This window comes from Cervus elaphus, chromosome 18 (assembly GCF_910594005.1).
Source record: "Cervus elaphus chromosome 18, mCerEla1.1, whole genome shotgun sequence".
Lineage (NCBI taxonomy): Eukaryota > Metazoa > Chordata > Mammalia > Artiodactyla > Cervidae > Cervus > Cervus elaphus.
This window is the reverse complement of record NC_057832.1, coordinates 77773929-78048225: the sequence shown is the minus strand read 5'-3', so window position 1 is coordinate 78048225 and position 274297 is coordinate 77773929. Positions and strand designations below refer to the sequence as shown.

The 274297-nt window shown below is 41.4% G+C and overlaps 1 protein-coding gene and 2 long non-coding RNA genes across 3 annotated transcripts; 1 reads left to right on the top strand and 2 right to left on the bottom strand.

Moving 5' to 3' along the window:
• The first annotated feature begins 32067 nt into the window (after nucleotides 1-32067).
• Nucleotides 32068-254478, top strand: LOC122674212. The gene is made up of 6 exons (XR_006334929.1): nucleotides 32068-32286; nucleotides 44717-44804; nucleotides 162793-162847; nucleotides 234616-234713; nucleotides 245825-245944; nucleotides 254089-254478. It is a non-coding gene; the product is annotated as an uncharacterized LOC122674212 (long non-coding RNA).
• LOC122674210 (ferritin light chain-like) lies at nucleotides 191742-192428 on the bottom strand. The gene has a single exon (XM_043872371.1). It carries the CDS (start codon nucleotides 192411-192413, stop codon nucleotides 191904-191906), a length of 510 nt encoding a protein of 169 aa, XP_043728306.1. The 5' UTR covers nucleotides 192414-192428; the 3' UTR covers nucleotides 191742-191903.
• On the bottom strand, nucleotides 230697-244351 carry LOC122674215. The gene is made up of 3 exons (XR_006334932.1): nucleotides 244188-244351; nucleotides 239692-239803; nucleotides 230697-230856 (listed from the first exon to the last, which is right to left on the bottom strand). It is a non-coding gene; the product is annotated as an uncharacterized LOC122674215 (long non-coding RNA).
• Nucleotides 254479-274297: the final 19819 nt, after the last annotated feature.

Below are 274297 nucleotides of genomic sequence, written 5' to 3'. Positions count from 1 at the left end.
GGATCCAGATGTAGCTCTGCCACTCAGTAGGAGTGTGACCTTGGGTACGTAGATTAAAATTTCCCCTTGCTGTGTTCTTCTTCTCAAAATGGGGGCTCTAATACCCACTTTCAAGCAAAGATGTGTTGATCAGATGAGATCATATGCCTGGAAGCATTTTGTAAAGTGTAGATTGCTCTGGTGAAATAGGGGATCATCACATTTTCTAGCAGGTATGAATGAAATCTCTCCAGCAGATTTAGATCTTTCCAAAATGCTGTGCCTACGTACATGTGTGAACACTACGGAACCCTTACAATTTCCTTCATTTTGCATGTAGATTTTGCCTCTCTTCCTTGAATTCTAGAAAATTGGCAGTATGAACGTAGACATGTCTCTATTTCTGGAAGTACAGAATCTAAGACTCTTACAGAATTACACATTTCTTTTGTATTTTGAGACTCTTAAATCACCACAGATAACTCAGTTTCTTAAGGGAACTCATGGTGAATTATGATCTACTGTGAACTTGCTGGCAATGGACTCACTTATGAGAAGGGAGAAGAGTTAGTGGTTGAAAATGACTCACAAGTTTCTCCACTCTAACCTGGGAATTCTCTCTGAAAAATACCATCTCTGCTTAGCCCTGGAAGTTCTGGCTGCCACATTTTGTCTGATCACTGTAATGTATTTGTCCTCAGCATGACATAATGACATCACCAATGAATTCTTTCTAATTGACTGAGGGTAACGTAATTAAATTCAACTGCTCCATATTTTGAAGAGTGTGTATCTCTGCATGATTTTATTGGGGGTAAGTGAGTTCTAAGCACAGATCATTCTGTGTGCTGGTATACAGCTTTGCTTCACAGTACCTCAAACAACTTGAGTTACACTTCAGAATAAATGCAAGCTCATATTCAGATACACAATATAGATAGATGTCCATATTAGTAGTTCATTGCTAAGATGTTGCTTCTAACAGTGTAAAAACGTACCTGTGTGACAAGAACTCAACTGAATTATAGTTATATAATTATAATTGTCTCTACATATGATTAACTTTGATTGGTTTTAGGTGAGGAATTGGGCCAAAAACTACTTGTAAAATTAGAGCTTAGAATTAAAAAAAATTTCTTGATAATTGAAACTTATAGCTGAGGAATTAAAGCAGTAGAGAAACAAATGACTCATCTAGTATCATTTGGGAAAAGAAGTAGGATTATACTCACTGGACTGAAATTTCCAGGTGGTTCTATTGTTTTCTGAGCAAAGGAAGAATATCCAGGTAATTTTTCAACCTCTCGACCTACTATCTCAGAAATTATTGACCTGCTCATTTTTTAAAATGATGTCTCAACAATCTAGTATTAACTAATCTATTTCTCCAGTCAAGCTTTATTGGGCAACAAGTTTGCTAAAGACATGAGGGTGGGGGGTGGGGGGTTGATTCTACTTTATTTTATTAACATTAACAGTTTATATCTGATGTAGGACATCTTGAAGTCCTTTGGGAGTCTATTATTTTCAGAAAAATTTTCTATTAATATATTCAGCATCCTGAATAGTTTAGTTATCTTGTGTCTCTTCAAATGAGGTAAAAATTCAGACTGTGATCAATTGATGCTGTCCTCTGTATCCAGAAATGATATCATCTATGACACTAGAGAGTCTTGTCCCCACACCTTGTAATGTAATATGCACTGGTTTTAAGCTCCTTCTTCCTTTGGGGAGTATGTTCATTGTAAAAGGCAGTACAGGGAAACAAGGAAGCAGAAACGTGCCCCAAGATCTGCTGGTCTCACCCTACTTATGTGTCCCACTTGTCTGGTGTAATAAGATGCTCCACTGACAGTCCCAGATGAACCTGTCCTGAAGTTCACCCGTTGCAAACTACTCTCCCCTGTGGTGGACTCTGGGTTTGGCTCATGTGACTTAATTTGGCCAATCATTAGCAAGTCTGATGCAAGTAGAAACTTGGTAAGCACTTGCACATTGGAATGCTCCCTTTTGGCACCATGACACCACCATTCTATGGGGAAGCCCATATTAGCCTCATGGAGAATCCAAATGAAGGAAAACAGACCTCAAACATGTAACCTCTGTGAAGTCATTTGAGCCATCCCAGCTGAAGCCCCACATGCCATGGAACAGGGACAAGCTGTTTTTACTTTTTCCTGCTTGAATTTCTCACCCAGAGAATGGTGAATAAATCTATTTGTATTGTGTTAGGCTCCTAAGTTTGGAGTGGGTTTGATTCAGCCGTGGATAATAGACAGGAGTAAGTATAGTGTGGGCTTCGCAGGTGGCAAAGTAGTAAAGAATGAAGGAGATGCAGGAGATGCAGGTTCAATCCCTGGGTGGGGAAGAATCAGAGAAGGAAATGGAAACCCTCTCCAGTATTCTTTTCTGGAGAATTCCATGGACAGAGGAGCCTGGTGAGCTACAGTCCAGGGGATTGCAAAAAGCCAGACATGACTTAGTGTTGTCTTACAACAACAATGAAGTATAGAGGGGTAGTTCAGGGCATGCTCTCTGGTGCCTCACTGTCTGAGTCTGAATCCTTACAGACTTGCTCTGTGACCTTGAGCAAGTTACTTACTTCCTTTGCACCTCAGTTTCCTTGGTGGCAAGATGGGAATAATACTAGTGCCTAATTACATTATAGGTTGCTGTGAGCATTAAATGGTTTCATACAGGTTTGTGTGAAAGTTGCTCAGCTGTGTCTGAGTCTTTGTGACCCCGTGGACTATACAGTCCATGGAATTCTCCAGGCCAGAATACTGGAGTGGGTAGCCTTTCCCTTCTCCTGGGGATCTTCCCAATCTAGGGATCAAACCCAGGTCTCCCGCATTACAGGAGGATTCTTTACCAGCTGAGCCACCAGGGAAACCCAAGAATACTAGAGTGAGTAGCCTATCCCTCTCCAGTGGATCTTCCAGACCCAGGAATGGAACCAAGGTCTCCTGCATTGCAGGTGGCTTCTTTGCCATCTGAGCTACCAGGAGGCACTTAGATCAGTGCCTGGCCCCTAGCAAGCACCCTATGTCTGTGAGCAGCAGCTATGTTTCTAGAGCCAGCTCCCAGTGAGATTACCTTGGTCACAGAGCTGCAGCTGGATGAAGCTGGGGGCTGCTGGCAGGGGCTGAGGCATATGAGAACAGAAAGATGCTTTTGATAATGGGCTGACTGCATGGAATTCACTGGAGTTGGAGTCCTTGCAGTGCTGGAATGAAGAGCTATCATTCCTCTCAAGTCCCTTCTCTTCTGGAGGCTGTTTCAATTCAAAGGGGAGACTGATGCATGGTTTAGATAACTGTGTGGGAGCCACAGGTATTGAACTGGATTTAGGACTTGCCCTGATGGATTTGGTGTTGCCCTGAATTAGCTTCACGGGGTTGAAATAAGTCACTTAGTCCCTGTGGACTTCAGTGCCACATCTGTTAAAGGAGGGAGGGTCAGCCTCACACACCTGAGTTGCTTGACCCACCTTTGTAATGAAATGACGATAGGCCAGATGTTAGACCCATGAAGAAGCTTTTGAGAGCAGATGATGCCCCATACTCCTCAGTCAGTGCCAGAGACTGATTCCAGAGCTCATCCCCAGACCAGTTTGAGAGCATCATTTAGAGCTCTCTGTAGACCTGCCCTCTTCCATCTCACTGCTTGCTTCCGCTGTAGCTGTCCCCACCTCCTACCTCAGCACCACTATCATCACCTCTGCCTGAGGCCACATTTGTGTTGTATTCACCATTGTATTTTCAGGGCCATCACTTAGTAGGTGCTCAGTAAATATTTGGTAAAAAAAACAAAGTAAATCACCCATGATTGTCCAGAAAATGGGGGTGTTCCTTGACTCCCTACTGACCTTCTTATTAACTCAGGAGGAGGCAGGTGCTACAAGGAAGACCAAGCAGTCCCAGAGGAGCTCATAGGAGGGTGATGAGGAGCTGGACAATGGGCTTCTGGGATTTAGAGTTAAGCGTAGATTGTTCCCAAATCTTCAGAATGTTTCAGGCCTTTATAGCATCAAGGAAGAGTCCTTGGAGCTCTTCAAATATAGCAGCTAAGTTTGATAAAAGCTCCTGCTGTATACATGACCACATAGCCATAAAGGTCAAAGCCTTTCCCCTCCCTCACACAAGATGATAAATACTGATAAATACCAGCGGTAGCCTGAGCCGGTCTGAAAGTGTGTTGGGCACTTTGCCACATGTGGTCCGCTGATTGAGTCATTTTATTTATAAAGTCTGCTTTTAAAGCTTCCATTTATTAAATTTTCAATAGATATCAAACTGTGCTGAGGGCTTTAGTAATTAATCGGGTTTCCCAGGTGGTGTTAGTGGTAAAGAACTTGCCCTCCAATGCAGGAGACGCAAGAGACACGGGTTTGATCCCTGGAATGGTAAGATCCCCTGGAGAAGGAAATGGCAACCCACTCTAGTATTCTTGGATGGGATATCCCATGGACAGAGGAGTCTGGCAGGTTACAATCCGTGGAAATGCAGAATTGGACACGACTGCACATGGACACACACATACACATTCATCTATTTCCAATGTTTCTAGGACTTTTGATTTGAAAATACAGCAAAGTGCTATTATGAAATTCTGAATTATTTCATTGATCTATTCTCCTGTCAAATCTAGTGTTTCCATGTGGGAATTCCTTCCTGACATTTCTCAAAACATTTAGATATTTTTCTGGATCCCCGGAAGTATAATGAGTGCCAATCATGTAAAGGCACTGCAGTGAGGATTGTAAATAGGACATAATCCCTGTTTTCACAGAGCTTATAAAATATGTCATCTAACCTTCATGACAGCCCTACAAGTAGTTGTTATTCCCATTTTACAGAAGAGGAAACTGAGGCAGCAACCGACACTGGTCCATTGTATCCCTCTTTATCATCAGAGTTGCAATTTATCCAACAAGAAAGTTTTTGTTTTGAATTATTCAGTGCATGTGTTTCATCATTCTGAGCTATTTCTATGTGTCAGTCTTCCATTCACTTGCTGCCCTGGAAATCCAACATTCTAAGTTGCTGAGGCAGGATGGTAAGACAAGTAACTGGGGTAAACAGCCCAGAATAATACACTTAGTATTCACTACCCTGCATTCTTGTTGCTAACATACTCTGGGAATTTGCTACCCTAGGCAGGGGAGTTATTGACTTTTTGCTAAGATTTTTCTGACAATGCTAAACGTAAGATTTGAAAACTGCATAAAATGAGCATACATGAAATTATGAAGAAAATCTGGAGACATTTTCTACCTGTATAAAATCCAGGATCTTTTTGTTTCTTTACGTTTAGCATGAGAAAATGCACGCCATGAAGCTGAGGCTGAAGGCAACATAAATATTCTGGGATGTTTCCTTCATCTTCTCCCATTTGGTGAGCTAGTCAATAACCTATTTTTCAAGCTTACTACATAAAGAACATTATGTGTGTTTTGGGAGTGGGGGATTTAGTTTAATTCCTTCCTTGTATTTATTGAAAATGTATTACATATAAGGCAGTGTTATGTGCTGTGACAGATCATTCATCTTCCATGGGAACTGACAACAACTTGAGGAATAGTGGCAGCTCAAGGGTGTGTCAACAGAGCCTTGAGAGCACGTTGGATCTCAACAGGTAGACATGCGTGGATGGACACCCGTTCTGAAGGCTTGGTGTGAACAAAGGCATAGCGGAGAAAATGTACAGTTGTGTTCAGTGACGAGTGTAGCCAGTCTGGAGCTTTGCAGGTGTGGGGCCTAGGAGGAAGAGAGAGAGAAGTTGATTCACTGGCAAAGTAGACTGCATTTTTGGATGACAAGTTTGTTCTGTAACACAGTGGGAAGAAATCAAAAGTTGTGAACAGAAGATGAAATGATTCTGTTCTTTTGGAAAAAGAAGCAGACGTAGAATAAGTTGCAGCAACAGCTAGCTGAAGGAAGAAGAGAGAAAAGAAAATGGAGTTGGTTGCAGGGTGAGAAAGAGGAGGAGGTGAAGGGGAAAGGAGAAGTCCTACCCACTTTGCAGTCTCCATGGGAGCATTTGCAATATCATAGGAAACTCATTTGGGGGAGGAGGGGTAAGTAATAAGACTTAGAGATACAAAGAAATTGGGTTTGCAGGCCTTTTGATTTCTGGCTTTGTCCTTGGTTTGCTGGAGTGGTTCAGTTGGGTTATGCATGGCCAGGAAGATCAAGAAGGTTCAGTTCAGTCAGTCTGGGGTTGGGCTTTAAAGGTTGGGTCATTCCATGTTTACCACCCAGGTTTGAGCAGAGGGGAGATGGCTCTGGCCAGCTTCTTGTGCTCCAGACATCCCTTTCCAATGGGCCCACCTGCACTAGATTTTCAGGCCCTGGCCTGAAACTAACTTCGGTCTCCCCAAGATCTGCACCACTAGAGGTTATCAAGATTTTGCAGGGCAGTCTGAGTCAGCAATTGCCATCTCTTTTCTGTTTCTTTTTAATAGTAGAACTGTTTCTTTAAACACACAAAACAATTTATAGTAAAAACAAGCTGTGTCAAACTGACAGATGTGGAGTTACTGTGTTGGAAAGCAGAGATGAGGGGCTGCATAAGTCCCACCCCCAGATATCCCTCAGACATTCTCTGATCATGGAGTGTTCCATGCAACATGGTTTGAACATCCTGTTCTAGGTCTAGTCTTGCCAGAATCAGTTTTGTGACCAGAGATGAAATAGAACTAAGAATTAAGTTCCCAGGGGATCTGTTATTAGGGAAGGGCACTGGTATCTATACAGAGCTGAGGAAGCTGAGGGGCAGAGAGCTGGTGATGAGGTTTAAGAGAAAAGAATGGCTGAAGAACCATTTTTCATGTTCCTCATATTTTTGCTGGGAACTATGGAAAATATAGCAAAATGCTGTTATGAGACTGCATTATTTCACTGCTGTGTTTCTCCTGTCAAAGCTAGTGTGTCCACATGGGAATTCCATCCCAACATTTTTCAGGAAACTTATGTTTTTCTAACCCTGGAGAAGGAAATGACAACCCACTCCAGTATTCTTGCCTGGGAAATACCATGGACAGAGGAGCCTGGTGGGCTACAGTCCGTGGGGTCACAAGAGTCAGATACAACTTAGTGACTGAACCACCACCACCGTGTTTTTTCTAAATCTCCAGGAAAACCTGTCAAGAAATTGGGAAAGAGGAAAAAAGTATAGTTCTCCTGTGAGAACTAAAGATTAATGATCAACTTAGAGCAAGTACTGATTAGAAGGAATCCAATGACACCAAATTGAAAGAAAGCATGACCAAGGAACATTTACTCTCATTTACATGAGAGTTCTGAGGTTAAAGTTGACATTTCCAGGAAACTGGTTAGAAGCACAGAGGGAGACGCTGTTTTAATCTATCAGCCAGCCTTGCTTATAGCTGAGGCCATTGTTATGTATCTGTTCCTGGGCCAGTCTGCTGCTGTTGGTGACTCATTCATGCAGATAAAATAAATATTAATGAATTTATATACATAGTATACTTTATACAAATCCTATGAGTGGTGGTCCAAGAAATAATGAATTTGGAAGCAAGATAAGATCTTAAATGGGGAGTTTAGCCTTTGATTCTTTGTAGTGCTATTAGCTTTGCTAGGACATCTCAATGTTATTTGAATATTACCAAATGTTTGCTGGTGTTTTCCAATGTTTCAATATTTTCCATATGCTATACTTCTTTGTAAATACTGATCAAGTTAATGCTTATTAAGTAAACAATTTTTAAGATATCTATGAAGATGAGTAAAGAGTATGAAGAATATTTAAAGTATTTTAAGAATAGTTTATGGTTTGGGAAATTCCAGAGACTTTCCAGGAATTCCAATTCTGTATTTTGAATTCTGATTAATATTTGTGAAGAGTTTGGAAACATCACCTAGTCCAACATCTGGGCTTTAGGTCTGAGTAATTATTTAAGTGATCTCAATCATCAAGATGGATTCCAGCTTCATTTATGCTATGACAGTGACTCAGTAAACGTTTCTCTTCAGGACTAACTTGGAGCCTGCGTAAGTACTCACAGTTGACTTTGGAAATAAAGATTTTTTTAACCGTTAAAAATGAAGGGTTCAGAGTTTTCTCTGATGGAGCGATTCTTTAATACATCTTTCTAAAATTAAAATGAGAGCCCAGAGACACTAGAGGAGTGTATATATTTAGCTGTGAGTGGCGTGTGTGCATGCACAATGTGAATAAGGGTTCATATTGCCTTCTCTACATCTGAAGGAAAGTGATACTTCTGTCTCTCTCTCTTTTTCCTTTTTAATGTGTTGATTCTTTCTCAGCTCTGAATCACAATATGGTGTTTCAACATATAAGTGATGAACACAAGAACAATGCGAGCTTTGGGTTGACTTATCCTTATGATTTCATTATAACATGCACATATAAGGTAGAACATTTATCATATGTCATTGCTTTTGACTGGCTTTAAACCACAGCTCTATTAAAGGCTTTTTATTAAATAGGTTTGAGTTTGATCATAAAGCAATTCTGCTTCCTGAAATCTCATTTGTCTGAAAGGAGCATTGCATATTTATACTTAACATTTCGGGGTCAAACAATGGAAGGAAGGTGACTGTTTGAATTATTGCACTATTTATAATCAGTGGTTGCAATAAAGCATTATCTCTAAGCTTGACTATCACTGAATATGGTCTTCGAAAATATATTGGTCTCTCTGTCTATTTTATAGCTGGGAGGGAAGCTGTGTTGACTTTTTCTTCTGCCAGAAAAGGAAGGAAGCGATTCTGTGATCTAAGTTGGAGTCTGGAACAGACGGAGAGGATGAACTTAAAATAAATTAACTGAAATGCTGTGTTTACATGACTTTTGACACCATCAACCCAATGTACAGCTAAAAAGTTCTAATACTGCTGGTCTACCCAAGACCTACGTGTCAGTTGATAATATGGTATAAGATTTAAGTTGTATCAGATCCTTGTATTATGCAAAGCCAATGATAAATTTTTGGAGGATGATTGTTCTGATTAAATTCAATCAAAGATGTTGTCTCTAGATAAGGAATGATTTTAATGTAGAGCTGCATGAAGAAAAAGTTTTTCTCAATCCTGTTCACTGTTACAAAGCAGTAAAATAATGATATTCTTGTTTGCTGTTTCTTTGAAGATATGCTAGGTCAATTCAACATTTACATTAATACAATCAGATTGTTAACCAGAAGTATATTTCAAATTATTACATATTAATTATCTATCATGCCATAGCCTTTATAAAATATTTTCAATATCATCTAATCATCAAAACATTGAAATGAGGATTGTTGGTGGGTACCTGAGTTAGGAATAGCAGCAGCAGGTTATATTCTATAAAGAGCTTTCAGTTTCTTTAGACAGTGATTGGAAAGTCTGAACATACATGAGTCTGAGTAGAAAAAATGAGAAAGAGCTGAGAAATCCTTTCCCTGTGGTTTGGGAGTGTACTTTGTTACATATTTCTGGACTTGACTGGATGTACTGGACCCAATCTGATTCACTCTCTTTTTCACATGTTGGGAGGGGTGGTTGTGGTTACAATTATTGTAACTTTTTAAAAAAAATTATGGACAGATTGGATTTCAGATTGCCCAATCACTAATTTAAAAACTGGACATTACCTGACTTGAATGGTTGGACAATGATAAAAAAATTTGTTCATGTTAAAGAAAGCTAGGGGGGAACAATGGGAGGTTATCAATAGGCTGAGAGAGATTCGGGTAGACAGAGCAGACTGGGGTAAAGCACTTGGCTTTCCCATTGGAGAGAAAAAAAATTTCCAATTAGAAATAATGGAATTATGGGATTTTTAAACTTGAAAGGAATAGGAGGCTTTGTTGAATTCATTTTCCCTGGAAATGCCCAAGAGGGTGGAGGTGGTACTTTCTGGAACAAGGGTGGCTGGGTCTTGCTTTGCAGGATGGGGAATGAGGGGAAGAGGAAGTGACTATCCCTTCTCTGTGTGTGGGCTCCATGCCCGCATCAATTGGGTGGCTGGCAGGAGCATTGATAGCCTTGTTTTCAGACTCTTCTGTCCCTAGAAGAGAATGTTCCCAGCGAATACTCTGTTTCTCAGGAGGACCCAGACACTAAACTTACAGGCTCTCCTCCTGCATCTGGATATGAGTTCAAGTAAAGTGTCAAGTTGGAAGTCAAAGGATTGTGGCAACAGAGGAAAAGGACTTAAAATTTCCTTTCTCCCTTCTTTGCCAGAAGGCTGACTACAAAGCTCCCTTAGTGGAAAGGTGAAAATGGGAGAGTGGTGAAAAAGATCAACATGAAAATATTTTAGGATTGTCAAATATGATTTAAATTAATGCTTTACTATCACAATTTCAGATGTATAAATATTTTGTCAATGAAATGCAGAGTATAGTTTGCATGTTTATTTCTCTGCCTGCTCATATAATTCTTTCACTAGGAACTATGAAAACAGGAGTTTTTTTTTTTTTTTTTTGAAAAAAAAAATTTGCTAGGTGATAGAGATCCCTAGAAAATGGGTCAGGCATCTATGACTTACTTTTTAACATGAGCCAGACCCACATTTTTTATCCCAAAACACAAAGTTGGCATTTTCCCCCCTCAGTCAGACAAGTACAGACTAATCTAGAATTAAATATATCTTGGCTAGTTGTGGCAAGCTGATGACCTTAGTTTTCTTTCTTCATGCCCCCAAAGGGCAAAAAAAAAAAAGTTTCCTCACAGTATAAATTGTAGTAAAGGCAGAATGACTGTTAGCAAGAGTCCCCAGAGTACAGTGACGTGGACCAAAGCTTTGATGGCCTGGGCTGATGGGCAGTTATGCTCCATACAGTCACTTAAAGACTTCAGTGCCTGCCCTATTTTTGTTCCATCATCACATGGGGGTCATTAACTTCATCTACTAAATCACAGCTGGCTTATAGATGTGGTCATATTTCATATGTGTCATATATATGGACATATATGTCATATGTATATGTGGTCATATTCCATGTGTCATATATATGGACACATGTGTATATGTATATGTGGTCATATTCCATATAGATGTGGGCTTCCCTGATGGTTCAGACAATAAAGAATCTGCCTGCAATGCATGAGACCCGGGTTCAATCCCTAGGTTGGGAAGAACCCCTGGAGAAGGGAATGACTACTTCTTGCCTGGAGAATCCCATGGACAGAGGAACCTGGCAGGCTATATAGTCCATGGGGTCACAAAGAATTGAACACAACTGAAGGACTAACACTGTCATATTCCAGCTAATGGGAAAGAGAAAAAATAGAAAAAAATCCAAGAAAATAAATTGTCTTCTGAGCAAGTTAGGCATAAGTTGCACACATCACTTCCATTCACATTCTGTTGGTGAGTCCTTAGTCACATTTGCTATTGTTCCGTCATTTATCCATGCCCGACTCTTTGCCACCCCGTGGACTGTAGCACACCAGGCTTCCCTGTCCTTCACCATCTCCCCAAAGCTTACTCAAACTCATGTCCATTGAGTCAGTGATGCCAGTCAACCATTTCTTCTTCTGTCATCCCCTTCTGCTCCTACCTTCAATCTTTCCCACCATCAGGGTCTTTTCCAGTGAGTCAGCTCTTTGCATCAGGTGGCCAAAGAATTGGAGCTTCAGCTTTAGCATCAGTCCTTCCAATGAATATTCAGGGTTGATTTCTTTAGGATTAACTGGTTGGATCTCCTTGCAGCCCAAGGGACTCTCAAGAGTCTTCTCCAACACCACAGCTCAAAATCATCAATTCTTCAGTGCTCAGCCTTCTTTATGGTCCAACTCTCACATCCATACATGACTACTGGAAAAACCATAGCTTTGACTAGACTGACTTTTGTTGGCAAAGTGATGTCTCTACTTTTTAATATGCTGTCTAAATTTGTCATAGCTTTTCTTCCAAGGAGCAAGTGTCTTTTAATTTCATAGTTGCAGTGATTTTGGAGCCCAAGAAAGTAAAGTCTGTTACTGTTTCCATTGTTCCCCTATCTATTTGCCATGAAGTAGTGGGGCCGGATGCCATGGTCTTAGTTTTTTGACTGTTGAGTTTTAAGCCAGCTTTTTCATTCTCCTATTTCACCTTCATCAAGAGGCTCTTTAGTTCCTCTCCACTTTCTCTATTAGGCTGAATATGTACTCCCCAAAGAAACTAAAGCTGAGGTAAAAGGTTTATGCAGAAGTGCTTAGTAATTTGTTTATAATAAAAAAAGAAAACTTAAATGCTCAATCTCAGAAATGTTTAAAAATCATTTTCTTTACAGCTAAAATCCTGTTTTTGAAGATTATGTAATGGTATATGAAATAGATATTAATATACTAAAGTATTAATAGTAGTATCTCTGAGAATTGAGGTTATAAATGACTTTGTATTTTCTCCTTTATGCTTTTCTGTGTTTTCTAAAGTTTTCTATAATGAGCATATATAGTTTTATGGTTGAGAGAAAACATTTAGTTAGCTTTTTTTTTTTAAGCAATAGGGTATAGATTCTTGCTGACCAACTACAATAAGCTTTAATTAGATTCTTTCAGGTACAATAGAAACAGAAATTCAAGCCACTGAGAGAAGGACTGAGTCCAAGAAATGACTGACAATTTACGTAGTGTGTCATTTCTAATGTTTAACTCCGAGGGGAGGAGAGATGGAATCTTTGACCATATTTCTCTTCTACCTGCTTCTGTCTTTGCCTTCTGTCTATTTAAAGAATATTTTGCTGCTGTTCTTCAGGATGGCAAGGGCCTGGTTTCCACTGTTTCATGCCCCACCACCTCTCACTTATAAATAGAATCTCCACTTATTTACCACTGCTTCAGTACACAAATAAGAGGATTCTTTGCATGGCTAAAATACAGCAGTCTAAGTGAGCAAAGTAGTAGTGGGCGGAGTTGGTGTTGAAAAAGTACAACCCAAAGGTTTTTAGCATGGGGGAAGGCATGTGGGAAATGAGAAATGTTCTCCTGTATTGTTATAGCATGATGATGAATTGCTTTTGCTTTTCCAAAACCAGGCTCCAGCTCCTCTGTTCACCTCTATTATCTGCTGCTGGTCTCCAAAGGCATATTACCATATTAATTCATTGTGTTATACAATTTGGTCAACTAAATGAGCTTACCTTATGCCCTTTTAATGGCATTGGCTTTTAATATTGGTTCCGAGGGATACATTTAACAAAACAGATGCGTCAAGGAAATGTATTTAAACTCAATTTGGTTTTAAAATGACTAGTGGTCTCTCTAATGAGCCAGGTACCAAAAAAAAAAAACAGCATTGCAGGCAACACACTGTGATAAATGTGGAGCCTAAATGCTGAAGTATCCCTAATGCCCAGGGTGATCAGATGTGTTCTGGAAACAAAGTCATGTACTACAAATGTGCCGTTACAAGATCTGAAGTCTAATCCATTTTTTGTAGAAAGGGTATAATACTGGTTACTTGGAGAAGTTGGCCTGCATATGAGTGAGACTGAGATTTAATTGCATGTCGTAAAATGCTGCCATCTCACTGACTTAGTGAGACAGCCTGAAGAAAGAGATGTGTGATAATGGCAATGAATGGTGAATGACCATGCCATTAGTTCATACTTGCAATTTGAGTCTAACAGCAGAGTGGAAATATGGGTTTAGAACCATGTACACTTAGACTAGAATTCCTGTTTCCTCACTTTTTAAAATTTAAGTTATCATGGGAGAGTCAAATTCACCTATATAAGACTTCAGTTTCCTTGTCTATAAAATGGGAGAATACTAAAACCTAGAGTTGTGAAGTTTAACAATAATATAAAGACAGAGCTTGGCAGGTAGTAGCATTTAAGAAGCATATTTGTCCCTCTGTATGTGTGTTTACATGAATTTACCTACCTCGTAATAGTTACTGATTTTCTTGGATTGTTAAACCAGTGACTGAATACATAAATTCCATTCCCTTGATAGGTCTCAGTTGGCTTTTCACATTCAAAATGGACTGATCACAAGCTTATTCGATCATTTCTTCCCATGGGATGGATGATCAGGATGAATTGCTGGCCTGTGAGGAAACTCCAGCAACTGGCCTGACCAAAAGGGCAGCCAAGACCATCAGTCTGGATGTACAACATCCTTATCCAGTGGCTACATATTGACGAACTAATAACCACTGCTTGGAAAAATAGTGCAAGTTAATGATCTTTCAAGGATGATATGATCAATATTTTTCCATAGAAGGCTGTAATTTCCATGATAGAGTTCATCACACTTTCTCTCTTCATCCTGATTACAACAGTGACTAGAGCATAAATTATTTCTTAGGTGAGACAAAAAGAAGCAATTACATTTTAGCTTCTTCCCCATCATACATAACACCCTAGATCCTTTGGTCTACTCTCTTTCCCTCAGACAGCCTAGGTTTGGTCCCCCTCCTAAACTGTTACCATGCCATTCACGCTATCAACAGGTGTCTACATATTTACATACACCAGGCATTGTGCTCCTGGCTGGATGATATGGTGATGAACAGTGCAGTTGCTCTCAAAGTGCTTACAGACTAGGAGAAAGCATTTCTCCTTAGCAGAATTCTGCTCACCTTTTTATATGTCATTCCAACTCTTACCCACTTCTTAAAGTGTAGATAAATCCTTGTCTCTTCAACACATTGCTGGGAATGTAAATGAGTGAGTCTATATGGAGAGCAATTGAGCAACATCTAATAAAATTAAAATGCAATACCATTTAGCCTAAGAGTTTCATTCCAAAATATTTACCCTAGAGATATATTGCACATGGTTAAAATACCATAGTCACAAGAGAATTCATTGCAGGAGTGTTCATACTGGGAAGATATTAAAAGCAATGTAAATGTCCATCAGTTGTTGACTATATTATGGTGTTTACAGACCATGTGAAATGATGGAGCCAAAGAAATAATGAAGAGTCTCTGTATTTCCTGATGAGGAATGACCTCTAAGATATATTGTTAAATGAAAACAAAAACAAAGGGCAGAAGACTATATAGAGTGGGCACAAGATGCTTAAGGGAAAAAAAAACCCATATTTATGTTTGTTAGTACACAGAAGCTCTCTGGGAGGATTCAGAAGAAATTGTTCCCTGTGGCTGCCTCTGGCAAGGGGGGCTGGGCTATTGTGGGCGAGGGAGGAAAGAAGAGTTAACGTTTCACTCCACACCCTTTTGTACCTTTTTAGAGTCAATGCAATATGCATGCATATATCATCTACTCAAAATAATGTCCAATTTAATTGTAAAAAGTTATGACTCAAAAAAAAAAAAATAAAACCATCCCAAATAGGAGGAATTCCCTGATGGTCCAGTGGTTAGGATTCCATATTTCCACTGCTGAGGGTGCAGGTTCAATCCCTAGTCGGGGAACTAAGATCCTGCAAGTCACACGGTGGGACCAAAAACAAAACAAAACAAACTCAAGTAAACAATTCTTTTGACTTCTTCAGTCTAGGGATCTTTTATTCCTCTCAGAGCAGGCAGAGTGGTGTTTTGTACCTGAATCTCTAATTTCCTGTGATGAGATTCCTCTTGCGCTGTGGAAGCATTTAATGTTGCATATGTGTTAACATCCTGGAGCAGGGCATGGCAGCCCACTCCAGTATTCTTGCCTGGAGAATCCCATGGACAGAGGAGCCTGGTGGGCTACAGTCCATGGGGTCACAAAGAGTCGGATACGACTGAAGCATCTTAGCGCGCCCGCACATGTGTTAATATGCAGGAGGGGTTCATGCAGTGCTATCTGGATGGAGTTCAGCGTGGATGCTGTCACTTCTGCTGGGCACAAGGGTGTCACGTGGGCAGTGGTTGTGGAAGGAGAGGGTCCTCACCAGAAAGCAGCCAGAGGGCAGCACAGCCCAAGGCAGTTCCCTCCAAAGGTCCTGAGTAGTTGCAGCTTGACCTAGGCTTCCACATGGAAGGCAACAGAATCCTCCTGGGGAAAAGAATCATTTTCATTTCTTTCCTGAACAAGCCATTTTAGTCAGGAAATATCTTGATAATCTGTACCCAGAATGGAAGGCAATGCTCTGAGGGCATGAAGTAGAAGGGGATCACAAAGAAATAGCTACACATCTCTGCACTGAAAATAAATAGGAATTTGTAAGTCAGAAAGAGTACAGGAGAGGAGGGTGTGGGAGGAGATAGGGCATCCTGGGATTGTGGCTTTGCTGGAGACTGAAACTGGAAGAGAAAACTGGCCTAGAAGCAGTTCTTGGCCCTCAGGTCGTTGGGGGACTCTGTCATTTAAACTGTTTTTGTCTGTATGAATCAAGTGCCATTTGCTCCAAGTGTAAGTGTTCAGTAAAATGTGCTCCTACACACCAAAGGCTTTATGTTAGCAGGCTTCAGGAGAGCCCAGGAGAAGACCTGGACTCTGTGGCTGGATTGGTGATCACATAGCAGGAAGAGACTGTGAGAGAGGATCTGGCTGCAGCAGGTGCTCAAGGTCAAAGGAGACCATGAAGACAGTCCCCGGGATGTCAGAGAGAGCTAAGGAGGGTGTCAAACTGCACCAGAGAGGTGATAGGAGACTTGGGACCATTTTATACAGATCTCAAAGAATAAGATGATCTCAGTTGCCCATTTTACAATGTGGAAACCAGCGGGTGAAAATGAAAGAAAAACTCAGTCTTCTGGAAGCCCAGCTGAGACCTGTAGGCATTTAGGGACAACTGACTACACTTCCCACCGTCTACGACAACATCAAGCATTATAGGGAAACAGGCTGGAATCATACCACTGCCTCTGGCTAGACTATACTTTACCCAACAGAGAATTCTTTAACATTCTCCATCTTTGACGTCTGCCAATTACACAAACCATTGAGGGGAGTAAGAATGAATTTCTCCTAAATTGGTTCTTGCTATTGCCCTAATGATTCTTAGACTACAACACCATTCTGAGGTTCTCAGATAAGCTTACATTACTCTCTGTAGAAGTTTGCAAAGTAGACACTGACGTCTGCATTTTGCTGAATTCAGTATTTGGACTGCTAAATGTAGTATAAAATACAACAATCAATAAAAATATATGTTTTAAGTTCTTCCATTGCCTTCTCTACATTTCCGCAGAGTCTGTTACAAGTCTTTGATATAACTACAATCTGTAAATGCCAGCCCTACCCCCACTTTCAACAATGCCATTCATCCAAGAATCCCAAAGTGTTTTTTTTTAAATAACGGACTCATTAATCCTCATAACACTCCTTCATCTGACACATGTAACTCTCACTACATGATATGTTGGTACTTACTCTGGATTTAATTTAACAGGTTTTCCCCCGTTGTGGGTAGTCATTTACATTGACCTCATTTTGGTTGAGTTATTGCTCAGATTTGAACAAGTTTGAATGGCCTTATCCCAAAATGACATCTTCTGGCAGATAGAAGAAAGCCATCTGAAGAAGCAATTATTATTTTTTTTTAAAGGAGAGGTTTCAGCAACAAATGGCCCTATAAATAAACAACTAGATTTTAATCACGGACTGAGAAAGTGAGACATTTTGCTATTTTATAAAAACATAAAATTGAATGAATTTCAGAATTCATGGGAGGGAGAGAACAAAGGCTTAAGCTGAGACTGAGAGGCACTAGGTAGCAGGAGCTTAATCTCTTGTCTGATCAAAGAAGGTCATTTTTTACAGTTCCTCTTTTTACACTTTTCCTCTTTGATCTCTTTCCTTTTTGTGGTCGGATACCAAGATGGCTTTCTGGAGTTAAAGCCCAGTGGGAGTAGAGCACCATACTAGACTGGACTGAGGTCAGGTGTCCAAGAAAATGTTGCTAGTAGAATGGGTTTTGGAGGTCGGTTGTAATATCTATTGATTCAAGCAAGCTGACAAGTCCAAGGAGGAAAATCACATGCAATGAAGTTGGTGGGAAAATGGAAGATTAGAGTCTCAGATAGACCATGGGGTAGCACTTTACTGGGGGCTTTGGACAAACTTTGATGAGCTGTGTTCTTGTGTGATGTCCTCTATCCAGTGGTTATTTCTCCATCACTTTTAAAGACATGGCACTCCGAACCAGACATCTCATAAGCTGACTCCTCCCTGGGGTATTAGCTATCACCTTCATGGAGATAAATCACAAATCTATCACATCAGCCTTTATTTACCTCCTAGAGAAGTGATTCCTAACTGTATGAGGCCCAATGCCCCTTTCATAACAAATATTTCATAATGTCCTTTTTATTGTAATGAAGTTCATAAACAATATAAATTACCTATATACATAATTTAAAAAAAGAATAACAACACAATGTGTATCTCAGTATGTAAATCCTTGGGCACAACTACATCAGAAAAGCAAAGTGTCAGATGTTAACACCTTATCAGAACATCTCAGGGATAACACAACTACAAAGCCAGGAAATGCAGGTGTACTATATTGATAACTAATATGATGCCTAATGTTGCCGCTGGTCATATGACTTTGTGAAATGGTCAACGGTTCTTGGGCTTTCCTGGTGGCTCAGGTGGTAAAGAATCTGCCTGTGATGCAGGAGATCTGGGTTCTATCCCTGAGTTGGAAAGATCCCCTGGAGGAGGGCATAGCAACCCACTCCAGTATTCTTGCCTGGAGAATCACATGGACAGAGGAGCCTGGTGGGCTGGGGGGGTCCCCTTGAGCCTGGCAGTCAAGGGGATTGCAAAGAGTTGGACACAACTGAGTGACTAAGCTCAGCACACGGCAATGTTCTTGGTCAAATTTTAAACCAACAACATACAATCTATCTGCCTCATTTTACTAGGAAGCAATTGATGATTAAGTAAGAAATAAGCAACTTGTGTAAGGTCATATGGACTGTCAGCAATAACTGGCAACTTGAACCCTGACCTCTTTTCTCCAAAGCCCTCTTTCATCCACGTCTCCTCCCAGGAAGGCTTGGGAAATAATGTTCAGAAAAACATCAAAACCCCTACCAGGCCTGGAAGTGGGGACAAACTCAATTCAACTTCTGGTTAAGAGATAGAGCATGTTTGTTTAGCACCCACTCCAGGCAGGAAAGGGTGAGGAGAAGATTCTGGGAGTGGTTCTCCAGGATCTGTGCCAGAAGAACTGGACTTGGTTGGAAGTGAGTTAAAGTCAGCTGAGCAGGTCTAGACTCAAGGATCTCTTATGCTGCTGTGTGTTTATGGAAAATTGGTTTTGTTTTTCTTCTGTTTGCTAGAAAAACTCCTTTGGGGAAAATCAAACACTGCTTTCCCAGGACTGAGAGGAAACAAGAGTGTCCCCATACTTTTGCAGGCCTAGAAAGGAGTCTCTGAGAATCCCCAGAGGCCTACATGGTAGAGGCAACCAATCGGGAATGTTGGGGGGAGTGCCATGTGATGGATCCTGCTTGAGCCGGCCTCACTTGTTGACACACCCCTACTACCTGCTGTGTGCCAACTGTTCCATTCCTCTTCTTTGCTCCAGTGTGCAAACTTCCTCCCAGGTCCCTATTTCTTCTCCTGTTTCTATTCTTTATGGAATTTAGAACTCTAAAGTGAAAACAAAATGGGATGGTAAGCTTTTCAATTCCCTCCTTTCTACGGTGTCCACAAAATGGACAAAAAGGCAAGAACCTACACAAATATATTTAGACTAGTACATTCAAAAGAAAAGTGGCTAAAAGTCACTCAGCAGCTCAGTGACCCTTACTACCCTTAGGACTGCCTCTCCTCCTGACCTTTCTCACATTACAGGCTCCCCGGGAATCACTGCCCACAGCAAGCCCACAGTGCGTATTTCTGGTAAAGATTCTTTCCAGCTTTAAGGAAAGAAGATGCTATGAAATACAAAGTACTACAGTAAGAAGGTCTTCTAATTAGACTTTCCCCAGCTGCTGAAAAAGAAGATTAAGTGGCCAAAAATATTTTACAGGCTTTTCTCTTTTCCATTTCCCCTTATTCTGACTTCTTTTCTAGCCAGGGTTAGAGAATCTTGAGTTTACCACATGGCAGTATACTTGAAGTTTGAAAAACTCAAATTATGAGGAAACTGCTATTCAGAGAAGCAGGGCTTAGTCAAGGTCACAGAGGTCTTCTGGGTCCCTGGGACATCACTCCCTTCAGGATGAGCATAAGCCTCTTTGGTAAACGTGTGAAGGGATAAAGCCTCTTCCCATAGCCCTTCAGAAGGGAGAGAACATGGGAGAAGAATCTATTTGAAAAACAGTGAAAAGTAAATAGAAAAATGAGAGTGCACAATGACTTTTTCTTGGAAGAAACAAATATAACAAATGATTATTGTTGTTTAGTCACTAAGTCATGTCTGACTGTCTGCCACCCCATGGACTGTAGCCCTCCAGGCTCCTCTGGAGGGATTTCCCAGGCAAGAATACACTTCCTTCTCCAGGGGATCTTCCCAACCCAGGAACTGAAACTGCATCTCCTGCATTACAGGTGGATTCTTTACAGCTGAGCCACCTGGGAAGCCCATATAGCTACCTTCAGTTTATCGTAGCAAACACTTATGGGTTACTGCTTGTACCTGGCCCATTGTTTAAAGTGCAGGCTCCTTATATGTATACGTATAGCTGATTCAACAGAGGACAAGACGGTTGGATGGCATCACCGACTCAATGGACTTAAGCTTGAACAAGGTCCAGGAGATGGTGAGGGACAGGGAAACCTGGCGTGGTATGGTCCATGGGGTCTCAGAGAGTCGCACATGGCTGAGCGACTGAATGACAAAGAGCTGATTCACTTTGCTGTACAGCGGAAACTAACACAAAACAGTCAGGCTGGAGAAGCTGAATCTCAACACAGCAGATGAGCTTGAATTCCTAATACAAGTGGTCCTGGAGCCCACTCTGAGAAACTCTGAATTGACTTGATTCATTTATAGACCATTTGGTTTCCCCTTTTCAGTGCTTCCTTATCGCTGACTATCCAAACCATTTCACATATGCAGACATGGATTAATAGGATCTTTATAGAAAAATCCAGAGATGACTACCTCCAAAGATGAGAAAAGCCTGGTAGAGTGTTGGGATAAATGAAAGCCCGTCTTGGCTTCACTTTAGAATGCTTTAATAAAAGCAGGCATCCTCACTCCAGTTCTATTTGAGCTGCAGTTGGAACCCACTCTGGTCCTCAGCTCTGGTTATGGGACAATGTGGTTTTAAGAATGTGTGAGATTTACAGCTTGAAAAATGCCAAAAAATCAGGAATTTAAATCCTCCCTGATTTATGCCTAGCTTGTCAGAGGCTCTAGGGCTTTAGAAATGCTAAATGTTTGAGTGATGCTCTGAGGGTTGAGCTATATTCCTCTTTCAGCTGATCATTATTAACAATAGTTTCCTCTAAAGCTTTAGTAGCTCTCAGCTGTAACCTTTACACTTGGTACATTCCTGCTTTGTGAGGGGTTATAAATTCCATGATTTAAAAAAATTAGGAACATTCTTGGATTTTTGTAGCCAGCAGTTCTGAGACTGGTTACCTGGGAGATGGAGGGTTAAGCATCCTATATCTCTGCTCACATATCTGAGCCACTTTCCTGTTGAATGCTGCAAGTGTGTAATGAGTGTTTACTACAGAACAATTCTTTACCCAAGAAGAGACAATGATAAGTACGGTCATTTGTTGTCTGTATTTGTGGTTGCTTATTATGGATCTAGGAGCATTTGGTGCTGAAAATCAAACCCGCTTCCCCCACATGGTTACTGTAAATGATTTAAATCAATCCCTTTTACACAGCATCAGGTACAGGAAGTGCAATATGTGGTGACTAAATATGCCATTTAAATTCTTCTCAGGCAAATGTTAAAAGGCGGGGAGGGGAAGCTGAGATTGGTGAGGTAACTGTATTCAAATATTTTTGATAGGTTTCTAAGATACATGTTTCTTTTTCTAAAGCAAATGCATTCATGCCTAAGAAAGAAAACAAACAGGGAAAATGGCTCTTGTGTTTGTGAGCTCATGAGAAATGCCAAAAGAGTTGTTTGTGCCCAGTCGCAAATATCAGGGTGTCTTTATTGTTAAGCTTTGATGCTTGGAATCAAGCGGAACGTTTCCATGACAACCAACAGACATTATGTTTATTTACTGAATGGCAGGGAATGACAGTGTTGGCCACTGACATTTTAGTTTTTTTCTCTTCTTTTTCTCCCCAGCAAAGATTTGTTTTAGTTGATGAAAATGGCAACAGCATCTTTCATTTTATTTGTCAGAGCTTCTACGGCCAAAGTAAACGGTAGTTTAATTTGATTCAGCTCTTCCGTGAAACATCCTTTATAGACCCGTTGCTTTATGGGTTTTGGAGAGTGCTTATGGTGGGCAGTTGCTGGTGAGATGATTTGCAAACTGAAAAGCAAATTTCAGGTTTTATTCACTTGAAAATGATCTAATAACTGCATTCCAGGCTGTCTAAATTTACATAGGTCTCATTAACGTCCTCTAAATTTCATGTGACCTTGTTTATGCTCCTACTGATGCATTCGTAAAAAGAGTCTATTAAAACTTTGAACAAGACTACAACCCCATCAGAGACGGGAGATGGCGCTGCAGGGTGGGTCGGGACAGTTTTTTTTACTGGTTGTAAATAACGATATATTCCTATCTGCCTGTGGCTTGTCTGCCCTCTAAATTATTTGCGGTCAATTTTTAATGCTGAACAGGCTTCCTCCTACTATCCAGCTGGTGTGTGCTCAAGGGATATAAACCAGTGTTAGCATTTGCTTTGAGAAAACGCAATTAACAAGGCAAGCTGCTATTGCAGGGTGGGGGGCAGGGGTTGTGGGTGCAGTCTGGGGTGTGGGTTGGGAGGAGGGGATGGTTATTCATGATATATGATATTTGCTAAAGCAGAGAACTGGCTTTTTCTTAACTCCTATTTAGTATTATCTGTGCTACTGCTGTGATTAATTTGAACAATTGAAATGAGACACTTCCAGCTCTTAAGGCAAGATCTTCAAGTGCTTTGGGAAACAGTATGTGACTCTTTGGAGGTGCTTAAAATATTATTTTCTGAATCACATTTCCCTGATTTTCTGTGGCTTGTGTAGAAATTAGCTGCTCTCATGGTAGCTTCATAGCTTCATTACATTCATCTGCTACAGGCCTGTTTCTCGCACTAGAGTGGAAGCAGCTTGAAGGCAGGCACTGTGTCTTACTGATTGTTGTATCCATAGCACCTAGCACAGTTTCAGGTGCAGCAGGCATTCAGGACACCTTTGTGGAATAAAGGAATGAACGATGAAGGAGTGCATTATCACAGCCTGGCTCCTGAGTGAAATCAAACATAGGCCTTTACAACACCCCCACATGTTATTGTCTGTTTCTAGTTCTATGGGATTAACGCACTGCCCACTGAAGGAGAAGAGGGCCACAGGAAGATGTTGTTCTGATTTGTGGTATGTGTATGCATGGATATGCACGAAGAGAATAATACAACAGAAAAGTAACACAGGAAAGGAGGAGATTCTGCTGAGAGCCATGTCTTGCCACAAGGAGACTGCAGTAGATGAGGCAGAGCACTGAAGATCTGGAACTCAGATTTTCTGGCAGTTGACAGATGACACCTTTGGGTCTCAATGACTTCTCCTCTAACATGAGGGGTTGGGTCAGATCAACTTCTCTCAAATCGTGTTCAATTGGTTCCAGTGGACCCCAAGGCCTAATAGCTCTTCTGAAATAACCCCAAATCAACTGAACAATCAATTCTGTGTAAAACTAAATTAAACGTGAATATTGAGAATGCCAGGAGTGTAGACTGAATCTTAAAGGTCTTACAAATATGTGGTTTCCATGATTCTTCAATCAGGAATCCTGTCAGAGGAAGCCTGCGGGCAAAAATTACTTTTTTTTTTATAGTCTTATTTGATAACTGAACCACTTTGCTCAGAGACATCTCTAGACATTCATGGGGCACTGGTGACCTGGATTAGTAGTTTGTTTTTTGTTTTTTCCCCCAGAGGAAAACAAGTTCAAGATGATTGTAATTCTGAATCATGCTCTTGTTTTATCAAGGTGTTAAAAAAAAACACTCATTGGTATATTTCACCACTATAATAGAAAAAAAACCAGAGATTTGGAAATTTGTGGTAGTATTATAGATAACCAAAAGTAAAAAACCTGCACTCATTTGTGGTTTGATTACATTTAAATTCACTGATAATGGTCAGGCCACCAATTCCCCTTGATGTGGGCTGACTCAGATAGAGGTCTTGAAAAATACATGACTTCCACAACATCTTCTGTGATTCGTCAATCAGGTATCCAACCAGAGGGAGCCCATGGGATCTTCCCTAAAGATCTCAAAGGAGGATCAAAAAGATGAAGAATAGTATATTTATCTTCTTTTACCACAAGCCTTCCTCAGCTCTGCTTCAGATAGAATGTTACCAGCATTATTATCAACAACAAAAAATTAGCAATCACCTACGGGGTTAAAAAGTGCTCTGGATACAGTACATGGAACTTGTCAGGGAAAGGGGGAAGGAGAAGATAACTTGTATTTGTTGAGTAGCTACTACACAATGGGGATAAATTTGACCAAACTCAAAGAGATCAGAGGAGCCACTGGCGGGTTACAGTCCATGAGGTTGCAAAGAGTCAGACATGACTTAGCAACTGAACAACAACAATTACGTGCCATGCATTATGCTAATGCTTCTTAGGAGGTGTGGGTGTCATCATTTCCCTTTTACATGTGAGAAAACTGAGGTTCGTGGTGACTTGAGGATCATCAGTTAGAAAGGGGTATAGCCTAGATTAAAATCCTGGTATATTATGACATCCTGGTATGTTATGACATTTTCGTCTGCAGAGAGGAGAGGATCCAGACCTAGAGTGAATCAACACTAGCAGCTCTAACTAAGTCATAGAGGCTGTAAGGTAAGAGGAGAAGGCACCATGATTTTGGGGCTCAGAGACAGAACCAAATAAGATGCAGGATGTGAGTTGATGTTTGAGGAAGTCGAGGATCTAGAGGCACGTTTAGAATCATGTTTAAACAAAAGAACCACACTGCTTCTGATGCTTTGCAGAGCTGTGACCACATGCTGGTATCAGAAAGAAATGAGAGGGCTTGAGGGCCAAGTTCAGGGTTGTCCCAGGCTCCAGAGATTCAGGGGGTCATCTCACAGCTGGCAGACACTCATGATCCTTAGGGTATGGCTGCTGTAGATTGAAAGTTTGTGCTCTGTCCCAATTCATGTGTTGAAACATAATCCCTAATGTGTTGGTATTTGAAGCTGGAATTTTTGGAAAGTGTTTAGGTCAAAACTGTAGAGCCCTCATGAATGGGATTAGTGTTCTTACCAAAGAGACCCCAGAGAACTTCCTTGTCACTGCTGCCATGTGAGGACACAACCAAAAGGTGACTATCTAGGAAGCAGGTTCTCAAGACAGCAAATCTTCTGGCACTTTGATCTTAGACTTCCCAGCTTCCATAACTCTGAGAAATAGATTTCTGTTGTTTATAAGCCCTCTAGCTTGTGGCATTTTTGTACTAGTATTCCAAACAGACTGAGATAATGATAAAACTATAGACATTCCTGAGCTCCTGATGTTACTGCAATGGGCTTCTTCTACTTTAGCCCTTTGGCAGACTTCATGATCTTGCCTTTGCAATGGCTCCATTAAATATTGGATAGTGAAAAGAAAGACATGGAATCTCAATTGGAAAATGGGCAAAAAAACAGAACTGTCAAAAAAAAAGCTCTTGTGATCTTACATTTCTATTTCCTCTGCTTTCTTGCATTTACTATATTTTAAATTACTCCAAGTGGACCCTAACAATGACTGGTCTTCCACTTAATATAGCTGAGAAGTTCTGGTGAATGCTGTGAAATTCTTTCTCCTCTCTTGGAAATAATCTTGGTTTATGACAATGTCAGCAATTTCTGGTTAAGTCTAATTGCTGTCCCCTAAGCAGCACCTGTTCATTTGTCTTTTTACAGTGCTTATGGGCATTCTTCTGTGGAATTGTTCCAGCTATCAGAGTATTGTTTGAATAATGATACATTAAATCTCAAAGTAAGTCATATAGCATTTGGAATCTGAGTTTTGGGTCACAAACAGAATGCTTTCAAAATATTGAACCTGCTCACTTTAACAGGTGGAAGACTATAATTATATTGAGTATGCCCTACATATATGAATACAAAGTAGCCTTAGAGCTTGCTGAATATATATGTGTGTGTATGTATATATACATATATATGTATATATATATAAGCATTTGGCATTATTTCCAACAATCAAGACTTGGAAAGTGATTGTGTAATATTACTTTAGAAGTAGATAGGATATTTTATAGATCTCATCTAGGAGTTTTAAAACTGTGCCCCCTGGAGCTTAAAGGATTATCTAGAGCTGCCACAGGAAATACTGGGCTTCAGTGTCTATTCTGTTACAAACAAGTAGCTCCTTCATTGGGCTTCCCTGCTGGCTCAGTGGTAAAGAATCTGCCTACAATGCAGGAGATGCGGGTTCGATCCCTGGGTTGGGAAAATCCTCCTCCTTAGGAGGAGGGTCCAGCATCCCACTTCAGTATTCTTGCCTGGAGAATCCCATGGACAGAGGAGGCTGGTGGGCTACAGTCTACAGAGTCACAAAGAGTCTAACCCGACTGAAGCTACTGAGTATGCACACACGAGCCCCTTCATTATCTGTTTCAGTTATTGGAACTCCTCACTAGACTTCATTTGAAGAAGGACTCCAAAGCTACATGAAAGTCTAGAAACCACATGTCTAGTCCCTTTATTCCAGATGAGAACAAAATCTGGAGCAGGCATGTAACTTTCCTTCAGGTAGGATGCTAGTATCAAACTCTCTGTTGGACTCACCAGGCTCACTTCCCATTGCATAGTTTTCCCACTTGGCAATAATGTTTGCCATTGATCAGATTTATTTGAGGTTCCTGGTTCAGAGACAAAAATTTAGACCCTTAAGGAATCTTTACTTTTTTCATGATACAGAATGATGTGTTTTGTACTCACATTCACTGTCAACATACAAGGAAGATACAGATGCAAATATGAGGCAGGAAAAGAATAATGGTCAAAATGGTCATGACTTTTAATAACTGCTGTGAACTTCAGGGTGAAGAATATTATTATTGAATTTCAATAACACTGCCACACTTCTAAGAAGTCTTCTCTGAACCACGGAGTGATAAAACATGGAAACTACATTTCCCAGACACTCTTGTCAGGAGAGTCTCTGTCAGATTCAACCAAAGGGGGTACCTCTGGAAATCTGGGAGGCAGGAGGAAAGGAGGAGCTATTATCCTTGTAGAAGCATGAGCAGACAGCTGATGTAGGATTTGCTGGTGACTTAACGTTACAACATCTTCCTGAGAATAATCTACCTCTGTGCTACAGGCAACTGAGATCATTGTCAGTGACTTCCAACTGAATTGAAAGTCTTTCCAAGAATCAACTATGTTTGTGCTGCAGAAGCTGTGACTGGTGGTGGCTTCCCACCCTGTGTTTCTGTATTTCTTGAAAGTGGCCTTCCTGAGCTATGCTCTCGTAACCTTCCAATTGCTGCATGTCCTCTAACTCCCTGGGTTCAACTTCTTCTTGCTCAGATTATCAAGAGCACTGTCTGTTTTCTGTATTGAAACCTGGTGTTTCCAAAGTTTGATTTCTTCATGGAAAGGACATAACTGGGATATAGGTGGGTAGCAGGCATATTGATACATGAAGCTGGAAGGAGACAGCTTCAAATGTTGTTTAATTCCTATGAGGCTGCCCTCAAAGCAAGAAGAGCAACAAAGAAAGAGGAGCCTCTGTGGGCAGAGCCAGAGGCCCTAGAGAACAATGGGCAGAGGAGTTCTACCCAGAGAACAGAACCTGGCCTAGTGAGGTACTGTCCCCTCTCCAGGGTTGGGGTCCTTTGGAGCATTTGCTCAGCGGGACTTCAGAATTCTTATGGTTCAGTGACTGACATGGGACTTCCCTTCTTCATCTTCCAAATGGAGGGCTTTGTTGAGGCTGTCCTTGATACATTTCCCATTGTTGGGGTTTATGTGGTAGGGTAATGGGGTGGGCAGCTTTTTGTTTTAGTTCACAGGTTATCAGATCAAAAGGAATCTCATTTAGACCTGATGGGGAAGTCTTCTTCTTCCCCATCTGCACTTCTCCCGGAGATCCAAGACTCAAGCTTTGGATTCGACTATTGGATAGAACTTTGAATTGCTCCTCTTAGAAGAAGTGAGTGAGTTCCACGTGCTGAAGAAAGAATAAAATGGATATTTGATTACTAAAACATAAAAGTGAGTCAGCAACCTGCTGTATGCTTATCCATCTTATTTATTTTTTCTTGAGCACAGAGAAGATTCCATTTCCCAGTTTCCTTCTCTGGTTGGTGCATCTAGTGGTTTTCTAAACAGCAGAACATGGTCTGAAATGATGTCTATCACTTTCAGGTATTGCGTAAAAGTCCCTGTATGATCACTTTCTCTTCCCCCTCTGATGTCAACCATAGTGCAATTGTTGAAAAAAGAGTTTCAACATAAAAGGAATCTTGTTTGGGGATCACTGCTTTAGAAAATCCACTCAGGAGAGCCTCTTGACTCACATTAGCCTAGAAATGAGAAAATTACCATGGTTGTTATGATAATGATGTTACCAAGGTTTTTAGTTGTTATAGCACATAGTGTTTCTTATCCTGACTGAGTCACAAAGGAATTTAATAATGTAATTAGCATAAAACACCTTGGTACCCTTACTTGAAAAGACCGAGAGTGAGGCCATGACTTTCTAATTATGGTGGGTTTTCTGATTCACCCTGATATGATTTTTAAATCCCTACTTAGTCTTTTTAAGTAGCGTATCAAGGTGTTTTAATTCTGGGATATATTATTAATTTCCTGATAAATCTGCAGGAAAGAGGTATTTCCTCTATTCCCATACCCAGAGATAGACATTTTTGCATTTGATAGTGAAGGAATAGGCCTTAGAAAAGAAGTCCTTTGATTCTGATGATCACAAATGAAAAACAAGGGAAGGCCATGTTCACACAGCTCCCAAGAAGGATGGAGGCTCTTCTGTGCAAGTGAATGTTAGCTTTGTGTACCACCACACTGCAGACGGGGACCTCAGCACATTGCAGTCAAGTCTGGCTTGGGGGATTGTGAGCTGAGGGGAATCAAGGATGAAGGGGTACAGGAGGTCAGTTGGGGTTAATGGTGCAGATCTTAGGGATACTTTTAAAGATGCTACACTTGTCACCCAAAGTCCCATACTTTAGGATGAGTGGTGAGACTCACAATAGAACTTTCAGTCTAAGCACCTTACCTTGCCTCTTAAAGAACATAATATATATGTTTTTCTTAATATTAATTGCAATATTTGTTAACTGAAGAACATTTAGGAATTATAGAAAAGCATAAAGTAGAAAAAAGTCATAATCCCCAACCCAGGAAATAATCACTATTGTTTTGCTGTAGCGCTTATCAGTCTTTTAAATTAATATACATATATTTCAAAACCAAAGTTGACTTATACTTTAAGGGTACTTTGTATTAATTGGTATAGGCCAGATTATGCTGCTAGAGCAAAAGATCCTCAAATTTCAGTGGCATATAATATTAAAAGTTTACTTCTCATTCATGCTACATGTCTGTTCCAGATCAGATCCATCCGTGCTCCACATCACCTCCATTCTAGGGACCCACAGTGAAGGAGAAGCCCCTGTTTGAAACAATCTCCTGGCAGAGAAAAAAGAGGACTATCTTATAGCGGTCTTTAAGCCTGTGCATAAAGTGACACATAACACATGTCATTTCTGCTTTCATTTCATTTTAGAAAGCACATCATGTGCCCAAGTGGGTAAGAAAATAAAACCCTCTGAGGGAGGAGCAGCAAATATCTGTGAACAGTAATGCTTAGGCCACTTAGCTTGTTTAATGTTCCACACTCTCTTGCAAGTACTGGAATTGTTGTTAATTAATGTGATATTGCTTTCTCTGTGGGACAGTTTTTGCATATCTCCCACCTTGTTTCCTTTCATCTTTGTTCTCATTGACACAGGAAGGAAAGGTGGGGGATGGGTTGGAGACCCTTCCACCAGTGGAAATGAACTTGTTATCAATAAATGGCATCAGTAGGCACAGGAAAATTCTAGAAGCTTATAGGAGTAAATCCAAAACATAGAATTACCACCAGAAGGAATTTTAAATTACATTCTCAATTCAAGAATTAACTTATTCAACAGAAATCTTCACCAAATGGTGGTCCTTATCTGGCTTCTCCATGCTGAGAGAGAGACAGCTTCCTGGCACCATGGCAGTCCTGTCTAGCAGCTGGCTCAAGGGTCCATATGTAATCAGAGTTAGTGTTTTAGGTTCAGATGCCCACATCTACCTATCTCTGTCAGCCTCCTACCTTCTGTTCTCAAAGGCTCTGCCTAGGGGGTCAGGATGCAGCTTTGCAAATCTGAAATCACCTGCTTATTTTCTTAGTACCCAGCTGTTCACTGAATGGTTTAAGAACAGAAGGAAAATGTCCATTCTCCAACCCCCATGTGCTTCTGGCCCTTGGCTTTGTGGACATCACCTCCTGTGCTGAGGAGGGCACAAAACTCAGTCACCATCCATTATGTCCTCGCCAGGGCCCACAAATGTCTGCCCAGAGACAGGGGAACATTCATAATGCTATGTGGCACCTTCTGATGCTACCCCTGCCCATGGCTTTCTAATTGGCATGCTGAATTCCTGGGCAGCAGACATTGTCCCCATTCTACTTTCATTCTCGTGTGGTAGAGATCCAATTATTTGCAGACGATAACAAGTCACATTCATCCTTATCCTGCAAGTGTGATCTGACTTCCAAGTACACCCCCGGGGTGCCTCTCTGAGCCCTTTCGCTTGACTTGTCCAGAGGTCACCTTTGTGTGGAGCCCCAGCTTTGGACAACCAGCAGCCCCTTCTGACTGCACCGTTTGTCTTTAGCCTCTGTCTCATGTTCACTGTCTCTGCTCTCTCTTCCTAGTCATATTTAGGGATTGTTTGCATCTATTTATTATTCAGTGAAGACTGTACATGTTTTGCATTTAATAAGTCACTGAACACACAAGGCTTCTTACTGAGCTGGAGTGGAATATGGCATTTGCTAGATCAACTATCCTCTCCAGAAGGCAATAAGTAATCTTCTTGTCTCCCACTGTGTCTGCTGGATTCTTTCAAATGAGCACAACTCTAAACACAACAATGTCCTTTAGAATTTTGTTTTCAGTCCTGCTCCTCTAAAGGAGTAAATCCTGATGTCTTTCTAATTTTTAAGTATACCATACGTTGAAGAAAGACTTCCCAAGCTGTATAATTTCTGGGCTTGAACACAAACACCAGGTGGCTCAGTGATAAAGAATCCACTTGCCAATGCAGAAGCCACAGGAGACACGGGTTTGATCCCCGAGTCGGGAAGATCTCCGAGAGGAGGAAATGGCAATCCACTCCAGTATTCTTGCCTGGAGAATTCCATGGACAGAGAATCCTGGTGGGCTATAGTCCAAGGGGCCCCAAAGAGTCAGACCTGACTAAGCACGCATATCAGGAATGGAGAAAGTTCCTGCTCACAGCATACACACTCACAAATTTGACTTTTTTTTTCCAAATGTCTACAGTGAATGCAGAGAAAGAAGAGAATTCTAATAGCACTGTCTGCAAATATGGGCACTTCTTAGGGAAACAGTAAATTTGATGTCAATAGAAGAAAGATGGAAGATGGATATAGAATGGTGGGAATGTGGGATTCAAGGATGAAATAGGGTTGATATATTTCACGATACTTTGAAATGCTGAGACTTTTTGAATCCCTGTACCCTGTGTTGTCTAGTCAGAATGAGCTAAGAAGGAAAAAGCATTTCATGATACATTTCATGATACTTTGAAATGCTGAGACTTTTTGAACCCACACACCCTGTGTTGCCTAGTCAGAATGAGCTAAAAAGGAAAAAGCAAGCAGGAAAGTATCCTAAGACAAACTGTTCCTTTTCCCAGGCAGTGCTCTATTTGGATATTTAGAGTAGCCTTCTGAATGCCTGGAGTTTATCTTTGGCTGCAAGACAAGCATACACTGGGCCTGCAATCGGGAGAGGAGGAGGAGAAAGAATAACAACAAAAAGACCCCTTGCCAGGCGTGTAGAGGCGGAGGTGGGGCAGAGCCAGGCTCCTGACTGGCACTGCAGGGTTCTGAGGCTGGGACAGCTGTGGAGCCCATCACCTCGGGAGGAAGGGTTTGTTCTGCTCCTGATTTCCTGGCTCCCAAACTCCCTGCACATTCTCTCCGGCTGAGTTCATTCTTGGCTAGTCCTCAAAGGCAAGAGAGCCAGGTGCTGGGGTGGAGTCAGGTTAGAGCCTGGAAGTTCATCCACCTTTGTGATGTTAAAGGTAAGGGAGGAAATGTGAGATAGAAAGCTTACTGGACTCTTTTTTTTTTTAAATTTATTTTTTTAATTGGAGGGTAATTGCTTTATAGTGTTGTGTTGGTTTCTGCCATATAACAAGGTGAATTATAATCATAATTCTATATATAGCCTTTCCCTCTAGAGCCTCCCTCCCCCATCCCACCCCATCCCTCTAAGTCATCACAGAGCACCAGGCTGGGCTCCCTGTGTTATACAACACTCTTGATTCCACTCTGAGGATGATCTGTGAAGGCTTTTAAAGGAATCAGGTGGTAGCTTAAGAATGGTTTTTTTGTTTGTTTGTTTTTAAGTTGAGGATTTTTTGCCTCTGTGAAAGCATCACACCCCTATGTGTTGGTGGCTGTTTGTCATCAGCTTCTCTTTGGCTGTATGTAGGAGGAACAAGTGGCTTTTGTTGTCTGCAAAAGATTTACCAAGCTCCTTGGCCACCCTGTTGCATAATGTCTGTGCTCCAGGATTTGTGTGGAGTGGCTGTGAAAGAACAAGCTTGCTCTCTTTAACCTCATTAGTGTAGGGTAGATATGGAATAAAGCCATGTATTGTGCTCTTGTAAAATGTCAAAAGCTAAAGAGCTTCCTGGTATCATTGAAGTTATGACCTATCTGGATAACTCTGTCTCAAGACTCCCAAAGTGTAGCTGATACAGGGTCTTCTCTGGCTCCCAGCCTAACCAAATCTAGTTTTCATCTGCCACCCACTCACAGCAATAAACTCTTCCCAACGTAACAGAATCTATGCTCTCTAAATACTTCAGTTGGCATCTTTATATCTCAACAGAATACAAATCTAAGCACCCAATAGTCCAGGATTATCTTTGAGAGACTGTGCAGGGGTGGGGGGGGATATATTAAGTTTTTTTTTAACTGTTATTTTCAGGGAAACAGAGGTATTGGTTTTATAGTGCTAGCCCAGAGAAGTTAAATTACTTATATAAGATTAATATAAACTATGTTAAAAGCTCCAAGTAGAAAAGAAGTCCTTTGATTGGATTTTAATATATCCAATAAGCATAAATAAGACAAAAGGATAAACATAACAGAGAGATGTATTTGGATCAAACAAAGAATATCTTTTTGATAATAGACCTGTTCCCAAAAAATGGACTGTCTTGGTTTACAGTGGGCTTCCATTAGTCAAGGTGTTCAAGAAAAGGCTATAAAAATATTTGATCATTAACTAGCTCTAAGGTATAAAAACAGCAATGAGCATTTTTACTTTGTTAATTAAGGAGTTCTTAATATGTGATCCCCATACATGAATGTAGGATTACTTTTAGGTACACATTTTTGGAGGAGATTTTTTTCCTCGTTTGTTTTTTTTAATCACAAGCTCTTTTATATGATAAACCAATCAATTAGCTCTCCCTGTAAAGAGTTAACCTCTCTATGTAAAGATTCCAACTAAGTCTAAGTCTCCACCTTAAACGTGATTGTTATGATAAAGTTCAATAGACATTTGAGGATAATTTCTAATATGAAAGATAGAAATCAAAATAAAATAGTAACAATAATGCAGGGAGGAGAGAAAAAAGTAACAACAACAACAAAATAACTCATTTTTATACCCAGAAAACAAAGAAGATACCTTATAAAACAGTGAGCTATGGACTATATGAAAGGAACATGGAAGCAAAAAGGAGCTCTTGGAAATTAAAATTATGATGGCAGACATGAAAAATTCACAAGAAGAATTCGAAGACAAAATTGAGAACATTTTGAGAAAAGATGAGAGGATAAAGAAATGGAAAACAGGAGAAAAAAATGAGAATTAGTCCAGGACATCCAACATTTGAATAAAAGGAAGACCTTGAAAAAATAGAGGATATCATCAAATAAATAACTCAGGGGAAAATTTCTATCCCCAAAGTACAAGAGTTTCTAGGTAGAAAGGGCCTAATAATTATGTCCTTTAATCTATTTTTAACAGGTTAAACGAATACCTATGCCAAGGTATATAAGTATAACATTTCAGAATACTGTTTTTAGGGAGAAGATTCTAAGTTTCCAAAAAGAAAGAAAAAGAGAAAAACAAAACAAAAAGCAAAATCCAAACAGGTCATAAGCAAAAATGAGACAAATAGTTCAGATACAACAGATTGGAAATTAGAACTGGAATTGAACTCTTGAACAGTAAAATTGAGTAAACAGTGAATTAATTTGTTTATTTATTATAAAGGGAAAACTGTTTCAACTCAGAATTTTATACCCACCCAAAGATGGTAGGAATGGCATGGGTGTTGGGGGGACAGTGAGGATGGGACAGGAACAGGAGAACAGCAGCTTTTTCACACATTCAAGATACTGTACAATGGCAAATGTCTAAATAGCATGTATACCAGAACTTCTGGAGCACTGTTCACCAGGGATATTCATGGTAACAGCATCAGTAGCAGGTGTGAAGTTTTCCCACTGCTCACAACACCCTGGAGAAGAGAGAGCATAGTCTGACAGAGCTAAATGTCAGACTCTGGAGAAAGTACTCAGATACTTGGACTTTGGGGTTTTTTAACTGCATACTTAGGGAAGCATCAAAACATTCTCTACGTAATCAGAGGCCAGGATACAGGGTAATGGTACTTGGCCGAAACATATCTCCAGTCTTCTTCTGCCGAGATACTATTTTTAATTGGAGATAGCACCAACCCCACCCCTAGAGTGATCCAAGTGCTGAAATCCAAGCCCTGAGGTTGCAGCCGTGTGAAGAGTCAAGTAGTGGTGGACATTATATCATCAACTTTCATGGTTAGTAAAGCACCAGCCCTTCTCCTGGAATGACTGGGGAACAGAGATCCAAATGATGATGGTTGGCATTAGTTGCCAGAAGCACCAGGCACATCTTGTTTAAACTGAGCTTTGAAGAAGTCAACACTTGCTGGTAGGTCAGTTTGTAGGATATTGGTCTTGAACAAGTTATACTTTTCCTCTCAAATAATTTACTTCACATACACCTTTTCTGAGGCAACTACTGAATGATGCTCCACCATATTGAGAGAGTAAACCAAGAAAGAGGAAGATACACAATCTTAAGAAAAAGGAGAGACAAAGATAATTACCAGGATGACAGTGATGGGAAATCCCCCGGATGATAGAAATTTTCATATCCCACACAGAAGTTCACAGGGGTGAAAAGGAGAACAAGACCATGGATTTGGAGTTGTTGGTTTTACTTCCATTTAAATATATTTCACTGTTGGAGTCACTAGTCATAATTTTTCCTCTTTTAGTTCTTGAGTCACTCATTTGGAACAAAGCAGGAAAAACCAAATTTAAATACAAATCCAGTCATGTGTCAGGAGGTTCCTTCTTTGGTCCCCAAAGTTCTTAGAGCCTGTCCTGACTCCTGGCGCCCTTGGCAACCCCACTCCCTGAGAGGAGCCACGTATGCTTTGTGGTTATCTTTCCAAGGAGATTTGGGGAGAATGACATCAGCAGAAGAGCCAGATTAGATAATGTAAAACATCTGCCTCTCTACCCTTTCAGGTCAGCTCCTTTGTGAAGTAAAGATTTGCAACCTTCTGCATGCACAAAAATAATCTGGGGAAATTGAAATATATATACATATACATGTATATATTTTAATTGAAATATGCATATATATGTGTGTGTGTGTGTGTGTGTGTGTGTATATATATATATATATATATATATATATTTTTTTTTTTTTTCCCTGACTTCAACAGTAAAAGGTCTGATTCACTGGGTCTGTGTTAAAACCCAGTTGTCTGAATTTTTAACATATAGGTGGTTGAATTACAAACCCACCTCAAAGAAAGCCTACTGGAGAGACTGAGCTCTTAGGATCCAGAAGATCCACTAATGATGGAATCTTGTGAGCATACTCCCCTGTCATTAACTCCAGAGACATGGAATCTGTTTTCAGCGAATGTGCTGGCATTTCTTTTAAAGACAATGTGGAGTGGTCCTAGTTTGGGAACGAGCTTGTATGGAAGAAAGCCATCTGACATGTCTTCTGAGGACTATTTTGTATTCTAAGGGGATGCCTCAACAATATGCCATTAGTGTATAAATAATTTAGTGACATAAAAGTGATGAAGCAGAATTACAAGTAGGATTTCCAGGAGAAATAAACTTGCTTTTTGTCCAAGCGTCTAAATAATACTTATTTGGTTTCAAAAAATACTTATTTGGTTTCAACAGAGGGCTCAATTCTCTCAAAATCGTAAAACTCCAAGACCCATTTTTTTCACAAAGCCATCACCACCATCAGTACTGCTACTAATTCCCAGAGTTCCCCCAAAACTCCATTCTCCCTTGGAAAAATCCAAGGTGGTTCAGTGAAAGCACTTGTTTTCAGCTTTATATGTGTGTTTGTCTCTCTAACCAGATTACAGACCTCATAGGAGTAGAAAAATATATTTTTAATCTTTATATCAACTTGATGGGTGATGATTGAGGTGATCTATCACTATTGACTCAGTTAAATTATATACTTTACCCAGTCATTCAGTATACAGCAAATGTAATTCATAGTATTTGAAATATTTTATAATATTTTAAAATTAATACTTTTCTAGTTAATAGTAAAAAAAATGGAAAATTTTTTCCAAGAATATAGTTTCAAAATGAAAATGAATTTTAGAATAACTACTTCCAGAAATTTAACTGGATAATATCTACTCTTTCATTTTAAAAACAATGATATTAATAGTAATGAATCACTTCTCAATTTTTATAATGCCCCTAGAACCCACTTTCTCCACTTTTATTTTTATTTTTTTCCACTTTTAAAAATAAAGTAATTAAAATAATATTATGTTATTGATGATACTATACACCTAAGGTGAAACTGGGAACTGAGACATTAGACAACTGGGAAACTGGGCAATTAGATAATTCATGCTTTCAAAACTTTAACTCCAAATATAGAGATCTTAAGTGGAAGTTGCCCTTGATTTTATTCTTTTAGGCCTCAATTTCCATTTTTCTGCATTGACACACCCAAGAGATCATAATAGAGCATATAATAGTCAATCCTCTATATTTATGCACATCAGCTTGCTGTACACATTACTTCAGAGCCTCCCAGAACTCACTTGCATGGGCTTCAGCTGGTTTCATTCAGGTGCATCTTGACCGTGCCTGCCTCTCCTCCTACCCAGCACATCTCTATCGGGGGTAGACATGAAACTGCTCAGTGCTTACACATGTGCAACCTACAAATGCAGGGTAGTTAGTGCCCCATAGGACAACCTCTGACCATTGTGGGGGTGGGAGCCAAGGCATACATTCTTTTCCTTTGTTTCCCTCAAATGGATGGTTCTGAAATACCATCTGAAACTCAGCGGTTGGCTGTGTGGTCCTGGGGATTCAAGTTACCATTTGCTTCTATTATATGTCCTTGTATTGGCATTCCTTGCTTCCTCCCTCCCTCTCACCCCCCCCCCATATTTATGTGCATAAATACTGAGGATTACATTAGTCAAATATTCTCTCATACATGCTCTATGTTCTGAGGAACTTAAACAATGAAACTAAATTTGAGAGTAGTGGGGAGATAACAGAACTGGGGGGGTTCTAAAGTTTGATTTTTGAGATGCAATCAGTTTTTTTTTTCTTAGGCTGATTTAAAAATATACTTGTATTACTTGGTCATAATTGTTTGATGAAAGAAAAGAAAGCCACTTTGGATTAAAGTTTTGTCCCAGATCATCCACAAAGTGGATAGTTCAAATTCAGATAATCTATGAATGACCATCATCACACTAACACTAATGGAGCTGCTACCTAGAAAAATATACAAGACAGTGATGATAAATATTTATTTATTATTATTTTAAAATTCACTTGGCTGCACTGGGTCTTACTTGTGGCATGTGGGATCTAGTTCCCCAAACAGGGATCAAACCTGGGTCCCCTGCATTGGGAGTGTGGAGTCTTAGCCACTGGACCACCAGGGAAGCCCTACGCATAAGTATTTTAGTATGATCCATTGGATCTCTAATCCAATAAGTGAGTACAGTATTTAGAAAAAACTTCAAAGCCATTAGAACACCAAACAGAATTAGCAAGAACGAATAGCAATATAACACTTGATTGTCTTACAAAGTTTCCCGTACTGTGTAGATCTATATACTGCAATTGGCATGCCTCAGGTTTCTTTTAATTTATGTTAACTGCTTTCCTCTTGTAAATGCCAATATTTGTTCAAGAAACACAGTCATTTGTTCTGTTCAGTCCAGTCGCTCAGTTGTGTCCAACTCTTTGGTGTGCCTGCAGCACACCAGGCTTCCCTGTCTGTCCATCACCAACTCCCGGAGTTCACACAAACCCATGTCCATTGAGTCAGTGATGCCATCCAACCATTTCATCCTCTGTCGTCCCCTTCTCCTCCTACCCTCAATCTTTTCCAGCATTGGGGTCTTTTCAAATGAGTCAGCTCTTTGCATCAGGTGGCCAAAATATTGGAGTTTCAGCTTCAACATCAGTCCTTCCAGTGAACATTCAGGATTGATTTCCTTTAGGAGGACTGGTTGGATCTCCTTGCAGTCCAAGGGACTCTCAAGAGTCTTCTCCAACACCACAGTTCAAAAGCATCAATTCTTCAGCGCTCAGCTTTCTTTATAGTCCAACTCTCACATCCATACATGACTACTGAACAAACCATAGCCTTGATTAGATGGGCCTTTGTTGGCAAAGTAATGTCTCTGCTTTGTAATATGCTGTCTAGGTTGGTCATAACTTTTCTTCCAAGGAGTAAGTGTCTTTTGATTTCATGGCTGTAGTCACCATCTGCAGTGATTTTGGAGCCCCCCAAAAATAAATTCTGCCACTATTTCCACTATTTCTCCATCTATTTTCCATGAAGTGATGGGACCAGATGCCATTACCTTAGTTTTCTGAATGTTGAGCTTTAAGCCAACTTTTGTTCTGTAGATGTCCAAATTCTAGCCACTGTCCTTCAAAATGAAATGAAAGTACAAGAGAAAACTTCTCTCAAGTATTGTCAAAGGGCATTTTTTTCCCCCTTGATAAAGATTCTACACACCTTATTCCTCTGGGGATTAGTAGTCTTACTTAATACAAGAGTAAGTCAATAATGAAATGTGTATTTTCCCATTATTGGGAAATAATGGGAATTTTAACTCAACCTTGATAACTTTACATTTATAAAAATTTTAATCATTTTTCTGCTTATATTTTAAGTGGAGAATGAACATTATTTTCACCAACTATGCAATGAGTTTTGTAACTGTCATCAGAATCTGGTAAGTCTAGACTTATGATGGATTCTAACACATAGGCTTTACAGATGAATAAATGTGGGCTCAGAGATGCCAGGGACTGCATATCAGCATCACTCAGCAGCCCAGCGGCAGTGGGCCCAGAGTCCTAGACTCCTGCTCACCCATTCTGATGACCCTGTGACCATTCTAGTGGCCACTCTACTCTACTCATCCATTGGTTGCAGCCTTACTTGACCAAGGCTGTCAATGCTTCTGAGGTCAGGATGACTCTGTCTTTATTTTGCCCAAGACCTTTCTATAAATTCATTTGTATCATTTTTTTTTTAGATTCCACAAATAAGTGATATTGAATGATACTTGTTTGAATTACTTCACTTAGTATGATCATCTCTAGCTCCATCCATGTTGCTGCAGATGGCATTATTTCATTCTTTTTATGGCAGAGTAATATTCCATTGTGTATATGTATTTATCCATTTATCTACTAATGGATGTTTAGACTGCTTCCGTGTCTTACCTACTATAAATAGTGCTGCTACGAACCTTGGGGTGCATGTATCTTTTCTAATTAGAGTTTTCATCTTTTCTGGATATAGTCCCAGGAGTGGAATTGCTGGGTCATATGGTAACTCTATTTTTAGTTTTTTAAGAAACTACCATATTTTTCTCTATAGTGGCTATACCAATTTGCATTCTCATCAACAGTGTAGGAGGGGTCCCTTTTCTCCACATGCTCTCCAGCATTTGTTATTTGTGGATGTTTTGATGATGGCCATTCTGATCCATGTAAGGTGATATCTCATCGTAGTTTTGATTTCATTCTTAAGATGTTAAGCATGGCTTGTGAGTTCAATTCACAGATATACTGAACTATACTAAAATGTATCTGAAAGTTTGCTGAATTATTGGAAGACTGTTTCTTGCTATGGTCAATACATTGCTCTTTTTGTCATTATTTCAAAGTACTATCCATGAACTCAGTTATTCTACATGCTGACTTTCATCCTTATCAGTTAATATTTCTGAAGATTCACCCAATCGAGAGAGAAAGATAGGAGTATGAACTACCATGAAATATATATAAGTAACATAAATATGATTTAATGAATATAATAAGCTGAACTTAGAGTGTTTCCTGTTTTTATAGGAAAAGATTATAAATTAAAATCTTTGTCAGTAAACATTAGACTTCTTGATAATTGTTGTTTAGTCATTCAGTTGTGTCCAGCTCTTCTGTGACCTCATGGACTGTAGCCTGCCAGGCTCCTCTGTCCATGGGATTTCCCAGGCAAGAATACTGGAATGGGTTGCTGTTTCCTTCTCTAGGGGATCTTCCAGACCCAGAGATGGAATCCACATCTCCTGCATTGGCAGGCAGGTTCTTTACCACTGATCCACTAGGGAAACTCCTTCTTGCTCATTAGTTGAAGTAAATTAACAAAGAAGTCTTTTGGAAGGCAGCTTCAGCTGAGTTCTAGTCTGAAGGCTGTATCAAGGCTGCTATTAGTAGTAGGAGGAGTTTCATTACCCTGCTATCTAAGACCTTGCGTCCTGGAAGAGCTGTGTTTGGGTTCAGCCTTCTGTAGGGAATAAATCTAAGGAGTGTCTGAGGTACTAGAGAGCCTTCCTGTTCAAAGTTTAGCTTCTTCACTGACTGATTGTATGACTTGGGACAAAAATTTTGAAACTTTGTCAAGTCCTAATTTCCTAATTCAGAGATGAACTTTTAGAGAATCAGATGAAATAATGATTGCAAAGCTCTCAGTACGCTGTCTGGCATATAGGAAACACTCCATTACTCCATGAATTCTGCTTCTTATCATCTTCTACAATGCACAAAACGGTTCTTTTTATTCAATGACAGTATCACAATGGCCCATTAGGGGAGGGCTGAACAGCACTTCATTTTGACAAGGTAAGATGAGAGATGAGATGCATCGAAAATAAATACTAAGTAATGTAAGTTCATTTTTTCCCATAGGATTATAAAATAGAAAAAGAGTTCTGCTGAGTGAAGAGAAAATATTTAAAATGATCATGGAGATGTCTTTTTATTTTATAAAGAAAAAACTCAATATCTACTATTTAAAAAAAAATTGGCAAAAGCTATCATCCCTACAATCATCAAAATTAGTGGGGCTATTGATTTATTTAGGGGGCTTCCCAGGTGGCTCAGTGGTAAAGAATCTGCCTGCCAATGCAGGAGATGCAGTTTTGATCCCTGGGTGGGAAAGATCCTCTGGAGAAGAGAATGGCAACCAACTCCAGTATTCCTGCCTAGAAAATTCCATGGACAGAGGAGCTTGGCGGTCTATAGTTCATGGGGTCGCAAAGGAGTCAGATACGACTGAGCGACTGAGCACATTGATTTATTTAACTTGATTTCTTGGTTTGGATTAATTGGTTGGTGAGAGTGTATTGAAAGGAAATTAATCTCTTGATAAGAACAGCGCTAATGTTAATGGATAAACGATTACATACACACTCTTATCCATTAAGGGAAGCTGGAGAAACCTGGGTAGAAGTATATTATTTGAGAGTTGGGAAGAGGCAGCACTTACTTGAAGCCACCCGAAGAATCTAATTACAGCAGAAAGAAGAGAGGGGAAAAGGAAAAGGGAATAAACAATGGCAATGTGTGGGGTGTAGATGGGGGTGTGTGGTCCTGAAGCCTGACCATTTGTCATATGAAATATTGGACTGGGCTGAGGTTGGGTAACTTCGGACACTGGAAAGGCCTGATCCTTACTCTCTGAACCTTGGGGTAATCTTTAGACATTACCATTAATTATTTAGACTCAGAAGACTGCAAAAACATCTTGATTCATTGGCAAAGTGACAAGCATATGGTGTGTTTTGCAAAGCTCTAGGTTTCTGTTGAGAGGAAGCTAACATTAATTTCTTACAAATTCTACAGGGACTTTCCAAGCCAGCCATTGTTAACATAGTTTGACATCAAAGTTGGAGAGCTGGGAGGAGTTTTGAAAAATAAGTTAGGTCCAAATTAGCAGCTTTATTCAGGCTGGCAACAAGGAAGCTTCTGAGACACTATAGATTTCCCACAAAGAGCGACAGAGCATCGGACAGCTTTGCAGCTTGATTGATGGTAGAGGTGGCAGGTCTATTTAGTGGGTCCTACAGGATGGTGCTTAGAATCTGGTGTTTCCTGCAGTGCTTGGCAGTCTGGCAACCCTCAGGCAAGAGTCCCAGTTCAGACTCACCAGACATGTGGTACGATCATGGTCAGGGCTGCCCTCTGGGTGAGTGAGGCAAGCAGCCCACCAATTCACAAGCTGTTGGGGGACATCCCCTAGGGACGGGAGAGAGCTGGGGAGAAAGGAGGTGTGGGTATATATGAAGATGTACAAAGAACCCCTCATGGTTTGCAGATACTCATTATTGTTTGGGCTGCTTCTGACAGGGCTTCCAATTTGAGTTGCAAGGCTTCTCTTGTTCTAAGGATAGATTTGTTCTATCTTCCATCCTGCCATGGACTCTTAATGACCCTATGGGCAAACAGTTCATTTCTCACCCTCTATCTTCTCTGTCGTCTTTGGACCTCCTCAAACCTCCATCAGAAAGGTGTGGTGAAGTTTGAATTTCATTTATTGTACAAGTTTATAGAATGCAGTTTGCATAAGAATTCTGTCTCTGATGGCAATAAGGTTTAGTGATCAAGGCATAAATATTAATAAATGGAGCTTTTCTTAGGAACTACCAGAAAAAAACCTTTGATAATGCAAGCAAAGGCAAAAAATGAAAATATGAACTATTAATATTAGGGGAGAGAGTGTACACAGATATAGAGTAAACAGGATTTAAATGAAAATATTTATAAAGAACCTGAGGTATTTACCGTTGGCTGAAATGGCCCATTCTATATTGTTAACAGACAATTTGACCTCTTCAGCCCAGGAATAAAGCTTCTACTCTGAGAGGAGTCGCCATCTATTTCAACATGCTTTACGTAGATTCACTCATAAATTATGTTAGAAATACAAGCATTGGCCATAGTTTAAAAACACTTCTTTGTCTGGAAAACTCTTATATCCATTCTAAGCCCTTTTGGTTACATGTATACCATTTCCCTTCTGTCCCCTGAGAAAATAAATTCTAAAGAAGATAAAACCTTCTCTTTTTCCCCCCAATAAAGCGTTTTATATATGGTGGTCATGTCATCACTCTTCCGTCTTCCCCATGCTTTACAATCCCAGTTTTATTCATCATTCCCCACAGGTGCTGTTTTCCAAGTGTCTAATCATCTGTTAAGCAACCCTACTAGTAGACTGTGCCCATATTTCACTCCCCATATTGAGGGTCTCTTACCTACACCTAGAGATTCTAGGAAAGTGCTAATAACTACCAAGAGCAGACTGTTTATCTAATTTGTGACTTCGGTTTATCAGTTTTGTTCGTTTGTGCTTTACCTTTGAGATAAACTACCACAGGATCATGGCCACATCTTCTTGATACTGTCCCAGGATCAAACCTACATCCTTCTCATGTGTGGACAGTGTCTGAATCTCTTCTTCACAAACAGGGTGTTCACCGTTATGGGAATGGTACTTCATGGTTCCTCTTTAGACTTTGACATATCCATCTAACAGCCTTGGGACCCAGTAAGGAGGATGCAAAGAACCACTCCTGGTCAATTAAAGGCCAGTTCCTCTTCTGTGCCTTGTGTGTGCTGGTTTTTGTCTTGGTGTTTTGTCTACAGCCCTTTCTTCTCAATGGAAATCTTCTCCTCCTCCTTAGGGATCCAACTCAAACGTTGTCTCATTAAACCCCTATGATGGATGGCATGTTCCTCTTCACTTTGTCCTCCTACAGTCACCCTTCCTATCCAATCCCCAGGTGGAGGTCCAAGAGAACAAAGTAGGGGCTTTATTAAATTTTTTATAGTCCCAGAAGTTAACAGAATATTTGATATACAGTAGATGTTGTATTTCCTGAATTAATTAATTGATCATTTTATTAAATACTGGAGTTGGGAGAAGAAAGAATTGAAAGTCACTAACATAGAACTATTATGCCATAGAGTGGCTCAGAGCAAGGGAGGAGAGAGAGAATAAATGGTAAGGAATCCAGCCACAACAACCCTCAGGAGTGTGTGTGTGTGTGTGTGTGTGTAGAAAGATGAGTTGACAAAGAGTGCTTGGTGACGAACCACAATACTGTTATTTTATAGCCGTGAAGAAACAGAATTTCAAGAAGGAACATTAAAAAACTCTTGCAACAGCACTCCACCTGATTGAGCATCTGCCCAGCTCCGTAAGGTAATGTCGTGCCTCTCTTCCTCACTGAAGGCTTTATTTCACTTCCAGAAGCGTCTGCGCTCTCCCCTCTCTCAGAAACTCGCCACTCACTGCGCCCCTGCCTGGAACGCCCTCTCCTGCTTCTCTCAGAGGCCTCACCTCCACCCTCACTGTCCTGCCTGCTCCAGACACCCTTCTCACCAGTCTCCACAAGCTCCCACTTACTCCTCAACCTCTTGCTTATTTCCTTCCCAGATCCGATCAGATTTTTAATTACTGAAAGCGTGCATGCACATATTTTTCATCTGTCCTTAGGATGTAAACTCCACAAAAGATAACACTTAATAAGAGAAGACAGAAAATAATAACAAAATAAGGCATCTTTGGACTTTGTTCCCTGCCGAGTTCCCTGCTGTGTACTATTGGCAAGAGGAGAGTTTTCTGCTCACTTCAGCAGTCATCCATGCCTTCCGTCCCCCACCGTGTCGTAGTGCTGGGAACTAGACTAGACATTCTCTCTTGCCCCTTAGCGCTGAATTTCATGGGCCGCTCTCACCACTACCCTGCCAAACTAGGGCTCTTCCAAATCCATTTTAAACAGATGTGAAGGCTCCTTTTACTTCCGGTTCTTGCCTTTTCAATAAGGCTAAGCTGTAGGGCAAAGACTGCAAGGAAGCCTCTGGCCCCAGGAGACCCTTGCATGGAGGGGCACCATGAGGTGGCTTCATTGCTATTCTGGGCTTTGGAAATGGAATAGCGGGTCTCATTGCCTCCCCACAGCTGCTCTGCAGGGAGCATGTAAAATCTCTGCAAACAGTCCCAGTGTGCTTATAAAACCTCAGGTCACTGACAATTGCAGTGCTCATTTGCTGTGGCCAATTTAGCGCTAATAAGCTGAAACTGGGCTTCTGGGATTTGTTTCCATGGCATGTAAACTCCCTTTAGAAACGGAGTCCCCCCCCCCCCCCCCCCCCCCCCCCCGCCCCCAAAGAGACTGCAACCTAAAATAGGTTTCTTTTATTCAGTCTCCATTTTTGTGAGCTGACTTGCGGCCCGTTTAGGAAGTGCCAGAATCATCACTTCCACCTTCGTCAGAGCCTGTGCTCCACTAGAGGGCAGCCCAGCTGCCACTGGACCCGAAGGGACCGCGGGCAAAGACGTGCTGGAGCCCCGGTCTTTCCCGTCTGGGGAAGCGTGGCGAGCGATGGCCGGGCAGGTCAAGCTGCCTTCACATCTGGGTAACAGACCCGGGTGCGTGCACAGCGCTCCGAGGCTGCGGGCAGGCCCCGTGCCAGGGCACCCAGGTGGGCCTCCGGACTCCGGCCCTGAGGCCCTCGGTGGGGCTGCCCTCGGAGAAGCCCAGCTGAGGCATGCCCACTCCTCACAGATGGCTCACAGCCTCCCTCCCAGCCCCTGACCTGGGAAGGAGCCCTTTCGGAAGGTGTGGATCATTCCTGAGGCTGCAAGTCAGAAGAAGTCTCTCCATTTTGAACTTGATTCACTGTGACTTGGAGGCAGGCACCAGGCCCACAGAGCATTCAGCTCACTTCTCCCTCCTGCTAGGAGAGCTGATTAGCCACTGTGATTGGCCTCACAGTTTGCATAGATTTGGAACAAGACGGAAAGGGGGCTCTTTGCCTTCAAGGACGCAGCGTACCTCTCTCCCAACAGACAATCCCTGTGGATTTAGGAGACCTGGTAGACTTAGCATGGTTGCCATTTTGAAGCTCCTTTGTGATTGTTGACAATTCAGATTTGCCCAAAATAAGCAGTTCTGGTGTTCCTTCCAGCCTCCTTGAGGCCTGGGGATGCTGAGAAGCTCCTGGTTCCAACCAAAGCAAGATTTTACCAGAAATCTGGCTGTCTCACAGCCTCGCTATCCCCATGGGCTGATTACAAAGTGCAGTCACCTAATTGTTTGTGATCTGCCAAACCCTGTCAGGAATTTGCTTGTAGCTTGGAAGTTCTGCCAAAAACTTCTCTCTAGTTCTGGGCAGAGACACTCGGAGACACCTCTGGGGCCAACTTTCTTTCGTCACGTTCAGCTAAGATGCAAGCTGTCCTGAGAGAGAGCCAGAGTGACTAGGAAAGTGGGGGTGGGGTGAGGTGACCTTGAGAGCCCAGCTCCTTTCTTAGCTTCTCCAGTGGAAAATCACCACTTTGCCAACCCATACTCCATCATCCACAAAGGGCAGCTGATGGACCCAGGGTTCAGGCCAGTGAGGACAGTGCCAGTTGCCATGGGGGAAGCAGAAATCTGCCCTTCCTGGGTGATGCTGTTCCCCTGAGATGGGAGATTGCTATGAGATGGATCACTGCAATTTTCCTCTGAGAAGGAAGGTTTCATTGTGTACATTATGGTGTGTGTGTGTATGTGTGTGTGAGATGGAGAAAGAGGGAGAGTGAGAGATGGGGGGAGAGAGTGAGTTGTGGTGTGGGTTACTGCAATTTTTAACCTAGTCATTTCTCAACCACCTACGTTTGATACAAAATGCATAACCTATACTGGAATCAAATTATTGGCGATGAACTAACCCTGCCAGGTGTTTGGCCTCTGCCTGGCCTGTGTTTCAGGACCCCTCTCATTGCTTACAGTTCTGATCCTCACCCATTGGACAAAACCCCATGGTTGGACAAAACCCCATGGTTGGACAAAACCCCATGCTTTCCAAGGCACAAGCTGCCTCCTTCTTCCGTAATGAATGATAGCATGTACCGTATCCATTTATGCCCATCAAGGGCATATCTCACATCCTGGCTGCTGTTGAAAGGCACTTGGCAAGTAAGACAACACCTGGTGGCCAGACCCCCTTTAACATGATGAGTGTTTGCTCTCTAGCCCAGCTGGGAGGCAGGCACTGGATTGTTGCTGGGTGAGCGGAGAGATCCCTGCACAGAGGGGAGGCCAAGTCCTCCCCAGGGGATCAAGAAACGCGCAGGCTGTCGCCCTCTGATCTCCAGTTGCCAAACCATCTCTACAAGTGGTGTGGTCTCATCTAAGGAAAAAATTAAATCCTTCTGAGCAAGATGTTGGGATGTTATTCATTCCTTGGGCATTGGCTGACAGTGTCAGTCAGGTAAATTATTTTCCACCTTTATATTTCAATTTTTCTCCGATTTCTACTGTATTCCACCTTTGCTCACCCTTGAAAAATGCTGGCAGCAAACACTCTCTTATGAGAACCTGATGAGCATAGATTATGTGGCTGGTGCACTTTGAGTTTTGTAAAGGAAATGGGCTACAAGTTCAGATCTCATCACAGGGAGACCAGAGAGATAGGTAAACTCTGCTGAGAGGTGAGAAACTTGATGTTGGTTATGGATGCTCATGAGGTGAGGTTTGGCTTCATTAAGGCCCACAGTTTTTAATTTTCTTGTTGAACAGTTCTTTAAACAAGTCCATTGGCCAAAAGACAAGAGCTGAAGGGTGAAGTGTTGGCAGAATAACACATGGAAACACTAAAAAACTGAGGGTGCTTGTTCTGCACAAAACTGTAAGGACCAGTTTTTAAGCATTTGAAGGGTTGCCACTTAGAAAGATCAGAGTTGTTCTGCATAATCTTTGATTGACTAAAGGTGAAAGGAGCCAAAATTTGAAAAAAAAATTTCTAACAATTACAATTGTCTGATTGTCTAATTGAGTTGGAACAAATATGAACCAAACATAGATGAATAAAATCTTGATGATCTCTGATTCATAATTCTATGATTTTCTTTTCCTAAATGTAAGTCTCCCAATAATTATATTTAACTTACCACCTATTTAACAAGTCATCTTCATCTTTATCCCCCAAACAAACTTGCTGGAATACCATGTAGGCAGCTTAACTATTCTCAGCTCTCTGAGTTTTATTCCTCTATTCTTCACCAGGAACGCGCGAGCCTCATCCTTACCCAATCAGTTTAGTGTTGTATGTACCCAGTTGCCACATCACTGTTTTTACTGGTTGGCTCTATTTATTCTGTCGAGTGCTATGGTGAATGTGACATCTCCTGCCTAGCCCACTCCCCGCACCACCCCACTATTAAACAGAGAAGGCCATCATGAAATGTGGTTACCATGAGAGTGGCCTGGGGTAAATTCTGCAAAAACCCTTACATGTACTGATATAGAATCTTTAGCCTTCTAGCCATCAAGCCCATTGAAAGATTTTTAACTTCCATAAACTTCATAGAGGAAGGTAGCAACACTGAGGCCCTGTGCTGGATTTTACCAATTTTGATGAGTGTCTAAAAGTATAGCCTGCTTAGAGATATTGTTGCCGTTTAGAATGTTGGCCAAAAAAGCAAGTATATTTGTATACTAAATTCCCTATGCAAATAATACAATTGTGTGAAAATAAGTAATTCAAGTTCTAGTTTTATCGGTTTTAATCATTCATTCAACAAATATTTATTGAGTGCCTCTTATGTCCGATAACCTGAGGTAGCTTCAAAACACCATAAGATATGGCAGCTGCCCAGAAGAAGCATTTGTGACCTTGCACACTCCTGAGATTATCTTGAAGGTGAGATAACATAATAGATATGAAAGCATTTTTTAAACTGTGAAGTACTGTGTATTTGTAACTAAAAAAGCCAAAATCATGAAGTGTGACATTCATAATGTCTCTGTTTCATTTTAAGTGACCTTAAGTCTATTCACACATATTTATTGTATAATACATACTGCAGGCAGGCCTTTTCCCAATATCATCACCAGACCACCCAGAGCATTTAAACTCACATCTGAGTCTCTGAGACAGTCACGTCTCTTCCACTAGCCGCTGCTTCACTGCTTATGCAGGTGCAGCCTGGGTCCTTTCTGCCTGATCTGATCATCATTTCAGACTCCTTCTATGTCACTGGAATGTGATGGTGTTCTCCCACCCCTCTTCTACACACTGTATCCTCTACTTTTCTGGCCAGAAGGTGTGTAGCTGGCTCTCACACAGACTTTAGTGAAGAAAATGCTGTGAGCAGAATGTTGATCATATTGCTGTGATGTAGCTCTTAATAGGAAATTTCAAGTAACGATGTTAAAACGAAGTGGTATCATAAAATATTATGCTGTTTTAACTATCATGATGCAGCTCTCAACTTAGAAGTAAGCTTTGGGGTTGGTAAGAATTCATTTTGTCCTTGAGTGACCTCTGCTGGTGATTCCAGGATAAAATTGTGTTCAAACACTTAATTAAAGAAAGAAACTAGGAAATTCTGAAATGATGGCCCAAGACCCAGTGGGAGGACTCCTCAAACACCTGTATTCTCTCCGGGCAAACTCATTTGGCCCTGTGTGTGCACTAAGGCACCATGCCAATCATTTACTCCTCACTAAACTCTCTGCAGAAATATTATGAACATCTTGTTATTCAGTAGCTAAGTTGTGTCTGACTCTTTGTGACCCCATGGACTGCAGCATGCCAGGCTTCCCTATCCATCACTGCCTCCCGGAGTTTGCTCAAACTTATGTCCACTGAGTCAGTGATGCCATCCAACCGTCTCATCCTCTGTTGCCCCCTTCTCTTCCTGCCCATGAACATCTTACAGAGTAGGAAAGGGACTGTGAGGGAGGTTAAACAACTTAAAGTCAGTAGTAGCTGGTCTATAGTCTAGGCTTCCCCTATGCTGCAGTTTCCTCGTTTGACTTCAGGAGCCTCCTCTGCTACCTCAGAGAGATGGTAGGATGGTAAATAAGGATGCACAAATAGGCCCTTACATGGGCTGCTTGGGGAAAAGAGGTTCTACATAGGAGTGAGACGTTACTGTCTCCAAAAGAAAATGGCAAGTCTTCTCTTCTCTTCCTTTGAGTGTGGTGGAATCTTAGCCTCCAGGTTTGCTAATTTATGAGTGACTGTTCTCCTAATTTAGGTCATGGATTTTGCTTTCATTTTCATGATCAATTTGAGTCTTCAAAAGTTTGGCAATTACAAACTTGTGGGTATGGAAATGTATTTTCCATATTTTCATGTTTTATGATTAATGTCATAAAAGCAGGTGAATGAAAGTGTTAGTCATTGAGTCATGTCTGACTCTTTGCCACCGCACGGACTCTAGCTGGCCAGGCTCCTCTGTCCATGGAATTCTTCGGGCGAGAATACTGCCACTCCCTTCTCCAGGGGCATAAAAGCAAACACACAGCCAATTTTCTGGGCACAACAACATTTAGCACCTTGTCCTTGCCCATCAGGAGTTTATGGCTAAGTGAAGCCAAGCTGTAAGCGGAGGGAAAAGAAAGAGCCACTGACACGGACACCTTCCAGCGTGGTCGGGAAGAGAAAGGGAGAGAAACTTTCAGAAAAGTTGGAACCTGAGCTTCCAAGTAAAGTGGGCATGGAAAAGCAAAGGTGGACTGCACAGGTGGATGAAGGGAATGAGATGAGGAAACACCTGGGGATGGGAGGCAGGTGGCCTTCTTGGGGGGCTGGAAGGAGACTCTGTCATTTGGGTGGGAGGTGGAGATGGAGGTCATTGAGGTTGGAGGGGGAGACAGTCCAGGTGGTCAGAGGTGAACCCGGTGAGAAGAGGATCTCATTGAGAGAATGGAAGTTCTTTCTTTTCTTTGAAAAGTGTAGAAGCTTTCTTTCTGGGACAGAAACTGGACCTGGCAATGTCTTGGGGTCCTTGCCAACCTCCTGGATGTTCATTCAGATGTTTGAAAAGACATTAAGAACTATCAGTTGTTTTTTTTTTTTTAATTTTATTTATTTATTTATTTGGCTGCTCTGGGTCTTAGTTGTAGCATGTGGGATCTAGCTCCCTGACCAGGGGTCGAACCTGGGCCTCCTGCACTGGGAGCTCAGAGTCTTAGCCACTGGACCACCAGGGAAGTCCCGAACTATCAGTTTTAATACTGTCCCCCATTATTGATTGCTACTGTGTTCCAGATACTAAGCACCTAACAGGCATTTTACCCTCAGTTATCCTGTGTCTACCCTGGTGCCTCAGATAGTAAACAATCTGACTGCAATGCAGGAGACCTGGGTTCGGTCCCTGGGTTGGGAAGATCCTCTGTAAGACAGCATGGCAACCCACACCAGTATTCTTGCCTGGAGAATCCTCATGGACAGGAGAGCCTGGTGGGCTACAGTCCATAGGGTCACAAGGAGTCAGACAAGACTGAGCGACTAAGCACTCACACACACCCTGTAAGCAGATAGTTACACCCTCATCTCACAGGTGAGGAACTTTAATGCTCTGGAACACACACAGGTGCACTAACCATCTGTGTGTCTATGTTGCAAGCTGAAAATGCAGTTCAGCTCCCCTTCAGGCTGTACCCCTCTGCTCTTTACAATGAGTCATTCACTCTTCAGATGTCTAGAAAAACATCATCTCCATTGTGGAATGAATCTTTCTTTTCTCTCTAGGGACAACAGTACAGGAAAAGGATTAAGTGTCTTAGGACACTTAGGTAAACTGAACAAATTTCTTTCCCAAGATAAATGTGCGGTTGGCGAGTTCACCTTTGAAAGAAGGAATTTATGGCAGTCATTCTGAAAATGTCCAGATGGTGGCGCTACTCCCTCAGTGATTCCACACCCTTTTCTATTCCTTTTGGATGGGTTTGGATGAGAAGAAAATTCAGGAAACCTTAATATTCACATATTTTCTAATCTATGGTTTTTATCAGGACTCATGATTTTTCAAGACTAGATTTCATTAGGTAATATAAATCAAGGTAAGTTGGGAACTTAACACAATTAAACTCCTGTTTTCTATAACATTCAGCTAGCTGTTTAGAACTTCTCTGAATCAGTTTTTACAAATGAAAAAAACCTATCCCAGTTAGGATGAATTTCCTCTTATTGGAAATGGAGTGGCTTACAGAACAAAATTATGTTGTAATATAAGAATACCAAATAAATATAAAGAGGGAAGGATTTTAATACCCTCAGCCTAAGTATAAAGTAAATTCTAAAGTTTTACAATTAGGTGAAAACCTTTCTTGACAAAATGAATACTTTTTCTTCAGATATACAGCCACAGACATCATCAAGAGGTTTTTTCTTTGTTTTCAGCCTTATCTTTCCCCCAACCCGCCCCCAAAAGCCTTTGAAGTGGCTATTTTGTATTTGTTGTATTAGTGGAATGGCCTGGTTTTGGCCCCTGTACATGCATCCAGGCCAAATGGTTAAATGTTTGATGTTTTTGTATCACCCCCTTCTGAGGATTGTGTCTCTCCTTTGTTTTATTAGCAGTACTAAAGCCAGCAGACCCACGGCCCCGGAGAAGGAGAATTGCATTATTTATTCTCTTGGAAGTAGCTTTAAAGCATTACTTTCCTCCCCAAACAATGTTTTCTAAACATTCTCTCTGATTACACAAAATTTTTAGCCTGTCCAGCTAAACCGTATATTTTAAAGAGACATTTTCAAACAAGTGTGTTCAGGAACTCAAGTGTTCAGGGACAAAATGCAGCCGTCTGTGCTGCGTCTAGAAGTTAAGTTGCCTCCTGATAGATATACAGCGTGTGTAACTGCAGGCTTGGGAGGTCTGTTCATATCCGTGGGAGTTAACAGCATAAATTCCAAGGGAATTCAGAGAACAGACACTTAAAATAACACCAGTAAAGTCACACTAACTGCAGCATACTCAACACAGCCTGTTTAATGTGGTGTGATTTTTATTAGGTAACGTGTTGTACTTTAAGCCACAAAACAAAAACAACTAAATAGGCAGAACTTGGGATTCTTTCTTAGATTCTTTCTTAGAACCCTTTCTAAACAGTTAATGAGAAGCAAAGTGGAGAAAAACACTCATCTGAACCAGATAACAAGGAGATTTTGTATAGGGTTTTCTGCAGCCACGTTCTGTGTTCAGATAACTAACATCAGCAGTCAGATTTCTAAAATTCATCACCCATAACTTAGCTGACGTGCTGTCTCTTCACAGTCACTGTTATGGCAGCTCATGCTAGGGGGACATTTTCTCTTTGCTGGAATCCCCCAGTGGCGCCCTGGGAATAGTTTGTGTTTCTTGGTAAAGGTTATCTTTATTTACCCATGTCGTGGGTCAGCAGAAGAAAACCCAATGCATTAAAATGTCATGGGGCCATCGACTTCTGTGTCTTGCCAGTCTGGGGTCCTGCAGTGGATCTTGTTCAAATCAGAAGTTCAACATCTGTTAGGCTTTTGGTGGATATGGGGATGGGTTCGGTGGGTTATTTTGTACTCACTGTATCAGGAGAAAATTAAACACAGAAACAGGGCTTTATTAACCAAGCAGAGAAATCCAAAGTGGGTCTATGAGGAATATATACAGATATTCTCCTTCTTTTTAACGTTCTATCTCTCTCCCATGCCTCTTCATTAAAAGTGATTAGGTATCCTGAAAAATTCCTTTTATTTATCAGTGAGTATGTAAAACTTTTCCACTGTTAATATTCTGCATCAGAACCATTAGTCCAATGTCCTTTTACAATAAACCCTTGCAAACCTACCCGCCATGAAGTATGTAAACTTAAGACATGGAGGTTTGAACAAAAAAATATAAATAGTTAACTCTGCCTCAATTATTGAAGGAGATTCCTATTTAATAATGAAGGAGACTCTAAGAAATAGATATATATTTGTAGGTACTTTGATAGAAGTAAAACACAGCATTTTGTATTCTAGAAAAAGTTTTGTTTTTTTTTTCTTTTGGGAAAGTACTTTTTTAGTAGACAGAAAAGCACTATTTATTCTACTTTTCTAGCATCCAGTTAATGTACTTTATTCATGAGTGGAAAGATGTAATTATTAATGATTCCATTGTGAATGGCCAGGGTGGTAGCCACTTTTATTCTTAACTATACTGAATGGAATCCACAATTAGTGAGGTCATCATTTTACCCTTTCAAAAATAATCATGGTAATATGGAATATGTAATTGCTTAATATGACTTATCTAAAAATGCAACAATGAATTAACGACTAATTATCAAAGATAGTCACCATCCCAAAGCATAGAATTAGTGATGTCTCAAGCTCGTTCTCTGTTGCATGCCCTTCATCTCTTAATGGCTGCTGTTTTTTTTGTCTTATAGCTTTCGCTAAGTAAGTAGGGGTGGTCATTAGACAATAAATTCTGTTTGATATCCCTTTCAGTTTCCTTCAAGATGGAGTGCAGCTTGCCCCTGAGAAATTTAAAACATTTTTGTTTGTTGTGGCTTAAATTGCCTCCTGACTTTTCCTCCCCCTCCCTGGGTAGCTATGGTTTACTATTATCATAATAGTAAGGAAAAATGAGATGGTTCCAGAGAATATACCATTTACAAATATATTTCACCACCCTAATTCCCTTTTGAAATAATGTTTCTGTTAGTGATTAAATAAGGAGTTTGAGTGAGTGTCATAGTGTCTATAAATAAACGAGAACATGCATTATAAAGAGCCATATTTTTACAATCTCATCTCCACTAAACAAAACAATATTTTCTGGCACCTGTACACTCAGTGTTGCATGTAGTTCTTATTATGGAATTTCCTTTCTCCTTTTGAGATTGAAGATAATTACTGAATGTGATAGAAACTTTATAGCCATTAAAAATAGAACAGAAAAATGTTACCAGACGGCACGTTGTTCAAAATAAATGTGAAACAGGACTTGAGTCCTGTTTCAAACACCAGTTGGCCCTGTTAGGTTCCAAAAGGATGTAGGTTTCATTTCTTGCCTCTTGATTTAAAAGAAGAATTCTTTTAAGAGGTTAGGAAAATGTTTATCAAATTATGGCTTAAATTTTAATTTAGTAGAAAATCTGGCTGCATGTAATTGCTTTTTTTGTGTGTTTAAAATGATTGAATATTAGAATTTTCAAATAGTTTAACCTATAGTTGTCCTTTTCCAATCAGCTTTGGCAGTGCTATATTGAGATTTGGGTTGGTTTAAGTAGACGGAATAGCATCCAGAAATATAATGGTGAAAACAATAGTACATGGGTGCCCTCTGAACTTCCCTATTCCCCAAGACTTACTGACTTCTTTATTATGGGGCAAGAAGAATGAGATTGGAAATGAAATCAGACACACAGGAGTATCTGTGGGTGCTTGTTCCACTAAGTTTGCTAGGGCTTTCAAAACTCCAGATCTTTTATGTGTTTATTATCCGGTTTGTGGTGATGGTGGCATACATGTATACAGATTTCCAATCACACAATATCGTTTACATCAATTATATGCAATTTTCTGTGTGTGCACTGCACTTAGTTGCTCAGTAGTGTCCAACTCTTTGCGACCCATGGACTGTAGCCAGCCAGGCTCCTCTGTTCATGTGGACTCTCCAGGCAAGAATACTGGAGTGGGTTGCTGTGTTCTCCTCCAGGGGATCTTACCAACCCAGGGACTGAACTAGGTCTTCTGCACTGCAGGAAGATTCTTTACCATCTGAGCCACCCTGAGGTGGAAACTCCTGATCCCTTTTCTTTAAAGTTACCAAAAATGTTTAGATCCTTAAAACAAACAAACAAACAAAAAAACGCAGTGGAAGCATATGGCAAATCTGCTGAGATCATTTGCAATTTAAATCTGAATTAGATCAGCTTTGTTTCCAAATTCATCCTCTTACAGCTCAGAAATAAGGTCTTTAAGATTTTATAATAGCGTTGCCTTTATTGTATCTTATTGTTTTGTTTTACTAGCCTAAATATGGAGTGATAGTCACAACCTCCTTTGTGGGATTCTTGTGGTTAGTTTCAAAATTGCTATATGAAAACAGGGCCCAGCTCCTTTAGAATGTAAATTGTGTTCCTTTTCCCCAGAGTCAAGGATCCTGTCTATTAAGTTTCAAATTCATTGAAAATACCAGCCAGGCTCTGTCTCACCAAAAATGACAATGTTTTTCTGCTTTTTGTAGCTAGCTGTTTTGTTTTAAATTTTTATTGGAGTATAGTTGCTTTACAAGAGACTTCCCTGATGACTCAGATGATAAAGAATCTTCCTGTAATGCAAGAGACCCCGGGTTCGATCCCTGGGTTGGGACGATCCCTTGGAGAAGTTGTTTACAATGTTGTGCCAGTTGTTATCTAGTATGGGAACCCTTTTATATGTAACTGCTCTTAATATTCCATAGAAAACACTTTGGGAAGATTTCAAGATGTTGTGTAACTCCCAAGGACTCTAGATGGTATTCAGTATAGAGTATGCGTGACCCTGTCTAACTGGTCAAATTTCTGTGCTGCTGAAGGTAGATAAGAACAACAGTGCTCTTTCCAAATAGGGGTATTTACCACTGGGTGAAGTTAGTGGCCTAAAACTGGACCAGGAGAGAGCAATTACATGTGTTGGGCAGGGGGCATAGCAACAAACAGGGAGATGGGAGGCAGCGCTTGCCTCTGCACTCAGCAGATGTGCTTGGAGTGGAGACAAATCTCCGTTTGACACCATGCTGCCTGTTGCCACAGCCTCTTCCAGAAACATGACTCCCATCAAGGAATTGGGTGAGGTGGGAACATGGAAGCCTTACGGGAACAACTCTACTGCCTCCCAAATCAGATCTCTGCTTCCTGAATCTGGTTGTCAGAGTACAGCTGGGGAACAGTTTATAAAGTTGAAATTAATCGGCAAGTGTGTTCTTGAGAACACTGGGCCTGATTTTGCCTGAAGATAAAGCTTGAAGGTTGCCCACTGATGGTGGTAGTTGTGCCCCCGAGGCTGCAAAACTGGAAATGGCCCTGGGGGTTTTGCCGAGTAAGGAGAGGAGGAGGAGGTCCTTGGAAAAAGAAAGACCCGAGAGTGTGGGATGGCGGGTTGCTCTTTGACTAATTACAGTGGCTTTCAAAAAAACGTTAGCATTTATCTTACTGCGACATTTGCCTCATTGAAGCTGAGCTGTTTTCCCCTCTTCTCAATGAGATATTGAGGGAGCTCTGAACTCTGTGGCAAATGTTAACTTTTTAATGAAAACCCTTGCACACTGTGTCCCAGAGGCAGGGCCTTTGTGGGACTGAGAAGTAAGCTAAACGAACCGCTGCTCAAAATTCCAGGAGGTTAATAGGCAAATCAACCTAGAAATGGAGAAACCAGCTGTAGCTCTTCTCTTTCCCCGCTTTTCTTACAATTCAAGGCATCTGGGCACCATCTTAGTGCACAAATATCCCATTTTTCAACTTCTGGGGGGTTTTTTGGCTAAAGGAACCATTTGTTTTTTATTATTATTAATGGCATCCTCTATTTGACAGGCTCCAGACAGCCTTGCCAGCTCAGGTCACCGAGGTGGGCTGGGGAGGTAGGAACCGTAGCCTGATCCCTTCCCTGACTGAAGCAGAAAGGTCACATTGCCTCTTCTTTCTGCTTCCTGTCGCCAGTCTGCTCATGGGGAGGGAACGTGGTGGGGTTGAAAAGCCCTAGACCTGCACAACTTGAGCTGATGAATAACTTCAGGTGGTCTAACCCATGGATCCTCAGCCTTAGCTACACAGTAGAATCACCTTGGCGGCAGGGGCCGGGTGAGGGGGCGGTTTGGAAAGACTGAGTCTGCTCCACCCCTATCCCAGAGATTCTGATCTAATTAATTGGGGGTGTAGCCTGGGCATGGAGATTTTAAAGAGCTCCCCAGAGGATTTTAACATGCAGTAAAGATTGAGAACCCACTGGTCTAACCCAAACTGAATTCTGCAGTTCTGCGTGATGGTAATAGATGTCTCCCTCTCCCGAACAGCCACTGACCACTTTCTCCCACCCCTGCCCCCACCATTCTTCACTGACCCTTACTCCAAATACAGCCCAAATGGTTCAACGACCATTGGGGCTAATCAGGTTAAACATGGTTTTGCTTTATGATAAGATTTCTCAGAACTTGAATATAATCCTCTGGAGGGTTCAGGGGGAAGATCTTCCCACATCTACTGGACCCCTAATTTCATGGCAGGACTCAGGGAACTAGGGAGCCAGTGACTTATAGACCCTCCCTCCTTGGGAAACACTGCCTCTGATCTAAGAAAGAAGCTCTAAACAGATGGGTTCACTTCCTTAGTGTGTACTTAATGTATTTGACTCTCCCAGTCGATCACTTCTAACACCTCTTTCTTCTATACAATGAAATTATTTTTAGTAATAAACATGTATAATCAGTAATCACTATTTTGGGAGGTTTTTTAGTTGTAAAACAGTTTAATATTTTTAAAGGATACATTTTGATGGAAAGACGTGATTCAAATTCCATTAAATATTCCATGAACGAATGAAAATTTGCATTTGTCAAACAAAAATTTTACATCTCACCATGTGTACTGTTTCCCTCTTGTCAGTTTTAAACAAGTAAAATCTTCAAGTAGTCACATAGAAAGACACAACTGAAGTAACTCAAGTTCTGGGTTTTGTTTTTATAATCACTTGCTGTTAATGTTTATTCCAAATCTACTGTTTGGGAGTCTATCATATCCTGAGGCTGAAGATGCAGACTGAGTTCAAAGCAAACTTGAATGATTCCCAATCATTACAAACGGATTCTGGAAACAAGATGCATATAGTTGAGTCCATGCTTATTGGAGCCCAACTTAAAAACTGGGAGTTTTTAAATTAATTTCTGTGTAGCATACAATGTTTATTAAAAGACAAGTAATAGGAATGTGCTCATTTGAAGTGTGTGTATCTATATATATATTTGGTTGATTGATTAGAATCAATTGCTTAGACCTTAGACCAATAAAAGATTTCAGGGGAAGGAGGAGCATTTTATCACTGACACTGTTGAGCATGGATGAATCATGATAATAAAAAGCAAACTGGCTTCAGTCAGTTTTGCTCTTATTTAAAATTCTCTATAGACAATTCACCCCCCTTTCCCTTACTCCCAGGGCAGACCATTCCCACCACTTCATCCTGGTACATCATTCTCTATATCCACGGTCACCAAATCTAAGCACGGAAGGTGAAACAAAACCCAGGTCTCCTAATTCCCACATCAGTACTTTCCTGTGCCTAATGTGTTGAGAAAAATACATTTGTCTCCACAAAGGTTTTAGAAATGTTAGATGAAACCTCCAAACTACTCTATAATGAACAATAATAGCAACACAATCTGAAATGTAAGAGTCAGCCAAAATGTCTATTAGTCCATTTGGTTCTGTGTGTACTGAGTTTCAAATCATTTCAGCTCATGGGTTTGGGTGACATGTGTCCCTTTAGAAAATAGAGATCGCTTTAGCTTTAATAAGAAGAAAATTGTTATTTCATTTTATTAACAGGAAGCTTGTATCATACTGAAAAAATTCATTGTGTTCAGCTTGAATATTGTATTCATTATGTTTCTTAATCTGTGTGATTACTACCTGTGTAATTTGATGTCTGGCATCTGCTATCAGAATTCTTTTAGTCCATTATATTTCCCATCTTTTTTTTGGTAATGGAGGATAAGATTGGGACATGGAAAATTGCAGCAGACTGCCTAAGGGGAATTGCAAGCAGCCAGCAGCTGGATAGAGCAGGAAAAGATGCGAAGTTACATAAAGAATTAGAGAAAAGTGGCCTCTAGTTCTGCAGTCTGCTGGCACATCACTGAGGAGGAAATGGAATTGGCCAGTTTTCCTACGTGGTGATTGGCCATTCCTGAATTATTCCCAATAACTCAGGCTGGCATTATCCATTCAGCAAAATTATTAGGGTGAAATATGTGGGGGTGTAAATGGGATGTAAGTGTGTAGTACACTGCTAACAGATTGTTAGAGTATCAGAGGTAAGAAGTGGGGATGGGAGCCAAACTAACAAACTTGCACCAAATTATGGTTAGATAGATATGAGATGCACAAGTCACACACAAAAACAGAAAGAAACCAGCCATCCTTTTCTTTTTTTCTACATTCTAACTATAAGCAGCTATTTCATGTAACAGATAATATGAGTCGGGGGTTTGGCATCAAGGCAAGAGAATGAGCACTGACATCAGATACACCTAAGTGTGGATCCTCTTTCTGCCATACAAGCAAATTAAATCTCTTGTTTCCCTTGTTTAAAGGGGAGACTATAATATCTACCTTATCAGTTCAGTTGTTCCAACACGGCTGACTCTTTGTGACCCCATGGACTGCAGCACGCCAGGCCTCCCTGTCCATCATCAACTCCTAGAGCTTGCTCAAACTCATGTCGAGTTGGTGATGCAATCCAACCATCTCATCCTCTGTTGTCCCCTTCTCCTCCTGTCTTCAATCTTTCCCAGCATCAAGGTCTTTTCAAATGAGTCAGTTCTTCGCATCAGGTGACCAAAGTATTGGAGTTTCAGCATCAGTCCTTCCAATGAATATGCAGGACTAATTTTCTTTAGGATTGACTGGTTGGATCTCGTTGTAGTCCAAGGGACTCTCAAGCATCTTCTCGAACACCACAGTTCAAAAAGGAACAATTCTTTGGCATTCAGGTTTCTTTATGGTCCAACTCTCACATCCATACATGACTACTGGAAAACCATAGTTTTGACTAGATGGACTTTTGTTGGCAAAGTAATGTCTCTGCTTTTTAATATGCTGTCTAGGTTGGTCATAGCTTTTCTTCCAAGGAGCAAGCGTCTTTTAATTTCATGGCTGCAATCACCATCTGCAGTGATTTTGGAGCCCAAGAAAATAAAGTCTCTCACTGTTTCCACTGTTTCCCCATCTATTTGCCATGAAGTGATGGGACCAGATGCCATGATCTTTGTTTTCTGAATGGTGAGCTTTAAGCCAACTTTTTCACTCTCCTCTTTCACTTTCATCAAGAGGCTTTTCAGTTCTTCTTTGCTTTCTGCCATAAGGGTGGTGTCATCTGTATATCTGAGGTTATTGATATTTCTCCCGGCAATCTTGATTCCAGCTTGTGCTTCATCCAGCCTGGCATTTCACATGATGTACTCTGCATAGAAGTTGAAGAAGCAGGGTGACAATATGCAGCCTTGACATACTCCTTTCCCAATTTGGAACCAGTCTGTTGTTCCACGTTCAGTTCTAACTGTTCCTTCTTGACCTGCGTACAGATTTCTCAAGAGGCAGGTCAGGTGGTCTGGCATTCCCATCTCTTTAAGAATTTTCCACAGTTTGTTGTGATCCACACAGTGAAAGGCTTTAGCATAGTCAGTGAAGCATAGTTAAATGTTTTTCTGGAATTATCTTGCTTTTTCTATGATCCAACAGATTTTGGCAATTTGCTCTCTGGTTCCTCTGCCTTTCTAAATCCAGCTTGAACACCTGAAAGTTCTTGGTTCATGTACTGTTGAAGCCTAGCTTGGAGAATTTTGAGCATTACTTTGCTAGTGTATGAAATGAGTGCAATTGTGTGGTAGTTTGAGCATTCTTGGCACTGACTTTCTTTGAGATTGGAATGAAAACTGACCTTTTCCAGTCCTGTGGCCACTGCTGAGTTTTCCAAATTTGCTGGCATGTTGAGTGCAACACTTTAACAACATCATTTTTTTTTTAGAATTTGGAATAGCTCAGCTGGAATTCCATCACCTCCACTAGCTTTGCTTGTAGTGATGCTTCCTAAAACCCACTTGACTTTGCATTCCAGAATATCTGGCTCTAGGTGAGTGATCACATCATTGTGGTTATCTGGGTCATTAAGATCTTTTTTGAATAGTTCTACCTTAGAGTCTTGTTATTAAATTTTACCATATTAAACCATATATGGTTATGGAACAAGTCTATTCAGACCATGGCTCATAAATGGCCCTCAATAATTGGTTAGAATTATTTAATATTTATGGGCTTCCCTGGTGGCTCAGTCAGTAAAGAATCTGCCTGCAATTCAGGAAACCAAGGTTTGATCCCTGTGTCAGGAAGATCCAGTGTAGAAGGGAATGGCAACCTACTCCAGTATTCTTGCCTGGGAAATCCCATGGACAGAGAAGCCTGGCAGGCTACAGTCCATGGGGTCACAAGAGTAGGACACAACTTAGCGATTAAACCACCATTTAATGTTTATACTCTAGAGGCAAATCAGACATCAATTTCAAAGCATTTACTTGCCATTGTATTGCATCATCTATGTTTAGATAGAAATTTTCAAAAATTTCCTGACCAGTATGGCAGTCTGGTCAGTGTGCAGCCTCTTGAATCATCCATGTGTGTGTGCTAAGTCACTTCAGTCATGCCTGACTCTTTGTGACCCTATAGACTGTAGCCCACCAGGCCCCTCTTTCCAGGGGATTCTCCAGGCAAGAATACTGGGGTGGGTTGCAGACCTGGATTTAGACCTTACTTTACCTTTTCCCATCTATGTGACCCAGGAAATTTCCTTAATGTCTTTGAGCCTCATATTCCTCCCCTCTTCCCCCATACCACGGGGGAGAGTAATGGCATGTACTTTGTAGTGTTATTAGAAAGAGAAAAGATGTTAATACATGGGGATTGCCTGGTGCAAATTTATCTATCATTTTAGCACCTTTGTGTGGCTTTATGTGAGTTTATGTTCTTGTTTGTTTGATGAGGCCTGGTTTATCCCCAAGGGGTGGGCGTATAGATTCCATTCCATCCTCAGTTTAATTTGGTTCTTGAAATCCCAGTAGTCCTGGCACTGCTGGCATCAGTAGGAACACCTTGTCTCCTCTTCCCCATTTTCCGTTTCCTGCTCCCCCTTCCCATCATCATTGTGTCCTGTTTTACCCTCCCATTTGCCCTCCGTCTCTCCACACCCTGAAGGTTGTTTTCTGTGAGATCCAGGATTCATAACAAATGTTGAGAAAAACAGAGACCATTACTTCTCCTCCACATCAGGGTCAGACCCCTCACTCTTCACCCCGATGACAACATGGACCCCCGCAGAGCCAAACCTGGTAGCACTGAGGGGTCCAGTTCTGGGCCTTGCCTCTGCTTAGGGCCGTCAGGCGCAACAGAGGCCCGCACAGGGGAGCTTTGGGCAGGGGCAAGGAGCTTTTTCTGTCTGACCCTCACTGGGGGACCCCTGCGCAGTAGCGCGGTGGCCAAGCCTCTGCATGTGCCCATTGAACTCCCACTTCCTCCCCTCCTGAAGAGGATGGGGGGGAGGCGAACACGTTCATGCTGCCTGAGCAGACTGCCTTTCTGTGAGATTGTGAATCAACCACCTTGTGGCTTCTCCCTCGCCTACAGCCCTCTCCCCCACCAGGGCCACTCTCTGCCTAAGAAATGGGCCAATTTGAAGGTTTAGGAGAAGTTAGAGAGGGTTGGATACTAGCATTTACCAGCAGTGTGACTCTGAACAGCCTCTATAAACTCTCCGGGTCTCAGTTTCCTCAGCTGCTAAGTGGAGATGACGATGCCACATATTTTGTAGAGCCAGTTAGAGAATTAAATGAGTGGTGCCTAGATACACAGAAGGAACTCAGTAAATGCAAGCAGCCTTTCCTTCCGTTCTGTCCTGTCTATATTATATTTTTTAACACATTAGTATTTTTAAGGTTGGTTTGTGTCTTATAATCAGTAATATCTTGTGATGAAGTATAGTAAAAACTATCATTTATCAATGGCCTACTGTCTGTGATTTTTTCTGCATATTATCTTATTTAATTATCCCAGTAGCCTCATGATGTCAATATTATTTCCTCTATTTAGTCAGTGAGGAAGATGAGATTCAGAGTAATCACATAGCTGGTAAAAGGCAGAACTACAGCAGACTCCAGAGTCAATGCTCTTAGTAGGGCCCCAATCACCCATGTCAGCTTCACCAAAAATTGTAAACTAGGGGATTGTCTCACCTCCTTCACTGAAGCTCACCTGTGTCTCCTAGCATTTCCCTCAATCTTATCACCCACAGCTGAATAGCTCATGCCAGAAACTCCATACACGAAACTCTTCACTCTCTGCTGTCCACCTGCCTCAATTGGTCTCATGTCCTTGAGCTGTTACATATGGTCATTACTAACTTAGCTGGTCAAGACTGAAAAAATACAGTAAAAGGGGCAAATATTTATGTAGCACTTGTTATGTATCATATCCTGTTCTAAGCTCTTGGAATAAAACTTTCAACCTCATGACATTCGACCCTGTGAGCCAAACACTACTGACAGCTCAGTTTGACAGATGAGGAAACTGAGGCACAGAGAGGTGAATGACTTGTCCAGGTCACGCAGCCCACACACGGTAGGGCCAGGATTGAACTCCCACCATCTGGGTTCAGAATTTGCACTCAAAAGCCATCATCCAGACTGCCTCTCTATCTCCTCTGAAAAGAAGAGAGAGGGGACATATGTATACCTGTGGCTGATCCATGTTGATGTATGGCAGAAACCAACACCATATTGTCATTATCCTTCAGTTAAAAATAAAGACAAAATAAAAAATAAAGAGTTCATGGTTAAAAAAGTAGAGCTCCAGAGAAAGAACACTTCAACCGAATGTTTTAATCTTCTGAAGCAGTTTTCAGCCATGACAAATTGTACAGAGTGGGGAATGCTCTCCAGAGCCATCATCTTGCACTTTAAATGGTTTTCTGTAGCTAGACTTCATTCTTTAGACAGAGATGTGTCTCTCCTTTTCTTCGTGGCATCCCACGAGACCAAGATCGTCTCCAGGGCAAGGACCATGTTCAGGTTGTCTTTTTGCATCTCTGTCCCCTCACCCTGGGCCCTCTACCCAAGCTCTACTTTGGGCCTCACTGCTTTCTCCTGGACCACAGCAACCATAGCCCAATTGTCTGCCTTTTCCTCACTAGCCCTGCTTAATGTTTTCCATGAAAGCTGTTAAAATGTGCAGTAAGTCATGTTGCTCTCCTCAAATTCCTCCTGGCTGATAAAAGTTTCTCCAGTTATGCTTCTTAGGACACGATAGCTCTGTGAACAGGATTTCAGTGGGAAAAAAAAGTACTGTGGAGAGTTTTATGATGAAATTTGCTGATATCTATAAAACTGCAACATTAAGTGTATTTATAGTTATTATTATGTAATCAGTTACCTTTAAGAAATGTATGTGTTCAAGAGTGCACATTCCAGAGATTCGATCTGAGCCTGGATACCTAGGCAGCATTTGCCTACTAAAACTGTATTGGATATTATCTATATGATGCACATAGATTTTGTATGCAGCTTATCTTAAACATCAATGTATACTTGTGATATTGTCTAGCAAACACTATGTATGAAAGCTGTCTAGTAAAACTTTCTGGGATGATAGAAATTTTCTATATCTACACTGTCCAATAAACTAGCCATTAGCTCCAGGTGGCCCTTGATCTTTTCAAATATGGCTAGTGCAACTGAGAAACTAAACTTTATAATTTACTTGATTTTAATTAATTTAAATTTAGACAGTGCCATGTGGCAAGTGAGTGCTGTATTGGACAGTACAGCTGCACATGGACTATGTGAATCCACATTTGTTCTTTTCTTGCCACAAGCTGATTTTGCTGGGTGGCCATTGTTTTCCATCTCCTTTAGTCAAGGCTGATGTTCTCTTGGCAGGCCAGTTTCATCTTATGCTACTTTCTGCTTTGCTTTAGTCATATCAAAATCTTTCTTGTTCTTCATATATATTCTGCTCTTTCTTTCCTTGTTACTTGGCTCACTTTCCTTGCTGTCTTCTCCTTGTCCCCTACTCATTCTTGAGATTCAGCTCAGGTCTCTAAGTTGTCTGCCATCAATACTTCTGTTTTTTTGCTGTGTATATCCCCAGATCTTAGCAGAATTCCTTTTTAGTTCCATTGATAACATCATAATCTATCTAAGAAAAGTGTATCTTCTGTGGTGTTTACAATGTAGCATTTTGTTCAACACCTTTCTTAGATGAACAATAGAGTGTTAGAAATTTTAACAGTCCTCTTTCTCTTCCATTTGTCCTTAGTGCCTCAGAGCAGAAAAGATGTGGCATATGCAACATATTAGTTATCTATTGGCATGTAACAAATTACCCTAAAACTTTGCAGGTTAAAACAACAAACCTTTATGATCTCTGTTTCAGTGGGTCAGGAATTTGGGAGCAGGTTAGCCGGTTCTAGTTCACAGTTCCCATGAGGCTGCAGTCAGGCACTCACCTGGGGCTACTGTCATCTGAAGGTTCAGCTGGGGAAGGATCCAGGTCCAAGCTCGTTTGTGTGATTGTTGGGTGGTCTCAGCTTCTCACTGACTACTGAGAAGAGAACTCAGTTCTTTGCCATGGGGCCTCTCAGTAGGCTGCCTGATTGTCCTCACAAGCTGCTGGGTAGCTTTACTTAGAGCAAGTGATTTGAGACAGAGGAGGGGTGGTGGAGGGAGATGGAAGCCTCATTATTTATGTCTCGGAAGTGGCATGCTACCCCTTTTGTCGTATCTATTGGCCACACCAGCCAACCCCGGTACAGTGTAAGAGGGGCTGCACACAGGTATGAATACCAAGAGGTGGGGATTTGAGAGCTAGCTCTCATCCACCTTACTGGCATTATTGCTCTCCAGGGTCTCTGGACCACTGTAGTAATGCTGGAATCAATGAGTGAGAATGCTACCTAATATGTCCTCAGGTGTCAGGCCCTCAGCAACCAACTCTGTCACAGGACCTTCTCGAGCATGAACACGGATGAGAAAACCCACAAGCAGAGTTTGGCTCAGAACCTCCCTCTTATCTTCAGGCCCTAAGCTTTGTCACCAGATGACACTTACGCAGGCGGTATAACCCCTCTCGGGCTTCCCCTTGGCCAAGTCAACCCTCTAGCATCCTCATTTGTAAAATGTGTGTGCCAATACTTCCCTTGTTACCCAACGGAGCTGGTGTGGACCCAAGGAGAGAATTTAGTGGAAGTGCCCTGTACTCCACCCAGCATCTGACGTGTATGGTAAAACCTTGGTGGGCCTCACACACTAGTTTCTGAAGACCGCTGCTCAGCCCTCCTCCTCCTCACACCTGCTTTCCCACCATCACATCGCTCTCTACAGGGCCACACAGAGCTTCTACTTTAACAAGTCCGAAGACCAGCTGTTTTCTTTTGGTATCCTTTTATTGCAGCTAAAATTCCAAGGGCTGCAGGGGGAAAGCTGCTGAAAACACAACAGGCCCTGGGCCTCACTTCAAAGCAGCTTTCATCATTCTTCACACGCTATTTTCAGGACCCTTGTCTGTTCTCTCCCGGGAACCAGATTCCCCTGGAGATTTTCCTCAGTGATATCACTATTTACAGAACTCTGGCCTTGGACATCATGTTTATATCTGATTTGTACATGTCCACATGGCCCATAAAGTTTATAAGGGGGCTAGAGAGCTTTTCCTTATTCATAAATCTTTCCTTGCAGACTCCCTCCAGGAGTGGGGAAGAAGGAGGCAGGGACAAGAGAGGAAGGGGGCATGAGATTGAAGGGAGAGAAGGGTCAGAAGCATGAAGCTTCTTTCCTTGAGTTTCTCCCCATCATTTCCTTCCTTCCAGCGGGGCCTCTGTGAGGGTCTGAAAGCTGACTGCCATGAGCAGGTAAAGTAAATCTCCCTTTCACCACCTGTGAGATGGAAATAATAGGAGTGCCTATTCATGAGGCTATTCTGAGGATTACACAAGGAACATAAAGCATTTGGCATGGGCCGTAGAAGAATAGCAAAAATGCAATGCATTTTAACTGGAAGAAGTGACAAGAGACTCCTGTGCTATCCATCCACTGCCTGGCCTCTGTCCCCCAGGCATCCCAGACTCATCACCTAGCTGACTCTTAACTTGTTCTCCCTCTGAAAACCTGGCTGCTCAGAACTTCTTTCTGTTGTGGGCCATCTGACACCCCCAAACCCCCAATAAGCATTGGCATAAAAATAACTCTTTCTAGGCATAGTTTCTGCATCTTTGAGGCTGAGATTTTCCCCAATTCAAAGTAGATACATTACTGGCTGCAACTCTGTGAATGGCTATGGGAACATTTCTGAAATTTACTCTCGCTCAACTCCTACCTTGCTTAAAAGAAGGTGTCTGCAGGCGAGGTACTCTGGAAGAATAATAGATCAATAATAATTCACCCCTGGTCACACAAATTCCCTTGGCAGTTGCAACCAATTGGGGTTCAGGAAAGTCATTAAAGCATTGTGTCTACTGAGGCAAGGCAAAGGAGAGAAAATTGTGAGATTATTTTTTGAATTGCCCTCAAATATCAAAATAGGTAACTTGGAGTAAAGGAAATTTGATTCCTGAATTATTTACAATTGTCTTGAGGGTGTTCTTGTCTCTGAAATCCAAATACCATCCCCCAAATCGCCACTGTCCTCCATAATGAAGCAAAAGTGACCTTTTATAAATGTAAATCTTGAGAAGCCAACACCCTGTTTATAAACCCTCAGTGACCTCTCCTTCCTCCCAGGTTGAAAACAGAACAGCTGAATATGACCTTCTTGCTCCAATGGGGCTGTGTCCCCCTTCCCTGCACAACTCATATGAGTTCCTCCCCACTTCCAAGCTTCACATGCCCTTCATTCTGTCTGGAAGGCCATGTCCTTCCTCCCTTTGTCTAGTTAACTCCTACTCATCCTTCAGATCTTATCTCAAAGACCGCTTATTCTGAGAAGCCTCCCTGACACTCCCCCACTTCACTTAGACCGTGTAGGGGTTGTTAGTCATAAGCTGTTTCCAACATGGCAATGCTTTCCATATTGCTCTTACATGGTCCACTGTATATTTATTACCATGGTGCTTGTGTCCCCTGCCAGAGTGTGTGTTTGCTGAGAATAGGAGCTTTGTTTGTCTTTTCCACCCTCTCAGCTCCTTGAACAGTGCCTAGAACCAACTAGGTGCTTAATAAGCACTTGGTCTATGAATGTCTGAATCCCAGAGTTGGCAGATAGTCACCATTTCTCCATCTTGCAAGACCTTGATAAGTAGAATGTGACCCACATCAGGGTACTGTCTGATGGATCCAGAAAGTCCCTAGATTGCCTAGAATAACTGAATCAGAGCATTTTAGAAATAGAAAAGAAGTGGGAATTTTATTAGTCCAATCCTTTATTTTATAGATAATGAAACTAATGAGCAACAAGGTTAAGGGCACTCAACTGTTAAACTACAGAGTTGAGGCTTGGATACAGTCCTCAGAATCCCTGCCATCTACACTTCTCATTAAGCTATTAATTGTAGATCCCAAAAATGCAAGATACATGCATAGTTCAGATATATATGTAGTGGTAAATGGTCCAGGCCACCCTCCCCTGCCCTCCTCCCCCATCATGACATGGCCAGTTCCTGCCCCTCCCTAAGAAGATATAAGCCTTCCTTCCATTATCACTCTCCCCTGTTCTAATACCACGGAGGGCCCTCCCTTTGAACTCTGTGTTGCCATGGCAACTGCTCCTTCACAAATATCAAGATCACTGCCCACAATTGCCTATGCTGACGTGGATGGCTGCCAAACAAATCATAGGCAATTTTTTTTTTTTTTTTCTTTTTTGAGTCAAGAGGGCCGAAAGCCTCAGATCAAGTTCAAATTATTTGGAGGATGTGTGTGTCAAGGACACTTAGCATCAGTTCTGATGGGAAGGCAGATAAAAGCTTGATTTAGGACGAGGGTAGGGGAGGCACAGGACAGCTCAGCCTCAGAGCTTGGAGAGCTCTTCCAGAGGCTCTTTGATGTGAAGGAGATGCTGGAAGTTGTGTAATTCTTGCAGGCGGCCCAGACACAAAGGCTGCTCAAACAATGCAGAGGAGCCAAATATTCCGAGAGGGCTTGTTCTGTCCTTTATTTTCCCCTCTACTCCATCTCCCCTTCACCTTTCTCAAGAACCCCAGATCCAGCATGCAGGTTTTGTCCCAAGGAGAGAGACTTAGTGCCACAGGAGTACATTTACAAGGCTATTGGACTAGGGATGTAATTGGAGCTGCAAGGGGTTCTGTATATTAAGAGTTGTGGTCAACACAGTTATAGCGACTAGTCTAGGGGTAGCCTAAGGCAAGTTCTGATTGCTTGGGATGGAGATCTCCCATCTCCTGAGAGAGAAACAAATGCCTTACAAATTGGTCACACCCCATTTAGCTCACGTTAATTTACGTCACCGACCCCCAGAGCTAACAGGCAGTATTTTTCTTCCTTTTGTTTCTCCTCTCCATCCCCCAAGTGACTTCCTCTTTTCTTTTCTCTTTCATCCAGTAGTGTCAGCCTGACTGTTTCTAGTTTGCTGGAGTTTTATTTTCTTATTTAACTGTTGCGCCTGCCAGCCCCCAGATCTTTCACGATGTAAAACCCGCGCTACATATGCCCCCTCATTGCCTGCTTTCCATCAGCTTTGCCTAAATCAAGTTGCTGGATCAGTCCCGTGTGTTAGTAGTATAATAACTTTCCTGAGCAGGACAAAATTGGTGCAGAGAGTGTTGCCTTTTCTGCTTCAAAGGCTTGAGAGATTCCTTTAACCACAAAAATGAGAATAGAACGTAATGGATATACGAGGGTCCCACGATGGCAATCTCGCTGCTGGAAATGTTCATGAATTACCTGTAATTTACCTCAAAATGTACCATATGTTGGACTGCAAGATGCACTTTTCCTTTTTTACTTAAATGGACTGCTATTCAGAACACTTTTTCCCCCTTGACATGGGAATAGATGTGGGGAATAGACTTGGGGGAAGGGTCCCACAGAAGTTTCACAAGTGAAAGTGGGCACATGGTATCATGTGAATGTTTTGTACAAGGGAAAGAAAATGGAATTAGGTGCATTCCTCCCCCCCACCTCCCGCCCAATACACCGTCAGTCCCACAGGGCCAGGATGGGAAAATTAAAGACACTTTTGGAGGGAGGAAGGCAATGAACCATCAATTCACCAGTTCCCTTCATGCATCTCATGCAAAGGACAGAAATGACAGACCCTTCCTTGGCTTGATTTATGCAGTCAGGAGATTTGAAGAGTGGCTCTGCCAAGACAGAGGGAGGCCCCATCACCCAGGATGCCCCTTGCTTTCTGCATGGTCCTGGACCAATCTGCCCTGCCCTCTCTCTTCCCTGTTTACTGTGATAGCTTATTGCTATTTCTGTAAGTGTCAAAACTTCCACTTCTTCAAATCTTTTGAATACCTCCAGAATCTCAGCTTCCAAATCCTCCTGAAATTGAACAGATGCAGACAGGGAAGAGACAACAATGGCAAACCTTATTTTCCACCCAGAGCCACAGTCTTGTCACTAGCCCTGCCACATCTGCGTTTTTTGAAGGGAAATGTCATAATATTGCTAATCAATAGGAAGAGTGACAGGCCCATTTGTCAAGAATAAGCCAGCACTGCAGCTGTTGTCCTCCTCTGCATCTTTCTCTTGGGCTTTGCAAAGGGAAGCCCAGGGGGCCTGCTGTGTGTCTGGTGCAGCCCCCTTCTCTGATGGGGGACAATAGGGAGCCTCTCGGTGCGGGGAAGGCTGTGACAGCTTGCTGATGCTCAAAACAGGTTGGGTCGAATGCATGGCTGAGGGAACTGGGAAAGAAACATGGAGTGTCTAATAGTGGCGTGCAAACGGAACCAGACACCCTGTAAGGGGAGAGGATCTTCTGTATCAGGAAGTCTATTGACCCTTAATCCAGGGAGTGCAGCTGTTTATGTGTTTCTTTTGAGCTGCAGATGTTTCTTGCTGGTCTGCTGATCAGAGGAACAAGCAGGTCATCTCAAAGGAGAGAAGAGGGGGAGGTGCGGTTGGGACTCCAACTTAATGATGATTTTGATCTTTGCTCTGGAGAAAAATGTAACCAGAGGCTAGAAAATGGTGGCAGGGCAGGCTACAATATCTGCCCCCCACACACCAGCTCCCTGAGCTGATAGAAATCCGGACGGGCAGAGCTCACCACAATAATCAGATCAGTCATGCGTGGGGCCTGGGTGTATGTGGAGGTGACAGGACTGAAATGCCCTTTTCCACCCTACCAAAATATTTTTTAAATTAGGGAATTAATCTTGATCGACTCTTGTATCTCCAGCTTAGCTGACCCAGATTATTATTATGGCTTTTCATGCTTGAGGGGTAGTCCTCAAAACCACTAGTTTTGTTTGATTGGTGCAAGGGAGAGAATAGTGATATTAATGAGGAAGCCCTTAAAGAAACACTGGAAACACTGGTAACTTTCAATTGGCACTTCTCCTGTTTCTTGCTCTTAAAGAGAGGTGATGCTCTAGAAAAATGCCTTTTTTCTAAAATTAGCCTCAGTTTTTGGCATTAGAAAGCAATTAATACCCAATTTAAAGACAAAGGTGGTATTGTTAGTGTATTTTCAGGTATGATCTTCCAGAAAGATATGGAAGTAAAAATATATCAGGAAAGAAATTTTTGCAAATTAATAGTCCATCCTCGAGGTCAGTGAATGAATATCCATATGTTTGCAGGATCCCAGATGCAAATGCCACTGGAAATTTTTGCTTGCTTAAAGGAAGATACTGAGTTTAAAACACTATAACAAATGGTTATAGACTAAGTTTTGTCCCTTCCACCACCCCCCAGATTTGTATGTTGAAGGCTTAACCCCCTCAGGTGACTATCTGGAGACAGGGTCTTTAGAAGGTCATTGAGATTTAGAAGGTAATTTAAGAAGATAATAAGGATGGGGTCCCTCCCTGGGTTGTGAAGATTCCCCTGAAGGAGGAAATGGCAGCTCATTCCATTATGGTTGCCTGGAGAATCCCATCGACAGAGGAGCCTGGGGGCTACAATCCATAGTGTTGCAAAAAGTTGGACCTGACTAAAGCGATTTAGCATGCACTCCCTAATCTGATAGGACTTTGGCCTTATAAGGAGAGGATGACGGGAAGAACTTTCTCTCCATTATGTAAAGAGAGAGCAAGAAGGCAGCCATCTGCAATGTGTGAAGAGAGCTCTCAACAGCAACTGAGTCAGCTGGTGCCTTGATCTATACTTTTAGCCTCCAGAACTGCAAGAAATAAGCTTATGTTGTTTAATCCACCTAATCTATGATATACATTATGTCAGCCTAAACTGATTAACGCATATTTTTCTCCAAAGTAAAGCACCATGATAATAACATTCCAGACATGGAAACTTTGTAACCCCCCTAGAAGCACAAGTACAGGGCAATAAGATTGATTTTTAAAAGCATATTGAAGTATCCATGCAAATGAGTAAAGATCTTTTCATGGTAGTGTACTTGGAATACTGATGGACCCCCAGTGATAATGCCTTTATTGGTAATACTTTTGAACCATCTTTTTAGAATTCAGAGCCAGCAGCATATTGGTGAAGCTCTTCAGTAGAGATATGCTCTTGTTTTTAAGGGTGGTTTAATTTACTGCTTCCATGTATAAGTCATTCAGAGCAAGTCTGGCATCTTATCTGGTAATCAGAAAAAGTTACCATTGTTTGGATCAACAACAAGGTGTGTATGTGCAATGATAAGGCTCATGGGACTTACAATTATCTTAGAAGATTATTCTGAAAGTGTAGCCTGGGTCACAATCAGTCAGGGGAGCATCACGGAGCAAGAGACTGGCCTTGAGGGGAAGGGACTCATGGCTTATGAGTACCTTGTTCTGATACCTCAGCTTTTGAGTTTATTTGATTCTTACAGAATTTTTAGAGGCATATATTTTCATCCATGGAAAAGTAACCGTCATTTTATTGGATAAATCCTGGTAAGTTTGTCCAAGCAAAACAAAAAAATCTTCACTGACATTGATACAATGAATAAGCACAGATTCTGGAGCAGACACAAGTGAGTGTGAATCTCAGATCTGCCACTTACAGGCTACATGGCATTGGGTCCGTCCACATAAGCTCTCTGTGGCTCAGTTTCCTCATCTGTAAAATGGGCTGTGGTGGAGTACTAAGTTAAGTTAGATGAGGTAATGTACATAAAACACCCAGAGGAATGTTGATGTATAGCAGACATCTGTTCATGTTAGTTCCCTTCTCGGTTGCTTTCATACTTTGGGATCAAAGCTGATGCCCTGAGGCAAGGATAAAATAGTAAGTAATCATACCGTCAGCTTGACAATGACGTAGAGGTGGAACAGAAGGAAGGTGCTTTTACCCTAACTGTGAGGTATCAAAGGGAAGGACCCTTCAGTTTGTAAAAAATGGCTCTAAATGGCTTTCCTTTCCTCGTATGATAGTTCTGGCTCCTTTTATTTAAAGCTGTCACTTGGCAGCTTTTCTTTTTATCCCCTCGCCTTCCTCCCTCCTTCCCTTGCTTCCTGTTGGGGATGACAGTATCAAGGTGCCTTGCTTTGGATTTTTGATCCTGGGGAAGAGTTTTCAAGCTGCAGATTTATTTCCTATTATGTCAGAGCTGACCACATCACTGTTCAAGGGAACGTGTCCAAGATGATGAAGTGAAGAGTGGTGGGAAATAAAGACTTGTTGATCAAGGCAGAATGGGCCCCAAAGAACAGTCCAGTATTTCCTTTGACACTTGTTTCTTTCTTTGGGCTTTTGTCTTCACACAAGGAAAACTCCCTGAATCTTATTTTCTTCTGGATTATCAGAAATAGTGGATTAGTCTAACACAATTGAGGGTACCTTTTGGACTATGTGTGTCTACGCTCCTCTGGTACATAGAGCTTCTAGTGAGTGACTGTTGAGGGGCCTAGTAATTGACATATGGAGGTTTTTGAGTGATAAGAAACAACAGTGGACATGCTGAACAGAGGTCTTTTCTAGGACCTGCAGGAACATTCCCACTGGTGGTCTGTGCAATGCACCCTCTTATCTAGTCGAATGCTTACCTACAAGCAAACTACCAATGTGTCAGTGCAGTTGCTGAGGAAAGATTTAAGAATTTTCTTATACTGTGAAATCTTTCAGAGTGACAAATGAACTAAGGTTGACAGTTTTTTTCATTCGCATCATTTTCAACAAACAACTGGCAAACAGCCTATTGTCAAGCACCAAGTCAGCCGATATGGACTAGCTGTGGCTTATGGAAGGGAAGGTGAATGATCTAAAGTTCCATGTGCTCTCTAACTTAGGAAGGACTCTCTGGGGGTTAAAGTTATACAGAAGGCAGTGATATGATACACTGGGCAAATGCACATATGTATACACTTTGGAGTCAGGCAAACCCAGATTTGAATCTTAGCATGACTGTAAGACAAGTCATTCACCTCAGCCTCAGTTTTCCACCTGTGAAATGAGAAACATAATACCTACCTATAAACGAAGACTCAGGGTATCTTTGTAGGTAGCTGGACTGTTATGTACTACTATTTTGTAATAATCATCTACTTCCCTGTAGGGTGACCAATGAAACTGGGAAATTGATGGGGCGGTATTAAAACAGTGGAGGCCAGTTTGCAGAGTCAGAAAGAGAATCTGTGGTATTTATAGTTCACTGTGACACAATTCTTTACAAAGCTAAGTTGAAAGGAAGTGGGTTTAAATGTGCAGAACTAACAGATTATAAGATTTTACAAGGTGCTGCTGTTATTTGGAAACATGTAGTTTGCTTAGGGAGCCAACAGAAAGGGATCTGTGCTTGTTTCATCCTTAAGTGGAAAAATTCCCTGAACTGTTTTTACTAGCGACTTGTAAAGAACTCAGTCGAACTGGAGAAAAATGGGCTGGGAAGTGAGAGAAATGTGAATTTAGCCACAGAGTATGCTCTGGTCCTCCTCATTAGGGAGACCGGCATTTGGTACTATTAAATTGCTTGCTGGAGCTTCCTATTAGTATATCCAGATTTGTCATACCCCCTAGGAGAGTAAAACAGTGACCCTGAGGTCAGCAAGAGGGCTAGAGAGCTTGTTAAAAGGGCGTCCATTTTCCTTTAGCCTCTGCTTCTTCTTGGAGTGAGTGACCTCCCAACGGTTGAACCCCACAGCTGTTCAGATGACCCTGCCCACTGCCGTAGGCAGGTGCCCACCACCCAGACAGCCAATGGTTCAGTTGGGTACCATGCTTCCCAGTGGGCTCTGGAAGTTTAACAATGGTTTGGTGAAGAGGTAAAAAATAAAGCCTCAGATATGATTTCACCCAAGCCTGCTTAAGTGCTTTTTCAGCTGTCAAAAGATTGTGCCAACAGTGTCCAATCTACACACTCAGATCACCTGGAGATATCTCTTACTAGTCCCAATGCCAGGCCACAGTCCATACCAAGTACATCAGGTCCACACCAAGTACATACAGGTCCATACCAAGTACATCAGGTGACTTGGGGGCTGGAGACAGGCATCAGTATTTTTTAAAAACCTTTGGGTGATTCCAATGTGCAGCAAAGTTTGGGAACCATTAGACTGAGCTGTACAAACTAGATATTATCTCAAGGTTTGTGAATGTATTTAGAATACCTGACACTTGGTAGATACGTGATAAATGATGGCTCCCTTTTCTATTAGAAAGTTTGGTGATAATAATAATAATAGTAATAATAAAGAAAGAAAGTGAAGTCGCTCAGTCATGTCCAATGCTTTGTGACCCCAAGGACTGTAGCCCGCCAGGCTCCTCTTTGCGACCAGGCTTCTCCATCCATGGAATTTTCCAGGCAAGAGTACTGGAGTGGGTTGCCATTTCCAGGGGATCTTCCTGATCCAGGGATCGAACCTGGGTCTCCTGCATTGTAGGCAGATGCTTTACCGTCTGAGCCACCAGAAAAGCCCAAATAGTAGCCAGCTGTTATGTTATCAGCCCTCCTGAGTTGGTCCTCAACAGGGGTCCTCCAGGTCAGTGTCACCCGCACCAATAGTAGGAGACCAAGTTAGGTTCAGAAACAAAGTGAACTCACCCATCTCCGTTCTCTTCAGAATGGAGATGGGTGAGTTCGGCTCTAGAGCACACACCCTCCGGCCCTGCTGTGGAGGGTGGGGGGCTGCTTTAGAGGAGAGGGGGTGGAGCTCTCCGAGGTCAGGTGCAGCTGTGCTTCTCAGGCTTCAGATCGCAGGGCCCTGTGCGGACTCTCTGCACACGGCCAACCGCCACCATCTTGAATCACAGTGTCTTATGTGGTGCTTCTTCACACAGTCCCCAAGCTGAGATGTTGGCAGGGTGGTTCTGCACCAGGAACTCTGGTCTGAACAGCTGGATGTGAGGCTTGTGCCCATGGCTCCCTATGAGCAAGTGGAAGATAAAGGACAAAGAAAAAAAGGTTAAACTTTATTATTCAGATTCTGTTGTTATTCCCTAGGAATTGTTAATGGGCTTTGCCTGTGATAAATTACACATTTAGGACACTTTATAGTTTACTCCTGGGCTTCCCTGGTAGCCCAGATAGTTAAGAATCACCTGCAATGCAGGAAACTTAATCTTGATCCCTGGGTTGGGAAGATCCCCTGGAGAAAGGAATGGCCACTCACTCTAGTATTCTTGCCTGAAGAATCTCATGGACAGAGGAGCCTGGTAGGCTACAGTCTAGGGGTTACAAAGAGTCGACATAACTGAGTAACTAATACTTACACTAATTTATAGTTTGGTTTTTCTGACTATATAGAGCTTATCTATCTTTGGCTGCAAAGAATACAATCAATCTGATTTTGGTATTGACCATCTGGTGATGTCCATGTGTAGAGTCTTCTCTTATGTTGTTGGAAGAGTGTGTTTGCTATGACCAGTGTGTTCTCTTGGCAAAACTCTGTTAGCCTTTGACCTGCTTCGTTTTGTACTGCAAGGCCAAATTTGCCTGTTACTCCAGATATCTCTTGATTTCCTACTATTACATTCCACTCTGCTATAATGAAAAGGACACCCTTTTTTGGTGTTAGTTCTAGAAGGTCTTGTAGGTCTTCAAAGAACTGTTCAACTTCAGCTTCTTTAGCATTACTGGTCAGAGCATAGACTTGGATTACTGTGATATTGAATGGTTTGCCTTGGAAACGAACAGAGATCATTCTGTCATTTTTGAGATTGCATCCAAGTACTGCATTTTGGACTCTTTTGGCTACTCCGTTTCTTCTAAGGGATTCCTGCCCACAGTAGTAGATATAATGGTCATCTGAGTTAAATTCGCCCATTCCAGTCCATTTTAGTTCACTGATTCCTAAAATGTCGATGTTCACCCTTGCCATCTCCTGTTTGACCACTTCCAATTTGCCTTGATTCATGGACCTAACATTCCAGGTTCCTATGCAATATTGCTCTTTACAGCATCAGACTTTAGTTCCATCACCAGTCACATCCACAACTGGGTGTTGTTTTTGCTTTGGCTTTGTCTCTTCACTCTTTCTGGAGTTATTTCTCCACTGATCTCCAGTAGCATATTGGGCAACTATTGACCTGGGGAGTTCATCTTTCAGTATCCTATCTTTTTGCCTTTTCATACTGTTCATGGGGTCTCAAGGCAAGAATACTGTAGTGGTTTGCCATTCGCTTCTTCATTGGACCATGTTTTGTCAGAACTCTCCACCATGACCTGTCCGTCTTGGGTGGCCCTACTTGGCATGGCTCATCGTTTCATTGAGTAAGACTAGACTGTGGTCCATGTGATCGGTTTGGGTAGTTTTCTGTGACTGTAGTTTTCAGTCTGTCTACCCTCTGAGGGATAAGGATAAGAGGCTTATGGAAGCTTCCTGATGGGAGAGACCAACTGAGGGGAAACTGGGTCTTGTTCTGATGGGCAGGGCCATGCTCAGTAAATCTTTAATCCAGTTTTCTGTTGATGGACAGGGCTGTGTTCCCTTCCTGTTGTTTGACCTGAGGCCAAACTATGGTGGAGGTAATGATAATAATGGCGACCTCCTTCAAAAGGTCCCATGCATGCATTGCCGCACTGAGTGCCTCCAGTCCTACAGCAGGCCACCACTGACCCACACCTCTGCCAGAGATGCCTGGACATTCACAGGCAAGTCTGGGTCAGGCTCTAGTGGGGTCACTGCTCCTTTCTTCTGGGTCCTGCTGTGTGCAAGGTTTTGTTTGTGCCTTCCAAGAGTCTGTTTCCCCAGTCTTGTGTAATTTCTGGTGGCTCTGTGGTGGGGTTAATGGCGACCTCCTCCAAGAGGGCTTATGTCATACCCAGGTCGGCTGCACCCAGAGCCCCTGCCCCTGCAGCAGTCCACTGCTGACCCGTACCTCTGCAGGAGACACTCAAACACAGTTCTGGCTCTGGCTCTGATGCTGTGGGGTCTCAGGGTCCTGGTGTGCACAAGGTTTGTTTAAGCCCTCTGAATGTCTCTGGCAGGTATGGGGTTTAATTCTAAATGTGGTTTTGCCCCTCCTACCATCTTTTGGGGGCTTCTCCTTTGCCCTTGGACATGGGGTATCTTGTTTTGTTGGGATCTAATGTTCTCCTATTGATTATTGTTCAGCAGCAAGTTGTAATTTTGGAGTTCTTACAGGAGAAGATGAGCACATATCCTTCTATTCTGCCATCTTGAAGACTGTGGCTCAGATCATGAACTCCTTATTGCCAAATTCAGACTTAAACTGAACAGAGTAGGGAAAACCACCAGACCATTCAGGTATGACCTAAATCAAATCCCTTACGATTGCACAGTGGAAGTGACAAATAGATTCAAGGGATTAGATCTGATAGACAGAGTGCCTAAAGAACTATGGACGAAGGTTCATGACATTGTACAGGAGGCAGGGATCAAGACCATCCCCAAGAAAAAGAAAGGCAAAAAGGCAAAATGATTGTCTGAGGAGGCCTTACAAATAGCTGAGAGAAGAAGAGAAGCTAAAGGCAAAGGAGAAAAGGTAAGATATACTCATTTGAATGCAGAGTTCCAAAGAATAGCAAGGAGAAATAAGAAAGCCTTCCTCAGTGATCAATGCAAAGAAATAAGGAAAACAATAGAATGGGAAAGACTAGAGATCTCTTCAAGAAAATTAGAGATACCATGGGAACATTTCATGCAAGGATGGGCACAATAAAGGACAGAAATGGTATGGACCTAACAGAAGCAGAAGATATTAAGAAGAACTGTACAAAAAAGATCGTCATGACCCAGATAACCACAATGGTGTGATCAGTCACCTAGAGCCAGACATTCTGGAATGTGAAGTCAAGTGGGCCTTAGGAAGCATCACTACGAACAAAGCTAGTGGAGGTGATGGAATTCCAGTTGAGCTATTTCAAATCCTAAAAGATGATGCATTTAAAGTGCTGCAGTCAATATGCCAGCAAATCTGGAAAACTCAGCAGTGGCCATAGGACTGGAAAAGGTCAGTTTTCATTCCAGTCCCCAAAAAAGGAAATGCCAAAGAATGTTCAAGCTACTACACAATTGTACTCATCTCACACACTAGTAAAGTAGTGCTCAAAATTCTCCAAGCCAGCTTCAACAGTATGTGAACTGTGAACTTCCAGATGTTCAAGCTGGATTTAGAAAAGGCAGAGGAACCAGAGATCAAATTGCCAACATCTGTTAGATCATCGAAAAAGCAAGAGAGTTCCAGAAAAACATCTACTTCTGCTTTATTGACTACACCAAAGCCTTTGACTGTGTGGATCACAATAAACTGTGGAAAATTCTGAAAGAGATGGGAATACCAGACCACTTGACCTGCCTCCTGTGAAATCTGTATGCCGGTCAAGAAGTAACAGTTAGAATTGGACATGGAGCAACAGCCTGGTTCCAAATTGGGAAAGGAGTACATCAAGGCTGCATATTGTCACTCTGCTTTTTTAACTTCTCTGCAGAGTACATCATGAGAAACGCTGGGCTGGATGAAGCACAGGCTGGAATTAAGATTGCTGGGAGAAATATCAATAACCTCAGATATACAGACGACACCACCCTTATGACAGAAAGCAAAGAAGAACTAGAGAGCTTCTTGATGAAAGTGAAAGAGGAGAGTAAAAAAGTTGGCTTAAAACTCAACATTCAGAAAACAAAGATCATGACATCTGGTCCCATCACATCATGGCAAACAGATGGGGAAATAATGGAAACAGTGAGAGACTATATTTTCTTGGGCTCCAAAATCACTGCAGATGGTGATTGCAGCCATGAAATTAAAAGATACTTGCTCCTTGGAAGAAAAGCTATGACCAACCGAGATAGCATATTAAAAAGCAGAGACATTACTTTGCCAACAAAGGTCCATCTGGTCAAGGCTATGGTTTTTCCAGTGGTCATGTATGGATGTGAGAGTTGGACCATAAAGAAAGCTGAGCACTGAAGAACTGTTCCTTTTGAACTGTGGTGTTGGGGAAGACTCTTGAGAGTCCCTTGGACTGCAAGAAGATCCAACCAGTGTATCCTAAATGAAATTAGTCCTGAATATTCATTGGAAGGACTGATGCTGAAGCTGAAACTCCAATACTTTGGTCACCTGATGCGAAGAACTTACTCACTAGAGAAGACCCTGATGCTGGGGAAGATTGAAGGTGGGAGGAGAAGGGGATGACAGAGGATGGTTGGATGGCATCACTGACTCGATGGACATGAATTTGAATTAGCTCTGGGAGTTGGTGATGGACAGGGAGGCCTGGCCTGCTGCAGTCCATGGGTTCGCAAAGAGTGGATAAGACTGAGCAACTGAACTGAACTGAACTGAACTTACAGTTTGCTCTTATATCTGTTTTTGTTTTAAGTCTCACCATTCTCCTGTGAGATGAGCATGAGTAATTGAGTACTACAATTTTCATCTTTCAGATGAGGAAAGGGAAAGCTACCTTCCCAGGCAGAACTTGGCCTGACGCTGGGTCATCTGACTCCTAGTCCAGTGCTATTCCCATCACATAACACTGACTCTATGTTCAAAGAGCTCCCACCAGGGGCTTGGGGGAGGGAATAACACATGTATGCATAAAAATGTACTGAGAATGCACAGTAGGTAATAGAACACTCCAAGTTACTAATGAGTTGAGAGCATTTGTAGAAGGCCAGGTGGGGATCCTCATCCAGTGTGAACTTCTCAGTGCTGCAGCTGTATTGGAGGGGTGGCAGGATCCTCTTGTTCTTCCCGAACTTAGCCAGTGTACCAGACATCCTTGACCTCTCAGGCAGGCACAGGATGAGAAGCTGAACAGATCAGGGACTAGACCAGACCTGCCAGGGCCTGATCTGCTCCTTCCACTTGCTGAACATGAGAGGAAGTACAAAGTTGGGTCCACCATGCCTGAATGTGAGGGGGCAGGTAGGTCCAAAGAGGGACATCCTGCATTCTCCCCAGGTCCATGCAGAGTGTTAACAGTTAACCCCATCTCCTTCCACTGAATCACATAAATCTTTCTTCCTCTTTTGGAGAAGGCCAACTGTGAGAGTTGAGGGAGGTGCTAGAAGCATTGGTTTTCATATTTGCTCTCTTGTGGGATGAAATGGAATCAAGTATACATGGTAATGGGAGTTAGGATTCCTCCTGTGGCGGGTAGAATGTGACTGAGGATCATGTAAATCTTACTGGAAACAGGAGCCATGAGGAAATCAGATGTTGTGGGCAGGGTGAGGCTCCACGAGGGCTTAAGAGTTGACTTGGGTCTTGAAGAGGAAGTAGAGTCTGAGAAAATGAAGTCTTTTGTTGAATATCTTCTGATTCCTTGATTCAAGGTATATGAGGTGGCTTTTAAAATCTTAGGGATTGATTTGAATAAATCTGATATGGCTAATAATTTACTAACTGATCAGATGGAGCTGAAAACACCACATTGGGGGTTGTAATGGAAGCCCAACATCACAAGGATGTGTGACGGGTACGGGGTGTTACTCAGCCAAGCTGGCTAAACAGTCCCTTTTGAGATTTGCTACTTTTTACTTACTTCTGAAAAGCTCAGGAGAATGAGTGTTGCAATTTTGAGGAAAAAGATTCGTCAAATCACCATGTGCTGTGATGTACTCGGTCAGTGTTGTCTTGAGACACTGAATCCTGGGTTTTAAGCCTAACTCTGACATGTGCAAGTGACCTCAGACATGTGGCATGTCCCCTCTATAGCACAGTTTTCTCCAGTGACACAAGGATGATAACATCTATTACAAAGAGTTCTGAGGTTTAGATGAGATAAAGCGTGAATATGAAGAGTCTAACTCCTGATGTATATTGTGTGCTTAATAAATGCGGTCTCTTTAATTACTGCTTTTATTGTCATTACTAAACCCTGAGATTCATCCTGCTGTAAAATGATTCTCAATGATTTTTCAGGGCCAGAGCTGTCTAATCATGGCCAAAAACTTATCTTGCTTTGCCTTTTTGTCATTTTTGGGTTTCAGATTTTCGTTGACCTCCAGGAGATTTGTCACCTTGAAAGAGAATTTGAAACAGGTCTTTCTACCTTTATTAACATTCTGTCCATCTTTCAAGTTACATTTCAAATTCCATTTGGGGAAATTAGAAAACACTTTATGGAGGAGCTGGTGTTCATCTCTCCCTCTTAGCTCCCACAGGTCTTTATAATTTTATTACAGCATTTATCATATTCTATCCAGTACTACAGTTATATACCATCTGTCTCTTTCACAACACAGTAACTTTCCTGAGGGTAGGAAGAAGAAGGTCCATTTATCTTGGAAGTCCCCACAACACATAGTAGACTACCTGGCGCACAGTAGATGCTCAACAAATATCTGTTAAATTTGAATGATTCCAAAATTTTTAGAAAGACTTCCTTATAATCATTCACTTTTCTATTTGTTCATTGAGTTTTCCAGCTGGGAAGGATAATTTGGGAGATTATGATGAAGCAATCTCGAGTTTCATGAACCAAAGCTAGAGTGATTATTATTCTTGAGTTTTTGATATCATTCCTCATAGAGATGGATATAAAATACAGAGCAACAAAATACTGAAAAACTATTGTTACCTGGCATTTGTGGGCTCCAGCCCTGCTATTGTGACTTTGAACTGTGTGACCTTCACTAAGTCTTGAACCTTTCTGAACCTGTTTCTCTGTTCGTAAAATGAAGGTGTTCTTTCTCTTTTACTTATAAATCTAAATAATTCCTGGTTTCTCTAGATACAAAGAGGAATTTTGCCATTGTTCTAAAAAATGTAAGTTGAATAGGTCAGTTTTCCTTTAACTCACTACTATATCCTTAGGACCTAGAAAAGTGTCTGGAATAGAGGAAGTGTGAGTGTGTGTGTGTGTGTGTGTGTGTGTGTGTATGTGTGTGCATGCGTGTGAGTCACTCAGTTGTGTCTGACTCTTTGTGACCCCATAGGCTATAGTCCACCAGGTTCCTCTGTTCATGGAATTCTCCAGGCAAGAATACTGAAGTGGGGAGCCATTTCCTTCTCAAGGGATCTTCCTGACCCAGGGATTGAACCTGGGTCTACTGCACTGCAGGCAGATTCTTTACCATCTGAGTCACCAGGCTGCTCAACAAATACTAACTGACTAAATGAATGAAGAAATAAATACATTTAGACACATTTAGTAGTGTTGAGATATAGTATTTAGGAATAGTTATAGTTCTGTTCCCTCAAAATACCCTGTTCCTGGGAGACTCTTACTAAGGCAAGAAGGACACTGTGGGAGCAGAGTTGGGAAATAAGACCTGAGCTCTGCTGACCTTTTTCTACATTGTGGCATGAGCTTCACAAGGTTAAGTCTGTGTATACCAGAGCAATGAATGTTTTACATGGGACAGCTTTTTATTGTGTTCAAATGTCCCATAGAATGTAAGATACTTTATGACCCAGTAAATGTCAGTACAAACCCCAATCATTTGTGTCAACCAAAAATCCACCCACAAACACCCTCCCTAGAAGCAGTGTGCAGCCTCTCATGGAGAGCCATGGTCTGTCCTCTGGCTGGTTGAGTTATGGATGGAGATCACTGAATGTCTTCTCTTCTTCACTGAAGAAATTTATAATTTGACATGAATAAGACAGTATCAACTCTGGTCCTTCCTTGTTAGGATGATCAGACACGTGAAAATCGTGGTTTTGTGGAAAGTCCAGTCCTCTACTAGGAACCTGGTCTGCCCTCCCATTCTCATCTCCCAGAGAGATGATGACCAAATCCAAAGTGATGATCTCATGGAGAAGCTACAGAAGATGTTGCTGTAGAATTGTCATGACTATTCATTTGATATATACTTAGAAACCTGAATAGCCCAAGCTATCAAAACCTCAGTTGATGCAGCATTACTGGCCAATCCGAAGCCCAAGTCTTCCTGATGTTGAAGATTCTTTGTTCACCTTAAGGTTTTAGTTCCAAGCTAAATGGACTTCAATTTTTACCTTTTGTCTGATGGGACCTGAAATGTTAGCAGTTAATGCTTCTTCCTCAGTCCTAATGTGGGGGAACCTTAGTGGTAACATTCCTGCTCAGCTCCATAGTGGGTAGGTCTGTAGCTGACCACTTATCCCCGTGAATACTGGGTAGTTGTTTTTAATTCTAGGTGTTTAGTTCAGTGTTAGGAAACCCACTCTCCACAAGCTTGGGTCACATAGCCTCCAATATCTGCGTTATCAGTATTTATAGTGATATTTTGATCTCTTTATATATGTTACCCTTTTGTCTTATTTTTAACTCAGCTTATAATTTGGGAGGAAAAGGGGGTTCCTCAACTCTAACACTAGATATGAAGCTTAATTCTTTTGCAATGGTATCCATAGACAATCTAAGATTTTTTAAAATATAATTTTCCAGTGTGCAACATAGTGTTTCAGTTTTAAAGGTCACATTGCACTTATAGCCAATTATTGGCTACATTTCCTGTGTTGTGCTATATATTCTTGTAGCTTATTTTATACATAGTAGTTTGTATCTCTTAATTCCCTACCCTTATCCTGCCACTCCCTCCTTCCATCTCCCTACTGGTAACCACTAGTTTGTTCTCCGTATCTGTGAGTCTTTCTTTTTTATTATATTCACTAGTTTATTTTTAAAATTACGTATATAAATTATATCATACAGCATTTGTCTTTCTTTGGTGTATTTCACTTAGCATAACACCCTCCAAGTCCATTTGTGTTAAATTTCGTGCTTTTTAGTGGCCGAGTGGTATTCCATATATATATTTATGTATGTATGCATCTATGTATATACATCTACACACACTGTATCTTCTTTATCCCTTTATCTGTTGATGGACACTTAGGTTGTTTTCTCATCTTCACAATTGTAAATAATGCTGCTATGAACATTGGTGTGCAAACATTCTAAGATTTATAAAAGCTTTGGGGTAGTTAATGCAAAAGAATTCTGTTGTTCCTAGCCACTCATTTTAGTTATTAGAATACAGTTTCAATTCCATGTTAGTAGCTTAAGAAAGTTAAAGTCTGAGCTGATATGGTGGCAAGTGCTCAGTGATGCCTCCAGGGGTCCTGGCTCTTCCATCTTTTTGCTCCATCATCTTTAATGGATTACCTTCATATACATCGTCCAAAATCGTTTGCAACCAGATTCTCCAGCAGGTTGGAAGGAGAAAGAAGGGAAAGGGGTAGCTTTTCGTTTCTCTTTGAAGGAACAGTGTAGAAGTTGTCTACACCACCTGCACTCACATTCTGTTGAACAGAACTTAGCCATGTAGGGGTAATCAATAAATGTTTACTTATTGAATGGGTAGATAAATGGATAATTCATTGCTCAAGGAATCTCTGGAATGAATTCCAAGAGGACTGGCTGAATGAATTTTTGTGTCTAAAACTTCACTCATGCTTACATTGCAGGTTCCCTAACATAAATGTAAACTAGTAAATCTGGTTAGTAGAGAACTTTGTTTTGAATTGAAGTCCTAGGGCTTGCTCTGCTCACTGGCTTCTGTGTCTTGTTTTGTTTATGCTGGAATGATGTCTTGTTAGTATTACACAGATGCCAGGATCTTTCCTAAAACTCCAGTGGTTTTTATCAAGTAGGGAAAGCCATTCTGCCAGGCTCACTCTAAAGAAAAAAAGAAAATTGTAAAACCAACTTCCAGTACAGGAAAGCAGACATTCCTGGCAAAGCTTTTGAAACATGACTTTCTGACCAGCCTACACAGAGGAATCAGATATTTGGAGGTAACAGGAGAGATGATTCATGCCATGACTTCAGTGAGACCATGGAGCCTGGAACTTCCACTTGACCACATGCACATGTGGTGAGACATAGGAACCATTAGTCTGTCTTCACACCTCTTTCTCACCCAGAATGAAAATTGTTTTGCCTAGCAAAAGAGGTGGGCTCAGCCAAGGGGAGACATATCAGATTATGTTTCCTGAAGAATCTATGTTGTTATAGTTAAAAGACAGCAATAACTTGCAGGGATTCCAGGGGAGATCATAAGACCCCTGTAGTCCCACCATTCTGCTACTCTTAGTCATGCAAGTAGCATGACGAAATGTAATATGTGGTGGAGAGGCTCGGGTTGCTTGTATGTGGTAGACAGATATTTTTTTTCCTCTAACTTGAGAAATCTGCAATTTTTACACTGTTGCAGAACAAATGGATCCATGACTAATGCTACACAATTTATGTAGCTGATTTCACATAATTTTCACAGTTGGTTCATGTTTATGACAGTTATAAGGTTTTCCCCTCTCCTCTGAGATTTATGAGGCGGGATGGAATTTGCCTATCCACAGCTCCCAGTGTTGTATTTATATTCTCAAATACCATCCCCTCCACTTTACCTGTTTTACAGATAAGGAAATTGAGGCTGTCACCGGCTCGGTGACTTGTCCAGGGTCACATAGCTGCCATGTAACAGACCAAGAACCAAAGCCAGGTCCCACAAGTACTGGTCACAAGCATATTTATTTGGATGGTTAGGATTCTGCATGAGAAGTGATATGATGCTTGATTCTCCTCTTTTTCAAAAGAAAAAGAAACATCTCTTTTCCTCCTGTGTCACCATTGCACTCTTTCCATTTTGCAGTGCAGCCACCCACCCAAAAAGAGGGGAAAGCTGAGAATACTCTGTTCATTGCATGCAGGCCGGTGTCTGTTTCCCCAAGCCTCAGCCTGTCAGATTTTACTCAGTAGGTTGGGTCTCATCTTAGGCCAGGAAGTTTCCTGTTTATCATCTGAAAAGTGAAACAGTTTTTACAAAACTACAAATTGTTTCAAATTCTGACCATAAGAACAGGAATGTACTTTCAAGCCCTGCTCTCATGAGTCACAATGAGCTCTTTTCTCTTTATTTGATAGCATGGCCCCTTTAAAACATAAAGCCCCCAAGTGTCTTAAGTCACATTCTCTAGAGAAAACCTGGGATACTGATTCTTGAGCAACAAATTTATTGAGAGACTTGTTTTCAGATGAAACCTGTAAGAGAATGGGGGAGGCAGTACAGGGCAGGCAAGAAAGGAAGCAATGATGTGGGTTCAAGTGTAATCTTGCCTCAGCCTGATCTCATGGGAGGCTCTGGAGGTGAGTGGTTGTTCATTTTCAAGGAAAAGGGGTTGGGCACTTATATAAATGTATCAGTCAGTCTCTGGTTGTCAGCCCTCGCAGGAGAGATGGTGCAGAACCTCCCAAGCCTCTCCGAGCTCTGATGTCCAGCTGGCCATGGCAAATCTCTGGAGCCAGGAAGGGTGCAGCTGGGAGCTGTTAGCAGCCAATTTGTACAGCAGCTGGGGGACGGGTGCACCAGTAAGGGATTTGGGCAGGACACCAAGAGCATACACTAAACATTTCTGTATGTCCATGTCTCAGAAATGAAAAAAAAAAAAAAAAATAAAGCCACCATAGCAACACAAATCAAAAAATCAGCTTTGTTCACCATAAAGCATAGCTCACAGTTGTGTTTGTTCTGTGATTACATAAAAGTCACAAACAAGACACTAACAACAAAGAAAAACTATAACCACCACCAGTGGACGGATCTCCTAGAACCACGTCTGAACCATGACAGCTGGGTAAAAATGGAATGTTCACTGTGGATGCACTCAATTCTGGTTCCCTTGGCTTCCTAGTCCCTATGATTCTTTTCTTCATTGATCACAACTCCCCCTCTTTTGACTTAAAACCTGTGCAGAGACAATAAAGACTCAGGGTCTGAGCAAAGAAAGCACTTGTTTTGGAACTACTAATTGGGAGAATCTGCTTAATGCTCTCTTGCCTCAACAAAATTGTAACCAAGGTGATTCTGGCTCCTTCTCAAAATAGAAAATAAAGGACAGACTTCTGTCACATTGTCCTCAAAGATGAAAAGAACCTATGATAGGTCAAAAGCTGTACATCATTTAGCCATAAACTCACTGAATCTTTAGATATCTATTTAAAGATGAAAATTGTAGAGATGAGCAATATTTGTAGAAAACAGTGGGGCCAAATACTTGTCAGTATACAAATCAAGAAACAATTTTATGGTGTTCTCACCTCCCCACCTTTTTTTGGATATATGGTAAATTTTCTAAAAATTTAAGAAGTAGGGTATAATACTGTTTACTCCACAGTTTGTCATGATGATTACAATAGGTAATATTACTAATATGATAAACTTTTGACAGTTACATTTATTTACTACTTTGGCCACCTGATGGGAAGAACTGACTTATGAGATAAGACCTTGATCCTGGGAAAGGTTGAAGGCAGGAGGGAAAGGAGGATGAGATGGTTGGATGGCATCACTGACTCAATAGACATGAGTTTGAGCAAGCTCCGGGAGATGGTGAAGCACAGGGAAGCCTGGTGTGCTGCAGTCCATGGGGTTGCAAAGAGTCAGACACGACTGAGGGACTGAACAACAATATGGACAAAAATGTAGTTTATTTTTTTTGTTATTACTAAAAATATCCCCTTCCTCACAGGCCCCCCATTCCTGCTTGAGATGGAGAGGAGATAAGGATGTGGAAGACATAATCTCATCAGTTAAAGGTTGATACCTCTGGTTTAAGGCCATCAGTTTCAAGTCAGTATTTGGCCCTTAGGAGTAGCAGTTGCCCCCAGCACTGTTTTCTCCTCTTGGAAGTCCTCTATCTTACAGCCTCCCATGGTCTCCACGTGACACCAGGGCTTGGATGTCAATGACTCTGTTTAGAAAAAGGTGAGGACTTCTACAATAATGAGGCATATTCAAAATTCCAAATAAAGTTCAATTAAATTTTTCTTATCTGTTCAGTTAATTATAAAAAGAATGTTCCCTAGGAGAACGGGAAAGTGAATAGAAGGGCTTCATAATTTAGTTAGTGTGGCTTTTCTTTGACCCACTTCTCTTACATGTTGAATGAATTTCTTTTGCAAATTGAATAATTTTCACAAGTCAATTACGCACATTCCCTCAGCCCGTTTGAGTGTAATGAAATAGCTTAATAGAATGAAACAATAACTCCCAAGATGATGATGTTGGCCATTATTAAGTATAACAATAGGAATTAATTATGACGGCAGAAGAGATAATTGATGGTTTAGAAAATGGATTCTCAAGCTCTTTTCTATTGTGACTTCAGAGACCTTTCAAGAGTTACATGACTTTCTGAATGCTTTTGAACAGGATTGTTAATAACATTTTTTCTTAATTCCTCACATTGGGTTAGTCCTTTGCAAAACACTGCCATGTACAGAATCTTGTTTTTAATTTAACCAACACTCAGATAGAGCTTGCCATATGCCAAGCCCTGTTCAGAGCATTTTACATATATTAACTCACTCGACCCCTAGTACTGACTCTCTCCTGTGTGATTCTGGGTACTCTTTTACAAATGAGGAAACTCAGGCTTAGAGTGAGTAGGGAATTTTTGCTCTCGCCCCCCAGCCGGAAAGTAGCAGATGGAGGATTGGGGTCCAGTCTGCTTCCTGAATCCCTGCCGTTAACCTCGACACTTCTGTGCCTGCTTCTCAGTCTCACCAGCACCCTCAAACTGGGCGTGTTTGGTCCCATTTTTCTGAGGATTAATCACTCATTGTACAAAAATTAGGTTACTTGACAAAAGTATAGGGCTAGTTAGTGAGTGCCAGGGCTGGAATTCCCAAATCAGTACACTTCCTGATGTGCCTTTATAAAGCAAATTTCTTTTACTCAGAGTGGTGTATATTTCCAGAACTTTGGTGCACTGAGTAAAAAAATAATATGATATATCCTTTAGGGAAAAAAATTGGACAGAAATTTTTAGGGCTGAGGGAAACATATGCAGTTTAATTAGAAATGTTAATTCAGAAAGAGACTCATAGAATGCTTGAACTACAAGAGATCATATTGTTTCCTAATAATTCTGATATTCACTGTGCCCAAAATGTCCTTAAGAATTTGTGGTTAATTCAGGTTCTCAGTCTCCAGCCCAGGAATTCTCATTCGTTATACCTGAGGTCAGGCTCAGGAATCTGAATATTAACAAACATGCACATATAAACCCATGGCTGATTCATGTCAATGTATGGCAAAAACCATTATAATATTGTATAGTAATTAGACTCCAATTAAAATAAATAAATAAATTAAAAAAAGAAAAGAAAACCCTAAAAAAAAGCAAAAACAAACAGACAAGCACAGGTGATTACTGCTCATTTTGAAATGAAGGAAAGCAAGTGCGGAAACTGAATAGACCTGCCAGATTTACCAAAATACTAGGGAATTCAAGACCCTAAGCTCAAAATGCATTAAGTGTACTTTGGTTTATTCATAAGATGACATGTTTTATTTATGAAATTCCAAGATAAATTTATTCTCATAAGAATCACAAACTCACTAGTGCAGTTTATTCTTAAGTGAGTTAAATTTTTCTTATTTTAATTCTTATGAAGCTAAGAGCTATCAAATTTTAAGGAACTAAATGTTACTGCAACTTAGTGAACATAAGCAGCAGCACTTACTCTCCCCTAGAACTTAGTTTGATTAATTACATCAACACTAATGTATGAAATCAAATATATGTAAAATGAGTTTAAAGATTTACCTACCTAGAGATCTAGACAGAGATAGACTATAGCAAAACTAATGGCATTAGTCCAGTTAAGAAAGAATATGTGAACAGAAGGAGGGGGTCTGTGTGGAATATAAAAAACGGTAATTGGGGAGCCAGAACGGCTGCAACCATATAGAACTGTGTGGGGAACTGGAAACTCTGCCCTGCTCCACTCAAGGATGTGCTGTTGGCCCCTCTGGTGAGCCTGCCCAGCCCACAGCCCCGTTCTCTGAGCTTTCCCCACCCACAGTGATTGATTCTAGAAGTTGTATTTGTAGTATGCCACCCTAGCCCCTAGGCCAAAGTTGATTCGAGGGATCAGGCTCCTGACACAACTGGGGCAATCAGATTCTCCATCACAGAAAGTTGTAACTGAGATTCAAAGGCTCTCGTTAGTCTCTTCTACTAGCTTCATATATAAACTCAGCAGGTTTTGGAGCCCACATGAAGAAGTGCCTTAAAGAGAATGCCTGAAGGAATTGAGATATGTCCTATGCAATCCAGGGGGGCTCAGATGCTGGTTTCTGCATCAAACCTGAGAAATCTAAAGTGTGTGAGCTTGGCTGAAGAGGTATATGGCAGCAGGATTAAGGAGTGTGGCTTGGAGAGTGACAGACTTCCCACAGTTGTTGAGAGAAAAGGATGCATGAGTGTTCCCAGGCTAGATGCAGCCCATATATGAGCAAGAGCCTCATAGGGTTGTCTTATGTACAGTCCAGAAGGGCTGCCTTGAGGTGTGAAGGGAAGCTGAAGAGAGATTGCTGGGTGCTCTATTAGTTTTCTAGGGCTGCCATAATAAAGTACCACACACTGGATGGCTTAAATCACTGGAAGCTATTTTCTCACAGTTCTGGAAGGCAAAAGTACAAAATCAAGATGTTGGCAGGATCATCCTCCCTCTAAAGCCTCTAGGGAGGGATGCTTCTTTGCCTCTTTAAGCTTCTAGTGGGTGCAGCAACGTAACTCTAATCTCTGCCTCCATCTTCACACAGTCATTCTCCCCATTTGTCTTTGTATCCATATTTCCCTCTTCTTTCAAGGGCACCAGTTATACAAGATTAAGGGTCTACCAAACTCCAGGGCCTCATCTTAACTTACCTAATTACATCTACAATAACCCTATTTCCAAATAAGGAGCACCCAGCAATCTCTCTTCACTTTCCCTTCCACTGCTCATGATGACAAAGTGCTGCTTCTGGTTGTTCTTCGGTCACTAAGTCATGTCTGAATTTTTATGACCCCATTGACTGTAGCACACCAGGCTCCTCTGTCCTCCACTGTCTCCCAGAGCTTGCTCTAACTCATGTCCATTGAGTCAGTGGTGCTATTCAACCATCTCATCCTCTGTCATCCTTTTCTCCTCCCGCCTTCAATCTTTCCCAGCAAAAGGGGCTTTTCCAATGAGTCAGTTCTGCGCATCAGGTGGCCAAAGTATTGGAGTTTCAGCTTCAGTACCAGTCCTTCCAATGAGTATTCATGGTTGATTTCCTTTAGGATTGACTGATTTGATCTCCTTGTAATCCAAAGGACTCTCAAGAATTTTCTCCAGCACCATATTTGAAAGCATTAATTCTTCAGCACTCAGCCTTCTTTATGATCCAGCTCACTACCCCATCAATAAAAACCACAAACAGACTCAGACAATGCTGCAGTACCATTCCAGGAAAAGTATGCCTGTCTCCCTTACCTCTCCTCCCTCTTCCTGCTCTGATCAAGAAGGGTCAAATCTGTGACTAAGAGAAGAGCAACTCAAGGAGAGGAAACTGGGAAAAACGGACCCAGTCTCCCTTTGGCTTCAGGCTTATGCCTGCAAGTGGGCTCAATCTGGCAGAGGGAAGAAGTCACAGAGTATTGATTATTATATTGCACTGAATACCTTAATTACTGAACTGATACTGATTTTTTCCACTTGAACTGTAGGACCTTTATTTATTACTTAGGAATGACCAGACACATTGTTCGGCCTTTCTGAGTCTTCTTGCGGAGGGCAAAGAAGAGCCAGGCAGACTCATGGAATTCACACTTAAAGTGATAAGGAAAAGCAAAAATAAAGGTACTTGTTGCTTACAACACATTACCTGTGCTTGTTTCGCGTACTAGTTCCCCATGAGTCTCTAAACAAAGAACTTAACATTCTGGCCTATGTTTCAATCTCCCATTAACTTGGCTAAGGTTCACCTGTGACCCTATTAACTATTAACCCTATATTTTATATATTGACAAAAATGTGTTTTCATTTTATTTTGCTTGTTTTTGGTCTAAGGAGCAATATGGATAAATACTGACACATCTAAGGTAACAGGATCTATATTAAGGTGACCTGACTCACCCTTTTATCTTCTTGTTTACCTCTTCAAGTCCCGACATTAGGTAGATAAACATTCAATCATGCTATCAATCCTTAAGCATTTATTGAGCACCTACTTTTCAAACTTCTGAGAGATGATGGAGAGCAAAGCAAACATTGTCCTTGCCTTCATGGATAGACTATTCCAGTGGAGGAAGAAACTGACAGACAAATAAATATAGCCAGACAGATAATGTCTGGTGATAATATAGGTGCAATATAATAAAGCAAAAGTTATGATTTGGGACTCAGTTTCCTTTACCAAGTGAAGCAGATTGTAATACTATATGTGAAAAGAAATTGAAAACAGCCAAAGACAAAAAAAAATTTAAAAAAACCCAAACTTAACATTGATAGTTGATATTTTTCATATGGAATTGGAGAGTCTCATCTCTTGAACTATCATTTTTAGAAAGAAATGCTTGATTTTTAACATCTTGGATTTCTGAAACCCAACTACATGCCCAGATTAAAATGAAGTCTGACTCTGATTATTGGTTAATATCTAATTCTTTCTCTGGTTCTCATTCTTATTCTGGTTTCAAAATAATACATGTTAGTTAGAGAGAACTTGCAAAACAGAAACAAGTAAAAGAGGAAATTAAAAATCATCTCCAATTCTACCATTTCTTAATTTATTATATGTCCAAGTTCTTACTCTCCTTCAGGGCCAATGAAGGAAGAAGAAAATTAAAATGGACTTCAAATAAAATTAGCAGGGACTGAGGTTATGCAGAAGTTTTACTGTTATATGGTAGGAGATAGGGGCACTAGAACATTCTGGATTGTTTCTGGACTTCAGATGTGTTACACGATGCTCTGTGTGAAAATACCATTCTATTATGTTCTTTTGAGAATTGTCACACCCTAATAGAAACCGAAGGATCACTGAATCTAGAGCTTCCGATCCCCAAACAACAGTGCAAATCTGATGACCTAAATTATCCGCAATGAACTTCAAGAACAAAGTGGGTTAGGAGGCGGGTGTCAAACCATAATCACTACTGTTCAGGAAACAGAGGACTTAAGGAAGTTAAAATTCAGACCCGCAGTTTGGAAACACCAGTTTGTAGGTTAGGAATCCAAAGCTGAAGTCACAGCCAGAAATTGGGCTGATTGCTATTTCAGCTTCTGATGGCTGATGAGGTGCTTTGTCCTACCTCTGACTTAAGCACTTTATTTAATCTTTTTCCCTTAGAAACAGTAGCCTTTCCCAGTTCATCTTTTAAGACTTTGGTAACCAAAGTCAAGCCTGATTCAGAAGCGATGACCTGTAGGAAGTTTTATGTACGCTTGCTATTGTATGGCTTTTAGAAATAATTTTGGGGTAGTACTGCTAATTGTCAATATGTGATGAACATTTATCCTGAATATAAAAAAATGATTTCTGGTCCACATTTCCTTCCTCAGTACTCACACTCACATACCTATGTGAGTGCACACACACACATTTTTATTTCTCCCTTTTGTTTCCTTTCTCCTAGAAAAAAATTTTAAAAGCTGAAAAATATTTTGGTGCTTTTGGATCAATTTTCTATTTGAAATAGTTCAGCAAACAGCTGGCTATACTGGATGGGCCCTTGGAATACTCTCTTTTATGAAATTCCAGATAAAAAAGCTACTGGAAAGAAAATGACAAGGGCCTAAGTGGATTTTTGGAACCCTGAAGACGGAAGTGAGAATCTGACATTAAAAATAAAAAAGACAAGAAACAAAGCAACCAAAAGGGTTTAATAAGACTTAAGATATGAATGCAATGTATAGGAATTAGACAAAAATTATTTTAAAAGGAAGTGCCATTCTTATTGTGTTAAATTGGCCTCCTCTAACCACAGCTGCTCTTATTATGCATGACATTTAAAATACATATATTATTCCTATCTTCCTCAGCAGTTTAATGAAAATAGAAAAGACTACATAGGCCCATAGATGATTTTAGCTGTGTTTTTATCTCTTCCCTTCCTTGCTTCATTCTTGGCCAGTCTAGGACATTATTAGAATATTTTATTTGATTTTCTTTGTTTCCAGGCAATGCATTATACACCTATCAAATAATATTTAGTAATCAATTCTTGATCTCTCCTGAAGGTTGGTCAGTGACACCATCTAAACTGTCATCTCATTTCTTTCTTTAAAGAGATCCATCTATTTCCTTTGAGCACATATAGAGATCAAATGCAGGTAAGATACTAAACCATTCATGAACAAGATGACATTTTTTCTCAAGACTGTCAGACTTCACTTCTATAGAAAGATGAACTTATTATTAAAGGAGTCTGTTTCATTTAAAGTTCCAGATAATATGCTATTAACTCAACTCTTCTCTTCATTGCAAGATCTCTTTATCTCTTAGTTACTTTCATTTTGAGGGTCAAGATGCATGGAGGGGGAAGAATATTGGGGATTCAGATATGGAGAAACAGAGACATAAAGTCAAGAATTCTAAGATTTCAATCAGGGAAAACTGTAAATGACTATATATTTATGATGCACAGAATACAGTATAAATGTGTTGGGAAACCACACCCCCACCCCCACAGGCAGATTAGTAGGCTAAAGGTCATATCCTAAAAGTTGATAGAATGAAAGTGAAGCAACAGTGGAGAAGCCTTGAAATTGTGGCTCAGTGATTGAGGGGATCGTTTAAAAGTCAAAGGCTTGAAATGCTAACGTGCCTGCTGTTTGCGCTCATGCTCAGAGTCTCTTTTTCATGTGCAACATCCATTTATGGAAAGCACAGTCGACTATATAAAGTTTTATTTCTCCTGCAGATTCTGAGTCTTTCAGAGACGGACTTAAGTGTTATTTTTGAAAGGTTTGGTAAAAACTCCAACAGCCATTTCATCTCTCTGAATGCTTGTGCCTCGAGGTGGCTGGGGGCCATTTTTAGCTTTTCACATTAATAATTTGAAAAAGATGCAATGCCTATACATAATGACTTCATCTTGTCTGCAGAAATGATTCAAAACAGCAGTTGCGACACACAAGTTGGTCTCATTAAGTGAGATTTTAATGCAAGAGCACAGGTACTGGTGTCAGGGCCGCTGTTGGGTAACTACTTCACTGTGGAAATAATGGCAGAGCAGAAGGTGTGAGAAAGCATTAACACTGATCGTTATTCTGCTGGGGGGTTAGCGTCTCCACTCGATTTTCCCTTTGTTTTCCATCTGAAGCAGTGTACTGCACTTTAGCAAAAGTCCTTAGGGCTTGCAAGAAATGTAATTGCTTTTTTTTTTCTTCTTTCCAGCCAGGAATTCACTTTAAAGAACATTCTAAGGTTTTTACGAAGATCTTTGTAGAGACCCTTATTTCACTCTGTTATCAATTCCGTTTCTTTTTTATCTATCCTGATGAATAGTTTTGATGTGTGAATAACAAAAAAGGACACAAACCAACAAAACAACCACACTCCCACAAAGTAAACAAAATTGTGTAAATTATCATGTAAATGCATTTCTTCAGTGAACCTGTGTTGACTCTCTAAGTGTAGAACAATGTCTGACAACCAGGTCACTATTAGATCTAACAATTAGATGTTCTGAGACAATGCTCTGGGCATACCCCAGGGGCTATGGGAAGAAGATGTGAAGGTCTAGCTAAGACTCACATCAAACCTGGGGTTTCCAGCTGTTGTCATTCCCAGCTCTCCATGCACATTTCAAAACAGCTAGAAGCTCCAGATTTCCAGTTATGACTGAGTCCACAGGCATAACCCTTGTTCTGCTGAAGTAGACAGTCAATCAGGAAAGCCATTCTTATTTCTTATTTTCAGTTTGCCTCTCCATGGCATATATCCTGCCACTCTGTCTTTGATCTGCCCTTTGAACCAAGAATTCAAGGGTGGTAACTACAACATTGAGTGGGACAGAAAAGTAAGTATCAAAAAAGATGGGCTCTACATCAGATGGTATATTGAGGATCTCTGAACCTAAGGCCAGAAAGGGAGGGTTTCTTTTCTTTCAATGAATTTTTCTACAATGTTAGATTCATTCAGACAGCATGACGTAGTAGTTAAAAACAGTGGCCTTGGACTCAGGTAAGTGTGAACTTCCATCTGACACTCAGTAGTTGTGTGATTGTGAAAATGTACCTTAATGTCTCTGAGATTTAGCTACTTACTATGCAAAACAGGATGATTAAAAATATTGTTTCAGAAGATGTTAGTTAGGATTAATTGAGATCATGCATATAAAGCATTTAGCCCAATGCCTAGAATAATTAAACCACTCAATATATCTTTAAAAAAAGGGGGGCTCAAGAAATGTTTCCATGATCATAGAAGCTGTCTCATGAAATGACGACCAGTGCTGGAAGTGGACCTGACTCTTCTTAAAAATTTTTTTTAATTGTGATAAAGTATACAGGACACAGAAGTTATCATTTAAACCATTTTTTAATGTATAGGTTAGTGGCATTAAGTATATTGTGCAGCCATCACCACCACCATCTCTAGAACTTTTTCATCTTCCCCAACTGAAACTCTGTACCCATTAAATACTAACTCTCCAGTGCCGCCAGCCCCTGGCATCTGCCGTTCTACTCACTGGCCCTGTGATATTTGACCCATCTCAATAGCACTACCAACCCTAAGTATTCCTTGACTTTGGAACTTTTTGTTGTTTATTTTTAAAAACCCATCAGAGAAAATACACAGCAGCTGGGGAAGGCAGAAATCTCCAGGGGTCCATTTGGAAGAATGATTATGCCAATAATAAAGCCTGTGAAAGGAGCTATCATCTCCGAATGAGGCAGGCTCTTCTTGCCCAGGCTGTGCCAAACTGAAGGCAGTGTTTCTGCTTTGAAATGGCCAGTGATAGAGAGCACATTTATGCCGCAACTGGGAGAGAAATTCAATCACCTGGACCCAGGAAGCCCGGGTGTGGAAATGGATGTCTCTGGGATGTGGCGCACAGCTATTATTGAGAGAAGAAGTGTTTGTTCTGGAGTCATTGTGATTGAAGTACCATAGGCCAGTTGGCTCATTTGTCTTGGTTTATCTAATTACCAGACCAAGGTGAGGATTTGGAATGGTTTAAAACATAGAAATGCAGCCTACTTGGGTCTCAAACTGGATGAGGTCCCAGTTCGATGAATGACATGCAGTTGTTTTTCCCAACTTACCCTCTCCATTCCTCCCCAACACCCCCACCTTCATGAGAAAAACAAAATCCATTCAAGTTGAAAAATAATTTACATGGACAAAGCAGAGAGTGGAAAAACAAGATTAATAGCCAATCTGGAAAATTCTGAACCTAGCAACGATGCCATCCCCTTCATGGCAGAAAAGGGCTATTTTACCCGAATCATCTCAATAATTACTTCAACTCATCATTTCCCTTTGTGTGGACACAACCTAAAGTTATGTCTCTGGTCCCAGGGGGATCATTCTATCATTCTGAAGAGATAGGCTACCCACTCCAGTATTCTTGAGCTTCCCTTGTGGCTCAGCTAGTAAGGAATCCGCCTGTAATGCAAGAGACTTGTATTTGATCCCTGGGTTGGGAAGATTCCCTGAAGAAGGGAAAGGCTACCCACTTGATTATTCTGCCCTGGAGAATTCCATTGACTGTATAGTCCATGGGGTCTCAAAGAGTCAGACATGACTGAGTGACTTCCAATTTCACTTTCTTTTAGGACATGAGAACAGCTAAAGATATGAGTTCTTTTTACATATGGATATTGCTAAGCCCTCAGGGGCAATAAAAGGAAAAAAATACATCATAAAAATGAAAGACTTCAGTAGGTTGTTTGATGTCACATATTAAATCCTTATCACAGAAGAATACATTTCTTTATCGGATTAGCTGAGAATGGGACAATAGATTGATATGTTTTGAAGAAGGAAGGAGTCAATCAGAGAGTCACAGGCATGTTGTCAAGGAGGGCAGATGTCTTTGGGGGTTTGCAGTAGGGGCAGTGCTGAAAGTGAGGAAGAGCATTTAAAAGGGACGATGGTAATATGGCCATTTTAGTACAGGGAACTGTATTCAGTATGCTGTGAAAAAACATAATGGAAAAAAATATAAAAATGTATATCTATGTATTGCAGTCTTCCCTCATGGCTCAGACAGTAAAGAATCCGCCTGCAATATAGGAGGCCTGGGTATGATCCCTGGGTCAGGAAGAACTCCTGGAGAAGAGAATGGCCACCCACTCCAGTATTCTTGCCTGGAGTATCCCAGGGACAGAGGAGCCTTGCAGTTCTCTACAGCTTGGTGATAATTGGACTGGTCCAGCAGGACTAATTCCACAAGGCCACATGAATGGGGTATGCCCAAAGAATTTCCCATGGAGGAGAGTGATTAATTAGAAGCACTCTTGGGAACATGAGATAGGTTGCACTCTGAGGCCTAGTGGCCTTGGGCCCCAGTTTCTTCAGCTCTGAAGTGGGGCAAGCAGTGAGGAGAGTTACTAACATCCTTAGGACAGATACAGCATAGCCTCTTTTTTTTTTTTTTTTCTGCTCTGCCTTGATCCTCCCTAAAGAGAGGGGCAGTGCATACAAGCTGTGGTCCCTTAGGGTTAGTCTGGTGTCGGTCAATTGAAAAAGCAACTTCTATTGAAAGAAACATGTCCAGGCCATGTATGGCTGTCTTCTGGCGGCCTCCATAATAGCCAGTCCAATTGGCCATGGTTAAGGGCTTCCCTAATGACTCAGCGGGTAAAGAATCTGCCAGCAATGCAGGAGACACAGGAGACACGGGTTCAATCCTTGGATCAGGAAGATCCCCTGGAGGAGGAAATGGCAACCCACTCCAGTATTCTTGTCGGAAAAATCCCATGGACAGAGGGGCCTGGTAGGCTACAGTCCAGAGGGTTCCAAAGAGTTGGACATGACTGAAGCAGCTAAGCACACACACACCTGGGATCTGACCTGCCAATTTGTGTTTCATGAGTGATACAGGAAAAGTTTTGTTTAGGCCACTGTTCTCTGAAAGTGTGTTTGTATCAACCTTGGGACTTACTGGACACTGACCTCAGGCCATCTACATAAGATATGAAAGCCAGATTTCCATTGGCAGTGTGTGTGAAGCAGAGAGGGTTGAGTATGTGGGTGAAGAGCACAGACTTGAGTATCAGGTAGACCTAGACCCGAGCCTTGCCTCTACCACTTACCTTGTACACTTACTCTGTGTATGAACTTGGGTGGGCTACTAACCTTCTTTATGTCTCAGTCTCCTTATCTGTAAAATGGAAATTATGACTATGCTCGTGTCATGGGGTTTGTTGTGAGAATTAAGTGAGATAATGTATGAAAAACACTTGGTACAGTACTTGGCCTAAGACCCTGAAGAGTGTGCTTTCTTATTACCATCATTTTAAAAAGAAGGAAACTGAAGCTCTGAGAAGGTAAACAACTTTGTCCATGGGACTACCAGGTGGATGCTAGTATCCCTTTTTTAAACAGAAAACTTAGTCACTTACTCAAGATCACAAGCTCTGGCCCTCAAGACTAGGTGTGCTGGAATGGAACCAATGAAGGCAACATCTTAAAACTCCAACCTTCATGCAAATGCCCCAAAACATCAGGAAAAGATCCATCTCTTCTGCTTTTTCACAAGGAGTCATTGTGGAAACAGACTATTTGTTTGCAGGGGTGGGACAGAGGGAAGAGAAGAGAAGATGGGGAATGCTAGGAAATAATAGGCTTGATTCTCAGGAATAACACAGAGCCTGTCTTTAAATATGGGCTTTATTCAATAAGAAATGTTCATTCTGGACAATAAAAGATTAGATAGGCATCAAATACATTCAGTAATAGATAATTCCTCACCCCTTTTTGAAACCTCACATAATTAACTGGTTGTTTTTCTGTTTACACAAGACAAGTGATTTTGATGGTTGTTTTTTTAACCAAATCAACCAATTATTTCAACATCTTTATAAAGTGGCAACATTTGAATCTCCACATGGCTTTTGTATTGATGTAAGTCCAGTGAGTGAAACTCAGATAGAGCTTTCACACTGAATAAGATCCTCCTGCTGTCACCCTCCATTGAGTTGACCACTTATTTCACTAGGCCAACTAAACCAGCAGTTACTTTAAATGCAATCATTTTTTCCCCACACTGTTCATAGCCACAAATAATCAGCATCTTAGCATCTCATGTATCCTAACAGTAAAATAGGAAAATTGAATTTCCTTCTTTACTTTCTATTTCAAGAAAATGTTGGGAAAATGGGATATGTAATACAATTTTAAAACTATAAATTCACTTCCTTATACATGTTCCTACTCTCACTTTGTAATAGACAGGTATTGGTGTATGGTTGTTGGGTACAGTGGTACCCAGTGCTTATTTGTTCTATTGATTTTCTTCTGCCACAGAGGCACTGAAGTGCAAAGTGTTACGTACACTTGCAGCTTATTTTTGTCCTTTGTTGGGAAGAGAATCACAAATAGAGCTATTTAATTTTGAGATTGGAAAAAGACCTGAAAAGTATTATTGATGAGATATGAGTGTTTAGGCACTTTCATCTTTCTAAACAGAAGACTGAATAAATGCAAAGCATTCAATTTCTGAATAAACCCTGACATAACAAAGATTTCCCAAATACTTAACGCAGTGCCTAGAAAAATATCTGTTTATTAACGTATAAATGCCACAAAAGGGAATCTTTGGGTACATGATGCTAGTCATCTATAAAACATTAAAATAAGGCATATTTGCACAATGGTTTATTGTACTGAATACTGTCATTTGTTTCCTCATTATAATATGTGTACATTTTATATTTTAGAAAGAAAATTCAGAGTACTATTCTTTATATTTGCTTGCTGATAATATTTTCCTTATAAAATCTGCAACTTGTTGAGAAGTTGTCAGAAAACATTATGATTCATCTTTCATCTTAAACATCTCCTTCAGGTTGGTGCATGAGCCAAGCCCGCAGAGAGCTCTCCCACACCTAACGTGCCTTCCTGTCTCCCACGTCCCTCTCCCACACACCTGAGCATTGCTATGCTAACTGCCTAAAGCAGTGGACTCATATTTCTCCAAACAGATTATAAAGTCCTTGATGCAAGACAAGCCTAAAAGAGGCTTCCAAACTATACTATGCTTTTATCTTTTGCAGCCCAGAGCATAGAGCTGGGCACCATAGGAGGTGCCCAATGAGTATTTACTCACTGAATGCTCTGCAAAGAACAGGGAAAGATGCCTTCTTCCTCTGTGAGACATGAAAAGTTATTTTCTCAGTAAATACATCATGATAAAGAGAATCCTTAGGTGGAAATAAAACAACAATAGAGAATGGGGTCTATAGTTTGTGGTTTGACCTTTTCCCTGTGAGACATTTAAACATTTTTTTCTCAAACATTAAGGGCTTAAAATGCAGCTTCAAGTACTTATCTAGCATGTAACTCATGGGATTAAAATCTGACCTTCCTGCCCACAGGTTAATACCCCTTTCCCACGCCTGCCCTGGCTCTTGACTCAAGAGCACCCTTTCTCTTTTCTACATTCCATCCTTGTCAGTTGTCAGAACCATCTTCCCGATTCTTTATTTATTCTTGTTTTACAAGGCCTTATCAGTAAGGCCTTCCTCAGAATCTATACAAATAATATTTTAAGGAAAATTAAGATTTTTCCTAATATAATATCAATGTATTTCAGTACAGAAAAATTTGAAAATCAAAATATGGAAAGCAATAAAATAAAAATCATTTATCATCCTATACTACAGAGATAACAGCTGCTCTTATTTGGTGGATGTCATTCTACTTTCTAGTCTATATTCTGAGCATTTTAATGCATTCTTTCTGTTTTACAAATTTAGAATTATACTACACAGAGACTTCCCTGGTGGTCCAGTGGTTGAGACTACATACGTCTACTGCAGGGGGCACGGGTCTGACCCCTGATTGGGGAACTAAGATCTCACATGCCTTCTGGTGCGGCCAAAAAAGAATTACACTACAGATATTACATAAGGATATTACCTTAAACATTACATCTTTTTCTACCACATTGACTCTAAACCTTTACCATGCCTGAGAACCACCTGGGAAGAATGCTAAACGGCTCATTCTTAGTTCGTTTGCCCAGAGGCCCTGAATCAATGAGTCTAAAGCACATCCAGGAAGCTGTAATTTTCTTAAGCACTACTAGCTTTCCCAAGCCATGTCTTTCTCGAACCATACTTTAAGAAACATGGTCCTGTTCTACAACATAATTTTTCCTGTGCAGATGTATACATATTCCATAGTTTATTGCTATCTTAAAAATTCTTATTTTAGGAAGTTGCACATACATGTAGAATGAAGTAGAATGGTATGAGGAAAAGAAGGATCTTGAGTCTCAAAAAACTGAAAATTTTAATGTTAAGATTATTTTGTATATTGATTTGATCTGCTCATGGTGTCACTTTGTTCAAACTACTCACCTGGATAAACCCCAGAAATGAATACATCTCCCCGAGTATATAGTGATGTAAATTATTGGGTGAAATTGGTTAATAAGAATTACTTTGGCAACACTTTACAGAAATTAAAAATGCTATTACAAAATCCAAGTGTAGCCCAAATATATTTGCATCAAAAATCTCAAGAAAATTCCATTGTGCTTACTTCTTTCTGTCTTAGTTCCTTATCCAGACTGCCTCTGTGCCTTTATGAGCAGCACCTCTCTGGATTTCTCCTTACATATATGCCATTTCCATTCTTTCCAGAACATTCTTACTCATGACATCTCATCCTCTTATAAACTCTCTCCAACATTCTTTTCTACCACAATCTCTGTATCTCTGTGGGATCTGTAACTTTTCAAAGGATATTTAAAAAAACCTGACAACATAATGAATTGGGTGCTTTAGTTAATACCTGGGTGAGGTAAGGGAGGATGAGATAAAACCAGGAGGATCAGGAATCTGGCTTTCAGAGTAAATTCACCAGCTGACCTTTTGTTAACTTCGGAGGCCACCCGTATTTAAAGTCAGCCATGGCAGAACTATTGAGAGCATTGCCTTCCTACAGGACCCAAGTGACTGACTTAACCTTTGCCCTGAGTGGACGTCATTGTTTATATCTCCCTGTTATCACAAGCTTCATGAAGGCAGACACCCTAGGACTATGAAGGAGCCCTGGGAGCTGACAAGTCTGATGAGAGCAGCAGGTGTAGCCCTGTTTACAAATCACCACAGAGCTAGTTTTAATCTTTGTTTTAAGCCCTTCATTTTTTAAACAAATGAGTTTAAGGAAAGAAAACAGTTTGTTTGTTTATAGAGTGTATGAAGTACTCAACGAGTATCAGTGTGCTGCCAAAACTGGGGAGCACACATGAGTCCTAAGGCGATGACAGTGATGATGGTGGTGATGATGGAAGTTCCAAAGGTTCGAAATGTTTAGACAGTTCATCTGAGAGTCTCCAGAGGCCTCAAGACAGAGGTTCAATACACTGGCCCTGAAAACTGGACTATAAATCAGCCTATACCTGATTTCAAGCATCTTTACATTCCCAATGATGAAATTCCACTTGCAGGAGCCTTTCTTACAAGACTTCATGGTCTCCATCCTATTTGTATGAACACATTGGACCATTCGCCTTAATGCCAAGCAAGATGGCAAGGAAAGAGCCCAGGCATTTTGCATATGACAGCATAACTCTATGAGGGTTAAGGGATCCTCATAGAAGTGGTTAAGGAAACTGTTCAAGGTAAAACAGGATGAGGCATAACCGGACTTTGAACCTAGATCTGATTTGGCTGCACAGTGTCTCTCGTCTTTCCATGTCTGGTTCTTTGCCCTCTGCCTTCACATGGTAGAGAATTAATGCTATATAACTGTCCATCATATATTTCATCTTCTTTTTGTAGCAAAACCTTGGGTTATTTTTAGAGAATTACCCTTTCCCACTAAATACAAGCTAGTGGGACTATGAATTGAGATGATTTTGTCCATGTCAATAAGGTACTTCCTACCCAAAATTCAAATTGCTTTGTGAGCAAAGCAATAAAAAGAATGGCAAATAACTGTTCTTCATTCATTCCACCTATTGTTCCTCAGGCCCCCTGCAGTTCTGGCATTCTTGCTGTTTCCATGCTGGGTTCTGCACGCTTCTTGACAATTCTCTGAACTCCTTGAGACCCAATAATACTGAGTCAGTTTCTGTTGCAAACCAGAATTCTAAACCTAAACTTATTTGCAACCTTGAATACGTGAATGGAGAGTGTTTTCTAAACTCACCTGATCTTAGCATTAGTCTAGAACTGTTATTAAAAATACAGATTTGGGGGTTCTACCTCAGGCCCACTAAGCCAGCATTTCCAGGAGTAAGGCCTAAGATAACTGTTTTATAGTAGGCTCTGCAAGTAATCTATTTTTTCCTAGAAAAATAAATTTAATTTTTGACCTTTTCCCCCTCAATTTCTAGTTCTAACCATCTCCTGTGCGGGTTCCTTTCCCTATGCTCTCAATTTACAAATGACATCATACCTGTCTACTTCTTATTTTCCTCACTCACTACATTTTTGAGATATATATATTTATATCAAGGTGCTGCATGGAATTTTATGACTTGCATATATTGCAGTTTGTTTATTCATTCCTCTATTGATGGGAATTTGTTGCCATTTTTTGCTAATATAAACAGTGTTATAATGGACATCCTCCTTATATGCCTATGACAGTATTTCTATTATATATGCCAACTGTGGATATGTTCAATTATAAGCACATACACAGAATTTAACTAAATTATTCCAATTGCTTTCCATTAAATCATACAATTTACTGTAAGGGCATAAAGTTTCATCCACAACCCTGATGGTGCTTAATGTTATCAAACGATTTTTTAAAACATTTTGCCAATCTGGTAGACATTAATGAGATATCATCATTATAATTTGCCTTCCTCTGGTTATTATTTCTTTATATGCTTATTAGTCATCCAGGCTTACCTGCTATACCTACTCACATTATTTGCACATTTCTTTTAGGTTTCCTTTTATAACAGATTATATCTCTTAAAAATGACCTTAGTAATATTTTCCATTCCACATTTACTTCCAGAATTTTGTCACTTTCCATCAAGATATGGAGTCTACTCCCCCTTGCATGAATTTAGAACTTTGTAACCTCAATGAAGAGAATGTGGTAGAAGTCACTGCAGGACTTCCTGAAGCTAGGTTGCAGAAAGCCATGCAGCTGCTCTCTCTGTTTCTCCTCCCCTCCCCTCTTTGTCTTTCTCTCTCACTCTCTCTTCTTGCCCTTGAAATCCAACCACCATATTGGTGGAAGCCCAGACCACATGGCAAAACAGTGTTGGATGTTCCCACCTACATCTCTAGCTAAGCATTCAGCCGCTTTCCAGTTGTGATACATGTGTCTCACATGTGTCTCAGATACATGTGTCACTGAGCCATAGAACAGGGTTCAGAAAACGTTTTCTGAAAGAGCCAAATAGTAAATATTTAAACCATTCTTAGTCCATGAACCACACAGAAACTGACAGGATTTGGCCTGCTAGACTGTTTGGCCTCCCTATGCTGCAGCTAAAATTCAGTACAGCAGAGATGGGCTGTCCCCATTGAGGTCTGCCCAAACTGCAATTCCATGAGCAAAGCAAATGCACTGTTTGAAGCCGTTAAATTTGGGAGTAATTTGCTTTGCGGTTACTGTTGTTGTTCAGTCACTCAGCTGTGTCTGACTGTTTGTGACCCCGTGGACTGCAGTACACCAGGCTTCCCTGTCCTTCACCATCTCCCGGAGTTTGCTCAAGCTCATGTCCATTGAGTCGGTGATGCCATCCAACCATCTCATCCTCTGTTGTCCCCGTCTCCTCCTGCCTTCAATGTTTCCCAGAATCAGATTCTTTTCCAATGAGTCAGTTCTTCACATCAGGTGGCCAAAATATTGGAGTTTCAGCTTCAGTATCAGTCCTTCCAATGAATATTCAGGGTTGATTTTCTTTAGGACTCACTGATTTGATCTTCTTGCGGCCCAAGGGACTCTCAAGAGTCTTCTCCAGCACCACAGTTTGAAGGCATCAATTCTTCTGCACTCAACCTTTTTTATTTTCCAGTTCTCACACCCGTATATGCTACTGAAAAAACCACAGCTTTCTCTATAAGGACCTTTGAAAGCAAAGTAATGTCTCCACATTTTAATATGCTATCTCGGTTTGTCATTGCTTTTCTTTCAAAAAGCAAGCATCTTTTGATTTCATGGCTGCAGTCACTGTCCACAGTGATTTTGGAGCCTAAGAAAATAAAGTCTGTCACTGTTTCCATCATTTCCCCATCTATTTGCAGCTATGTAACTATAAAACATAGGGGATTTTCTTTTCAATTTTTGAGAATTCTTTATTTGTTCTAGATACTAATCATTTGTTAGTTTTATATATTGTTAGTATCTTCAATTTGTTAGTTTTGTCTGTGATGCTCTTCCTTAAAGTACAAATCTTCATTTTGAGGTTGTCACAGTATCAGTCATTAGCTGTATAAACTGGGAATATTGTTTTAGTTTCCTTGCCTATTAAACAAGGGTAATAATAGTGCCTAGTTTATAGAGTTGCTATGCCAATTAAATGAATGAATAACTGTGAAGCATATAGAACACTGTCTGACATATACTAACTACTACCAAAGGGTTAAAAAGGAATAAGTAATTTCCCAGGTGGCTCAGTGGTAAAGAATCCACCTGCAATGCAGGAGACATAGGATCAATCCCTGAATTGGGAAGAGCCCATGGAGAAGGAAATAGCAACCCACTCCAGTATTCTTGCCTGGGAAATCCCCTGGTGGCCTATGTCCATGGGGTCGCAAAGAGTCGAACACAACTTAGCAACGAAGCACCAAAATTTTCCCTTTATATCATGTCTTTTTGTGTCTTAAGAAACCCTTTTGCATCTTCTGCTGTCCACATCTATTTTGGTATAATGGTTATACTAACCTTGAAAAAATTTATTGGACATGTTTTCTCTTTTTCTTTTCTCTAGAATGTCTCATCTTATTTGTTCCTTAAAAATTTGATAAATCTCACCAATATAAGTGCCTTATGTAGGGGTTGTAGTGGATATAGAGAGATAATTATTGTTTCAATCTTTGTAAATGGTATCAGTTTGCTCAGCTTTTCTATTCTTTAAGGTAAACATTAGCCTTTTTATACGGACTTCCCTGGTAGCTCAACTGGTAGAGTCTGCCTGTACTGCAGGAGACCCTGGTTTGATTCCTGGGTAGAGAAGATCCCCCTGGAGAAAGGATAGGTGACCGACTCCAGTATTCATGGACTTCCCTGGTGGCTCTGCTGCTGCTGCTGCTGCTAAGTCGCTTCAGTCGTGTCCGACTCTGTGCGACCCCGTAGACTGCAGCCCACCAGGCTCTGCCATCCCTGGGATTCTCCAGGCAAGAGCACTGGAGTGGGTTGCCATTTCCTTCTCCAATGCGTGAAAGTGAAAGTGAAGTCTCTCAGTCATGTCTGACTCTTTGTGACCCAATGGACTGCAGCCTACCAGGCTCCTCCGTCCATGGGATTTTCCAGGCAAGAATACTGGAGTGGGTTGCTATTGCCTTCTCCCCCTGGTGGCTCAGATGGTAAAAAATCTGCCTGCAATGTGGGAGACCTGGGTTGGGAAGATCACCTGGAGGAGGGCATGGCAACTCATTCCAGTATTCTTGTCTGGAGAATCCCCATGGAGAGAGGAGCCTGGCGGGCTACAGTCTGTGGGGGTCACAAATGAATGACTTTATGTATTGAATGACTATATATTTCTTGAAAACTTGCATTTGCATCTAGGTTGTATTGTTAATTGGAATATGGTGGTGGCTTAGTTGCTAAGTTGTGTCCAACTCTTGTGACCCCATGGACTGTAGCCTGGCAGGCTCCTCTGTCCATGGGATTCTCTAGGCAAGAATACTGGAGTGGGTTGCCATTTCCTTCTCCAGGGGATCTTTCCCACCCAGAAATCGAACCAGGGTCTCCTGCATTGCAGGCAGATTCTTTACCAACTGAGCTACAAGGGAATCCCTAATTGGAATGTAAGTAAGTAAGTGAAGTTGCTCAGTCACGTCCGACTCTTTGTGACCCCGTGGACTGTAGCTCACCAGGCTCCTCTGTCCATGGGATTCTCCAGCCAAGAATGCTGGAGTGGGTTACCATGTTCTCCTCCAGGGGATCTTCCCCACCCAGGGATCGAACCCAGGTCTCCCGCATTGCAGGCAGACACTTTAACCTCTGAGCCACCAGGGAAGCCCCAATTGGAATATAGTTATTCCTGATAATCCTTTTGTAAGACTTTAAAAATTTCTACCTTATTTGAGGTTGGCTCATTTTCATTTTATATTTTGTTCATTTGTGGTTTTCCTCTTTGTTATGGTCAATTTTACTGTGAGCTTTTGTAAGCATGTTAGATTTCAGAGTCAACATATATTTTAATCATTTTTTAAGTTCTCTAATTTCATTGATTTCCACCATTATCTTTATTTCCTTCTTTTTGTTTACTCAGTTGCTTGTTCTCTAGCTTGCTTTAGTTGACCAATAGCTAATTTTTATCTCTTTTTGGATTATGATAAAAATGTTGAAATTTACAAGTTTTCCTTTAAATATCACTTTACCTGACTCCCACAAGTATTGATATATAATGCCTGCATTTATTTTAATTCTAAGTATTTTACTCTTTCCCTAGAGAAGGGAATGGCTACCCACTCCAATATTCTTGTCTGGAAAATTCCATGACAGAGGAGCCTGGTGGACTACAGTCCATGAGGTCACAGAGAGTCAGACATAACTGAGTGGCTGAGTGCACACCTAGGCTAGCAGTACATCTGAGCAGGTGGCACAGAGATTTGCCATGTACTCTCTGCCCCCACACATCCATACCCTTCTTCACTATCAACATCCCACGGTACAGTGGTACACTTGTTATAATACATGAACCTACATCGACAACATCTATGATTCACTCAATGGTGTAACTCCACAGGTTTTGACACATGTATAGTGACAGTTTCTACTGTGATAGTGTCCTCCAGAACAACTTCACTACCCCCAAAATCCTCTGTGCCCCACCTATTCGTTCTTCCTTTCTCCTGACTCCTGGCAACCTCTGATCCTTTCACTGTCTCCATCATTTTGCCTTGCCACAGTTTGATATAGTTGAAATTTGTAGCCTTTACAGATTGATTTCTTTCACTTATCAATACGTATTTAAGCTTCCACCACTCTTTTCATGGCTGGATAGTTGATTTATTTTTATTGCTGAATAATATTCCATTGTCTGGGTGTACTGCAGTTTATTCATTTATCTACTTAAGGTCATCTTGGTTGCTTCCAACTTTTGGCAATTATGAACAAATCTATTATAAACATCTGTGTACAGTTTTTTGTGTAGATATAAGTTTTCAATTCATTCAGGGGACAATGAGGAGTCCATTGCTGGGTTATATGGTATGAGTATGTTTAGTTTTTTTAATAAGGAATTGCCAAACTGTTTTCCACAGTGGTTGTACCATTGTGTATTCTCACCAGCAGTGAAAGTTCTGTTGCTTCACAGTCTGGCCAGCACTTGGTATTATTATTGTTCTGGATTTTAGACATTCTTTTAGCCAATAGGTGTGTGTGGTATCTCACTGCTGTTTTAATTAGCATTTCCCTAATGGCATCTAACATTTAGCATCTTTTCATATGCTGATTTGCCATCTGTACATCTTCTTTGACAAAGGGTCTGTTCAGGTCTTTTGCTCATGTTTCAATTGAGTTGTACCTTCCAAGATTATTGTATAACATGTATGAAAGTGCCCAACACTTAGTAGGCTTTCAATAAGTGTCCCCTTCCCGTGCAGGTAGCTGGTCCCTTTGGCTATTTGTGAGTTCACGTACTACAGAATAGGGTATTTTTTTAAAAAGATAAAATCACGACTCTCTTATAAATATAAGGTGAGCATGAGTCAAAGATTTATTTAATTTATAAGTTAATGAGGGGGCCTGTAAAATGTTACAATCTGTTTAAAGAAGAATTAAAGGAATACATGTATATAGGAAGATAAAGATGCTGAAATGAAATTACAAATAAATGTTAAACTGCTTAGTGTTTATAGGCAATATCAACTGCATCTCTATAGGACACAATTTGTATTTTTATGGGCAAAAATCAGGGACTGCACTGAGCCTGACCTGGGTATGCCTTCCTGTGCTTGGCCTAGAAATTCTTTTAGGTCAGTAAGTTGCATGTAGTTGTGGAGCTCGTCTCACTTGTTTTTTATCTCTCAGAAATCATTACCCTTCATTGCCTGATTTCTAGTGCCTTGAAAACTGTTGGTTTGATATGTTTTGTTTGTTTTGTTGTTGTTGCTGGTGGTGATTGTGGTGTGTGTGTGTGTGTGTGTTACTTGTTTCAAGCAGAAGGGTAAACCTGCTTCCTATATTCCATCTTATCTGGAAGTGAAAGGCTGCTTCATTCATTCTGAATGCTGTGTGGTGTTCTCTTGTGGGACTGTCCACAAGCTGGCCATTGCCTCTCCCATTCGCAGACATCTGAGTTTGTATCCAGGTTGCACTGGTGTCAGAAGCGTTCATGTACATTGTTATGCCTGCCTCCTGGTGTACTTGTGGAAGCATTTCCCTTGAGTTAGACCCAGTAGTGCTGAGAGATTTGGAGCTGAAAGATTAGGGTAGGAAGTCTCGAGATGGGAATTTGGCCTGTGGATATCCTTCAGGAAGCCTCTCATCTCCTTTGGAGCAGCCTCTCCAGTCAGATCTGCATCCCACATGGAGGGCTTTTAACTATTCATCCTGCAGAGACACTGTCCTGGTAGTTGAGATATCTTCCATCAGCCAAGACTGGAGGACTGTCCCCTGCCAGGGAATCTTGAGAGTCTCCTTCGATGTCACTGCGGTTACTTTTCTTTTCCTGATGCAGAAGAGGGACTGATCATAAAACACTTTTACCACACACAGAGATTTCTTGCTTAGCTTTGTCTGCCTGAGCTCTTTCTCTGGCTCTTCCAGACATGGAGGGCAGGGGTGGGCCAACGAGTTCTGGGATCAGAAATTTGGTTTCAAATTTTGTCTGACACCCTGGGTTGAAATCTGACATGCAGACGATAGACTAACGTGTGGATTCACTATTTCTAAATGTCTGAGAACAAATACTAACAGCAGTCGTTTAATTTTGGCTTTTATCTTCCTGTTCGTCTTTCTTGTTTACTTAAGCATGTGGCCTGCTGACAGCTGGCAGACTCACAAACAGAAAACGAAGATGGGCTGACTCTGATTGCCCCAGGGTCACCTTCTTCATGAAACTCCTATGAGAAAGTCCTAGCTGTCCCTAGCTGGCCTTTGCTGGAAAGTCCTAGCTGTCCCTAGCTAGCCTTTGATAGATATCCTCCACACTAGCTAGCACCTTTTATGGACTTTGCTCTCCCTCACCAATTCCCAGTTTCCCTCTTTCTACCCCCAAAACACTTGAAGTATGGGGTAGTGACAATGAGCCTGAGTTTCACTACTCACCTGCTATGTGACTTTCAGCAGTCTTTAAACATTTCCCCATCTATAGAATGTGTATACTGATTATTCCTATCATAGTAATTTTTGGAAAGATTAAACCAGATAGCTCCTGTGAGTACTTAGTAGAATGGAGAAAAGTTTTAAATACTTGTAAAGATTAGCTTAGTGACTCTCAACTGGGGTTGATTTTGCTTCCAGGGCCCATTTGACACTATCGGAAAACATTTTAAGTTGTCACATCTTGGAGGGGGGTGTTGCTGCTGGCATCTAGAGGTAGAGTTCAGATGTTCTACTACTAAACATCCTACAGTGCACGGGACAGTCCTTCCTCTGAAAAAAAAATTATCCTGTCCAAATATCTATAGTGCTGAGGTTGAAAAACCCTAGGATAGCTGTATACATATTATTATTCCTGTGGACATAATACCTCTTTAGTCTGGATTGCATCCTGGAGACATAGAATGCTAGATATGGAAGAGATATGAGAAATTGAATCTTACCATTAGATGGATATGTTACCAAAACAAGTGGATGCTTATGATATGGAGTCAACTTGTATATCTGTTGACCATAATTTTCTTGTTATCCTGTAATGTGTACTCAGTTTACTTTAAGAAAGAAAAGTCTAGGTCACCATATATATATTGGCTCCTTTTATTCATTTGATCTTAGAAGATAAAATATTGAGTCCTGAGGCTTCCCTTTTTCCAGTGAATCATGTTTATAATTTTTCCCTTAGGAAAACAATGTTATACAGATTTATTACTTAAAGAATTGTAGTTTACTGTTCTTCTTGACTCTGCTATGAGTCTGATTTCATTCAAAGTTATACCAGAATCCATAGGTAGTCAGTTCAGGGTTGTGATATTGTGATACTGCCAATGCTTTGAAAACTCTGTAATAAGTTCAATCGTTTGAGCACCATCTATTTGCCCAAACCATGCTAGGTGCTGGAGAGATGGTAATGATAAGATGAATATATAACACCAGTCTACTGGGGAAGTTGAGGACTATACAATTAATTACCAGTGTGATGAGTGTTATGATAGGGGACAGATAACACAGAGATTTAATGGAGTCCTAGAGGTGCAGGAATCAGTTCAGTTCCGTTCAGTCACTCAGTCGTGTCTGCCTGTTTGTGACCCCACGGACCACAGCACGCCAGGCTTCCCTGTCCATCACCAGCTCCCAGGGCTTACTCAAACTCATGTCCATAGAGTCGAGGATGCTATCTAATCATCTCATCCTCTGTTGTCCCCTTCTCCTCCCGCCTTCAATCTTGTCCAGCACCAGAGTCTTTTCCAATGAGTCAGGTCTTCACATCAGGGGGCCAAAGTATTGGAGTTTCAGCTTCAGCATCAGTCCTTCCAATGAATATTCAGGACTGATTTTCTTTGGCATTGACTGGTTTGACCTCCTTGCAATCTAAGAGACTCTGAAGAGTCTTCTCCAACACCATAGTTCAAAAACATCAATTCTTTAGTGCTCAGCTTTCGGTATAGTCCAACTCTCACATCCATACATAACTACTGGAAAAATCATAGCTTTACTAGATGGACCTTTGTTGGCAAAGTAATGTCTCTGCTTTTTAATATGCTGTCTAGGTTGGGCATAGCTTTTCTTCCAAGGAGCAAGCATCATTTAATTTCATGGCTGCAGCCACCATCTGCAGTGATTTTGAAGCCCAAGAAAATATAGTCTCTCACTGTTTCCATTGTTTCCCCATCTGTTTGCCATGAAGTGATGGGACCAGATGCCATGATCTTCATTTTCTGAATGTTGAGCTTTAAGCCAACTTTTTCACTCTCCTCTTTCACTTTCATCAAGAGGCTTTTTAGTTCTTCTTTGCTTTCTGCCATAAGGGTGGTATCATCAGCATATCTGAGGTTTTTGATATTTCTCCTGTCTATCTTGATTCCAGCTTGTGCTTCTTCCAGCCCAGTGTTTCTTGTGATGTACTCTGCATGTAAGTTAAAAAAGCAGAGTGACAATATGCAGCCTTGACATACTCCTTTCCTGTTTTGGAACCAGTCTGTTGTTCCATGTCCAGTTCTAACTGTTGCTTCCTGACCTGCATACAGATTTCTCAGGAGACAGGTCAGGCAGTCTGGTATTCCCACCTCCTTCAGAATTTTCCACAGTTTATTGTGATCCACACAGTCAAAGATTCAGCATAGTCAATTAAGCAGAAGTAGATGTTTTTCTGGAACTCTCTTGCTTTCTCGATGATCCAACAGATGTTGGCAATTTGATCTCTAGTTCCTCTGCCTTTTCTAAATCCAGCTTGAACATCTGGAAGTTCACGGTTCACATACTGTTGAAGCCTGGCTTGGAGAATTTTAAGCATTGCTTTGCTAGCATGTGAGATGAGTACAGTTATGTGGTAGCTTGAACATTCTTTGGCATTGCCTTTCTTTGGGATTGGAATGAAAACTGACCTTTTCCAGTCCTGTGGCCACTGCTGAGTTTTCCAAATTTGCTGGCATATTGCGTGCAGCACTTTAAAAGCATCATCTTTTAGGATTTGAAATAGCTCAACTGGAATTCCACCCCTCACTAGCTTTGTTCATAATCATGTTTCCCAAGACCCACTTGACTTGGCATTCCAGGATGTCTGGTTCTAGATGAGTGATCACACCATCGTGGTTATTTGGGTCATGATGATCTTTTTTGTGTAGTTCTTCTGTGTATTCTTGCCACCTCTTCTTAATATCTTCTGCTTCTGTTAGATCCAATCTGTCCTTTATTGTGCCCATCTTTGCATGAAATGTTCCCTTCATATCTCTAAGTTTCTTGAAAAGATCTCTAGTCTTTCCCATTCTATTGTTTTCCTCTATTTCTTTGCATTGATCACTGAGGAAGGCTTTCTTATCTCTCCTTGCTATTCTTTGGAACTCTGCATCCAAATGGGTCTATCTTTCCTTTTCTCCTTTGCCTTTAGCTTCTCTTCTTTTCTCAGCTATTTGTAAGGCCTCCTCTGACAACAATTTTGCCTTTTTGCATTTTTTTTTCCTTGGGGATGGTCTTGATCCCTACCTCCTGTACAATGTCACAAGCCTCCATCCATCATTCTTCAGGCACTTTATCAGCTCTAATCCCTTGAATCTATTTGTCACTTCCACTATATATTCATAAGGGATTTGATTTAGGTCATACCTAAATGATCTGGTGGTTTTCCCTACTTTCTCAATTTAAGTCTGAATTTGGCAATAAAAAGTTCACCATCTGAGCCACAGTCAGCTCCCAGTATTGTTGTTGCTGACTGTATAGAGCTTCTCCATCTTTGGCTGTAAAGAATATAATTAATCTGAATTTGGTATTGACTATCTGGTGATGTCCATGTGTGGAGTCTTCTTTTATGTTGTTGGAAGAGGGTGTTTGCTATGACCAGTGCGTCCTCTTGGCAAAACTCTGTTAGCCTTGACCTACTTCGTTTTGTACTCCCAGGCCAAATTTGCCTGTTACTCCACATATCTCTTGACTTCCTACTTTTGCATTCCAATTCCCTGTAATGAAAAGGACATCTTTTTTTATATTAGTTCAAAAAGGTCTTGTAGGTCTTCATAGAACTGTTCAACTTCAGCTTCTTTAGCATTACTGGTCAGAGCATAGACTTGGATTACTGTGATATTGAATGGTTTGCCTTGGAAACGAACAGAGATCATTCTGTCATTTTTGAGATTGCATCCAAGTACTGCATTTTGGACTCTTTTGGCTACTCTGTTTCTTCTAAGGGATTCCTGCCCACAGTAGTAGATATAATGGTCATCTGAGTTAAATTTGCCCATTCCAGTCCATTTTAGTTCACTGATTCCTAAAATGTTGATGTTCACCCTTGCCATCTCCTGTTTGACCACTTCTATGCAATATTGCTCTTTACAGCATCAGACTTTACTTCCATCACCAGTCACATCCACAACTGGGCATTGACTTGCTTTGGCTCCATCTCTTCATTCTTTCTGGAATTATTTCTCCACTGATCTCCAGTAGCATATTGGGCACCTACCGACCTGGGGAGTTCATCTTTCAGTGTCTTATCTTTTTGCCTTTTCATGCTATTCATGGGGTTCTCAAGGCAGTAATACTGAAGTGGTTTGCCATTCCCTTCTCCAATGGACCACGTTTTGTCAGAACTCTTCACCACAACCCATCTGGTTTGGATGGCCCTATTTGGCATGGCTCATAGTTTCATTGAGTTAGACAAGGCTCTGGTCCATGTGATCAGTTTGGTTAGTTTTCTGTGATTGTAGTTTTTATACTGTCTTCCCTCTGATGGATAAGGATAAGAGGTTTGTGGAAGAGGTGCAGGAATACTTGCTGAGAAAGTGACATTTACACTTGTCACATGAAGAATGAGTCAGGTAGGAGTCTACTGAAATTGGAGTTAAAGGAAGAATTAGAAGACATATGATTGGGGGTGTACTTGTTATAACTGATCTTGATTTAGAGTTTGCCATGTTGTCAAATAGTTTAGAGCACAGATGAGGAAACCCAATTGTACACATATTTGGTTCTGCCTAAATTTTGCTGTTGTTCAGTCACAGTCATGTCCAACTCTTTGCGACCCCGTGGATTACAGCACACCAGGCATAGGTAATATCAACATTTTAGGTTCAGTGAAAAATCATGCTACTATTAAGCTCTTCTCTGAAAAGAATTTTACAATGTAGCAAAATAAGAATTAATCATGCAGCCCTCCAGCCTTTCAAAGTCTTCAAATGTTAAATGTCTTACATCTTCCTTCTAATAGGTTCTTTGTTTTGCTTCTTTTGTTCAGCATAAATCAGAGCTGACATGATCCCATCTTTAATAGTTCTCTTTCAAAGTCTGTTGATATGCCAGTTGGTATGAATCGTCCTAAACGTCCTCCCTCATGGGCAAGACCCATCTGTCAAGATCTACAAAATGTTATTTCCTGCTTATGGGAGACATTGCTCTAGAGCTGAATGCCCTGCCAAGGAGAAGTCTGCTAAAGCTGCATGCTAATACACCCATGCCCTGCAAGCTCATCTTTCAGAATTTTCAGAAAATCACAGATCCCATAGACCCACATTGGTAATGAGCAGCTCCTCCTGGCCTGACACAGAAATAAGATTTGCCATGAGTGCAGAGTTGCCAAATTTAACAAATGTAAATATAAAACAAATTATTTTTTGGTATTGAACACCACACATTTGTTATTTATCTGAAAGTCTTTGCTTGAGAAGCACTGTGAATGTTAGAAAAGCTTTTGTTCATTTATTCACATGAATTATTGTGCATGTGTCATTTTCCCAGTAATGCCTCCCCTGATCATTATATTTAAAATTGTATGACTCTCAATATGTCCTTCTTGCCTTTATTCCTTCTATAATGTGTCAAATTATTCATGTGTTTTGCTTATTGACTGTCTTCTCAATGTATGTAAGATTGAAGGCATAAACTTTGGTTTATTTTATTATCTATAGTATCCTTATGACCTAGAACAGGCCCACATGTGCTAGGTACTCAGTAAGTAGGTGTTGAAATAATTCATTCATTCATTTGTTTGTAGATGACTGTGATTCAAAGCATAAGCTCTAAAGACCCATTGATTTGAACTTGAATTCTGGCTCTAGAATATATCTGATATCTGTGATGTCAGATTGGTTGTGTCATTTTCTGTATGTCAGTTTTCTCCTCTGAAAAGTGGATATTAGAATAGTACCTCTTGGATGGAGGCACTAATAAGAACATAAGGCCTGCAAACTTCCTAGCACAGTGTCTGGAATGTTGTAAGCATTTAATAAATGGAACTGTTATCCATTTAAAAATTACTGGTTGAGCATCTTTTCTATCTCTCAGAATTTTCTGGGTGTTAGAAGGATCACAGTGAGCAGCACATTGTCTTTGACCTCAAAGAGATAAGAACCTAATGAGAAAATATTAATAAGCAGGAAAGTGTCCTAGATCACAATAAACAGTGTAGCAGTGGTACATAGCAGTGGTAACTAAATGATCTATGGGAGCATTAGGAGGGCACGTGACCCGGAATTGGGTGGTGGGAAGAGTCAGATAAGATTCATGGAAGAATTGTTATCTATTTTAAAATAATATGTGTGGTTAACCAGAAGCAGATGAGATGGGAATGGGTAGGGTAGAGAAAATATTCCCAGAAGAGGGAACAGTGGGTATTAGAGTCCAGAAGAAAGAGTGAGCCCAGGACTTATGAGTTGAGGAGCGCAAACAGGTCTGTGTGACTGTATCATAGAGAGAAGTATGAGGAAGAGGACAGATGATGAGCCTGGGGACCAACAGGTCAGATCATGAAGGATCTTATAAGCCTGTTAAGGAGTTTAACCTGGAGACAGAGGGCCACTGAGGCCACGAGTTACATTTTAAGGAGATGCCTCCATATGGAGTGTGGAGACTGGATTTGAGGGATTGAAAATGAAAGAGAGGACAGTAAGGTGGTTTGGGCAGTGATCCAGATACAATAGGATGAGACCTGAAAGTTCTTGGGGGCAGGAAGAAGTGACTTAGATGATAATCAGAAGGTAGAATAGAGAGAATCTGAGCATTGGTTGTTTCATTGGAGCTTATAATAACTTTGTAAGAATCTCTATTTTCTGTGGATATTTTACAGAAATATCCACCTTACGATGTGGTTGTCTGATTTTGGAATAATGCTGACCATCTAGAATATTCTGTCTTCTTGAATTTACTGGAGGGGTGTGTAGAATTAGCAGTATTTCTCCATTAAGTGTTTGGTAAATTCATCTGGGCTTAGAGTTTTCTTTGTGGGAATAATTTAACTACTTACTTAATTGCTTTAATAGATCTGGACTGTTCAGTTTGCTTCTTTTTGAGTGAGCTTTGGTAGTTTGTGTTTTTCAAAGAATTCACCTATTTTAGCCAGCCTAACCCTAACCCTCTTTCCCTTTTGAATAGTTCTTTCTGCAGCATCAGGTGCTTTCCTCACCTGTATGCACTGGCCTATATCTAATTGAAAGCTCAAAGTGACTTGCTGTAGGTCTCTCATTTACAGTACTCTGTCCTGCCAACAATGCTCCTCTTGGATTCTCAGCTCAACTCAGAGAGCGCCTTGGACTCTTTCGGGTGCATCTAGAAAGCATCTAGATGATGATGGCAATCACCTAGATGCTTTCTCAAAGCAGAAAGCAGTGGCAATGATAAGATTCTCTTATTTTTTCCCTGGTCTCTCAGAGAACACTGTCCTTTTTTGCTTGATGTCCACTGCCTTAAAAGCCATTGTTTCATATATTTCATCTTTTTTGGAGGAGAGAAAGTTTTAGGCAGGGTGTCAATCCAGCCCCCTGTTACTCTACTTTGGTTGGAAGTAGAAGTCTCTCCTATACTACTTGAAATCTGAAAAATTAAATTATTTTACTCATAGTTTAGTATATATCTATAGAAGATAAGAATACTTTAAAAATATACAACACCATTACCTCACCTTTTAAAAACTGATTATTTTTTTAATGTATGTTATTTAATTATCTCATAAATGTCACTTTATTTTCACCATTTGTTTACTTGAATCAAGATCCAAATAAGGTCCATACTCTGGCCTTAGTTGGAGCACATCCTAAGTCTCTTTTAATCTATAGGTACCCTTCTCTCTCCCTCTTCTTTCTTCACACCTTGCTCTCTGTTTATTTTCTTCAGGAGCCAGGCTTTGCTTTGTAGAGTTTTTTGCAATTGTGGTTTTGCTGACTACATCCCCCTATTTCTCTAGTCTTTATTTCCTACTAATTAGTAATGGATCTAGGAGCTTGATGAGGTCCAGGTTCAATGTCATTTTAAAATGTACTCTATTAGCTCTTTATATTTGAGCTAAATTCTTGAGGAAAAATCACAAAATGAGACATGTCTTTGTGAATTTATTTTTTTATTTAGCACATCTAACCTTGGAAATTCAGTCATCTCTAAAAGAATCTATTGGAATCAGTGAAAAAGTTAAAACAGGGAAAGAGATAACCCAGAAAATTTAAAAACATACTGAGCTAAAATACTGAGCTGAATGTCCTAGAAAGGACACAACAAGGAAAACTGTAGATGGTCAAATTGAGCTGGTCTTTGAATTTAATTTCAGGTTTTATTATCCTAATTTACACATTCATAAAAATGAAATAGGTCATTATCAAGTGCTTAATTTTCAGTGTAAGCCATAAAAATGTGTACACATATAATACAACCTGAATTATAGTTAAGACTTCCATTCTAGCCTCCAGTGATCTGGCTCCTATAGGATAAAACTGTGGTGGGAAATGCTTATTAGTCTTCTTCCTTCTTTCCTTCCTTTCTTCCTTCACTTACCTGCTTATTCTATCACATAATTAACCAGTAATTTAGTCATACATCCATTCATGAGTGAAAGTGGCAAATACAGAGCAGACACTAGTTTGCCTTGAAGACCTCAGTCTCAAGGGAAAAACAAACCCTTCATTGTTGTAGAAAGTGAAAGTGAAAGTTGCTCAGTCATGTCAAACTCTTTGTGATCCCATGGACTATACAGTCCATGGAATTCTCCAGACCAGAACATTGGATTGGGTAGCTGTTCCCTTCTCCAGGGGATCTTCCCAACCCAGGGATGAAATCCAGGTCTCCCACATTGCATGTGGATTCTTTACCAGCTGAGCCACCAGGGAAGCCCAAGAATACTGGAGTGGGTAGCCTATGCCTTCTCCAGAGGATCTTCCTGACACAAGAATCGAACCAGGGTCTCCTGCATTGCAGGCAGACTCTTTATCAGCTAAGCTACCAGGGAGAGCCTCACTGTTATAGAAGAAGGTAATTAAAAATTGCTGTGGGAGTCCAAAGAATGAAGTGACTTTATCTACTATGCGAACTAAAGAATGATCATCTTTTCTCTGTTTTCTGAATTTTACTACCAAAAGCATATATAACTTTTGATTATCTCCATAAAAGAAAATGCTTGTATATAATCTCAAAGCTACTTTCTGGTACTAACATTTTTTGAGATCCTGAGTTCTTGGATATTTGAGATGGATTCTTTTGGTCAGGGTGACAATGTCAGCCCAGGGATATAAATATTTGCAGAAACAGTTGTGATTCGGGGTAGTTAAGAGAAGGAAAAACAAGCAAAAGTTCACAAAAGGCAGAGATGAGATGAAAAGAGAGCATGAGTTAGACCTCAAGACCCCATCAGTGAAGCAGATTGGGGTCCAGAAGATGTCAAATTCAGGGACATAAATATAAGATTCATTGTCTCTGAGTTCAAAGTCTATAGCTAGTATTTATTGAGCACTCACTATATTCCACATACCCTCATGTGTTTTCATTTATCAAATCCTTACAAAAACCCGACAGGAGAGGTTTTATTATTAGTCCCCTTTACCAAGTGAGGAGATTGAGACACAGGGAAGGTGGATGAGTAATAGCTAGTATACAACAGAACTGAGATTTGAACATCTAATACAGAGGCTATTCCCTTACATATATATGAAGGAGAACAATTCCTAAGAACATTCAACAAGCTGGAGATTCAGGAGAGCTGATAGGGTAGTTCCAGTCTGGGCCTGAAGACCCAAGAGCCAGGAGAGTGGATGGTTTAAGCATCCAGCCTGAAGGCTAGAAGAGCTGATATTTCACTTTGTATCTGAATCAAAGGGGGAAAAAAAGTGATGCCCCAGCTCAAGGCAGTCAGGCAGGAGGAATTCCCTGTTTTTCAGCCTTTTTAATTTAGGTCTTCTACTGATTAGTTGAGGCCCACCTACATTAGGGAGGGTAATCTGAGCTATTCAGTCTACCAATTCAAATGCCGGTCTCATCCAGAAACACCCTCACAGACACACCCAGAGTAAATGGTTGACCAAATATTTGACATCCCTTGCCCAAGTCAAGTTGACACATAAAATTAACCATCACAGGTGGACACAGAACCTTCCACCATCACTAATACCCATCCACATCCCTCTGGAGTCATTGACCTAAAGTTGCACCCCGTGTGGAATTTATAATGTTGTATTTATTATAATGGAAAAGGGGGTATAATATGGAGCCCATAACCCTACCAGCCACTTCTCAGCCCTCAGTGGGCCCATGTTCTTCAGGTGAGCTGACTGTGGTCCTTAGCAAAGGACTCACTATATAAATTATAGCATCATGTTATAGGTTTTATAAATAACTTTAAAATTGTTATTCTAGAAGTCACAAGAATCATGATTTCTTAACTGGTGAGATGATAGTGGCAACACATTTCCTCCCAAATTCAGTTACATGAGAGAGAGAAGTCTTAACCTGCAGATGGTATATGCATATGGGGATTTTGTGTGTGTGGGCATGATTAGGCTTTCAACTAGCACTTTAGTTTCAGAACATAAACTAGCCGAAGCTGCTCCAAAATCCAAAAAGATAAAAATGAGGAGAAGGAACCTCTGTACATTTGAAATAAACTCACTAAGTGACATCAGGCTGAGGACTGCCCTCTGATGTAAAATACAGGTGATGCAACTACAATGCAAATAAATTGCAAAGCAAAGCTATAACTCAAGTGAAGATGAAGATTTTCAAGTGGTAGGAAAAAAAAAAAACAAAAAACTCCCTGCAACTTTGGAAGGCCTTTGACAAAAAGAGTATCTGTTAGTTTTTCCTTTAAGTTAACAATAGTAGACGAGAACAGAACAGTAGCTCCAAAAGAGAGCTGTCTGGATATCAAAGGATTAAAGAAACCTTTGAGAGCTTTGACACTACCAAATTTTCTGTAAAGGAAATAGCCTTCTTAATGATCATGCTGAGAAAGTAGAATGTAAGTCAAGGAACCATATGGAAAAATTGTACCTCTCCCTCAAAAATAAATAGTTGTTCTTAAATTTGTAGTCCTAAAAATTAGTAGTTGCAATTGTAAGATAAATTTTTATATTAATAAATACAATAACCTTACTTTTTATAGAACTTAGTTTTATTTTGAAGACAGGGTCACAATCAAACCTTACAATTTTAATTCTCATTTAAGGTAGATCTGACTTACCTGGAATTTCTCTTCCTTTACTATCTAATCTTTGGGTAGCAAAATGCCTTTTATCAGCCATGCCAAACTGGAGACTCCATTTGAATGTGTATTACCACGCTACAGTGACTGTGGTGAGAAGTTACTGTAAGTTAAGTGTTTGCTCACGTCTTCCAAGCATAAGAAGTATCAGTGTCTCTTTTCTCTGTGTCCTTTGGGATCATGTTTTCTTCTTTGATGATCTCCTATATTCTTTGGTGTACTATGGACTTCCCTTCATAGTATTCTTTGGTTGTCCATTTCTAGATAGGAATAAGTCAAAAAGAAGGCTGCCAAGGGCTCTGTGTGTGGGATGACAGACCACTTTAAGGGTGAGATGGTTAGGAAAGGTTCTTTGTGCCTTGAGCCCTTCTTTTCCAGTCTAGAGCCCCTGGGGCCCACCCTTCACTCCTTCTAAAAATATATGTCCTCGTTACAGTTCTACTACTCTGAGAAAACAATCCTGAATCTGGAGTAAAAGTGCTGTGTGGTTGCATTTGTCTTCTGATCTTTCCTTCTCATGCTATTATCTCCTTCTTACTGAATTCTATTGCTTTTTAGCAATAAAAAAGCTGACTCTGAAGAATTCTAGTTCAGGCTGTGTCCATTAGGTTGTGTGACCTCAGACAGTAATGTAACCCATAGAGACCTCAGGCCCCTTATCCATAAAGTATATGGACTGGCCTAGATTTCCACCATCAGCTTTGAACATTTGTTATCCTAAATGAAATTCATAAGGCATTTATACGACAGATTCTCCATTGCAGGTCCTCACTTCAGTCCCTCCAGAGTGTCATTCACTGCAGGACCATCCTCCAGTCAGCTTCTCCAACTCTCTTTTTTGAGCCCTAAGCTTCTGTAAAACTGGAGGCTCCAATCCCTCAATGACTGTGCCCTTTTCTTCCATCTTTCCTGCCAACCATTCTCCACTGGCCTATTTCTGGTTTCTTGAAAATGATTCCCTCTTACCAAATACATTCCAAGGCTAAGTCCTCGCCAAAAATTTTTTAAATTAATTAACTTATTTTACTTGGAGGCTAATTACTTTACAATATTGTAGTGGGTTTTGCCATGCATTGACATGATAAGTTTCTTACCAGGGAAAAATTTTTAGCTTTTTGGAGTTTTTATAGAATTTTTTGTTCATGAACTTTTATTGTGCTTAATATACTCTATGGTGCATATGTGGTCATCGTGAACAAAGCCTATTTCACTTCTAAATTTTAAGGTCTTGGAAGTCAAGGATGTTGCTAATTCACTTTGGTGTGCCTCTCTTTTCCCTAAACCCTTAGTACAGTGTCCTGTTTGGAGCTTCATTATGGTCCACTGAAAGAACAAATGAAATAAATGGATGTGCAAGTCAATGAAAGAAAATGTGAGCAAATGCCTTTGAATATTATGTATAAGAAACTGGTTAAATTTTTTAAAGAAACATCGTGTACAAAGAGAATACAGGGAGGAAACTTGAAAAAAGCCAAACAGGAAAAAATAAGTTCAGATTCTCAGAGGTTCTCTTCCTCTGCTTCTCAGAGATACAGAAAGAAAAGATTGAGATCCACACTCATGGCCAGAATGAGACCAGGTGCCACTTTTAGGGCAGCTCACAATGGGTCAAAGTGATACTGAGTTTTGTCAGGATGTCAACAGAACTGTGGAGCAGGTCAGGCTGAACTCTTGCTAAGTCATTAATTCCCTTTTTTCTCTCTCCCTTTCATCTTCATGGGTTTAATTGTAAATTATTCTTCATTCCTCTGGGCTCTGTTTTCTTTTCTCGAGTTTGTTCTGGTGATTATAGCCTCAAACAAAAACTATGAATACTGAGTTTTCCCCTTGTGAAGTTAAAAATAAAGAAAGGCCAATATGTTGCATTCAAAATAAACAAGCATTGCTGAAAGCCACCTGGTTATTGCTGTGGTTACTACTGGTAGGAATTTTAACAACTGTATCTTTAGGCCAATGTTGCAATAGGTTAAAAATGCCAATAAATTAACTTCCAAGAGTTTTAATTAAGAGGAGGAAAACTATGAGTCAAACACCTGAATCATTTCTATAATCTGATGATCCAAAATAGATATGATTTCTCTCTGGGATGGTTTGATTTCCCTTGCAAGTTTTGGAACACATAATTAGGGACAGGGCAACCTGAGGCTGAAGTCAAAATGACTTTTTAGTGCCTGGATGCATATAAGGAAGAGACAGCAAACAATTTCCAGAAGAGAAATCACACTGCATTTAGCTTGGCCATCAGTGGTTCCATATAATAACAACATCACTCACACATAACTTTGTTTCAGTGGCTGATATTAAGAAAAATTGTTACTTGCAATATGATGCACAGGGCTGTCAAAATCACACATACATGGCCTTTGGTCTGAAAATTATTTTGTTTTTATAGCACCAATTCAGCAGTGAAAAGTTCATAAATTTGTATTAGGAATATGAGGGCCATATTATATCACAAGAAGAAAACAAAACCCACTTAGTGAGAAAATGTAGGTCCATCTTCTGAAATCGATGTCTAGGTCCAGCTCATGAGTCAAAGGGAATTTTCTAGAAATCATTGTTGGATATAGCTCATATTTTGAAAAGGTGAGGTCCTCAAAGGGGATTGATTCAATATTTCTGATAAAGGTGGTTGCCCAAGCCTTTAAAATGACAGAGAGTCTTAATTGAATCCATGTAGAAGTTTAAAGCTCTTAGGAGAAAATTATCTAGGACTGAATTGGATAAACTTTGAGGTCCAAAATGGAGAGGTTTCTCTCAATGAGAGAACTGCGTTGTTGTTTAGCAAAAAAGAATGATGGGTAGTGTTATCAATCTAAAACAATAAGTTCTGCTTTTAGGAGAAATTTGAAAATAAACTAATAAAGACAAAACTGAAACTAGTAATTTCCTTTTCCTAAGAGAAAAACAGGTAGAATTAAGTCTCAATGCCAGTATCAGAAAAGACATTGGGGGAGAAGGTTTCTATGTGGATATAGCTTCAGGTTCAGCAAGAAACCAAGGAGCAGCCAGCAGATGAGCAGTGACAATTTGTTGATACTTTGTCCCTTCATTGTGTGCTGGAAAATCTTCTTTTAATAGGATCCAGAAGGAAATATTTACGTCAGACACTTTCCGCTTTGCCTCTAAGAGGGTTATGAAAGTGGAGAACGGAGAACTTTCTTCTTAGGTTTCTGTTTGTCTTCTTCATTGTTGAGTTGAAAGAGCCAAGGGGCAGGAGTTGTGTTTCTATTTCACTGAGCACCTGCACTTAATAAGAGCTGAAGTTTTAGATATAAAGTGGAAAATGGGTGGAATCTGCAAAGCAATTGCTCTGGAAATGGGAAAGCTCTCCAGGCATCAGGAAATCTGGTCCCTAAAACAAGGTGAGGCTAAACTGGGCATATGTTATCTTCACTCACTTCAGAGTCAAGGGACCAAGAGGGAGCCAGACATTTAAGTCTTTCTGCCTTAACTCTTTTCTTATATTTCCCTTCAAGGCCATAATCCACAGCCCCTGAAGATCTGACTGAGTTTGCATTTTTCTGACCATCACTGTTGAGTCCTCCTGGGGCACATTCCTCCACCTGGCCTCCCTTCTCCCCTACGTAGAAATGATGAAGGGGATGCTGTAGACAGATTCAAGGCCTTTGTCTTACTTGTGTTCTTATCTACTGCTTGGCAGGGATCCAGCTCAATTACTACTTAGAATCTGTCTTCAACCTGCTAGGTGGTGGTGGGCTTCATAATGACAAGGTTTGGCTTTGGAGGGAGCTGCTGAAGTTGAGTAGCTGGCTTTTGGTGTGTGCACAGAGTACATGAGTTACACTGATATTAACTGCAACAGGTAGGGGCTGTCTTGACACAGGGAATCCTGAAAGTAGCATAGGGATCAGGAATCCTTCTGATGCTCACAAGATGACTTGCATATGTATCTGCAACGTGCCCCTAAGTTCTCATTTTGGGAATCAAAGTGTTCCAAAGTTTCCCATTGCCAAGCTCCCTTTGCTTCAACTTGAAAGTGGTTAAAGATACTTATCTGAGTCAGAGAAAACCTAAAGCTGGTGCTGCTTTTATTGCAGAAACTATGAAATCTATTCTATAGGGACCTTAGGCATACAAGAAAAGAATTTTAGAACCTTCCATTAATCTACTTTATTTTTCTTAACAGAAGTCCCCTATACATAAACAAAATAGGTTGAGTGTGGCAGAAAATGGAATTGAAAGACCAAAAACCTCACTGTAAGATAGACCTGTCTGGTTTAGTGACTAGACAAGCGTTTCCAAGGCTTACTCTTTTGGAGACCAGATACTTGTTTCTTGTATATAGTAAGCAACATCCCATTTGTGAAAACCACACACACTTTTCGTTTCTTAGCAGGTAGGAAAGCACACTGTGAAGCTAAAATTATCTGTATTCATATTACATTCTACTGATACAGCTGAACTTTATCTTGAAATGTTAGCAACCCAAAGTAGAAGGGCTGTAAGGAATCCATAACCCAAGAAACAGGAACATTTCAAATCTAGCCTCGCAATAGTTTTTATGCAGAGTGAGGGTTAGGGGCAAGAGCAGAGGAAGGAAAGACCTTTGGTTCCAAAGAGGGCATTGAGTATGACAGCCCACTCTCCACCTCATGGTTATTCATTAAGCAGAACAGAGCCGATTGTCCTTATTTACCCTTGTGATGGCGCCAGGAGGAAATTGTATGTATACGTTTCTGTTTCCTTCTACATCTGTGCCTCCACCTACATTTATCCCTACCTATACTACATGCTAGTCTCTCAAACTAAAAGAATAATGGATCTCCTAAACTAAAAGCATATCAGGAAAGAATTCAGCTTTGGAGGCGAGAATCTAGAAGAGAGTGAGTAGCTGGCTAAGAAGAAAACAGATCCCAGACTCTATTTTCCCTTGCTGCTCTTTGCTCTTTCTCTGTGTGTCAAATGTACCTGGACCCCTAGAGTTTAAAAGATGGTAAACAGCTTTGTTTCAGGTGTTTCTTGAAAGCAGTGCCAAATTCAAGGTGCTGCTCCAACAGAGCTTCTAACTCATCTGTGCTTCAAGCTCAGGAGGGAATGCTCACCTTCTCAGGGTCACCAGGGAAAGCTGAAAAGGAAGAGGTCGGTGATGTGTCTGTGGAAGGGAATAGGAGATGGGTTGGCCTCATCTCTTGGGTTCTTTGCCTGTTTTCCTGTGCCAAATGCAGTTATTCAAAGTGGCTTTTTATTTGATTAAGGCCTTTGGCTTGATAAAGCCATTCACCCAGAAATCAGTTATGACCCCCGAATTGCTGTTTCTGATGTGTGTTTTTCAGTGGGGCATGTGATTTCTCCAGTACTTTGGGCTGTAGCTTTGCTCTTGCTTGCCCAGTTTGTTCTTTGGAGATAACTTCTTGCTTGCACTTCCACTCCAGTGACAGCGTGGTGAATATGAAACAGTGAGAGTCATAAGAGAGGTAAACATAATTGCCCAAGGGCCCACAGAAATGGCAAGGCTCCGTACAAATTGGCATTCTCATCTCACACCTCGGCAACCACAGCAACTCTGGAACACGCCTGCAGACCACGAGACCTGTATTTCCTCCAAAGGCAAAGATTCTCTGGGCTTCAGGAGCAGGCGTCCCCAGATAAAATGTAATTCCTGGATTCTTGGTAGCACAGTCCTTGCTGGGAATACTAATGAGACAAATACAGCATTTGTCATAATCCACTGCCTGTGTTCAGCCCACACTCCAGAATTAAGACATTTTCCCTTTTCTCTGAACATGTCACTTCCTAAAACATGATTAAATAACTTATTTTGATTTCCAAAGTGCACATCCATATGATAGCAGAGTGAAAGTTTTGGTGTGGAGCTCGCCCCTCTCTCTATCTCTGGTTAAGTGAAAGTCTCTCAGTCGTGTCCAATTCTTTGTAACCCCATGAACTATACAGTCAATAGAATTCTCCAGGATAGAATACTGGAGTGGGTGGCCTTTCCCTTCTCCGGGGTTCTTTCTAACCCAGGGGTCGAACCCAGGTCTCCTGCATTGCAGGCGGATTCTTTACCAACTGAGCTATGAGGGAAGCCCATCTCTGGTTAACCCTTCATATTAAAGGGCACACCTCTCTCTGATGGCACGAATTCACCGAGACAAGATTGGCATTACCACAGCGAGGAAGGTCTTTCAACCACATACAAATTACAGGTTATTATAATAAATACAAAAAGATGCCAAATGTAAAAATTCATACCCAGAGACATCTGTTAAGATCTAAGAACAGGTGTCAGAGGATTGCCTGAGGACCTCCAGGTCAGCCTTGCTGGAGGAGAAAGGAAAGCATTCCTTACAGGTGGAATGGTGTGCATTAAACAGCATGAGGGATTGCTGAGGAAGTTGGTGAATGCAGTGAGTGGGAATCAAGTGTCACTTGAAAGCTGGTATGATATGAAGGACTCCCCTGATATCTGAAAGAAGGGCCGTCCTGCGAAAACTCTCCTAAGGTGACATGGCATAAAGCGAAGAAGCAGTTACATTAGGACACTTCTTGATAATGGGTACACAAAATAAAGGGAGATACAGCCCAGATGCTCACAGATGCCGTTCAAAGTGAAGGCAGCCTGATGCTGCGATGCTGAGAGAGCTTCTGGGGATGGAGCTTGCGGTGCTGCCCTCACTGTTCCGGGTGCTGCCTCTGTAACCACTCACTGCAAAACAAATGGTCCCCGCTGTTTTCACTTGTCACTTGTTTTTAGAAAACCAAAAATCCTCTTCAGATTTCTTTCTGTTATCAACAATAAGTACTCATGTAAGTCTTCAGTAAAATGTCTTTAGTGGTGTAACGTGAACTTTCAAAAAGCGAGGGATAGCTTTAGTGATCCAAGGGGTTATGGGCACAGGCTGTGGAACCCAAACATTCCCTCCCTGCCATTTATTGGAGCAAAGCTGCGCTCCTGGGCCAGTTTGCTTAACCTTTCTGAGACCTGTTTTCATCATCTATAAAGCATGACTACTAGACATACTTACCTGAAGGGGACAGAGGGTACATGTATATGTACATGCAATTTTAGGGTAGAGGCTGGAACAGAGAGGTTCTAAGTAAATAGGGAAACTGTGACAGACTTTATTTTCTTGGGAAATCAACTACCAAAATCACGGTAGTTGGTGACTGCAGCCATGAAATTAAAGAGAAGTTTGTTCCTTGGAAGTAAAGCTCTGACCAACCTAGACAGCATATTAAAAAGCAGAGACATTACTTTGCCTACAAAGGTCTGTCTAGTCAAAGCTATGGTTTTTCCAGTAGTCATGTATGGATGTGAGAGTTGGACTATAAAGAAAGCTGAGCACCAAAGAACTGATGCTTTTGAACTGTGGTGTTGGAGAAGACTCTTGAGAGTTCATTGGATGGCAAGGAGATCAAACCAGTCAATTCTAAAGGAAATCAGTCCTGAATATTCATTGGAAGGACTGATGCTGAAGCTGAAGCTCCAGTACTTTGGCTACCTAATGTGAGGAACTGACTCATTGGAAAAGACCCTGATGCTGGGAAAGATTGAAGGAGAAGGGGATAACAGAGGATGAGATGGTTGGATGGTATCACCAACTCAATGGACATGAGTTTGAGCAATCTCTGGGCATTTGTGATGGACAGGGAAGCCTGACGTGCTGCAGTCCATCGGGTCGCAAGGAATTGGACATGACTGAGTGACTGAAGTGAATATTAGCTGTTAGTATTGTTAGGACTCAGTAGTATTGTCCAGTGTTTGTTTGGTCCAAGAGTCTTTTCCAGTAGACACAAGCTAACTTGTAAAGGCTATGATTTCTGCCATTCGAAGTTCCTGTAGGACTTGGCTAGCTAGAAGCAAAGTAGAACACTGCGTGAGGCTAAAGGGATGCTTCTCAGTAGCCCTCCTATTCAATATGCAAAAGAGCTTTGTTTTCTAAGCAAAGGCTCAACAACCAACTTACAAGGAGCCAGTATGTTATCAGAAATGAAGTATTTGTTGTTTTAAAAGTTGATTGATACCAGCTCCCTTGGAGGGAAGGAGTTACATTAATAAGGAAAGATTATTCAGTTTGGTTATTAGCCTTACCAAGAAAAGAAAAAGTGCTTAATGTATATTTAACTTATCGTCTGAAAAGCTTTAACGTATGAGTGATATGAATGTCTTTAAACTGATGAAGAATTTGGTCCATAGGTGGCAACAGAGCATGAAAGGGTTGGATGGCATCACTGACTCAATGGACATGAGTTTGAGCAAATTCTGGGAGATGGTGAAGGACAGGGAAGTCTGGCATGCTGTAGTCCATGGCGTCGCAAAGAGTTGGGCATGACTGAGCGACTAAACAACAACATGTTCTCTGAGTGATGCTGAATAGTCTAGCACTCTCTCCTTCTTATCTTAAACTGTTTATTTACTGAATTTATTTATTTGGCTGCACTGGGTCTTAATTGCAGTACATGGGATCTTTGATCTTCGTTGTGGCATGCAGGATTTTTAGTTGTGGCATGTGAGATCTAGTTCCCTGACCAGAGATTGAAGCTGGGCCCCCTTCATTGGGAGCATGGAGTCCTAGCCACTGGACCACCAGGCAAGTCCCTCTTTTCTGGTTTTATATTGATGTGGGTTTATTTCACTCTTTGAGAAATTTAATTTACACATATATACATATATACGGATATGTATGGAGTAGTATATGTATAGTTGTAGTTCTTGTATATGTATAGAGAGTCCTGGAAGAATACACAAGTAACCGTTAACAGTTATCACTTCTGACAGAACGCATGAGGGAATTTGGGTGGAAGAGAGGTGTACTTTTTTTTCTTCCTTGTATACAACTTTGCACTTTTATATTTTTATTTTGTAAGACATTCAGTTTTTCAATAAAAGAGAATTCATAGAAAGAACTACAAGACGGATCAGGTCACAAGTAAGCAGGGAAGACTGCTGGAACCATGAGGCCCAAATCCCATTACTCCTTGTTGTTTATGGGTTACAGATGTTGAAATCTATGAATAGAAATGGAGAGACTTCAGCCTCCTCTTCTTCCAGGCTCAGGTAGACTTTTGGTCAGCAGATGTCAACTGCCTTCAGAAACATGAGCCAGCAGGTGTGCAAAACACAGAAGCCATGGCAGAAAGGCCCTGGCCCCGGGCACGCGTGGCTTGTTCCTTTAGCCCTCAGGATCCTCCCTGCTTCTGCCACTTGCCAGTCAAGCTGTCAGATCAGAGAAACCTGCGTGAGAGGTATGTACTGCCCAGTAACTGCTAAGGAAATTACAACTTACACAAGGCTTATTGGGAACGTGGACCTGCTTAACCTTAGGCAAGGTGGCTGGGGTAGGGACTTGAGCTGAGTGTACCTCCTGAGAACACAGAGGCTTCTTTTCCTCTAGTGGACTGCAGAGGTGGGGCCGAGGATGTGGAAGCAGTTTGTAAGCCAAGAGCACCACGCAAATGAAAGAGCTTGCTCTTGTTTTAAGGGCTTGAAGGGAATGCAATAGGAGAGGATCTGGCCCCTATAAAGGATTTTCCCCATGAACATCAAAGAATTGATGAGGGGGGTGGTGGGAGGAGGACAGAGGTAGAGCTCGGAATGTTGGCTCTTCCTCAAAGGCACTTTCTTTGCATTTTCTTTGCTGAGAATCAAATCCAGAGACTCCAATGATAATGATTCTCATTTTTATTACCGTTTTATTATTCAGGGTTGGTTCAGAGTTTCTTCCCTGCCAAAGGCATTTGAATGAAGATGAGAAGTGCCAAGTTAATATCTTGATGGAGCCAAGCCCCCTTTCTATAACCAAAGTCTTGGTGGACAGATGTGGTACCAGCTTGCTGTTGTAGTTCTGGCTCCATATATCATTGAGACAAGGATCAAGGCTGTCCCTCACTGGTCGGGGCTTGGCATTTCTGCGTGGAAGGGACAGTGAAAAGAGGTCTTCTTTTAGTATTTCCGTCAGATTAATTCTGGCTGTGTTCAAAATGCTTTAGGAGGAATTCCCAGAGCAGACACCTACTAGAGATTCTTAATAAATACATTGGAATTAACAACACTGTGCTTAATAAGGTTAGCTCCAGGGGTTCTAGCTGAGTGTCAGTGAGAGGGACAGTTATAATTATAAAACAATATGTCACAACTTGCTGACTATAAACCCAAACCTGCTTCAACTTGAATAGAGAAAGGGATCGTGAAATATAGGAAAAGCAAATTAAACAGAGAACATTAAAAGAAACTTATGTGTTAAATATATATATAGGCACTTAAAGACCAAGGGCTGTCTGTTCAGGAGTTATTAATAATAACAATAACCAATAATTATAGCTCTTAAAAATTTTTTCAGAACAAAGAGGAGAAGCTAGCATTTAATGAATATACTTAGTGATATAATAGAGGCATCAGTTTATGATGTGTGAGTCAAATGCTGCTTACCTCCATAGTTTAGCAAAAATCTTGTATGCACTTGTAAGTCTTATAAAACATCTGAGAACTTTGGTCTAAATGTCTAAAAAAGTAAATGTAAAAACTTGCAAAAAGCTTTTCTGTAAAAAAAGGTTTTTGTAAAAATCTTGCAAAAGATTGGTTATTTTCTAGTATGGGGCGGGGCAGGGGGGCGGGAAGGGGTTTCAATAACCTTAGTGAAATCCAAGGAAAAGTTTGCATATCATCTTCATTTTTTCATTCATTAATGGAGACTCTGCTGTGAACTTTGAAAGCCAGGATAATTCTATGTTAAGATAGAAAATGTAATCAAGATTTCTAACCTTCTTTCATTTGGTGTTCAGTTAGTCAGTTCAGTTACTCAGTCGTGTCCAACTCTTTGCAACCACATGTACTGCAGCACGCCAGGCTTCCCTGTCCATCACCAACTCCCGGAGCTTACTCAAGCTCATGTCCATTGAGTCGGTGATGCCATCCAACCCTCTCATCCTCTGTCATCCCCTTCTCCTCCCACCTTCAATCTTTCCCAGCATCAGGGTCTTTTCCAATGAGTTAGTTCTTCATATCAGGTGGTCAAAGTATTGGAGTTTCAGCTTCAGCATCAGTCCTTCCAATGAACATTTATGACTGATTTCCTTTAGGATTGACTGGTTTGATCTCCTTGCAGTCCAAGGGACTCTCAAGAGTCTTCTCCAACACCACAGTTCAAAAGCATCAAATCTTGGGTGCTCATCTTTCTTTATAAGCTTTGATCTTAATCATGACCATTTGGCCTTAATCATGACCAATTTATAGGATATTTGTCAAAAATGGGAGCAAAGAAAGCATCACAAAAACCTTGAAAACCCTCATGGGTGGTAGAAGGGTCAAAGTAATGCTTTTTCCAGTAGGCGTATATGGATGTGAGAGTTGGACCATAAAGAAGGCTGAGCCCCAAAGCATTGATGCCTTTGAATTATGGTGCTGGAGAAGACTCTTGAGAGTTCCTTGGACTACAAAGAAATCAAACTAGTCAATCTTAAAGGAAATCTGTTATGAATATTCATTGGAAGGACTGATGCTGAAGCTGAAGCTCCAGTACTTTTGCCACCTGATGCAAAGAGCCAACTCATTGGAAAAGACCTTGATGCTGGGAAGATTGAAGGCACGAGGAGAAGGGGACAACCAAGGATGAGACAGCATCACTGACTCCATGGACATGAGTTTGAGCAATCTCCAGGAGATAGTAGAGGACAGAGAAGTCTGGTGTGCTGCAGTCTATGGGGGCTGCAAAGAGTCAGACATAACAAGTGAACAGCAACAAGGTGGTAAAAATGGGCTTAAAAGTTTTGTTTCATTGATATTTCAGATCATGAGAGTTTTAAGAATTAAAGTTTTCTGAGATAATTTGTGAACTTCCAAATTCATAAAATTACTTTTTATTGCTGATATAACAAATGTTTTGGACTTGAAAGTGAAGGAAATTTAAAAGAACTCTGAATATCTGTCCTTTTCACTTATCAGCCAAGTCAAGTGAATGTGTGGATACAACAGCAAAGAAATGAAGCCTGAATTCAGTTCAGTTCAATCATCAGTCATGTTCAGCTCTTTGCATCCCCACTGACTGCAGCACGCCAGGCTTCCCTGTCCATCACCAACTCCCAGAGCTTGCTCAAACTCATGTCCACTGAGTTGGTGATGACATCCAACCATCTCATCCTCTGTCATCCCCTTCTCCTCCTGCCTTCAACCTTTCCCAGCATCAGGGTCTTTTCCAATGTGTCAGCTCTTTGCATCAGGTGGCCAAAGTATTGTAACTTCAGTGTTAGCATCCTGAATTCATTTCCCTACAGTGTCAGCTATGCATGTTGAATAACTAGAGAGCTACTTTGTTTTTGCTATTTATTTGCTTTTGTTAAACAAGTCACAATTTCAGAGTGATTCGCAGATTTATGTAGATTTGGAATTGTATTTAAATTTGAGTTACTCCTCTGGGGGAACAATCTCAGATTTGCCTAAATTATGTCATAAGTGGTGGCAAAGTGTCAAGAAGTACTGATTAAGCTAAAAATTTTCACAAAGGAGACACAGTTTCTCTGGAATTTTGAATATCAATCTATGAATCCAAGAAAGTGTGAAAGTGTTAGTCACTCAGTCATGTCTGACTCTTTGCGATCCCATGGACTGTAGCCCTCCAGGTTTCTCTGTCCATGGAATTCTCCAGGCAAGAATATTGGAGTAAGCAGCCAGTCCCTTCTCCAGGGGATCTTCCTGACCCAGGCATTGAACCTGGATGTCCCACATTGCAAGCATATTCTTTACCATCTGAGCCACTAGGGAAGCCCATGAATCCAAGAAATACCATCAAATATTTGGCTGCACGTTCTGTGTCTGGGCACTGTTTGGGCTCTCTGGGCTCTGAGCAAGGATATTCTCTCATAGAGCTATTGATAGTGATGTAAATCAGGAGTCAGAATTGACGTGCCTCCTGCTTGAATATGCCACCTAATTCTAGAGACCAGTTCCATTGGGTAAATACTAGGTATGGCACAAGTTGCAGGTTGTTCAGTATTGGGAAAGAAAGAAAGGAAAGAAGGGGGAAAAAAGGAAAGAAGGAAGGAAGAAAGGAGGAAAGCATTTGGTTTTTAATTTTTGTTCCTAGAAGGCAGACATTTGGTTTTGTTGTTGTTGTTCCTATATTTTTTCAGTTATTTATTACATTCATTTACTCAACACTGAGAGACTTCTAAATGAAAGCCTGCATTGGGTATGGATGTTTATATGGGGAGTGGTACAGGAGGATACAAAGATGAATCAGATATTTTACACTCAAAATGCTTATCATCTAAAAGAGGAGTTTATCAGTCAGCTTTCGATACCTTGTGCTTTTGTAACAAGTGATCCCCAAGTCTCAGTGGGACAACAAAGATTTATTCTCACTTATGCTCATCTCACCTGAAGATCAGCTATCATGTTCATTTCATTCTGGAACTCAGCCTGAAGCAGCAGCCTTTGTCAGGAGCATACCGTTTACATGTCAGTGGTAAAAGGAGAAAGGAAACTGGGAAAGAAAAAGGCAAAAGATGGCCATTAAAGTTGTGTTCCTATCTCATTGGCCAAAGCAAGTCATGTTGCCAAGCCTATTGGGAAAGGGGCATGAACGTTCTCCCACAGGGAAGCACTGCATATGGCCACAATCTGGGGTTTCTGATCCTCTTGCGGTGAGGGCAGCAAATAATTGCAAACAACAATGCAATCAAGCACAGGGAGATAAATATACACACACAGTATCAGATATGTGCACTCTATATAGAATATACCAGACAGTGGGAAATGATGGGCATCCCAAAGGCAGGGACATATCCCTGTTCTGCCACTTAGAAACCAGTTTGACTTTGAATAAGGCACTTAACCTCTCGAGCCTGTTTCCTTACTTGAAAAGTTAGGATAATTTTGTAGCTTTGTGGTAAGTATTGAAATATTCAAGTTAAATGCTAAACAGAAAGCCTGGCATTCAGTTATCATTTTTTTAAAAAAAAAATTCTCCTCCTTCTCCTTCATATCCTCTTCTTTCATCTTATTATTCTTATTATTTCATTTCAGAATTATAGGGAATGCTTTCTGGACATGGCATTTAATCTGAGGCTCAAAATTTGGATAGTATTTGAACAAACAGCAGAGAGATTAACTCTGCACCTCAGTTTTCCCATTTTTAAAATGGGGATAATAATAGTAATTGTGTCTTAGAGTTGGTATAAGGTTAAATGAGTTAAAGAAACTGATAAGCACAGTGCCTGGCATATTGTGAACATTATGTATTTGTTAGATACAAATACACAGGTGAAGACTAAAACTGGGCCAGAGACAGGAAGGATGTTCAGATTGAGAAGATGAGAGGAGCAAAAGCAAGAGAAAACCAGGGGAGGTTTGAGGAATGCAAGGGGAACAGAAAATAAATAGGTTTGGTTGTGACGTTACCAAACCGAACTTGGCTCTGCTTGCCTCCGATGCAACAAAGCCAGTTTACAGACACTAGGTTGCGGTAGAGGAAGGCACAGCATTTATTTGCAGAGTCAAGCAAGGAGTACAGGGAGCCCGTGTTCAAAAGACCCATACTCCCCGGTGGTTCTCAGGGAAGAGATTTTAAAGGCAAATCTGCGGTAAGGGCTGCAGGTTGTGTGACTTTCTTCTGACTGGTTGGTGTTGCAGGAATCTGTCATCAGCCTTCTGGTTCCAAACAGTGTGAGGTCTCCATGCCTCTGCTCAGCTTGAAGTTACCATCCTCCCCATGGGTGGGGACCTTAGTTCCTACAGAAGAACACAAAGATATGAATCAGGTTGTTATGTATATCCCTTGAGGAGGAACTAGGACTCTATTTTATTGCCACCCTATTTTTTTTGTTGTTGATAGCTATTCCTCTGTTTCTGCATTTTTTCACTTCCCTAGTTAATAACTGTTTAGATCCTGCCTTTGGGACTTAGGGAGGGCCTGCCAACAAGAAGCAGGGGACATAGAAAGGTTTTTGTACCCAGGAGGGCCCTGCAGGTCCTATTGAGTTTTAGTCTCATGGTATGTATGAAGTCAAGTGTCATAGAAGATGGGGCTGAAGAGGTGCTGAGGGGCCTGGGCATTGGGACTTTATTCTGTAGGCAGGGGGGCACAGTTTGAGCTCTGCTTTAGAAAGGTCAGTGTTGTCCGGGTAAGACAGGTAGGAGTATCAAAGTTGGGAGCCAGGAATGCACAGGAGAAGGATGCTGCAGACCTTAGTGGAGTTCAAAGACAACCACCCTCGGACAGTGCCGGAGAACCCTGCACGAGGGGGCATGGAGGCTCAACAGGCCTGGGACTTGATAGATGGGAGCTGGGTGCAAGGTGGGTGGAGCAGGTGTGGATAGGGAGGGGGCATAATAAAATTTCTTTAAAAAGCTACTTGGAAGTGGGTGTTAAGATGCTACCTATGAATACTGTCACCGAGATTTCTCTCCAAGTCTAAACAAGAACAGCTGTACTGAATAAGTTTTAATCAGGAGACTGAGAAGGGACCCAGGTAGTGGGAGAGGAAAGGCAGATTGGGCAGGAGGATTGAAAGTGGAAAACTGGGGAGCGGAGAGCAAGGTCTAGGATAAACCTAGGTGCAGAAAGGAAAGTAAGACTATGCCATCTTCTAAGATACCAGCCTTTTTTATGTCTCCGGTGTATTACCAAGTGAAATACAGACTTCTAATAAACAATGGACAATATGATAATAATTTTTGTTAAAAAGAAATAATATGTATTCCTAGCATAGGAAAAGATAAAAGGATACATACTTAATTTTAGCAGTGGTGAAATTATAGATGATTAAAATTTTTTACCCTTTGTTTCCTTTTTCTGCATGCACATACATTAGGTTTATAGGATAAATATTAAGTAATAGCTTCTATGAACAAGGAGAAAGAAAGGGAGAAAGGAACTATCCCTGCCATAAAGAACTTAAAAAATTCATGTACACACACACAATTTATGCTATTGTTTTGTGACACTTAGAACATATACTCTAATAAAAACAGATGTGCAAACAATCTTTTGGCAAGCAACACGTTCAAAGATTGGGGGCTGCCTGCAGCTGATTACATTGCCAGTATGTCAGAACCAGGGTTTTAAGTTCAAAATGCTTGCTAACAGAAATCATTACAATACACAGGCTAGGTTGGAGGGAAATACCGGCCTAAAATTTGGATACATTTAAAAGAAAATGTTTCAATGTGTTTATATTCCAACTCAGCCTCAAAGAGGTAACCTTTCAACTTAAGAGTCATTTTGGACAACGGTTCTTGAAATTGTCTTGTATATAAAACCCAATTGGTTGTGACTATTGAAAAATATGTTACTTTTTTCTTGTAGCCAGAATATGTAGCAAATGAGAGTTTTTCTAAGTGATTTGGAAAAAAATTAATCTTTAGATTGTTTTAATATGGGATCTGAACTGTTTTGCTTTTTTACCCCCTTTCTTTGATTCTTGTTAAAGGTAGACTGAAAATATTTCCTGCAAGGAAGGTTTGAAGATTAAGTCCTCCCTGCCTCTGGGAAAGAAGCATTTGATGTTTCTTTGCTGGAGATTCAAGGGAATTGGGGTTTATATGAAGAAGTGGAGTGACTTGTCAATGTAGTTTGTAGATATGGGCTTTTCCTGAGTCAGAAAGGTGTTCCTTAGGGTCACAGGTATAAAGAGGTCAGTGGGTCTGGAATGATGAAGAAAGGGACCTTTCTCCTTGTCAGTGTTCTGGGAGTTGGCAGGTTTCCAGAAGGAATGGTTATGGAAACAGGACCATAGGTCTAAGCTTTTCCCAAATATGGCTTTGAAGGGAATAAACAAAAGGGGCCAATGATCTTCCCAGGGACAACCAGAATGACCATGTTATAAATATCTCCTATTCCTCCCTGCTTCTAAGCCTTGGCCCTGCTTTAGATCCTAGAGCCTAGAAATACCCCTGACTTGGAAAGGAAGGCCCAAGAACATCTAAAGTTACATTTCCGATAGATCCTGGCAGGATATAGACTTGGATTTGAAATTAGATAACATCAAAGATAACATATTTCTTGGACATCTGAGTTTGAGGACTGAGTACAATGTTGAATAAAGGGATGACCCAATGATTTACTCTTTGGATTGTGCACACTGTTTATGAAGATTTAGAATGATACAAATGTGGTATACCTGCTCAGTTCCCATTTTGGACTGAGGCACTCATTCTTTCAGCTTCCAGAAGGGGTGGCTGCTGAAGGATCATAACTGTGATTCTTTCTGGGAATTGCCCTCTGCCAAAGGAAGCAGCCTTGCCCTCTGCTCAGAGGTAGCCTGAGTCAAAAGATGAATCCATGCAGGGACACAAAAATGCTCCTCGTTACCTCAATTTGTGGCAACTCTGAAGGGCCATCTCAACTCCAGAGCTCCCAGTGGGATCAGCTGAGGCCTCTGTCACAGCGGTATCACAGTTCAACTCCTCCTTTGGCCCAAGCCCACTACCCCCACCTCCCTACTAAATGTTCTAAAGTTCATTCCCCAGTGAATTTACTGCATGCAAATCTCTGTCTCAGATTCTGAAGGTGTCTCCAGGAAACCTGACTTGCTACAACAAACTACTCTAGTCCTTTCCTATTAAACAAATACAGTAATTTTAGCTTTTCCCAAAGACAGATACCTCTAATAACCAGACATCTTGTTCTTTGTATTTATTGAAGAGTAGATTTTGATACAAATTTTTCTTCAATAAGAAGAACTCTTAAGTTGTCTTAAGAAATAAGAAGTGGGACAAAAGTATAAATTGTCCAGGACTTCTTCTCTTATGGACACATGCCAGAACTGTTTTTCAGAAGCTCATTTTTAGCATATGTTAGTTGCCATTGACAAAAGAAATGCCAAATACCAAAGAAATGTAATAAGACAAATGAACTAATAAAATATTGATTTATAATGTTTTTAAATCTCCCTGTAGTTTAAAAAGGATCATGTTTTCATCAGTTGTTCTTAGAGATCAGTGTGGAACTCTCTCCTATTCCTCCAACCAGTGTGAAGCCAATCTCATCCGCTATTGAGCTGATTAAGGAAAACACAGGAAGGTGGAAGAAGCGTAGTAAGCACTTACTATGTAGCTAAACGGTCATTCTGTTCGTTATTTCCCCAATGCCTTCTTACTTGGAGAGATTACTCCAATAAGAGAATAAATTGTTTTTGATTAGATAATCAATGGTCTTATCCCTTTATTGAAGAGGGTTATGATAAGTGAAACACAGATCTTTAAAAACAGTATCTTGTCATCAAGTTGTAAGTGATGAGCATAAATATTGGCAGGTTTCTGAACTTTATGAATAAAATCTTTGAAGTGTAAGAAATATTTGATTGGATTCTCCCAATCCAATCCAGTTTTTATTATTTTTTTTTTTAAGATTCTCCCTCCCTGTTACTCTCTTCCCATTTACCCCTTAGGAAGCAAGCAGGCCTACTTGAAATAATCATCTAAATATTCATTTTTGTTGTAGCCAACCTGAGTTGGACATGTGTTTCCAAGGAGTAATGCCAACAAAACTAATTTTTAATGACTTGAACTATCAATCAGTCAAAAGAATGAAAGCAAGTTGATCAAGTTTTCATTCTCGGGTTCACCTTTTAAAAATACTTCTTATTTAGAGTAACTGAATCTGTAGCCTGAGACCACACTGATATGCTCCCTGTGCTACCACTAGCTATTTATACATGGCTTATAAATAATGAAATAAAGCCACTTTATCATCATGAGCTGGTTTACGTCCAATAGCCTCAGTTACTCTTCTCTTATTCCACTTTATATTGTTAGTATTGCTTATCCTTTGCCCACTATGTTTCATGGTCTCTGGTTCACAGGAAAGCAGTCATCTGTGAAGGAGGTGGAATACTCTAGAAAAACTGAAGAATTAGGAATTCTGGGCTCCGATGCTGATTTGGATGCATTACTTTACTAGCTCCCAGCTTGTTTTCTCATCTGTAAAGCAAAAGCATTGCCAGGCTTAATATATTTTGGAAATGCATCAGTCTGTGGTTTATATATAGTTAAATTCTTAAGGGTGAAAATGGAAAGTGATTTTTTTTTTTTTAGAGTTACATCATAGTGATGATTATACTGAGAGGTCCTGAGACCAATCCCTAGGTTTGAAGATTCACTTGCAGGAGACTCAATATGGAGTTGTACTCAGGTCTGTGATTTATTATAGTAATAGGAAACCAAACTCAGTTGGCAAGAGAAAAGGCACATAGGTAAGTCCAGGGAAACCAGGTGTAAGCTTCCAAGGAGTCATGTGACTTCCCTCAAGGAGTCACAGAGGATGCACCTAATTCCCTTGCAACAGGTGTGACCAAACGTGTAAAATGTTGTCAGTCAGGGAAACCTGTTAGAGACTCAGTGCCCAGAGTTTTCACTGGAGGATTTTCACAGAAACAGCCACAAATTCCAGCCTCCCAGAGGGAAGGCAGGTGTTCAGCCTAAACTGCATGGTCTGTACAAACAGTTTAAATATAGTGAGCCCCTCTTAGTTAATGATGGTGGGAACTGCTATCAGACTGAATGTGTCCTCCTCCAAATTCATCCATTGAAACCTAATGCCCAATTGATGGTCTTTGGAGCACAGGCCTTTGAGAAGTGCTTAGGTCATGAGTGTAGAGCCCTCATCAGTGGAACAAGTGCTTCTGTAAAAGTGGTCCAAGAAAGATTCCTTGCACCTAGGGAAGACACCCATCTAGGAAGCAGCTGATCCCATGATCCTAGGACTGTGAGAAATGGCTGTTTGTTGTTTATAAGCCACCTAGTCTCTGGCATTTTGTAATAGAAGCCCAAACAAAGACAGGAACCCTCCTGAAATCTAAGTTCTGAGACCCCAGGCGAGTGTCAAACTTGTAGGCAGGACTTTCAAAAGGACACCAATCAGACCTGCTATCTTAACTATTTTCTGCATGGTTATACAGTATGTTCATTTCTTAAGTCACTCTTGGATATAGCCCTTGTATATTACCTGAGTTATGCAAAAAACAGTATTAAGTAAAATAACATTTTTGCAAATAAGCTTAATTTTTTCCATTAGAAAATTAAAACTTTCATTTAAGAAAACTTGAAAAATATCAAAAGAAGAAAAATACAGTAGTAATTTCTGAACATAATTTCTAAGGATAATTAGTTCTAGATAACCACCTTCCAAATATTTTGAACATGATTATCTCAGTGCCTATTTAAATTACATTGTTCTTCTCATTTTTATCTTACAATATAGAAAATTTGCATATTATTTCAAAACATCTTGCAGACACGGTTTGTAATGATTATTCCATTGTATCATAATTTACATAATCAGTGCCCCTTTTGCCATTTTTGAGTATCATAAATAATGAACTTCTTCATGCACAAAGCTCTTTCTGTATTAAGAATAATTCCTCTGGTTGAATTCTCAGAACTGGATTCATTAAGCCAAAGGTTATAAACTTTTAAAAGATTTTTGTTATCTCTTGCCAAATGACTCTCCAAGAATTGTAAAATTTGGGCATCTACTAACTGAGTATTTCTCTAAAATGAAATGATGCTTTCATTTGTTTTTCTTTCAGTGTATTTGTGGTATGTTTTTCCCTTTCATTTTTTCTCCCCACTGACTGCCTATATCTTCTAATTATCTTACTACTAGGGCATTCCTTTGGGCAAATGCCCAGCATTTATAAATCTCCTCTTTAAAACAGCAAAAATGTTACCTAAGAATCCTCATCATGCATTATCATAGTCTAACTCATTTGTTTCCTAAGCAAATAGGACACAAGTTCTTCAGGTTTTGACTGACAGGCAAGGAAGAGGGAGAAAGAGAAGAAAGAGTCTGGAATACTGAGATACTCTTCTGTAAGGGGGTTGGATGATCCAAGGGATGGTGCAGTGGGCCCTGAGTAAGTGTGAGGCTGAAAAATGGGTTATGGGTTCTGAAATACAGCAGTTAGAAAGATAACAAAAGGTCCAACATAACCTTTATTGCTATCTTGCTCCAGAACAGATCTGGCCCTAAGAGGCACCAGGAAGCTGTACAGTTAAAAGAGACTAGGTCTGTGTTGCGTTGCGCGCGAAGTCACTCCAGTCATCTCTGACTCTTTTCGACCCTATAGACTATAGTCCATCAGGCTCCTCTGTCCTTGGGATTCTCTAGGCAAGAATACTGGAGTGGGTTGCCATGCCCTCCTCCAGGGGATCTTCCCAACCCAGGGATCAAACCCATGTCTCATGTCTCCTGCATTGGCAGGTGGGTTCTTTACCACTAGTGCCACCTGGGAAACACATAGGTTTGCGTTAGATAGGTTAAATTGGAGTTCTCGGGCCCGTGTTGGCTAACTGGAAGCTCTTGAGCAAGTCACTTCATCTCCAGCCCTCAGTTCCCCTTTTGGTAAAAGGAGATGATAGAATTCAGCCAACCTACCTTATGAGGCAGCTCTAGGAATTGTGTTCAAATTCAGTAATTAATATTTGTGGAATCACTTGTGTGTACCGGGCCCATGGGGTACATAGCAATGACAAGAAAGAATGTCCTGTAGGAACAAGTCCAACTGTGTCTTAATATTTGCTCTGGTTTTTTTTTTGTTTTGTCAAAAACTCATGTATTCAAATTAACAAAAATAAATGAACAATAGTGAAGTTTAATCAGATAGTGTGTTTCAGGATAGTACATGTGTATATGTGTGTGTGTTTAAACTTCGCCACAATTCTAAAATTTGTATGTAAACAATTTAGAAAATATGGAAAATTATAAAAAAACAAAATCTCATCTCCCAAAGTCAGTCATCATTAATAATTACTAACTTCCTTACAGTATTTTTTCTATTCAATTTTTAAATCATTGGTTTGTTTTTTGACAACATAATGAAACAGAAATGGTATTTTATTTTAGATTCATACAGAGCTTGTTAAATCTTGTCTCTGCCACCTCCTAGCTATGCCATTTTAGTAAAGTTACTTAGTTTCTCTGAGCCTCACTTTCCTATTCCTTAAAATGAAGACAGTGATACCCATTTTCCAAGTCGGGATTCATTAAAAATAGCATGCATAAAGAATTAAACTGCATACATGGACTTTTCTGGCTATCCAGTGATTAGGACTCTGTGCTTCCACTGCAAGGGGCATAGGTTTGATTCCTGGTTGGGAAACTAAGATCCCACATGCCACATGGTGAGGTCAGAGAAACAAAGACAAAAAAGAAAAAGAACTAAAGTGCACACGTATCAATTTGCAGAAACTGTCATATGCATGAACCTATATACTATACCCAGTTCACATTATTTATAAATAGTGTGGCAAACAAATTTTATATGTAATAGATAATGAAGCTTATATCCATCAACTAACAAATGTGCACATGGGGATGCTTTCCTAGCAACAATAGTTCTGTTGTAAATATTTAATAAAACAATAAAGTCTGGCAGAGCCATCTCCATGTTGAATTGCTGGAGGTCAGAGGCTCAGTTGTCTGCACGTAAAGGGGAGGCAGTGTAATTATGAAAGACTTCACCTGTCTTTCATTGCTAAGGGCATATTGGAAACATCCATTTTATTTGGATAAGATTTATTCCCTGATTTCTTCCAAGAGGATTAAAGGATATAGGAATTTTAGTACAACTTAAGATCAGAGGAAAAATAGTTGAACAGAACCAGTCCTCTGATTGCTCGGCATTTGTTGAGCATCTTCTACATGCTGGGAGCTCTTGATAGAGTACAAAAGGAACCAAGGTAAATGAGACCGCTCTCTCCTCAGGAGAACTCCCAAGTTGGGAAAGCGTTTCTTGAACTATTGCCTGAAGACCCTTTGTGTAGAATCACCCAAGGGACTTCTAAAAGATGAAAAAAGGAAGATTGCTCATCCCCTGCCTGGAGGCCTCTCCTAATGCAGCATGTCTGGGAGTCTCCCCTAGTCCCCATTTCTCTGGTTGATGGGCATGCTTGCTGGGGTTTGAGAGCTTGCAGAGGGGAAGCAGACTTAGCAACTGTAGTGGTGTTCCAGTGTAGTCATCAACTGGGCCGAAGGTGGGAGATCAGAAGTGGGGACTTTGGACCCAGCAGATCTGCATTCAGTTGCTGACTAACTAGGAGCTTGGTGGAGACTTCCCATCTCTCTAAGCCTTAGTCTATTATTGGTTGTTGCTGTTGTTCAGTTGCTAAGTTGTGTCTGACTCTTTGTGACCCCATGGACCGCAGCATGCCCCTCACTATCTCCCAGGGTTTGCCCAAGCTCGTCATGTTTATTATTGGTGTAATAGTTCTACTGCTGCCTACCTCAGAGTAGCATTGTGTTAAATTCTTACCTTCTGTAAGAAAATGCTTAATGTGCTGTCTCGTTGGTAGGAGGTGCTTGAGCAGCGGTAGCCATCACTGTCACCTGTCCAGGAGGCAAATGCTGTCACACCATAACCTTAGTCTGCCTTGGCACCAGCTGGATCCCAGAGGCACAACACAGCCATTCAGGGGCCGAGATTGTCTGAAGCTTTAACAAAAATCCTGCCTCTGGAGTCTGGCCATTAACCTACAACAGCTAAAGGTTGAATTAACTGACACCTGATGAGGAAAAAAGAGGTCTTGCTCTCTTTCCTTCCTTCCTTTCCTGCCTCCCCTCCCTGCTCTCTCCCCATTCCTACTCGGTGGAAATGACGCTTCACCCCCAGAACACTGCAGTGGCAGAAACCTGTTACCAGTTTTCAGATCCTCAAATGGCAGATGGATATAGCCTGCAGCCTCTCCCTCCATCCAAGATGTCTTCATCTGTCCCCCCCCCCAGAACCCCAGCAAAATGCTTTTGGCAAACACAGGAGGAAAGGATAAAAATTAAGTATAAGGTGCTGCATTCGTAGGGCCCTTTATGGCTTTGGATGTGTAATGATGGTTTAATGGCAGTCAAGAGACAGGTAATTAGGAGCAATCCGCTCGGATCACCCTTGTACACAGCCCCAGACAGCTCCTCAACACTCCCGAAACCTTGTTTGCTTTCTCCGAGGCAGAAATCCCACAAGGTCTGTACACCGCCAGCTGTCAAGCTAACGAACTGCCAGCGCGTTCCTGAATGGGAGCGCTCAGCCTGCCGAGGCTCCCCTGGAAGCCGGCGCTGTCTTCGCCCGCGTGATTGCCTTTATCTAGCTGGTGCAGGAGCCACTCCTAATCACGCTTCTGCTGGCCTCCAAGGGTCAAACAGGGGACCATCGCTACCTAAACAAACGAGGAGGATGTCACCTTTGGGGGAGACTGATAAGCAGTTGGCAGGCAGGCCGCAGGGTAGAGAAGGCGCCAGCAGCCAGCAATCTTCAGAGGCCGTAAATACGTTACACTCTCAGCAGGGAGACGGGCAATATAGGCACCGAGAGGCCTTTGTTTAATGAGCTGTCAGAAAGCAGGCATGAAATTATGTTTGAAAACATGTGCAAGCTGCAGAGACAGAGCGGGGGCCTGTAAATGGCCCTCTTCCTTCGTGGTGGATGTTTAGAGCATCTTATCAGTCTGAGAACTGTCATAGGATGAAAGCTATCATTAGCAAACTAATGGTGTTTGAAAGCTACAAATTTTTCTCTCTCTTCTTCTCCAGTTTTGACTTAAATGGATTATAGGAAAAAATCTTAATGGTTTTTTTTTTTTCTTTCCTTGGGATTTTGGTAAACATGCAAATTGGAAGAGAACCAAAAACAAACCGCAAAAAAGTGTCTCTGGAAGAACAAATGAAACGGTTATACTTCAAGTTTCTGCTCAGAACAACCACCTTATATTCTTTCCAATTCTGTTGAGACTCCATTCAGAGAACTCTAATGTAACTCCAGCCACCATTTTATTTCAATCAGGCCCATAAAAGAAAACATAAATATGAAATAGATTGCTTTCCTATAACCTGAGTATTACAATTAGTGGGTAGGTATAATATCACTTCTACCACATCAGCTCTCAAAGAGTAGAGAATAATTTTCCAAAGACTTGAAATTGTCCTTGTGGGTCACATGGCTACAGTTTATTTCTATTAAGGGTGAAACTTAAAGACTTTAAAAAAAAATCTGTCAAGATGGAGAGGCATCACTGATTCAGAGCATATTTGGGCCTCCGTTCTTAAATTCTGAAAGGATGCATGAAGACTTCGTTGCCATGCATGGGTCTTTTACCTTTAGTGCACCAAAGACCTGCATCTCCCATCTCCAGTCAAACCAGGCAGCCAAAAAGGACTTTGCAAAACCTCTTTCCCATTAAAAGGCACAAGACTACGCTGAAGCTGCTTCAGAAGAAGTGGTCACATTCACAGGGACCTTAAGTTCACAGACTGAATGTAAGAAAAAGAGAAGAGAAAGGCCTGAGTAGGAAACAATAAAGTTAGATTGAAAAGGTAAAGAGACAAACGATAGAGAAACAGAAACACAAATAAAAAGAAAGAACCAGGCAGAAATAAAGACTTTTTGATTCATACCAAACAGTGATAACCGACATTCATATGACAATTTGTTTTCCTGTCTTTATGCTTTTTCCCCATTTGCAAATGGGAAATGCAAAAGCAATATGCTCGAAGTCAGGCAGTACAAGTAAGAGTCAGCAATGGGCCCTGCTCTGGGCCCCCCAGGGCCCACATTCCCTCCCACTCCAAATAATCTTGATTTGTGGTGCTGGAGAAGACTCTTGAGTCTTTTGGACTGCAAGGAGATCAAACCAGGCAATCCTAAAGGAAATCAACCCTGAATATTCATTGGAAGGACTGATGCTGAAGCTGAAGTTCCAGTACTTTGGCCACCTGATATGAAGAACTGATTCATTGGAAAAGAGCCTGATGGTAGGAAAGACTAAGGGCAGGAGAAGAAGGTGAGTGACAGAGGATGAGATGGTTGGATGGCATCACTGACTCAGTGGACACGAGTCTGAGCAGACTCTGGGAGATAGTGAAGGACAGGGAAGCCTGTCCATGAAGTCGCGAAGAGTCAGACACAATGTAGCGACTGAACGATAAGAGTGGCAAGATCGAAACCCTTGTATTGAGTTTATTAAAAATAAAATTCGAATGGACATTTAGTTTTGTCAAATCAGATGTTTTTTCAACATTTATGGGGTAGATCATGTGATTTTCCTGCTGAAATCTAGTATTATGGCTAATAAATCAATAAATGTCCTGAAACCGAAGCCTCTTTGAAAGATGACCCAATCTCACTGCTTCCATTTTCTCTTCTCTTTTCACACAAACCCATTCCCGTCAGGATTTGGACACTGACACCCCACCAGACTTGTGCTTGTCAGTATCACCAATGCCCTCCATGTTGCTAAATCCAAATGTCAATCCCCACCAAAATCCACCTGTCAGTTGTCACAGTTCCTTGCTCCCTCCCCATGGAAGTGATTTCTTCACTTGTCCTCTAAGACACTGTACACTTCGTTTTCCTTCAGCCCCACTTGCTGTTTCTTCTGAGTCTCCTTTGCTGGATGCTCTATTGCTTGATAACTTCACAGCATTGAAGTGCCCCAAGGCTCAGCCCATGGATATCAATCTCTTCTCCTCTCTCTATACTCACCCCTTTGCAGAGTCTCTTCAGTCCCATGGCTTTTAATAGCATCTAACTGCAAATGATTCTCAAATGTATGTCTCCAGTCATGACCACTCCCCTTAGCAACAGCTCATATATTTACCTGTCAACGCTGTCTCTCCACTCAGATGTCTAGTGAATATCTAGATTATCATGTCCCAAACTGAAATTCTCATCTTCTTCATGCACAGAACTTGCTGTACGTGTAGGCTTTGTCTTCTCAGGTGATGGAGTTTACTGTGCTGGTATCCAATGGGACTTCATTAATTAGAAAGCATGGATTTTTGTGCCTAGATGAGTGTTTACTACAGCTATAGGACAGGATGGCTTGTCCAGAAAGCTGGAGACTGTCTCTATATTATAAGATCCTTTTAAGTATGAACTAACCTTCACATATAGGGTTAATATATTACCTCTTTTTAAGTTCCACTATATTACTTTGACCTACAAAAGAACCCATCCTTGTACATTTGGGGACTGTTCTCTTTCCTAATTAAAGTCAGATGGTCAGCTTGTAGGTTTTGGGTTTTTTGTCTTTTTTCTGTCTTCCTGAGCTGCCTCTTAACAGCTGTGGTGTATTGCCAATGAGTTATCAGTGGACAGACAAGAGGTTGCTTTACGATGTTAAATGACATATTACAGTGCTTCTTCCACAAACTACAAAAGCTGGACATCATGGACAATACTAAATCTTGTGCAAGAGTTATCCTTTTAAAAAATACATGTAGATTTCTAAAATATAGCTGCACAATGCTTTTTGGCCATTTTCCTAACATGTGCTCTATTTCATGACCAGTGTTTTCATAGAATTGGATGATTTCCTTGGTCTCATTTTTTTGACAACAAACAACAACAGCAAAAAATTATATCTGACCTTAGATGCTGGGATGGAGGAAATATTAAAAAATAGCTAATTTAAAAATAATGCCTACCAATGTAGTAACTGATTCAGGCAAGTCATCAACAGATGGTTATACTGCTGGATAATATATTACATGATCTCAAATTATCATCATATAGATTACTTGTTAATTACAATGGAGAGAATATTGGTTAGAGAGTGTCATCTAACCAAGCGGTCCAAGTCGGCATTTCCAGTAACATGTTAGACCGTCTTTATGTGCCTTCTGATGTGATGGGGGAGTACATAACATCACTTATTTAGTACACTTAACAAAAATGTTTTACTTGAATATCATGAGTAAACAAAATGCAGCAATAATGATTCTGTGGTTATGCAGGAAGAAGTCCTTGTTAGAAGATGTTTAAAGTTGAAATATCATAATAAGCACAACTCACTTCAAAGGGCTCATTAGTGACAGAGAATGAAAGAGACAAAAAGGAGAGAATGTGGTAAAATATTGACAATTGTTGAATCTAGGTGAAGGGTCACAGATGTAATAGTCTTTCAAAAGTTGCTGCAGGTTTGAAATTTTTCAAAATAAAAAGTTGGAAAAAAGTCATAAATTAGTGGTTCCGTGAAGGGAAGATATCAGTTGTTACAGTCATATATCTCTGTAACTGGCTCTTGAGGCAATATTGCATTGAGATTTATTAAAAATGACAGAGGACAGGTCTATTTGAAAACTCCTGCAACTCTATTTTTTTTTTCTTTTTCAGAATCATAGACTAAACTGCTATTAAAACTGAACATGTTATTTGTGGTAGAGTAATAATGAACATAGTCACCAGCTACCTAGTCTCTCAAATTAATAGGTCCATTTGCTCTTTTTTTTAAATTTATTTTTTAATTGGAGGAAAATTCCTTTACAATGTTGTGTTGGTTTCTGCCATGCAACAATGCAAGTCAGCCATAATTGTACATATATCACCTCCCTCTTGAGCTCTCTCCCCTCCCCCTATCCTATCTCTCTAGGTCATCACAGAACGCACTCTTAATTCTTCTCCTCCTTCACTCCTCTGTCCTCAAATCTAGTCAACCAGTCACCAGCACCTAGGATGTTGCCTATAGTATCCTGAGTCTGGCTTCTCTCTCCATCCATATGTCAGTCACCACGTGACCACCTGGAGCACCCCATATCTGTTAGCATGCTACTCCTCTGCATGGAAACACCTTCCTTCCCTTCTCTCTCAGGCAACTCCCTCCTCCTCGTTCAGGATCATTTCAGGGGGCACCTCCTTTGTGAATTCAGGGATGGTTTGTTGCTCCTTCTACTGGTTCCCACTGCATTTTGTTTTCCTCAAAACGTGTCTCCTAGGGACCTGTGCTATGTTCTGGCCAGGTGTTTCTGCTGCCTTTCCCCTGGACTGTAACTCATGTGCCTCTGCAACACGCACATAGAGGGTGTTTAATAAATGCTTGTAGAGTTCACGAAGGAACAAGTGAAGACATGATTAGCTAAATGTCAACTAAGATAGAAAACCTCATTTTAACTAAGAGACAGTTCCTAAAGTTATACTGATCCAAATTGTACATCTAACCTGTTGTAATATTTTTAAAGGTTTTTAAGAGAGTCAAGGTATGGCCAATTCGGTGCACAGTGAGATTGTAGAAGGTAGTCATTTTGAATACTGAATTTTATAAAAATAACTGTACAACTGAAAAGATTCTAGACAGGAATAATTGTGAGGAGTGAATCTTAGGGAAAATAGAGTTGTCTGCATGTTGAAGTCTGGAAGAGGAAAGGATGGAGAAATAAGGCTAACTATTATGATGCTAGATATTGGCACCCTTCCCCAGCTCAAGCCTCTGAGGTCATACCCTATTGCTGACCAGGAGAATGTATGTCAGTATGTATCTGGAGTAGTCACTAGTAATGGTCTCAATGTGTCCCTTTTAGAAACCATTTAGGGGTGACAAGAATCAGAATTTAAGTACTGTCACCCACTCTAGTTTAATGTTTTAATGCATCTGGTGAAAACTCAGTTCAGTGATGAAAAATGACAATTTCCAGAGGCCTTCTTCAGCATCTTGTGTAGCAGCACATAAGGACATCAAAAAAGGGAGCAAATAGGAATCCAGACTGTGTGCATCATGCTAAGTCGCTTCAGTCGTGTCCAACTTTTTGCAACCCTATGGACTGTAGCCCACCAAGCTCCTCTGTCCATGGGATTCTCCCAGTAAGAATACCAGAGTAGGATGCCAAGGCCTCCTCCAGGGGATCTTCCCAGCCCAGGGATCAAGCTTCTTACATCTCTGTCTCTGCATTGGCAGATGAGTTCTTTACCACTAGTGCCACCTACAAGGGAGAAAATGGGAATCAAAACCATATCTAACATTAAATTTCACTTACAGCATGAATAGATTTAAAATGAAGAGGGGTGGGGAGTTATGGTTTAATGGGTTTCAGTTTCAGGTGATAAAAGTGTTCTCGAGATGGATGGTGGTGATGATTGCATAACAATATGAAGGTACTTAATGTCACTGAAGTGTACAGTTAAAAATAGTTACAATGGTAAATTTTGTGTTAAGTGTATTTTAACCACAATTTTAAAAGATGAAAGGGAAAGTATGTTTAGTTAAATTGAGTATTTTTAGCTTTGTGAAACTACAGACCTTTGAAAAGTTCTTTGGGAAATTCTGAGGGACCACGCTGCTCAGCAACTGAGTTCTTATTGTTGGACTTCAGTTCATATTATGCCAGACTGATGCATGATGTTCTGAGAGAAGATGGGCTGGGCTTATATGGTAAACATTCAGCTACGTGGAGATATGGTTCAACAACATCAGACATATGAGAAACGTCATGTCTCCTTGAGAAGATCCTGATTCTACCTAGCTCAAGCTTCCTGGTCTGTGACAGGCAGCCACACCTTTACCACTTCCTCTCATTGCTCCTGTCTTGTTCATATACCTGCCTCTGAAGCAGCCCTGGCAGATTTGAGGTCCAGGAAAGAGGAGTGTGCCAGATGTAGGATGCATAATTTTGTAAAATACTGAATGAATGTCTGTGTGTGCATGAGGTAGGTGCTTTATAAAAGTTTTTTTGCTTGAGGTCTAAAAATATAAACCTGACTTCAGATTCTCTTCCTGTGTTTAAGGATTTGTTGATATGACCTCTTTGCTGGTAGCACTGGTATTGTGTTGAGAGAAGTCTGATAAAAGTTATTTTTAAACATAGTATTCACTTCTAGAACATTTAGAAAAAGTCTCTCCTCTTCTCCTTTAGATTTGTCCAACATTTCCTCCTGATTAAAATGGTTTATCTGGACTCCGAATGTCCTTGCAGACCCTGCCCCTTTAATGTGTTCCCTGGGCTTGCACTGAGATAATGCACATGAAAATGAAGACCTTAAAGACCTCAAGTCATCAGCAGATAGCGGGGCTTAATCACTCCTTTGCTATTGAATGGATGCGAAAGGAGGCCTGAGGATGCATGTGAGTGTGCATTTTTGTTGGAAGAACATGTGACATGCTCTCCATCACAGTCTAGTCTTATAGACATAATACAGTGGTTTCTCTCAACAAGGGCTTTCTAGTGTTTGCCTGACAGCAATGTCTTCAAGCTGACAAAGCATTGTCTTCGGGCCAACAGCACTCTAGTCTCTAACCACACTTTCCTTTCCTCTCTTCTCAACATTTTGAGCACAGACCTCTGTTTACCTTTGATGGCCTCTGAGACCACATTTCTTCTGCTGCAATGGCAACATTCCCTGATGTACTGATATTTAATCTGTTGCTGAGGGTTTTCCTGATAGCTTAGTTGGTAAAGAATCTGCCTGCAATGCAGGAGACCCAATTCGATTCCTGGGTCTGGAAGATCCACTCGAGAAGGGATAGGCTACCCACCCTAGTAATCTTGGGCTTCCCTTGTGGCTCAGCTGGTAAAGAATTGGCCTGCAAAGTGGGAGACCTGGGTTCTATCCCTGGGTTGGGGAGATCCCCTGGAGAAGGGAAAAGCTACCCACTCCAGTATGCTGGCCTGGAGAATTCCATGAACTGTACAGTCCATGGGGTCGCAAAGAGTCAGACTCGATTGAGCACCTTTCCCTTTCACTTCACTTTCACTGTTACAGCACCACTGCTGGTCGTGATAATAGCCTCCTTCTATGCAGCAGGGATGTTGCATATGCACATTTCAATGATCACACAATCACTGATCTCAATCACATAATGAAACGATCACATGTCAATCCTAAGAGGCAGGGTAGGTATCAGCAGTTGCATTTTCAAGATGCAGAAACTGAAAGAAAAGGATGGTGACATGGTTTGCCCAGGTCTCTCTGAAGTTTTTAATGGTGCTGTGTCTGCTGCTGGAGACTTGCTGCCTGCATGTGGTGGGCCCAATTTGGGATCTTCAAAGAGGCAGCAGGTACTCTTAGGGGTCAGGAGATCCTTCCTTTTCAGAATTCTTTTTTGTTTCTCACACTCTCCTAAGAAGATCCTGTCACTCTATGAGCTAGAAAAGCAAGTCAAGTCTAATGTAAATAGCATCTAAAGTACCCTTACATCAACTTCAAGAAAAAAGAGGTGACATATAGTACTGAGAACCGCTAACAACTCAAGAACACATCCTCCACTCTGTAAGAATCAGTCACATGTCATTTGGTACTCTCAGCGCACTTTAAAATTAGTTTTCCATTACATTCTCTCAAGTAGCCTAGCTACATGGACGGCAATAAATAACACTGCAAAGGAAATTCGAGGTCAACTGAAGTGGTTTAAAAACTGAAACTATTTGGAAATAAAAGGACAAAGTTTAATTTGTTAGGAATTAGCAACTATATTTATCTGAATTCTACTTGATGAAGATTAAGAATCAAAGTGCATCCATCTCCTCTCTCTCTCTCCCCTTTTGGCAGGAGTAAGAGTAGGAGGGGCTTAACATTATTATAAAATAAAATATTTAATTTTTACTGGAGTTGAAAAAGGCTGTAGAATATTACACAGTATAGAAATGCAGCTATCGGGTCTTGATGATATATAACATATATTAGCACACATCATGTGGCAGGACTATATCTATAATTTCAAGAGAGTTTTCTTCATACTTGAACACAATCCCTATTATTAGAACCCTAATAATAGGTTCTAATATTTGGACCCCATATTCATATTAGAAGAACTTCATACTAAATGAGTTTAATTCAATAATCATTTGAAAAGTGATACTGAAAGAAACTGACCTGAAAGTCAAAGGACCTTCATTTTAGTCTCTACTCTGTTTCCCACTCTGTGGTCTGGGACAAAAGTCTAAATTCCCTTTGCCTCCATCTTCTCACCCTAAACCATGGTGCCCAAAATGCTAATACAGACCTCCCACCACTAACTTCTTTAATGTGAAATTACCATGGGAGAGCAACTGCCAGGAACTCCAACTCTTTCCTTCAGTTGATCTGAGTCCTAGAAAAAAGATAAACTAACTGTTGACCTGACTCGAAGAGCTTATAAGTACAGAGAGCTTGATCTGGAATTCTTTTGCTCAACTTTTAAAATAATAGCAATATTATAACTCTGACTATTATTTATAAATTTGGCTGGTACTCTAAATGCTAACACTTTACATACAGTATTCCATTGATCCTTACAACATACATAGGAGGGAAATAATATTATCTCCTTTATTACATAATATGCATATATGGAATATAAAATAATATTATTAGATGAAGAAACTAAGGCTTAGAAGATTAAATGGCTTTAGAAGATTAAGTGGCCCACAGAGTTCTTCCAAATCTAAGTCCATCTGACTCTGGACATTTACTAACAGTGATTATATCATAGGATGTAGGGCCTTACTCTTCAAAAGGTATAGAAAAATATGAATATGTGAACTGTTACCCAGCAAATGTAAGTTACAATTCATCGTGCATATACTTTCATCAGGCATTCCTTCCCATTTACTATTAAAAGTGTTGGTAGTGCAATAGGAAAGGAAACAAATGGTTTTTTGTGTGTTTAAGTGGATAAAAGGGGGCAATGGTTGAATCCATTTGGATTCCATTCTGCTGCAGCCAAGTCTGTACAGAAATGAGGCTGTGATATAAATGACTGTACACTTGTACTAGAGAGAAACATATATAGTCTTTAAAGTTATTCAATTTATATTGCTACTCAGTTGTTAAAATGTTGGTGGATGTAGCATGTATATAAATATGACACCAATGACAGCTATAAAGATAAACCTTCTATGTTGTAACTTCTCAATTTAAGCACACAAGACTAAATTTGGGGGATAAATCATGATAATGGGTAGCCACTACATTTATATGAAAATGAATAAATGTCTTATACTATCAGTTTATTAACCTATAATGAGTAGATACTTTATCATCACTTTGTAGATTTTTTGAAATGCCTTGGCACAGTTGTGTTACAGATATTGCAGACTCATCTAGTTGCTAAGAAATTAATTTTATTACCTAAAAAATTGATTTTCTCGGCACTCAATAATAGATTGGACTGAAAGAAAGTGTGACTGATCCAATATACTAACCAGCTATATGACAAATGCAGGGAGAGTATGTTCATTTATCTGGAGGAGATAAGAAGGGATAAAGATCATATACAGATAGGAAGGGAGATTAAAGGCAATCAGGGCCCTCGGGGCACAGAATGAGGAGCCTCCAGGGACAAGTTCCCAGGATTCTCCCACCTAACAGATATTATGGGAATGCTTCCTATATAAGGAGGGAGGGGGGGTAGTCACAGGCAGTCCCTCATGTGGTATCTTGTGGGCAGCCATTTCTGCAAAGTGAAATGGGGGTCAACACTAGATCCTCTGGCCCCAAGTTTCCCACTACAACATACCCTGTGGCTTGATGGTCTCACTACTTTGGTTTTGCCCAGAGATGAAGGTTTTTATATTGGGAAGCTCTAAAGTGCAAATATAGAGCTTTGGAAATAAGATTGTTCAAGGAATGACCTCAGGACAGTCTCTGGGTTGCATAGCAACAAGCTAGTTGATAACCTGAACCCCTTTTCCTCTAGCTGGAGAGGCTGCTCCCCAGCTTCACTTTCAAAGAATAGAACCCAAGATCTCCAAGTGTGAGGCAGCTGGTACTGCTCAGCACCCTCTAAAATCTAGTACCTACGCATGACTGGCACCTGAGCCTAACAATTCTTGTGTAAGGACTCTCATGTTCAACCTGGTAAAAGGAAAAACAACAGAGAGGGTGGTCCTGCTGCTCTGCTTGGGGCTAGGAGAATCAGAAGAACAGTGTATCCCAAAGGAGAGCCCGGTGCTTCTTGAGCAACACATGAGTAGTAGCATTCCCACCCATGACAGTCCCTGGCACATTGTAGTTGCTCAATAAAAATTTGATGAATGACTTGAATGCCTTACATAGGTAGGAAGAGCCTATTCGGTGAGATGCAAAGGAACACAGTGCAGAAGGAATCCTGGCTTCCCCTGAACCCCTTCTCACCTGCACTCATGCTCACAAGTTCCCATGGAGATGCTGCAACTGCGTTACCTGAAACAACCAGCCTGACCTCCCAAGGAATGACTAAATGAGCACGTTGTGAGAGTGTAAACCATTAACCAAAAGGTTGGTCCATAACCCCTTCAGTCATCTCTAGACCCATGAGGGTGACTAATTGGAACCAACTGACCACATCTGAACTGTTTCTCACATCACATTTGGAAGTAGCCTCTACCTCCTGCCGCTGAAAACCATAGCCAGAAGGCATTTTCCAGAAGACATCCTGTCTGTGTTACCCTGAGATGCTGAAGGAAGGCTGAGAAAACGAGCCCCGACTCTCTGCCAGCTGACTTCAAATACATTCAGTCTCAGCTCACTGGGGTCAACAGGATTTAGCAGCTGAAGTGCAGTCAGAGGTCACTGCAAATCAGCAGTCTTTGCACAGAGACCTTCCAGGCCGGCTGCTCCTGGCATCCATCCACATCCATCCAAACGGATGTGCAGACAATGTGAATGACATCTCCCGCTGCCCTTTAAAATGCTTTGGTACTAGAGCTCTCAGCATCCCCATCTTAAACCACTCAGGTACACACAAGTCCGTCAGCAGTTCCAATTAGGGGATCAGAAAAGAAATGAGTAAGACTTCTCCCAGATGGCTCTAGCGTGTGAAGTGAATGACTTGGATCTCACTAATAGATTTTTCCCTCACCTCAGGACAAGGAGCCAGACAAGCACAAAGTGCCCATTAAAAGGCGAGCTGGGCTTATAGCTCCCTGCCTTCTCATCAAGACCATTTGGCCACACATCAGCTCTGGAGCCACTTTGCTTGCTGAGCTCCCAGCCTTTATTTTATCACCAGCAAACAAGGCCCGTGGCGAGCCAGTGAAATTATCTGCAGCCTGTGATCAAATTCTGCCATTTCCCTCTGGGTCCTCCAATTTGCGAAGATTTTCTAGGATGTGATGCCCGGAGAAGCTTTGAGCAACCATGCCAATTAGCACTGACCTTGAGCCTCGGAAATGAAGAGGAGTCATGCTGTGGGTAAAGGGAAAAATGGGTTATTGAAAGGGAAAACTCATCTTGCAGCACAAGTGGTGTCTCTTCTGGGCCATTAGTACTCATATCAATAGGAACTTTACATCCTGGTATGAGAGAGTAGAGAGAAGAGGTCCCCAAATGGTGAGTCAAGCCCTCTCCCTAATTTACTCACCAGGGTCATGCCTCCCCAACACTTCTAGGGCAAGGAGGAACCAAATGGAAATGAATTTTGGTAAGAATATTAGCTAGCTATCCAGAATAACAAACCTTCTAAAATTCTATAGTTTACCCAACAACCATTAATGATCTCTCCCAAGCCTAAGGGTTGGGTAAGTGGTTCTGCTGGTAGTCAGGGCTTGGCACCTCTCAGCTGGCCTTGTTCATGCTTCTGCAGTCAGCTGCCTGACTGGCTGGGGCCAGGGGTGGAGGTGGAGGTGGGAGTGGAGGTGGTTGCTGCTCTAGAACGGCCTCAGAGTGGATGACTTGGCGATCTCACACTTGGCCTCTTCTTGCAGCCCAGGCTTTCCCTTGTGATGGAGGTGAGGTTCCAGCAGGGAATTGAGGGCTAGGCTTGGAACCTGCCTGCCAGCACCTTCAATGATTTCTTACAGCCAAAGAGAGTCACGTGGCCAAGCCATATCAAGGGGGTGGGGAAATACATCTAGCTTTTTCATGCCACAACTCACATGACAAAGGGCACAGCTAGAGAGCAGTTTGGAGAACTGGAGCCATCAGGATAACTCATTTGCCATGATGGGAGAAGGCAATGAAAGAAATAATTTGGGGAAAAGGAGAAATAGGGTCAAGGTGTTTAAGAGAATACAATTGAGTCTAACTCCTGCTGCCCTTCTTTTTCTTCTGCTTACACACTCTCTTCAGCCTTCTCGTTAAGCATTGGAAGGTTTAATGCATATTTGCCTAGGAAAAATTTGGCCAGGTCTGATGACTGGAGTTATCATCCAGCTCCTCTCTGAGAAATGCTGTTGGCATCCCCCAGGCCCAGGACATACATATCAGCAGGCGGCATTGAGGCCAATAGGAGTTAGAAGGGCTCCTGGGGCAAAAAGGGATCTTTGAGCTGCGGAGGTACTCAGGCCACTTTTAGGGAAGAATTGGGGAGTGAGGAGGAGACTCTTAGCATCACCCCATGAGACCTGATCCTGCCTACCTGTTCTGCATCATCATTTGCCACTTCCTCTCCCAGGCACCTGCCACCTGGCAGGCTGCACTACCTTCAGATCCTGAATCATGCTCTGAAAACAGCTCCACATCTGCACACACACCCTTGTCCAAAACAACTCTCCCTACCCAGACATCTCCACTTTATCCTCCAAGTTTCAGTGTGAAGGTCATACCTAAAAGTGCCTCTCCTCTGCATTTCCGGAACGGACCTCAGTCAGAGCACTCATCACTCTTTTGGAATTGCTGACTTTTCTGTCTTCCTTACAATTCTGTCAGTTCCTTTGGAGCTGACCAAAAAGTCTTTAGTCCCTGCATTCCCAAGGTGAGGCAAGCTTTTAGCCTCCACATTCCCAGGGCTTTTAATTCAGAGTCTACAGCATAGGAGCGCTTAATAAACACAGCTTCCTTTTCTCCTTGGGGAACAATATTGCCTCTATTTATGGAGCAAATGCAGGTTTGTAAAAGTTTTAATTTACTTTCCCGATGCCTCTGGAGCAGAGTTGAGATGTCTCATTCTAGTTTTGTAGTTGACTTGGGCAAATTTTAACTCATTTGCCTAAAATCAACTAACTCGTAAGTGACAAAGCAAGAACTGAAATCTCTGTCTTTCAAATCTCAGCCCAATATTCTTCTTAACTTCAGGTTGAAAATGCGTTTACTTAACTTTTAATGTCCTTGCTTCATTCCTAAAGAGAATTGATTTGACAAATATTTAAATACAACCATATACTGGGCACTGTTCTTCAAGCTAAAAATATAGTGATACATAAGACAGATCAAGTAGGGTTTAAACGAAAAGTAGTACTTATTTAATTTATTTACAAATGAGATACTTAGCATTTACCATGTTTATTTACAGAGGAAGAGACTGAAGCACCGAGGGGTGAAATCACTTGTCCAAGGCTGCACAACTGGTAAGTGGTATAGAATATAAACACAGTTCGGTTCCCCAGTCTGTGCTCATAGCCGCTCCCCTAGTCTGCCTCATATAAAATATTCTGTAATGTGAGGCCAAGATAAAGTTTCTAATATAAGAAAAGCAGAGTACGAGGCCAAAGGGATAAGGGGATGCTGCTTTAGACATGGAGGGCAGAAGCAGCCCACCTGAAGAGGTGGCTTTGGAGCAGGGGCCTGAATGAAGGGAGTGGTGAGCCTCAATAGGGAGGAGCATGGCAGGGACAGGGAATAGCAAGTGCAAAAGCTCTGAGATAAAAAAGTGCGTGGAGAGTGTAAGGAGCAGCAGCGGTCAGGGTGAACAAGGGAAAAAATGATGGGGGATGCATTTAGAAGGGTGATCGGGGCAACATGAGATGGGATTACTTTTTCAGCTGTACTAAGAGTTTGCATTTTATTTTAGTATGACTTATGTTTGCCAGTGATATAAAAATAAAAACAAAATCTGAAAAGTGAGGAAAAGGTTGGGGATTCGGATAAAAGTGGGAAAAAAATAAACAAAACCAAGAGAGTGTGTGTGCTTAGTCACTGTCGTGTCTGACTCTTTGCGATCCCATGGACTGTTGGCCTCCAGGTTCCTCTCTCCATGGGGATTCTCGAGGCGAGAATGCTGGAGTGGGTTGCCATGTTCTCCTCCAGGGGATCTTTCCAACCCAGCGATTGAACCCAGGTCTCCCACATTGCAGGCGGGTTCTTTACCATTTAAGTTTAGATATAAAATATAGACCTTACATTTTGCTAGTGTATGTAGATCATTGCCTTTACCAACATCAGGCTGCAAATGTGAGCTTGAGCTTCCTTGTGGCCATTGCAAAGAGGGAACTATGGGCCACTCCATGCTGCTTAGTACCAAAGGATAAAAAGAACAATCTTGTTTGGAAGCACACCTATTCCTAGTTCTGAGACCTTAGGGATTTCTCTAGCTGATAAGAAATTGAGTTGGAATCCTGAATTGATCAAAAGAAAAATTAAGACATTTTGTATTTCAGTTCAGTTACTCAGTCGTGTCCGACTCTTTGTAACCCATGGACCACAGCATGCCAGGCCTCCCTGTCCATCACCAACTCCCAGAGTTTACCCAAACACATGTCCATCAAGTCGGTGATGCTATCCAACCATCCCCTTCTCCTCTTGCCCTCAATCTTTCCCAGCACAGGGTCTTTTTTGTATCTAGACAGAGATATTCTCTAACTACACTGAGATGTACAAAGTTTAAGTGGTTTATTCAGAGTGGAAACATTAAAACAATGTTAAAATCTTCCTGTGTTTCTTTATATACAGAAGTTTCAGTCCACACAGTTTACAAAGAACACATTTTGAGACTCAGATCAAGTCAATGATGATCAAGTAGTTGACCTAGGAAATGGTTGATTCAGTGGTTTAGGCCACTGTGAAGGGGGAGGGCATGGCAGGCAGCATGGTCAGTCTCCTCACAGTGTTAATATGATGGTTGAGAAAAGGAAATGGACCACATAACAGCCCCACAGAGGCCAGGCAAGGACAAGGTGGTTCTCATTTCTGGCATATGAGAAAAGAGAGGAATTTGCTCTTTTATTGTATTCTCTTGACAACCATTACTGCAAACCAACTTTTTTTCTGATTACTAGAAAATGGAAAAAACAGGTAGATTGTTGTCAAGGCCATGAGGGGGATGGTTCTCCATGAACCCATGTGCTCATTAATACTCATAACAGCTCCTGCACTTTGAGCACTTACTCCGTTCAGACAGGCTACATTTATTTCCATGCATTCTAAGTAAAGCTCTTTACCTTCTGGAGGATGGACAAGGAGCCTCACAAGCCTTGGGTGGCATGCCTTAATTAAGTCCCAGAGTTTTGATGACATAATAGAGAGAATATTTAAAAGCCATGTAAATTGTTCATGCCATTCTCAAACTACATTACAAATTGTACCACCAGAGCTCTAATGGTCCCAAGTGACTAAAGAAAGCCCAGGGCTGAAGAAGGAGAACCTGGGATCACACCCAGCCACAATTGTTGATGACCACTCAAAGGAAGAGAGGAAGAGAGGCACATGGGGCCATGAATAAACCCACACTTTGATCCAATCCTCTTCAGGCCCCTTCTGATTTTTTGTATTGCCCAATTCTTTGGTTCCTCTTCATACATTCTTGCTCTTGTCAGAGAGGAAGGGGACTGGGAAAACACCTTTGTTTGTTGTTTAAAAGTCATAGAGCCTTTCTTGAGGGTAATCTCAGTAGCAGGAGAGACAGGAATCAGATTCAGAAAAAGCCAGTGGTGAGGAGGTAGAGGTGTGGCGAACTCACCCACAAAGTAGTAAAAGTGGGAAGGAGAGAAAGCACATGCTAGTCTGAAGATGGAGTAGGGTCAAGAGCTATTCTCTTTCCAAAATAGAGGAGACTGCTATGCATGGACAAAAGGAAGAGTTTGTAGGATAAATGAAGGACCAAGGCTGGAATGAAGAAGGAATGGGCAGGGAGAATAAATCCGTGTATATGCATAACTGAATCATTTTGCTATATACCTGAAACTAACACAACATTGTCACTCAATTGTAATCTAATATAAAATAAATTTTAAAAAGAGGAATAGGTCAGAGTTAGTCTTATGTTTTGCCTCAGAAGGGAAAAAGGACCCTTCTGAGGCAGGTTCAATAGAAGAGGACACAAGAGTTGAAAAGGAAGGACCCCTACTGTCCATGCAGCCCTATACTTCTCAGGAAAAACAGGAGTGTGTATGTGTGTGGCTGGGGGGGTCATCCTCCAAGAATGAGGAAGGGGAGGTAAAGTAGGGTTGGGGGAAGTAGAAAAATGCTGAGATGGCTTGTGTCACATTGCACAGAGCTCTTAGGATAGGGCTGGACAAGCAGAAGGTTCTCAGTATGCATGTCTGGAGGTATTTTGGGTAGTGTTGAGAAATAAAGAATAAAACACAACCTTGGCTGGGTATTAGAAGCAAACAGATGTTCTCTGCTCAGGACTCAGATGTGAGGGGAGTGAGGGGAAAGAAAAGGTCTTAGCAGATTTGGAAAAGATCTCAACAAATATTAGCTCCAGTCAAAAGCGACAATAGGAAAGGTACGTTTCTAAACCTTCTAGCTATTCAAGTATATAATGAATTTTCCTCCAAATAATTGACTTACTCTTCCATAAATATATAATTTCCCACTCTTTTCCTTCTTTCCATAGTCCTAAATTTATTAGGTACCATTTTTTCATGAACTGCACCATAGACTATTTCTAATAATATCCCTGTACGTGTGGGGTACTTTCTTTCACAGTTGCTTACTCATTTCATCCTCCTGAAACCCCATAGGGGGCAATAGGAAGGACAGTTGTGTCCATCTCATTCTATGGATGAGGAAAGGAACTAAAGACAGTCTCAGGAAAGTGACTTTTAACCCTCCAGTTTCCAACATGCTCCCTGAACCCTGATTTTCCCCTCCACAGCTCCATCATAGTCATAATTATCACAGACTCTGTCTTGTCCTCTGTCTTTATTTATTTAAAGTCTGTCTTCCCAGCTGGATTGTAGGTCCAAGCAGGCATATTAGGGGTCTTGTTCACTATCATTTTCCTAATGGATTCTGTTACCACAGAACCTTCAATGTCTAGACTTATATTTGACCATCAGTAGATTTGCTGATGGAGGAGGGTCTTTCTTGAACAAATACCTATCACCTGTCACTCTGGCCAAGGAAATGTGATGCCTGAATGGAAGTTCATGTGTCCAACCCCAAACCTAGAGGGAGGTGGGCTCCAGCAGGACTTTATGGGCCAAGAGTTGAGGAAGGACAGTTCCTAAGGGGAAAAAAAAAAAAGACCTGGTTTAGAAGAAAAGAAAATGCATGACAAACAGGCAAAAACAATGGATATTCACTACAATTACATGTCCTTTTTGTCCCCATTTTTGGTTGAGGATATTGAGATGTTGTAAGATTAAATAGCCAGTCCCAGATCTTGCAGTGTAGGCTTGGAATTCACACTCAAGTCTGGTTGCAAATGACATTGGACTTTTTGCTATGCTCAGTTGCCTGTTGTGTATTCCTAACACTAATCTAATAATCTGGAAAGTATGACAGAAATGTAGCATGAGTTTTAGATGTTTAAGTTAAAAAATGAGATCTACAGTACTTCTCAGTATTTATAAAATGTTGATGAAAAAAGATGACTATAATATGATATGAATCCCCAAGTGATCTAAATCTTTCTACAAATAGAAAAAAAAATCATGATTTTTTTAAAGTTCATGATCTCCTTTAGAAAAATTAAATGGTGAAAATGAGTTAATTGATAAATACAAATTCCTTTTTAGAAAGGACACAGATTTAATATAAAATAATTGCCTCTTTATGACTGATTTATCTTAAGCCTTGACTGCATTTAAATTATATCTTGCCCTTATTCAGACCTTATCTAGGAAAATAAATGAACCTTTCATTCTGGAAGGAGATAGAATGGAGAATGCCCCATGAGGAGACAAAGAAGAAATAGTCTGAGTTCTTAAAAGATGAATTGAGTTCCTTTTTTTCTCCTCCTGGTTGGTGAGGAAGACATATATATCCCACTGCAATAAATTGCGAATAACTTGTAACACAGTGCCTTCCAATGTAGCTCTATTAGGAATGCTTTCCCCCACCCACCAGAGTCCACCACCACTGTCTTGTCCATAAGTCTGAGCCCCCCATGGGAGTCTGATGCACAGTCGTCCACTCCAGGGCCCATGGAGACCATCTTGGTTGCTGTCTGTTAAGACGGTGTAGCTTGCTTGGCTCCTAAAACTCCATTTCCAAGCTGTGCATTTTCCTTTGAAGTAAGATATGTGACATTCTAGACATTGGGCCCTTCTCCTCAGGAAAAGGGAAAGCAAACACTGAGACCATTGCTCACATCCTTCAAGCCCAAATAGCTCCAACTGAGGCCAAGAGATTAGGGGCCAGGGGCAGCAGAATGTCTCGGTTATTTTATCTCTTTTCCTAAACAGTCCAGGGTTATTGGATAGTTGCCAACGCACCTCTTTGTATGTGTAGACTAGAAAATTTTACATTTTCATTGTAAAATGAAAGTCCATTTTTCCATTCCATATAAATGAAAGTCATTTTCATGCTATGTAAAATGGAAGTCCATACAAGTCCACTGAATGGACTTAATTGTTTCATAAATTTTTATTGTATATACAGAGCTTTCCCCATCCCATCCCCTAGAGCCCAATAAAAATAAAAACAAATTCACAAGAAAAAAAAATTTTTTTATTGTATAAAAAAGGGGGGCTGGATATGAAGCATTATCAAAATTGGGGAGCACATGGGTAAAATCACCTTCCTTCCATTTGTGATAGGCTGAGCATTTGACAAACAGGAAGTTTGGGGACAGGTCTCAGAGGCACAATAGGTAGCACATGCAAGGCTGGGTAAGTAGTTGCCGTAACTAGCATGGTGTTCATTGGTGACCTTGACCAGGGCTGTTTCTACAGAGTGGTGGGGGTGAAAACATGGTTGCAGTGGATTTAGAAGAGAATGAGAGGAGTAGAAATGCACTCTTGAGGGTAGAGACAAGTCTTTCAAGGAGTTTTGCTGTAACTAAGAGTAGAAAAGTCTGATCATAGCTTTGTTGTACAGTGGAGAAATCATGGTAGGGTTGCATGCTGATTGGAGCAATTCAGTACAGAAAGAAGGACTTGAGTAACGTTTGAGTAAGAAGAAGAGATTGCTGGAGCTATGTCTTTGAGTAGGAAAGAAGGAATAAGACCTACTGCACGAGCAGGGACTGACCTTGAACAGTTCACTTATCCTAATCAGCAGGCACCTGGTACCCACAGTATAGGTGCAGAGAGACGGGAGGATATGGCCATGGGAGCCTGTGAGTTCTCTGCAGGTTGCTGCAATTTATTAGTGAAATAGAAAATAAGGTCTTCATCTGAGATGAGGATAAGGGAAGGGGCACTGGTATTTGAGGAGGGAGGAAAATATGAAAGATATGAAACACTCATCTAGCTGGACAGCAGAATGAATGACTTAGATGAACAACCCAAAGAAACCTATTCCTGGATTGTTAGGTGATAAACTTAGACATGACCCCACAGACTCAAGCTGTCAGTGCAAGCTTTGAATTCTGATTGGAATTGTCATGTAGTGATGAAATAATGCCTAATGCTCAGTGGAGGAAGATCTACAGGTGGTGGATTTAACCTCACAGTCTTTCAAATATCAAACAGTCCATAAAACAAAAATATTCTCAATTAAATGAGATAAAGGCAATCTCCCTAGACAAGGAGAGACCTAAAAGAGAATACTTTGGAAGATGCATTAAAGAAATATTTTGGGCTCGAGGAAAAATCATTGCAAGTAGAGAAGCCAGAAGACAATTCAGCTTCCAAAGACGGTAACATAATCTAAATGAGAATGTTGTTTAAATGCTGGGAAAACAAAGCTCATCAAGAATATTTTTACAGTATAATTTTGGAAGTACAGAACACATTAATTTTTAAAGAAACATTTATAAATAAACTTTTAAACAGGGCTTTGTGACCTGACTTGCTCACTCCCCTAGGATGGCCTTCAGGTGGTCTGCACTCCCTGAATTTGTGCATCAAATCTTGTGTGTCTATGCTGCTGCTGCTAAGTCACTTCAGTCGTGTCCAGCTCTGTGTGACCCCATAGATCGCAGCCCCGTCCAGGCTTCCCCGTCCCTGGGATTCTCCAGGCAAGAACATTGGAGTGGGTTGCCATTTCCTTCTCCAATGCACGAAAGTGAAAAGTGAAAGTGAAGTCGCTCAGTCGTGTCCAACTCCTAGCGACCCCATGGACTGCAGCCTACCAGGCTCCTCCATCCATGGGATTTTCCAGGCAAGAGTACTGGAGTGGGGTGCCATTGCCTTCTCCGGTGTGTCTATGAGTAAATGCATATTTCTGGAAGTGAGCCTATAACTGACATGGAATTCTCAAAATAGACTCTGACTCCAGAAGAATTAATAATGACTTCCTTTTTTAAAAAAGGAATGATCTACCTCAGAAAGCTTGTGATAAAGGCAGAATATTTTACATCAAAAATTTTTTGAAATGAAGATTTAGAAACAGCTTGAAGTAGTAAGAAACACAATGGACTGGGGTTAAGAATTTGGCTTCTAGTTCTCAGTTTGCTTCTGATAAGCTGTCTGATAATAGACAAATCTCCTCACTGATCAGGGCATTGGCTTCCTTCCCTGTGAAAGAATGGAGCTGGAATGCATGATTGCGGAAATCTCTTTCAGTTCTAACATGGTGAGATTCCATAAATGTATACTGCACTGCATGAATTTTGTTAACAAAAGTGAGAAGGACTGTCTATCTAAAATAAAGACTAGTGGAAAGACTTCATGGACCCTCTGGGTCCTCCTTTTCTTCTCCCAGTAAGTCTCAATGACAAACCACCCATAAATTAAGAGAAATAACAAGTTACTATCTAGAGGATGCCTTGGCTGAGATGGTTGCACAATACTAAGTGACGCTTAAGACACATTACCCTCTAAGGTGCTCACCGAGAATGGATTTCTAAATATTTACCTCTGACATAACAAAATGACAGAGGGGGCGTTATTTATAATTCCAAGACTAAAGAACATGAAGAGGCTGTGAGTAAGAATATTTCCACATGAGAAATATTTGAGTTCCTCCTAATCTCAAGTCCCTCCCACAGTGTATATATTATTGAAAGTTTCACTGACAGAGCAGTGAATTTAGTGATGGTATATAGAGCTCTCTAAATTGTCTGCTGGGTCATCTATTCCCACCAGAGCACACACACCTCAGTTGCTATGGAAACTAGCCTCCAAGATGGATGCCAATGATCCCTGTCTGCTCATATTTGCACCTTTATATAGGTCCCTCCCACAATGCATCAAGGTTTGATTGTGTGACCAACAGAATACAGCAAACGTGGGGACATATGGCTTCCACAGCTAGCTTATAAAGGGACTGGAGTTTTTGCCTTGGCCTTTTGGATCACTCACTGCAGGAAGTCATCTGCCATGTCATAAGGACACGCAAGCAACCCTGTGGAGGATGAGAGGACCACCAGAAGTGACATGCCTGGTCACAGATAGATTCATCAACCTCAGACACTCAGTGACAGATTCGGCAAAGTCCTAGAGAATAAATATCCCAATGCCGAGAGGATACATGGATTTTCCATGCAACTAACCAAGATGCCTCTTTGTGCAGGAGAAGGTAGGGGAAGCCCTTGAGAGGAGGAAAGTAATTTTTTCTGAAGAGTCTATTATTGTTATCAGAAGAAAATGATGTAGCTTGAAGTTTGAAGATCAAGTGTTTTCCACCATCAGCAGGAAGAAGGCTCATAAACAAATACAGCTCTCCACTGAAGGCAGCTTCATGTCACAACTCTTGGTCTCATCTCTGTGCAGCTCTGAGCTTCCACTCCTTTACCCCAACCTCCCTCAGCTTCAGAGCCCCAGATCTTTCCAGTAGGAACTAGAGGAGAGAAAGGATTATAAAGGGATCTTACTTTGGAGGCCACTGCAGTGGTCCAGGTGAGATGTGTCTCTGCCTTCACTTGTGATGTTATCAAAAGCCAGGGCCAAAGAGTAACCAAACAGCAAATGTGTTTGGGTTTTCATGGCAGCCACCGGGTCCTCAGTGCTAACCCCCTGAGCCAAGCCTCACTTGGTTCACGCTAGCTCTGTAGTTGTCAGGTTGGGTGACCGCTCACACTCTAGGCCTGGGCTTCCTCATTTTAAAAATAGGATGGACATAATAGCGGAGGATAGTGGTGGAGGATTTTGTTTGTGTTCATTCGCTTGTTTTGTTTCCTTTGTTTTTTGATCTGGGCAAGGGGAAATGAGGGAGAGAATGGGACCAGATTAGATTCTTTCAAACAATTATCCAGCCATAAGACTCTAAGGCTTTATGTTATACCATTTTCTCATGGGAATGCTCTAGCTTCGAGACCACTTCATAGTCTACACTTTAACTACTTTATAAACATAACCTGAAAATGTTCAGCAAGTAGACCAAAGGCAGGAAAGCAACCCCTTAAATACTAGCCACTGAGGGTCTTTACTGTAGAACAACAAGGACAGGCCTTGTTTCTCAACTTAATTAAGGAAAAACTGTTACTTATGGAAATAGGCAAAGATTGCTTCCTAGTAGCTGGGCCCTAAGCAGCTAGTCTAAGGTGATTTCACAGATGGGAAAGGCCAACAAATGTACCCTAATGAGCATCCCAGCAGGTGGACCACCGTGCTGACTCTCTCCATACCCTACAGTCTAGCTGTAATAACAGCCAACCAAGACCAGCACTCAGATCACAGCCCAATGCAAACAAACTCACAGATTGTCTAAATCTTCTAAGGAAACAAAGATAAATGAAAATCAACTGACTTGTTCAAACTTAGAGAGAGGTAGGTAGGGGAAGGAGCAAGATAAAAATTATTTTATTGTTTATGACCAAATGCAGCCACATAGCAAAATATTTTTGCTCTATCAATGGCTAGATTTAGTAGTATGGTATCTGTTTTATCTTTTTTTTTTCTTGCCCGTTCTCCCAAAGGTAGTTTTATTTTGCTGAAAAGGCAAAGAAAGGGGTTAGAAAAATTAGCATTAATTAAACTTTATTTCCCTTGGCCATGGGCCACACAGTTCAAATAAAGTGCAGCCTCTAGCGGAGGCCCCTCACAAGCAAAATCCAGAATGCATGGCTTAATTCATGTATATTTTCTTTGTCCAACAAGAAAAAAGAGAAAAGAGGAGATAAGGATAAAAAAAGTAAACAGGAAGTATGTCTGCTGTTCGCATCCTTTAGTTATTTTTGCTTTTTGAATAAATAAATGGTGGTGGGACAGAGCAGGATATAAAATTATTTTCAACTATATAAAAAGATATGTAAGTATATACATAAACAAATATTATACATTCTGGACCAAAATCTCCATTAAAAGTGTTATCTTCTGACCCCTGCCTCACACATCCCTTCCCACTGCTTTGGAAATGGATCCAGATCTGACTGCCTCTCACCACTTCACCACAACCCCACCAGTCCAGACCACCATCATCTCTTCAGCAGAATATTTAAGTAGCCTCCTAAACAGGTCTCTATGTGTCCTTCCAAGAATTTGTTCTCTAACAATTCTGATCTGGCTCCCTCTCCCTCCATGACTTCATCTGCTATTCTCCCCTTTACTCCTTCTGTTTCAGTCATGAGCTGTTCCTCAAATATGCTAAGCATCCTTTCATCCCAGGCCTTTGGCACTCGATTTCCCTCTGCCCAGAACACTTTCCCTGGGTTTGCTTCTCAGCTTGCTTCTCTACTCTTTCACAGCTCTACTGAATGTGTCATGTTATCAGAGGTCTTTCCAGACCACTCTACATAAAATGGCAAATATCCACTGAGATTTCCAGGAATTGTGCCACATTTTGGTCTCTGATGGTCAGCCCTAGAACTTTCATGGCACTTGAGAGAAGTCATTCATTTTGGTGATGTGTTACAATGAGTGTATACTGTGGCTCAAGGTCTGGTGGAAGTTGACCTGTCCACCATCTTGGACCCATTTGGTTCTAATCAGTTTATGTTGTATGCTCAGGCTATGTTATTCTTTCAAAGGATGTGCCCTGCCCCGCTTCCTTCCTGTTTTACATCCTTTTGCTTATCTATTGTCAGAATTTCTCTCTTTAGAATTTATGCTCCTTGAGGTACTGTGCTGCTTGCTGCTATTTCCCCAGTGCCTACAACAATGCCTGGCACAGAGTTGATGTTCAATAAATACCAGCTGAATAAATAGATGAATGAATGAATAAATGACTAAATAAAATGCATACATATAAGAGTAAATGAGAGAAGGTGGGGGAGAATGAAGAAGAAAAAAAGAATACACAACCTCCAAACGCAGCTCTCTAAGGTAACAGGAAGGGTAAACATCTTGTACTTCTCTCAATGTTCTTAAATGTGTAAAATAAAAATATATAACTTCTATAATAAAAAGTACTTAATGTTTATCTTAAAACAATTTTGTCAAATTTAAGATTTAGCTAAGATTTGAGCACAGAAAATAAAAACATGCTTAAAAAAACAACAACAACAACAACAACAGTGTTACACAGTTCTAGGAGGATGGACAAGCCAAATAGTAGGTAGGTTTCTTGAGATGAAGCCCCAAATTATCCCAGTGGTCACCCACTGAGCTGTCCAAGCCAGACACACAGGCTCCCTGCCACCAACTCTTTGTCTCTTCCTGGGTTCCCTTGGTCACCGGTACTATCCGTCTTCTAAGGTTATCATTCTGCTGTTTCTAATTCCTGCCTGCATCATCCCCACAAACATCCAGGGGTCATTTTATTCCTCACTCACTTCCCACATCTAAAAGTCAGTCAAATCTTCTCAATTTTTTCCCCCAAATTTTCTCTAATATCTTTCTTCTTATCTAACCAAACTGTCATTGTCTTAGGGAAGTTCTGTATTACTTTTCCCCCTAAATTCCAGCTTCCTCATTCTACTCCCTATGCCTAATCTCTCCTCCTCAGGCAGCTCCCCACTGATGGTCGAGGGGTTTTTCTAAAACACAAACTTCTCTCATCCTCCATACACCTAAAATCCCTCCATTTAGCCCACAGGGTCTCTTCTAGACCAGACTCTACCTGTCCTGCTAGTCTTCCTCCTGGCTGAGCCCAGTGCTTTCATTTCAGTCCAACCCAGCTCCAGCACTGTGGCTCCTTGGCCTTCACATACTTGTCTGTTTTCACAAAGCTGACATTGGAATGTCAGTCCTTGGCCTTGTTAGTGGGCACCTGTGCTTTAAAATTCACCTCTCTTATCAGCCACTGTAGGGGGTTCTCTCTGACTCCCGCTGATCTAGATTCAATTCCTCTGTGTTGTCTCATTCATTCGAATCTCACATTGAACTCTTAGCTTCCTAAGGAAAGGGACTAAGTCTCAAACTGAACTTTCATTTTTACATTTAACTCGGTGTTTGAAATGTAGTAGAAATTTAATAAATACTTGCTAGAGGAAAGGGCCAGAAGAAAAAGGGAAGGCAGCTAGGTAATTAGATAGATTAGAGCTATAAATATGTTGAGGGGAAAAGTCCATAAGATCTTAAGATGTGCACACTAAATCTCCATGGATGTTTGCAAACCTTGAACCTGAGATATTTAAAATGAATAGCATGTGATGGTTAAGAACAGACAGGGGATATGAATTTCAATCCTGGTTGAACCACTTAGTAGCTAATTGACCCCAGGCACATTACTTAACCAATTTGAGCCTCAGTTTTCTCATCTAATAAATGAGAAGAATAATATTGTCTCCCTGATAAGGCTGGTGTGAGGTTAAATAGGGTAATTCACGTGAAGGACTCAGCACAGTGCCTGGAAGCAGTGAATGTTCAATAAATGTCATTAATGATAATGATGATGATAATCATTAGGAAACAAGACACTGAATGTTTTTAACAGAACAGTAAGAGGAGGCACAATAATAAAACTATCCAATATATCAAACTGGAATTGCAATCAATGGTATTTCAAAGACCAGCCCCTGAATTAACATCATCATATGAGGGCCTGGGGATGTCAACCAGCTGCTCTTTAGAGCGTACAAGCCAGCATCACAAGAAAAGGCAGCAGGCTGCTACATTTTCTGATGATAAAACAGCAGTTTCAAAACTGTGTATGCAGAATAGTTCCACAGGATGGCAATGTATGTTCCCTGAAACAAAGTGTTCTGGAATCATACAAGATTTTGAGACTTTGTAAACCAAGTCTAACAATGATACTTCTCTGCAAAGCTCCTCTGAGCATCTCTGAGAAGGGGCTGGTATAGTGTGTTTTACAGCATACTGTGTTTTATAGATTACTTCCTGGGACTTCTCAAAAATGCCCCAATTCAAAGAAAACCCCAAGGGTCTAGCATTTATCATTCCAGGATCACTGAAAAGAAAAAAGAACAACGTCCAAAATTACTAAGGGTGAATATTTTGTACTTTTCTCGGTTTTTCTAGATGTATGAAAGTAGGTTACTTCTGTAATCAAAAAACTAGGTAACATGTATTTTAAAACAATATTTTTTCATTTAAAATTTAGCTAAGCTTTGAGAAAAGAAAATAAAAGTAGACATTTTTTAAAAAATCAGTGTTTCACAATTTTAGGAGAAATGTTCTATGCATTGTGAACTAGCAGAAAGAAGATAGGCCTAGTTAATGAAAGCAGAGTCCCAGACAATCTTAAAACAGCTGACTCAGAGGGCTAAGAGGCCCTCAAAGACCCTCACAGGGCATGTAACCCTACCTGGACCTTACACCCTGGGAGGGGAAAGGCCAGGTCTCAGCAGACACCTCACTGGGCAGATCTTCAGTAGAGAGCTGTATTGGTCCTGGGATCCCCGCATGCCTCGACTTTCTCCCCTGAACCCGCACAGCCTCCAGGAGGGCCCCTCGGATGGTCTGTAGTCAGGCTACTACTGCAGCGCAGCGCTGAGCTCAACCTCCATCACTGCTGAGGTTCTGAGCTCTTTTCTCTTGTATTCATTTGCTTTCAAGTATCTTGGGTAATTCTGTAAGTTTCTCCCTTTCATTCCAAATTGGTTTCCTGTCATTTTTATGAGAAGGAATTTATTGGTGCTTTAAAAATATATAAAAATGTCTTTATGCCTAAATCTTTTCTAAACAGGCTTCTCTACACTGTTTGTCCTCTATCCTGGGTTTGGGTTATTTCTTCCCCCCAACCCTTTTCTGAGTTCAGTGCTTCTGGGCTCAACCAAATGGAAGTGGATCTGGCAAAGGCTGGAGCGTGGATGTGGATGGGGTGGGGGCTGGCAGCCGTGAGCTGCTGCCCTTGCTAAGGCCCATTACTCACTCAGTCACTCGGCAGGACTCTGCCCCCAGGCAGCTCGTCCCCCTGCCTCTCTCTGAATAATACACACACCTCACAGGGAGCCATCACTTACACAAATAGCTGAGAGCACCTCCGGAGCACTGTTCAGCTACTACGTGTTCAGATGCCCTACGTGGGGAGGCCAGATGGAAAGTGCCGGCCTGAGGTCTGAACCCGAGTCTACGGGCAGCTTTCTAACTGGCCTCACAGGTGTTTCCTCTGCAGGGCAAAGTTGCAGTCACATTGAGGCCAGGGCTGCCCTCCACATCCTAGGGAAGGGGCTGTGCACTTTGCCAGTGCTAAGCAAGAGACCTCCCTGGGATCATGGCAAGTGGTGGGTGCACCACTGGAGCTCGGGCGAGAGGGGATTTGGGGTGGCACATGCCAGCGAACTGGCGAAGGGAATGGTAACCCACTCCAATGTTCTTGTCTGGAGAATTCCATGGACAGAGGAGCCTGGTGGACTATAGTCCATGGGGTCACAAAGAATCAGATATGACTGAAACCACTGAGCAAGCAAGCAAATGGATATATATATATAAAGTTTCATGATTATATTCAGAGCCCCACCAATACAGAAAATTGACCTACTGGTAAGCCCACAGAAATATGTCACACCCAAGAGGCTATCAACAGATAAGACAAAGAGACACCCAATAGCTGTGATAGGGTCTGTCTTCATTTTCTGGGGTTAAGTGACTGTTGCAAAATAATCCATTTACTCTTCGTGAAGATGGCCATCTTGACAGAATAAAATGGGGAAGGCCCTGCCTGGAGGTGAAGCTGTGTGCCATCATGGTAATGGTGATTTTCATTGATATCTGTGCCCAGGGGCGGCTTCTCTTCCTCCTCCCGAGTGAGAAACTGCACTCCACACGCATGGTGTAGGCCCAGGCAGGGTGTTTTCTCTCAGAGCAGAGCAAGGCCAGCACCAGCTCCAGAACACCGTGTGCGATGGGCTGGCCTGACTGCCCCACCAGCCTGTTCTGCCAGTCACCAACCAGTGTTGTGTCTAACAGGGTCCCCTCATGCCATGTGGCACCCCCCAAGGATCCCCTAATGGGGAAGAGCCTTGGGAATGCCTTGGCCCACAGCCTCGAGCACTCAACCGCGCACCTGAGAGCGCTTAGGACTTGGTCGGGACTTCAGTGCGTGCCACGCTCTCACCCTGGAGGTGTGGTGCAGAGCAGGGTGACACCTATGAGGAATGGAGGGCTTCATTATTCATGACTAGATCCTTAGAGACACAGCAGAGAAAGGGAGGACTCCAGGGGGAAAGGGAAAGGGACACTGAGCCAGATATCTAAATTTCCCCTCTGTAGTTTCTGCCTCTCTTTGGAGTTCTTAAAATTTGATCCAACCTTTGGTGTTACCTATGGGGGAACGGCGGGCTTCCCAGTGACGCTAAGTGGTAAAGAACCCACCTGCCAAAGCAGGAAATATAAGAGACATAAGTCGACCTCTAGGACAGGAAGATCCCCTGGAGAAGGGCAACCCATTCCAATATTCTTGCCTGGGGAATCCCATGGACAGAGGAGCCTTATGGACTACAGTCTATAAGGTTGAAAAGAGTAGGACATGACTGAAGTGACTTCGCATGCACACATGCGTGGGGGAATGGCATGCTTCCTTAAATCACATTTTAAACAATCATTTCCAATACTTTCTTCAGAGAGCTTTTCCTTTTTTTTCTAGTTAAGCTTAATAGGACAGTGTTGGAGTGTGTGTGTGTGTGTGTGTGTGTGTGTGTATTTGCACACATGCATGGTTAAGAAAAATAGTTATTCACTCCAATAGCTCATTGGCAGGATGGAGGTCTCCAGTAGGTTCTGGGTAATATCTGAAAGACTTTTAGCCCATCTGTCTGTTCAATCATTTGTTCATTCATGCCAAACATATGATGCAAAGATTGGTTGTAACTGGATGCATAATGGGCTTCGAAATCCAAGTTACAGTCAAAGGATACATGTTTCTGCTCTAAAAGGTACAATAGGTCTTTGTTATATATATTCACTACAAATATTTCAATTTTGAAAATAAGTACTAAACTTTCTGGTCAAAATTTAAATCAGAGCGAGTCCAATGAAAAGCTTTAGTCTTCGTCAGGACTTTGAGTAGTTAGAGAGAAGGTAACCTGATTTCATCTAGTTTACAGCACAAGAGGAGTCCATCCATGCACATAACTGAGATGTCCACCATTATCAGATTTAAAAAGTCAGGCTCTGATAGATCCAAGGGCTTGGATGACATATAGGGTTTCTTTCTCCCTCAGTCTCTCTTTCTCTCTCTCTTTGCCTACAGATGGGAAGATAATACTGGCAGCTCAGAAACCATCTCCTTACAGCTGTTGCTCCAAATTGATCAGGCATGCACACACTCTCTCAGCATCTACGTAACAAAGCTCAGTAGAAATGACCCTCTCAATGCCAATCACTCTGGCTTGGGGATGGAGGACCTGGACTAGCCCTCAGGATCATGGCCCTCTTCTGCATTTGCGGTCATGTAGAGGCCTGGTGGAGTGGAGAGTTGGTGGGGTGAAGGGCTGGCAGGCTGGGATGCTGCTCTGGGATTTGTGGGTATATGGGATCCTGTAGATGTGGGGAATCACAGTTCCCTAAAGGACAAGTAAGGTATGCTTGATAGAAGAAGGGTAAAAGAATGCCAGGTGGACAAATACTTTCTCAAAGTATTTTTGTAAAATGTCCCTGGAAAGGGATTGATTCTGATGAAAATAGTCTCAGGAAACTAAAAGTGGAAACACAGAAAATACTGAGATGATTAAACAGTGCTGAATAGATTATCATTATTCAATTATTACTTGCTCTAGAGAGTTTGCTTCAGAAAATACCTTCACAGTGAAAATTCAGGAATGGTGGTATCTTGATTAAAATGTTTGTTTTCATAAAACAAAGTCCAAATAGCCTCAGAATCAAAACAACTTTTCCTGGAACTGAGGTATTTTTTCCCCTAAAGAAGTCCAAATTTAATTAAGAAGGGATAAACAGCATCTGGACATTCCTGATCTTATATCTTGACATAATTTAGTCCCAGAGGCAGTCATATTTTCTTAGGAGACGACCCGCTCATTCCTTCTCGTGTGCTTTGTCCTTGAGTGGGGGAGTGAGGAGAGGTTGCTGGAATTTGTCACAGGCTCATCACTACCACCCATCTTCTCTGCTTTAGGAGACTCTGTACTAGAGATGAGACAGAGAGAGACCCAGTACTTCACTAAAGTATTCCAAAGGCTCTTTGAAATCATGGGGCTCCAAAGGGGGTTGTTGTCACCAACTGACTTTTGGCTGTTCTGCTTTACACAGTTTTATGACTTTTAATCTATTTCCATCAGTTATCTTGTTTTATGGCTGCAAACGATAAGATAAACTGGATCCTCTGTCTCTCTCTCTGTGTCAGTGTCACAGGTTACAGGACTCGCTGCTGGTCTGTAAACCAAAACAAGACCACGGCCTCTCAGCTCTCTGGTAACCTCACCCATAACAACTCATGCAGGCAGGATATTGAACTCCAAAGCCTGGCTCAATGGGCAAGAGACTAAGCTAATGCCGAATTTGAAAGAGGTTTAGCAAAGATATCTCCCTCAGAGATCCCATCACGCGTGTTTGACAAAAGCCAACCTGCCTTCTGGTCCTGTGTGGGCAATTTCTCCATAAAGTCTAAAGCTGATCAGCTATGTGACTTGAACAAGTTCCTTCACCTTTCTGGGCTCATCTATGAAATGAACAGAGAATTAAGTGATTTCTGTGGCCCTTCTAGTTCTAGCAACCTACAATGCTGTGACATCGGGATGCTGTATCCCACCACCGTGATATGGGGGATTTCTCTCCAACTGTAACTCCTTCTGGTATCTGTCAGATAAAGGCTAGCCCTAACCTCACCCCCAAAGGGTATTTTTGCAATTGCAGGGACAGACAGGGGGCTAGGCACCAACTATATTCAGATTAAAATTGGTAAGGTTACATCAGTAGCATCCTTAATAGTGTGGCCATTTTTTTTTTTCTCCTTCTCGCCTCTGGGATTAAAGCTTGTGTGCTGACTGTTGAAAAATCAGTCATTAACGGCCAGGAAATGACTTCCCCATCCATCAGAACACTGCTCAGCCATGTTTCAGCTTTTTCCCCCTTTCCTTGTGTAATTATTCTCATCCACCACTGATTACAGTTTATAATAGCCATAATTCTCTCTGAATCAATCATTACTTTACTTTACCACGGGGTTACCAGGAGAAACATGAGGGAATGCAGATACCCCCGGCTGGGTTTTATTTTTTGGAAATTGCCTGCTTTCGTCTGGATCTCATTTAATCATCTGGATGTTCAAAGAAAAGCTAAGATTTTAATTCAAAGGCTTTTTTTTTTTTTTTCCTACTTGCCCTTAACTCTTCTTATTTTTTTTTTAAAGAGGAAATGATGGCTGGTTAAAAGAGGCTAATATTGCACAAAATCAACTAGCGATGTTGTTTGGAGTGACTGGTGGGGGACACAGTGTGGATTCTTGTCATGAATCCATATGCTTATTTGGCACTTTACCTTCCTGAATGTGATTGAGGCTACCCATCCTCTGTGGTTTCCTGGAAGGTTCAAGAGTCATTATTTCCCTCTGTGGACTGATTAGAGCAAATATTCCTATTGGCGGAAACAGAGTTTTTTCTTAAACACTCCAGGGAAGTATGACAATCAGTCGAGAACAACTTAGTGAGAATTTAAGGCAATTCGGTTTTATTTAGTATTTACCAGACTTACTGTGTTTAATACACTGTGCCGGTTCTTCACTGAGTTAAAAGAAAAGGGAGAAAATGATGTAGTCCTTGCATCCGAAGCTCACATAGTAATGGGAAGTGGTAGGAAGATAGACACATAAATAGCCATTTCAGCATTCATCACAATGCCCTGGATTTGGGGAGTACAGAGTGCATCAGGAAAATGAGAAGAGGACATTTGTATGCTAGGGATTGTAGAACTCCTAGAGGAAATGTGACTTGAGCAGAACCTTGGAGGAGGGGAAGGATTTGAATGAATAGTCATTCCAGGCAGAGGCAGCAGAAATGAACCACGATGGCCTGGGAGGTGAAGAGAGGATGAGGGAGACTAAGGCCTAGAGGACAGGAAGGATGACCTGGGGCCGTGGGATGGTATGAAGGTCCAATGGCTGGTCAGTATCTTATGAAAAGTGAAAGTGAAAGTTGCTCGGTCATGTCTGACTCTTTGTGACCCCATGGACTGTAGCCTACCAGGCTCCTCTATCCATAGGATTCTCCAGGCAAGAATACTGGAGTGGGTTGCCATGCCCTCTGCCAGGGGATCTCCCCCATTCAGGGATGGAGCCCAGTATCATGTAACTCCCAGGAAAGTTAAGAGAATCACATGAACTCTTCTCAGAGAGTTTTAGAAAAACTCACTGAAGCAGGTTGGCAAACATGAGAAGATAGGGCAAAACACATAATTCAGGATATATCATTGGACATGTGACCTCATGGCTAGTGAAGTTTGGGACCTCCTAGTTATAATGATGAAAGGAGCAGTTTTACAATGTTCCGTGCCATGCTTAGCTGCTTCAGCCATGTCCGATTCTTTGCGACCCCATGTCCATGGGATTTTTCAGGCAAGAATGCTGGAATGGGTTGCTATACCCTCCTCCAGGGGATCTTCCCGACCCAGAGAGCAAACCCGAGTCTCCTGCGTCTCCAGCATGGCAGGAGGATTCTTTACCACTGAGCCACTGGGGAAGCCCGTTACAATACTGGACCCTCACCAAAGAAAAAAAAAAGAAACATGGTGTTTTTAACCCAAACAAAACCAGGTTGAAGTTGAAACTCTAACAAAAGATATTTTATTTTTAAAGTTTTAAAATATTAATGTAATATTTTGGAAGTACTGGATCAGCACCAACAGTGAATGGGCTCAGGCCTGTGTGCATAAAGGAAGGGTTGTATCCACAGTGGGAGTGTGAGCAGCGCTCTTGACCTTGCATCCCTCCTTACTGTACACCATTGGTTTATTGGGGGAACCTGTGAACTCTCATAAAATTCCTTTTGCCCTCATTTGCTGTATTCACCATATAAGAGACATGAAATAATTTATGCAGCAAAAGCCCGGGGGTCTATCATCTGGGGAAATGTTCCGGGTAGCTGCTAATCTGGAAGTTATTTACTTTCCCCAAACAGCCAGGGTGGTCTATATCAGTGGTTTCCAGCATTTTTATTTCATGAGCTGGTAAAAATAATTTTTTAAAAAATTGAATGGTGGTAGGGGGAAACATAGGTTTGCCTACTTTTTATTTTTCTAAGTCAGGGCATTAAAAAAACCGCTCATCTATAATTTCACATACACAAAAAGCACATCTTGTTTATCTATTTTAAATACAGCAGTGTGTTCATGTAGCATCGGGAACTCTGCTCAATATTATGTAATAACCTAAATGGGAAAAGAACTTGAAAACAAAACTGTTGTTTACCCATTCAATGGTGTCCAACTCTTTGCAACCCCATAGACTGTAGCCCACCAGACTCCTCTGTCCATGTAATTTTCCAGGCAAGGATACTGGAGTGGATTGCCATTTCCTTCTCTAGAGGATTGTCCCAGCCCAGGGATTGAACCTGGGTCTCCTGCCTTGGCAGGTGGGTTCTTTACCACTGAGTTACCAGGGAATCCCTAAAAAAGAACAGAAACATGTATATGTATAACTAAATCATTTTGCTGTGCATTTGAACATATCACAACATTGTAAATCAACTATATGTGTGCATGCTAAATTGCTTAAGTCCTGTCTGACTCTTTGTGACCCTATGGATTGTAGTTCACCAGGTTCCTCTGTCCATGGGATTCTCCAGGCACTGTACTCCAATATAAACTTAAAAGTTAAAAAAAAAAAAAAAAAGTTAGCAACATCCCTGGTGGTCCAGTAATTAAGGATCCACCTTGCAATGCAGGGGATGTGGGTTCGATCCCTGGTCAGGGAACTAAGATCCCACATGCCTCGAAGCAACTGGCCCTTGTGCCCCAACTACTGAACATGCGTGCCACAACCAGAGAATCTGTACACTGCAATGAAAGATTACACGTACCACAGCTAAGACCAATGCAGCCAAATAAATAAATCAAAAGCTTAAGAAAAAAAAACCCACATCTTGATTCCCAAAGTATACCATAATCTTGGCACAGAAGATAATCCTATTAATGAAAAGCATTGTTGAAAAAAAAAAATCTCACTTCATCATCCTTAATTATCTCATTTTGCAACAGAATGCTCAAAGATGCATTTTTGAAAGGCATGTACTCCATGGGACCTTCTGATCTGTGTGAGTTCTCTCTCTGGCTGCTAGAAGGTAGCTCTAAGAGTCACAGTTCTGAGGTCTTGTCTCTTGACACACACTGGAAGAAACAGAAGGGACCACTTCCTTTTCCAGCATTGTCCAAATTGATCAGGAAGTAAATCAGGATTGCAGTCGCAACTTAAGCTCCCAGTGTAATGTCTGAAAACAACAGAAGACAGAGGCTGAGAAATCTGTCTTTTTATTAACATATCAGCCCTGTTACCAAGCCTGTTATGACCCAGGCTATTAGGCTTTTTGTGGACGAGGGCCTGTGGGGCATAGAAGACCAGCCAAGTACATGAAATTAGGACAAGAATATCTTAAAACCTAGCCAGAACCTGACCAGAAACATCTTTTTAAGTCGCTCTTGGCAGAGGTTTTCATTTATCCCAAAAGTGGGGACAGAGGGAAGGAAAGGATTGATAGCTAACAATAATTACTAGTAAATAGTTGCTATGTGCCTACTAGCCTACTAAATAGTATGTATGTGTAAGATTACCTTCTATGTTCTATGCTAAGACCTTTGCCTACAACTTCTCATTTAATCCTCAAGACAAATTTATAAAACAGGTATTCAACACAATGTCTTTTTTATTTGGAGAAAATAAGTCTAAGAGAGGTTGAGTAATCTGTCTCCAAGTACACAGAGGTGGGAGCAGAGCTCATATTTACCTGACCTGGAAATCTGTCCTGAACACTGCCACAAGAACGTCTCTGCAGGATTTGAGGTTTTTTTTGTGTCATTGCCTCACTCTGCATGTGCATGCCTTGCCGTCATACATTCAGCATACATAAACCATGCTGTTTATGGGCTATTCCATCATATGGACTTTCTAGGTCTCAATGAACTCTTTCATTTGTATAAGGTTCTGAGTTGAAAAATGGTCTTTGGATAATAAGGGATGAGCCTCAGACATTAAGTATCAGAGACAGACAGGGGTCTGGCGTCAAGAAGGCTGATCGTCAGGTGAACAGTGGTCGTCATAAAACGACCCACACTGGGTCTCTCCACAGACCCATCTGAGCAGACTGCCCTTGCCATCAGGACTGGCTAATGATTTCCAGGGCTTTGAGATAGCTTTTGCAATCCTACAGGCTCTGGCCTCCTCTCTCTGCTGTGTCTCCCGGGTTGGCTGCAAATTCCCAGGAACGTGAATCACCTCCTTTCCTCTAGGGCTCTGTTCTGTCTTTGGCCCCAAGTATTTCATAGCAGCCAATGCAAAAAAGAAGCCCTGGGAGAGAGGAAAGCTTGCATATTAATTCCAGAGACGACATAATAAGAATTTTATTCACTTACTCTGAATTCCCCAGTGTACCTATCCTCCCTTTGGTTCATTAACTCTCTGTACCCTGCCTGTGTGCTGAATCTCCAGAGAACAAATGCACTCTGTTCCTTCAGCAGATCACCAGGTCCTCTCCTCCCTGCATTTCCCCCAGGACCACACATGTGCATCTGCTCCTGCCCCCACCAAAGTCTTTATCCTGCAGGCTTTCTCCTCTTCAGGAGAAGACAGTGGCCTGAACTCCTTATTGTGAGGTTTATTCTCAGATCTGTAATCCTTACAAGCTCTGCAGACCTTTCCTTCTCTGACGCTGAAGTGTGTGTGCGTGTAACCCCAACACACATGTGTGTGTGCACGCGCATGTGTGTGCATACGTGTAACCTTAGTTCTCATCACTCTCCAAAACAGCAGACACAGTTATTTCAGAGAGGGACCCCAACTCAGTTGTGGTCAAAAGGACAAAACACTTCCCAGTAATCTGAGTTACAATTTTGGATAAATATTTAGATGTATGAGAAACTGTGCGGGAATAGGGAGGGAGGTTGTGATTGGGGGAGAAAATATACACTAGAATTTAAAATCCAGCCAAGGTAGGTCAGAGTCAAAATGTGACAGTTTCATTCTCAACTTAGATAAACAAATGTGTTTTCACATTAAGAAAACCACATTTAATCTCTGCCAAATACTTCTACCAAGGGGTATCTTTAAACTACCCACCCAGCTGTGTGTATGTGTGTATGTGTGTGTCCCCTTAACTAGCACATGTAGAGGAAGACACAGCTCTTCCCCAACCTGCACACCTCTGGCCTTCTCTAAAGGTGGCAGCAGGCGCTGAATGCGCTCTTCCTGCTTTTAGGGGGCAGGACTGACTTCAGGGGCATGAGCACTGGGCACTGCCCTCAGGCTCTGTGCTTAGTTTAATGCTCTGTTGCCACCATTGAAAATTCTTAGTAATTTATAACAAAGGCTCTGCATTTCTGTTCTGTACTAGGCCCCACATGCTATGTAGCGGATCCTGGTGAGAAGCATGTCATAGGTAGAACAATGGATGCAAATCACCTTTCAAATCACCTGAGAGGCTTTGGAGAAATATCAGCATTCTAGAGTCCATTTGGAAAGGGGCCCAGCATTGGTATTGTTTTGAAGTTTCTTTTGAAGTTCTGCAGGTGCTCTGATCCACAGTCATTTGTGAAAGTACAGGCTTAGAGGATTTCTAAGATCTACAATCTGTTTTCTATGATCATGTATTCATTTTCTTTGGTGCTTGTTATAAGCATTACTGTGGCTGCTGTATTCCATTCCATGATACAGTCAAGTTTGTTTTAATTTAAAACTAACACTTAAGACATTTAATTACCTAGTAAAATTGACACTCAGGAAGATGCACCATGTTTAGTTTCTACATAACTCACGGTTCTGTGCTCTCAGATATGTATGCAGCCCACTTTGAGAGAGCCAGGGCTAGACTAAGGATGATTTTTTCAAAACTCTTATTTCTTCAATATTCTTGCATCCATGATCTGTCTCCTATAGATCTTTCCACAGAGGGAAAAGATCTTACATGAAAATAATTCATGTAAGAATTATTTCTTAGATGTGTGTCTTGCCCTGTTAATATCACTAACCCTGGGCCCTTGAGAAGTTCAATGCATATACCAAACAGCAAGGTCAAAATAGGGTGAGAGTATTGTAGGCCAAAGGAAGAAAGCTGAGTTCCCAGCTGCTCCAACAGGGGGAGGAGTCCCACCCTTAGTCACAGCCGGAAACACCAAGGCTGCTGAAGAGGTAATATCAATACTACCCTGGGATTACTCTAGACAAAGACAGAGCAAAGGGAAGTTTGCCTTCCATGTCTCTTGTTCTCCAAAGGATCCTTCAAAATGGCCAAAGTGTATTCTGCCAGCCTAAAGAGACCTTCCCACTAGGGGGATAGTACATTACATGCCCCAAACCATCTTTATTCTCCCACATAACTGCCCTTAGAATAGGACTTGATACAGTAATTCTCACTAAAGTCAGTGACTGATAGGGACAATGGGGTCTACTTAGTTCTTTCCAAGTGTAACACATTGCAACAGGGCTGCTAGTTACTTAATCTAAAAAGATATGGTTTTAAGGTAGAATTTCAGGCCTGAGTAGTAAGCAAGGAAGAGTATAGTCAGACCTAGAGCAGGCTTCCTGAACCCCCTTGAAATAGCACAGCTCCTCAGGCAGCTGACCATATGTTTGTCATTTAAGCAACAAATAATGCTATCAGCAAACAAGTCTTTGAACATGTGAAAGCATGTATTAAAAAATCAACCAACCACATAAACAAAAAGTACCCAAGGATATCATTTGAATTCCTATTCAAATTGCTCAAAGATGGAAAGATGAATTCAGGGTGCTCCAATAAAACCTGGCAGTTAAACAAGGGGTTTAGCATTAATACTATGAAAAAGAATAAAGGAGGAAAAACGTGAATTGCAAGTGAGAAGGGTCTAAGCAAATCTCTGGGGTCTCCAAAACACTTTGGGTTCAAGAAACCAGCAAAGGGATACACGTGAAAGATTTAAGAAAGAAGCTAACCAAGGTACCCTGTGGAGAGGAAGTAGGTGCTGAAATGCAGCCCACATTCCCCTCACGAGGCCCTGGATCCTGGTCCACAGGTATGCTCACCCAGGGGGGTTTCCTCTTTCTAATATGTCCATTTAGAGGAAATTAATTTCCTAATTAAGTCTGTCAGAACACTCTCTTAATTTTCACAAAGATTTCTTATAGGCCAGCAGCAGCCCTGAAATCTATCCCAGTTAATCTGTGGTCAGTACACAAAGAACTTTAAGGCAAAAATAGCCAAAGGAAGCAGAACCTCATAGGAATTCAGACCTAGACTCAAAAAGGAAGACATTTTTAAAAAGGCAAGCAAAGGAATGGAGAGATAAAACAAGCACATTTAATGGGTGTCTGAAAAATTTTTCTCAGTATCAAGTCACCAATTTTGTCTGCCAGGAGCAGACAAAAAAGAAGTGACCCGCCTCTCCTTCCTGCAAGGACTGATCTGTAATTTGGGGACAATGTAAAGGAGTATCTCTTGAAATCTACAAGCCAAAGAATCCACCCTTTTTAATTTTGCTAATTTAATGTGAAAGTGAAATAGGTTCCTTTGCAACCTTGACAGCTAGCTTTCTGGGAAGGTGTCTAATATCGGACATAAAATGGAGACATGAATCGATGAGACTCATTAATATTCATAGACAGCAGATTAAGGTGGGTGGAAAAATTATTTATGAAACAGAGGTATTGTCTTCCTCTCACCAAAAGGATTTTGTTTAGAGAGGATTGGATTGGGTGACAGGGCTATGACAGATTAAGTATGAATTTGCAGATTTCTTGGTTTATTGTCCAAGGAAAAGAATCTAAAGCATTTGCAAGCAAAGAATGTGCTGGGCTGAGAACAGCAAATGCTTCAGCACCGGCACGCCAGTAGGTGTAATGAGCTTCAGACACCACAGCCGTGATGGAAAGCACTTGGAAGGAAATGAAAGGATGGACTGAGAATGTGGTTATGTAACAAAGGAACAAGCTGAAAGCAAAACGGAGCTTAGCTGATGTCGAGAAAGGTGGGGGGATAAAACACGGATGGTTCGTGTTTTATTTATGTACATGGGGGACAGGAGATAGCATACAATTCAAAATATAATCAGTAATTTACTCATTTCTTTTCTGACAATGCACATGTATTGGTGGTGCTGCATAAGAAACCTTTGTGTTATTTCTGACTAAAGTTAGTGGGTGCTATTTTATAACTAATAAAAATGAGAGTGAAAATCCATGAGTTAAGAAGTCGTCTTGGATCCTCAAATGAACTCTGTTAACAACATAGTTACACAGTTTGAGGATTTATTGCTAGTCCCTTATCTCCATGAGCCCTTTCCCCTTTATCTTCCAATCTGTTACAGTCTTGTGGAAATAAGCTGTTGTGATCTGCTGAAATTTTAAAGTGACAGGTGAAAAAAAATTTTTTTTTCTGAGAATGGCAAAGAACCTTAAAATAAGACCTTAAATTGTTCCCTGGGGCATACAAAATGCCATGGCCTTTTTTTTCCCCCCCTCTTGATTGCACTTCAAAAAATTCAGTCTCCTATGCATGAGCCCAGCCCATCATAGTTTCCTTGGTTGCTATAATGTTGTAAACAGAAATTGGAGAAGAGAAGATAGCATTCCATTTTAGATCATTGACACACAATGCTTAAATTAGATAAGATCTCCAAACCAATTTAAAAATTTTTTGGTGGATTTCAACAGATGGAATTTAAAACCACATGCTTAGGAATTTGACAGGTCAGTTTTTGAGGACGGGAGACCTGGAATTGAGTATAAACAGAACTGTATGCAAAGCGACACAACAAGGCTAAAAGGAGGTCCAGAAACAGGTTTGAAAACTGGCCATAGTCTGCCCTCATCTCTTCATTTTGAAAGTGTAGAAGCAAACACTGGAGAAAGACTTGGCCAAATGGATAAACAGTATGTAGTACCTCCATGCAATGCGATATCATTCAGCCATAAGAGGAACGAAGTGTTGATACACGCCTTGATATGAAACAATCTTAAAATGCCAGAATAGGCAAATCCATTGAGACAGAAAGCAGATTAGTGGTTGCCAGAAGCTGGGGTGGGGTGGTAGGGGGAGAATGGCAGTGACTTCTAATATGTATGGGGTTTCTTTGGGGGTGGTAATAAAAATGTTCTGGAATTAGATAATAATTCTGCACAACCTTGTTAATATGCTAAAACCCACTGAATTGTACACTCTAATGTAGTGAATTTTATCTTATGTGAATGTTATCTTTATTTTAATTGGCCCACAAAAAAGGCAAAAGGAAAAAGGAAGTGGGGGGACTTGAGCAAAGTTTTCTGTCAAGGACCATAATCCAGGCCTGCTCATCTGAAGGGAATGCCCTTTCTATTCACAGAGCTTCTTTGTGAAACCATATCTTAATGTATAAAATATCATATATGGAATGACAAAGAAAATCAATAATATTAAAATGTCATTATCAAAATATTTTTAAAACTAAATTTGTGATCTAGTAATATATATGTGCTTCTATAATAGCACATCAAATAGCAAGAACCAGCAGCTGATTTGAGAACTATTGTAATTTCAGAGTCATGATGAACACGTGTGATTTTATGTCTGCAATGACTGTTATGTGATATGAAATCTGTGATTTCTGTTAATGACAATCACAAGTACTAACATTGGTTTGTTGCTGACACTCATTATTGAAGGAAATGCTAAATTTCAGTTCAGTCCAGTTCAGTTCAGTAGCTCAGTTGTGTCCGACTCTTTGCAACCCCATGAACCGCAGCACGCCAGGCCTCCCTGTCCATCACCAACTCCCGGATTTTACCCCAACTCATGTCCATTGAGTCAGTGATACCATCCAATCATCTCATCCTCTGTCGTCCCCTTCTCCTCCCACCTTCAATCTTTCCCAGCATCAGGGTCTTTTCAAATGAGTCAGCTCTTCGCATCAGGTGGCTGAAGTCTTGGAGTTTCAGCTTCAACATCAGTCCTTCCAATGAACACCCAGGACTGATGTCCTTTAGGATGGACTGGTTGGATCTCCTTGCAGTCCAAGGAACACCCAAGAGTCTTCTCCAACACCACAGTTCAATTTTTTCGTGCTCAGCTTTCTTTATAGTCCAACTCTCACATCCATACATGACCACTGGAAAAACCATAGCCTTGACTAGACAGACCTTTGATGGCAAAGTAGTGTCTCTGTTTCTTAATATGCTGTCTAGGTTGGGCATAACTTTCCTTCCAAGGAGTAAGCGTCTTTTAATTTCATGGCTGCAGTCACCATCTGCAGTGATTTTTGGAGCCCCCCAAAATAAAGTCAGTCACTGTTTCCACTGTTTCCCCATCTATTCGCCATGAATTGATGGGACCAGATACCGTGATACTAGTCTTTTGAATGTTGAGCTTTAAGCCAACTTTTTCACTCTCCTCTTTTACTTTCATCAAGAGGCTCTTTAGTTCTTCTTCACTTTCTGCCATAAGGGTGGCGTCATCTGCATATCTGAGGTTATTGATTATTTCGCCCGGCAATCTTGAGTCCAGCTTGTGCTTCTTCCAGCCCAGGGTTTCTCATGATGTACTCTGCATATAAGTTAAATAAGCAGGGTGACAATATACAGCCTTGACGTACTCCTTTTCCAATTTGGAACTAGTCTGTTGTTCCATGTCCAGTTCTAACTGTTGCTTCCTGACCTGCATACAGATTTCTCAGGAGGCAGGTCAGGTGGTCTGGTATTTCCATCTCTTCAAGAATTTTCCAGTTTATTGTGATCCACAGAGTCAAAGGCTTTGGCATAGTCAATGCAGAAATATATGTTTTTCTGGAACTCTTTTGCTTTTTATTTTTTCTTTTTTGCTGCAAAAAGCTTTATTGTTTCCATTTGGTCCAAGGCTTGAGAGAGGGCTCCAGGATGTTAAAAAGCTGCCTAGTGGCTGCAGAAAGGGGCTTCAGGCAGCCCTGATGTTAGGTGGGTTCTTCAAAAGCCACTGATCTCCAAAAGCTCCTAGTCGTGCTTGAGGGTGAGCCTCTCGAAGAGAAGATACTCGCCCAACCCAGCCTGGGGACCAGCCAGCCTGCTGAGGTTGGTCAGGTGGTCACCCATCTTCTTGATGAGTTTCACTTCCTCATCTAGAAAGTGGTTCTCCAGGAAATCACAGATGTGGGGGTCTCCGCGGGCAGAAGCCAGGCCATGCAGATCCAACAGGGCTTGATTCAGGTTCTTCTCTACGAGAAGGGCGGCTTCCATAGCGTCCTGGGTTTTACCCCACTCATCTTGAGATGGCTTTTGCACGTCCAGGAAGAGGGCGGGGCCGCCAGGCTGGTTTCGCAGTTTTAAGAGAGGCTCCGCGGCCTCGCGCTTCTCCTTGGCCAATTCGCGAAAAAAGTGACCCACACCCTCCAGAGCCACATCGTCGCGGTAGAAATAGAAGCCCAGAGAGAGGTAGGTGTAGGAGGCCCGCAGTTGCATGTTAACCAGGCCGATGGAATAATTCTGACGAATCTGGGAGCTCATGATTGATCGGTAATAAGGAGTTAAAAAATGGTGGCAGGTCCCGGTGATCGGACAGCTGAGTTGCTGACTCCCAAGCTTGCGACTGGAAAAAAGGTTGGAGGGTAGTCGGAGGCTGGAGCAAGGGGCGTCCCTGAGTCTGTTCCGTCCAAGCACTGTTGAAGAGAGAGACAGATCCGCAGGGCCGCCGAGCGCACTTCCCTTTTTTGCTTTTTCAGTGATCCAGCGGATGTTGGCAATTTGATTTCTGGTTCCTCTGCCTTTTCTAAAACCAGCTTGAACATCTGGAAGTGCATTATTCACGTATTGCTGAAGCCTGGCTTGGAGAATTTTGAGCATTACTTTGCTAGTGTGTGAGATGAGTGCAATCGTGCGGTAGTTTGAGCATTCTTTGGCATTGCCTTTCTTTGGGATTGGAATGAACACTGAGCTTTTCCAGTCCTATGGCCACTGCTGAGTTTTCCAAATTTGCTGGCATATTGAATGCAGCACTTTCTCAGCATCATCTTTTGAGATTTGAAATAGCTCAACTGGAATTCCATCACATCCACTAGCTTTGTTCCTAGTGATGCTTTCTAAGGCCCACTTGACATTCCAGGATGTCTGGCTCTAGGTCAGTGATCGCACCATTATGATTATCTGGGTCATGAAGATCTTTTTTGTACAGTTCTTCTGTGTATTCTTGCCACCTCTTCTTAATATCTTCTGCTTCTGTTAGGTCCATACCATTTCTTTTTTTTTTTTTTTTTGGTCCATACCATTTCTGTCCTTTATTGTGCCCATCTTTGCATGAAATGTTCTCTTGGTATCTCTAATTTTCTAGAAGAGATCTCTGGTCTTCCCCATTCTATTGTTTTCCTCTATTTCTTTGCATTGATCATTGAGGAAGGTTTTCTTATCTCTCCTTGCTATTCTTTGGAACTCTGCATTCAGATGGGTTTATCTTTCCTTTTCTCCTTTAGTTTTTGCTTCTCTTCTTTTCAAAGCTATTTGTAAGACCTCCTCAGACAGCTATTTTGCACTTTTTTCCTTGGGGATGGTCTTGATCCCTGTCTCCTATACAGTGTCACTTAATGTCATTTCAGTTAAGAGGTAGCAAAAATAGAAATAAATTTAATTTTTTTCACAGCCAAGATCATAGACTCTCAAATTCTATGCATGGCACACTTGGGGATTCATAGACCCTAAGATAAGAAGCCCTATATTGCACCACTTTGGAAGGCATCTGGGAGAAAGTGCAAAGGACTCAAAATGTTAAATAGCCATTATCATTTAATTAGGGAGATGATTTCCAATCTCGACCTCTAGCAAAAGTAAAATCTCAGTAGACTTTTTTTTTTTTGGTCATTCTGTGAAGAATGCACAAAAAGCTACCCATCTTACTAGGCAGAGTTCCCCTAAACGCAAATCGTTTTCATTTTGTTTGTGTCAGCTGCTATCAAGTTGTAGGGAATGCTAGTGTGCTACTTGAGAACAATTTTGAGGTTCTGGTTCCTACCAGGGGTGTTGGTGGCTTCTGTGGTGGATTCCTGTGTTTGCTGATGTCTGCTCCTGAGCCCAGAAGGGGCAAAGTGGTGACCACTTAATCCTATTAAGTACCAGCCCTAACTGCTGCGACTCCTTCCTAGACCTTCAGACTATCACTTAATGCCCCTCACATCCAGCAGGTGCCTTGACTCAGCAATTCAAGCCTGCTGAGTAAATTTTACACCAAACGTGTGAAGTTAGTACATAAGGTAGACTAGTCAAAGCAGACATTCGATGTGGCTTTTCCTTTTAAAAACAAATCCCAGTGTTTATTAGTATCACAATATACTACCTACCAGTGAAATGTAGTTTATTAAGAAGCTATCATTTGGAGAAAGATATTAACATGTAGAGTTACCTCAGAAATGGGATACCTTCTTGTTTAAGATACTATTAAAATCCACTTTTTAATCTACTCAAGCCCTACATGCGTGCTCAGTCACTTCAGTCATGTCCAGCTCATGTCCAACCCTTGGACTGTAGCCCACCAGGTTCCTCTCTCCATGGGATTTTCCAGGCAGGAATACTGGTGGTTTAGTTACAAAGTCGTGTCTGACTCTTGTGACCCACCCTGGGTCATAATCCCCCAGGTTCCTCTGTCCATGGGATTTCCTAAGGATTCTGGAGTGGATTATCATTTCCTTCTGCAGGGTATCTTCCTGACTCAGGGATTGAACCCAAGTCTCCTGCTTTGCAAGAAGATTCTTTATCTCTAAGCCACCTTAAGTGGGTTGCCATGCCCTACTTGAGGGAATCTTCCTGACCCAGGTATCAAGCCCATGTCTCCTGAGTCTTCTGCATTGCAGGCAGATTCTTTACCACTGAGCCACTGGGGAAACCCACTCACGCCCTGTAGATCCTCTCAAAACCAAATGAAACTCATGGCGAAGCTTCCACACACCCCCAACATCCAGGTTTTGATCTGTGCAGAGCCACTAAGCAAATTGCCTCGCTAACTCTGTGACTTTTGCTCTGAAGCCCCAGGGAGTCACAACTGACCATGACATCAGTTTTTAGATACCTGACCATCAGGTGGCTGCCCTCCAATCTTGGCTCCTGGCCCACTGCCTTTGGTCATTTGTCTCAACTGGTTAGTGATGATAACAACAAACCAACCCAGACCTATAAGGGAATATGGCTTCTGGCACTACATTCTCTAAAGTGCTCCTCATTTCCAAAACAGGTGATGCAGATGAATATGTATGATCTGTGTGTTTGTATATTATATGTGTGTGTGAATGTTTGTGTGTGTGTGTGAATGTGTGTACAGATATACATCCCTCTCCATCTTCTTCCTTTGAATTTGATTCCCCTTCACTGTTTGCAATGGGAAGAAAAAGACCATTCAGCTGCCTCATATCTGGTGGGTAATAGTCCCAATTTCCTGACCCTTAGCTTTAAGTCAGGTTAACTGGACAGCTTAGTTTGGCCTCTGGCTTCTGCTTAGCCCTTCTTCAGAGCCTCCACTGAAGGCTTGAGGTGAAGTTAAGTGTTAGCCACTCAGTCGTGTCTGCCAGGCTCTTCTGTCCATGGAATTCTCCAGACAAGAATACTAGAGTGGGTAGCCATTCCCTTCCTTTGGGGATCTTCCCAACCCAGAGACCAAACCCGGGTCTCCAGCACTGCAGGTGGATTCTTTACCCTCTGAGCCACCAGGGAAGCCCCATATAGACTTATCAGCAGTGACTTGGACTCGCTGTTTCCAAAGCCTGAAATGGTAGTATGTTTTGAAATAGGTAGGAAACTCTCCTCTATCCACTTCATCTCCCTCATTTGTGAGCCTGAGGTTTCCGTGACTTAATACTTTTGCCAGCTCCACTTAAAATGCAAACACGTCAGTGGGTGCGGTCAAAGGGTAGAGATGCAGGGTCATGACAACTTGCCTCCTCCCTGCCTCATCCACGGCAGATCAACCAAATGCAAGACTCTTCTCCATGAACCTGGATCTAGCCTCATGGTCCTTCGGAATAGAGTGAGCCAAAAGATGGAGGTCGACACATAAGAAGAAACCTACTTGCCAACTTTACACTAAACCCTTGTCAGTGAACTAGGAAGGAGTGAGGTTTGCATCACTGACAACTAGTTCATTGTGCAGTGAAGGGCCGCGTCCCCCAGGTAATGCTTTCAAGTCAATGTGTGTTCTTTTTAAGCAAGAAAGCTAGATGAGCTTGTTTCCACAGCAAAAAGTCTGCTTTGTTCATTAACAGATGAGGGAGTGCAGAGGACACAGGGGCCAGAAGAAATGTGTCAGGTCCCCGTGCGTTGAGACCCTCGCCACTGTTCCCCTGGCATGTCAAGCAGGTCCTGGTGCAGGACAGCCCCAGCATTCCCCTAGCTCAGGGCACTGCCTCTGGCCCACATCAGCTCAGCAGTGCCAGCTCCCACTTTCCCCTAGACCTCCCTTGCCTTCTCTTTCTGAGCCTCATTTGTCCGCCTTCACATGAAGGGTTCACATGAACCCTGATTGCTCCCAGTTCCCCATTATCTTTACGTGCAAACCTTAGTTTTCTAGCACTTCAGGCTAGAAAAAAAAAAAAAACTTTAATTTTTGGCTGTGCTGGGTCTTTGCTGCTACGGGCAGGCTTTGTCTAGTTTCGGTGAGTGGGGGCTACGCTTCATTGCGGTACACAGACTTCTCATTGCAGTGGTCTCTCTTGTTGTGGAGCACAGACTCTAAGCACATGGGCTTCAGTGTTTGCAGGATGCAGGCTCAGTAGTTGTGGCTCACAGGTTGAGTTGCTCCGTGGCATGTGAGACCTCTGATCAGGGATCGAACCCATGTCCCCTGCATTGGCAGAAAGATTCTTAACCACAAGACCACCAGGGAAGCCCGGGCATTGTTTTACTCATTAGCATGTTATGATATCCTTTCTTTATTACAAAATGCCTCTTTCCCTCTGGTCTGTTCCCACCTCTTTTACAGCATTCCTGACCATCAAGTCAGCCACTGGAAGGCATCCCCTTTCTTAAGAGAGGTAATCCCCAAGCTTAAGAGAGGTATTCATTTTTACTTTTCTACTCAGTAACACTTTGTCACAGATGACTCTCCTGGAAACAAAACTCTTCTCTCCAGTCCAAAAACATGCCACAGCATAAACCTTCCATGCTCCACGTAAACGTCTTGACTGTCAGATATTTCGGGCAGCAAAAGATCAGCGCCACTGCTGAAAGCAAGCCAGACAACAGGGTCAATGCCATAAACTCATGGCTTGTCTTAGCTGCAGCTTTATCTTCTGTCCAAGAAACCTGCTCTCTCAATATCGTGGGCTTCCCAGTGCAGGGAAGAGAATAAGGAATGCATTCTCCTTCCCTTGACTTTTTCTCAGGTGAATAAGGAATTTAAATGGCTTATTTATACTCTCAGTTGCAATCTTCTGGAACACCATTCAGCCTGGGGTCTCCTGAGCCTCCCAGCCAGTGAGCCTAACTGGGGAATCTGAGAATCTGCTTGTGGGGTGCCACCCACCACGCTTCTGCCCCTGTCAGCCCAGAGAGGCAGACTCAGGACAATCAGCCCAAGGGATCAACTGCCTGTTTCCCAGACGCAACTTCTAGTAAATGCTTCAGCAGAATGCCAAGATGCCAGGCAGCTAAGAAAAACGTGGGTAGTCCACATTTCCTCAATTTCAAATCACAGTGCCATTCCCATGACTGCTGTTCAACCAGCAAGGGGTCTGCTGGGCCATGGAAATGCCCCTGGCTTGGAAATAAGACTTGATTGAGTCCTGGTTCCTGTACTTGCTGGTGGTGTGACCTTGACCAAGTCGTAGGCAGAACAAGGTTGTGGAAGCCCAGGGTGCCATCGGTCAATGGGGATCATTAGAATGCCCTGCTCCCTTTGCTGGATTTGAGGTTCCAATAGCACAGTGTAGACTGGAAAGCTGATTATTGCTGTTATGGCATTATAAAAGCGAGGAGGACTTTCCTTTCTCTTTCTAATTCAACAGCCTACCGTCCTCCCAGGAGAGACCCTCTCCCCCCCAGCTCTCCTGCTTCACTGTTCCCAGCATCTGTGGGGCCACCCAAGGCCCAGTTAGTGGGGCGCTCATTTGGGCAAATGGGGGGGGTGTGATTTCTTGATGCCTCCATCTCATCCATGCAGATGGATAGGGCAGCTGAAATTAATGACTTTCTGAGCCACTGCAGTGCTCATCTGCTTAACAATCCAATTTCTAGGACGTTTTAGAAGTTGTTAGCTGACTGCCAAAAATGAGGATCATTAAAAATAGATTCACAGCTGTTCAGGAAGCCAGAGATATAATTTTACCTTCATTATGCCTTATTGCAGATGTTATTGATTTAATCTCATTGCATTTTACTGTGCAATATCAATTCACACTATCTCTGACTTAGAAATTTGGAACTGTATTTATTCTTCTTATTCTTATAGCAGAAGCTATCACTTAGGCTGACAGCCACCGTGATACAGGCTCCAAGGTGGCAGCACTGTCTAGGCAAGGCCTCATTGTGGGGGTGCAGAGCTGACCAAGTGTAGCCGGGCTGAGAGAAAAATAATCGAAAAGCGTTCCTTTAAAGTGAGTCTACACCCACAAATGATTTCAATAAATAAATCAAAAGAACCCCTGGTTTTGATCACATCACAAAAAAAGGTGTTTCAATGAATCTTTTCCTTTTCTGTCAGTTCTTTTATCCTGAAAATTTCACACTGAGAATTGCTAAAATAGAATTTAATCTGAAATAAATTAGGATGCTTTAGGATATTATTTTCCAAGAGGTGTTTCTCAGAACATTGGTCTTGAGATACTCTGTGATTTTAAAAAAGATTCTGAGCTCAAATGGTTTGGGAAACTGACCTGATAAATGCTCTTTGTGTGCATGCTAAATTGTTTCAGTCGTGTCTGACTCTTTGTTACCCCATGGACTGTAGCCCGCCAGGCTCCTCTGTCCATGGGATTCTCCAGGCAAGAATACTGGAGTGGATTGCCATGCGCTTCTTCAGGGGATCTTCCCTGGATCTTCTCTTACTTCTCTTGCATTGGCAGGCAGGTTCTTTACCACTAGCACCACCTGGGAAGCCCCTAAACACTCCTTACAACTTCTTAAAGAGTTGTACTATATGGTGGCATATTAAAGGTTCCAGGCAGGAAAGAGATTTGGTTGACTCCAGCATTTTGCCAACTAATCTGATGCAGAAACATTTGTTCTCCCCATTCATTAACATTCCTGCGGGCCAGTGCACTGAGGAACACCCTTTGAGAAATATCTCTCTTAGATCAGGAAGAAGGAAGGCCAGCTCATTCCTAGAAGTCCCACACTTTTGTGGATGGCCACTGTTGCTGCCATCTTGAACTGCAGCATTCCTGATTTACAAAGGTTTGGTTCATGACCTTATGCTCCTGAGCAGCTACTTCTTTGGCTTCCCAGATGGCGCTAGTGGTAAAGAATCCACCTGCCAGTGCAGGAAACACCAGAGACAGAGGTTCAGTCCCTGGGTAGGGAAGATATCCCTGGAGTGAGGAATGGCTGCTTCTTCATCTGTCTCCCTTTGCCTCGTTCCACTCCTCGGCTTCTACTCCGCTCACTCTGTTTCTCGCTTCCCCACCCCTCCCCACCCCCAGCCATGCCCCAGGAGAACTTGCCACATTGCCAGGCTCATCACTATGAAGGGCAGCAGGGCTCAGGGAGGCCCATGCCTACTCTATTTTTACTATGTTCAGCCACTTTTTCAATTAAGTAGTTCTCACTAGGGAGAAAATTTGTTCATACCATGTATTCCAAAGCCTAGACAACATCAAATACAAAATAATCCCAAGTTTGCCTGGTTTTTTGTAAAAGCTAATATGTTCCATGGTCTTCAGCAGGTCATTTAGCTACTCTGTCATACTGAACAATTGGCATCGCATCCAAAAAGATGCACAACTGTTTATGCCTTTATTGAGTTGAGTAGAGCTTAGAAAAGAGCCTGTATTGCCAATGCTGTATTTGAAGGGGTGTTCCGTATGAACCATTTGGTTTGATGAGCTCACACTGGTGGTTTTACCAGCTCTGGTGGCCATCATCAAGGATGGTGTGACTTCAGGATTGTTACTCCATTTCTGCCCACTGCCTTTCAGATTTCCAGATACTAGCTTTCAGGTTGGTGAAGGTCCATGGGAGCCCAATACATTGATGTCAATGCCATCTTCTTTTGTTTCATAAAAAATACACTGCTTCTGATATCTAACTTGTGCTTCCAGTTGGCAGGGAATGTTAATTTCATGACTGCCTCTCTCTAGCCCCTCCCTGTTCTTTCCTGACCCAAATCTGCAGATTTCTCTACAACCATCCAGTCCTCAGTGGTGACTGCATTCTCAGGAGGACACCTGTGGGCAATGGGTGGGGTTTTAGGCCAAAGGCGCAGACCTGCTCTCCTTTGGCACGTATTGCCCATTATTACTAACTCACTAGTAACAGACAACTTGGATTCCTGTTAGATTGTGAGCTAACCAGCACCTGGCCTTTTACTTCTTCATGGTGTCCAGCATGGATCTCAGTGCCTCTGTGCTAATTAATGGATTAGCATCTCCCAGCCTGTAAGGGCTGGAGTCAGAGCTGGATTCCGTCCCCTAGTAGGCAAACCCAGAGTTCTGTACTAGGTTTGTCCTACGGGTGTGTTTCTGCCAGAGTCAGCTTATTCCTCTGTGTTCAGACTTCATTCTCACAGAATTCCCTGTAGAGTAACATGGACTGGAAAGCTAGTGGGGACTTTTAACTGCCTGCATTATACCACTGAGCGTTACCCAGGTTTTCTTTTTTTTTATGTTGTAACTTGTACATATGTGTTTAGAGCAGGCAGGGAGCACAACTGTGGTTATGTACTCATAAAATCATCACTATTCAAATTAGAAAGAGGTCTTTGAGGACATTTAAAGGAACTTCCTGATTTTTAAAATTAGGAATTTGAACTCCAAAGAGGGGTTCAGACACACGACTAATTAAATAATGCTGGAGAATTCCTCTTTACACAAATCCAAACCAGAGGATCGCTTTTAGTTCCTTTAGGAGTAGTGTTAGTTGCTCAGTCATGTCCAGCTCTTTGCGACCTCGTGAACTATAGCCCACCAGGCTCTTCTGTCCATGGGATTCTCCAGGCAAGAATACTGGAGTTGGTTGCCATTCCCTTCTCTAGGGGATCTTTCTGACCCGGGGATCAGACCAAGTTCTCCTGCAATGTAGGCAGGTTCTTTACCATCTGAGCTACAAGGGACTTTAATGATACCTATTTTTCTTTTCAGTGTTTGAGTTATGTTACATTTTTACAGCTCTGATATGATTCAGAATTATGTCTCTTTTAAAATCAAACTAAAAGGAAATCTCTAAAGAATCTGAGACTGACAGACAAAAAAGGAAAGCTCGATTTGGACTCATATTTGAATGTCCAGAAAATTACTGTAAAAACAAAATATAAGGAAGGTACACTGATGAATAACTTATTCTACTTTCTTTATCCTATTTTTATAAATGCACAATGACAGTCCCAGACATATTTTTAAAAGGATGGAAAAATAAAAATCCTTTTTTTACAGGACTAAGGCTAACCCATTAACATTGCTACCAAACAAAGGAATAAAAAATAAGAAATTAAAAAGACGTAAAGAAAACTGGCAGAGCGGCGCCACCTAGTGTCAATTATCTAAAAAAGCACTGGACGTTTCCTGCGCCCCCCTGTGGTAGAATTGAGCGTTCCTCACAGGCACGAAAACTGATTTCTTCGCTGTGAATGGGAGACAAACACAGATTGCATCTCCACAGTTTTCTAAGGAAAAGATACCTGCATTCACTGTATTTAAAACAGAACAACCACAAATATACAGTTTCCAACTGGTCACACAATAGTCTTCCTTTGGACAAAATTTCAAGTGAATCATTGGATAATTAAATTTTAAAATGTGAGTTATTATAAAAGATCTAAGCTATTCTGTCCCCAGGAGATTCTGTTCGGTGTGAAGTGTTATGAATAGCACCCCTGTATCAACATCTTGGTAACATTTCAAAGCTCAAACAAACTCTAATTTCTGGAAAGCTAATTTAAAAGTAAATGTGAGAGGATTCGAGCCAGAAATAAGAGTCATCGTTCCCTGTGCCTCGGTTGGCTCATCTGTAGTGTGGAAATTGTTCTGACTCCAGTCTACCTACCTTCCCTTAGGGGTGGGGGGAGTTGCCATTTACAGGATTAAATGAGATTAAAGTCCATGGATGCTACTGAGGGGTAGAAAGTATACGATTTAGGCAAAACTGAGATAACTTTGTTATTTTTGAATTGGAAATATTGGTGATGAAGTCTAACATCAGCTCTGACTATGAGTTGAGGAAAGAATAGTGAACCAGGAAATTGAAGGACTTTACTAGTTTCATGACTTCCAAGTCACTGAAGTCTGAATATCTGCTCTTTAATTCTGCAAAATGAGGATAGTTTGGAGTGTGTCATTGATAGTGTTTGTCCTGGCTTTAATGTCCTACAATTAAACCATACAATTACATTCTCCCTGCTACTGTATCAGCACAGGTACTCATCACCTCTTATCTGGACTATTGCAGTCTTTCAAACACATTTCTCCCGGTTCCAAGTCAGCAGAGTAATGAGGGGAGATGGGTATTCCCAGTATAAACTTCCGGAAGTACAAGTCCAGTGATTCTGCTCCCCTGCCTAAAGTCCTGAAAGTGCTCCCCAGGGCATTCTGCAGGACAACCAGTGTTTCTCGGGGTCCACTCGGTGCTAGTCAGTATGATTGGTCCTTTCTGCATCCAGTAACACTTTGTAGCCAGGCAAAGCATGTCCCGATTTATGGAGAAGGAAGCTGAAGCTCTTAGAAGTTTAGGCAACTGCTTCAAGTCCCAGTAAGGGAGACAAGAGCCTGGGATGCCAGTCTGGGTTCCTGGTTCCAGAATTCATGGTCTTTGTGAGTAGTTAAAGGGTGGACTTTAGAGCCAGAAATACTTGGGTTGGAATTCAGGCTCTGTCAAATATTGTTACATATTGTATAGTTTTGGGAAATTTTCTAACTGCTCTTTGCCTCAGTTTCTTCATCTGTAAAATGGGGAAAATATTAGTACTTATCTCACAGGAAGTTAATGTCTGTTAACCACTGGAATAACACCTCCCACAAAGTATTTAGGGGATGTTTTGTGTTATTATTACCACATATTCTTACTGAACTAGATATAAATGAACTTTCTCCATTAACATTCAAGGTGCTTCTAAACTTGGCTCCAATTGGCCTTCCTGTCTTTTCTCTTGCTTCTTTCCTAAGGGTCCAAAACCAATTGTTCCAATTTCTCCTCTAAATATTCTCAAGTGTGTTGCCTTCCTGCAGGTCATTGCTTTTGCTGCCACTGGGGTTCTCCCTATTCAGATAGTCCGTCTTTTCTACCGACCCCTAGTGGTGAGCCCAGTGACGGGCATAGCAACAGTGAACAGAAAGGCGCTCAGTCACATCCAACTCTTTGTAACCCTATTCTCTAAACCAGAATACTGAAGTGGGTAGCTTTTTCCTTCTCCAGGGGATCTTCCCAACCCAGGGATCGAACTCCTGCATTGCAGGCTGATTCTTTACCAGCTGACCCACAAGGGAAGCAAGCATACATAAAATAAAGTTAGATGCTGTCTGTATCATGGTTATTGTTCATATGATTATTGATACCTTGAAGGTCCAATCCCAAAGCCACCTCTTTCACGAAGATTTCCTAAGACAGCATCCTCCTCTAGACTGCCTCAGGTTGTTGCCCAGCCTACCCTTTGCACCCTTTGCACCCTTTCAGGCTGTGCTATCTAAAACAGTAGAACTGGCCACATGTAGCTGGCCATTGAGTACCCTCACTGTGGCTGGTTCAAACTGAAATCTATTGTAGTGTAAGCCATATTCTAAAGACTCTATATAAAAATAAAAAGAAGTCTTTAAAAGTATATCATATTTTAATTTTTTATTTCTAATATTTTAATTTTTATTGACTATATGAAATGATAGGTATCCCCCGATGGCTTAGCGGTGAAGAATCTGCCTGCAATGCAGGAGACACAGGAGGCACAGGTTTGATCCCTGAGTAGGGAAGATTCCCTGGAGGAGGGCATGGCAACCCACTCCAGTATTCTTGCCTGGAGAATCCCTGGCAGGCTACAGTACATAGGATCACAAAGAGTCAGATGCAACTTACATTCATGGGTTGAGCCAGTCTGTGAATGTGCCAGCCATCAGCTCAGCAATCCTATATCCTCTTCTTGGATAGTAACATTTCCCAGCATTCCTTGACTCTAGCTGTGATCACATGACCATTCTGACCAGTAGAATGGGGTCAGAATGATGTCTGGCATGTCCAGCCCATAACAACCAAGACATCTCTCTTTACTCTCACCCTGTTTATTCACCTGTTGGATAAATGTAGGGGTCTAGATAAAGACTTACAGGTTCTGTAAGAGGATAGAAGTATAAGACAGAGGAGCCAGGATCCCTAAATCACTACATGAAAGGCCAGACAATCACCTCTGACTGCATTGTGAGAGAAAAATAAACTATGTATTGTGTTAAGCCACAGTGATGTGGCATTGTTTGTTAGAGCAAGCTAATGTGTAGCTCCCTTAATGCCTAGTATTGGGCATTTGGATTACTTCCCATTTTTCTTATTATAATCTGTATTTTTAGAATCAATTCCGAGAAGTAGAATTGCAGTGTCAAAATGTGTATACATTTGTACTACTTTTGAAAACTATTGGCAAAATTCCTTTCAGATTTCTTATATTCCTTAGTAATTGGGAAGCCATTTGAGACATTTCATTTCGATTGCTTCTAAGTATCTGGTATTAATAGACCTTCAGTTCACTTCAGTTCAGTCGCTCATCGTGTCTGACTTTTTGCGACCCCATGAATCACAGCACGCCAGGCCTCCCTGTCCATCACCAACTCCCGGAGCTTACTCAAACTCATGTCTATCAAATCGGTGATGCCATCCAACCATCTCATCCTCTGTCGTCCCCTTCTCCTCCTGCCCCCAATCCCTCCCAGCATCAGAGTCTTTTCCAATGAGTCAACTCTTCGCATGAGGTGGCCAAAGTACTGGAGTTTCAGCTTGAGCATCAGTCCTTCCAATGAATACCCAGGACTGATCTCCTTTAGGATGGACTGGATGGATTGTCTGGCAGTCCAAGGGACTCTCAAGAGTCTTCTCCAACACCGCAGTTCAAAAGCATCAATTCTTTGGCGCTCAGGTTTCTTCACAGTCCAACTCTCACATCCATACATGACCACTGGAAAAACCATAGCCTTGACTAGACAGACTTTGTTGGCAAAGTTATGTCCCTGCTTTTTAATATGCTGTCTAGGTTGTTTATAACTTTCCTTCCAAGGAGTAAGCGTCTTTTAACTTCATGGCTGCAGTCACCATCTGCAGTGATTTTGGAGCCCCCCAAAATAAAGTCTGACACTGCTTCCACTGTTTCCCCATCGATTTCCCATGAAGTGATGGGACCAGATGCCATGATCTTAGTTTTCTGAATGTTGAGCTTTAAACCAACTTTTTCACTCTCCTCTTTCACTTTCATCAAGAGGCTTTTTAGTTCCTCTTCACTTTCTGCCATAAGGGTGGTGTCATCTGCATATCTGAGGTTATTGATATTTCTCCCGGCAATCTTGATTCCAACTTGTGCTTCTTCCAGCCCAGCATTTCTCATGATGTAGTCTGCATAGAAGTTAAATAAGCAGGGTGACAATATACAGCCTTGACATACTCCTTTTCCTATCTGGAACCAGTCTGTTGTTCCATGTCCAGTTCTAACTGTTGCTTCCTGACCTGCATATAGGTATGTGGTAAGTATTAAATAAATTCATGTATGCTCAAAATACATGTCCACAAGGAAATACTGTTATTTTCAAAATACTGAGTTTAAAGTGTAGATTTCAGCAACTGCATAAATTGTACAGGCACCTTCAGGAAATAAAGATTATAGAAAAATGGCAGCAAGTAACATCTATGTTCTTTGCTGGGAACTTCTATTTTTTTTTAAAGGTGCTTTTAGTCTTCTATTTGTCATGGTGAAGTCATGGAGAGAGTTGGCCAGTTTTGATATATACCTCCCACACCATGGGCTGCTGATGTGCCGTTGGCTACTTGCAATTTTTTTTGCATCTTTTTGTTCCTCCATGGATTCTTTATATGAATTTCACTGCATACATCTGTGCTATGCCTTTTTCATGTATAAAAAACTGATGATTTATTTTTAACTACATTTGGATCTTTAAGAGATACAAACATTAGATTTGGGATAGGTGAAGATAAAACTAAATGACAATTAATATTCTTTACAAGGAAATGAATATGATTATCTGGTGCATGGGCCTACTCTGGAAAAAATCACAGACCTGTCTGGGGGCCAAATTTCAGTCTATTGGGAGTTTAGTTTTCTAGCATCCCAAGCAGTGATAATAGCTTATCTTTTAACCACAAACCAGGGCTGTTTTTCATGTTAAAGATCACTGAAGTAATTTCAACCCCTCATTACTCCGCAACCCAAGTTTATGTCCAAAATTCTTTCAGAAGAGTATGATTTCACTTTGAATGAAGTTGAACTTTTCAAGTCCTCAGGATGCTGAGAACAGCAAAGACCTGGATTCCATTAATAGTTCTCCAGTAACAAGGAAATTCTCATCTTATTATAGTAAGAAATTCTATTCTGTACAATGAAAACACATGGTATATTCTAAATAAATGGGACCACCATGGCTTTTGATCTTCTTTGTGTAAATTTAATTCATGGTTAATGCACAGTGACCACATAGGGATGAGGGAAGAAAATCCTTTTCTTTTTTGAAGGAAATTGGAGTTACAGACAAATGAATTCTAGAACACTCTGAGATAACAGACCAACTAGAAAGTTTTTAAAAAGTATCTATTTGATGTTAACTTGATGGGTTTGTTTTCTCCGACTGAATTGACCTGACTGCCCAGCTATTCAGTGTCACAAAGACACTCTTCATTATGGAGGATGAAAAAGGGAAGTAGTATAGCTAGATATCGTGCCTCTCGAGTGAGACAGGAAGAGAGGGGCTTTGGGAGGCAAAACTGCTGGCACAAGCATTTCTCTGTTTCATTTGGATCTTTTCTACTCTTCTGGGTTATATGGTGATCTTTAAACTCTAAACCCATCATCTTCTCAGACTGGCCCAATGGCAGCGTACTAGGTGAGAGGTGACATCTACCAACTTTCTTTGCAAACTTCCTTTGCGCTCTCTCCACCCCACCCCCACCCCACCCCATACTCAGTAGTTAAGGCCAAGGCTAATAAAAACCTCTATGGTAGACAAGACCCTAACAAACCAAAGCTGAGACATGATACGCAAGAAAATGAGACGTAAAGAATTATTTTGTTTTCTAAGTTGACTATCTCCTACCTCCCTACCTGTCCTCCCAGAATGGAAGTTCTCTGAACCTAGAAATCTCCTTCTCCAGAGCTTAGAATACATCTGGCATATAAAGCATGCTCCAAAAAAAGTTTTTCTGGAAGACAGAGAGAAGAGAAGAGCCATGAAATTTGTACTGGAGACATTTTTAAAGAAAGAACAAAATTGCCAGATCTTCTAACACTTGGGTGGTGGGTGGTTAGTATTTACTGACTACCTACAATATGCTGCATAGCAGAAACAATAACGGAATAAGTCTCCAACTACTTCCTAGTCAGAAAGAAGGTTTCTAGCTTATATGAATTTTACCTGAGGAACTGATCTCAAAAAATAGGGCAGGAAAATACAAATTGCTAATAAAGTGAAGCGTGTGCCTGTGATTACGAGCATGTTCTGCTGTTTTGCACGGGCCACTTCCCCATCTCTGTGTCAATGTGTGGCATGAGAACAGCCACCCAAAGTCATACCAAATGACACACTCCAGATTTTCTGCCATTTAGCATAGATTTTAAATAACATAGTAGCATTGAGACTTTTTAAATAAGGAAAGGATTCAGTGGATCTGTTTTGCATTGAGTTCATCATGAGTAGAATAGAAAAGGGGCTTGATTGGACAACTATGGGGACAAAGAATCCAAGCCAAGTGGAATTCTTTTTTCCTGGGGAAGAGTCTGAGCCACAAGAATCACATTGCCTATCTCACTGCTCCTATGATTGGTGATTCTTCCCCATTCATGGACAAGCATCCAGTGCTAGGCCCTGAGTGCATATTCAGTAGGTTAAGCATTTATTTACATTAATAAAATCCTCCATCCCTGGGTTGAGCAACTCTCCCTAAAAGGCTTTTCTTACCCTCTCAACTGAAGTCCATTCGCCTTCCAGTCTCCTTCTTTGTCCTGGCCACCTTCATTTTGGCTTTAGCTGCATAAGGTACTTGGGAAAATGACTGCCCTAATCATAATCTTTAAGATCTCTACAGAAAGTGTCTATAACTGGAATTTCCTCATTACTTTAATGTCCTTCTAGTCATAGCTTCATGGGCCTATTATGTGTAAATTAGAAACACATTATTCCACCAGCAAAGCTTTTCTTTCAAATGCATAGAATTTTATAACCTGTCACAATCTATTAAATTCCAAATTGTTTGTACTTAAACTGACTTTTTTCTGTAAGAAGATGTCAAAGGATCTTAATTTCAGCTAATTCTGGCAACCAAAAACGAGTCTCCTCTACTTAATAGCTGGCAATACTCTCTGCAGTAAAATGCTTCCAGGAACAATTGGAAATTACTAAGATAATAGTGTGTTTCTTTAGATTAGTATCACTTCTGAAATGTGAAACTTTTGCCAATTCAAAGCTCCTTTGCTGTCTTTTTAAAACTGAATTTCCTGAGAAGTTCTTAAATATTAAGAAGAGTTGATGTAAGTAGACAAGAAGACAGCAAACAGGAAAGCTAGTGGACAGACTGTGAGTGACCTGCAGAGGGTTCTAGAATTTCATCTGAGCTACTTCCAAATAAGGGAAAACTTATCAGGCAATGAGTTTAGAATTCTCAAAACTCAAAACTAAAGTTTGTCCCTCTTTTTAGAGCCAGATAATATTTTCATTACCATTTCTTTTTGGCTTCAGGGCCATCGATAGGACTATTTCTAGGGACGATATATTTTGGGTGGGAAAAGCATCGTTTCCTTTCCAACCAGCTCATAAAGTATAATGTAAACTCAGCTCTGGAGTGAAGAGTTTGCATTAAACAACTGATCTCTGACTTTGGATGTTAACTCAAATATCTAACACCAAGGAGATGTTAGGCAAACCAAGAAAAGCTCTACACTTGATGCTTAATAATGATAGATAATGTTAATGCCGGGTGTAGCAGTAAGAACTTTATATGCACTATTTTATTTAATCCTTCAAAAAAGCTCATAAAGCAGATTGTATTATTATTCCCATTTTACGGAGGGCAACCCTAAGGCTTAAGAGGGAGAGTTCATATTTGAACTCAAGTCACCCTTTAAAATTTAAAGTCATGTTAAAAACTTTATTTTGGAAAGGGCCATCAATTTCTCCAGTATGAGCTGGCCCAAATCCTAAAGGGTTCCAAAGTAGGAAAGTTGTTAGTGGTCCTCCAGGTCTGCTTGCATTCAGGTTCCCACAGAAGTTTCATTCTCCATCAGGTAGAGCTGATGTGTGACTGAAGACCTTCCTAAAAGAGGCAAGACATTGTATTCAAGACAAACATGTTACAGACAGATCCTCAAGGTGCTCAGACTGACCAGCCCATTTGGTTAATTTAGGGCTGAACTGTTCAAATTGATGGGTTGTCCTAGCATTGCATCTAAAGACAAAGAGTTGGTCAAGTTCAGCGAATACGTCATTCCAACTGTTTGGTCCTCTGTATACAAATCAGTTGGTATACATTTTTTACTTTTCTCTAATTTGTTTTTTATTTTTACATCATATGATTTTGTGTGCTTAATTTTCCTATTTCTGTTTGACAAATCCTGCCTGAACATCTCTGAGCTTGCTATAGAACCAGTTTACCAATTATGCTCATGGGAATACCAAATATGGCTGTGCTTAATTTAAGTATTAATAATAAAAATAATTGCATTTCACCCCCAAATAATGACATATGCTTTGGGGGCTATAACCCCTTTATTTGCTTTTCTCTGAATGTGGTTTCCAAAAAAATTTATTCTCAGTAATAAAATTTTTAAAAATGGAATTCTCAACTTTACTGTTTCATGTGATCCAAGAAATTTGGGTTTCTTCTTATCCATCTCCTTTAGGATAGGTGTAATTTGAATGCATCACACTTGAACAGAGTTGTCTTTTGCTCAAATGACCATTGGATTTGCATTCTATTAAAGGTGAAAAACAAAATACACTTTTTCAGGAAAGTGTTTCAAAGATAACCAGAACAAAAAGGATATACAATTGACCAGCAAGTTCAGTTAAGTTCAATTAACCTAGAATACTTTTGTGAAGTGTTCTAGCTCATCAAATTTCATTGTTCCTTTTATTCATTCATCCATTCATTCATCCCATTAAGACAGACTGAGCATCTATAATGATCCAGGTACTACAGACACACAAAAATGGGCTCCAGGATCCTTGCTCTCAGGGTTTCTCACCCTCTTTCCTTTGGTATTCCTTGCCTCTTGTGATTCCTTCTGAGCATCTCTGTGTGTTTGCTAATGAAGAGTTGGTGAAGAATGGTGCAAAAGATATGAGTAGGGTAAGTAGTAGCTATAAAATGGTCACTCACTCTTAAATCTGTTAAAGATTAACTTTGAAACCCAAATTGTGGGCTTGGTTAAGATGAGTACGTAACTACATTTCTGCAGACTTACACTACTCATTGATTTCAGGGAGATTACATTTCAAAGCTTTAAAAATGGAGCTCCAGAGTCACTAAGACAGATATAACCATTTCCTTTGAATAATACTTAAGGCTCTAAAAGAAGAAGGCTCCTAACATACTTCTTGTTGTCAGTGCTGTTTCTCCCCATCCAACTGCCTGAGTGACGGTTCTCCAGCTTGACACAGATCCTACAATCACCCAGAAAGCTGGTAAAAGTACAGATCTCCATCTCCAGAGTTTCTGATTCCTTAACTTTGGGAGGGAGCTTAAGAATTTGTATTTCTAGCAAGTTCCCAGGTGATACTGATGCTGTTACTCAGAATGCCAAGTGCAGATATGAACTGTTTGCCACCAGTCTGTGACAAGTATAGAAACTGAAAGGAAGCATTAGAATTTTTTATAACTTGACATTGCTATGACATCGAGTGCATGATCAGTGGGCATATCTTACAGAATAAAGTATGGATGAGCTCAGGGATGTCAAAATTGCGTTGTGAGTCACACATGGTACAAGCTACATGCTAGTATGCACAGGGAGCCCACATTTTATTCAGTGATAGATTGAAAATATTAAACACTGGTTGTTCACCACAGATGGTTGGAGAAGCAATGCTCTTTAAACCACTGTGCTATACTCACAAAAGGGTCAGGGCCATTCCCTCTCATATAGTATAGGGCACTTGGGAGGGAACTGGGGCCAGGCCTTGGACTCTGGAGTAGTCTAGGGGAAACAGACAAGGCTGTAGAGATGGGCCCTGGGTATGACACCACACATCTGTGGGTCAGCCCAGGGATCTAGGAAAAGAGGACTTTTTGAGTCTGGAGGTCTATCAGAGAAACTGACCAGTCAGAATTTAGGGTACCCAGTCCTCTGCAAGGGTCAGATTAGGTAAGCATGATGGTTTGATGCTTCCCAGTGAGGTCAACACAGGTCCCTGCAGAAGTTGCAGGCAGCCAAGGAGAGTCCACACTCAATGCAAAAAATTCTCAATTGTCATAGTCACCTGAATCCCAGGGAAATTGACTTAATGATTTTACTTATGTTTTTACTCATTTATTTAGCCGTGCTGCATGTGGGCTCTTAGTTTTCCAACCAGGGATTGAACTCACACCCCCTGCATTGGAAGTGTGGAGTCTTAACCACTGGACCGCCAGGAATGTCTCTCTCTCTCTCTTCTTTTTTTTTTCAAAACTTAATATTTAATAGAAGCTCACACATGACTAGGTCTGCAGGTAGAAACCAAGATCAATCCCTGCCATGGGTGTCCCCAGGAAGAACTACCCAGGAAAATCATCCTCTTGATCTCAGCTACTTGGGTGGGCATTTGCTTTTATCTCTTTCTAAATATTCTTATTAGCATTTCCTGTGGTCTGATTCCTAGTTGTCAGGTTTCAGCTGTTCTCAGCCTTAAATTCTAGTATCCTCTTGGGTTGGCTAGAAGGAACCCCATGTGGACAGAGCCTCCTCCTTGATTTCAAATCTTGATGAATGTGCCTCAAATTGACTTTGCTAACTCTCTTTTCAAATGGATCTCCTGATAGCTCTAGGATTTCACCAGCAGTGATTTATTTTTTAATATTGTGCACTTCGAGCTCTGATAAATTCAGTGTTCTTTCTAAGCACTTGTACAAATTCAATTGCAGTTGGAGGAGGTTAGCATTTTTACATGTTGAATACATCAAGGCCTGATAAGCAGCCTTTCAGCTGTCTGCTTTTCTAGTCCCACTGAAGCCTGTGTTTCTCTGAAGTCTTCCTTGGCTGGAATCACACCCAAAGACATTTATCATTGCTTTGTATGTAGAAATAACATCAGCTTTGTTCTGATGGCCTCCAACTACTAACTTGCAAGAGTGACCTTAAGTGCCCACCAGCAACCCCCTGGGGCATCAGCCTTCCAGCCAGAGAGCTAAACTGCCCCAGAAATGCTGCAAATGGGCTAAGACATTAGAGATGCTCCAGGCTGCCAATAAACATGTGAGTTTCAAGACTATTAGCTAGAGAAGTGAAAAGCCGTGCCACATAGTGGCCACTGCTCATGGGTCAAACAGATACGTGTTTGATTCTTGCACTATCATTTAGAATGCTTTTAATTTCAAGTAACAACAACAAAGTAAAAATGGTGTAATGACAAAGGAAATCAGATGGCATATATTGGACCAAGGCAGGGCAGACTTCTGAGTTGATTGTTCCTAGGACTCAAGAAAGGCAATGGCTTTTCTCTCCGCTCTACTTGCTCAGCTTCACCCTAAGACTGATTCTCTAATTCCTTTCAAGATTGCAAGATTGCAAGATTGAGGGATTTCTCATTAGGGGCCAGCAGGGAAAGAAAATGGAGAACTGGTCTTGTCCAGCAGGCTAAGGAGCATCAGTCACTTCAGTATGATTGGCTAGAGGAATGCCCTGCACTGATTGGCTTAGGTTTGGTTCATCTGAGCCAATCACTATGCCAAAGGGGTAAGCTACTGTGGTTGATTTAAATCGATTAGAGTCACTCATTGGAGTTGGGGGTGGAGCTGGGGCAGCAAAATCAAAAGTATGCTACACCTGAGAGGAGCAAAGAATCGATGCCAGGAGATACCCATCATGTCTTGAATCTGACTCTGTTACTTTCATTCACTTGGCATTGCCATTTAACTTCTCTGAATCTCAGTTTTCTCGTCTATAAAATAAAGATTGTCCACCTCCCTGGCTGAGGTAGAGATTAGGAAGAAGACAAGGATAGTAAAGAGCTTGTGCTGTGATTGTCACACTAAGTGCTCAGTAAAGATCATGAGGGAGGAGATAAACTAAAGTCCTTGCTGCTGTATTTGGATGTTATTCTTTCATAGGCTTGTTTCAAATACATCTTTCTCCTTGAGGGGAGAAAGGAATGACTTATACATGGATAACAAAGACTGCTGACATAGACCATTTATATGCTGATTCATCTGGACATTATTTAGGTGAAAAAAATTCAAACTAGGCAGTTCTAAAATGTGCAAAATTATCTCTATATCTCTGAGAAGTGAGTTTAATAATAATCATAAAGCAAAAGGATGAAATGAAGAAGATAGAAGAGAAGAAGTTACAATTTATTTAGTACTTCGGGTATTCCACTAGGCACTTTACATGAGTTGCAAGCCCTTGATGCTGGTTTCATTTTACTTATGTGTACGCAAGAAACAGATTCTTAAGTTTCTGATAAGGACTTTGCCTGACTCAGTAGCCATTAAGTGACAAAACCTGGAAGTTAACCCAAATTAATCTGACTCCTGAGTTAATTTCATGTTCTTTGTACCAAAACTATTTGCAAAGGAGGTGCCCTCATTCATTAATTCACTTATTCATTCATTCCGTCACTTGTGCTCTCAGCAGGTGGCCCCGAGCCTCTGCCACACTTAGGGTTAGGGAAAAGAAAGATGAGTAAGACACAGCAGTGCCTTTGATAACTAGATAGTGTCCAAGTCCTGGGATTTGGGGCTTTACTTTAGGAGTTCCCTGGAGTGACGTCTTGTATCCTTTCTCAGCCCAATGAGAACTATGGAGTCACTGCTGATGGTGATGGTCCTGCAGCCTTGGGCACAGCTTGCACCAAGGCCTGCAAGACCCAGGGGGCTGCCCTCCACCCCCAGCTCCCTCTTTCTTCTGCTCTGCTTAGTGAGAAAGTTGAGTCTTGAGCCATCTTAGGGCAAAGGAGGTTGGAATGTCAGAGGTCACCCTAACTCTCCATAACTCTGCTCCTAAGAAATAATTGTTTCAGAGGGAAATAGCTGTGACCAGTCAGATTCCTTTTTGTTCAGAATCTGGGTGTTTATGTGGTTGATTCTGTGCAATTCATCCAACCATGTTGTGATGGGCTCTATGCTAGGGGTTGTGCTGAGAGCTGGGGACAGGCAGGTGAGTATGGCAGTCCCTCTAGCCTTGGGGTACACAGGCTGGTAGAGCAGGCAGACACACATAAAATGTAGCACGTATTGTAGAACACTCTGGTATGCCCCAGTATGGCTGAACAAGTTGTTAAATTTTGTCCTTGCTGCCCTTCCCTCTGCCCCACACTACCCACTATTTTACCCTTTCTGCCCTGACCCCTCCTCAAGAACCTCCTTTACCTCCCCCCGCCCTGCAATGACCCCCTACTTCCCTAGGACCCAAATACAAGGGCCTCCAAGACCCAGCCTCGGCACTGCAGCCCTTGTTTAGACCAGTCTGCATCTGAGGATAGTGAGTGTTAAATATCTTAAGTGTCATCTCTGAATAAAGGCTCATACCATGTGCTCCCCAGGGGTAGAGGGATGGAGAGGAAAAGTTGGGACCAGCTGAAAGGAGAATACCCCACAAGAACGTACATTGATTGAATGTCTGTTGTGTCCTTGGACCTCTGGCCACACTTCAGTCATGCTCCCCAGAACTTCCCAGAAGTCTCCTGCCTTTACCTCCAACCTACAGTCATCCTGCTCCGAGTCCCAGGGCAACTACTTACTGTTAAAGTCAGACAAAAGAAGTAGATATGGGCCATAAATACATGGCTCCAGGAAATTGGGGTCTGCCTCTTGGGAATCAGCTTCAGTGGCTTCTGAACTGTTTGGTTCTTATAGGAATAAAAGGCGTTTGATCTGGTTTTTATAGGAATAATGGACTCAACAACCAAATGGTCCTTTCAGCTGATGATTGGAACTCTACCCATTAAGATGTTTTTGAAAGTCAGTCATTCGTGTCTGACTCTCTGCGACCCCATAAACCGTAGCCCACCAGGCTCCTCTGTCCATGGAATTCTTCAGGCTAGAATACTGGAGTGGGTTGCCATTTCCTTCTCCAGGGGATCTTCCTGACCCAGGGATCGAATCTGGGTCTCCTGCATTGTCGGCAGGTTCTTTACCTTCTGAGCCACCAGGGAAGCCCTTAGGATGTTTCTGGCTATTAGTATTAAAAAACAAACAAACAAACAAACAAACAAACAAAAAAACTGGCTTGAACAAAAGGGGAAAAGGGGAAATTCAAAGGAAGAACAGTATGGATCCCATGTGTGGTTCTGTCTCCATGCCCGAGTAGTTCCAGTGATCTCAATGTCTGTATTCTGCCATCCTGAGCATTATCTTCCACTCAGGTAGTCCCCCTTCATTGTTACAAGGTGGTGGACAGCAGACAAAATCAATAAAAGACTATATGTTGTGGTGTTTCTATTCTCAGAAGAAAAAGGAAATCTTTTCCCTAAGCCCTCCAGGTGGCCCAACCCCCTCACCCCCGCCCCAGCTCATAGTCAGAAACAGGTCATGTGTGCACTCCTGCTAAATGACCAATGAAGAGATTACAGCCACCATTGCTGGCTTTCTCAGTCAAGATTTGCCCCTAGAGTTGGGATAGGGATCCCAACTGTTCTCATTTGTCAGAAAATGAGTATCAGTGGGCAATCAGAAATGTCTGCTACTGGGAGCTGCTGGAAAGAGAAAGGTGGGATTGGAGAAGATGGTGCTGGTGAATGAGATGGGAATGTGTCATTAGATTTTAGAAGCTAAAATGCAAAGGATTTTGGGGTAGAGAATCCTGGTTTGGAATGCTAGTATTACTTAGGTCATTGTTTCAGTTGTTAACTGCTATGTAAAAACCACCCCAAAACTTGGTGGCTTAAAATGACCGTTTATTATTGCACACTGGTCAGCAGACCAGGCTTGGGTTCTGCTCACCTAGGTCAGGCTCATCTGAACACATCTGGACTCTTTCAAGTGTCCGCAGGAGGCTGGCAGGTGTAGGATGGTCTTGGTTGGGACAGCTTTTCTCTCTCTGCTCCACGTGGTCCCGCATCCTCTGGCAGGCTAATCTGGGCTTGTTCCCTCAACAGCCTGATAAAAACCCAGATTCCAAGGGCTTGGCCAGAGTTCTGAGGTCTAGACTCAGAAGGGAGACACTATGAGCAAAGCCTCATCCTACTGGCCGAAAGCAAGCCTTGAGACCAGCCAAAACCTGCAAAGTCATGCTGCAGAGTGAGGATGCTGGGAGAGTGAAGAATCGTGACCACTTTGGCCGTCAGTCTACCATTGTGACCTTAGCAAGACATTTCTCTTCTCTACACCACAGTTTTATCACCTCTAAAATGAAACTGATAATAGTATCTACCTCAAAATCTTGTTTCAGGATTAAATGAGAAAATGCATGTAAAGCAGTTCACACAGTGATGGACACAGAGTAAGCATTAAATAAGTATTAGCTTTTATTATGTTTGTATTGATGATTATGGCTAGTATTATTATCATCATTATCATAGTTATAATGATTACTGTAATTTTGAGTGTCTGTCTGCTGGGTTACAACTCCCCCCTAGGAAGCAAGTCTAGTGAAATAGTTTCCAAAAGTCTAGGTTTATGGAAATCCTTGCTGGCTCCCCAGAAGCCTACTGATCAGGAAAGGATGATTTTATAGAGCTCCCTGTTTGCCTTCTTATGGCTGTTTAGTGAGTGTCATTCTCTCTGAGATTTTGCTATGCTGACTGCTTGGAGCTCCTGGAGCTCAGTTGGAACCCTCCAAGGAACCAGGAAAGTTCTGGTCTGAAGCTGAAACTCCAGTACTTTGGCCACCTGATGGTGAAGAGCCAACTCATCGGAAAAGACCCTGATGCTGGGAAAGATTAAAGGCAGGAGAAGGGGGTGACAGAGGACAAGATGGTCAGATGGCATCCCTGTCTCAGTGGACATGAATTGGAGCAAACTCAGGGAGATAGTAAAGGATAGGGAAGCCTGATGTGCTGCAGTCCATGGGGGTCACAAAGAGCTGGACATGACTTAGCGATTGAACAACAACAGACAGAAACTGTTCGTTCTGGCCAGCATGCCTGCTGGAGGAAGCGAGCAGGCTTCACTCCTGGGATGGCTGATTTTCTTCACCTTTCTGCTGTTCTGCCTGTGCCCAATGTCAAACCCTCTTGAGGTGACAGTGTAGCTCAGGGTTCCCAGAGTTACTCATCTTATACCCACTCCAACCCAAGCCACCAAGAATTGAAACCAGTAGCGATTTCTTGGAAAACAAAATTTGTCTCTTAAGTCTGCAAAAAGGAAAAAGTTTATTGTTGTTGCGTTTGTTTTTTTTTAATGGTTGTTTTGTTCATGATGGAAAAACGTCCCAATGATGGTTCTGGCATTGATTCCCCATGCAGGCTCTCAAAACATCAAGGAGGAAAGGCATAGAAGCTTTTTCCATGAGGCAGCCTGCTAACTTCATTTGCCACCATGGTTTTCCCATCTGCTAAGGGACGGGCCCAGACAATCTTCCATGTATAATTCACAGCCCTTTGTAATTTAGGCTCAAAGAGAATCAATAGCTTGATCCAGATGCCAAAGTGAGGACTCTGAGGGTGGCACACCCATTTTCCATCCTCGTTCAGAGCTGCGATGCTGGCCGTGCTCCCACGAGCACCTCCTCTCTCCGTCCCTCTCAGGGTCCTTGTTTACCTGTCTCCCTCCCTTGCTTCACAGTTGCTCACAATTTTTCTCTGTCCCTTCCTCTTATCAAGCACTATATTTCTGCCTTGCAAATGTGCCGTTCTAACTGGACGCTGCCCATAGATAATATTGCCACAGTGACCACTGTCAGGCCTCGACTAGCTAATTGTGGCCCCGTATGTCATCTGGCTGGTTTGAAGATGGATGCTCAATTTGCATTATTTATGTCTTTTCTCTGTGTTCTGTTGATGTGCTTTTGCATAACATATGTAAAATTCTGCTGACATTGAGAATTCATTTGGCCTGAGACGCTCAGAAGGAGGGGCAGGAGGAGACCTGGTTTGTGTAAATTCAAAAGATATCAGACAGCTTTGCCTTTTTTTTTTTATCCTGAGAACTGGAAGAGGGCTTCTCAGGAGAGTTCTCTGGATCACACTTGACAGTCAGGTGAGCTCTTCTGCTTAAAGAGCTTTGGTTCCATTTAGGCTGTCAGTCTCCTGCCTTCAAATGGGTAGGGTGAGGACTGAGGTCCATTTTCAAGTTCAAATGCAAGTCTATCATTGCATTGCAACTGCAATCAGAGAATAATAGAGCAGTGGGGAAGACTTAGAGCATCTGACTTAATCTCTTCATTTTGTAGAGGGAGACTGAGGAAAAGAAATGGCTTGCAAAGCAGTTAATCATGTTATCCTGTCCTTAAATTTCCTTCCAATAAAACAACATTATCACTCAGGGGCAGGCACTTTTCTAAGCACTTTACTTATTATCTTATTTAATCTTCATAAAAGACCCATGCACTAGGACTTGTTGCTATCGTCCTCATTTCACATGAGGAAACTGAGGCACAGAGAGGTTAAAGAACTTATGCAAGGTCACACAGTACTAGGCAGCAGAGCTAGGATTCAAACCCAGGTAATTTTGCTTGAGAGTCCCCATTTAACCATTATGTTCGTCTATCCTAGGGTCTCTTTGAGCTGCCCCTTTGCTCACAGAATAATGCCCTAAACCTTTACTTTGCAATATAAAGCCTTCAATGATCCTGCCCCTCCTGACTTTCTCAACTTCATTTCTGCTGCTTCCCAAATTATAGCCGTCTTTTGCAAGAGGTGGTCTCCTGCATGTAGTCTTTCAACCCCTGCTCAGCCCCAGAAGAATGGGCTGTGGGCCTGGAACCCCCTTCACCAAGGGATGAGAACTCACACAGCCTGCGTTGGCTCACTGACTCAGTTTCACCTGGGCCTGACTTACCTACAGTATTGAAGCAGCATCAGAATATTGTGAGTCAAATGTTATGAACATTGTGAGTTAGAATTGAAAAATGAAACATGTGTTTCTTTGGTGACTTATAATAATAAATTTTGTAGTTTTGCCATATTAAGAGGCAATAGTGACTTTACTAGGGAAACTTCTGAGAGAAGTACCTAAGTTTTATATATGAGATATATTTCATAGGCATAATTCTGACATACACACCACATCGTGGGATATATTCAGAAACCATAAGTGATAACTGTATGCTCTAAACCAGTTGTTTCCAAATGCCAGTTCATAGTAAATCTTTTATGGACCCAGAAAAATAAGGGCAGTGATATATATGTGGGTATATGTGTGTGAGAGAGACAGAGAGAGAAATTATAAATTTTTGAATGTTCTTTCTTGGGAAGAATTGTCATTTATTCAAAGATTATAAGCTCTTGTTCCTTTATTTTTATCAGGGGAAAGGGAAAGAAATAGCCTTTCTTCTATGAAATAACTATGTTTAAGAGACAAGGGGAGAGAGAGGCAAAGAGTGAAAGAGACTGAGATTTAAAGACTGAAGGGGACCTAAGAGACATATCAACCATGTAATCTCCATGTATGAACCTTATTTGCTTCACAGGTGGTTCAGTGGTAAAGAATCTACCTGCCAATGCTGGAGACATGGGTTCAATCCCTGGGTTGGGAAGATCCCCCGGAGAAGGAAATGGCAACCCACTCCAGTATTCTTGCCTGAAAAATTCCATGGGCAGAAGAGCCTGGTGGGCTACAGTCCATGGGGTTACGAAGAGTCAGATACGACTGAGTGATTGAGCATGCTCGCATGGACTTTATTTGAATTCTGAGTTGAACAAAAAGCTTATTTCATTTCATTAAGAGGTGAATATTCAGTAACCTTTACTTTCATGTTTAATAATTTAAATCAAAGTTTAGGTTTTTATTTTGTTAAATATCAATAGAATTTTTAATGTGGAGCATTAAAAATACAATGAATAAAAGTATTTCAAGTCATATACATGTCGTTGCAAAGAAGTAAAATAAAATGTTCAGTAACTAGTCTTTTAAGCATAAAACAATTCTATTAGGATGAAATTTTGGAATGAGAGTAGAAAATAAATAATACATTTATGGAAATAAGAAATGTAAAATTTCAAGAGTTTCTGTATTTTTAAAAATGGTAAGATGATATCAAATTGCTATGTTATTTGTAGATTTTATGGATACATTTAAAACATTTTTCTAAATGTCAGTATTTAAAACATGCCAGAAATTATGTTCTTAGTAACTTGCAATTTGTGATGAGCAAGCAAAAGAATTCAAAAACCTCTGTCAAATTTGCCACATCTCAACATTTTTTTAAACACAAATCTGTTTTCTTGCATAATGCTTATTCACAGTCTTCAGACATGCATTTCAGGAAACAAAAATTTAGATATGCTCTTGAAAATCCTAGTTGCTGCACTGTACTACCAGGAGATGTCTGCTCTCAACATCATTCATTCATCTATCCAGTCATTTGCTTAATAACATTACCCTCTCTCAACATTAATTGAGAGGGTACTAGGTAAAAATAATTTGTGCCAGGCCCTCAGGAAATGCCCACTCAAATCACATACAATGATTAAATCCTTTCATTACAGGCTCTAACAATGATCAAATTCTTAAGCTCTGTCCTTGGTTGGCAATCTGCAGGATGAAAAGAGTGAGATTCTTACAGTATTCTCCTGAAAATAGCACAAATTAAAAGGAGTATTTCAGAAGTCAGGTCATTCTTCCAAAACAGTGAGAATTCTTACGATTAATTGAAATGGTTTTCTTGCAGGACCCCTGAAAAGAACTAGAAGTCAAGTCATAAGGAGGTTTTATATCAGAGAACATATCTTTGTTACTGGTAGGGAAAAAACAAAACAAAACCCAAACTCAAGTAGGACAGGCTAGGAAGTAATATCAATATTCCAGACCTGTCACTTGGTGCCCCTAGACTTTGCAGGTGCCCGGAAGATTATGTGTACGTGGAGTTCTGATCCGAAGATGATTTACCTGCAGCAGTATCACCAGCTCTGTTGGACAGAGTCAGCTATATTTTTGGGGGCTTAGAAGATGACATTAATATTGCCCATATTTATCACAGAGAGGAGACACAGTTGCAAGCTGCAATTCTGAGATCTGTGGGTTTAGTCATGAGTGTGTGCTGTTTACTGATGTATATGTTAAACCCAGCAAGATTTGTTTATGGATTTTTTTTTGTTGTTGTTATGTATTCTATCCACCTGCCTTCCTTAATTTACACATACTCATTCACACATTCTTACACACTTTGGTGTGATCCTTGTATAAGTGATCCCTTCTTTGTTCAGAGAAAAATCTCTTTTGATGGACAGAGGAATGAAAAACTCACTTTTTATTTGAAAAACACATGAGGCCTAAGTCCTTTGGGGGTAGATGGGAGAGATGCAATCTGCAACTTAGTTTTTTGTTCCTTTGTGTTTCACTTTTAGCAATCAGAGAGCAGTCTTCTGCCTTTTCTCAGTGATTACTTAAAACCTCAAAAGAGGTCTGGTTCCCTGTTTTCAGAGGCTGATTGTAGGCATCATAAAACCCAAGGATTTCTGCTTGCCATCTTTGTTTACTCACTCATTCAACAAATATTTCATGACCACCTACAGTATGAATAGCAAAGAATAGCAAGGAGAGATAAGAACTCCTTCCTTAGTGATCAATGCAAAGAAATAAAGGAAAACAAGACAATGGGAAAGACTAGAGATCTCTTCAAGAAAATTAGAGATAACGAGGGAACATTTCATGCAAAGATGGGCACAATAAAGGACAGAAATGGTATGGACCTAACAGAAGCAGAGTACATTAAGAAGAGGTGGCAAGAATACACAGAAGAACTATACAAAAAAGATCTTCATGACCTAGATAACCACAATAGTGTGATCACTTACCTAGAACCAGACATCCTGGAATGTGAAGTCAAGTGGGCCTTAGGAAGCATCACTACAAACAAAGCTAGTGGAGGTGATGGAATTCCAGTTGAGATATTTCAAATCCTAAAAGATGATGCATTTAAAGTTCTGCAGTCAATATGCCAGCAAATCTGGAAAACTCAGTAGTGGCCATAGGACTGGAAAAGGTCAGTGTTCATTCCAATTCCAAAGAAAGGCAATGCCAAAGAATGTTCAAACTACCGTGCAATTGCACTCATCTCACACTCTAGTAAAGTAATGCTCAAAATTCTCCAAACCAGGCTTCAACACTACATGAACCATGAACTTCCAGATGTTCAAGCTGGATTTAGAAAAGGCAGAGAGACCAGAGATCAAATTGCCAGCATCCGTTGGATCACTGAAAAAGAAAGAGTTCCAGAAAAATATCTACTTCTGCTTTATTGACTATGCCAAAGCCATTGACTGTGTGGATCACAACAAACTGTGGAAAATTCTTCAAGAAATGGGAATACCAGACCTCCTGACCTGCCTCCTGAGAAATCTGTATGCAGGTCAAGAAAAAACAGTTAGAACTGGACTTGGAACAACAGACTGGTTCCAAATCAGGAAAGGGGTATGTCAAACCTGCATATTTTCACCCTGCTTATTTAACTTAAATGCAGAGTACATCAGGTGAAATGCCAGGCTGGATGAAGCGCAAGCTGGAATCAAGATTGCTGGGAGAAATATCAACAACTTCAGACGTGCAAATGACACCACCCTTATGGCAGAAAGCAAAGAACTAAAGAGCCACTTGATGAAAGTGAAAGAGGAGAGTGAAAAAGTTGGCTTAAAACTCAGCATTCAGAAAACTAAGATCATGGTATCTGGTCCCATCACTTCATGGCAAATAGATGGGGAAACAATGAAAACAGTGAGAGGCTCCAAAATCACTGCAGATGGTGACTGCAGCCATGAAATGAAAAGACGCTTGCTCCTTGGAAGAAAAGCTATCACCAACCTACACAGCATATTAAAAAGCAGAGACATTACTTTGCCAACAAAGGTCTGTCTAGTCAAAGCTATGGTTTTTCCAGTAGTCATGTATAGATGTGAGAGTTGGACCATAAAGAAAGCTGAGCACCGAAGAATTGATGCTTTTGAACTGTGGTGTTGGAGAAGACTCTTGAGAGTCCCTTGGACTGCAAGGAGATCCAACCAGTCCATCCTAAAGGAAATGAGCCCTGAATATTCATTGGAAGGACTGATGCTGAAGCTCTAATACTTTGGCTACCTGATGCGAAGAACTGACTCATTTGAAAAGACCTTGATGCTGGGAAAGATTGAAGGAGGGAGGAGAAGGGGACAACAGGATGAGATGGTTGGATGGCATCACCGAGTCAATGGACATGAGTTTGAGTAAGCTCTGGGAGTTGGTGATGGACAGGGAAGCCTGGCGTGCTGCAGTCCATGGGGTCACAAAGAGTCAGACATGACTGAGCGACTAAACTGAATTAAACTACAATATGCAAAGCTCTGGGCCGAGCATTAGGCAGAGTTATCTGTGTTTCATAGATTCTGAGACATGCATTTTTCAACATTTTAAAGTTTCTGAATTCAGAATGCTTCCATGGCCCTATCTTTTTCTTTCTTAGTGGCGCTAAAAACAGTTCCGTGACTCGGACTTCCCTGGTGATCCAGTGGCTAACACTCTGCTTTCAATGCAGGGCGCCTGGGTTAGATCCTTGGTTGGGGAGCTAAATCCCACATGCTGCAACTAAGACCTGGCACAGCTAAATAAATAAGTAAATATTAAAACACAAAAACAGTTCCATGCCTTACAACCAATGGCCTTTGAGATTTGATGGAATGTCACTTTGTCCATGACCTCTCTACTTTCACCAAAAGAAAGAACATGCAAAATAAGAGGAGGCAAAACTCACAAATCCATTTCATTCCATGATGTTCTATCCTTTTTCTCCCCTACTCAGATCCTCCTTAACTCCTCTCAACCCTTTCCATTGCCTTCAAAGTCCTTCATCTTCAATCTCCTTATAAAATGCTCCTTCACCTTTTTTGGGACTACAAGCTCTTCAAGGGTAGGCACCAAGCCTGAGTGACACAGAAAGTGAAAGTGAAGTCGCTCAGTCGTGTCCGACTCTTTGTGACCCCGTGGACCCATCAGGCTCCTCTGTCCATGCGATTCTCCAGGCAAGATACTGGAGTGGGTTGTCATTTCCTTCTCCAGGGGATCTTCCCAACCCAGGGATTGAACCCAGGTCTCCCGCATTGCAGGCAGAGGCTCTAACCTCTGAGCCACCAGGGAAGCAAAAAATAAATTTTGCTGTATTGGGGAAGAAGGAAAGAAAGATAGCTTCTCTTATTGAATATGTGAGCTTAATAAACTGAAGGAGGCTGGGGGCCACCGCAAGAAAGAAATTGTATCTTCTGAGAAAGGTGCTGAGAAAATTCACCTCTGGGATTTCCCTCTAGGAAGTATCATCTGAGAGTGGTGAATCTCGGTCTAACCTTTACCTCAGCACATGTGACAACTGACAGTCACCTGAATGACAGATGACTGGAGATTTAGTCAATTTACCTGAAATTCTCAGGCCATTGACTTGCAAGCCACCTTTTTCTCCCATCTGCTATGCAAGTGACTAGAAGTGAAGTTACTAAAGAGATAACATTGAATTCACTCTAATTTATGGAAGGGGGTAGCAGATCACTTGCAAATTTTGCTATCTTATATGTAGGAACAGACTTCGTGAGACAGTAAGTTTGTGGATGCCCTTCACTACCCGCAACCCCCTACCCCGCACACCCTCCTCCAGGCTCTGTCTGCCACTTTCCCCTCCACCCTTGGTTCAGACCCAGAAGTCAGAGTCCAAAATAACAGGAAGTCCTCCCTCAGCCAGTGTTGAAAACAGCCCTGCTTTTTTCTTTTAATTCATAAAATATCTGTAAGATATTTAAAGAAAAAGTAGAAATACTGCCAATTTTAAAAGAAAATCACCCATTCTAAATATATTCATCTCATTGAAAAACAAAGCATACAAAAACCTTTATTTCTAGTATGCTCAGGTGTATGATGCTTCATTTTTATTTTTTTTAATATTTTTTTAAATTATGAAAGTATGATAACACATTAATGGGAGATTTGGAAAATACAGAACAAGGTTCCACTATATATTACAATTTTTTTAAGCAGATGAATTAAGATTTTTAGTTGTAGTTTCAATATCAAACTCACAAAAATTTATAGAATGTACAGAGAAGTAGAAGGACGTAGTAGACCTGAAAAGCACTATGAACCAATTCAAGATAATTAAGATTTATACAATTTTCACACAACAGTAGCATACAAATCCTATCCAAGTTCCCATAGATGGTAAACTAGGTGTGATGCTTTGTTTTTAGACCATCAAATCCCAGGGGTTGAGGCTTTAATAAAGGGTAAAATGAACTGGCCCGTCTTCACCCTTCTCTTAGTGATGTGGAGGTGACCTCATTACAATATAATTTATTTAGCAAATAAAAGTGCATGATACTTGGCTAAATTTAAATTTCAGTTTAACGAGTAATTGTTTAGTATGTGATTGTCATATGCCACATGTGGAGCATACATATACTAAAAATTATTTGTTTATCTGGATTTCAAATTGAATTGGGTGTTTGTATTTCACCTGACAATCTTATCACTAGAGACCATTCCTTGGGATTCACCAAACACTTTTATACGTTATTTCCTGTGGTCAAAGGAATTTGAAGTAATAAGTAGCTAATAATGGTAGCAGTTCAAGTATTCGACCGTCTGTCAAAAGAGAAGGACCGGGGGACTTAGCATCTCAGAAATCCCAGTACAGGCAGAGGTTCAACCTACATGTGAGAAAGGAATCTGGCCATAGTTACAAGGAAAGGAAGGCCGCTGGCAACAAAGTAAAAGATCCGAAGGGATATAAACGTGTGTGTGTGTGTGTGTGTGTGTGTGTGTGTGTGTGTGTGTGTGTTTTCAAGTTATTTTTCCATTGTAGGTTATTACAAGAGCCAGGGTATTGCTCCTGATGTTATACAGTAAATTCTTCTTGCTTATTTATTTCATATATAGTATAACTGAGTCCCTTTGTTATACATCTGAAACTAACACAATATTGTAAAATGACTATGCTTCAGTAAAAAAACAAATAAAATAAAAGGTCCAAGGGGAATGGAGCATCTTCTGGAGACCACAGCGGACACAACACGCCAGGCTCCCCAGGGCGCCCCAGCCACAGCCACCTCTGTGCAGTCCCGTCGCCTCCCTCCTGGGCCTCCGTTACAAAGTGGAGAATGAAGCCCTGTTCAGTGCTTTGGAAAACCATAATATTCTGACAGAAGAACCCGACTGATTTTCAGCTTCCTTCCTTTGCCTCTCAGCCCAGGACTTTTACACAGTTCTCATGAAGGCAAAGCAAATATTTACAGATAGAAACTGGTAATAGGTGCCTTGATAAGCTCAAAGAAACAGTTAAACCTGTGTGTGGATTATTTAATCACAGTATCTGGAATATATAAACATGGCACATATTATATCTCCCCTCTTTTTTGTGGCCTCAAAATTTGATCCAAGTCTGGGAGTTAAAAAGTCCCATTTTGTGTAATCAGGTTCTGGTTGAACATGATTGCTGAATTATTTTAAATTGAAGACACATGTCTGGAGCCTGAGCTGTATGTATTATTTCAGGATGGTGTCCATTAGGTCTTATCCACAGGGGCTATCTTCAACTTTTGCCACATTCAATGCATTCTTTATATATCAGTATTTGCAAAATGGTGAATCATATATAAGGGAAAATTGGAGGGAATATGGTACTCATTAAAGGGTGATTTTTTGAAATTATCTTCAATGCATTATTCAGACCTGTTTCCAGTCTCCCCTGCTAAGAGTCCCAGTGCTGGTTGGAAATTTTCTTTAAAAAAAAAAAAAAGACTATTTTAGAGACAATAACAATGGATAAATAAATAAAACCCTGTAGTTGTGCAAGACCCTTCTGCATAGTTATGGCTGTGAAAACTTTACAACCGAGTCAACATTTACTTTAACTCCTTGTCAACCCTAAACACTTTAAGTGTCTTAATTGCAGATCAAAATTGCTGCCACTGTCATGAGATTTTCCCTTTGAATTCATTTGTCCCTGAACTGAGGCTTTTGTCAGCCTTCACCTCACAAGGGCAGCCAGTTGATTTTGTAAATTGTTGCATCATGTCAAGGGCCCCTACTCTGATTTGAAGGTGGCTGGTTCTCCATGAGGAGTGGCTGGGTTTGGGAAACCCTAACACAGAATCAGTTTAGGGGTCCAATCACACCAGACATTGTTCTATCCCCAAAATGTCTTCCATGCTAAGAGCTGGGGCATCTGTTGCATGCTTGTTTAATAACTTTACTGAGGTATAATTTCCATACCATAAAGTTCACTCATTTGAAGCACATAATTCAAGGATTTCAATAAATATACAAAGTTGTGCAATCATCGCCACAGCCTACTTTGAAAATAATCCCATCACCCAAAAAGAAGCCCTGGGCCCACTCTCCAATCCTATGTCTCTCTACATTCCCACTTCCAACCCTTAGCAGTCACAAATCTACTTTCTGTTTCTATACATTTGCTTTTTCAGGACATTTCATATAAATGGAATTATGCAATAGGTGATCTTCTCTTGTCTGACTTCTCTCACTTGGCATGAACTTTTCAAAGTTCATCCACATTTCAGCATGGATCGGTACTCTGTTTTTATTGCTGACTAATATTCCACCATATAGATATACCGCATTTTGTTCACCCAGTCATCAGTTGACAGACATTCATTAGGTTGCTTCCACTTTGTAGCTGTCAGGAAAATGTAACTGTAAACATTTGTGTACAAACAGGCATTTTTGAATGAATTTGATGTAGAATTGCTAGTGTCATTCACTGTAAAATGTAATTTGGATTCACTTTTTTTAAAGGGGTTATCCATGAATTTATTAAAGCTGTCAGTTGGAACATTCCAGGATGAAGTAGGCTTCTGAGTGGTTCAAGAAATAATATTTATTAGAGTGAGAATCGTAGTGATTCCAAGACATAAAGTGATTAAGAATAAGGATGAGAACACTTGGAAGTTTGGGGACTACGGGTAACCGTCAGAGCGACCTCAGCTCCTTCAGTACCAGTCAAAACCTGGAGTTTTAAAGAGCTCAGATCCACACACCAGCTGCACAGTCCTATCTCCTGGCAGCCTCAGCACACACTGAGTGATTTCGGAAAGCACTGCTGACTTAAATAACATGGAGGCCACTCAGATAGAAGTCAAGTTGGAAGTGGCAGGGAGGTGAACAGGTCATAACACGGGAACAGAGTTGTCAAGCTGTGTTTATTTCATACCTTCTAAGACTCCTGCGACTGATGGAGATGCTGGCAATTCTGTCTTTGGGGAGTGAGTGTTGAACACAGTGCAGAAGCAGCTGTATCAAAAAGTGCCCTTACACCTTGCCCCAAAATCACCCATCTCAAACCATGAAAAGCCCATGTCACGAGAAATCCTTTCCCCAGGAATCGTCACAGAAACCAGGCATACGAAAAGCACCATGGCTTCTGAATTGTGATACTGATCAAAGGTAAAGCCAGCATCCTCGTCCTGGCTTGTCACTAACCCTCTCTGCGGCCTTAGCCAAGTCATTAACCTCTCTGGGCCTTGGTTTCCTCATTGTAAAGTGTCAGGATTTGACATCATGATTCTGGCAGAAGGTTTTTTTTCTGCATCCAACCTTCTACTTCTCTGATGACTTTGTAAAAAGGTATATTTCTGAAACTCACATGTAAAAGTTAAACCAATATCATCATCCTGTTAGCAAGCAACTTACTGGTGTCAAGAGACATGATCTGGAATGCCAACTGGTGAATAATTAGCATTTGGAACAAACTTTTTAAATGTCATACAGTGTTCTAGTGGCACCCCAACCTTTACAGATAGGAAAATTGTTGTTGCTTTTCCTACAAATTCTCTTGCAAGTCATTTAGTTTCTTTGTGTCAGAGATGGGAATTGAACCAACATCTTAGGGCTTCCAGACCTTTATGGTATTAATTAATCCAGATTGCCTGGAAACAAAGGAAATAAGAACTCAAGAGTTTGTGTAAAATAATCCACCATTAAAAAAAAAATCTCTGACTCACTGGCCAAAAAAAGCTTTTTCCCCTGTTTTTGCCTTATGGATCGTGTTCTTATTGGAATGGTGAGATCTTCCTGGAGAAAGAGGTTGGAAGATGGTTTCAGTTTGACAATAGCAGGTAAGGCTTTATTAACCCCAAAATAAAGAATGCCGGACTTCCCTGGTGGTCCAGTGGCTAAGAATCTGCCTGGTTAAGAATGCAAGTGTCACGGATTTGATCCCTGGTCCGGGAAAATTCCACATGCCCTGGGGCAACTAAGCCTGTGTACCGCAACTACTGAGCCTAAGCTCTTGAACCTGTGAACTGCAACTACTGAAGCCCCGATGCCCTAGAGCCCGTGCCCTGCAATGAGAAGCCGCCGCAGAGAGAAGCCTACACACCACAACAAAGAGGAGCCCTTGCTCACCACAACTAGAGAGAGCCAGTGAAGCAACAAAGAGCCAGCGCAGCCAAAATAAATGCATACAATTGGTTTTTTATTAAAAAATAAAGAATGCCCCCTGTTGAGAATGCCAGCATATCTTCTCCCTTTCCCTTGGTTGCCTGTATTTTCTCTCTTGCCCACGAAGCAATCTGACATCTCTTTCCCAGCCACTAAGACACGAAGTCAGCTCCTGAAGGCTTAACACTGCTTTCATTAGGCCTTTCAATACTTCTCTTAATGGAAGCCAGCAGTCTCGGTCCACTTCCCCATGGCAAGAACCAGCCGTGGAGTTCACAGGACTGCTGGCTCCTTTCAACTTATGCAGAGCAGTCCAGAGCCCTGGCATTTTGACTCTTCTCCAAAGTCAGTGACCAGCCTGGTAGTGAAAGAAATCTGGGGACAGATGGTATAAAATTGAAATCACATCATCCTTCCCCTCTCCCAAATGCTGGCCTGTGGTTTTGGCAGATCTCCACAAAGCTCTGTGGCATTCATGCTGGTCTGATGGAAGTCTGCATCTTAACCATGGATGCCTGAACATCAGGGCTGATAGCAAGGTGGCACATTCAAGGGGAAATTGCATTAATGTCGTGTGGTCCCTTCATGACAATCAGAACCACATGTAAATTTGCAGAGGGCCACATGCCACCAGACAAACGAAGAGGTCTCTTTTCACTTAGAGATCCATCTGTTGTTGAAAACTAATCCCATATTAGTGAGACGCCATTCTATGTTTGAAAGGCAGCCCAGTCCTTGAGACAAAATGGCTACAAGGTTCCTCTTTTTTTTTAATTTTTATTTTTAAGGTTCCTCTTTCTGATGTTCATCTTTGAGTTTAGCTCTGAAGTACTCTTGCAAAGCCATCAGAAGCAAGGGCACAGCACCATGGGAAGATCATCACAGATCCCTCTCTTTGCTGTAGATGTCTGACAACAACTCTTTGCTTATCCGCTTCCATCTGTAAAATAAGAATGGTTAGTGTCCACATTACAAACCAAACATTAATGACCCGGGTAACTTCTCATACACCTCCTCATACACCTTCTCATACACCTGAGTGGATGAGGAAGTATGGAAGGAAGTGACAGAAGGAGGAAAGGCCCTTTGGTATACCCTGGAGGTCTGGCATAGATTCACAGATCCATCTAGGCTGATGCCACTTCTTCCAATCACCAACCTTTAAAAATGCCACCAACAACATATGGAGCAATCAAGATATTTTATTTGGTATCAATCCCTGGCCTGATAGTGTGAGTTCATTTTCATAATAAAGAATTGTATTTCCTCTTCTCTTAAATATTTCTAAATGGTATGCCTATTGTATGTTAGTCCAAAGTACTTTAGATTCTTTAAACAAAGGACTTAGAAGAATCCACAAAATGACGTATTATATCCCTCCAAGCTCCTAACAAAAAAAAGCAAATACAATTTATTAAAAAATGCATGTCATATTCTATCTCACTTATTCCAAAAGGAGGGAGAAAAGCAGGGAATTTGAGGTTTGATAGTTTGGCTTTTGAAAAAGACAATGGCAACCCACTCCAGGACTCTTGCCTGGGAAATCCCATGGACGGAGGAACCTGGTGGGCTACAGTCCATGGGGTCACGAAGAGTCGGACACGACTGAGCATCTTCACTTTCACTTTTCATTTTCATGCACCGGAGAAGGAAATGGCAACCCACTCCAGTGTTCTTGCCTGGAGAATCCCAGGGACGGGAGCCTGGTGGGCTGCCATCTATGGGGTTGCAGAGTCGGACATGACTAATGTGACTTAGCAGCAGCAGCAGTTTGGCTTTAAAAATTTCCACTCTGCGTATTATCAGATGATTTAAAAGAGTCTGAGCATCAGTATTTTATATATAAAAGTCAGTATAATAATATTATTATTATAGCAACTTTAAAAGATCATTGTGAAAACGAAATGTTACATGTATACTTTTTCAATTGGAAAAGCCCTAATTGAAAGTTATTTTTTATTATTTATAGAGAAAAAAATATTAAATTCACCAAACCATCTGGAAAAGTTTTGCCTTTTGTATGGATTGTCACTAGTGTGGGATGCAGGGGGGAATTCTGAAAATATCAAGATGAGAAGTGACCTGGTTTGAATAACTTCCCTATCTGCATTTCTCTTTCTGATTATGTCTCCAAAACTTCCTCAGTTCTTGAGCATAGTTCTATATGCTTCACAGACAGGGAAATATTCCTGTAGAAAACTCAAAATTGTGTCAGAGAAGATCCTCCTGCCATCTCATATCTCTTCCAACACCCTTTCCTTGGAGAACACACACATTTTCCTGGCAAGATATTCATTATTCAGAGGTTGCTTTGCAATTTCCTTCAACTTCTGCTTCCCTGCAGGTTAAATTATTTCAGGTTATGGGAAAATCTTTAAAGAATGAAAAATTTGAATCAATTGTGGATAAACTTTTGGAATGGTACTAGCAAAAATAGGCTTTGACAACATCATTTCCATCATGGTTGACTGTAAATAATTCATCACTTTCTTGCTCATATCATTTATAGAAATACTAGAGTCCTGAGTTTCTAAATTAATAAAAACCCTTTATAGATAGCACAATATTCCTTTAATAACTTATTCCAGACATATAACCATTGTATGACCATGCTGCTGGTGAGTCGCTTCAGTCGTGTCCAACTCTGTGCGACCCCACAGATGGCAGCCCACCAGGCTCCCCCGTCCCTGGGATTCTCCAGGCAAGAACACTGGAGTGGGTTGCCATTTCCTTCTCAAATTGTATGATCATATATTGATCACATTCTTAAATGGATCACAGGACTGCATTCCTACTTGTTAAGTTGGAATTATCTATGCCTCTGTAAATCAGGAGTACGATGAGGTTTTCTTTGGTTAATTCAGGGGAGAAGGTAAAGAAACTGTGGGACAGGAGACGAGAAGGTATGATACTCAAAAGAAAGATGGAGAAAAGTGGTCTGTTATTTAAAGAACCATGTCTCCTTAAAGTCATACTGCCAAAATTGTGAAAATCTTTTTTTTTTTTAAATTGAATGGGCATCATATGGGCAAAACAATCAGATGTTCTTTAAAATCTTCATCTAGATGTTATAGAGTTAGCCTTAGCAATCCTGCAAGCTATGAATTTTGGACCTTTTCTGAAGGGAGATGGTCAAAAGTATTTCTAAAGTATTCTGACAAAGATTTCCTCTTCCAAGATAATAATAAACACAATAATTTTGTCTAACAGTTCCAGGCATTTAATGGATTTTCTGGACTCCAAATTACAAGTATCTGAAGTATTTTTGTACTTTCTGAATTCACCCCTTTCTTAACTATATTTCACATGAATAATGGACATATTAACAATGGAGAATCTCCTGACATAGGAAACCATATGTCATATACGGGATGTGATATTATTTATATGATTAATAGTATTGATAAATAATATAGTATATGCCATAAATAGTAATTTTTTGTTTCCAAATGTTGTTAGTCCTGAATAGATAGTAGATGATAAAAATATCATCTTTTTATTAAACTTTCAAGTATTGTCAGGTTAAAAAATAAAACTATTTTCTGGAAAAGATTCCTCAACTCTTTTCTTTCCAGAAAGAATCTGTATCTTTGCAATAACTGTTAATCACCACTGTAACACACTTTTTCTTAGAGAAGAAACAAGTAAAATCAACTTAAGAGAAAATACCAATTAGGAAATTGCTGTATTAAAAAAAGCCAAAGTATATAATAGCTCCTTTTTATAGAAAATGGGTCAAGACTAAAGTTCTTCTATGAGAAACACATTTTCCATACAAATAAAACCTTGGTTTTGTCTTTAAATTATAATATTCTATTATTTTTGAATAAATGATAGAAGATTCAATGTGGCAGTGTTCCTTCCCCATTGTATTGATAATTAAGATATATCACAAGTCTTTTATAAGATACATTAAAAATACATAAAGATCTTTCATCAAAAATTATTTAATTAAATCCATTTTTTGAAGCAGTGTTATCTTAATACACAAATAGTTGCACAAATTCATACTCTTCTTTGTTAACAGTTGTCAAAAATTTTTCTTAATAGAAAGATTTAAATATGAAGTTTTCTTAATATAAAAATATAATAGTTAAAATTCAAAAATTAATTTCATACAACTGAAAATTATAAAAAGGCATATGTTTTGTTTTCCTTGGTAACACCATCAAGTAAACTGTGATATTAAAATACCTGGGTCCAGGGCTTTATTAAAGCTGTCTCGTGTTATATTCCCAAAGAACCAAAAATGAAAATAATTACATATGGGCAGATTATATAGGGGAGAATATTGTATGTGGTATACTTTTACTTTCAATGGACTCTTCAAGGTGGCTGCTTTATACTAAAAAAAATAGCCCACAAAACATAAAATTTATAAGTGAACTGTTCTGCATTTGTAGAGTAAATGTTTCATTTTCAAAATTATAGATGTATAAAAATCATATGTCCCTGCTGGTGAAAGACCGGTAAACTTTCACATGTTCTGTAAAAACTTAAATGCTGGAGGCCAATACTCACAAAATTTAATGATCTTTCTGCTAATAAAAGCTGACTTCTTTAAGAAAATAGTAAAGAAAAGAAACAAAACATACCTTAGGTGTAGTATTTCCAGATTCTTAACAAAATCAGAGTGCATGAATCGCCTATTTTACATTTTTAATTTGCTTACATTTGTTCAAATTCTTTCTATTCACAGTAACAGATGGAAATATGAAAGAAATACAGATGTGCCTGGCCCATCTCGTCACACATTATTTTGAAGGAAGCCAGTTCTTTTTAGAAAATGACAGCAAGGTAAAATAGGAATGAGGCTGTTTTTTTTTTTTCTTAACATTTATAAAACAAAAAAGAAAAAACCAGGGGAGTGGCAACAAAGATCTATAACAACTCACTTTCTTTTCAATATTTTTGCTGTTAAACTTGAGGACTTTGTGCAAGTGGGTGCCTGATCAATATCTATGTGTGTGCATATGTGCATGTGTACTATCACTTCATTCCTGTCTGGCTCTTTGCGACCCCATGGACTGAAGCCCGCCAGGCTCCTCTGTCCATGGAATTCTCCAGACAATAATACTGGAGTGGTTGCCATGTCCTCCTCCAGAGGATCTTCCTGACCCAGGGATTGAACCCGTGTCTCATTATGTTTCCTGCACTGCAGGCGGATTCTTCGCCACTGAGCCACCAGGAAGGCCTACATCCATAGTGTATGCCTTGTGAATGAATTACATCCTAGATTTCTGCTTCATTATTGGAACTCAACACATCTTCTCTTAGAATCAAATACTCCACCAGGTAGAAAGATTTTCTGTCTCGTTCACAAAATTCAACATACCCCATGATTTAGCTTCGTCTATATGTGAGTAGAGCTTAAGTGGCAAACCACTGGGTAAAATACTTTCTATAGAAAAAAGCATTTTCTACCCTGTCTCAGGTTTTCAGAAGTACTTCCACCACTGGGACCATAGGTGTAGCTAGGGGTTGAAGGGAGGAGAGAAGGACAGAGTAGTTAATTTTTGACCACCATTAACTCCTAAATTTTCTAGTATTGTTCAAAACAATAACACAATAACTCTCACACAAATATACAATGAACTCATGCCGATGATTTTTAACTCATTAATCAGTGAGACAACAAGTAGGATATTACCATAGGATCAAATAATTCAAGGAACCACACATATATGGACTACAAGGAATGCTGAGATGAATTTGCACAGAAATGCCGAAGGCTCTAAGCATATGGCAATAATCAATTGCATTTCATCAGACCAAATTAGTTTGCTTTTTAACAGGTAACAATCATTTTCATTATTATCAGCTTTCTACAAATTGCAGAATTATAAAGAAGCTTAAAAACAGTGAAGAGTGAATATAACAACAAGATTACATTAGATGGGACACCCAGTAACTGCTCTTTTATCTGTTTAAAGTGTTTCACAATTTGTCCCAACATTTTAGCAACAGTCCTTTCAGGCCACTCATATCCCTAAATACTGAATTCCAGATAGCAGTTCCCACACTGTCTCTAAGTCTATACTAGGGTTGTCCAATAGAAATATAACATAAACCACAAATGCAGCCATATATGGCATTTTTAATTTTCTGGAAACCACTGTAGGGGGATGACCACCCCATACTACATTTTTTAAAAATCAGTTATAATTAATTTTAATAAAATAATTAAGCAAACATACAAAATATCATTTCAACATGTAATCATAAGAAATAAATATTAATAAGGTATTTTGTATCCTCTTTTTCATGCTAAGTTTTCAAAAGCCAGTGCATGTTTTGTAATTATAGCACATCTTAATTCAGAATAACCACATTTCAGATGTTTTACTGGCCACACGTGGCCCATGGCTACCAGACAGCACAAGGCTATATAAATCAAATATTCGTGAGCTATCCAAGTTTTGCATTTCTTGAGATATTAATTAAAATGTTTAGGTCTGTCCCAACCCTTCCATGCCCATACTATTGTTTTCAAGGTAGCTGGGTTACTGGGTTTCCTCACGTGGGAATGAAGCATGATCAATGCCCAGGGAAACCATAATTTGAAATGTTTGTCTAGTGTGGCCCCATGAATTTTCTCATCAGCAGTCTGCACCATTGTCTTTTCCCAGGGAGACCATACATACCCCTGTGATGTGAGAGAGAGAGAAAGTAATGAGCACACAGGGACACGGCGGGAACCATAATAATAAACAGAATATTGCCTTGCCTGTCACCTGAGCATGATAGTGCCTGTCAAAAACATCAGCTTTTTCATTTTCATATCATCCTTCGGAGGTAAAGAGAGGAGGGACTTTTCTCATAATCTCTCTTTCACTGAAGAAAGTAAAGAGAAATTTTTTCTTCTTAGCAAGGAAGTAACTAAAGTGTACCCACTCAGCGTCTTATGTATTGCACAGGTCTCAACTGGGCACAGATAAATCCAATTCGGAGTCCTGCCTCTAGGAGGGAGGAAGACCCGTCCAGAGCAGGGTCGCCGCCAGAGCAGCCTCCCGGGTGCAGCACCACACACTAGAGCCGGGCAGGGGTGAGGAAGAGGGAAATAGCCGGAACTCAGCTCCACCGCAGGGCAGGGGGGACACTGGGTCCCTCCCTCTGTAAGCCAGCGTGTTCAGAATCTCTGTATATTTACTTGCTTCTCTTTGTGGGCTCTTCTCCTCACAGGGATTTCTGAAAAAAGGGGTGAAAGTTTCAGGGCCAGACAACACACTAGGATCCCCAATAAAAACTTTATTTCAGATAATTCCAGAATAGCACTTACTGTATTCTGGCATTTTATATAATCTGAGCCAGGAGAATAAGCCATAGGGCTGTGTGTAAATGTGTGTGTGTTGGAGGGGTGGGGGCGGGTGGAGAGAGAGAGAAAGAATAGCTGAAGACTGTCCTGAGCTCCAACATCTTTCCTCCCTCCTCATTTTCTTAGGACCCCAGGCACCAAAATCAGTGCTCCAGGGACTTGTGGCTCCCAAAACAGTCCTCCCCTCATGCCATTTTTTTTCAACTTTCATAAGAATATACAAACTTTTCGGTTCCCCAGCTATTTTGACTCTGACAGCCGCCATTTACAATCGTCACTTCCTGTGTATGAATGGCACTTTTACACCTGGGGGACAGTCATCTCATTCAACTGGCAAGTTTTCATCTGTATTTAACATTAGCTGCTAAATAATAACCTATTGAAGGACTAGGCCTGATCATGTTTGTATAAGGAGGGGAACCGTTAAGAAAAGACTACATGTGCTGAATTCAAGAAGGGGGCTATTTCTTTCCTACTATAAACAGAAATGATTATAAAACCAGAACCCAGAAGAGTTCCTCACCCTTCACTTTGGCGTGAGGGGGTTTCATTTCTCTGCAAAGGCCTCCTCTCTGAGTGCTGACTTCCCCAGGTTTTTACTGCATTCCAGGGAGGGAGATAGAAACCAAAGCAAACAGAGTGCCCCCAAAGGACCCTCTCCTCCCTCCAAAAAGCTTCTATTTTTAATTCTCTGCAGCTTTTAAAACAGTGAAATGGGAAGGTTTCAACAGTCTGTGGTGGAAGAGAATTCCTGCTTTCTCTAAGGACACCCACTTTAGATAATCCCCCACTGGCAGTGGGACCCTGGGGCAAGGACTGGGCAAAGGGGTTTTCCTGGCAGCTTCTCTTCAGCACTTTCTGTCATCTCAACTTTTAACAACCATGTTTTACTCTCTGGGCAGGAGTCGAAGGCATGTTTTGAACTGGTGGCAAAATGTACCTAGTTCTCCCTCTGAGCATCTGTCTCTAATGCTAAAAAGTGGTGCTTGGTACTTTGTATGGGTACTTGACTTTCAGCCAGGGATCCCTAAGCTCTCTGTAGGATTTCTCACACCCACCCCACATCCACCCCACAAGGTGGGTGGCAAATGGCGAGCCCAGTTTTTTTTGTCAGGTGGGGAAACAGGGCAGCCCCATAGCACATGGTGAGTTAGTGTTCCCAAGCATGTATGGGGGAATGTTACGGCAAAAGTAAACATTCTTTGCGTGGCTCTGTCTGGTTTGTGGGCTCATGGTTACTCTGACCCAAACACACATTACAGGGTATCGTCCTGTAGGTATCAGATATGCCTTTGCTGCCCAGGTGCCAGGACATTCATTTGGCAAACGGCCCCTAAACTTCAGCCATGTACCACGCCCTCTGACTCCCAGTAGCCTGCCCTGTCCCCACACAGGTCTTCTGAGGTCGAAACAGCATTGGACACCCCTGATCACAGGGACCACAGGGAAGAACAGAATGTCTTAGTATTTCCTCTGTTTCATCCCCGGCTACCTTTGCAGAGCTACCACCGCATACCCCCAAGGCTCACTTTCAGTAAAGCATATTCAAGGCAACTGGCCACAGACAGTACTAGACCCAAATAACCTCTCAGGGTTCTTAAGGACAGGTCTTGAAGCTTAGGAGGATGCGCCAAGTGAGCTGTAGGCGTGAAGATGATGAGAAGGGCTCCAACAGAGTGGAGAGCTAGGCAGCCGAGACTTCAAAGGTATTTCTACCTCCTAATGTTACAACCATTAAATCAAGAATTTAATTCTTTAGCCAAAATGCCCTGTTTCCTAATAGAGTTCTTACTTGGCAAAACATGCTTATAAATATCTCCTGCTCTTTTCTCTTCTCCCTAGCTTCCAGAGTTCAACCAAAGCCCATTTTATATTAAATAAGGAACAAAGCAACAGAAACTAAAAGAACTAATGTGTTTGGGCGCATCCCTTGTCATGTCATTTCATATCAACTTTGAATCCAAGAAAGCTTAATAGTAATTCAGCCATGAACCTGCTGCATAAACTGGGGGAAATTTAGAGCATATGTTTTCGACTCATTTATTCTTGACTCATCACAACAGGTTGCTGCTTTTTTTTTTTTTTTAAGTTCTATTTGATGTTTAAGAAAATATTTAAACCTTTTAAAATAAATCTTTTAGAGTCTTTCTCCATTCACAATAGGACGCTGCAGAATGCTAAGAGAATAGGAACTCGAAGGCAGGAAGGTTCAGGGACAGTTCAAAACTTGGAGCCATGAATCTAGAGAGTTCAAAAGTTGGCAAAGTGAACCCTCTCATCCGTACCCACAAATAATAAATAACAATCACAACAAGGAAAAGGAGGAAGGGGAAAGCCACTGGAAAGCTATAACTTATCCCGTCTCCAGCCTTACAGCTCTCTCCAATAAAACAGGATTCTTCGGAGAATTTAGGCTGTGCTGCCTGCAGGGAGCTGACATTGTCTTCTGTCGTAAATTACCTTGCTGGGGTAAGCTTTCCTCCAGGTCCAGCAGACAGGCAGCTCTGTAAGACCCATCACCCAGCTCCGTGCTTCTTAAATTATCCTTCATCTGGCTGTGACATCTGAAAAGCTAGAGGGAGAATGATCACCCCCAAATCTGACCTTCCCATACCACTGGGTCTTTTTTTATAAAGCAATACAAGAGATAGACACAATAGCATTCTATTTGCAAACAAAAATAGAAGGAAAAATAGGGCTTTCTATGTCCTTCTTCAAATAAACAGTACAATGTTTTCAAACTTGTTCACCTAAAGAGTTTTTTCATTAACAATATGACCCTAAGTCCTTTTCTCAACTAAGATAGCCATAGTGTCACAGAAAATCATTAGAAGCGGGGACTGGAAGGAGCCTTAACTTTCCCCGTTCGTTCTCACTTTGCAATCAACAGCCTTGCTGCAGCTTCCCCACCGTATTCAGACGTGCACACACACAGACAGACGTGTGCACACAAACATCTGAGGACCTAGAATATTTGAGTAGATGACTGTAGTACCTTGAAATGCGATCAAGCCTGGAGAGTAGGTACCAGGCCAAGAGAAATAACTCCTATCCATAAAAAGTTCCTCAATAAATCAGTAACTCTTTTCTTCCATATGTCACCTGACATGTTTAATTTGTCTGCTTTGACGGGACTGTGGCAAGTGGAGCTGACCACTGGCAAAATTAGAAAGGGCTTTTGTGAAGGGCAAGCCATCAGGTATGGATGGACACAGTGAAAGGCTACAGAGAGTAGGCATCTTACAAATGCCTGCAGGCCAGCTTTGTGTGATGGACGCCCCAAAAGAAGGGAACAAAGATTTCAGATGTTACTGGTTTAAAGCACATCAAGCTAATGGGCAGACACAGTAATAGTCACATTGTCCAAGAAATTCAACTTCTTCCTTCCCTCATTTACTTCTCCTTGGAATTCAGTCTTTGTCAGAGATGCTGAGAAATGTGATAGATCCATTCACTTCCACCTTAGTGTTTTAATTCTGGAACACAACTCACTCCAGAGACAGGGAAATGTACTTTTTGCAATGTCTGCACCTTCTGAACAAGGAGAAGTCAGTGGATTCATTTGTGTCCATCTGGCTAATCTTGGATCTGGTCATACAGCTTGTGGTAAAGGAAAGAGCTTTTTACCTGAAGAAGGAACACACCTAGACCCTATAAATGAAATGGCTTTTAAATATCTGCACTTTATTTAAGAAGCAGAATCCAGGTCACTAGCCATGAAGCCCAGTGCTCCTTCTCCTGCACCTGCTGGGACACCCTAGTAGCCCTCACCACTTTAGCATCAAAGAAGGCAAGATTATCTCCACTTCCAAGTCTTTATATAAAGTGATCGTTTAATCCTACCCTGCAATGCAGGAATCAGCCATCCCCAGTTTTGCAGAGAAGTAAACTGAGAGATAGAGATCAAGTCATTATGCAAAATCATCTAGCAGCAAGACCTCCACTCAAATCCAGGGCACCTTGCCCAGCTACCTACATATGGGAAAAATTCCCTCAGAGACTCTTTTGACAAGATTATTTAAGGCAAATGACTATTCAATTTTCCCAGTGGTGTGTATATATATATACATATATGTATGTATATATATATGGAAATGAGCAAAAATAATTAAGATATTTAGGCTCATTTCCTTTTTCTCTTTTAATTCTATTGAAGTGTAATACACACTTTGGATTTAAAAATGCAGAGGAACCAGAGATCAAATTGCTAGCATCTGTTGGATCATAGAAAAAGCAAGGGAATTCCAGAAAACATCTGCTTCATTGACTATGCTAAAGCCTTTGACTGTGTGGATCAAAACAAATTGTAGAAAATTCTTAAAGAGATGGGAATACCAGACCACCTTACCAGTCTCCTGAGAAACCTGTGTGTAGGACAAGAAGCAATAGTTAGAACTGGACATAGAACAACAGACTGGTTCAACATTGGGAAAGGAGTATGTCAAGGCTGTATATTATCACCCTGCTTATTTAACTATACAGAGAGTACATCATTCGAAATGCCGGGCTGGATGGAGCACAAGTTGGAATCAAGATTTCCGGGAGAAATATCAATAACCTCAGAGATGCAGACGATACAACTCTAATGGCAGAAAGCAATGAGGAACTAAAGAGCCTCTTGACGAAGGTAAAAGAGGAGAATAGAAAAGCTGGCCTAAAACTCAACATTCAAAAAATGAAGATCATGGCATCTGGTCCCATCATTTCATGGCAGATAGATGGGGAGAAAGTAGAAATAGTGACAGATTTTATTTTCTTGGGCTCCAAAATCACTACAGATGGTGACTGCAGCCATGAAATTAAAAGATGCTTGCTTCTTGGAAGAAAAGCTATGACAAACCAAGATAGAGTTTTAAAAAGAAGAGACGGCACTTTGTCAACAAAGGTCCATATAGTCAAAGCTATAGTTTTTCAAGTAGTCATGTACGGATATGAGAGTTGGACCATAAAGAAGGCTGAGCGCTGAAGAACTGATGCTTTCAAATTGTGTTGCTGGAGAAAACTCTTGAGAGCCCGTTGAAGGGCAAGGAGATCAAGCCAGTCAATTCTAAAGGAAATCAATCCTGAATATTCACTAGGAAGGTCTGATGGTGAGCTGAAGCTCCAATATTTTGGCCACCTGGTGCAAAGTGCCAACTCATTAGAAAAGACCTTGATGCTAAGAAAGACTGAGGGCAGGAGATGGGGGTGACAGAAGATGAAATGGTTGGATGGCATCACTGACTCAATGGACTTGAGTTTGAGCAAACTCCAGGAGATAGTGAAGGACAGAGAAGCCTGGTGTGCTGCAGCTCATAGGGTCACAAAGAGTTGGACACGACTTAACAACTGAACAACAATCCATACATAAAAGTGCACAAGTAGTCAGTGCCACAGATTTTTACAAGATGCCTGAACCCAGCAGCTGGATCAAGAAACAGGTCATTTCCAACAAGCCTCTCTTCTGCCCTCCTTCAAGTCAGTACTCTCCCATCCCTCCAACCATTATATTCCTTTATACTCCTGTCTCCTCTTTTGTTGGGGGTGATGGGTTTATGTGTATGTGTAGTGTTTGGTTGTGTGTGTGTGTCTGTGTTGGTTACAAGTGTGTACTTTGGAGACAGGCTGGGCTGCCTGGGTTGAAATCCTGCTGTACCTTTTACAAACTATATATCGTTGGGCAACTTACTTCCCCTAGGACTCAGCTTTTCAACTTTACAATGGGAATATTAACAGAACCTACCTTGAAAGATCGCAGTAAAGATTAAATGCTGTGGCTCATTTAAAGAGCTTAGGTCAAGGTAGATAGAGAGGTTCAGAGTAAGCCCTCAGAAAACACTGGCTATTTTTGTTGGATACTTCTCCCTTCTCAGAGACTGTTTATGGAAGGCCAAGAAGGTTCAAAGACTGTACAGCAAGGGAGAGGAAGAAAGAGGAATTCCAACCAAGCATGTGCTGTCTGTTATATATCTCTAGGTTGTGGAGAGGATCAGAGGTGAGCAGGTGGAAGAAGAGCTAAACCAAACAGTTCTCCAGTCATACAGAATCAAGTGTTTAGAGTAAAACCGATATTTGAAACATTATATATTTTCTCTTCAGTCCTATATATGCTTCCTACGTATGAAAGTATAATAGAAATGCTTTTTGAGACCATCCGTGAACTTTCTATTACTCCCAGTGGTCCAGAATTGAATGCATATTTTAAAATTTCCTACGATAGAAAAAAAAAAAGTGAGTGTGAGGTTTTTTCTACCCAATTCACAATTTAATTCCCAACATAACTTTTTAGGTAGGACAGACTCAGGTATTTTTCCATGTCACATTTCTTTGTATCTTTGCATCATTTGAAACATTTTTTACCTATTTAGTTTAGAACTTCTCAAAATCATCTGCTGTGTAAATCAAAAGTAAACAGCTCGTTTAAAGAGCATTTTCTGAGAAACCAGGAGCTTAAAAAAAAAAAAAAAAAAACCGTAAGACTGACAATTTGCTGGACAAATTTCCTTTTCCCCCCACAAGTCCAAAGAATGCATTCACTGAGGCATCTATATATTTTATGAAATGCTTAACCAAGTTATGTTGGTTCAAAAAGAAAACAGAAGAATAAAAACACATTTCATGTGACATTGAAAATGATAAGCATATAACAGCAATTTGAATAATGAGTTGATTACAATAAAGAATTAGCACCATTTAGGTTTCCAATAAGTATGAAGTAGGTTGAAGCCTGATATATTGATTTTTTAAGTTTTAATTGGATGTAGGAAAACTCAAAATGGATAGGGAAAGAGACATGAACTTGATTCCATCTGTCTGTCTGTCTGTTTCTGTCTCTCTCACCATTGCTTCTCCAAGTTTTCTTTTGATATTTGATTTCAAGGTAAGCAGATCAGAGATAACTATTAAACTCTAACACTGCACACTTTGCAGTTCTTGACCTTTTTAATGCAGCAAAAAGAATTTTCTTAAATACTTACAGAGCTTTCAACAGCGTGGCCATTGGCTAGTCAGGCCCTCTGTCTGAAAGGAATGAAATGCTTCCTTCCTGGGTGGCTGCCTATGAGCTGGAACAGTACATGATGTTCAAGATAAGAAAACGGAAGTTCCAAGCACGGAGCTTGTGTGGTTTAACCAAATGAGGTAAAATAAGAAAAGAAGGACAGTAAGAAGCTGCCTTATTTGCAGCACTGTGTCAGAGCCAGCACAGGGATTTTGGGTTGGTTAGCATCTTTTTCATCCTAAGTGGGAAGACCTTGTCCCTGCTCCTTAGCTCTGCGTGGATATAAATATGAGATGAAGCAGCCTTGTTGCCTTTTAGGGATATCATAAATACCGAAGAGATCATTATAAAGAGATTCTTAATGCCCTTGAACTTGCTTTGAAAGATAAAGTAAATTGAGTTTATAATTTCCAGTCCAGCAGCTGAAGATTGTGTTCACTCATTTCTAAAACCAGGGATTAAGATTTGAGCCCTTGGATCCCTCCACCCTCTTAGATCAGCGGTCCCCAAGCTTTTTGGCCCCAGGGACCGGATTCATGGAAGACAGTTTTTCCCCTGCCAGCAGGGAGAAAGGGATGGTTTAATTTTCATCCACTGCTCACCTCCTGCTGTGTGTCCTGGTTCCTAACAGGTCATGGACTGGTACTATGGGTTGGGGACCCCTGTTAGACAACTGGGTTCACTCTGGTCATCATCTCAGTCATGGCAACTGGTCTCTAGACTGACTCAGGCTGACACACTCATGGACCACATGCCCAGCTTCTGTCCAGAAGAAGTTCTGATCATTACAGCCTTCTTCTGAACCTCGGGCTTTCTCATCTGTAAAATGGGGATGATGATTATTAATTCCTGCCACATGGGGATATCTCTGCTCAGCCTGCTGCAACCTATAGGTGAACAGGGTAATAGAACCATGACCCTCAGCAAGTCACTTCATGCCCTGGCTCTCCATTTCCTCATCTGTAAAGACCCACTTCATAGTGAGTTCAACAGCATAGAAGTCAATAAGTTGTTACTACTGACTTGGCTCCTTTTGCTTTGCCTTGAATTTTTAGTCTCTCTCTTGCTCACAGGAATCCAACAAGAGCCAGTGATGCCCCAGCTTTATTCCTGGGTCTCTTGCATGGACACAACTTAAATTCTTCCCCTTGTAAATCAAGGACCTCCCACCTACTCAAGTCCACCTGTCTGGCTGAAGCTCACGTAGGACTGCTGACCTCACATCAGGGGAAGGTGGGGTTGGGATATGGGCTGACACCAGCCAGGGTGCTGGTTTGTCTCCACTTTCTACTCAGTCTTGTCTCAGGAAGCCATTGCTAAGTAAACAAAATGGGCATCTCCTCAGTCCCTAGGCACTCCTTGACTCATTCCTTATGCTGTCTTCTGGGGGTGGTGCCTTCCAATTGTTCTTCCCAGTACTCCTTACAGTAAAACATTTTTGAGTGCACACATCAGTGTATGTTTATATATTTATAAATTTTATACATGTGGTACTCTGCTGACATGTTTTATGCATTCTGAAAATATATAACACCACATGGAAATTTTTAAAGAATGAGATTAAAAAGTAAGTAGATAAATGAGTTAAATAATTTCTTTTGTGCACCCCAACAGATCACCATGGGCTCCCTCTGCTGCTGTCTTATCCCCCTGGCACTGTGAGAAGAGCATTTTCCCATGGAATCCTGGACCTCTGACCTTTGAGAGAGTTACACACACCATAACCCAGAGCAGGTAGGTTGGCCAGAATGAGCCTCCACCATCAGCTCAGGAGCCTCACCTCCAAGTCAGGCTCAGCTTCATGGGTGTGCAGTCAGACAGGACCCCATGCCCCATACTCAGTAGGGGACCATGCTTAGTTAAACCACAGCTATCGCCATCTTGAAATTTTCAAAAATTTTATCCTTGAACTTGTGAGGTCCAATTGGACAAAGGAGCATGTGTGCAAGCAGAGAAGATATGCACAGTAATGCACATCCCCGGTTCCCTGCTGCCCCATTCACATATAGCTTTGGCAATGCCTTTCAAGTATAGCATGCTGGTGGACCAACTTTGTGTGGGACTTTAACGAGACTCAAAGTGAGTACAAGGTTAGCATATTATGGAAGAAGCCATTTGCTTCCCAAGTGTGGCAGAACGTGCATGTCTCAAGAAGTGAAATACAAACAACTGAGTCTTGTGAAGTGTTTCCACTGTTCTGGTAAGAATTAAATTTATATGCATGTACATACTATGATGGACAGGGAGGCCTGGCATGCTGTGATTCATGGGGTCGCAAAGAGGCGGACACAACTGAGTGACTGAACTGAACTGAAGTGAACTGAACATACTATGAAAAACAAATTGTATAATTTCAATGATTCTGCACACAAGTGAAATGTTCTTCCATTTGCATTTAAAACTGGCATTCTAAAATATAAAGACAGTACAATTCATTCCAATAATTAAAAATTTTTATTTTTACTTACTTAAAAAGATATCAGATAGCAAATGAAAAACTGTGACAAGTTGAGAGATTGTGAAAGAAAGGAAAGCATTCTATATTTTACTACTTCTAATGCCCTTTATTCTTGCTTTTTGAACAAAGGGCTTTGCATTGGTATTTTATATGGTATTATTGGCATTTTATCTCTTTCCCCATGGCCCCTGATTCACCTCTAAATGACCAACTTATTTCTATCAAGAGTGAGTCCACCCCACTTCTTTCTCTCACTGGAAGAGATAAGATCTTCCTCCATTTTGCCTTAAGAAAAGATCTGTCCTTTCAAGACCATGGTTAATATACTCAGTTGATTTCATGCTTCAAATTTCATTCATTCAACAAGTAAATATTTGTGTATTTGTATAGTTAAACTTTAAATAAGAAAATAGTAAATATTCACCCAAGAGAACAGCTGCCTCTTCTACCCTGTTTGTGACACAGCAGAAAATTCCTGCTGAAATGAAGAGATCTCAGTTCAAAAGAATAATGCTATTGAAACTCAAGGACTGAAATCTGGAGCAACCACCCTTCAGAATTCTTCACCCATACCCAGAAGCTAATGATTTCCAGAGATAGCCACAGCAACGAATTCACAGCAACATGGGTCACTGTGTCAAGGATCATGTCAAAAAGACAAGGTCACCAGTTCCAAATATTTTAGGGGTGAAAAGGTCTTTCTTATAAATACCGTATCCTTCACATTCAGCACACCACGGTACGTGCTTTGTCATAATATGGAGGGTCACCAGCTGTCACCAGCGGAGTCTCCATTCTAGTGAAATTCCTCAGTCTTCAGCAGCCAGATGTCACTCTTATGTCTTGGTTGATAGCTTCTTCCAAGAGTGGACAAAGTTAGGTTTTTGTCTCTAGAATCTGCAAAGTCAGTGGTTCACAAAATATGGTCCAGTGACCCCTGCGGGTTCTGGAGACTCTACCAAGGCATTCATTCAGTTGAAATTATTTTCATAATAATATCAAAATGTTACTTGCCTTTTTCACTTTTACTTAGCTGACAGTCGAGTTTTCTGAAGGCTATAATCATTGTTCCTGGTGGCTCAGACAGGAAGAATCTGCCTGCAGTGCGGGAGACCTGGGTTCAATCCCTGGGTTGGAAAGATCCCCTGGAGAAGGGAATGGCAATCCACTCCAGTACCCTTGACTGGAGAATCCCATGGACAGAGGAGTCTGGTGGGCTACAGTCCATGGAGTCGCAAAGAGCTGAATACAACTAACACACTGGATCGACAAACACACACACACCCATTGTTCTGTTGGTTAACAAATGGAATGTGCATTCTTAAATTTTAAAGAATTCTTCATTTAAATTTCCAATATAGTTAATATGTATAACCAGATAAGCATAAGTTCTCTCAGGTCATCAGTAATTTTAAAGAATGTAAAGAGGTCTAAGACCAGAGAGTTTAAGAAGTGCTAGTACTAAGTGAAGGTAGGTATCCATCACATTTTGCATTTTCTTCAAAGATGGGTCTACCCTCTCCTTCCCAAGATAAATTCTTCCTCACAGTCTCAGCAGTCACCATTGATTCTTATAATTCACTAAGAGATTGCCATGCCAATGACCAATGGGCAGATACTATAATTCAGGCTTGGTCGCTTTGACAACCAAAATACTAAAGCTACACAACTACAAGGCTTTGTAAAGTGATTCTATATATGACATAAACATCAATTATGTTTTGTGTGAGCAACAAGATTTTAAATGTCTTTGCATAAGAAGGGTCCAGTGTGTGTATTAATTTTAAAGTACATTTTAAAAATATTACCTTGTTTTCCCAAACCAAAAAAAAAAAAAAAATCAGTTAAATAAATTGCATCTGACAGAGAATGTACGTGAAAAAGGAATTCACTGCTACTTCATAGAGAATATCAACACACAGGCACGTGCACACACACACACAAAACTCTTCATGAACACATATGGTATTTAATGCATACCTGTTACACAACAACCAACACTTTTTACCTTTTCATGAACTATGAGTCATTCCCCTGTTCCAGAGAGTGTTTCCTCAGCTTCATAAATATTAATCATACTCCCTAAATTCTAACAGACAGTGTCCTCGAATGTGAATGATGCTTCTCAACTTCAGTCTGTATTTTCTCTATTCAGTCACATTGTTGACTGCCATGGAAGAAAACGATATTCCATATAGATGAACACTCCTAATAACCAAACCTTAGCCACTTCAAACCCCAAAACATGCTTTCATTCATTCACCCAAAAACATTCCTGGACCACAAACCAGGAATTGTGCTGGGCCTTGAATACAATGATAAATAAAGCAAAATATGCCCTCAAAATAGCTTACATTCTAGTGGATGTTGAATAGAATTTGGCCTAAAATTTATCCCAAGAGTCTTAAAAGGGAGTGTATGTGTAGAAGATGTTAGAACTTCTAATTTCATTTTTATCTTGTATATGTTTTTATGATAAAACAATATATGACTTTAGTAGCATATGTATACACTATAAATAAATAAAAATACACATCTATTCAAAGTGAGTATCCCCAAAATTTTTGCTAAGGAGGTGCACCATTATAAAAAGGTTAGAGACCCTGGCTGAGCACACTTCGGGAGGACTCCTTTTTGAAAAAAGGACTCAGTTTGTCATCCTCATGAACACTTTCCTGACTGCTCAGCAGCTGCCTGGGAGTTGATCATAAACATTAGTATATGCTTTTAGCTGGTCTGGCTGAACTTGGAGATCACATGCTAGGGCTTTTCTTTCACAGAAGCAGTAGGGCCCAGAACAATACATGATTTGAGGAAGCCATTTCCCAGTTTGGCAAAGGAGTTAGCCGTGTTTTTTGAAAGTGTGATTCTGAGTCACCATCACCGTGGGAGGGGCCTTATGAAGATGCAGAATCCTGGGCTGAGGATCCGGATGTTTTGGATCAGAATCTCCCAGGGCAGGGCCTCAGTTTTGGGCTCCATATTTACAGCAAGGTCCCAAGGAGATTCCCAAGCACTCTAGGGGTGGACAACCTAGGAAGGAGGAGATGGACACTTGGCCAGGGTCTCTGTGTTCCCAGCACAGGCTCGCTCCTTCACACGGGTCGTCTCTGCTGTTGGAGCAGGAACCACGGTGCTCAAGAACAGCTGCACCATGCTATTGATCCCACGTGGCTGTGGACTGCTGATCTGGCTAATTTGGGGACTGCTTTTAAGGGGCTTGTTTTTATCTCTCCCTTTGATTTCAGACTGTTTGTCATCATTTCTGACTGCCTTCGGTGTGATCACTACTAATCTCTCTTCCATCCTTCCTCATCCCCCTCTAATTTTCTGCTTTTAATTCGCTGTGGGCTGGGAGGCTACAGAAATGGGATTGTTAGGAGTGTGTGTTAATTAAGAGTCAATTAGACATAGTTAAAGTGCATTGCTTTGTGACTGGTGTTTCCGCTGCTTCAAGCCTGTTTTGCTTCCTTCCTGCTTCTCAACTGAGTTCCAGAAGGCGGATTGAGGGACGCCTGACCTCTGGAGAAGTGGGGCACCAGGATATTTACTTTCTTGTCACATTTCACTGCTGTCAAAACTCAGAGGGTCTAGCTGGCCCCCCAGAGGAGCCAGCATGCTTAATGATTCAGGACACCTGGGTCTGACCCGCTCCCCTTACATTTCTCTGGGCTCAGAGTGATTTACGGGAAGAGGGGCTAGGCTCCAAGAGACAGGAGACAGGGCGCACTCTCCGGTGTGGACCAGAAAGTAGGAATCCACTCCTCTGAGAAGTACACAAATTTCCATTTCTCCAAGGGCCCAGATCTGTCCCCATCTAATAGCTACCGAGACTCTCAGCCATGACACCCACAGGGGTATCTGAATAGGGGTTGTAGAGGTGGGGGCAACTAAGTGATTGACATGGGTGGGGGGCAGAGATCTATCTCTAGCCTGGAAGGCATAATCAAAATACTTAACACTAAAATTCATTCTGTACAAAAATACTGCTATTTTTTAAAAAAACTTCCAGTGTATAACAATATCTTTAGAGCCTAAGCTTTGTCTGTGATGCCATTGTTAAATGATACAAAGACAGTCGTGAAGATCATAAAATTTTCCTCCTCATCGTGTATTGGGAAATGAAATTTAATCATCCTTCCAATACCCCAGGATCTTTCACCCTTCCTTTATTATACATAAACATACAATCTTTTGAATGGAGACAACTCTTTTGTCTTTCCAAAGTTATAAAATGAAAAAAACAGAAAACAAAAAAACAAAAAGGGAACCCAAAGTCAATGTTATTTTACTTCACGGGGTTCTGGGCTTGTTGTGAGCTAATTTCTTGTTTCTTTCCCAGAAAAAAAAAGTAATATCCTAAGCTAATATCCCAGGTCGGGACATGCATGACTGAAGCTGAAAAGTGTGTTTATTTCAGGGAAAAAAAAATAAAAGGAATTTTGAAAAGAGGCGAAAAACGAAAGGTACTTGTATGCAGGGAGGGATCATACTGATCCATTTTCAATGCTTAATTACAAATCTGCTCCAACTAATTTCCTTATTGTGCCCACAGCTGCTGTTCTTTTGTCACCAGTTTATTTTTCTTTGAAAATCTGAAAGGCATCAAGGCTGGCCCTGAAAGTCATCAGGAGCAGAACTGGTGTCCCAGATGCCTCATTACTGGTCTCGTTTGCCAGCCTGTTTGGTTGTTTATGTCTTGCATTCAAATCATTTATTTTGTTCAGACCTTCTTTGCTTTGAAAATGATTGTGGAACACAGGACTGCTTTTATCACTCAACCGTTTGCCCTGCCGGGTAACAGGAACATCATGGTTTAATCAACATCACAATTCCCCATAATCTCTGGGCAGGCCTTGTTTAGTAAATATCAAAAAGTGTAGAGCTCCAAAGACTCTTTCACAGTGACCCAGGGGTCTGAGTTTCTTTGCTGGAAGGCAGAAGATGTTGTTCACATGAAATCATAGTGGTTTTGGAAGATTTTCATCTGTAAGTCTAAATGTCATATGGAATGGTTTGGAACTTGCAAAGGTTTTGCTTTTACATCCAAGATAATTGGCTGCTGAAACCAGCCAAGACACTGGATAAAAAGAGGGGGGCACAGTATGGCTATTAATAAAATGCATAGTACTGCAAGCAACGTGATGGAAAACTGAAACGCTGCTGCCTGGGAGTCAGGGAGACTCAAGTTCAAATCCTTAGTTGAGCAAGTTGTCTTAACCTTTTGTACCTCAATGGTCCCAAATGTAAAAGAGAAATGAGTAACATTTAATTTCTAGAGTTTACTGAGAAATCACATTAGCTAATGCTTGGAAAGGCCTAGACAAGAAGGCCAGGCACATGGTCAACTTAAAAAACAAGAGCTGTTATTATTACTATTATTTGTTTCTTGGAAGAAAACAAACTAGTTGTTCAGCTAAATATTTCTATTGCCTTTTTGAATAAAACCTGTACTGTGGAAAACAATCTAAGCAAGTGTGAAGGGAAATTGTTATAGTAACTGTTATCAGTAGGGTGACCATATAGTTTATGGTCCAAACCAGGATACTCTGAGAGTGAAAATGTGCATTGTGAATAATCACTCCAGGACACTAGGCATAAATCAGGACCATGGCAGGCAAATCACAACATACTGTTCCTTGTCATTGGAACCTCAAACCGACAAAGTATTAGAACTGGAAATAACCTTTGATATTAATATTTCTAGGTCAAAGTTCCATCCAGTCTTACGGATGAGGAAAATAAAGTCCAGAAAAGCAATATAACTTTCTAAGGTCACTCAGCTATTAGTTGAAAACCGGAGTCTGGAATATTGTTCTTTAATTTTAACTCCAGTGACTGTAGTTCTGTTTTTGATTATCTTTAGCAAGCCTGAGCACTTTTCTTTTTCCTTATTTCTTCTACTGAAAGAGACCCAAGTCATCCTAATTTTTCTGCCTCCATTTCATCTGCCTCTTTGAGCAGATGAAGCCTGAACAAAGCCATCCTCTGAAAAGAAGGCTTGTCATTTTGTTAACCTAAATCCCTTATGCTTTTGTTAAAGGCTGTTTTCTCTATTTATTCAGTCCTGGGCTTAGAGAGAATGAGAGCAACTATTTCCTACCATCTTTCTACTAAGGAAGTTCTTTTAGGTCTCTCTTGATTATTCTTTACTCTATTTTCCTTTGGGATCAGTGCGTTACAGTTAATTCTTAACCAGGATACCCTCTTTTAAATCATTTTTCCAAAATATCTCACCAGGATGTATCTGTTTCTAAGACCTTGGAAATTGCACACGTGAATATCCATCTTTAATCCCTATTAATTATACAGTAGGTATTATATTTACCTTGTCTAGATTTCAGTGGCTTTCACTCCAGGCGATTTTGTTGCATTATTTAGACAAGCCAAATATTCCATGTACAGGAAGACTTCAAAGAGACAAGTGAACCAGATGATCAGAAATCACTGGCGTCAGGCCCTCCTAAAGGTACATCACCAGCCTCTCTTTAATGAAGACCACATTTTACAACAATGCTCCCATGCACATGCAAATTTATGTAGATTGTTTACTTAGACTAGCACATTTGTACATCAATCTCGCTGTGCCCCTCCTCTCCTTTTTGCCTTGAAAGAGATAATGTGGCTATTCCAGTCATCTGTCTTTGGGTTTTATGGTCTGGAGTGCCCATAAAGATGACAAGGGCTGCGTTTCACAGGCAGCAGCCTTCCACTGGCCTGGCCTGTTGTGTTGAACTAGATGAGACATGGTGCTCTACAGCCGGATAGGGTCCATGCTCTCCTCCTGGATGTATAGTTCGGTGATAAGCAAGGCACCAACTTGGACAGTCATGGAAGTCCTGGCTGCTGCAGAGCATTGCTGGGGGGATAGCCACAGAGCACTCTTCTGCACCCTTCAAAGTTGGCCAGCCTGACACACTGCCGGTCCACGCTGTTCTTCTCACTTAGGTTTACCTTGGGGTGCGGTGGGGTGGGGTCGGGTGGGGCGTCTTTCCATAGTTCTGATTACAAGCCCATTTTTGGAAGAAAGGGCTAAGACATGCAAATGACAAATTGTTTATTTACCACAAACCTGGTTAGAACTGAATGAGACCCAAAAACTACACCTGCTGAGAAGATACCATTTCAGTGATTTCATTTAAAGAAGCACCATGAGTCCTGGTTAAGAATTCAGACTGACGTCAGATAGATTTGAGTTTAATCCCTATGTCTTCCACTGTATGACAAGGTTCTTAACGTCCCTGACTCAGTTTCTCCACCTGTAAATTGGGAATGGACTCTGCCTTGTGGAAGTGCTGTGTGCGTTAAATGCAATGAAGCACATAAAAAAAAGGCTTTGGCAATGATTTCATTTTTTAATAGGTACAGTGAAATAAAGGTACCTGATTTTGTTTGTTTGTTTGTTTGTTTGTTTTTTAAGACTCAGGAAGCAGAGTTCTGACTGTGTGGCCTCTTCCCTGCATGGAGTCCAGGGGGAGGAGGGCAGAGGGGGCTGACCACACCACGTCCACACGCAGAGGGATGAAAGGGAATGACTCTAGCCAGAGGTCTAGGTGGCTTGGAGACAGAGGCCAACAGGGCACCCTCTCTACCCAGAAGGTACAAGCACCCACTGCTCTGCTCAGCGTTGGAGACTCCCCCTCGAGCCCCCGACTGTGTTTTTAGGCTCATTGTGGATTTCCCTCATTCGTGGTCCCACTAACACTGCATGCTTTCTCACATCCACACCTTGGCCTTCTGAGCGCTTATTCTCTTTATCAAGAACACCCTCCCTTCCAACCTTTCTCTAAAATTCAGTCCATTAAAATGCTTTTCACTGCGACCTTTCTTGGCATTTTTTTTTTGAAGGTTAGGGTTTTAAACAAATAATAGTAAAAATCATCTCCTGTGAACCCCCGCAATCCAGAAGGGGTTTACCCTCCTTCCTTCCCCTCCTGAGAGCTCTAACTGTGAGAAGTTCCTTGCAGGAGACTGTCTTCTTATACTGCTGTCTTTGGGAAACCATAAACTCCTGACAGCAAGGAAGCCTGTGTGAGAGGCTGAGGACAGTGATTTTAGGAACTGGGCAGCAGGCACAATAGGAGACCGAGACAAATGATGCTGCATGGCCAGACAAAAGCAAAAGGGGAAGACAGTAAGAGGGGAAGACATGCTCAAAATTGCCTAGCTGATCAGGATTATGTCGACCCCATTTCCACTCCAGGCTCATCTCTAGTTTGATATGGTGACCTTATCTCTATGGCCTTCCCTGGTGACTCAGACGGTAAAGAATCTGCCTACAGTGTGGGAGACCCAGGTTCGATCCCTGGATCAGGAAGATCCCCTGGAGAAGGGAATGGCAACCTACTCAGTATTCTTGTCTGGAGAATTCCATGGACAGAAGAGCCTGGCAGGCTACAATCCATGGGGTCACAAAGAGTCAGACGTGACTAACACTTTTACTATCTCTATATACAGTGAGATCTAGTAACTCAATTCATAGCACACCTTATAAACGGTTGCCTGAGAGTTCATGAGGAACCACAGCTTCCAGAACCAAGTAGGAGAAGGGTCCCCTCCCAGGACCAGCAGGTGTCCGTCCCTGGGGACATCAGTGAGCAGGATACATCAGCTCGTGCAGCCAGCATTCACTTTGATTCTCAGCCACGAAGAAAGCACAGCTCTCTCTGTGTTTGTGGAAACCCTGGGCCTCAGCGCATCTGGTTTACAATCCCTGAGCCGAAAGCAGAGACAGCCCTGCTGCTCTCACAACCCTGCGCACTCCATCCACAGCCGAAGAGTCAGTGTGGGCTCAGGTTTCACGGTCAGACACGGGGGCCCTCCAGGTATATTCCAATGGTCCATTTGATGTGAAATCTTCCAGCTTGACCAAGAGTCAATGACCTCGAGAGTGGCCATTTAACCTCCATTATGTGGTTTATATTGGTAATATTTACACTGGGAACCTGATTAAAGCTGCCCTCTTGGTAAACACGGAATCCGATCCGTATTTGAAACCCCCGCCTTCTCCACCCAGTGTCAGGTGTCATCTGCTTCACTTGTCCCCTAATTGGCAGGCTGGCCTCCACCTTCCCTGCATCCCCCTCTCTGTCTGAATGTATGCGGTGCCTTCCAGTGGGTTCTGTACCTTCATCCTGCACCACTAGGCTTGAAAGTGAACCAGGTGAGGAGCTGCTGCTTAGTCTGAGGACAGTTAGTCTGTTGTAAAGAGGTCCTATTCATCATAAGGTGCAGGAAATACTTCGAACATTCTTCCCCTTTGTGTTCTGAGTAACAGTATCAATGTGCAGCCCTGTACACACCCCAGCTCCTGCCTTCACAAGGGCACTGCTCTTGGGGGAAGGCACGCGGTGGCCATTGGTTCAAGATAACCCTCCTCTACCTACATGAAAATTTTATCCATATCACTTTTCAGATCAATATGTCTGTAAAATTGAAGGGGAAGCTACTTGAAATGTTTGTCTGCTGACATGTCTAGGAGTTCTTCCTTCTCTCAACTGGCCCAGTTCAACAAGTTTTCATCGATTATTCCCTTCAAATGCAGAACAGCCTGTGAGCAGATACGCCTGGAGGGAACTTTAAAAACCAGTGTTGGCGCATTTGGGGTGGATGCTGGGGTAGGAGTCACACATGAAAACACAGAAGTTAAATAATATTGTGAGACTGGGTTGGGGAAAACTCTGCTGTCCTGTGCATCTGGAGACCGAACTTTGCCACAAGTGAGCTTTGGTGTTCGTAGAAAGTCACACAATCTTCTGGGCCTCCTGGACTTCCCTTCTAAAGGGGAAGGATTGGCCCAGAAAGTAAATTAGATCAATTACAGCTTGACAAAATTGGTGACTCCGATGATGTTAATATCAAACAACAACCTAAGGGTATTGCAGGACTGAGTGTGATGAAGGTGCAAATGCAAGGTCGCATCAGAAGAGGGGAAGATGGATCTCATGGGCCGCTGGTGCTGGGAAGGGGCTACACTACAGAGCATGGATGACCCAGTGGCACTTGTCCTGTGGCCTTGGCTTTATGGTTCCTGCTCCAGCTGTGTGGTGTGAGACACAGATGGTATGATATTCCGGGTGGGATGGCTTTCCTTTTGCAGAGATCAGGGGTCAACCTTTCCTATGTCTCAGGCATTTGATTTCATGTCATCCTTACAATCCTCTGAGTCTGGTATTATTGTTCCCATTTTACAGGTGAAATTGGACATGCAGACTGTTTCCTCCTATCACATAGAACAGCCGTCCTCAACCTTTTTGGCACCAGCCAGGGGCCAGTATTGTGGAAGACAATTTTTCCCCAGACTTGGTGTGTTTGTGTGTGTGGCGGGGGGGGAGGTGGTTTGGGGATGATTTGAGCACATTACATTTATTCTGACTTTATTTCTAATCTAATGCTGCCACTAATCTGGCAGGAGGTATGGGCCCATGGCCCGGAGGTTGGAGACCATGACATAGAAGATAGAAGCAGAATGTGAGTCTAGCTGTGTCCTTCCAGCTGAGTCATGGCGCAGGCCCCCAGTGTCCACAAGGAGCAGCCCAAAGTGACACCAATGCCTTCACCAAGGGAGCCAGCTGTGGCCTCACTCACCACAAATACTGCACACCACGGAAAACAAAAGGTACATACAATACACTAAAGAAGCACCCAGCCTATCTCCTGCAAAATGAAAGAGCCTGTGCTTCTCCAGAAGGCAGGAGCAAAGCCAAGTGCTTGGAAAGAAAGAAAAGTGATGAGCATAGCAACTTGTTAAAAGCCTGTATCAAAAAAAGGCTACCAACTAAAAAATACCCAGACCGCTGATGCCTTTTCATTGAACCCAGGAGAGTGCTGGATGTACCTCACTGGAAGGGAAAGGCAAGGAGACTTCTCTCTGCTCTGCCCTCCCATCCACCTGCCATCAGCAGCTGTCACAGTTTGGGCTGACCAGGCAGAGGCCTAAAGAGGAGGTAGAGACTCCTGTGTAAGTCGCCTGACTACATGTTCTTTGGCAACCCCACCCCCGCCTCGGCAGGACACCCCTGGTGATGTTCACACAGCCAGACTTTACTATCCCTTTGGGAGCTAAATTGTGAGTGTGCAACCAAGAAAGTGAGTGTGTGTGTGTGTGTGTGTGTGTGTGTGTGTGTGTATGTGACGGGGCAGGGGTGGTGGGGTAGTGGGTGCCTCTTCAGACGCTGGACACTGCTCCCATACACCATAGAAGAAATATCAACTTATTGGTAATTGTGTAATAAATTACAATTTTTCAAAATCATAGTCTTTTTTTCTATTTCTAGCCAAAGACTCTCTTTCCCCTCATCTAAACAATCAGGATTTGGTTCTCTCAAATCCCAACCTTCTCTGTCTGCAAAGGTTATTATTGGCTTGGTTAAACAAAGTACTTGTTTATAATAGATATAATAGATGATGGAGTCATTTTGAAATTACACAGTTGGTGTAATAAAACCAGTTAAAACCTTATTTAAAAAATGTCACAGTTGGTCAAATGTATTAATGGCATATGGTTTAGTTTTCTCTCTTTTTTTTTCCCCAGAACAATATGTGCATTCTCATTTCACAGAGTGAGTAGAGGATTAATGGAGCAAGATAAACTTTCTCCTGGCTTTCCTTCTAGACAATCTACACTTTCATTAACTGCCTCGAGCTTTATTTATCTCCTTTCTCCATCTTCCCCATGTTGTCTTCCTCTTCCCCATAGCACCCAATTATGGAATTCCTAAAATTCTGGGTAATGTAAGAGATAAATATTATATCATGTAGAGCATGTTTGAGAGGAAAAAGTTAATGCAGAAATTACACACTACATAAACAGAATGCCCACAACTGGCAGGCATAATTATTTTTCTCCTGTTGATATTACCAACTATAATAATAAAGTTTAAAATGTGCCTCAAAACATAATATTTCAGCTGCATGTAGTCATCATACCAGTGAAGAATATAATTGCATTATTTGTCTCCTCTGAAAGCTCTCACTCATAACTATACCTTTCCCAAGATTTCTATTTGGAGATTTGCTTGGTAGTTTCTAGAGATAATGTATCAATGGAAGTTTTGAAGTCAGGACTCACCAGGCTAAGCAGGCTGTACCTGGTCAAGTGGGTCATCCCAGAATGGTGCCAGGGCTCTGCCTGGAGCTTGGAGATGCCATCTCTAATCTACAGTTCTGTCATGAATTTGTTTTTTGTCATAAATGAAGCATGGGGCTGTGCTTTAATTTTCCTCACTGCCCTCTGTCAAGTAATAACCATAAATATTGTCCTGAATCATTAAGTCACAACCTGAAATGTGATCCTGCCCAGCTCCCAATCAGACGGCCATCTGGAAGATGAAAGAAGTCTATTTGGGTTTCAGAATGATCCAGACTCTAATTTGTAGTAACAGTCTTAACAGGCTGTTTCAGAGACATTAACCAGTGACTTGTCTCAGATTCTTAAGGAAGGTCCATTATCCACAGTTGGAGGTATTTGCTTCAAGCAGAACTGTGAATTGTAACTGTTGGAAAACTACCAGACTCTGTGGCTTTCAATCAAATGCCATGTTCTTCCATGGACACTAGATTTCTACCCAAGGGCAAGAATATATGCATACAGCAGATGCATACATAATATATGTCCAAATATTCTCCATATCACAAAGAAAGCAAATATTTCAAGAGAAGAAAACAAATTGCAGCTTCTACAAGCAAGCAACAAAGCAACATGATAGATGTATAATTTTTCCTATCACCCTGAGGTTACTTTTGTGGAGAAAAATAAATCGTACTCTTGTTTTGCTGTAGAAATAATCCTATAAACACAAAGAGAAAGTCATTATCGAAAGTCTGGAAACATATGCTTAAGCATGAGTATACCACTGATCAAAGGGATGAAGCAATTGCATTGAATATCTGAACTTCCTGGTCATTAGAGAAGCAAGCAATATCAATAGGAGATGCCTTTCCATTTCTACTTGACTTTGAATTGGAAGACCAAAGAAAGAAAACAACAGGGGGAGATCATGTTTCTTCTCTTCTCTGAATTACACATTGCATCATTCTTGACAAGGGAGTGTGTTGAATTTAACTCTTGAACATTACAAGTGCACTAAAAAATAAAATAACGATTTTCATTTATAAATGCATGAAGTAAATGATATTTTAGATAAATGAGTGTGTCAGTGGTGAGTTGGAGCAAAACTAAACCAACATTGACAGCAAAAGAGTGTTTATCACCTTCAGGGAAGAAAATTTCATACCAACTTTCAGAAATCTTTTTTATTTGCCTCAAAATTTGTTCAGCATCTCTCACTTTCAGTAATTGGAAATACATATTAAATATTAAAAATAATTAATGGCATGGACAAGATAAATAAAAAGAAATTTAAATGCATTACATAGTCTTATTTAATCCTGATTTGAGCAGACAGATTTTAAGAAAAAAAAATCCATAGTTTAAGGCAATCATAGAAATCTGAACATTGACTATTAGATAGTTTTAAGGAATAATTATTAACCTTCTTAGATGTGATGCTATTATGATAATACTTTTTCTATACAGTTCTTATCTTTTAGATATCAAAGTATTTAGGAGTAGCATGACATTTTGCCTGAGATTTGCTTTAAAATACTCCAGAAAGATAGCAGGTGATGGGAGATGGAATTTAATATAAATAGTATTTATAAAATATCAATGGTTATTGAAGAGCGGTGTGGATACTTATGGTTCATTACCCCTTCCTTTTCTACTTTTATGTTTGCTTGTAATTTTTTTGTAATAAAATACATTGAAAGGTATTGATTAAGATTCTAGAGCAGTGGTTCCCAACCAAGGTGAATTGGCTCCCTTATTCGTCCTAAATTCATATAGTAAATTCTGGATAAATTTTTGGTTGTATTATAACAATTGCAAGATACAATGGTCCTGGCATCTAATGTATGAAGCAAGGCCAGAGATGCTGCTAAACAACCTGCAATGAAGAGGACAGCCCCCCAACAAAGAATTATTACATGGCCCCGAAAGTCCACAGTGCCGAGACTGAGAAACTCTGGCCTAGACTATGTCCTGTTAGGATAGAGTAGATAAACAGATTAAAAACTCTATGCCTTTATAGAGTTTATAGTCTTCCAAAGAGAATAGGACAAGACAAATAGCTATCCTTCAAGGCACTCTGCCCTGGCCTCTGGTGGGGAGGATTTCCCATAGTCAGTGCTCTCCAGGATGAACTCCTTCTAGTTGGGGTGTTCAAGGGAGGAGACATTGCTAATACTTGATTATAACACTATCCTCCAAAGAGGCTAAGAAATGTCTTCCCCAGGAAGGCATTTTAATGGACAACTGCTCCTGCTAAGTCGCTTCAGCTGTGTCTGACTCTTTGCAACCCCACAGACTGTACCCCGCCAGGCTCCTCTGTCCATGGGATTCTCCAGGCAAGAATACTGGAGTGGGCTGCCATTTCCTTCTCCAGGGAATCTTCCCTGTCCAGGGATTGAACCCTGGTCTCTTAAGTTTCCTGCATTGGCAGGCAGGTTCTTTACCACTAGTGCCATGTGGGAAGCCCCTTAGTGGACTGTTTAGTTGAGTCTCTCAGTCATGTCCAACTCTTTGTGACCCCATGGACTGCAGTGCACCAAGCTTACCTGTCCATCACCAACTCCCAGAGGATGCTCATGTCCATCGAGTCGGTGATGCCATCCAACCATCTCATCCTCTGTCATCCCCTTCTCCTCCCGCCTTCAATCTTTCCCAGCATCAATGTCTTTTCCAATGAGTAAGTTCTTCACATCAGGTGGCCAAAGTATGGGAGTTTCAGCATAAGCATCAGTCCTTCCAATGAATATTCAGGATTGATTTCCTTTAGGATGGACTGGTTGGATCTCACTGCAGTCTGAGGGACTCTCAAGAGTCTTCTCCAACACCACAGTTCAAAAGCTCAGCTTCAGTGCTCAGCTTTCTTTACAGTCCAACTCTCACATCCATACATGACTACTGGAAAAAATATAGCTTTGACTAGACGGACCTTTGTTGGCAAAGTAACGTCTCTGCTTTTTAATATGCTGTCTAGGTTAATGGACTGAGTTTTAGACAAAGATTGGAAGGAAGGGTGCTCCCGATAAAGAGAATAAAGAGCATAGAAGACCAAGATGTGAAGGCAGGGAAGCACACAGTGTTAGTGGGAACCGCGAATGAGGGAAATCCACCATGTGCCTGAAAACATGGTCAGGGGCTCAAGGGGGAGTCTCAACGCTGAGCAGAAAGGTTGGTGCTTGCACTTTCTGTGTAGAGAGGGTGCCCTGTTGGCCTCTGTCTTCAAGCCACCTGGAGCTCTGCTTATAGATGTTCCCTTTCAGCCATCTGCATGTGGACGTGGCGTGGTCAACTCTCTGAGGGCTCCACACAGGAGAGAGAACAGAAAGAGCAGGAAAGAGGTGGAGCTGAGTGAGCTCAAGGGGCGGCAGGCATTCCCACCCCTGGGGTGCTTGTTATGCCCTGCTCTAGGCACCTCTGGGCAACATCGTCTTTAATCCATTAACAACCCTGAGAGGGAGGTAGCATCAGCCCCATTGTGAGTTAAAGACTCTCTAACTTGGTGAGAAAGGTGGCTTTTCCTAATGTCCCACGGCTCCTAAGTGTCTCATGTGCGGTTTGGAGCCAGAACTGTCTGATTCTAAAGGCACACGCTGAGCCTCACCCTAGCCTTCCCATCTTCATGGGGCAGTAATAGCAGCCATGACAGTGAGTGAGATGCTCCAGGCTGGAAGCTTCTTGCTGGCCTGGCTGTGGAGGTGGGCAGTCCTCGTACAAATCCTCACAGGCTGAGACTGAGGCCAGGTGGACTGGGAGGGCGCGAGCAGGTACCACTGTTTCAGGTCAGGCTACCAGACCTGTCACCTAACTGAAGGAAGGGAAACTGCACACCCCAGCTGAGGGGCTATGTCATCGACCCCGGGAGTGTGCCGGTCTTGGGGCTTTGAGACGCTTATGGTACTGGAGCATTTGGCCAGGCAGGTATCAGGAGGTAGAGAAAGAGCAGGAAAGCTGCCAACTCCAGGTCAGAGCTCCCAAATGGAGCCCTGGCTAAGAGGCACTTTGGGTGGTCCAGAATTGGTACTTTCCCAAAACAAGCAGGAGATGCCTCTGTTCCTGGCTGACTCTCCCTGGGGCCCTAATCTGGCACCTGAGGCCACTGCCTTGGCTTTGAGGGTTCATTAGTGTCCCTGTATGGGCAGAGCGGGCTGGAAGAGCAATTGGGAGGGACAAGAAAAGCTGGAAGCCGCTCACTCGAGGACTCGACAGAGCTGACAATGGGCAGAGGGAAGGATCCTAGAGCGGGAGCCCACGATGCTGCTCCCCAAATGCATTGCAGACAGACTTCAATGCCTTTGAACAAGGGCTTAGAGTCAGCCAGGCTCTGGCACTAACTGACTCTGCAACCAATCACTTGACCTCTCTGAACTGCTTTTCCTTATCAACGAAATGATGGAAAAGTGACTTCTTCATAGGGTTGCTGTGATAATTAAACAGTGAACATTCATCGACTGCTCAGCCCAGTGCCCTACACACCTCAAGTATTCAGTAGATGGGAGATTTTGCTCTTGTCATAGTTTTTCTCTCATAGATAATGCCTCAGGCTCTGTCTCAGCAAGAGGTTGTTATAATGATCCAAGGAGCTCATCTACGCATATGAAAGTACGGCTTAGGCTGCAAAGCACCACAGAGACAATGGTCAGTCTTCTAAGCGGGGATGTGCTGCCGTGGTTCCCTCATCTTCTTTCCTGGGTCCAAGGAAACACCCACTGTAACATCCACTGAGATAGGAACATCCATTGAGATAGAGAGCCACTGAGGGTAATTGACTGTCACATTGGATGATTATTGGAAGAATAATCCTAACTTCAGAGAAATTACCTGCCATGGGCAGCTTGCTCTCTACACATACCCAACATGAGAGAAGAAGCTCTACTCACAGAAGACATTGGTTTCAGAGCCTGGGAGCCTCAGGATGGAGCAACTGCTTCATCGTTCTTGTTTTCCTTACCTACCAGCCTTCCTTCCACCCCAGCTTCCTGTCTTAAACAGAACTTTTTTCCATACATGCTTGTTAGACAAGTGATTTTCTTTTTTTTTAACTTTTTAACAAATTGCTCGGGCAGCCTAGTGAGCCAGACTCAGTGTTGTGTTTGTAACCCTCCCCTGACCCCAACCCTGGGAGGCTCCGGGGGACACAGTGAGGAAGCCCAGGACGCCCAGCCATCTGCCTCTTCAGACCTTTGCAGTCTAGAAACTGTAGTGAGAAGCTCGGGAGAGAAGAGTCCTCATGGATTGTTTACTCTTTTCCCTGCTTCCTGCGGGCCTGCTCCAGCGGCCGAGTTCTATTCTTCAGACAACTGAACCTTCACAGAAATCTGGAGAGACGGCACGACGATCTGAAAATGTCTTCTCTTCAGTCTGCTGAAAGTTTGGCTTAGGCTTGGGACAAAGGTCAGGTCAGTGTTGAGGCTCCCCTTCCCGGGTCACCCCAAGCTGTGAAGGTGGCCCTTCAGGTCTGCTTGATACAGCCATTGCCGTTCGCCTTGTCATCACCCCATCCTGCACCTTGGAGGCTGTGCTCTGAATGTTTTGCTTCTCCTGATGTTACTTAAGCCCTGTGGTCACTGGCCCGTTCTGGCCTCTTGTCCACCACATCTGTCTTTCTGTCTCGTTTGCCCAAACCCGTCCCCACGTGTCAACCTTCCCACTTCCGGGCTGGTCTCTGAGCCCACTGCAGGCTTAGCTGCTCTCCGGTTCTGAGGACCAGGCCTGGGAAGACTTCTCTGGGAATTTCTTTGTTTCTCCCAGTAAGGGTGCTTGTGGAGAAAGTGTTGCCTCTCTGGTCGGGAGAGCTGCCTGGCAGTGCTGTAACGTGGGGCGGCCTTGTCCTCATGTGGATTAAAGACCTTTGGATGGAGTTGGCACCACAGCTTGTGGTGTCTGACTGCAGGAGCTCCCCATAAACCTGATCCAATGCTCGGGGGTCACTGGGAGCCACGGGGCCTGAGAGCAGGCCTCCTGAGCCTGAACTCTGAGCCTCTTGTGAGCGGTCTGTGGTCCACCAGGAGGTGTTCCAGAGACCCAGCTACCACCCCTTTTCCTGGCTTCCTTATGGCCACTGGATAGTCCTCCAAACCCTGCAGAACAACTGGCCTTGGCTGCTACCAGGCACCAGGTAGAGTGTGTCGGGCTCTGAAGTCAGAGTGTCTGGGTTTGAACCCTGGCCCTGCTGCTTATTAGCTGTGAGGCCTCAGGCAAGTTGCTCAACCTCTCTGTGCCTCCACGGCCTCATCCATAAAGTGGAGGTGATAGTGGGACCTACCTGCCTTGGTTGTTGTGAGAATCAAATGAGTTCACGTCTGGAAAGTGCTTGTATCAGCACCTGGCTCACAGTAAGAATTCATAAAATGTAATTCAGGGATCCAGTGTCAATTTTTGCATGGGATGAGGGGGTAATTACTGGGCAGATGCTGCAAACTTTCTAGGCGGTGGGGTTGAAATTCACCTAGAATATAGTGGGGAAAGAAAAAACAGTTGACATCCTCAGCACTAGAGAGATATAGATTATGTGCCTTGGTTTCTTCTACCGTAAAACGGGAAACAGAGACCTCCACATAGAATTTTTTAATTAAATAAAATAATCCAAATAACTCTCAGAGTACCAGGGAAAATATTTAATACACACTTAGCTATACTTATTACTGTTATTACCGTAGCTAAGACAGCCAAGGAAAGAGTTGTTCTCAGATTCCAGCCCTCCAGGGCAGTGGATTCCCAGCCTTTTTGGCACCAAGGATTGATTTCATGGGAGACAGTTTTTCCACAGATCAGGCATGGGGGAGATGGTTTCAAGATGATTCAAACACACTACATTTATTGTGCACTTTATCTCTAATCTGACACTGCCGCTGATCTGGCAGGAGATACTCCTCGGCCCAGAGGTTGGGAACCCCTGTTCCACGGGATACTGTCAATGTCTGGAGTAATTTTTGGTCATTATAATTGAGGGGTATCTGGTGGGTAAAGGCCATGGATGCTGCCAACCATCCTACAATGTACAGTTCAGTCCCACATAACAAAGAATCACCCAGCCCCAAACATCCATAGTGCCGAGGCTGACTGCTCTGAGTCTAGATAGTGCCACAGGGTACCACATTCCCGACTGTTGTGGAATCCCCCTAAGAGCAAAAATACCTCTGAACAGACTTTCTACATCTTGCACAGAGAAAAGGAGGAGATAATAATTAGATTTACTGGGTTAATTAACTTCAGGCTTTACAAATGCCAGAGTCAGGGAAGCCCATGAAAGCAATATTGACTCTGCACCATGTTCCCAGAACAGCCACTTGATTGAATTCTCCCTAACGGTGATCAGAGGCTCATCAGATGTGGGTTCTGGCTCAGTGGGTTTCTACAGGTCAAACTCTCCCTGCTCCTTGCTTAGAAGGGCCCATGCTTGGTTCAACAGTTCTCTGTTACTATTCTGAAATTCTTAATATTTTTTTTTATCAAGGGGCCACACATTTTCATTTTGTATTGGACTCCCCAAATGTGTAACTTGTTATTACAAGCTACTTAGTTTTACATGCTTTATGTTCTTTCTGCATGGTATCTATCAACCTCTGAAACTATGCATTTCACTTGTTTCCTTGTTTTCCACCGTCTCCTCCAAACAGAAGAAAAACTCCTTAACAGGAAGCACCTTACTTGTCTTGAGAGTCTTTGTAGACCCAGGGCCCAGTTCATCACAGGCTTTCAAAAATACTTTTGAGTAAACAGGTGAACAACTGCTATAGCTTCTAAAACCAGGCAAAGATCTGGGAACACTTCATGCCCAAAAGCATTGGTTTTTCTCAAAGGAACATGTCTTAAAAACCAATGCTTAAGCATGGTCATTTCTCATACTCACCCTTTCCTATCGCTTATCTATTCAGAGTATCTGGAACCTCAGTGAAATTAGGACCCCTGTAAAATTATCTTCTGTTTTCATCATCTAGGAAACTACCTGGAGGACAGGATAAGAAAGGCTTTTTTCTTGAGTCATTCCAAGAATAAGTTCCTTTGTTCAAGTGTGATTGGAGTAGAGACTGTTCACTGTCCCTCAGATTCATTCTTCCTCTTTATTTTAGAAACATAGCGTCCAGAATTTTATCTGGGCACCAGCCACTCAGCTTGGGCTTCCCTTGAATCTAGCTGTGCTGTGTAACTTATTATAGCCAATAAGATATAAGCAGAAATAAATTGTACAATAACATTAACTCCACAGAGTGACTTCAAGAATGCAGTGAGCTAGCATGTCTCATAAAGGATTTAGAGCAGTGCCTGACTCTAAGTGAGCACTCCGTACATGTCGGTCACAGTCATCATTATTATTTGAATTTCCAATTTTTTGCTTGTTGTAGAAAGATTAATTATGACTCTTCCACTGTTCTTATAACCAAATAGTATCACAAGCTTCTCATTATTCATTCAGAGGCTGTTTGTTTATTGTCATTTGTTATTGTCTTTGTTTAGTTGCTAAGTTGTATCTGACTCTTTGTGACCCCATGGACTGCAGCATGCTAGGATCCCCTGTCCTTCACTATCTCTCTGAGTTTGCTCAAATTCATGTCTATTGACTCAGTGATGCTATCTAATCCTCTCATCCTCTGCTTCCCTCTTCTCCTTTTGCCTTCTCTCTTTCCCAGCATCAAGGGCATTAATATTCATTGAATATTCATAGGAAGCACTGATGCTGAAGAAGGAGCTCCAATACTTTGGCTATCTGATGTGAAAAGCCAACCCACTGGAAAAGACCCCGATGCTGGGAAAGATTGAAGACAAAAGGAGAAGAGAACAGCAGAGGATGAGATAGTTAGATGGCATCACTGACTCAATGGTCAAGAATTTGAGCAAACTCTGGGAGATAGTGATGGACAGTGAAGCCTGGTATGCTGCAGTCCATGGGGGTCACAAATAGTTGTACATGACTTAACGACTGAGCAGCAATAATTGTCATTTAGCAGGGTTCATTATCTTTGAGGAGACATTGCAGTGGACTAAGTATTAATAATCAACCAAGCGTCTTCCTATCAGATTCTAATTCTTATGGGTAAAATTATCCCTGGAGCCTGGGAAAACACATCCCAGCTCAGATCTGCTGTTAATACTTTGTCTTCTGTGTGAGGCTTTACTTAGCGCAGGCATTTCCAAAGGCACTTAGAGCCTCAGTGGAAGTAGCCAGAAGCCTGTGTTTTAGCAGTAACAGCTTCCTATTTACAATGTTTCCAAAGCACTGTGCCATAAAACTGGGACGAGTTATGAGAGAGAGAAATAGAACAATATAAATATATTTCCCTTAGAAAGCAACTGAATCTAAGGTCTGGCAAAGGATGCAGCATTAGTAGTTTAAGCACCTGACCTTGAATTCAGACAACCAGGATTTCAGTCCTAGCTCCACCTTTCCTGGGTGACCTTGGGCCAGTCATGTCTCACCAAGTGTTCATAGTGTGGAATAGCAATGCCCACCTCATACAGTTGTGGTTGATTTAATGAGTGAATCACAGTGAGAGGGTGCATGCACAGTGTTTATAATAGCATCTGGAGCACAGTGGGCTGCCCTGGTTGTTACTGTCGGCTGGTTCAGAACTAATCGACCCCAAATCTTCCCTGTCACATAACTTCCAACAGAGCTTCCTGATGACAGAACAAGTTCCGCAGGTCCCCCACAAGCGGCAGAGCCAGTGGGCCAGCAATTTCTATTCTCCCAGAGAGAGAGACAATTTCCTGTTGTTCTGGTCAGTTAAAGAAGTCATAACCACCTCCTACCCTCTGTGTTCAGCATCTTAAACCACGCTCCGTAAATAGAACACATTCTGTCGCCTTTTAGCCCAGCCTCTCCCAGCCAGGACCATCTTATGGAATGTTTCCATCCATTTCTTTGTGTTGTCTGATTTGGAGTCTGATTCAGAGCTTCAATTTGGTGTCTGACTCAGAGCCTTGGGAATCACGTCCTCCATCCGTTTCTTACCCTAGTTGACTCTCTGGGAACAGGCCTCACAGAGGGACTCTGACAATCTCCTGGACTGAGATGTGGACCCAACACATTTTAAGCAGGGAGGAAATCCCTTTGAGCTGCATAGGCCATGGTGAATGTTCATGAGAAAGTGCTTTAATACGTGCAGACTCAAGGGATTCCTAAACCCAGAAAGGGTAGGAGCGGAGCTCATGAGAAATAGGATAAGCATTCAGATCTAAGACCCCCATTCTTTCAGAGATCCACACCCTTCCTTGTGTTTTCTTCCAGAAAGCAGCAAAAAGCATCATGAACCACAAGAGTGCTTTAAGTTCAGGCTGGACACACACATGCACAATAACAACTCTCTCATGGCCCCATTATATAGAGCTTACCTCTTGGTCTAGCATGAAAATATCTATAATAATACAATTCAGAAATAAGTCATCTCATTTTCTATTGGTCTTTGTTACTGAATCAGTAAGAAGTTTCCCATTTTAAATAAATACGCTACTCTCCTAAAAATAATGGTCACAGGGTTTTAGAAATAAGTTAAGTACATTCCTTAATCGCACATAACCTGCCATCCAGAGAAAGTGGGAGGAACCAGGCTATGCCTTGGACAAGCAGTTGCTTGTATACATGGGTCTCAGTGGGTCTCTCTGCTTCTCTGAGTGCAATAATGAAGGCATTAAATTACCAGGTCAGAGGCCCCAATTCACAAAGAAATAATATCAGTTTATTATTTCTAATTTTATTAAGTTAGAAAATAGTCTTGAGATGTAATGTCATCCCAGAACGGCTAAAGTATTGATTATGTGAAGCTGCATTCATGGATAATTCAAGGAGCCTGATTTCATTTAATTTCAGTGACTTTTAAAGCATTCCAACAAATTTCCTATAAAGCAAATAATCCTAAATTATTCCCATAAATAATGTAGATATATGTACAGATTTACTTAGTATTTACCCATTACACATTTTGCATTATGACTTAAAAAAAAAGGATTATTTTTAATCCTGTTTTCCTGATCCCCAGTGTCTTCCTGGAGGCAAACAGGCCTTTAAAAGAATATATTGCCATTTAAAAAGATAAATATGGATGTTATCCATATAGGACTTGTGATAATCTACTGATGCTGTCATTTCCTTGTAATTCTATTATGTCTAAAGTTGAAACTCAATACTCTATGATGTTAGATTATGACTGCAAGGAAAAGCATGCAGCCAAGCATCACCTTGTGGACCTACTTCAGGCAGACTTACAGAGAACGCTGAAGCCTGCTGGAACCTCATTCTCCCCTGCCTTCTGGCAAGCTCTAACTTGAGGAGGACCAAAAAGTAGCCTTTGTTTCACTAACTGCAAACCACATTCACCCACACTCTCCAGGAAGAGACCCCAAGGCCCCAGGATCTGGTGAATAGGAAAACCCAGTACCAAAGCCAACAGCTTAATCAACATTTAATGAACACTGACTACATTCCAAGATCCAGGCAAGGCTCTGAGGGATGTAAGATTAACCAAAGCATATTTCCCTCCTTCAAGAAGTTCCCAATTTGCTGCGTGTCCAGATAGTGAGAGGCTCAGGACAATGATGTGCAGGGTGGCTGGGGGCCTCTTCTCCCTGAGCAGAGATCGTCAAGGTGAAAAACTCACTGCCCTCTACAACCACTGTCACATTTATGGCATTGCTTTTCAGTTCCTTCTTCTCTTGAGTACAGGCATTCATTTTTTTCATTTATCAAGCAGCTAGTCAACCCCTGCCTTGTACTAGGTGCTACTTTAGGCATTAGGAATACAGTGCCCAGTGAGATGCACACCAGGCCCTTGAGAGATTTACAGTATAGCAGAGAACACAGACAAGTCAATGAACACGTTTCAGTGTGTTCCACAGTGTACGCATAAATGCTTGGTGTCAGAGGGTTGTGGATGGCTGTGTGGGGGAGGCAGTGTCTAAGTGGAGTCTTCAAACATGCGTATGTGCTAAGTCACTTCAGTTGTGTCCAACTCTTTGTGACCCTATAAACTGCAGCCCACCTGGCTCCTCTGTCCATGGGATTCTCTAGACAAGAATACTGGAGTGGGTTGCCATGTTCTCCTCCAGGGGATCTTCTAGACCCATGGATCAAACCAGCGTCTCTTATACCTCCTGCATTGGCAGGTGGGTTCTTTACCACTAGCACCACCTGGGAAGCCCCCCAAACATAATAGTACCATATTAAAGGGGAGGCAAGAATGGATACAGCCTTCTAGACAGAAAGGAGCTGCAAGTGCCAAGACCCAGAAATGAAAGAGAGTGACATGTCAGGAACTTCATGGGTGGTCTATCGGGAATACCCAGGTGAGAGAGAAAAGCAGAGCCAACTCCAAGAAGGCCTGGCCTCTGGATGCTGTGTTGCCGGGGTGGGGCCCTGGCTGACTCGCCTGTTTGACCTCGGCTCTGTTCCACCCACCCACCCACCGGCATACCTCCTTGGTATGCTATGCCCCATAGGCTAGAGAATCCAGTGGACATGCCCTCCTTCGTCTCTCACTCACAACCCCCAGGTTATTAATTAGACTTTTGCCATCTATGCTCCCAAGATTTTGTGAGCAATAGGCAAAGTACCTTCACACAATTAATGAGCCTGCAGTTACTGATCTAAACCTGAGACTCACACCCTCAAGACCGTTTCCTCTCAGGATATTTATTAGCTCAGAAGACATGTGTGGGCAGAGCATGTTATTTAGTGACCTGTAATGCCTGAATAATGATCACAATAAATCAGACCTCATTATTATGTGCGGGAGAGCTGGACGGCCCAACTGGCTAGGTAATGAGGTCTAATTTAATGCCCTTGTATTATTCTCCACATGTTGGCTGGGAAGTCGGGAGCAGGGGGCAGGTCTCATAGGTCCAGATGCCCTGAATGTGCAGCAGTTACATGGGGAGGCTAGTGGCCCAGGCATATGTTAGGAGTCAGGAAAAGAGCGCTCTGTCCCTCTGAGTGGCTTTCTACCAAGGTCTGGTCCTCTCGCACTCGCTTAAACAGGAAGAACTAATAGCTAGAGCTAATTATAACAAACAGCAGCACCCTGGGATCTATTTCTTAGACATTTAAGGTAAGTTATAGAGATAAGAAATGCCAGCATAGATGGAGAAATCAGACTCTCCATGAAAAGAAATACAGCCATCAGAGGGCTTACTCTGTGAGCCATGCTTCTCCAAATGGTCTCTAATAGCATCTGTTCAGGGTACCAGAGCCAGGGGAGATAGCCCTGGGCCCAATCTTCTCTGGATGTGGCCAGCTCTCATTTGTTTCTTGCTGTGAGGAGCAATCCATTATTGTGGTTTTTAATTCTTCATGCACAGCCTGTTCTCATTGATTACCTAACATCATTAGTTTGGGCCCATCCCATACAAAAGTCAATGGAGTGATCAATTTTGACCACACGAGGTACAAAAATTTTCTCTTAAAGCATCCAGAGACTGAAATCATTTATCTTTTGCCCACCAAATTGTAAATCTTTTCCTGATATTGGTTTCTTGTTGGGTAGCAGACATAAAGAAGGAGCCAGCCAGAGACCTCTGTGTAAGATGGCCTTCTCCAGCTCCTTATGGAGCAATCATCCATGAAACCTCTGACATCTGATGGCAGTTACAAAGTCTAATATCTGTTTGTGACATCAGGTGCCAGACAGGCTATAATGCTGGACACTCTGTAAGCTATAGCTCTCTCACTCCCCTCCTCCGCGATTTCCAACCTTCTCTCTTCTAACAGTGGAACAGGTTACAACCAGCAAAGCAGCAGGCACCACCACATGTTTGGGGCTTACACAGGGGTTATGTAGCTCCCATTAAAAACAATGTTTAGTCAAATCCTTCTTGTCCTCCATGGCAACAAAATAGCAGGGTTCTCTTGCATTTTCCTGAGCTATGTCTTGAGCATTTATTCCTTTGGGGCACAGAGAAAAAGCTTTCTCTGTGTCACCACTTGACTCAGATTCCTAGGCCTGCTTCTCTTAGACCTGGGATCTCTAGGCTCATAATCAGACAGGAAACCTTTAAATAATACATGCTATGATGCAGGATGGTCATCCCAAGTATAGGAGGGCAACTGCTGGAAGAAATTCAATTGTGTTTAAAGCACTCAGAAAAATAGAAAAAGAATATTTGTTCCTTCAAAAATCTGTGTTACAGGTTGTCTAGCTGGAGTTTTAGCTGACTGTGACAGGTATTTGCAACATAAAATGAATCACTGAGAAGGGGCTAAGTGTATGCTGGGCTACCAAGGCAGTTTTTCTTGTTTAGAAGACAAAACAGTGAGATGGAAGGGAAGGGACTATAGAATCTATTCGAGGTTCAAAGTGATCACAATAAGGTGAAAACTAATTATAGACAAAATTATCCTTGAACATCATTCAGGATAGTGTCTACTGGAAATGGATAGCCTGGATCTCAGTAAATTCAACCCTGCTAGATTTTCTCTGGTCTTGAAATACATGACTGTGTCCTCTCTTGAGCTTTTATTTAGGGACCAGTTGGCATGAAAGTATGTGTGTCCCTAATACTAGAATGACACAAAGTGTAAAAAGAGGCTGATTCTGTGAGGGGAGAGGAAAGCTGAAGTCACCTGCAAGAGAACAAGGTCGAGCTTCCACTCCACAGACACCATAGCATGATGGCTCTCAGACTTCACCTTCGTAAGAATCCCCAGAGGCTGGCTGAAGGACGGACTGATGGACCCTCCCCAAGAGTTCTGATTCAGTAGGTCTGAGGTAGGCCTGAGAATCTACATTCCTGGTGATGCTACTGCTAGTGCAATGAACACACTTTGATAACCACTGTTTTAGGGCGGACTGATGGTAGAGAGCTTCTGTTCTAACCGTGCGTTATTGGCACATTTACTGCCACACTTCCATTTACCCGAAGCAATCACCTGTCTCTGGCTGTCGTTGCTACCAGCTTCACTTCATTCTATTATTGGACTATTTTCCCAGGCTGAGGATGAATGTATAATAGCCTTCACAATGTCAAATGAGTTCAATCTTTAATTCCTTGTGGATATTGGTCTGCAGTCTTTTCCATCATTTCACTGACAGTACCTAGATTTGCCAGAATGTTCAATATTTTTATATGTAGGCAATACTCTTTTTTGTTTCTTTTAGCTAGGTCAGGTATTCTCACATGTGTATATTTCATTAGCCATTATCAGTCAAACTTACCCACAGAAAAAGAAGCCGTAAAAGAGTAAATAACACAACTTGCAGAATATATTCAACTCAAGATAAAGGGTTAAAGTAATGGCTTAGGACACAATTCAGAGCATGCATATTAATCAAGTGCAAGTTAGATATATATAACATTTCAGAGACAAATAATGTTAAAACATTATTTTATATACGACATTCCTTCACAGGTAGGACTTAAATATTAAATCCATGCTAAGTGTGCATGGTTGAAACCACATAAATTGCATCAGTGAGGTATTCCATTGAATATCTTTTACTGTTATAAGGAAAATATAAGTTAGACTGTTCAAAGGAATAAAAAGAAGGAAGGCAGAGATCTACCTCACAGCTAATTCCCTGGCTTCAGAAGGTGACAGATAAAGCAAGGTAAGCTAATGAAAGGCAATTTACACAGT

What these genes read in the sequence shown, in the direction of transcription:
- LOC122674210 (XM_043872371.1), bottom strand. Translation starts at nt 192,413, where the DNA reads ATGAGCTCCCAGATTCGTCAGAATTATTCCATCGGCCTGGTTAACATG.